This window comes from Triturus cristatus, chromosome 12 (genome assembly GCF_964204655.1).
Source record: "Triturus cristatus chromosome 12, aTriCri1.1, whole genome shotgun sequence".
Taxonomy (NCBI): Eukaryota; Metazoa; Chordata; class Amphibia; order Caudata; family Salamandridae; genus Triturus; species Triturus cristatus.
Window position 1 is genome coordinate 80711774 of NC_140595.1, and position 275434 is coordinate 80987207.

Genomic DNA, 275434 nt, shown 5'->3' on the forward strand with positions numbered 1-275434 from the left:
GTAATTGTGCTATTAGGATTGTAACTTATGAACTGCAAGTAACCCAAGGAGCTCTGTGACTAAATGCAACAACTCACTCAGATAGACACATAAAATGCAGTTTAGTGAACTGCATGGTACACGTTCTTTGCAGCAGGCACATTAACCCTACGCGCTACTTCATGATCAGTGAGATTCATGATCAGTGATATCTGCAAGTAGACAATATGCTGATCTTCCTTCAGCAGGAACAATTTTTACTTGTGTTATCATGACATTTTTACCATTTGCTGAAAACATCTGGACACACAAGGAAACTTAACATCAGGGCGGCTGGTGAATCAAAACTGCCAGTAGAGAAAACTCGGCCCTGTCAGCAGGAACATCATCAGCAGCAAGTTATTTGGCTACCTGTGCACCTCAGAATCTTACAACTCTGTGCTGCAGCAGCCTGCTGCCTTAAGTGCCCATAAGCCACACTGACTGCAGACAGTTGCTGTGGTCCCGGACATCACGATTGAGTCTATGGCGAGATGCTCGGAGTGGTGGCACCACTGTCTTAATTTTAGAGATCTGCAGTGTATGCGCCTTTTAAAGACACCCAGCAGCTCTGCTCTCAGCATCACCAGACACCTCCATTCAAACGATAGGGCAGCAGGAAGCAGCATGTATGTTGAGGTCAGGGAGAACAGCCAAACTACAGTGGGCGGCAGCAATTCCAGGGGGCCCACAGGTCCGCTATAGCATTCGCTTAATTTCCACTTCCAGTCTTCCACAGTTGAATTGATCCTCCTGCACGCGGCAAGATGTGAAAGTCCCTCGAGGCCATGCCCAGACCACAGCCGGGCCAATCAAAAAAGCAAAAATCTACTACCGAGCCTGCCCCACGTGACCCCATTGGACCAGTAGTCACTCTGGGGGCGGGACAGCAGGATGAAGCAGGGCCGTCACGCTACCAATGATTGACGGCCCTGTCAAACTTACTGCATAAGCTATGCAGCGTGCTTTCACCTCATTCAGCCAGCCAATCCCCGCTGTCTGTGTGCCACTTAGTAATGAATCTCTGCGCCGGCCCAGCCTTAAATTTGCGCACAATGGGACAAATATCTGCCCAAAATATAGCCACTCCCCAAGTATGGGTTTTTCCCGCACAAATGGGAAAAATGTCACCCATTTGTGCAGGAAATAGCCCAATCAGGCAACACTGGCCGCCGCCCCCAAAATAGAGCTACCAGGGGCGGTTCGCCCCCACCACCCCCCCTAGCTACGCCACTGGAACAGGATAAGCAACGTATACCTCGCTTTTGGTGTTCTGCTAATTCCTACAAGTTTGGTCTGAAATCGTGGAGTCATGTGTGACACAGATTTCTCCTTCACCACACAGGTCAACAATATGCCCTAGAGTGGGTTCTTTCACCTCTCTTGCCTGCATGGAAACTGTTCACTCATCACTATTGTCCTCATGATGGCCTAATAAAAGCATTGATTACATTAATGATTTATGAATGAACGGGCATTGGTAAAGCGCACTGTTACTTCAAGGAGTGTCCTGGAGCTCTGCACCATTTGGAAGTCTGTCTTGACATGCGGTGAGAAAATCTCAAAGACCTGTAAACTTTGCTGTCTGGCTGCTTTTGGAAACATGTCTCGCTTGTAGGATCAAAGTGTTGCCTGCGTTGATACCACTTCACTGGTTGCCAGTCGAATGAAGGACTGTATTAAAAACTCTGTCTGGTTCATAGGTAATAACATAAGAATCAGCCTGACAACCTTTGTGCACTATGCCTCCCGTACAATCCAACCAGAGGCCTAACATTGTCCTGCCAACGACCTTTGTCACTGATACAAACAGCTGTTAGAAAGTCCCCCATTTTGTATACACCACCTTGAGAACCTATTGTCCAAGCTCCTACGTGTGGGGTTAGCTTCAGGATATTGTGCAAACATCGGACAACCCACTTATTCCACCAAACCCTGACACTTCAATTAGCCAAAGTTCTCTTTCTATTGTTTCTCCTATTTTTATTCCGCAGTCTCCACGAGCACTTTGAAGCATGTTGTGGGTGCATCTACCAAATCACCAAAAACTAGTTAAATAATGCATTGATTCTACCTCTCTCAATGTTGCCTACGTTTCATTTTTTGGCCAAGTACTCTTGTCAATTTAGTGATATGCTAGAAATCCTGTTCACAAGTTTACCTTGCTCCCATCCTCTGCGATGATGCATGGTGTTCAGCGCGACATGCAGTGCTCGATTAAACACCTGCACTGCGCATACAGGAGAATTAAAGAGAGGCAAATGGTGCGATGACGGGAACCAGTGTTAGAAGAAAACAAAGTGAGTCTCTCACATTGACGTACTGTTAGAGCAGGTGATGGCGGGTGTAAGGTCTCATTCCCTGAACAAATGCATGATTACATGCGATGAACAATAGCCGAACGGATGTACGTTGCCACTCGGCATGCTGGGGGCAGTATTTCTATGACTGAATATCCCCCTCATCCTTTCTTCCACAGGGCGACGCAGCCCCACCGCGCAGCGTCAACCACGCACGCTTCTCGAGGCAGACGTGGAGTGGAGGGCTCGCGCCCTTTCCTCCAGGTTGGGACGAGGCAATTTGTGATGCACTGGTAGGTGAGAAATGGGTTTGCCTCGTCTCTATAAATCTCTGCCACATGGGCAGATTTCGGAAATGGTACTCGTGCAAAAGTACAAATCTTTTTTTGCAGGCAATAGCCCAATATGGCAACAGTGGCTACCCCCCCCCCCCCCCACCCTCCCCCCCCCGAGCTACGCCACTGTGGGAATCACTGGACTACTCCTGAGTGATTGACAAAGCCTCCTCTAGTCTACAGGATGGTACTTCATGGCAAATTGAAGTTCCTGTGTATTAACTTGCTTTTACTCTCAAAGGAGAGACTGAGGCAAGCGCTGCACAGCTGCACACTCACTTGAGAGAGTGACACTTGTCTGTGCCAGGGCCGTTTTACCATTAGACAGGACTGGGTGGCAAAAGGGAGAAGGCGGCAAAATACAAGTTCTTTTATATCTAAAGAGGGGCTGCTATAATGCACCAGTTACAGCTGCAGTGGCAGCGCGCTCCTCCTGACAGGCGTGGGGGCTCTGGCTCAGCTGCTCGAGCTCGGCCTGCAAAGTGGTACAAAGTAATTAATAGACGTCACAGTCAGAGTTGTTTCAGAAACAATAGGCGGGTCGCCGTGGCAGTTCTTCAGGAGCTTTGGGCTGCTGCGCAGTGCAGCTCAGGGGCAGATCTCAGGCCTCACAAACGGAGACTGCCAGCCAGAACCTGTCCCACACTACGATCAGAACAAAGGCTGCAAGACCGTAGAGGCTCCCTCCCAGCCATGGCTGTCACGCCCCAGAACTGATACCCGGAGGGGGTGCTGATGATATCGCTGCCTGCGGCCCCCAGCGCGCGTCCCTGCACTGCATAGGAGGTGAGACGGCCAGGAGAAGCCCCGATGGTGGCGACTAGGGCCGCGGGGCTGATTACATTGCACCGCTTGCAGGGATTGGCTGAGCCGCTAATAGACTTCTGCCTCAGGGCGCCTGGACCGGAGCAGGTGCTGCTGCCCCGACTCTGTGAGGGGGCTAAGGGGCAAAGATACTGGTCCGCACTGCAGCAGGGATAAGGTGCAGCGTGGAGGCCACACACTGCTTGGTCTCGGGACCGATAACCTGCGTGCCTGGACTGCAAAGCCGAGAGAGTGAGCAATGCAACGCACCTTGCCCCTCCACGGTATCGGGGTCCAATACTGGTGATTCCTGTGATGGACTTGAACCTCCTCAGGCCACCTGGCTCTATGCTACTGGCGGCGCACACTGGCCTGCTGCCTAGCAATGAATGTGCCATTGGCAGCACCGCATGCCATCATCCGATATCCTGCCACAGAAGGACCTGGCTGAAACAGTGTGTTTAGTGTGCTGTCCAGCCGAGAGCTCAGTGCCGAGCCAGGATTGCCACGCTGTGAGTCGGGCGCGCAACGCCCATTGGGCTCAAAGGGCTTCAGCCTCCCCCCCGTCGTGTGTGGCAGCCCGGGCTGAGATAGCTTCCCGGGCACACACACAGCTGCACCCGAGTATTTCACAGGTCTTTAAAAGACCATTTGCTTGCTAACGAGGCTTTGTTGTTTATTCACCCCTTCTTAGAGCCCCTGCATCTCCACTCTGCCTATTGATGGAAGATTTAGTCCCCACTCATTTTTCCTTAGCCCCCTCAAAATTTGGCTCTAGTTGCACCTCGGCTGTGACTCCATGCGGCCACCACGAGGCCCGCTATTTGCCGTGGCACAGCTTCGCTTGCTGGCCTCCTGCCTCCGACAGAAGTAAGTGTGCTCTCAGAGCCCAGTATCTAGTTACACTTGCTACTTGTAATGAGTGCTATAAAATGGGGTACATTCTGAGCTGACTGCCGTGCCTCTGTAGTCTGAGAAGTGTGCAGTCATGCAGTCTTTCTCTGCTCAGTTTGAGCAGTGACGCGTTAGCGCACTTTAGTGTAGTGTAACTGAGTCAGGGTAGGGTGCCTGTGCGGGTAGTGCTGCTTGCAATTCGCCTAGTTATAGTGCTGTGGGCGGCGCCACACGCTACACAAAACAACGATATCTCCAGCACCGGCCGTCCTGCCCAGCTTAACAGTATGATCAAGTTACATCAATGCCCTTAAATTTCTGGTACTTTGCAACAGTTTTAAGATCCTCTTAGAGTTTCTCGTTGCTCATATGGGTTTAATTTCTGATATTTATGTTTCCCTTGTCTTCATAGCTTGTTTTTGCTCGCAAGAATGTGTCACACATAGTTGTTAAAGTGTCACTCATAGTTAGCCTGAAATTATGAAAATGTCACACATGGCAATCTGAAACCTTGGCAGCTTTGCCCGGCGCTTGACAGCTGAGGCACTATAAGGCGTGACTTTGCATTTCAGTGCGGTGATGCGGACCACCACACTGAAATGCGTTAGTCTAACGCCTGATGCGTGATTCTTGACAGGGTTGAATGCATTCATTCTTCTAGCCTGAATGAGAGTGGGAGAGAGCGGTCAGGCCTGAGAGTGATGGTAGTAAAAGGGAGAGGGCTGCATTTTTGAATTCTCGCCTAGGGCGGCAAAACACTGCCCTGGTCTGTGCGAGCCGCAGGATTGGGCCGGCCAGCCGCGTATATGGATTTTCCTCGGCCCTGGCCGGGCAGTGCACGGGCCGCGGACGGGCCAGGACTCTCCACTTATTAAGGCATAATGACTGTGCACTGCCTGACTGCAGTGCAGGCTCAGTTCAGGCACCACTGCACTTTGGCGGGTCCGAATATAGTAGTAGTACATTACCCCGTTCGATGTGAGCCGCGGCAGGAGCTGCCTGCGCAGTTTAAAACGTATGCACTGCAGTGCCTCGCTCTTGCACAGCCCGCCTATGGGTGATGTTCTGATTGACAGAAGTCTGTTCTTGCTCTCTTATTGGGCAAAATCAAAACGGACTCTCCTGACGTCAGTGCTGATGCCGCGCTGGTGTGGGGTGAATGGGTTACATTGTAGCCCACGCCAGAACGCGCTCAGCTAATCAGGCCCCCAACCCTATCCCAAGAAGAACAGCCCACGCGCTTCCACTACCTTGCTCATTCTACTCACACAGTGGACAGTAAAGAGCACTCCATACAGCTGAGGAGGCGCTGTAAATGCGTGACTTTGCATTTCAGTGCGGTGATGCGGATCACCACACTGAAATGCGTTAGTCTCACGCCTGATGCGTGACACTTGACAGGGCTGTTAATATAACACATGCTTAGCGACTGTGCCACGTTTTAGATCATTTTTACGTCTGCATCAGTCAAGACCTTTTCATTTTAAATTTCAATATAATATACTTACTTAAAAAGGCTTTGAGCACGCTCTTCATCCACTGGTCTGTCAGTGTGCCACTCACGTTATTGTCCCGCCCACCGCTGCGCGCAGCACAAGTGCGCAGGGTCAGCCCGCTCCTCCCATTAGCTCACACCGATGTGAGCATTCTGCTCCTTAACATACACTCACCCAGAAAAAGAACAGTTTTACGAAAACTATTAACAAACATTGGCAAAGCAAAAAGTCAGCCAACGCGAGAACCATAAGCTTTGCCAGTGGTGGTTATCTGTGTTATCATTTTACTTCAGTTGCGTTTATTTGTGTACAGATACTCTAGGCGTGGACAACTGATGTCGTGCGTAGAAGCTAATTAACTAATTAACCACACATATTAAACACAGAATCAATTTCTCATTCTAAAATGTGTTTTTTGTTTCATTTCCTGCCCACCGAGAGCGTGACCACCGATTTGAAGGCGATTTTATATTCAATTACCTATCAAAGAAACACTCTTTGCAGCTTCGCAAGTCGGGTTCTAATAATACGTTTATAATGTAACAGTTTTAGTAGCTTTTAAATCGATTTTACATGGCGAGTTTGTTTGGGGCGGTCCTCCCAGAAATGCGGGCAGGTCTTTTCCTCAACATCTTTTCCTGTTGACACACTCTGTTGTGTTTACCATTTTGAAGGAACAGCCTCGTTGAGTCTCCCCTACAACCTCATGCAGAACTATTGACGAATGTGCCTCATGACATATTTACTTCTCTAGTTGGGCAGATAGTCAGAAACCAGTTATTCTGTGAGACACTCGAAGAGACAGTTTGTGTGTCCACAATGACTCGGCTTTTCTCAAACAGGGAAGCCAACATCTACACACTCTCCTGGTTTCCACAACTGCCAGTTTAACAGTCAGACCACACTTCCTCCAGCCAACCACGACCCTCAACTACACCAGACCATTGATTGGAGAAGGAATGCCGCCTCCTCTTCTCAAATTAGGGTGTGAGGGTCTCTCGTCATAAGCAATGAACTCACCTATTGAACTCCAGGATGATTTTCTTGTCTCTCAGCTCTTATATACCCAGATATTTTGCCAACATTTCTTTTGTGCCAGTGGATGCCGTTGGCGCCTGCTGCCCTCATGTGTGAGGACCAGGGTTTATTTTGAACCGCAGACTTTTGACACAAGGCACAACAGAGAAAAAGGCAGAAAGGGAAGAAAGAAAGAGTGAGATAGGAAAAGTGAGAACAAAGAGAAAGCAGGGATGAAAGGGAACCATTAGGAGTAAGGTACTGAGGCAGGACATGTAGGGATGTGGAAGAGAGACGCCTGAGGTGGAATCAAGAATTAGGCAGCCTTGATACACGTCTATCGGAGCTCTACAATGCCAGTAGCAGACTTCTAAGTAAAACTTTAGACCTCTTAACTTTTTTTTCTTTTACAAATTAAAGACTTATTTATGCCCAAACCTCTATGACCGGTCAATCACTATGAAGCGTGGGGCTGCACCCTGCTGTAGCTCCAGAGACCCTGACTACCACCGCCTTTTCACAGCCAGGAAACTAAAAGTGTTCCCAAGCTTGCTTGATTTTTCTCCCATGTCTGAGCAGGTACAGGAACTGAAACACTTCTCCAAAATAACAAGCATTGGAAATGGAATAGGTCTTGCATTTGCGAGAGTTTAAGCTATTGGCATTGTAAATGACAATAGCTTTTATTCATTTAATTATCAAAACAGATAAATAAAAGGTATTGTCATTTACAATGCCAATAGCTCAAACTCTTGTAAATGCGAGACCTATGCAAAGAAGCGGCCGCCATTGTCATGGGCTGCTCAGAAAGTGAAAGCACGTATGGCGCGCTGAATGTTGCAGGAAAGCATGTCGTGTCTGCAGTAGGAGAAACTCCTTAAAGAAAATAGTGCTTACAGACCAAATAAGACATAATAACAGAAGTAAATGGGCCAGTCCTCCTCGGACGCTACTAATAAAGAAAAGGCGGTACTAAGGAGGGACTAACAAGCCTATTAACAAATCAGAAGCCAGCATTAACAAAGGACAATGACACAAGCCAATAAAAAATATGGGCGGCGAGTGGGTGGAGCTTCAAGTCCATACTCAAATTCAGCATGCCTCGCAGAGCAGCGCATGCGCTGCCCAGGCTCGATCTAAAAAGGAGAACCTTGGTTATTTACCGTGAGCAGCTGGTTCCACCAACTTGGGCTATCCAATTTGTAATTCAAATGACACTGAAAGCTGTGAGAGGTAAACTGGCCACCTGTACCGTATGTGTAACTTGAAAACTACCACTTATTCGGAACAATGGTAACATACGTACCTCAGTCGGCACAAAAAGGGATGGATGCAATGCTTGAATGATTTTCAGCCACTGGTAATCCCTCTTTTAACACATTCCAGGATCTCACAATAACAATGTGGTTCTAGCAATTCAATTTGAATCATTTAGGTGTCAAGACATTTAAGTATGTTTCAACAGTTCAATATGTAAGCAAGAAAAAGATAAATTCACCACAATAATCCAATTTATGGAATTTACAGGAGCCAAAGATATTTTAATCTTGGGTTCTTTGAATTTAATAAATATGTAACTTGCACTAATTTGTAGACAACAAAATAATATTAAACACATTGAGCATAATAAAAATACATTTCCAAATTGAAAGTTAACGTAATACTTCGAAAGGCATTCTTGCTTTGATTGTTTTGGAAATATGTACCCCTTTCTTTACATTGACACAGTGAAGGCGTCAAACTAGAGATCAAATGCAGCTGACGATGTGTGTGCTTGATTAGGGGAGAGAAAAAATTATGTTTGGGGATTCAAGTAAAGTTAGTTCCAAACTTCCCAAACTCGTAAATTATAATTAAAGATGCTTTAAAAAGGATGAGATGGGACAGAGTCCAAAGTAACATTTAGGAATTCACAAGAGAACCAAGATAAACTGGTTGATTGGGAATCAGCCGCCTCTCACTATTTATAGATAGAATTTGGGCTGCACAGAAATGTAGGTTTGGAATGACTTAAATGTAAATCCAGTATTTGTAAAGCGCAGAGCTACCCGTAGGCATCCCGGCGCTGGGGGCCATCGGGAAGATTAAGCGAGCTATTGCCCAGAGTCACATGGTGCTGGACTGACCTACCGCCGGTGCCGGCGATCGAACCGTGATCCCCAGCGCCCAGAGTCAGTCGCCCTGGCCGCTCCGCCACACCTCTTCCCTCTTACAGACATTGGTGTAAGGAAACCTATGGGTCCCCCCTGTAAGGGATGGTGAGGGGGCCCCTCGCACTACCCATACCCCAGAGATGACAAGTTGAGGGAGGACCCCCATGTGTATAGAAGACTAGGGACATCCCGCACCGCAGGGGCTGCAGGGGTGTCCGTTACGCCCCTCCCTACAGAGTGCCTACTCTCTGAGACCAGTCGGAAATGTTGTGCATAAGCAATCGTAAATATTATCCAACCCCTATGAGCCGGACGTACAAAATACATTCTCAAGCCAGAATGGGCAGTTTACACACTGACTGGATTGTAAATGGGTATGCAAGCTGCAATGTGATCTGTGTACCAATAAGTCACACCATAAAATGTATATACACAGGGTGTCGCCTAATTACCTACCCAATGAATATCAATTAGACAGGTCACAAATTACAACCTCTTGTGAATGGCTGTTGCCTGCTGGAGACTGCAGATCACTATTTGACCACCATTCTTGCATTTGCTATATATATATATATATATATATATAAATATATAAACAGCTGCATACATCAATGGAATAGTTGCTGCATTTTAAAAACAAATCCCATTGGGATACACATAGGGGTGAGCAGGCAGTGGTTCAGCAGTTAGTAGTCCCCTAAACCTCCTGCCATATCCAAGACTGCATGACACAATCTGATTGGAGACTCAGGTACCAGCCTTTTTGAGGTGTTGATATCTGACCAATGATTTGTGACCGCATTTGCAGTCCCAGAGTACTGATACATTCCATTGTAAAACCACAATAAGAGGGCAATGCCCTACCTTAATGCCCCCTACTATTTGCGGTTCGTAAGGGGTCACAAAATCCATTGCACGAGGTTTGGTTGATTGTAGTAATCGGGAAGAAAATTTGGTCCGGCATCACTAACTGATTTAGACTTAACCTACCTGTCCATATATTGAGTCGTGAGGGCTTCAGTTGGTACCTGTATTTCTTTGAATTCTGTTTTTCCCCACTGCTGGAGGATCTCAGTTTAATTCAGCTGCCTTGTAACTAGAAGGCCAGCATTGTGGGACTCCCAAGGATTCAGCCCCTCTGCTCACACCTATCCAGGGCCTCTGTCTTATTCACCACCTTAAGACGATCATTTGAGCTCCTGCCGTTCATTCTGCCGAGCCTATTAAACCTCTCCTCTCTGGGCGCCCAACCTTGGCATCCAGATGAAGGACAAAGTGGTTGGGGTGACTTCCAAAAGAGACTTTCCTGTTTGGGTCTGAAAATAGCCTTGGCCAGGGCCTCTCTTCCTTTATCTTCTTATTTCTGTCCTCCCTTTGAACATCCTCACGCCTTCATTTCATCTCTTCCATCGAAACTCACCATACTCCCTCCACAGCATCAATCTACTACCTCTGTCTACACAAATGATTGTTGCAGTCATCTAATCCGGTGGAAATAACACAACCACTCGTGGCTGAACTCCATAGTTCTTTAAGTCTGGGTAAATGGACATAGCATGGCAGCTAGAAGGTGAGAGACAGCCACATACATTAACCTACATTGGTGGTCTGGGAAACCCCATCTTCCAATGGGTTGCACCCCAGTCAGCCCTGGGTGGACTCCGTTCATAAAATACATTGGTTGCCAAAGACTACATAGATTGCACAATACGATGGCTTTAGATTGCTTAGATTCACATATATATTGGTGTTTCTGGAAGATGCAGGTTTGATACTGATTGGTTCCCATAGATCCATACACACTAATATTCTGAAAGCTCTGGCAGCCTTTGCGTGGCATGCCTGTTTGTGGGCGTACTTCACAGATACTGAAAAGTGGCATGCCTGGAAGCTATACCTAATTGCACCTTTCAGCTCTACTGCTCCTGGGTAGACTCCACAGAACATAGGGCGTAGCAATGAATTATACAAAAAAGTGATGGCGGACATTCAGCGCTAATACTATCTTACGAGGGCATTCCTTTATTTACATGAGTGCTTAATCCAATGCAAATGAGGGAAACCCTTTGCCTCTGGGCTTGCACAGTATTATGGATGCAGGGGAAGAAGCAAAGAGACTCTCAGGAAACGCACTGAGCCATGACCCGCCCTCCCCACGGTGATTGAACTAAGAGGCACTTTTGGTGTCTCGTGCCTTATGTGACTCAGGCTGTTATAGATGGAACAGTGTTATAATCTATACCTCATGTACAAGACAACATTTTGTGAAGCGCCTATGCTGAACTGATGCATTTTAAGATGCTTGCAGACGGCAAGGTGCAGCAAAGGGAGGCTCAGTGAAAAAGAAAAGCCATTACTGAGGATCACACGAGGTGACAACAAGGGAGCTGGGATTGATCACTGGTGACCTAGTTTCACAGTGTGCAATTCCAGCCACTACATGGGTATCTTTCTTCCAATTTACTTCAATAGTTAGTGCTTTGTATTGTGTTTTTGAGAAGCTATATCAGTATACGCTTAAATGCGTGTATTATATGTTAAATGAGGTTAATAATAGAAGCCTTACTAAAGAATAATTGCAAAGTTAAATATAGTGAAGGCGAGGTACTGTATTTTTAATGATATCACTAGCTTACCCTAACTTAGAGACAGACTTTAGGTGGGGCTAAAGAAAGGCACCTAAAGGCAATTACACCGATTAGCAAAACAAAAGGTCTGGGAAAGCTAGTGTTATTACAGGCCTTCACATCAACTGAGGTGAAGTGCAGCACTCAGCTGGAGACAGATGTTCGTGGCAGAGCTAGCACTGTGCAATCCTGGCAGCCTGGTGGGATGTTACTCAACGCGGTCGGGCATTGTGGCAGATAATTAGAATGCCCGACCGCGTTGAGTAACATCACACCAGGCTGCTGAGTGTTAACCATAACTTGCCTTCAAGGGACCCCGGGTCGGCATATACAGTAACTGCGACTTGGACGGGCTCATTGCTAATGTTCGATTTCACCAGGACGGGCTTGGGCTCGTTGCTACTGTTGAGTTTCAAATTAGACAGATAAACTCTGTGAACAGAGATCAAAGGCCAGTGTCGCAGCGTATAGGTTGCACCTCACACCAGTGCGGGTTATTTACAAAGCGTGGAACCTGGCATAAAATACTAAGCGGCTCAGGGGCCTCTACCTGTAAATTATGCATAGTCTAACATCCTCGAGGCACAAATGTCACTTGCCTGTATTTCGAAAAAGGCTTAGTAAATGCCTTTCAAGGCGCCACGGTAATCTTGTTTGAATGGCACCACAGACAGACGTTTTCCACACTCAGTGACTGGCCTGTGAAATGCGTGGGTGTATGGGTATTTTCTTCAAAACCTTTTGAGTACATAAACTGCGCTGAGTGGAACTAATTAATAATTAAGCAGGTTTGGTGTACTGGTGTTTTGCCCAGTTTTTTTATTTTGTTACAGAATTTGGAGTGGTTCATAACGTGAAGTGACGTATTTTGTGAATCAAGTACTGTGTTTGTAAACTACAACTTTCATGCACACATAGAGGGGCATAAAGTTTGTTTCCCTTCTCCTTGTGTTCTTAATGCCTGTACGTGATGATTTTTTTAAATTGTTTTATTTAACATATGGCTATTCGCGATGCTGTGATTTCAAGGCTCACGTTTTAATACAGACAATCTGGTAGATTTGGAAAGTAAACTGCGATCTTTATGAGCAATGTGAGACATGACGTTTTCTCTGATGTCATCTTTACCGAATTGTTCAATGCTTCTCAGGTTTGAAATGCTGCAAGTAAAAGTACTGTATGCTTCAGTCTGCCCGTCGTAGATACAAAAATGAATATTTTAAAACTACAGTTGTGTATATTAAGAGTGTTTTTTGGAAATCGAGGCATTACATTATTGGCTATTTAGGACTCAAATGTATTTAGCTATTTCATTTCATTTATAGTGCTATAATCCCGCTCTGCTGCTTGGAAGTCAGGCAAACTTGCTGTGTATATTAAAGACCTGCTTTTATTCTAGACAACTAGTATGGGGTCATAATGGCTGCTTTTGCTGCACTTATTTACAATTTAGGATTTATAACAGCTATTGCTGTATATTCAGTACTCTTTTAGAAGTATTCGATACCAATAGTTTGTATGCAGTGGGATTTGTAAACCAATGATGTGGGCTCTCACTTTCTGTCTGCACCTCATAAAGAGGGCTGGTTTTAATTTGTGCACTGCAAACTTTTTGTGACCTCAAAAAATAATAATAGTATGCATAGCAAGACAATTTGAAGACTCTATATTTTCTATTTAGTAGGCTGAGTAGATGTTTTGATGGGAGAGCATGTGTAGACTACTCGAGGCTACCTGGTTTGGTGTGCGGAAAGATGGATGGATAGAGAGATGCATGGATGGATGAGAGATGCATGGATGGATGAGAGATACATGGATGGACGAGAGATCGCCTGAGGATAGCTGGATGCTCTGGTGATTTTCCAGTGGTGAAAGGATAAATAGATGGACGGGAGGGCAGAAGAGTTACAGCATAGTGTGGCCAGTAGAATGAGTGGATGTATACAAGGTTGAATGGGTGAATAATCCATATGATGGACAAATGAATGGATGATTTTCTATTAAATGGATACCTAGATGGTTGGGTAGGTAACTGAGTGAATAAGAAGGCGAGTGTCTAGAAGGAAGGTGTCACGGGGTCAACGGGACAGACGGAACCAGATCGGAAGGTGATTGTTGTTCTCGTCCACAGGGATGGGACGGGCCCTTTAAGGACGATCCGGACCCGTCGGAGGTGGAGTTCGCCCCCGTGACGTCAGCCTTCGCCAGCCTATCCCACGCATCGGCGGTGGAGAAAAGGGTGGATGCTGAAGACGCCGGCGCGAAAGCCTGGAGTGAAGACGGAGAAGCGGAGAGAGAGAGAGGGAGAGAAACAGAGAGAAGAAGTGGTTGTCGGCCAGAGGAGGTATTGACTGGCAAAGAGCGTTGTGGGAGCCCTGTGGAGGGAGAGCCAGGAGGCCAACGACAACACTCATCGCCCAGCCACGCTTCAGGAGAAGCGTGGTTAAAACAGGTACGGAGGAAACTCCGGGGACTTCTATACACCATGGGAGGGAACGGGTAGCTGCAAGCGGGTGGTCACGTTGTGTTGCGGTGACCTTAACTCTCCCTATTGGCTGGGGTACGAGGATTGCCATCTTTCCTACATCTTTTGGTTTACACATGGTGACGGCCGGTGCATTTTTGCAATACCCACACACCCCTTCCCCTTAACGGTAATTAGATCAGAGGACACTCGATTAAATCTTGTTCTCATCTTTCTTTTTGGGCTGAGTCTGATGACCTAGACGAAGAGCCTGGGACTCTGGGGAGAAGAGGAACGTCGGAGCCGTTATGCACGATCATCCCTTCATCGTACTCATCATGGTGTTTTCTGCCTGCCCTTATACCTGTAATTAAAGGACGTAAACGCAGTAGTCCTTGAGTCCGCTTTCTTGCTGAGGCCTACCCTCCTTGTATGCCCTGCAAGGCTACAAGTGGCGAGCCAGATAGGAGCTGCCATCCGCAACAAGATGGAAGCCTTGATTAACCAAATGAGGGAAGGCCAATCAAAGCTCGAGTGGGCTATGGAAAAGACGTCCAATCAAGCGGAACAGGATTGAGCGATCTTCACCTCAGCTATACAAACCCACTCAGACAATTTGGCTACACTGGCCGAGGGCCAGGCCCAGTTGATAGCCGCCCTGGGGCAAACCCGGACTGCCACTCCCCCGGGAGCCGTTGTCCCGCTTCAGAAATACGTCCCTGGTGATGACCCGCTGTTCTTTTTTCTGAACTTTGAACGGGCGGCGAGGGCCAGAGCGTGGCCCGGTGAGCGATGGCCCTTTTACCTGGCCCCCCTTCTGTCAGGAGAAGCCCAAGCAGCATATCAGCTGGCTAATAGAGATTGGACTGCCACGTATGGCCATTTGAAGCAATTCATCCTAGATAGACTAGGGGAGACGATGAAAGCCACCGCCTGAGATTCCGACAGGAAAGAGGGTTACCGGGCGATACCCCAAAAACACTATTCTTTAAGATTAAGGACGCCGCCGACAGGTGGCTGAAGCCCCTGGAGTCAACCATGGATGACGTCATGAACAAGGTATATCTTGAGCAGTTTCTCGAAGCCTTGCCTTATGGAACCCAGCGATGGCTTCGACAACATGCGGGGCTGTCCTTGGAGCACGCCATCGAAATGGCCAACTCTTATGCCAGAGCCCAATTCCGTACCTTTCCTAAGGAACTCGAGAGACCGATTAAGGGCACACTTCCGCCCCGGCCGGATAAAAAGGTTGTAAAGCCACCCTTTGAGCCCCCTCCTCGAATACGCTATAACAAACCCGAGACCGCAGTCGCCCAGGGACCGCAGTGTTATGACTGTGGCGAGTGGGGACACACAGCCAGATACTGTCGAAAGCGGAAAGAGAAAGGGGAAGAAGAACCCATGGAAGTAGGCTACATGCCCCGAGCCCTTATGTATGCCCAAGAGACCGGACCCACGTTTTATGTAAGTCTGACATTGGATGGTAGTCAAGTAAAAGCACTATTGGATTCAGGCTGTCGCCATTCCGTTGTCAGGAAAAACCTCATTTCTCCCTCCTCTATCCTACCAGGGCGCACCGTAGGAATAAGGTGTGTACATGGGGATGTCAGGGACTACCCGGTAGCCAGAGTCATCATTAAGACCCAAAGAGGGGGAGGGAACCGGTGTGAGTTAGGGGTCCTCCCTGAGTTGCCTGAACCTCTTATAATAGGTGCTGATAACCCCTGTTTCTCCACCCTTATGCTAGAGTCCCTGCATAATAACAACGGGCGGCCAAAGCTTTTTCAGGCCTCTTAGCGTCAGAGCCTTGGGCCACCGATACCCATTTTAGGACCGCCCAACTGAACGATGCTGGCCTTGCCCAGGCCTGGCAGAACGCCCAGGACAACAAAACCAACCCCCACCACATCTACCCTGGTTTTATAGAGAAAAAGGGACTCTTGTATAGGCTGGGGAGCGAGAAGGCCCGTCCCCAGCTAATTGTACCCACTGATTTCAGAGACCAGGTTATGTTTTATGCGCACACACATATCTTGGCAGGACACTCAGGGGCAGAGAAAACCACTGAATCCATCATCCAGAATTTCTTTTGGCCAGGTATATACGCTCAGGTGAGGAAGTATTGCCAAGAGTGTGAAATCTGCCAAAAGCAAAATCCCTACACATCCCCTAAAGTCCCGTTGGTTCCCATGCCCATTATAGGGAAACCATTCGATCGGGTGGGAGTGGACATCGTAGGCCCTCTTCCTAAGTCTTCCCGGGGATATCAATATGTCATGGTTGTGGTGGACTACGCCACCCGTTATCCGGAGGCGTTTCCCTTAAGGGCTGCCACTTCAGCTGCAATAGCCCAACGCTTGGTTGAACTGTTCTCTCGCATGGGGTTTCCGCGGGACCTGGTCACAGACCAAGGGACCCCATTTGTGTCCCGTCTAATGAAACAAGTGTGTAGACTGCTGCACGTTAAACTACTTCGTACCTCGGTTTATCATCCCCAACCCGACGGGTTAGTGGAGCGTTATAACGGCTCCCTAAAGTTGACCCTAAAGAAGCTCCTAACGGGGGATGGAAAACAATGGGACCAGCTGCTTCCCCTGACTTTGTTTGTTCTACGAAGCCAGGTGCAGAGCAGTTTGGGTTCCTCCCCGTTCGAGCTTCTTTTTGGGAGGAAGCCCCGCACCCTACTTGAGATCACGAGGGACAGTTGGGAAAGGGAGGGGGCACTAGACTCCCAAGAACTTTTGGACTATACCCACCACCTCAAAACTAGGCTGCACAAGCCAAGGACCCTCTCTCACGAGGCCCTAGAGAAAGCACAAAAAAACCAGAAGACCTTTTATGATAGGGGGAAGAAGTGGAGGGAGCTGGATGTGGGTGATTGGGCACTCATTCTCTTGCCCTCTTCGACGCACAAGCTCAGGAAGGAATGGCAAGGCCCCTATCCTATTCAGCAAAAGATAGAGAGGACCACCTATGTGTTACAACTCTCCCCATCCCGGACCCAAACATATCACATTAACATCCTGAAGAAGTGGTTGGGACCACCCCCCCGTTCGTCTCATGCGGTGGCCACCCTTGCCCCAGTACTCCACACCATAGGGGATACCGTCATTAATCCAGATCTGGCAGAAAAAAGGAAGAGAGAGGCACTAGCCGTCCTTGTCGACTACAGGGTGGTATTCTCAGACCAACCAGGTAGAACCTCCCTGGCAACCCACTTCATACCCACCGAAAAAGGCGTCGTAGTTAAACCGAGACCATACCGAGTCCCGGAAGCACGCCGCCTCACCCTTAAAAAGGAAGTAGAGCAGATGCTAGCAGCAGGCATCATCGTCCCCTCTAAGAGCAACTGGTCCTCCCCGGTGGTTCTTGTCCCGAAACCTGATGGTACCACGAGGTTCTGCATTGACTTTCGCGCAGTTAACAGGGTCTCCAAACAAGACGGATACCCGTTACCCAGAGTGGACAAGCTAATTGAACGCCTTGGTGAGGCTCGGTATAGAAAAACCATCGACCTCACCAAGGGATACTGGCAAGTCCCCCTCCACCCCCCAGACCAGGAAAAAAACGCTTTTCAACCCCTGACGGTCTCTTTCATTTTACCGTTCTCCCTTTTGGTCTGCATGGGGCACCAGCGACCTTTCAGCGTCTCATGGACACTCTCCTGGCACCCCACTTATGGTAGGCTTCAGCGTATTTAGACGATATTGTCATCTTCAGCCCCACTTGGGACACCCACATGCAACACCTTAACATGATCCTACGGGCCCTACAGGACGCAGGATTGCATATTAACACAAAAAAATCAAGGTTCGCCTTCACCCAAGTCAAATACCTGGGGTACGTTCTAGGTGAGGGCCGTATATTCCCCCAAGAAGAAAAAGTAAGGCCATCCACTTCCAGACTTTCCCTGCCACAAGAAGAGACCTGAGGGCGTTCCTGGGGTTGGTGGGGTACTACCGTCGCTTTGTTCCCCATTTTGCCAGTGTATCTGCCCCGCTAAGTGATCTCATGAGAAAAACGGCTTCCTCGTCCCACCTAAGACAACCATCCCCCCTGGCCCGTTCCGCCTTCCAGACCCTCAAAAGAGCCTTAACAACGGCCCCTGTCTTGATAACCCCGGATTTCAAAAAGCCCTTCTTTCTACAAACTGATGCCTCAGGGGTCGGCTTAGGAGCCGTCTTGTCCCAGCTAGACTCTGAGAATAGGGAAAGGCCCATCCTCTACTTGAGTCGCAAATTGTTCCCCAGGGAAACCGCATACCCCACCGTTGAAAAGGAATGTTTGGCAGTGAAATGGGGAATCGACAAACTACGGTATTATATGGAGGGCCATCGATTCACCCTTTATTCCGACCATGCCCCCTTATCTTGGCTGCAACAGAACAAGGGTCGCAACGATCGCATACTTCACTGGTTCCTGGCTCTTCAGGCGTATGACTTTATCGTTCGTTATCGGAAGGGCTCTGAACAGACGAACGCTGACTATTTATCGGGCTATCCCCTTTCCCCCGAGCGGGGAAAGCCGGGAGGGGAGATATGTCACGGGGTCAACGGGACAGACGGAACCAGATCGGAAGGTGATTGTCGTTCTCGTCCACAGGGATGGGACGGGCCCTTTAAGGACGATCCGGACCAGTCGGATGTGGAGTTCGCCCCCGTGACATCAGCCTTCGCCAGCCTATCCCACGCATCGGCGGTGGAGAAAAGGGTGGATGCGGAAGACGCCGGCGTGAAAGCCTGGAGTGAAGACAGAGAAGCGGAGAGAGAGAGGGAGAGAAACAGAGAGAAGAAGTGGTTGTCGGCCAGAGGAGGTATCGACTGGCAAAGAGCGTTGTGGGAGCCCTGTGGAGCGAGAGCCAGGAGGCCAACGACAACACTCATCGCCCAGCCACGCTTCAGGAGAAGCATGGCTAAAACAGGTACGGAGGAAACTCTGGGGACTTCTATACACCACGGGAGGGAATGGGTAGCTGCAAGCGGGTGGTCATGTTGTGTTGCGGTAACCTTAACTCTCCCTTTTGGCTGGGGTACGAGGGTTGCCGTCTTTCCTACATCTTTTGGTTTACAAATGGTGACGGCCGGTGCATTTTTGCAATACCCACACTCCCCTTCCCCTTGACGGTAATTAGACCGGAGGACACTCGACTAAATCCCGTTCTCATCTTTCTTTTTGGGCTGAGTCTGATGACCTAGACGAAGAGCCTGGGATTCTGGGGAGAAGAGGAACATCGTAGCTGTTACGCACGATCATCCCTTCATCGTACTCATCATGGTGTTTTCTGCCTGCCCTTATACTTGTAATTAAAGGACGTAAATGCAGTAGTCCTTGAGTCCGCTTTCTTGCTGAGGCCTACCCTCCTTGTATGCCCTGCAAGGCTACAGAAGGATAAACGGATGAATCCAGAGGAAGATGGAAACATGTTTGGAATAAATTGGGGGTTAATTGGGTGAATGATGCATTGGATGAACATCCTTATGTTGGACAGACTCACTCACTCACTATGTAAAATTCATCCCAGCTTTTACGCTCACCACTTTGAAATGTCACCAGCCACCACTGGTTTTTTAGAGAAACCACATAAGGGCTGAGGCGTGCCAGACTCAACAAGGAGCTAAAATGTAGACTGTATGTAGAAGCTACAGGTCGGCTCGGCTCATTTTGAGCTAGAGGCTCCAAGAGTACCTCAACTGAGCCAGCAGTAGCGGCTGCTACCTAAAAGGTGTGGTAGGGCAGCAGGACCAAGGGAGGGGGTGTCGATAAAAGATTTATTTAAAAACATCTTACCTTCATACCGCCGACCGCCGCCTCTCCTCCGTCCTCTCTGGAGCAGCCTGGAACCAGGAAGTGAAGCACACAGCCTCCCAGAATCCCCAGGCCAATCACAATGCTGTCTTAGCGGCGTTAAGATTGGTCTGAGTGCTGTGGTTCTGCGCTTAGAAAGGGGCTGGCAGGCTGGACATGTTCTCCACCCAGGCTGTAGTGCATCCTGGATGAAGAACATGCACAGTGCGCGTGCCTCTTTGGTCGACACGAGACGGCCAGCCAAAGCATCAAGCGCATGTTTGCTGCTGCCACCACTCCTCCTCCCTGTGAGACACGGGGAGCCCAGCCCCGCCCCTTCAGCAGCAAGTTGAATACAAAAAGCAAAATGATAATAACGGAATGTTATTATCATTTTGTTTTTTGTATTCAGCTTGCAGCTGAAGCAGTAAGGCGACGCTCCCCCGCATTAGCAGAGGAGCCGCCACTGTGAGCCAGAGCCAGGTATTGGGCTCGAGCCTTATGTGGCTTGCCCACCTATGTAATCTAGGTTGGAATTTTGAAAACAAAAGTTTGAAAATTTAAAGAGAGACACTTTTAAGATCAAAAACATTGGATTTAATGATGAAAGGTACCCTAAACCTGACTCCTAGGACTAACCCCTGCACATACCCATTCTCAATACCTTGTTCCAGATCCCACTGTAAAATTAAACCTTCTTCACACAAAGGGCCCCTGGAATTATGCAACAGAGGAGAAATTCAAAGTATGTGGCAGGGTAGACTAAAATATCTGGAAAGAAAAGGCAAATTGTAAGGCATAATGTGTCACATTGAGTGGCAATGTTATTTTACTATTTTACCTTTTTAACATACATTAATACTGTCTGAGTAAAGGTTTCATTTCATTAGTACCAGTTTAACACCTGATTACTGCAGTCAGCAACAAAAAAATCGCCAGTTAACCCTGCTAAGGGTCTGCTGCAAAACTATATGGGTAAAAAAGGGGGTTTACGTCCCATATTGATGGTCAGAAAGGACGTTGAAAATATTTGTAAAAAATAGATCATCCGACCACCTTATTTGTTTCCTGCTTTTTATTTTAGCAGAATAAGGATATAGACCTCTTTTCATTGGTCCTGGCTATTATTCGCCAGACCTTTATATTTCAGAAAATGATTTATCTTATTTCAAACTATTGGCCTGGAAAGTGATACACATGAATCAAGTTAAATGAAAAACAGTCATAAACACAAACAGTCATAAACACATTGCAAATATAACAATTATTGGAAACAATATATCAAGTGCAAAAAATCATCAACCGATAATAATGTTACACCAACAGTTTGTCAGACCAACAATTATTTGGAACTCTATCCAACCCTTATTTTTCATCCTTTCATAGAGTTCCTATAGCCATGGGGTTAAGCTCAAAGCATTATGGGAGTTGTAGTTCAACTGTTATCACTATGAAGCTATTTTGGCTGCATTTATCACCCTCAAAACTATATGGGGCAGTTTTTATAAACTTTTGATATGTTTGAGGTAGAAACATTTTGCTGAAATCTGAAAATGATTGCAGCAGATTTTGAATTGTTTGGCAAGTGCAGTATTTCCATTTTTATGCAGAAACCCTGTTGCGCGGAACCATTTAAATCAATGCCCCCGTCCATACTCTTGTTTACACACTGTCCCTCTGCCCAATTCTTACCAAAACAAACTATTCCTTACACTCACTGTATCTTAAGGACATTCCCTTACCCTTTGCCAAACATTAACACCAGCCATACACTTTTTCACTCATTATTTTTTTTTAGAAGTAAAAGTGTTAAATTCTGGTTTTTCAAAGTTTTAACTTCTTAATGTTAGTCGTTCTGCCTTTTAGTTTTGAACTTTGGGCCAAAAAGAGCCAGGAGAGAGTGGTCTCCCGTTGTTACTTTCACTGCAGTATCAGTGTATCTCCCATTTACACTCACCATAGAGCTTGTCTTCCTTGTCTTCTGTGTTGTGAGCAGAGGCTGCTCTCTCTGTCTTTTGCTTGTTGCGCCGCCCGCAGTGTGAGACATGGGACTGTAGCCCTACATGTGCAGTGCCCAGTTCGTGAAAAAGTATAATAAGTGCAGAGGCCTAATTTTTTCTTAATGTCGATCTGATATGATGGCTGAAAAAATCTCAATTCCACTTCATTCTTCCACTCCGGGACTTCCTGTCTCATTATCTCACTCTTGCAGGTTCATCAGGTTGAGCCTACCAGACAGCACAGCTGTCTGATTGCGAAAGACATTATGGGATTACCATAAATATACAGGAGCTTAGGACTCACCCACTGCTTACCATTCTTTGTCTTTTCTATCTCCCTCATTTGCCTGCTACTTATTTGTGTCCCAGTTTGTCAATCTTGTGTTTGTCCCTCCCATGGAGCATAGCCTCTTTACAATCTGTGTTTATTGACTGGCTTATATGTTTCCACTGCTTCCTTTTCAAGCACCACTTTTTTTGTTTTGAGTTAAGCATACCATGAGAGTGCATGTATTTTTCAGCTCTCTCCTTCATGTACTTCTGACAGGGCCGGACTGGCCGTAGCGCGCACCGGTCGTTTCCCCGGTGGGCCAGAGAGGTGGGGGCTGGTTTTGCAGAAGTGCTGCAATATCGGCCCCTTGTAACAAAAGCGGGAGCTGTTCTTCTTACTAGCACCCACCCCCTCCCCCGGGCTGGTTGCTGTTCCCAGTCCGCCCTGACTTCTGACCCCGTGCACTCAGTGTTGATCTTTGTTGCAGGTGTGCTTCTTTGCCTCCCCTTGTTACACTTCAACTTGTGTACTCCCCCCATTTGCTTTCTCATTCAGGTGGTTCTCCTCTGCCCATTCTATGTTCCTGTCTCGCCCATCGGTTCTCCTCCTCACCCCCACCCTCCGTGTTACTTTCCCACCCCCACACCCTGCTTCTTTCTTGACCTTTGCTTCCCCTACCCTACACTGGCCTGTGTTGCTTCCTCATCCGCAACCTTTCTCTCTTGCCCATTGCTTCCAGGGCGGGACTGGCCATAGTGGGCACTGAGCGTGGGCCGGAGGGGTGGGGCCAGTTGTGTACCCGTGGGGCTGGTTTTGTTACTGGGAGCTGCTTTGGCAGCAGTGCTGCAATATCGGCCCCTGTAACAAAAGCAGGAGCAGTGCTTCTCACTAGCACCCCTCTCCCGGGGCCGGTCGAGCAACAATCTTCCAAGGCTGGTTGCTTTTCCCAGTCTGGCCCGACGACTTCTCCTACCCACATACGCCCTCTGTGTTGTTTCTGCCCCACCGAGCATTGCTTCCCACACTGGCACTCTCCGTGGTGCTCCTTCCCAGCTGTACTCTCCATGTTGCTCTCCCCAACATGCGCTACAAAAAAAAACTTTTGCACTACATTATTTTAATTTAACAATCCAACTCGGTAGAAAAATAAATTGCGAGTCATTTTGTAGACGCGCATCCATGGTGCATGCGTCTACCAAATGGCATGACCGCCGTGTCCCAGCACATTTTTAGGTCGAGCCTATGGCAGCGCAAATGCGCTGCACAGTAAATCAACCTCTTGGAATCACTTCAGCTTTCTTCAAAGCGCGTGCATGTTGTGCTCACATGCTATTGGCCTTTGCGTCTAGCTTCAGTATGCAATTGGCCAAAGGCGTGTGGAGGTCCCAGCTTCTTTTCAAAGGTTTACTCCCAGAGCGTTTTGCTCTCGGGAGCCAGCAGCGACGCGCAGGAACCATCTGTTTTTAATCAGCATGGGCGCGCTTGGTTCACATTCAGTCTTCCGTTCAACACATCTTCAAACGTCACTACGGAGTCTTCCTTCACCCACCTCTGCTCCCATGTTGAGATCTCCAGAAGCAGGCCTGGTCCTCATAGGAAAGATGCCGCCTCTTGTAATGTGGTTGTTACATTTTAGAAATGTTAATGTTTCCCTTTTAATTATCGTCGGTGGTCTGCGTGATAATCTCAGAACTCTCACTTTAACATAACGGTGACGCAAAGAGTTGGGAGCTCTGGGGACTCGAGGTGCACTTCACAAAAAGCTCCATTGGAAAATAAACTACATTTGAACAGTCTCAGCAGAGGGGCAAGTGACTGAAAGGGCACAGAGCGCAGCTACCAGGGCCCTAATGTTATCGCGTTCAGGGGCCTTATATGTCATCACGTGCTGGCGCATCATATTAAGAGCATGTTAAACACTGCCTACTTCTTCATAATCACATTTTTAAAAACAGGTTTGTGCCTATTTTGCAATATACTGTGCAAAACTGTTCAGTTTAAGTCAAATTAAGGCAGCTGAGATCTCCAGAAGCAGGCCTGCTCCTCATAGGCAAGATGCCGCCTCTTGTAATGTGGTTGGTACATTTTAGAAATGTTTATGTTTCCCTTTTAATTATCGTCGGTGGTCTGCGTGATAATCTTAGAACTCTCACTTTAACATAACAGTAACTCTATCACAAACTAACTTACTACCTCTCTCACTAACTACTACTAACTAACTATCACTCATGAACAACTTCAATCTCTTACTCTCTCTCAACAACTAACTTTCTCATTCTCTCACTATCTCACTCTCTCACACTACCTAACTCTCTCTTTCTCACTCACAAACTATCTACCTCACTCTCACACTAACTAGCTCTTTAAATATCTCTCTCTCCCTCACTCACTAACTCTCTCTCACTAACTAACTCTAACTCTCTATCACTCACTAACTCTCTCTCACAAACTAAATCTCTCACTCACTAACTAACTCATTCACTACCTCTCTCACTAACTACGTCACTCTCTCACTAACTAACCAACTCTGTCACGCTCTCAATAACTACCTAACACATATTAAATAACTAACTCTCTCACTCAACCACACATTAACTCACTCACTCACTCTCTCACTCTCTCGCAAACTAACTAAATAACTCTCTCACTAACTACTACAGCGCCGGGACGCCCCGTTGCTGGGGCAGCTGTGCGCTTTACAAGTCTACAACATTTACATTTACTACTAACTACCTCTATCACTCACTAACTTTCAATCTCTCACAACAACTAACTTTCTCATTCTCTCACTATCTCACTCTTTCACACTAAATAACTGTCTCTTTATCACTCGCTAGCTATCTACCTCTCTATCACACTAACTAGCTCTTTAACTCTGTCTTTCTCAATCACTATCTCTCTCTCTCTCACTAACTAACTCTCTAACTCACTAGCGCTCACTAACTCTCCCTCACTAACTTAATCTCTCACTCACTCTCACTAACTCACTCACTAACTCATTCATACCTCTCTCACTAACTATAACTACCTCACTCTCTCACTAACTCTATCACTCTCTAAATAACTAACTAACTCACTTATTTACTAACTAATAACACAAATAATATAATTTTAACACTAATTTGTTATACCATTTTAGCATAGTACAAACTTAAACACACCACAGCGTAAAAACATACGCAAAGTCATTAGCTATAGCTAACCACTTTTAAGCTCCCAAAGGCAAGACCTATTGGTTATACCAATGCTTGTTTTAGATTGTATTCTTTAGCAATGCAGCACAGCGTTGGGAATGCCGTTCGGCACGGCTAAAAAGTATTGATAAAACCAATAGATCCCAAAGGCGAGACCTATTGGCTTTGCCAGTGTTTTATTAATTTGAAAGTTTTATATAGGGATAGCCAGACCCAAATGTATCATTTCTGCTTTCTCTCACTCTCACTGTTTTCCTGTCCTTCTCGTCCTCCTTGCTCTGGTCAAATAAGCACTCATCCGTAAAAATGACTGCTAGTGCCCATCACCTGCAACCACCAGTACAAATTAAGCATGGAACTGGGAAGTCATGTTCGAACATCCAGTGATTCTGTGAAAAATCACTTATCTCTCGTGCCTTAAAAAAGGAGTAACATATTCTAGTGTAAGTGCCCATGTAAAACGCTCTAAGCGAAGTGCACACTAAAAAAAAAAAAACTTTAAAAAAAAACCTTGTTACTTTAACAGTCGCCAGCTCCTGTGCCCAGCAGTTGGTGAATCCTGGCCGCGTGCCCGCTCTTGCCCCCTCCTTCTGTCCACGCCTCTGCTCCGGGGAGATTAAAGCCCCTCCCCGATTGCTGGTGAGCACCGCAGTCGCTAGAAGGCGCAGAGCTCAACTGCCAGGGCGCTGACCCCCCGGAGCACCAGCATGGGTGAGAGAACGGACCTGTGGGGCTGCAAGAAAGACGGGGTCGGAGGGAGCAGGGCTGGAGAGAGGGGAGCGCATAGGAGAATAGAGTCCGGACAGTCGAGAGACACCACGAGTCTGAAGGGGGGGGGGGGGGGGGGGGGGGGGGGGTAGTGGAACTTCGTACATGTGAAGGGAAAAGTCCTGCTTTTGAAAAACGTCAGAAGGGGGCGTGGGTGCAGACTGACAGCCTGTCTGGCACATGTAAACCCCCAAATAGTTCCGCCTGTTTTGTCACTCTGTCCACCACCTTTGACACACCTGGAACGGCCGTGTTGGGTAAAAAGTACACAAGATGGGCTGAGAATGCGTGGACTTCCTGGAAGTTTAAGGGGCGCAGGAAACTGGGGCGCGAGCTGTGCAGGGGAAGTGGCTGCAGCGGCAAGGTGCGTGGGTGTGGGGGGGGGGGGGGCTCAGGGGCTGGGAGCAGTAGGGACATTGTCTGTGAGGTAAGCCTTGATGGACAGGGAAAGTGAGTGCAGGAGGCGCCAAGAGTGAGGTGGATGAAAACGCAGGAGTGGTTTCTGGGGGGAAAAATACTAACGGCGAGGGCAGTGCTGGAGCTGAAACATGTTCACTCTTAGATCTTGTAAATTGGGGGGTTAAGGGGTACCAGGACAAAGAGGGTGGAGTCAACAGGGGAGGAGGCGACGAGTCTCACAGTCAACAAACATTTATTTTTTATAAAACTGCAACTTGTAAGTATTAGTACACATGTCCTGCTTAATTGTGCACAAACATGCAGCGTTTCCCGCTATCTTTTGGGTTGGGGCACCTGCTGCAGAGATGAATGTCTACCCGGCAGTTTCCAGAGTTTAATGACCGTTAAAAGCCTCTGCTGGTTGCATCTGATCTGTCAAGTCACAGGTTTCACTCATCATAACATAGCACAGCTGGAAACAGCTGCGCATTTCTGATTGTGCATTGGCACAGTAGCGGCTGCACTCTGGCAAATCGACTCGGGGCTTTTCATGAAAGTGCCTTCCATAAGGCCCCATGGCATTCTGGTAGATGTAGTCGATGCATTTCAGTATTTCTTTAAGCAGTTTAATGGAGCTCCGCTTTCATTGGCTCAATGTCCTAACATGCCATTTTGCTGTAATGCAGTTTTTCAGAGGACCTTTGGCCTTGTTAGGTGACGCGGAGATGGAATGCGGTAAAACAACTTAAATAGTAAAATATCACTCTGTGTCTTCCAGCGAGGGAGCAACCACTGAAACCCCGGCCACCAACATTTTCCAAAATGTTGCCCCCCCCCCCTCCCCCAGCACTGGCTGTATCTGGTTACACCAGTGCCTGCATTATGGAGAGGGCATACCCCTCCCTTCCTAACGCTGTATTGTTTCCGGATGTTGCCCTGTCATCCCTTTCTGGTAAACATCCCTGCCAACTGGCAGCTCATGTCTGACCCCTTCAAGTAGGTCTGTCATTTTAGCCAACAGCAGGTTATTGTGCTAAGACTGTTAGACCTATCAATAAAAGTCCCAAAATTGTAACAAGTTTTTGGCTAAAAAGAAAATACTCTCTTGGTAACTTTGCATACAATCGATTGTCTATACCAAAGTTCCCAAATGGTGTTTTCTTGGTCAATCCCGGCTTTGTAGCAAGAGTGTCATTTATGGCAAGTGGCACCCTGAGATCCATGCTCCATTTTATATGCACTGGTGGCCCAGTGTTCTGTGGCACAAATCAAATTATCATTTGGATTTGGGGGAATGTAGTATAATGTGAAAAAGGAAGCTACAGGCCCTGCATCTAAATGGTGTAGGCCGAGGGTCCAGGCCTGACAAAGTTGTTACACATGAGTTCATGGGCCTCTTTTGGCAGCTATGTATGTATAATTTTACCCAGTATCCTTTGAGATGCTCCAATATGGCTTTACTTCTCTATGTTTCAGCCTTTGTAGCACTGGTAGCCGTGGAACAATTGCAATTTAATTGTGTATTGTCATACCTACAATCCTTTGCAAGTAACCAATATCTATCAGAGGCCTGTGGCATACTAGTTCCTACTCAAAACATCTACGGCAGGCAGGCTGATCAATGTTCAACTTCAAAAACTGAAGCCAGAAGACTCAAAGGGCAATGGAGGGAAGAAATCTAACACCGCTATAAAAATCGTCGCTCATGACAGTAGAGAATTTAGTGATCAGAAATGTAGAAAGTCGTGTACAACCAAGGACTCTTCAGAACAATCTCTGCGTCCCACCTCCCAGGCTGCACCTCAAGCAGCGCCAAGATGATAACCTCAAATGTCCCGTTCTTTCAAAAGCAGGCACTCAGAAACCTATCTGTGTTCTTTTCAGCTTGCTAACAACAAAAGAAATCGAGGAAGAATTTGAGGCTACCAGTATTGCAGGTTGGCCTACATCCCTTTGTAACAAGAATCACTAGAAATGCTAAGGGGCGAACTGTGCTGGGAGGTGAGACAGTGTGCTCCCATTTGTTTGAAAAGGCTCCCTTGAGCCACTGAGCTGACGAGCTCTTGGCGATGCACCTGTGCGCCAGAGAGAGGTACTGAGACCTGAGAGACTATGGCAGCCTTTCCAGCAACCCCAGAAGGAATTTTCGTTTTTTATCTCTACTGAAGACGGATAATATCCAGAAACACATGTCTTTGGTGAACCACTGCAGCTAAAATTCAAGTAAGAAATCCCTGTGAACTGCATTTACCACAATGCTAAGGGGCGAACTGTGCTGGGAGGTGTGGCAGTGTGCTCCCATCCCCCATTCACTAGAAAAGGCATTTATCCAAAACCAGACAAGTCATGAGTGACCCCAGAGGGAGCGGTAGCATGGCGCAAAACACACCTTGGCTTCTTGCAAAAGACTTTAGCTCCTATATCTCGGCTCTTGACTTTAGAGTTTGTACGGTTACATCAATAAAAAGAAACAAGCACTGGCAAAGCCAATAGGTCTCGTCTACGCTAAAGCTATTGGCTTTGCCAAGGTGTTTTAGCCTTGTTGTACACCAGCGTTGCTGTTGTTCAGCATGGCTAAAGGTTAGATGCATAGAGAAGAGTGTTGTAGAGTGGCATAGTGTTATGTATTAGAGTGGCATAGAGTGTAGCTGCGTACAGTGGACTAGTGTACAGTTCATTTGCATAGAGTATTGCAGAGTATAGTGGCGTCCAGTGCAGTGGCATAGAATTCAGCAGCGTACAATGCAGCGTCATAGACTGCAGAGCTGTAAATTAGAGTGTTGCATTGTAGATTGCACTAGCGTAGAGTGGTACAGAGTAGACTAGAGTGCTGTAGCGTGGAGTGCTGCAGAGTGCAGTGGCATAGAGTGGAGTTATACAGAGTTGGGTAGAGTGCATTGGCATAGAAAGCAGTAGTGCAGAGTAGAGTGCGTACAATTCAGTGGCCTACAGTTTAGTGGTGTTGAGTACAGTGGTGCAGAGTAGAGTGCAGTGGCTTGGTGTAGAATGGACTGGTTTAGAGGGCATTGGTGTAGAGAAGGAGTCTACCATCAGTGGGGCACGATCCAACGGGGGCCATAAAGTCAAGTCATGGGCATGCATTCCCCAGACTTAATGTTGGCACACAAAGAATTTTTGAAAAATCATTCCTCTACATTTTTGTTTCCAATAGAATATCGTCCCATGATGGTTAATTTTGTTGGTTGAATGCTTTAGCTGGAATGCCATTCAGGGAGTGTCCTGTGAAGCCGGGCAGACAGCTAGACAAGCCTTCCTGCCATGGTGCCTGCTTGCCAGGAAGAAAGGCAAATGTGCTCTACAAGTTAATCTGCAAATGGAAAGGGTGCTTGGGAGCTGGTACTGGCTTTAATTTATGAAATGACTCGAAGATTTGTGATGACAAAGATTTATTCTTTTTCAGTGGTAGTTCAACGAGTAAATTACTGAGCAGTGAAGTGTGTGCTTTCAATTATAATTGTATTTACATAGCGCTTACTACCCCTGAGGGGGCGTTGAAGAGACAATTATGTAAAACAATTGTATTATTTAGAGTCTGCGATTTGACTAAAATGTATACTTTGGAAGCACCATTTTATCGTAAACCTTTCTGCACATTTTGTAGCTGTCTATCATATGCTGTGTGTAATGGAAGTATAAAATAATGACTTGCATACTCACAGTGCTTTCTGTCACAGGCTGTGACCTTGCTGTACTAAAAATACACAAGTCACTATTTTCCACTGCACCAACCAGGATTTAGTTATGTGGCTCTCTGGGTACACACAAACCTCTGCAGTGCATTAACTAATAGAGGTTTCATAATGTACTATCATGCATTTCTCAATAATAACTTTATATAAAATAGATTTTTCATCTAAGCGACCTGTTATTTTGTATGTAGCTACCTGACGGTGAAAGACCTAAAAAGCTTACAGAATTCACTGTTTAATATTATTTCCCCACCGTAAAAATGATTTGCCGGGGGAATAGGGGGCGTTTATGGTTATCGATGTTGAGGAGAACCAGGTTCTAGAAATTTGTGATGAGGGCGTCCATACGCCTAAAAAAGTTTGACAGGGGTTCTTGGCATCACACAGTTTAAAGACCTCTGGTGTAGAGTGTTGCAGAGTATAGTGATGTAGACTGCAGCGGCATAGAATCCAGCAGCGTACAATGCAGTGTTGTAGATGCAGTGGTGTAGAGTACCGTGCAGTGGCATAGAGTGCAGAGATGCCGTGTGCAGTAGCATAGATTGCAGTAATGCAGAGTAGAGTGCATTGCCATAGAGTGCAGTGGGGCAGAGTGCAGTGTTGTGGAGCATAGTGGTGCAGTGGTGTAGAGTGCAGTGCCGTATTGTAGATTGTTTCAGAATAGAGTGGAGTTCAGTGGTGCAGAGTAGATTAGAGTGGCATGCATTGGATTGATGGAGTGCAGGGACGTAAAGTTACGTTTTACAAAGTAGAGTGTATTGGCATTGAGTGCCATGGTGTAGAGTGCAGTATTGCAGAGTGACATGGAGTAATGTAGAGTGGAGTTGATTGGAGTGGCCCAGGCTGGAGGGCTGTAGAGTGCAGTGATGCAGACATAGGCATAGAGTGGTGCAGAGTAGAGAAGAGCGGCACAGAGTGTAGTGTTACAGAGTGGCGTAAAGTGGAGTGGTGTAGAGGGCAATGGCGTGGAGCGGTGCAGAGAAGAGTAGAATGGAGTATGCATAGTGTGGTAGCACCCCTAGCCATTACAGATGACACATTTTCTATTGACATGACCATTACATTTGCTCAGAGATAGTTATACAGAAATAACTATTGAGCGCACGGCAACATCTAGTGTACTAATTTGTTTTGTCGGATTAAAGCATCTGTTTCCAACACACTTCAGAATTAACAAAAATTTGGTTTATTTGTACTTTCCTGATTCTGAAATACTTGCACAATTGTGTGCTAGAAAAACTCTTTCCTACCCCCAGTATCCAGCAAGATTGTTATATAAATCCTTTGCTTAAAAGTCAAAGAAAGAAAAGTAAGCTCCCTCAGAAGACTGTGATGGGCAACTACACAGGAAGGCGAAAGGGGTGAGTTTCAGCACAACTTGAGAAACCTACACTGGTAACCTCTCTGAGCTCAAGTGATGGGACCAGTTTCAGCGTTGGCATGCCAAACCATAAGGAAGTGCAGGTATCCAAGTCCATCCTGACAAAGGCATCCACCAGAAGAAGCACCATCTTGGGCCCCCATCTGTTGTGTGTCCATGAGATACCATCACTCATCCATGTTTCTGTGAAACATGCACACGACATACACATCACCTACAAATGCTTCATGCATGAGAGTAGGCAAGGGATTCAAGTTAGTGTAACTGGATGCAAACGTTTACAGGATGAAGCTAGTAAGGAATCTCCACAGGGGGTACAAGAAGAAATAATTGTGTCCCTGAGCAAAAATCAGGCGTCCGCCATCACCCGTCACTTAAATAGCCTTGGATGAGAAAGAAGACACCACCTTCAGTCAGGAGTTCTCTTCAGTGATCCCTTCTGTCGGTAGAGCTCTGCTGTTGAACCAAATCATCCTGTGTGCTTGCACATTACAGAGTTCAGTGGATGAAAACATACGGTAGACCATACAAATGACAAATCTGCATGGCTGTTCAAAGACAACGAAGGGGACTTTAACCCTAGTACTAGCATCCAAATATTCCAACCCCCCCCAAAAAAAAGTTTTCAAAAATGTCAATGTATAGCATTTTCTGAAAATGACTGTCTGTTTGATATATTTTTATCAAATCAGTAGATGTTTGTATTTTTATGGGTGGCCACCTGCTTGGTCAGTAGGGTGAAGATTTTCTCTGGGTAGCTGCTCATCAGTGTTTTATTGCAGGGTGTTTTTTCCTCTGCGAAGCTGGGGTTTTATGTTCTACCTCATCTTAGATGCCCCTTTGAAACTAAGAACCAGACTTGTGCAACGTTCGTTGTACCACATGTGGTCCCTCGTGTGTGTGTGTGCGAGGTCTCAGGAGTCATGCACCACCGTCTGTATAGTCTCATTGTCGTGGTCCAACATGCATCACACAGTATGTTGCTTTGGCTCTCTTTCTACCTTCCGACAGCTCTTGCGGTTCCTGATCCATATTGCAGAAGCTTGTAACTCTACTATGACAAAAGCCTATGGTGCAAGTTCTTGAGTTTCCCAGGTCCATTTGGATCCAGGACAAGCTTCTTTGCTTACTGCTATGCCTGAATCTCCAGTGAGATAACCAGGATTGCAATTCGAATCCTCCAAAGGAAAAAACCTGGACTGGATAAGATACCCTTGTATGGACCTGGAGAACTTAGGAGCTCTGTTTAAGAGATTGAACTCCAGTTGAAGACCTAGAGTTGTATACCAGTCAATAATTCTGTTAGATTACCTCATGTCAGCAGGTAACTTTTTTTTTATTAATCAAACCATTGTTTTCAGGTGACAGTCTATTTGGTTCAGATGGAGCAAGCAGACACTGAAAACCACAGAATGCACTGGTTTGCTAAAAAAATAGCCAAGTACAGGTCACCAGGTGTCCTGCAGACATGGTGTTCTTGGTAAACCTCAAAGTGTAGAGAAAACACAATTCTGTTCTCGCAGTCATGCATCTCTAGCAATCAGCAACAACAATACGAAGTCAATGATGTCAGCATGGGTTTTGAGCTCTATTGTGACGTCATTTATCCGACGTCCCTTTTAATTTTGGCTAAAAACGGTCTGCAGACTTTATGCCACGTTTATTATGTCGGCAGACATTTCTCCGTCTACATTGCTGCGCTTAATTAAAGAAAGGTGTAGGTAATTAAAAAAAAAAAAAAAAAAGAGAAGATCTTGGGAAGACCAGTGGCAGCTCCTTCACAATGGCGGAGGAGCGTCGCCCACTGCCTGGCTCAGAGCCAGCAAATGTCAAATAAAACAATGTTCTTGCATTGTTTTATTTTACATTTGCCTGCTCTTAGCCAGCGCCATCGGGAAGGGCGGGGCCTAGGCATGGGAGAGGGAGGAGGAGTACTACGTGCACTGCACTCCCTAAGTGTGCATATGTGTTTTAGGTGGCCGTCTCAGGCAGACCAAAACACACATGCGCACTAAGGTTTTCTCCAGCTCAGCTGCATTGAGCAGCCGGACTGGAGAAACCCCACAGACTCCCTGGTCTGAGCAGGGTGTCGTTCCTGCCTGCTCAGACCAATCCAGCGCTGTTCTGCAGCACGGGTGATTGGGACAGGGAGTCTGTCCCAGGGCTGCTGGGACCAGCAGGCAGAAAGAGGAGAGGCGGCGTGACGAGACGCAACGCTGGAGACGGCTGGTGACAAAAAATACATAAAAAAAAATTAATGTATTTCTAATGTATCTCACCCGCCCCACCACCCTTTGTTTATGGCAACTGCCGCTGGGAAATACCAGCTTTCTCAACCTCCCATCAACTCAGCACAGTACATATGTAGATGACACTGCACCTTCTGAATGCACATTTAAGATGCCCAGCCTTCTTATGTCCTTTTTCACACTAACATCTCCACTTGTTTTGGAGAGAAATATTTCCTAGAACCCGATACCACCCTTCGTCCCCGGATAAAGACTACAAGTTTATTTTTCAAGGTTGTGCAGCACCAGCCCAGGCTGAGCATTTTACCATTTGGGCATTTCCATGTTAGGTTGCTGTGTAAGGGCCTGCTTTCAGATCTGGATGGGCTGCCATCTACCAACCATGAAAGCCCCCCATGGCCTTGGTCGGTTAGTCAGTACCCGCTGCAGTGTGTGGGAGTGACGTGAGCATTCCTGTCGGGCTGAATTTGGTTTCCAATCTGGTCCTCTGCAGTGCAGTCTGCCCACCTGCCTGCCAGGCCCTTATCTTGGGCCTGTGCCAACATTATGTGCTGAAAAATCTGATTAGTAAAGTGCCATAAAGTTCATTAAACTATCTCCTTCTTTGCAAATTTGAGCATAAAATTTTACCATGGTAATCCAACCTAATATGCTGATGGCACACAACTATATTTAAAGGTCTCCTCGCCAAATGACATCACGCACCTCGCCATCACCCTAAACTCTGTACAAAACAGAATGTCTTTTCATCACCTAAAACTGAACTTCTCCTCATCTCCCTTTCACAATTCACACTTAAGTTACAATCCTGGATGGGCACTCAACATCCTGAAGAGTGACCCCCACTATCGTTGACTGTGCCAAATCCCGTTGAGTATGCAAGAAGTTTTACCTGCAGTCTCAAATCGGCACCATGGCCAGAAACGTGTCTTGCCAAATGTGTCTTCTCTGGGGAAACCGCAGCTACATTCCAGAGCAAGATCTGAAATCTCTTACTCATTCATTGGTGCTCTCATAAATCGATTATTCTAACTCTATCTTGACAGGTCTCCAGAAGAAAAAAAACACATCTAACCCCCTGAAATTGATCCTAGACTCTGCGCATACTTCGTCTATGGAGCCAAAAGGAATCCTCACATCACATCACAGCTATGCTGGTCTTTCTCTGCTGGTTGTCCATTGAAGCCAGGGCTACATACAAGACTGCTTGCATCACCCACAAGGCCCTACACACACTCACTCCCCCGTACCTGAGGGACAAACTCAAGCTTGCAGGAGGTTCTAGACTTCTGCAAATAGCCAAAGAATTGCTGCTAGAACCCTGGACTCCTGGCAAAATCTTTCTTGGAAAGCACAACCAGAATTTGGTACTGACCACCTTCAAAACCTATGAACTACCACCTCGCTGGCGACCTTCAAACAGAGCTCAAAGCCCTCCTTATTTAATGATATTTTAGCTAAAACATTAAGAACCATTTTAATTCACCTTCTAAACAGAACAAAAAGCCTTTCTACTTCAATAGTATTGTTGCTACGACATTGCAGCTAATCCCCTCCATGTTCACTCTGTACATACTTATTGTACAACATGTTTCCTTTTTCTGTAATGATTTACTTCTTTGTTATTCTAGAGCTTATTTAACTATATTTGGTCATTCTTGAACCCTCTAACTGTCCGTGTAATGACATATGTCAACTGTAAATCGCTTTGGTACCTTTGAGTAATGTTTGCGCTATAGTCCTTTTTTTTTATTTTCATTTTTAGGAAAGACAAAGCAATCAAGCAATTTCCAATATTAACAATTGAACTAAATAGGTAATTTAATCTACATGACGGCCGGTAGTCTAGTTTAGTGGGTCAGTGTGTCTCTATCGTAGATCTGTGTGCAGCATGTGGACTGTTGTCTTTTTCAGGTCAAATTTAAATTTCCAATTTTTTCCTGGGTTGGTCAGTCATGGTCCATCTCACCACTTTTCCTCTATTTACTTCACACCCCTCCACTCTTAACATTTTGCATGTTTCTAGTCCCTTCCAATGAGCCCATTCCTCAGGTGCCTCACATTCAATTAAACCACCAAACTCCTCTGTTCCTACTCATGACATTTCTACTTCTGCCCAGCCTCTTTATCACCCCAACCCTTCAAAGGTCTCAATTCTGAGTTTGTCAGAATCCAGGTGCTTTTAATCTAAGCCTGGGCAAAGCACTACGCTACGCTTGCGTAGTTTGCGCTAATTCGCACTACGCGAATTGCACGAAGCACAGTGCAAACACGCGTAGCGTAGTGCAGCGGTCATTTTTTTGCTTGCTCACGGTCCTCAACGTCAAGTTGGGGACCGCGAGCAAGCAAAATGACATCCCGGCGAGACCTTTTCCTTGTTCGCGATCAGCAACATCAAGTTGCCGACCGCGAGCGTGGAAAATAAACCTCCCGGCGAGCTTCTCAACGCGGGGAGGTCAGGTTTCTCATTGTGAGTGGTCGCGTATGCTCGCGATGAGAAACTACCAGTCCGCGTTGAGAAAGCTGCCGCTCGAGTAGAAATCTACTTGAGCGGCAGAAAACGACCGCTTGCACTGTGCAAGATGCAGTTTGCACTGATTGCACAGTGCCGGATGCTTGTCCGCACTGTGCAATCAGTGCGAACAGCATCTTGCACAGTGCACCACGCAGTTTGAAAAGCTACGCGTAGCTCGCGTAGTGCACTTCGTGTAGCTACGCGTAGAGCTACTTCGCAAACTACGTCCAGGGTTATTTTAATCGTACCAGATAAGCAACAAAACCCTAAAATACATTATTTATCGGGTGCAAGAAATGGCACCTATAAAGAGTTTCCAGGGCATACATAACATGTCGCTCTTGGCGTTTCATTCACCAAAATCGACATGGTATGGTAAATACCGTACACATTCTCCTATTTTTGGCACCCTGTAGTTATCGGATTCTGTAAATACCACCCAACTTTTAATTTCGGCCCCTGTGCAAAACACTGCCCCACTCATAAGCAGGTTTTAAATGCCAATACACACCAAGTTGGCAAAACTGTATAAAGAATACAAACTTTGCTTACCTTTGTGTTTGCCACAATCCTGCAACTTGGAGCATTTCAACAAATGTTCCCATTACCGATGGAAATCATTTTATTGATTCTCATTGAATGAAAGGCTGAATTGTCCTGCATTAGCCAAAACCATTATAAACTGCACACGCATTTCAGCAGCAACTACATTTGAAAATCCCAGGTTTCTTACAATCTTACGCCCATTCTGCATAGAATATTTCCATGAGGTATTTGCAGTGATCCTGCTTAGTAGGCGGTCAAAATCTTCACATTTGAATTGCCTGCAACTAGCCTCACCGCAGTTCCAAATCAGCATAGGTTAATGTTTAATATTGTACAGGTAAATGACAAAATATTATCAAAAATACTGCAAGACCTAAAACCGCAATTCATCATTGTAATGCTCTGCTTTCAATTTATCCTTAAGGGGAAACATTTTTCTGTAAATGGATGTGAGCATCACACAGTTTAAATGCACCACATCCAAAGATTAATGCATATGGGCCTGGCCCTTAATGTATTATTAAGACATTTGTACCATATCGATTTATAAAAGAAAAAGCACTAAAAAATATTTTCGTCTTAACAGTATATATGTGCTACTCACCTTGGCCAAGAATAGGTCTGTTACGGTTTTCACCTCTGTTCGTTGAGATAACTATATGAGGTTCATATACTTATAAAGTTTTTCGCCTAGTATTTTTTCAAATTCTGTCTACAGGAACTCAAACACTACAAGATCTGTCCCCAAGGGTTAGGATACAAATTAGCAGAGAAGAAGAAAGATCAAAATGCCCAGATATCTACTAGCTGTTTTTATTCAAATCCAACTTTTTTATTTTTCATTTTTTTAATGTTCCTTGAGGGACATCAGGCCAGTCTATCGCTGTCGGAAGTGGAAGGGTTGGTTAGTTTTAAATAACTCTCTGTTTTTGACCAGAACCTCTTAGAATGGCTGGCTGAGCCCAGGGGCGGCTTGGTCTGTAAGTCTGGGCAAGTGTGAGCTTCAGATTTTCCAACAATCATGCTGGGATATCATGTTATTATACGAAAAGCCAGGCTTGAGAGGGGCTTAAGGGCCAATGGAATGGAGTGCGGATTGTGAGGGGTACTTAAAACACAGTATTTTGTAAAATACCCACTTTAAATACCTTGAAAACAGAGTGTATGTGTGTTTTTGCCTGAGTGAGTAATTAAAAATCCCAGGTGAAAACCACGGTTTATTATCATTTTATTTTTGTGTCCCGGAGTCTTGGAGGCAGGGCCAGGGGGATAACGGGCACCAGCGGGAGTGTTATGCACAGTTATCAGCGTGTATGACAGATTGGCCGGCCATTTTCGCCCCCCCCCCCCTCTCCACCAAGCTACAGCCCTGCCTGAGCTTCTGCTGGAGGCAACTTGTGCCAAAATAGGAATTCTTCACAGCTTTGGTCATCTGGCTTCCAATTTTCCTTCCTGGCTCTTATCCACGAGTCCAGGCTCAGAACTTGGCTGCCTTTTTAGAGGCTCCTTTCTGTGCAGAAGGGTCTGTGAAGACCGATGCCAAAATTTCTATAAGCAAATAACACACTCCTTTAATAGATTTACCACAATCCTTTCCAAAACTGTCTGCTTCGGTAGTGGTATTTATTACATTGTCATATAATATTTTCAAAGTTCAACAGTTGGGGGTCATGTAATTTTTTTTTTTATTATTTATTTATTTATTTATTAATGATCCGCTCACAGTGATGTACATTGCTTCATGCCTACAACCCTGAGGCCGGCTGAATAAACTTCGTGAGATATTTCGTGGCACCGCACATCCCAACCTCCCTCCACTCCTGTCAGCACAATTGTCGAATCAGTAATGCGTTAGGAGCGTCCGATAGTTCAGCATAGTACATCCTTGCCATAGTAGTGATCTTCACCAAAGTCCGCAGTTTTCTCAGTTAACATACCTTGTACAAAACACCCAACTCCAACCCCACCCTCACCCGAGCCTGTAGCATCACATGGGCCGTAGCCCTCACATGTTGCCTACTCTCCTACACCATCTAGAGCCGCGGCTCCCCACAGAGAGCCGCTCCCCCCGCTGCAGAACATCACACACCCGCCTGTATGTCACCAATGACCGTGATGAACTCTCAAGCCTTGACGCCCCCTCTGTACTGAGGACACAATCGCCTCCCAACGCCGATGCCGCCTCCTATGCCTGACATATATCGCAGCAACTAGTTAGACAATAGCTTCCCCTGCGCTCCCCTCGTTTTCCGCCCCCAGCTCTGCGTCCGTTTCCATGCGGTCCCTCCCTAGGTATTCCGCGTATAGGCCCCCAAAAATGTTTGGCCTGCTTCTGGGCGAGAGTAGTTCGCTATAAGTATCTGATTGCGTGCAGCAGTATAGTATATCTTGCTCCCACTGCTTAACTGTTGGAAGGGGCCCCTTCATCCAACACATCGCCACCCTGCGGGGGTCATGTAATTATTAGCAAGGAGGAGTCTTGTTGGTTATTGGAATGAACCAAACAAACTGATGCCCCAACAAGAACTAACATGCCCGCCACCCACAGCAACTTAAAAGTGCTATCCATCCTTTCTGTGTTCATGCTGGGTGAGGTAAGGGTGCCAGGGCCAAACTGGCCATACCAGGCATCGGGCGTTTAGTCAGGAGGCTGTAAGGGTGGGGTGGTTTGGTTTCTGGGGCCGGTTTTGTAGCAGTACAGCAGTTTTAAAAACACCTGCTGCAGAGTTCCTTGTAGGTGCAACAGTAAAAGTGTCAAGATAACTCTGGTGATTAATGCACCTGCTGGAGAGACATTGAGTTTTGTCTAGTCTCATGTTTGACCCATCTAAGGTAGGTCATAGGTTTAATATGCCTACTGCAAAGAATGTGTACCATGTGGATCACAGAACAGTTTATGTGTATAGCTCAGTGGGTTAATGCTTTTGTCACGGATCCTTTAGTTACTGTGCAGTTCACAAGTTATAATCGTAATCTAGCACAGTGACCTATGCACTGCCTTCAAACCGCTGCATGCAAACTGCATGGTATAGGTTGGAAAGTTATGTTTTTTCCCAGTCTTTAATTACCCTAATGTTGAGAAAAGGGGTTTGTTTGGGTAGAAAGAAATTCGTAAAGTAAAGCCAAACCTAACCACTGTGTTACATTCTGAATTCAGAGTTTTTTGTTTCTACAGACCAAGCACTCTTAAAAAATGCCCATCAGTATGGATGAAACGTGAATCCTATACCTCGTAGTTCTCCTCGTCCTTGCAACATTTTCTATCCACTAATTTACACCTGTATGAGTCATTGTCTCTGTGTATGCATGTGATGTAAAGTGCTCCAACTCCCTACACTGCTATGAAAAGCGCTACAAACAAATAAAATACACATGAGATAGTGGCTATGAAGAGCTGAGAGGCACTATTGAAGGTGATAGTGAGGGAATCATTGAAGAGCCCCAACAAAGATTGTTGTATCCAGGTGCACAGCAAGGTCATCATTTACTATGCTTCAAAAGCTAATACAATTGAATATATAATGAAAACTGTGCTGTAGAATGCACAAATTTTGCCATTTCCCCCCCAAATTTTCCTGGGGGGTGATAACCCTCCCAAGCCCCCCTTGTAGTTGGTGTCGGGTTCACTCGCTGTGCTTGTTCACTATGCACCGTATGGAGGCTGGTCTGACAAAATTTTCCAGGGCTGCTTTGGGTTCAAGTCTGGCCCTGAAGGACGCATTCTGCAGGAATAATGCATGGATATCGTCTCCCAGAAACACCAAGGGCGGCGTGACATCACAGACCCTTTGCTCCTGAAAGACCTCACAAGGTTGTCCCCTTGTCCCGTGCTTACCCCTCCACAGTCTCCCTTTTGCTGTTGAAAGCTAGAAGCACAGCATAAAGAAGAAAGCACAGAAAATAGAAGGTGCTTTTTCACGACACCTGAGATCAAGGCCAGCAAAGCGCAAACCCTGGGTAGAAGCTGCTACCTCTGGAAACTTCTTATTGAAGTCCATGTGTCTCCACTTGGCTCGCCCGCCTGGCCAGATCTTCCTGTTAAACGTCCCACATCCGACTCTTTCAACTTAATGGCAGTGCATGGAAAACCACAGGGCTACTGATCGAGGTGTGGGGCAACCAGTGAAGATTTGATGCTTCTGACACAAATGAAAACACTGTTTAGGGCTCTTTCTAACAGTTTCGTTTCTCCACCAAGAAATTAATTTTTTTCAGGTAGCACAATCCTTTTCTGTACAGCCCAATGGCGCTGTATGGGACTGTTCATACCAATTTCCCATGCTCTCAACTCCCTTTTTGTACCGTGTACTCCTGCACAAGTTAGCAGTTAAACATAGTGGCAAGGTTTGAGAATAGGAAAAGTTATGACTTTGCAGGAGTCCGCTACCTTTTCAAAGGACCCCCTTCCTGGGTAAAACCGTAACCCTAAAACTTTGATTGTGGAAAATCCACCAAACTTTTTTTTTTCTCACACTTATGAATACATTTTATCAAATGTCATGTCTTCAGACCCTGAGAATCAGTAGAATGGAATTCTATATTTAGTTAAATATAGTTGCAATGGTTTTAAGTAACTTAGCAATTATTTAATAAACTTGAGAATCAGGACCTGACGTTTGTGTCACGTAATGAGTTTTTTTGGGGTACCCATGTTGAAGGTGAGATCACTACTGAATATAATTGAGTCAACTTATTCGATCCATACATTAAACATGAACTTGCTTATTGATCACAGACCACTCTCTATTGAAAGAAATATGCGTTTCTGAAGAAAGAATATAAAAGTTGTTTAATCAATTCGCCAACAAGGTTATCCCGCAGTGCATGGCTGACCCTGTCTGCTACTCAACTTCTCTGGATTTGCGGCACAATCTTCTTTGTTTTACAAGAACTAGAATTTTTCTGATGGGGCTAACTGACTTATCTTCTATGATGTGTAGCCTCCATAGACTGCTGACCCCATAATATGTTCCAGGCATCACATCTTTATTAACAATATGTACCCGTATTTAATATAAAATGCTCCAGGATTTGACCGGTACTTTGATGGTCATCTCTGTGCGAGGCTTCGACATGGAGGCCAATGATCAAAAGTTAGGGAGCATTCGGAGTCAAAGGCAGTTAGACTTTCTAAGTGCAAATGTATTTACTGGTGTAGTGTTACCCGGTTCTGCTTGTGTTGATAGTCTTTGAAATGGGAAGGGACAAATTTACTCCCTCCTTCGATTCTCCCATTGACGCCGGAGTACCTTAAGCGTATTCAGAACATTCCACATCCTGCTTCATGTACACATAAGAGAATACCCGCGTGTGTGGGTTGTAAAAGCTGCAACCATGTTTAATATTTGTGAGGTTATATTTTTATGAATGACACCAAAACATCTCCGTTGGGCAAATGTTGCTACCAGACGTAGCATGGCCAACTAATAGCCAGGCTTGGAGTATTAATGCTAAGAGGACCTCGCCCTACAGAAGTGCGTGATGGGACTGTTGCCTCCATATTAATGCTGTTAAAGCTCAGCTTCCTCCATGCTGCATGCGCTGTCCATAAGTGTTGTCAGGCTCTATAACTGGGAGGATCCTCCATAGGAGGCCTCTGATGGTAGCTACCGATCTCTGAAATAGTTGTTGTTACCAGGTGACCTACTGATGCGGCTAACACTAGTTGTGATGAACGTAACTGCTTATGTGATCTTTAAGTGAAGGAGGTGGGTTTCACCACCTGCCTGTGCCGCCCTGAAGTGATAAAGTAGAAATTGCGCCCATCCGTCCCCTAACGTGTGACATTCGTGGCACTAGCATGTTAAAGCCTCCAATGGTGCCCGGATGATGCAGCGGCGTGGTAGCCCAATCCGGCTCCATCCTCGCAGCCCACAAAATACATGCCCCATGCGTTGTAAGCAGTGCCCAGGGGTGACTTTTCTACAATTGCGTTCTAGAAATCCCCAATTATTGAGAAGGAAAAAAAAAAGCATCAATTAATGAAGATAGGAAGCACCCTACGAACAGACACCACAAATATGGGTGTTAGAACTAGTTGCACTTCAGCAACTTTGTAAACTTAAACACAGGAGAGAACCAAAATTCTGCCGAGCTTACTGTCTTGTCTGCAAGAGACTTTAAGAGTTAAAATTAAGTGCATAGATAAATCAGTGGGAAATTGATTAAATAGTGTCGTTGAGAAGCTTGTCCCCATTTCATAGGGTGACCAGACGTCCCCGTTTTCCCAGGACGGTCCCCGTTTTTGGGGAAGTGTCCCCGTGTCCCGACACTTTTCTCCAAGTGACTCAAATGTCCCTGTTTTCAAACAGTGTCCCCGTTAAACACAGAAATGTCCCTGTTTTTCATTGTTCTGGTTGAACATGCGCGTGCATGCTCTCTTTGCACTGTTTACGGCATGTGTCGTCACTGAGGTGAGCGCTGTAGCAAGAAGGGAAATCCTTTGAAGAGAGACATTTTACACGCAGCGCCACCTACGTCATCGTGCCAGCCAAAGTTTCTTCTTTGGATAAAACAATATTTCTTCATCCTGTAGCTTGTATTCATAGTCATACAAACTTTTCAGTAGCCCTTATGCATACCGTGCAAGGATTAATGCATTGCTCATTGCATGTTTTATTCATAACCAATTGATGCATGCTTTGTGTTCTCCATATCAAAGCTATGACTTGACCTTTTGACTGACCTTTCAGATCACGGCAAACTGTTTAGCTGGAAAGGACTTAAAAGAGCAGGGAGAGGCGAGCAGCGCTGCTCGAGCTTTTTGCTCAGGTCTTCACACTATTGCACTATGAGATGATACCAATGGCTAGAGTGCATCATACATACCCCAGTAAGGTAACATGACATCTCAGCAGTAACTACGCAAATGTGGGAGGACAGTGTGGTCGGCCAACCTTTGCCACCCTTAAGACCCTAAGGCAGTAATACCTGGAGAGAAGTTTTTTTTGTACATTGGTCCATGGCTGCCATTTGGCAATTTAGCATTCCACAGTTTACCTCCCATGCTTTTCTGTCATGAGCAACTAAGCAACATTGGTGAGTTGTACTTTGTGGTGCTGACGTGCAGCTATAGAAACGAGCATTGATAAAGCTAAAAATCTGGCGTTTGCTAGCCTGTGATGTTTTATAGATTTTTGGCAAATATATGCTATAGTCCTTAAAAGTGTAAATGTAATAAAAAGTACTAATGCTGCTGTGTGAAGGAGAGGGTTGCCAATAAAATACAGCGGATTTGTTGTCTGTAATGCTTCATCTCGGTCTGTGGAGGGAGCTGTAATTGTAGTCCTTTTTATTTGTCTATGACAGCTGTCAAATAGTCCTACTTTTATGTCGATGGTTACTGCAAACCATAGTCCTACTTCTATGTCTATGACCTGTCCCCGTTTTTAGGTCGAGGACCGTCCGGTCTGCCGAAGGCAGAACCGGAAGTCGGAGATTTAATGGTTCTGAGAGTGGCTCTTTAGCTCGCCTCTCTTTTTGCCTCTCCTCCATTGGCTGGCTTCCTAAACGGAGGCCAGCCATTGGAGGAGAGAGCCGTCCCTCCAAATAGGCTCCGTCTTTTTCAGATTCGGGGGCGTGTTCCGTGCTGTTCTTTCCACTTTTTAGCCACGCCCTTTTAGAACAGCAGGAACACGCCCCCGAATCCGAAAAAGTTTTGAAGCTTCCATCCGCCATTTTTTCGCTATCGTCTGGCCGTGAGGATCTTCTTGGCTGACCCAACGGGGAGTACGGCGATGCCTGGCGAGGTCCAGTGGAAGGAGCTGCACATCGCAATCCGACCCCGATTTGGATAAAGGAGGCGCAGCCTACGTAGGCATCTGCCTGCGCCACGACCAGAGGAGCCCACCGGACCGCTCCTAGCAGCGGAGAACGTGACTCACTGCCTGGTTTCAACATCTTGTGCGGTGAGTGTATCGGGTGCGTATCCTTTGCGGCGCGTTCCCTCACCGCCCCTTCCCACCTATCCAGCACGGCGTAGCCTCGGCCAGCACCGCCGGAGCTGCATCACCAGAGCTTGCTTCCATCGGCGGCCCCGCGGGGACAGGGTCCGTGGGTGAGCCGGGGGGGGGTCGATCGGACGTTTACTTGAGTGCTGGTGGGTGAGGTGAGATTCTCGCGCAGCATGGACCTTGCCTGATTGCCCCCGCCAACGCCGGCCTCCTCCTGTCTTGCTATAGACACTACGACCCTGTATATTCCAGCATAGATCGGTGCTCATTTTCCTAGCGCTACCGGAGGACTGCCCCAGAGTAAGCCCCACTGCACACAGCACCAACTGGCAGGACGCACACAGCGGCGCATTCGCTCTGAAAATGTTGGAGTACCCTATCCTTCTCCGCCTGTACTAATCTTGGGGCGATCTCCAACCTAGGCAGTTGCAGATCAGCTGCTGTAGAAAAACCTGTAGAGCCGGTTTCTTTACTCCTTCAGATATGCCAAGGGGGGGGTGATGAGCCACAAGCCGCCTAGAGAATGGAGGCTGGGAGCCGCGGGTCAGATTACGTACATTGCAAGGGTCCAATTTCAAAACGTTCTGGACCATTTTGCAGCGACATTTGCGCCTCTGACCAGGGCTAAAGCGACGTATTCCACATCTCTGTAAATGCAACTTTTGGGTCGCAACCCAAACCGATAAAAGAAATTACGGCGTCAGTGGCAAAACCTCCGCTAAGAGCCCCAGTGCACTCCTGACCTGGAGATGGGTGCACACTGGGAGGCAGCTTCCTTCTACCAGGGCAAACCCTAACTTTGTGCTTCATCCAAGTAATTCTCACTGAGTACTTGTTAAGAATGATTTTACCTCCAAAGGTGGACCGCGCTATCACTGGCTCTCTGTGCAACTAGTATAGTTAACTGGACTTAGTGGGCAGGAATCAATCAGTTACAGAGAGCTCTGTGGTGCTCTCACACCGTGTGTTTTCTTTGCATTGTGGGAATTGTAGTTTTGCTTTCCTTCTGCAGCGCTCGAAGTGCCAGAAAGAAATAAAGGACTGAATGAGATACTCCCACCAACACAAGAGAACTGGAGATCTCCGACTGTATAAACAAGCATTTGCAATGCAATCTGTCTCGCATTTCAGCTACTTTGAGCTATGGCTCCCTCAGTGCTCCTGTGTCCGGCTGCTGCTCTGGTCTCCTCCCCCTGTTCTCTCCGGCTGGCGCTGTTCGCTCTCCTTTCCCTGGCACTCGCTCTCTCTCCTCGGGCTAAAGATGGTGGTGTTCATGGCGGGCCGAAGCTCCCCCGTGACGTGACGCGCAGCTCTGACGGATGGGCCTGCTCCGGGAGAATCTGCGGCCTGCCGCTTGGGTGATTGTCCCCTCGCCCTCTCTCGCCTCAGCGCTGCTGCATACTCTCGGCCTCTCCCTTCTCCTGGGCTCCCCACCCTACGCTCCTGTCTGGGTTAAGTGAGACCCTCGGGGTCCCGGCGTCAATTTATTTTGGAGGATGCCCAGGTGAGTCAGCAACTAAATTCCTGATCTTTAGCAGCAACAATTTAGTTTGTGTTGAGAGCTCCGTAACGGAGCCAATAATAATTATTTAAATAATGCTGCATTAGAAATCGTAGCCGTCTTTCATGGAAGTGTGTGTGTGGGAGGCTCAATGTGTGTGTTGGTGGCTCTGTGTGGCTCAGTATGTGTAAGTCTGTGTATGTCTGTGTGGTTCTATGTGTGTAGCTGTGCGTGTGTGTGGCTCAGTGTATGTGTAGCTCAAAAAGTGCATAGGTGCCTGTGTGTGTGTGTGTGTGTGTGTGTATAGATGGCTCAGTATCTTTATGTGGCTAGCTCGGCATGTGTGTTAAGTGACTGTCTCTGGCTAGCTCTGTACGTGTAAGTCAGTGGTTCTGTATGTGGATGTCTGTAGCTCTGAATATTTGTGTGGCTAGCTCTCTATCTGTGTCTGGCTGACTCTGTATGTGTGGCTCTGTATGGGATACACTTATACACTGGTTTGGCTCTGTGTGGGTGGTTCTGTATGTGTGTGGGGTTGGCTCTCTCACTACGTCACTCTCTCTCCCTAACTCTCTCTCTCACTACCTCACTACCTCACTATCTCTCACTACCTCACTCTCTTTCACAACATCACTATCTATTTCTATCTCACTCTCACTACCTCACTATATCACAACACACTCTCTCAAAACTTCACTACATCACTCTCTCACTACCTCGCAAATTCACTCTCTCTTTCTAACTCACTAATTCACTCTCTCTATCTCACTACCTCACTCTTTCTCTATCTCACAACATCACTCACTGTTTCTATCTCACTACGTCAGAAAATACCTCTCACTAACTCACTCTTTCACTACCTCACTCTCTATTTCAATACCTCACTCTCTCTCTCTCTCTCTCTCTCTCTATCTCACTACCTCACTCTCTCTCTGCTTCTGCTAATGCAATAGGTATCACATATGCAAAAAAAAAAAAAATGCCAATAGAAATGAAAATGCCATTTATTTAGGGATACAAAAATGATTAAAAAAATAATGAGCAATACCAATAGCTCTACCTAGAATATTGCCGAGACCATTGCATTGTAAATGCTTGTTTGTTTTGAGAATCTGGTCACCCTACCATTTCAAAAACACTTCCCGGTGTTGCCAAAAGAATAGGCCCAGTAGAGGGCGCAGCTAGTGCAGTAGCTTTGAGTGTCTCCCCACAAAGGAGGCCTTGTTGGGAAAGCATCGGGTAATGTAAAGATGGACGCTGGCACGGGCTTCTCTTCTCTGCCATGGAATACTTCCCTCCAGGAGCTGCCTTGCACTCGGCCGGGAAAGTGAAATATTGCTGCCAACATTTCAAAATGAGTCTGCCATTGCAGCGAGTATACACGGACTCACGCTGCCAAAAATGTAGTCTAATGTATACATCCTTCGAGGCGCGTTACCTGGGGAGGGCCACCCTCTCTCTGTGCTGGGCATGAGGGAGGCCCCTGCGGTCCAGGGGGAGCCCCAATGCTTCAGGGGGGGTCTCATTCAGCCCATAGCCAATGGATATACCTGAGATATGGGGGACTCGGGAACCCCTCATCACATTCTGCAAGGGGGCCCCCATCATTTTAGCTCCGCCACTGCCGGTGCTTGTGTGAAATGTGGGCTCCTCTGACCGGAAGTCCTCTCACAGAGTGACGCTTCAGACTCACGCAGGCACTACTCCTGTCTGTTGTACTACTGCACATACTCTTAAGTGTTTTATGGATTGCCCCAAAACATCTAAAATGATACTATTCTGGGAATATTCATATACAGTTGTAAAAACGGAAAGGACTGCGCCCTCTGTGCAATTCTATGAAATGGTAAATGGACATTTCGGGCCCGAGTCACAAAGACGCTTTTGAGTGCGTGAAATAGTTCTGCTGTAGAACAACTTCATGTCTCGTAAATGCCTTTCTGAATCCATCCCAGGCTAAAGAATTCTGCCGCGCACTACAACGAGTTGTGTCTTTAAGTCCATTAACGTAAAATCTATTTGTACAAACTGCGTGATTGCAAGATCTCTGCCCTGCTGTCCTCCCCCCCCCCCTTTCACATTGGAATGATGCTGTCCAGTTCCCCTCTTTGGCTGCTGTGTACTGGCTTTTTTCCCGCTCTTGCCATTTCACAAGCACTTTTTTCACTGGTGTACCACAAAATGAGCTAATGTCTTGGTACCATTTCTACTGCTTGTGTAAGATGGGATGGGGAAAGAGCTATTTGCACATTAAAAGCGAAGTGATTTCACACTCATTTTGGTGTTTGCATAACAACTGATAACTAGAATAAATGTCCTTCATATTTCTCAACGTGAAATTTAGATCTCTGTTTGAGGCGAAATCGCCTTGACCTGTTATTTTTAGATCTGGCTTGACAGATCTGCTGTTTCTACCTGTTGTTTACATTGTAAATAGTGAGCATTGGGCCCGACTGATTCGACCTTGTTCAGCCATTGCTTTGGGACTGCCTCAGTCATATATTGGAAATATATTTGCACAAGTGCATTGTTCCTGAGATTTGGCCCATGGCCTTTTACAAAGATTAACTGGATAAATTAAAATACTAAGCAACCCACGAGTGCCCGCTGCTGGCCCACGAGTGCCCGCTGCTGGCCCAGGAGTGCCCGCTGCTGGCCCAGGAGTGCCCCCTGCTGGCCCACGAGTGCCCCCTGCTGGCCCACGAGTGCCCCCTGCTGGCCCACGAGTGCCCCCTGCTGGCCCAGAAGTGCCCCCTGCTAGCTCACACAGAGGCAACTACCTGGAGAGCTACCTTCAATGATCCCTGCAGTCAAGAACTTGGGAAAAGGGCCTTTCAGTGCAAAAGGGATTAAATAGGCCTTGCACTTGATCTGTAAGAGAACCCCAAGAAGGGAGTGTGTGTCCAGTCTCTGGATCTGCACTGCTGCCTTTCTGCAGCTGGTCAGACCACAGGGGTCTGGTTTCTTATGACATGGAGCCCTGCCCTGTCCCCATCATATGCCTCTACCTTCCTGGCCACCAAAAGGGGTAGAGACTAGGCTGGCGGCATGTGAAAATCTCCCCACCATGCCAAGATACTCCAGCTCTAAAGAATTACCAAGAAAACCATGAACTTGGGAGGATGGAATGGAGCAGGCGTCGCCTATGGTGGGGTGGTTTGAGACAGAGGCTTGAAGTTCCCAATGAAATAACAGGACTAATGGTGATACATGAAATGAAAAAAAGTTTGCGATTAAGGGCTCGTGGTAATGTCCTCCAGCTAACAGGGTTTTCTTACTTTCCCACGGATCTGGCAATGTTCCTGACACCGACAGTCAATGCGCTCACCATGGTGCACATTCTCTCTCCAGTGCATCCTCTGGGGATTTAGGCTTCTCCAGTGAGTCCTGCTAATAGTTTCCTTCTCTGAAGAGGTCTTAAATGAGCCCTATCTTGGTAGCACAGTGGTCGGTTGGATTGTCAGTGGGGTTCTAGCTCTGGTGGACAGCCGGCTCAAAAGCCAACATTCACCACATACAAGCAGGCCTCTTCTCTGCCTCGCAGATTACCTAGCCCCAGCCTTCCTTCAGTTGGGAACTTTGAAGAGCATCGGCTCCCATCGATAAAATGGCTAACGTTTTTGGGGTATCAATTATGCGGACATCCCCTGGCCTTAAAAATAGGAAGCTCTAGGCCCATATTGAAGTCTAAGCCATTCTTCCATGCTGCTAAGGGGGGTGAGGTAGTAGCCTTCCAATGGCGTGCAATGTCACGTTTGGCTAACGTAAGGCCCAAAAACATTAGGTGGTGCTTGTATATATTGCCACCAATCCCTTCCATGATGTGCAGGAGTACCAACTTGGGTGAGTAGGGAAGGTCCCATCCCAGGGCATCCGACAGGCAAGTCCACACTCTTTGCCAGAATTGCACAATCACCTCACATTGCCATATCGTATGAAAAAAGTTGACACCAGACCGAGGAAGTGCAAGGATTTTTGATGCCCTAGGCAAACTGATATCCAGCTGGCTGGTACCCTCCGCTGTTAGGGAAAGCAGATCTGCTGCTTGTAATAGCAATCGCACATCCCTCTCTGATGCTCTAGGTGCTTATTATTATATTACCTTTAAAAACAGTGGTATCTGGAACCAGACTCCTTGAGGGTCCTCCTTTAAGTGTGCATCTTGCACTTTCTATTTCTGTCTCACTCTTAACCCTGCCCTGTACACCCCATTGACATCCCTGCAGACACCTCTTATCAAGGTCCCCAGGGGGTGAGCCCGATGGGTCCTTTGGCCTGGGTCCCAAGCTCTTATGGAGCTTCAGATTTAGACCCCCCCCCGGTGACTTATTTTTGTGTGACAAGCTAGAATTGGGGCATTGACTTCAAACTCTGGATGTGATCCTTGGCTCTTCTCCCCTCCGAGGAGACCTGTTCCATGCAGAAGTTCTACCGCGGAGAAGGTTCCTCAACGTTCCTGTTTACTCGCCCCCAAACTGGCAAGAACTGAAGAACCCACAACAGTTAATCGTCCACACGGCCAGAGGAAGGCAGTTTGTAAATGGTTTTTATTACATAAAAATGTTGCAAAATAACCCTTACCACAGACCAGGTTACCACAAACTAAATTTCATAGGCGTGTCAAAGACTCCTGTGGTTTGAAACTAGTGGTTACCTCTACTCTTTAGACATTGAAAAGAAATTTGTGCACGAGAGCAGTCTTTTGCTGAAGGCACATTGGGGTTGTCACCCAGCTCCATTTCAGAGCACTATATCCAGTGCTGGCACTAATTTAGAGTATAATGCATTCTGGGAGTTGTAGTCGTGTGCCTCCTTTGAACTTACCGCACTAACACACTTGATACCAATGATTTGCAAAAGAAATGATCAGGTCTGGAAACGTAAAGAACTGATCGCATGGAGTGGGTTGTCATTTCTATGTCAAGAGTATGACGAGAAACTTCGAAAACCCAGCTCTGTGAAGTGAACCTTGATTTGGGAGAAAAGTACTGGATTAGTTGGTATTCTGAGGAAACTAAAAACAAACATCTATGGGCATGGAGCGACTTTCAAATTTTGATGGAAGAGGAGGTCACCCGCATTAAGTGCACACTCCCCGCTTCCACCGAAACAGGAGCGGGGGCTGCACCTTCTACCTGGTTGCCAAAACCTGGAACGGCCTCCTCCCCCACCCTGCAGGAATTCAGAAACGGCTTAAAGACCTGGCTGTTTGACTGACTACACCCATCAGCAGAATCCTTCCCCCACCCCCTGCGCCTAGATACCCTCACGGGTGATAGGCAGTGCTCTTACAAATCGTAATTGATTGAATAGGTTTGTCTTTTCTACACTACATACATGCTAACCAGCTATTGCTATAATCACAAGTAAATGCAGAAAAAATGAGAGTGCAACACATAGTGGCATCCATGCACCCTCCTATTGAGACTGACGCTCACTCGCACACTCACACTGTACCCCGCCCAGTATAAAGGTCATATTGGTGTACCACATTGGTTTTTACTTTATTTTCACGGATCCATAGTAAGTTCAAAGTGCCTCCCTGACTCCAAGGTGTAGGCCCGCTCTTCATCAAACGGGGCTTTTGAAGAGCGAGAGGAGTCCTATAATGAAGCATGACACATGGTGGTGCCTGAGGACATCCCGTCACATTGTTTGTGTTTGTGCAATACTTGGCTGTCATCGCATGAGCATGCTGCATAATGTGCTGTTTGAATAACTTTGGAGATTTTTCACCCAGGGGCTCTTTTGTGTGTAACCAGAACTAGTGGTGCCCACGTCAAGTCCGTGCTTGGCATTACTTGGAGAAATCTCTTCCATTGAATGTGTGATGGGAAACCTGCATATCTAAACCCATGAAATCCTTGCCCTTTTAGGGATGATTGCCTGTAGGTGACAGAGCAGTACACTCTGCATGCTCCTTCCATTCTTGGCCTCTTTGAATAGTGTGCACTCTACTTGCCCATATCACGCGTGGGTTCTTATCCTGTTTATAAATCTGACTGAGGCTAATGTATTCCACAGTTCGGCTTGTCCGATCACTCTACACACTCCGAAACAACACGTATCAACTTTGGGGTTAACATTTTACAAATCAATTTTAGTATTGGTTCCAATGAAGAAAACCACAAATGCAAGAACACAATGATTTTGTAAAGAAAGTCCAGTATTAGAAAGGTGGTGTGTTCCGTTTATTTATCCAGCAACACTAGTTATACATATGTTGAGTGCTTCAACACTATAAAGTTTTTATTTTCCGCATTAACCGTACATTTGGTGTCTACTGTGTGGCAGATATCTAAACACTTATAAGGTCCCAAAAGCGAGACCTATTGGCTATGCCAATGCTTGTTTTAACTGCTGCAATCTATTAAAGCCTCATGGAGAACATCAAAGCGGCCGTGAAAGTGATCGTGATCAAACATCAAAGCGGCCCTGCGGCAGCGAAAGTGAAAGTAATAAAGGTAAAGTGCGACACGCGCGCCCGCGCACATGCACTGTAGGTCTCGGCTGTCCTGGTAGCACTTTTTGGAGCCCTCACAAAATGTCTCGCCAGACCAGCGCATGCTCTGGGTCAGGCGAGACCTAAAAAATGGACAGTTCAGCAGAGTGAACGAATGTACAAGGTTCACCTTCTTTGTTGCAAAATACCAAAACATACATTCTTGGAAGCAGCCTAGCAAGTCTAACTAAGGGTTATGCAACTGTTGCATGGCTAAACACTTATAAGGTCCCAAAGGCGAGACCTATTGGCTATACCAATGCTTGTTTTTCTTAGGCTGTGTTAGTTTTTATTCACAGCATACAATGGGTCACATGCAGTATATCTATGTACTGGGAAACGCGCTGTGGAAAAGGGCTTTGAAATGTGTATCCTTTTAACCTCGTTTTGCTAGAACAGAGATGTGCCATCTTGGCAGACCCTAGTTTCCGCAGCACCAGTAGAAACATAAGATTTAATATGAAGTCGTGCCTGAAGCATGATGCTTGCATTGCTTTCTCACTCGGCTAATCACAAACCAGCCTTTGACTCTGGTGTCCATATTCCATTTTTTACCCATATGTGGATGAATGCCGAAAGCAGAATACTTGTAATCAAACCTAACATTGACTCTCTGGAGTCAATAGATTTTACTCAACCAAGGCTATTCCGTGCTGTTTTCAAGTGATCAGTATCACTACTATAGAAGTGTCTTGACTGTTGTTCCCTCAACTAGCGTCGGCAAATGGTGGGCGATCGGTCTTAGTGAGTGCAAAGGGGCAGCATATGTGGGGCGTGTTGGCCAGATGTATTGGGGACGACCCATAAATGGCTCCATGAGACGAGTAAGCTTTTTTGTTTTACATTAAATGGTTGCCACATCACTGGCTTCTATAGTTGTGAATACATGTGTTGAGGGTTTGGGGAGGAGGTGCACTGACGTTTTGCTTTCTAGGTTACAACCATTCTCTGAACTTCAAGAACAGCCCATTAGCTATCCCCACTGTGACTCTTGAGGGTCTCAGAAGAGAGACAGCGTACAGAGAACAGATGTGAGGCTGATGTGTATTTTATTTTACATAAGTGGCACTTTTCATAGAGCTTTTCAAAATAAACAGGCTGGTACACCAACCTTGATTCTAGCTGCAAGTACAACTTGAGCCTGGAAAAAGTCACAATTATTAAGACCTAGAGAATAATAGAAAATTACATATACAGGTAACTCAGGCAGATACTCAAAAACATTCAAGCACTGCATGAGTATGTGAACTTGAGAATGCTTGTGCAGTATGTGTGAAGTGACTGGAGTTGCAAGCTGCTGTAGTCACTGAAAAGGGGGCAGGTGAGGTCATTCAGTACAAATTCGGTGAACACCCACACAGTTGTTGACTTGAGGGGCGTCCACAAATGTTTTGTAATGTACTTGCAACAGTTTCAAGAAGATCTTGCCTACCCCTACTGTTTAAGGTCCCCCCCCTTTTTTGATCCCTGACTCCCTCTCTCCTCCCCCTCTCACATCTTCCTTCGCTCACTAACTTCTCCCACTAACCTTTCCCATAGGCCCTGCTTCGTCCCACTTGGTATTTCTCCTCAGCCTCTCCCAACTCTTATACCCTACCCCCCTCTTCTTCATTCTTTCCCTCCCATGCTAGCCTAATCTCTCAGGACTTGCTGTAGCTCATTGCAATTTATGTAATTAGATTGTGTTAAATTTAGCTGTTTTTTTATTGGTTTTGAATACTACCTCATTGTAATTTTGTTACTTTGCAATTAATACCCATGTAAAGCGCTCCGATACCCTCCGGTCCAGACAACGTATATAAAACCTTTTAAATAAATAAATATCCCTAAATCACCTGGGCCTTTATTACAGATAGAATGCACTGTACCTTTAACTGGGTGCGCCAGACCGGGTCAGTGCTCCCTGTCAGTCAATGCCCTGTTCCCAGTATAGTTGGCAACTCGTGCATGGGCTGGGGGCAAGGTGCTGGTGAAAGCGGATCTAGATGTTCAAAGCTGCTGGTCTGCCTTTCACTGTGCAGGCGGAAACCAACCTGGGTTTAAAGAGTAGCAGAGATCCCGCTGCATGCGGGCACTTGCATGCAGGGGGTATCTGAGGTGCCCTTTGGAGGGGTGTGCTGACTGCCAGTGCACCTCCTGGCAGTCTGCTTTCCTCTGTGGTCCTGTTATAATACGGCATGGACGCAGTGACTAAGTGAAGGGTTTCCTCATTTGCTTGGGCTAACATGTTGCCAGCAAGGCTCCCTCTAGGTTTTAACAGCCGAAAGTCTGTGGGGAAATAGTGGAGGGTTAGCAATTTGCATATGGTCAAATAAATCCTGTGCAATTCTCAAATGGGCAACATGCAGCAAGAATAGAACAGGGAGCAACAGGTAATCAAGCGTTAGACTCTGCGTGAAAACACATTGGGTTAGGAGCATGTTTGTTACGGTTACAATTGTCCCCCCACCCTAAACACCCAGTAAGTGTCATTGGGCACTTAACATGCCTGTTTAAGCCTGAAATGGAGAAAAATACCTTTGTCAGTCTGCATGAACAGCAGCCTAGAATATTCAGGGCTAGATGTTGACATCCCAGAGTCCTTGTTTACAACTGGCTCATGTCCTATTTTCTGGGCACCTAAATCAGTGGACTCTTAGGATGGCACTTGGCTTTCACTTATTCTCGTGCATATGGGGGTTTAAGCTTTACCAACCAGATCAGCTCTATACTAAGTTTGGGTGGTGAACTCCGCTCTTCTGTCGGAGTTTGCAGAGTTTTCTGCACTTCGCATTACGCGGAGCTCGCGGAGTTCCAAAAAACTAAGGGGAGTTTTTTCCCCACTCGCGTTCGTCAACATCAAGTTGGCGAGTGTGGAAAATCAACCTCCGGAGCGTATGCTCGCAACCGCTTGCGTTGAGAAACCATCCGTTCGCATTGAGAAAGCTGCTGCTTGAGTAAAAATCTACTCTAGCAGCAGAAAGGAAGCAGCGCCCGCTTGCGTTGTGCATGGTGCCGTTTGCGATGATTGCGCAGTGCGGACTAGCACCTGGCCCTGAAAATCCCAGCGGGCGGCATTTATCTAACGCACTCCGCTGAGCGGAGCTCCGCGTGGTGCAACTGAGTTTGTTTTTGCACTTCGCGGAGTTATGCATAGCGAAACTCCGCCCAGGCTTACTCATTACACTTATGTTTGTAAGCTTCTTTAGGGCTGGTCTTGGCCAAGACCTATCAATTTTTCTTAATGTATACGTATAATGTACTTGCTGACAGGGTTATTCAGCCAGCCCTCTTCCTCCATGGGTCTGTTAGTAAAATATTTCTTCCACCCACTACAGCATAAGTATGTGGAGCAAGGGGTGAATCCTCCACAGCCATTGGCTGATTTCACTGTGAGAGCGCCATTTCACAAGGAGCACATCAACTCACAAAATGGTGCCACGGTTTATGAGAGAAAAACAGTTTGCCTTTCAGGTATTTTATTTTTCAGATTGATAAGAACCCGGTAGCCTCAACGGTATTTAAAGTTTTGCAAAAAGCATGGCAAAACAAACATTGACAAAGCCATTAGGCTGATGATCAACCTCAGAACTACTGACTTTGTCAATGCATGTTTCATAATTGCAGTCTCTGGATGGTGTCCCTTCAGCATAGACCAGTGAAAAATCCTCCCAAAGAAGAGAGGATGTGGCCTAACGACTCGAGCGGTCGACTTGGAAGCTGGGGAGCCAGGTCCGAGCATCGTCCGGGTCTCTCAACATCCTGTGATTCTGGGCAAATCACTTAATCTCTCAGTGCGTAACAAAATGAATGTGTCCTTCTGTAATGCAACTGGTTTGCACCATATAAAACTCTTAGGAAACAAAAAAGTGAACTTCCTGACACACTGCCAGGCCCAGGAGTCAAACATTCTATCTACAAAGCAATTAAGACCTCGAAATGCAGTACAGGTTTCAAGTACTTTGCTCTTATTGTGCTGTTCAGATCCCAGAATACTTTCTTTACAGGCTATAAAAGCTGAGAGCTTTGAACCATGCTCTGATTGTCTCACAAAGTGAGGCGTGAGCTATGGTTAAAATGGGGAGATTGGAGCGACTGACCCAGTCAATGTGATTTATATTTTAATTGCATTTGTACAGCATGTTGGATCCTTCACAAAGCTCCACAGCACTTTGGTTGCACGTTCGTTCTACTTGGTTGGAAGGTGTGGTAGCTTACGCACTGGACTACGTAAAAGGCAGGTTCGGCTTTAGTGCTGGTGATGCCCGATGCAACAATGTTTGTTGGTGCCCACCATCCGTGGTGGAGGTGGTGTCTCTATGACCACTCTCTTTCAGATGCATTAAATTAGTTATATAGCGCCACTCATACCAGTTTAGGATGTCAGAGCACTTTGCAGCACAAACACATTACACTGAGACAATCAATCATACGCGTGTAAAGCCGCTTATAGGAAATTTTACATAAACCAGAGGACTACAAGGTGTAGGAATCGCATGACTTCCATGCTGGCAGGCACTATAGTTTAAGAGTGCTTGGTCTGGAGAAGAACAAACTTAGAATTGAAAACAGAACACCGTAGTTGGGGGTTCTCTATAATAATAAGAATCCATTTTTACCTAAATGAACCACTTTTGCAACATTAATCTATGCTCTAATCTATACTTTGCAGTGTGCATGCAGTTCTTAGATTTTTTTTTTCCATTTTGTTTAAATTTAATTTATTTGTTTTTTTGTATAAAAGTTACTGTTTACAAATGGAATAAAGTACTATATACATGTTGGCGATTATCTGGTGGCGTTTGCACGTACATAGGCTTGTATCGAGATAAGACAACTTAGTCACATTTAACTGAGTTGAGGTAGTGCATCAGTATACAAGCAATGCACAGTGATCATAGTACAATTTGTGTGCCCGACAGGTATGCTAACAATTGTCTCCTACGCCCGAAGTTTACCATGTTCCAATTGATTTGTGTGTCCATTTGTCTATTTTGGCGCTTACTTTATAGAAAACAGTATAATGCGTGTTTAACTAAACAACAACAACATTCCGAAACACCAAGGTCGTTCCAAGCTAACATTTATGGCTGTGTTCTAGCTATTTTCATATCTCACGCCCCACCCACGCAAGACTGGGTAAAGTATAGTTCGGGATCGTTCCAGCCCCTGTTTATATCATCCCTACTCCTTCTTATGTTAAAAATTCCCTTTAATCAAAGGGGGATTCGGTCAAGGAGGCAGGCAGTATTGGCCTGCTTTGACCCAGCATCCCCACAATTGAACATTAGACTAGTTAAATTTCTTGAAGCAGCCCGGGCAAAAATACCAAACTGACATCAAGATCTTCGGGCACCACAGCCTTAGGCCCATCAGCTTTTTGTTGGGGGTGATCCAATTGGTGTAGGCATCTGGGATACTTGCAAAGGTGGCTACTGTACGTTTAAATTTGTATTTTAACTTGTAAAGACAATGGAAGCACTTTTATTAACAGTGATGATATTTTACGGAGGTCGTATATTATATTATACGTAGGGTTTTTAATTTTGCATGTATTGCATTGGTTTTAAGTAACTTTGCAAATAAATAAACTTCGTACTCCTTCTTATACAGCATGTGCATCAGATTATTGTGGCTAGCACTTGAATTGTGGTCTGTTAAGTGCCTGCGTCTGATCCCAACCTGTCGCCATTTTGCGAGTTATTGCCTTCAGTTTCCTGATCTACCTGTTTCAATTCCACCAGCATCACATCCCAGTACTGGGCAATGGGATATTTGCGCAGGCCAGCTATCTATTCCCTGTGCAGGGCTGTGCTTTCTGCCTGCGCCCAAACCGCTAGTGAATTTTTCCAATTGTTATGGACGGGTGGGTTTCTGCTTTTCCATCGTTTAGTAATTCGTCTTTTGGCGACTATAAGGTTGTGTAGTGTGAGTTAGTAGTGCCTCTGTCAGCCAATGCACTATATGGGACCCATTGCCCATTACATGTAGTTGTTGGATCAGGAGATGCATCTCTGGTTCAGCGTTTGTGTCTCCCCAAGCCGATGTGAGTGCTGGTGTAATTGAGTTGTAAACCAGGAACTGACTTGCCGGCAAGTCCTTCTCGTCAGACAATCTGTCGAAAGGAATCAAGGTACCTTTGGCGTATAGGTCACCAAGCAAGTGTATCTCGGCAGCATGCCAGTGTGTAAATACACTATTGAGAGTGCCCGTTTTGTTCCTCGGTGTACCCAGGAGCGGCAGCGCTGGGGCATAAGAGATTGTGCTCCTAGTGAGGTAGAGGTTGCATTTATGGCAACGGTGGGCTAGGGCTAGGCAAGTCGGTGACAAATTGGGGGGGGGGGGGGGCTATTGGATGAAACAAAGGGTAAATCTAGGATTGTGACTACGGTGGAAGTGATGTAGCTGTGCCATTTAAGTTAAGCCCGGCAAACCATTTAGTCACCCACTGCAGCTGCACAACCAAGTAATATAGTTCCATATTGGGGACTGCTAGTCCTCCACAGGCATGGGGGTATGGATAATTTCCGTAATGCTATTCTGTGGCGGCCGAGTTACAGATGAAGCCCAGGATCAATTGCTCCAGCTCTTGGAATGTGTTAGTGGGAACATAAACCGGGAGATTGGAGAAATAATACAGTAGCTTGGGCAGCATTACCATTTTGATCAGGGCAATTCTGCCCATCACGTTTAGTGGCAGTGTTTTCCAGAACTTGACCTGTGACCTGATGGGTGCATGCAGTTCTTTGATGACAGTTAATAATTCGATCTTCTATATTAGGATTTTAATTTATAAACTACAAGTGACAAAAGTCTCTTAGAAAAGCAGTAACCCACTGACCTATTAACATTATATGCACTGTGTGGTCTGCATGGTACACGTTCTTTACCGCAGGCATATTAATAATCTTCGCTACTTTACGAGTCAAAACCTCAACTAGACAAAACTCCTATCCCTCTCCAGGGAGATCCTTAATCACCGCAGTTATCTTGACATTTTTATTGTTGCTTGGAAATTGCTGGAAGCAAGAAACGTGGTAGCAGGTGTTTTTAAAACCACAAACTTGCAAACACAGTGCCCCCTGAAGTCAGCACTTTGTGTGGTAGCACCGGTTGCACTGCCCTACAGCCGGCCCTGGTAAGAGGTGTTTTAGGGCCACATGTATCCTTATTTCAAATAGCGATTACTCAATTGCGTTTCTCTGCGAATCGCATTTAGGTAACCGCTATTTGAATGTATGAAACTCCATGAGTTTTATTTAGCGTTTCCTAATGGGTCGCAAATCGACCTACCTCATGAATATTAATGAGGCAGGTCGCAATTTGCAAGCATTAGAAATCTCTAAAATCACTAGGCTCGTGGCCTTCTGGGGTCAGCAGACCACCATGTCTGTGATTGCTTTTAATAGAAGCTATATTTTTTTTTTTTTACTCAACCATTTTCCTGAAAGGAAAACAGGATGAGTTTAAAAAAGAAAAATGAAAAGCTTTCTTTTCCTTTTTTAAGAGCAGGCATTGGTCGCGGGATCCCCTTTCCGTTTGCAAATGTGTTTCCACCTACTTGAAGTAGGTGGTAAAATGCAAATGTTTGGATCGCAAAACATTCCTACATACCACTGAGATTTGTTATTAGGACAGGACGCCCTAAACATGCCGCCTCCTAATACTAAATCGGAATGTATTTGCAATTCCAAAATTGAAATTCGGTAACATGTTAATGAATTGCAAATTGGAATTCATACATACCAAAATACATTTAACCAGTCACAAATCGGGCCGTTTGCGACCAGTTAAATGCATGATACATGTGGCCCTTGGAGTCGCTGATGAGGACCAAGGATACTTCCATTGTGTTGTGGCAGACTTGTAACTACTCTTAAGCCTGCAGTGAAGTAAAAAGAGCAGGAGCTACAGTCTCATCTGTTTGCCTCAGACCTAGCAAGTTTACCAGGGGTCAAAGTACAAGCAGGCAACACGCCCCCCACCCCCCTCAATAACAATGATTTGGTACTGAAACGCATCCATAACCAGGATGCAGTGGGCCCCTCGAAACGCTGGTTCCAGGTGAGCCTGCACCTGCTGTATTTTAAATAGCTGCACCCATAGTTTCCTACTAGTTCTACACAGTGGCGGCTTCTGACTTCGGGCAGTGGGAGTGGAGTTTGCCGAACTAGCTAGCAGGCTTTCTGTATTTATTTATTTATTTATAAAGGTTTGTATAGCGCGAACATGACCCAGATGGGTATCAAAGCACTTCACACTTGGAGGGTAGGAAATAATAAAGGGAAAGACAGGCGTCAATTATTCTTGGTATGTGATGGTTTCAGCGGTCTGAACTAATGTAACTTGTAACTTGCATTTAATGTCTTGCGTATTCTGCCTGATGAATCCGCGTGTAGAGTGGCTGATAAATAACTTACACCGAAAGAACACAGGTTCACTGGAGCATAGGCCTGAGAACGTCATGCACCAGCTGACGAACAATAGTTACTTACCTGTAATCTGTGGTTCTCCAGTATTGGTATCTTTCAAAGATTCACATGCCTTAATCATTCCCCGTCGTCGGAGTGAGTCCCACAGTACATAAAAAAAGCAATAATTATGCACATAATAACCGTAACATAGAACCAGGAAGTAAAGTAGCTAGAAACTACAAGGGGGAAAAAAAAACTTCCACATTTATGACTTGTCCAAGTCATTATATACAGTTCAAACTGCAGCCAATCAGGCGACAGCAGCCTCCAAAATGTTCTCCTCAGAAGCTCAGGCTCTCAGATTTTCTCGCACAAGAGTGAACCAAAGTGAAAAGAGCATAAGCGAGCCTCTGAGGGGAGGTGGGTGGGTTGCATGTGAATCTATGAAAGATAGCAATACTGGAGAACCACAGATTGCAGGTAAGTAACTATTGTTCTTCTCCAGTATTGGGGTATCTTTCATAGATTCACATGCCTGAATCAGAGTAGAAAGCAGTACATCCATAATAATGCTCGCAAGATTCTACTTGTAACATAATCATATGTACAAGAGACATTATGCAATAACAGACATAGAAGTTCCATAATATGCATATATATATAATCTACTGGCGGTCGCCAGTAGATAGTTAAAGTTAGGACCGTGTTTCCATAGGAAATCTCAAAATTCTAGTTTGAATAACTTTGGCGCCGGTTGACGAATCTTCGCAAAATTTTCAAAACTAATGGGGCGCTCCGCTAAGCTCCTGAAAGTCTCGGGGGGGATTCGTCAAGCGGGGGGCCGAGAAAAAACGGGGGGTCCCAAAACGCGTTTTCCCCATGCATTTTCCCATAGGACCTTTAGTCGAAGGTACAGCCCGAACGGCTGAACAGAATTACTTGAAATTTGGCAGAGGTAGTCCTCAGGTCAGGGATGTGCCTTTTGCATATATGGAGTCAATCTGTTCAGTAGTTCCAGAGAAAATTGCAGTAAAAAGCACATACATATCTATAGCCGCGCACCCTAACGTGCGCGAGCGTAATTCTGATTGGTTGTTACATGTCAGTCAACGTTCAAATCGGTCGAAATCAGGAAGTGTCGGCCGCCATTTTGTTTGTTTTCAGTGCGAGAGTGGAAAAGGAAGGTGGCGAACGTGAAAAAGGGGCAGGGTAGAGAGTTCCTGACCCCCTAGCCTTGGTCAGGTGGTCCCTGAAGGACCCCGAAGGCAGAAAAAAACATTTACATTTTTTTTTTTAAATCGCGGGGGTGCGCGCACGGTGAAAAACCATTAAAAAAAATTTAATACGCAGTTTATTGAAAAAAAAAAATATATATATATATAAAAAAATAATAAGACATACATACATCTGGTATACCGAACTCCTCCTTCTCTCAGAATGCGATCCCATTCAGTTTCAACCAATACCGAACCTTCTGTCCATCCAGAATGGACAGATCTGCCATCCGGACCCTGTATCTCTGAGATTGGCGGCTTGGCGCCTGAGCACCTTGAATTCGCTCACTTAAACATTCCTGCGGACTGTAAGGAAGTCTTAGCCAATGCTCGAGCGCCTTCCACTATTAAGACGTACAGGCTTAAATGGAAGAGATTTTGCATGTGGTGTCAAACTGCCAATATTCATCCAATCCATGCAAAACCGGAGCAGATTCTACCATTCTTTTTGCACTTGGCAAGATCAGGCCTTTCCCATTCTACTCTTCTGTCTCCAGTGACTGCCCTGTCCCACCTCCCTCCCTCCCTTTGGCCATTAATCGGAACTCCCCTCTCCACCCCCCACCTGGGCTCCCACCCCTCCCTCACCCCAGACTTCTCGTCCTGACTAACGCAGAACATCCTCCAAGTCCCCCCGAACTCCCAGCCTCCATCCCCTTCTCCTTGATTCCCCAGACGCTTTTTAATATAGAACTCCATCCCGCTAACCTATCGTTTTAACTCGCCTCTCTCCGAAAGGATGTTAACTCCCTCTCCTCACTTAACCGCCCCAATCATTCAATTTCCCTGTGTACTGAACAAAACAACACTACATTCCACCAGCAATGGGATACTACCCCCCCCCCTCTGTAACGATACACTTAGAACATTTCGCGCCTCAAGCCACCTCCCCGCCTCTGAGCTCCATGACCTCTGTAATCCTTACCCCCCCCCGCTCTTTGACTACTGACCCTCTGATCTCACAGGCATCTATCCCTGTGATCCTTGGGACTAGCAGAATTCCAACTTCCCCAGCTTAACCAAGACTTCCCCCACAATTTACCACTATCCACTCCTGCCCCCTCCTACAACCAACCCTATACCCCTGACTTGCATGCTGGTTAACTGTCGCTCGGCTGTCCAACATGCCATTGAAATTTTGGAAACCATCCTTAGTGAATCCATTGACATCGCCTTTCTTACTGAAACTTGGCTTAAAGATCACTATTCTTCCAGTCTTGACCTGCTCTCTCCCCCTGGCTACTCCGTCCTCAGAAAAGATAGACCTGTCAAAATTGGAGGCGGTCTAGCAATACTCTATAAAAACTAACTCCAACTCTCCCCTGTGCTAAACTCCGATCATTCTACTTTTGAATACCTCGGAGTGGAACTGAAAGTGCAGTGCTCCCCTCCAATTCGACTCCACAATATCTATCATCCTCCCGGCGACCCTCTTCCTTTTGTAGAAGAATTGTCTGACCTTCTTACCCAATCCTCACTTTCCAACTCTAAAAACCTCTTCCTCAGAGATTATTACCTTCATTGGAACAAAAAGGACGATCCTATGGTTAACCTCCTCACTGATCTACTTGACATCAATGACCTAAAACAACTATGCCACTCTCCTACTCACTCCAAAGGAGCCACTCTTGACGCTATCATTACTAGCAATGAGCTGGCCTCCCTTTCCTCCATCGTTCCCATCGACTGGTCCAACCACCACCTCATCCTTTTCATGATCACTAACACTGTACTACCCCCTCTACCCAAAACCATCAAACAGATGAAATTGACCAGGAATCTTCATCTTATCCCCCCAGGTGAACTTGAGACCAAAGTCAAAGCTCACCTTCGACTCGCTCTCCTCCATCCCAAAATGCCAATGACCTCACCGAACACTTAAATAAATCCATCGTTGAGGTCCTTGACCAAATTGCCCCAGCCAAACTAAAACGACAGGAAAAACTCCTCCTCCAAATCCTGGTTCATTCCAGATCTCAACAATGAGAGGCGCGTACTTAGATCGACTAAACACATATGGAGGCAAAACCCTTCCCCCTTTAATCTCTCTCCTCCGATCCGCTGGGTCCAACTATAAAAAACACATCCTCAATGCTAAGACTTCCTTTTTCCGCTCACAACTCGACCGGGCCAAAAACAGACCTAGGGAACTCTTCAGCATCGTTAAAAACCAAACATCCTCTGCAACCCCCAAGGTGATTGCCACCACTGAGAGATGCGAAGAAATTGCCAACTACTTCTCAGAAAAAATTTCCAAAATTGATCAATCTTCGCCCTAACTCCCCTCCCTATTAACCTACTTCCCTCCCTGGACATTTCCTCCAATTCTCCTTCATTCTCTACGCTTCCTCATGACTCCTCATTGTACCCTCCTATCGTCCCTATTCTTGAACCTGTCCCCATCATACATGAGCAAAAAAATAATGCTTCTTGGCACGAGTTCCAACCAGTCACTGAACTTGATGTCCTTAACGTCATTTCCAGACTTAAACCGTCATCTCACACTAAAGACCCTCTCCCTTCCAACCTTGTCCAAGATCTAAAACCTATCATTGCTCCCTATTGGACCTCTATCATCAACTCCTCCTTTAACTCTGGTTGTGTCCCTGCTTCCCTCCAATTGGGACAAATCACTCCCATCCTCAGAAATCCTGCTGGTGACCCTAATGACCTAAATAACCTTCGTCCTATATCTAACCTTCCTCTTCTCTCAAAAGCCCTTGAAAAATGCGCCCTGCTCCAACTAGATAGACACATTGATTCATTCAATCTTTTAGACTCTTTCCAATCAGGCTTCAGAAAGGGCTGTAGTACAGAAACGGCAATGCTAAACATAATTGAAGACATCGACAAAGGCGAATCCTCCCTTCGCATTCATCTCTCCGCTGCTTTTGACACTGTTAACCACTCTACTGTACTTAACACACTGAAAGATCGTTTTGGCCTCAACGGTTCAGTCCTCAAATGGTTCACCTCCTTTTTCCATCACAGAACCCAGCACATTAAAATCCGTGACTGCCTTTCCAAACCTCTGCCCGTCTCCCTAGGGGTCCCCCAGGGCTCTATCTTCTCCCCCTCTCTATTTAATCACTTCATGGAACCCCTCACCCTTATCCTTAAACAAGCGGGAATCAATTACCACCTATACGCCGCTGACACCCAACTTTACTATAAGATTCAATCCCGCTCGGATGCTCTTCACCTCAATGATGCCTTGAGTAAGATTTAATCCTGGTTCCACTACAACCACCTCAAACTCAACCCAAAAAAGACCGAAATCATTCTTTTCTCCCCTAAGAATAACTCGCTCCCCATTCTATCCTGGATCTCTGACCTTACCGCACTCAACTGCTCTCTCACTATATCAAACTCAGTTAAATCCCTCGGTTTTAACATTGACCAGAACCTTACTCTTATCCCCCACATAAAAAATTCGGCCAAAAGCGCTCTCTTCACACTCCATCACTTTAAGAAAATAAAACCCTTCATTCCTGCAGACGACTTTAAATTAGTCATCCAATCGCTGGTCTTGTCGAAAATCGGCTATGGTAACGCCATCCTCGCTGGAACCCCTAAAGCCCACCTAGCCCCAATCAAATCTGTTCTGAACCTGGCTGATAGGCTAATTACTGACCTCCAAGGGTTCGATCACATCTCCCCTGCCCTTAAAGCCCGCTATTGGCTTCCCGTTGAAGTTAGAGCTTCCTATAAGACAGCTTGCATTACGCACAAAGCCCTGCATCAACGCTCCCCGCAGTACCTCACAGACAAACTTCACAAAGCTGGCTGCTCTAGAGCATTGTGGCGCTCCAACACCCTCGCTCTTGTCCCTCCTCTGTTAAACAAGGAAAACCGCACAATCTCGTTCCTTTTCCGGGAACGCGCCTAACATCTGGAACTCGCTCCCTAAAGATCTTCGTTGCAACCCCTCTTACGTCGGCTTCAAAAAAGACCTCAAACGTCTCCTGCTCAACAAATACTGGGGTCGTTAATCCCTTCCCTGAGCACTCATCCCACCCCGACCTCCTACTGTTCTCCTCCCCTCTCTCATCTTCCTTCATTCACTAACTCCTTCCACTAGGCTTTCCTATAGGACCTGCTTCTTCCCACTGGGTATTGCCTTAACCTCCCCCCCCCCCCCCCTCCTCAGCCTCTCCCCATTCCCATACCCTTCCCCCCTCTTCTCTATCCTTTCCCTCCCTCGCTAGGCTAATCTCTCAGGACTTGTTGTAGCCCATTACAATACCTGTAATTTGATCGTGTAAAACTGGAGTTGTTTTTAATGTCTGGATGGGTTTAGAGTACTACCCTATTGTAATTCTGTTTCATTACAATTAATTATCCATGTATAGCGGTATGATATTGCCTTAACCTGCCCCCCTCCCTAGCCTCTACCCATTCATATACCCTCCCCCCCTCTTTTCCATCCTTTCCTTCCCTCGCTAGCCTAATCTCTCACGATTTGCTGTAGCCCACTGCAACTTTTGTAATTAGATTGTGTAATATTTAAGCTGCTTTCTACTGTTTTTTTTTTTTTTTTTTTTTTAATACTACCTCATTGTAATATTTTGCTTTATTGCAACTAATACCCATGTAAAGCGCTCTGATACCCTCTGGTCCAGCCAGCGCTATATAAAACCTTTTAAATAAATTAAATAAATTAACCATGCCCATAAAATATTTATTCTCCAAAGAAAGTGTGGGCCTTTCTTGCACACTCTGTGAAATACACTCAAGATAATATAATTCAAAGTCGCGCAATGCCCACCGACTTTCTTTACGATGTCACATTGCCTCCTTCTTGCCTCTTCGGGAGACTTTTTCACCCATACAAGGGAATCAGTTGGGTCAGTTTTGCACAGAACCGGTTATAAATAGCGAGGGAGGCATTGGAATACAAACAAACAGCGAGGAAGGGTAACCATCTTTGAGATGAATTCCACCTGCCACTGAAAAGTTAATTGCAACAATTTTTGCAGCTGCCTCAAGATCTCTTAGTAGATCATCATAATCCAGGCTTTAAGTGGGATGAAAAAACTGGAGGGGGGGGTCTCTCAAAGGGGCGTGGCCAATGTAATTAAGGGCGTGGCTTAAAACGTATAAACTAAAAATCTGTGCTTAGCATAGTGTGCCGCCCGACTTGTATTTTGCTGTTTCTGTCATTGCATCCAGATACATGATACAACAAGTAACATCATACCTACAACAAGTCAGGACTATTGGCTTTGTCAATAAATAAGCAGCAACTATGGCTTGTATTTAAAATTGAAAAAGCTTTCACTTAAAGCCATGCTGATACCACGACGATGTTTCTGCTCCTGAGTTTCAAAAAGAGAAGGGAAATCCAGAGAGAAAATGACTTTTTTAAAGGATTTCCCTTCTCCTACAACGCTCATCCTGCCGTAACTTCTCCACTAGTGAGTAGTGAGCAGTGTGAGCACCCGCACATGGATGTGCCTGCTGTCACTGCAGTCCGGGGAAAAAACGGACTGCCTGTGCCAGGGCATAAAACCGAGCCCCATAGAGACCCGTTATGAGGCCCCCTTATAAAAACACTGCCGGTGCTCAGACCCGGTGAGACCCGGCCCACTTAAAGCCCTGATCATAATTCAGTTCATACAAGTGAGATGTTTTTCTGAATTTCTTGACTCCCATATTCTTTACAGCAGTGCTTAATTTGTAAAAAAAAAAATATGTGCCAGGGCCCTTGTCAGGAGGTCACTGCAGCTTGCACCACCCATTGCCCTGCCAGCGCTGGCAATGGCAGTACCAACACAACTACAAATCATCACACTCCTACAAGAGTGACAATTTCAGGCCCCCGAAGCTATACGGCTTGGGTGTCGAGCATTAGTCATTTTTAATGTATAAAGAATTACTACACAATTGTAGTTGTGCTCCTTTCTAAAAAGACAGACAGCGCCACTGTGTGGTAGAGTGTTACATGTGCAGGTGTTGACAATTAAGTGCCCTCCCGAGCACCGGAGACCACCGGCTCAAATTAAGCGGTGCTTTACTGTTTATATGTCGTCATATGCTGTAATCACTATTTCGAGTGAAGTTGCAAGTTGAAACACTTCATCAGGGGGGGTCCTCCATAGTTGTAGGGTGCAAATCATGTACCACAAATATAGAAAGGAACAACAAACCCGGAACATCTAGTTTGTTCCCATTATTTGCGTGATACCAGATGACAATTTGTGCACCAATAGCTTTGAATCCTGAAAAACAGCAATGGCCTTATATGAGCTTATTGCAACACATAAAACTTTTCAAGATAAGCAAGGTAAGGCTTACGGCTTTGACAGGTCACTCCCAATATGAAACGGGGAGCCAACTGCATTTGTCCTCGCATTTATAAATCAATAATTTAAGCATATTTTCTCTAACATGAACATAAACATGACCATGCAGTCTTGGCCTAGAGAGGTTCATCAAACATTTTATGGGGCCCCAAAATATACATTGACATGAACATGAAGTGTCCTGTTCCTCTAAAATCACCAAGCATTTACTGTTGCCTTACCCAAATAGGACCATTTTTCTAAACCTATTCCTTTTTGTATTTACCTGAGAATTCACCCTTTAAAACCCCTACTATTTATTTAGTGACATAGTTTAAAAAGTAATGTCCCTCCCTATGGCATTTGTCACAGCATTAAACAGACCAAGGTGACGGGAGGAGTACTTGCAATTTGTCTAACCAGTGACAATCGCTCGGGTAGCATCCCAGCCCATCATTCTTTTGCTCACCAGCCACCTCAGTCTGGGCCCAGCCATATGCTAGTCAGCCTTGACCCTGCCCCTCATTGGAACAGTGCAGCCCAAAACTGACCAGCCAAGGCCGAACTGGAACCCAAGCAACCTAGAACCAGTTTCATCGGCTCCGGACAGTTTGGTTCCAGTGGCACAATGAGCACGGGGCCCACGCCTGGCCATACCTTTGCCCCTTAGAGCGGTACATAAAACAGGCAAAAGGTGATGGAAGGAAGGTTTGCAATTTGTCTAACCACAGGCAATCGCTCCGGGCAGCGCTCCAACCCAGTGTTCTTTATATTGTGGTTTAGAGCATGTACATATTGGCACAAAGAGGGCATAAAGTGGTCTATCCTGTTTCTTGTATTGGTGCTGTTTGCCTCACTTTGCTTTCCTTGGGTATTAATGCTTTCCCTGTTGCACTGTTTCCTTGCGTTGCGTGCCACGGTCGGTTATGTTTTCGGAGCTGCTGGATTGCATTTCTGATCTGATCTGTTGGCTCCTAATCTCTTTTAAATAAGCAAAGAAGGGGAGGGAGGTATCGGTTAACATTCCTTTCTCACTAAAGTGAGGCTCTTGCCAAAGCTGGAAACAGCTGCCTTATTTCTCGGGGTGCCTGCACCTCGCATTAAAAACAGTTTGCAAGATAGCAGTCGGACAGGAGACTGGTTTGCACAGAAAATACCGAGAGACAATTTTTGCTCTGACCAATTTCCGGCTAGGCCGCCAGTGAATCTGTGGCCAGCCAGACTCAGGGTGCCCCCACCACACTGAACTAGATACAATGCTGCTGTGTGCCAAAAGAGGAGTTGACTACCAGACCGACTCCTGTGTAACATGTGCCCGCCACACTGTGCAGGAAGTCCCATGAGCATGTAGTTCACTATGTGGCCAAATGGCTGCTGAGTGATCTTATTTGTTTTTTTAAGTTAACATTTCCTCTTGTCTTCACCAACACTTTCTGCAGGGTCAGAGCAGCCCAAGATTGTTTTCACGCTGCTCTCATCTTCAGCTCATGGCCCAGACCTTGATGGATGCGATCAATAATTTAGGTGCGCCGTCAGCCTATGCCTGGGATCGAGTTTCTGTTTTAGATTGTATAGTATTATCTACTTACCTGTATATGTTGGGTGCCTGGTTTAGAACAGTTCAGTTTATTTTTTTATTTTTATTGGAAATTTTCAAATGAGGGATGTCAAATCTGTGGCCTGTAGACTCTAGGGATTTAAAACTGTACTCTTTAGTGGGAAAAGGAGGTGTGGTTCCTAGTACACAAACGAACCCTTTCAAACTGTTAAGTCACACTTTTCAAATGTTTCCGCAACGTGGGCCTCAACCTCTTCACCAAAAGAGTTTCTGTTGTCACTGACTCTCGAATGTCATTCCCCATGTCTCTAACTAGCCCACACTCTGCGCATCTGTCAGACCTGCACCGGAGGTTATTTCCTTTCCTGTCTGACAGCGAGGCATGAACCTTCTTCCAGTGTCTCTGCGCTCAATCAGATCCTTTCTAGAATTCAAAATGAAATACAAACCTGGCTCTACTAGTTCACCCTTTCCCTGTCTCTCTTCAGTTGATCCACTGGCTTACTTCTGGCCAGGATACCCTATGCGGGGTGATGCGTGCTCTTAATAACATAACATAACATTTCAGCAAGAACAAGAAATTGATCAGGAATTCCGTCTGTGTTAAAATCCATCCTTGCATCCGGTTTGGAACTCCATGTGTGGATCCCAGCTAGGATCTGTCCCTGGATTCCATTTATGATCCTTATCCCTGTGTGACCGGTAGGAGCTCTGTCCCTGGATTCCATTTATGATCCTTATCCCTGTGTGACCAGTAGGAGCTCTATCCCTGGATTCCATTTACGATCCTTATCCCTGTGTGACCGGTAGGAGCTCTGTCCCTGGATTCCATTTACGGTCCTTATCCCTGTGTGACCAGTAGGAGCTCTGTCCCTGGATTCCATTTATGATCCTTATTCCTGTGTGACCGGTAGGAGCTCTGTCCCTGGATTCCATTTATGATCCTTATCCCTGTGTGACCAGTAGGAGCTCTATCCCTGGATTCCATTTACGATCCTTATCCCTGTGTGACCAGTAGGAGCTCTGTCCCTGGATTCCATTTATGGTCCTTATCCCTGTGTGACCAGTAGGAGCTCTGTCCCTGGATTCCATTTATGATCCTTATTCCTGTGTGACCAGTAGGAGCTCTGTCCCTGGATTCCATTTATGATCCTTATTCCTGTGTGACCAGTAGGAGCTCTGTCCCTGGATTCCATTTATGATCCTTATTCCTGTGTGACCAGTAGGAGCTCTGTCCCTGGATTCCATTTATGGTCCTTATCCCTGTGTGACCAGTAGGAGCTCTGTCCCTGGATTCCATTTATGATCCTTATTCCTGTGTGACCAGTAGGAGCTCTGTCCCTGGATTCCATTTATGATCCTTATTCCTGTGTGACCAGTAGGAGCTCTGTCCCTGGTTCACAGGCAAAAACTCCATCCCGGTTTGCATCTCCCATTTCTGGGTTCTGATTTCCTCTCCATATCTGGAACCAATAGGGATCTCTCAATCCCTGGAGCCCAGCTAGGATCTACATCCCTGAAATCGCAATTTGAATGTCCATCCCTGGACCCCTGTAGGGAACTCCATTAAAAAAATCCAAGTTTAGTACTCCGTCTTGGTAGCCTAGCTTGAAACTCCACATTACTCCCCCTGTTTGAAGATCCTAATTTGGAACTCCATTCCGAAATACCATTTGGAACTCCATCTAAGGATCTGTTTGGAAATGTATTCCTTTATTCCTGTTGGAAATCCCAGTTTGCAACTCTATTCTGGGATCTCAGCTTTAAATCCTTGTTTCTAGAACTCTCATTGGGATCCTAATCATCATGCAAGGTACATTTAAATTTTGCTTCCCCGCTACTATGTATATCTTTGACAACTTTCTCTAAGAAACGCCCCAGTAACACTTCTGTGTCTAATCTGTTTATCTGTCTTTCTCTGAAGCCTCCAAAGCAAAGTGTGGTGCATGTGGACCAGGCTACAAGACTCCCCTCGATGCCATGAAAGGTAATTGATATTGGTTTCGGATTGGTGACTGTGTCTGGCAGACAGAAATTTTCTGTTTGCTTAGTACTTGATTAATGGCTAAGAGTACTTTGAGATTTATTGAAGGTATACTGGGTGTGCGGCCAAGCTGCCGGGACAACGGAGACACTGTTTCCACTGCCTCAACAGCATCCCATATGGCAACTGCAGACATTGCCGCTGGGGCAACTGGTGGTTTACACTGAAAGTGCTTGGTGGAAGCCCTTTTTGTAAAACTGAAAACTATAAAATGGGTGTCTGAATTGCAATCTTTTTTTCTGAAACAAATCCAACAAAAAAAGAAATGTTCCTTGTGTTTTGTGAGTTCTCTGCCACAGGGTAGTGGGCCTTCTTGCTTTTTTTCCCCCCGATTACGACTTTCATATTGTGCTCAGTGGCCGCTAAGAGGTAAGAAAAGCATTGGAAGGCCCACTGTAATTGGGACAAATCACACCAAATATTAGGACACACTACAGTGTGAACCCCTCCCAGTTCTGTCCATTCGTTCTCTCCCTTCGTACACCATTGTGCTGTGCTGGCACACGCAAGGATGGTTGCTACGCAATGAGCCCTCCCATGTGATTTTCTGTCCTTAACTCTCTTACACAATGGTGCTTTGCTGAGAGGTGTTCAGTCCTGGGAGTAGTGACACTTTGAGTGCTGCCAGAGGGCACTCCCACGCCTTGCTTTGTGAAGCAATTTCTGGTCCTTAATTTGTTGAGAAGCAGATAGTAAATGGGTACAGTATTTGGTATTGTTTCTTTTAAAGGTGGGTGTAAATATTCATGCCATGAATGCTGCTACTAGGTTTCGTGTGGCACACCGGATCAAAATTCAGGTCATTTTGTCTTCATTTTGGCAAAGCATCATAGCATTTGTATGACATGAGTGGGACCGGAGACCAGAAAGCACACCAAACGAAGTTTATACTAGTAGACCTTGCTACAAGTAAAAATATAGGTATGTGTTGCTGGGTGGACAGGACATATGCACATTGATCAAAATATTAAGCACCATGGTATGATAAGGGTAACAGAATGGACATCACAAGCCTGAAGGGGAAAATTGAGAGCACCGCAGAGAATGTTTGACTGGGGGCACAATGAAGTTGAGCCTTATATGTACCACTGTCTATATGTTTGGTTCCTCGATGTAGCTCTCAGCTGTCTACAACGAACATTGAATTCCCACAGAGGGCGCCACTGCATAAGATTTATCGTTTGCTGCTCCATCAGCATTCTTTTTTTATTTTAACTTTATTTATTCCGTTTTTCAAACAATAACTGAGCGGTTATACACAGTCTTCAAGCATATCCCCATCCAGTTGTTTCCATTTAGTGGCAGCGTCCAATGACACATCAATAATGCATATTTATCTATGAGATAATGTGAGAGTAAAATCATACATAAGCTCCTTCAGCATTCTTACAAGTATTCTGGTGAAACATGTGATTGGCTGCAACAAAAAAGAAACCCAATCTACTAGAACGTGACTTGCTCAGAAAAGCCTGCACTGACCTGGGAGGTGTCCTATAGGAAAGCTAAGAAAGAAGACCGGCGCGGAGAAGCATCCGTAACAACCCAACATGTGAAAGATGCCCAATATTTGAGGCTTCTCTTTGAAGACCCCTTTTAGGGCCTCAGGTACAACTTCAATGCACTGTGTGATACCTAAGGCAAGAGAAGCAAGATGTCAAAAGAGATGTGAATGACTTCAGCCAGAAAATATTTGCTCTACAGGAATCAAATAATGGTTGAGAGGAGGAAGTGGAATTCCTTAGCGTACAAGTGACCATCCTGTGGGAGCAGAACTATATAATGAGCGAAAAACTTGAAGACCTTGAAAACGGATCTCGGAGGAACAATGTAAGAGTAGATGGAAAGGTATGCATTTACAAGAGTCCCACTGCATTAAAATTAGCGACATGTTTCTCTAGGGCGAGGTAAAACCGGTTGAACAGAAATCAGGCAGGTTAGGGCGTAGCGGAAGCAGAATTATACAGATACACAGAGATAAGACATTGCGTCTTCCAGGAACAAATTAAAGAGGCTGCCATCCACTGCTCACAGAATTTGGAAAATTATTAATGGAAATAAGAGGACACACTCTTTTCATCCTGGACCCATGGACTAATACTGAATGGGGAGATGGTCATAAAGAGTGCAGTGCAGATTATCTAGAAAAAGTAGCTGTATGGAGACCTATCACCGAGTGGTGGGAAGCCAACTTTAACAAAGGTATTTTCCATGTACAAGGGAGAGAAGCAGCTAGTAAGATCCTACTCCGGTGGCATTTGACTCCTCATAAACTTCATACAATAAGACAAAGAAATGTGAATATTTGTTGGAGAGAATGTGGCCAAATAGGGCAGACAAGTCATGTATCATGGAACTGTCCGAAGCGAAATACTTTTTTTAGTCTAAAAGCAATCAAATGTAGACACTAAAACGCCCAACACTCTGACCAGTTTCTTGGTCGGCTGGATACCTAAAAATCAGTGGCGTAGCGTAGCTGGACCTACTGCCACCCAGGGAGGCCCCGAAGTTTGCTGCCCGGTGCAAGTAAGAGAGGGGGCAGGGGGGCAGTCGATGGACGACTTGTTCGCGGGGGATGGTGGTAGTCGACAGACACTTACCTTCATGTGCTGTGGGTATGCGATTAGGGTTTTTAAGACCGCTTTCACGGCTGTTTCTGTGCACTATTGGTTCTGTGTGTGATAGAAGCTTGACTTGCTTCTGTTGGCCAGTAGTTGTTTTTTGTGGGAGCAAATCTTTAACTTTGTGGTGCCTTTGTTGTGTGTTTTTGGGAAGACCTTTCCACAAAACAAGAGTATTGGCTTGCCATCACTGTTTAAAAAAAAAAAAAATACTGAATAATTAATGCTGATCGTTCTTTTTTGTCCATCAGGCCCCAGGGAGGAGATTGTGTACCTTCCTTGCATTTACCGATCCACTGGAATAGACAAGCCGGACTATTTGGCGACAGTCGACGTCGATCCGAAATCGCCAACCTACAGCCAGGTACTATGCGTCTGGCCTAAAGCGGGCAGGGATGTGACGCATTGCAGTCTCAACACACAACCTTCCCACCCTGGTGTTTGATACTGTGTAACTAGACTGCTTGATCTGTCTTCAGTGGGGGCAGCCAATCAGAAGAAGCGGGGGCATGCCCGCTCTTCCATCAGACTTTAAAGGGTAGTATAGGTTGTGCAATCTGTTTTAAATATGTTAAGTACCATCAACACTTGCAGTTCCCCCAGTTTTCTGAACCCTCATGTAAGTCCTCTGGAGATGCGCCATCTCTTCCTTTATTGCTCATGAACAGAAGAGCGATCTGATGGTAGGTGGCAGTCCAAATTGTACCCGCCTTCGGGGTATGGGTGGCATGTACTACCTCAACTGGTCAATGCAGTGGATGGAGGCGCCAGAAGCAAATTACTATTCTCTTTTACTTGTACCCTTTCGCAACAATGCCTAGTCGCTCTCCCTATTTTTTGGGATCTCTTATCTTCATCTTGAGTGGGATCTGTGTGCATGTTTGTGGTTCACTGGATGAAAGGCTAGCCCAACCTCTAGAGCCCAGCGTGCCTGAAATTCCCGTTGGGGCACATCTGGTGCCAGCTCTTGTTCCACAGCAGCACTGAGTTAAAGTCCCTGACAGCAGAAATTTCTTAATGCCTCCTAAACTCTGAACCCTGGGATTAACTTGGAGCTGCATCCTCAGGAACAATGCAAGGATATGATTGGCAGTGCTCTAGATAAAATACTGTTGAAGCGCATGGCGCACGTCCTATTTTATAGAAAAACAAAATTCCAGGCCTCTTCTAAATAACTTGGCACCTCTACCGGTGGTGCCCTAAGGCTGCTGGCTTGCCTCGCCATATGGAAGCAATGGACATTTCAGATTGTCATACAGAGCACACGAAAAGCCAACTTTCTCTAGAACACCCTTTAAATAGTGTAAAAAAAAATATCACACCCTTGTGCTCATGGTAAATGTGCAAGTGTGCTTGGGGAAATGGAGTGGAACAGAATGGAGAGCCAAAATAATCTAGCTAGAGTAAGAGGGATCTGCACAATGCCACAGGAGAGCCTTAGATACAGAAACTGTTGGATGGTGTTACTTCGTACACTCACTCGTGTTTGATACTTTGATTCTTCTCTCCGCTTCATCAGGTGATCCACCGCTTGCCCATGCCAAACTTGCGCGATGAGCTCCATCACTCGGGCTGGAATACCTGCAGCAGTTGCCACGGCGACCCAACAAAGATGCGTAACCGCCTCATCCTGCCCAGCCTCATTTCCTCCCGCATTTACGTGGTAGATGTGGGCACAAACCCCCGAGCTCCCAAGCTGCACAAGGTACTCTTGCAGGGCATGAAACTGAAAGGGGTGGCATTGGGGATTTCTGATGGCTCCAACTACATCATGATCTTACGAAATTTGATTGCATCTGCTTATAAAGATATTGGAGGCTCTTTTCATCAACAGACAATGGTCATGCAGTTTTGTTAGCTGGTCCCTTGCTTATACTAGGTCTAAAAAAGTGGTAGTCCTATTTTTAGGTCAGTTACTTAATTTATGTGGAGCAGCAATGTAGTAATAAGTGGGTATGTAAAATTGTAGGCAAATGCATGTAAAATTGTGTGGTACTGGATATACTGCAAGGACCTTGGCCCAACTTATGTGGGGCGGATGCCCCGATAATAGGAATGTGGTATCCAACATGCATTATTCACTCCAGTTCAGCCATTTTGTCTGTTCTCCCAGAAAGCATGTTTAAATATAACTAAATGCAATAACCTCAGGTCTAGTGAATAATCGACCAAAGAGCTTAATCTAGACCTCAAAAACAGAGGACGTAGAAAGTACGCCGGCCAGTGTGACCTTAGGTGATGGAATGATGGAAAGCTGAAGGGCCGGGGCTGAAAGCGGTCTCCAGAATCCGTGGTCAGTCTGCATTCTGTCTCTGCAGGTGGTGGAGCCTGTTGATGTCTACTGGAAATGTAACTTGGCAAATCCTCATACCTCGCACTGTCTAGGAAGTGGTGAGATCATGATCAGCAGCGTGGGTGACCCAGCTGGCAACGGCAAAGGTACGACTATACCTCCGCTCGTAGGCAATGAGCTAGTATTTATACTTCGTTTACGAGTTGTTTCTGAAGTCTCACCTATCAGACGGCTTTTAGCTGTGTGGCTTTGGAATATCTCTTGTGGACCATACCAAAACTTACAGTGGGCTAAGTGTGCCCATTGCTTGCTACTGGCTGCCCATATTGTCACACATTTGCTCGCTTCTTACCCGAATGCTTGCTTTCCTCTACTTGTGTTTGTCTCTTCCCTTGGGCACTGCCTCTATGCTCTCCTTTTGATTGGCTGATTTATATCCTTCAACTGCTGACATTTAGAGAACTACTTTTCTTTCTTTAAGTGCTCCATGAAAGTGCATATGCTTTTTAATTTTTTTTTTATTAATAACATAGGGCATCTACAATTCGCATGATCTACACAAATATTTCTGGACATCACCAATACATGTTCACCTGTATAGAAGCAATATGTGGACCGAACTTCAATACGTTTCAGACTACATTTCCGTCCACCATCCCCATCCCTGTCCCTCCAACATCTCTAATCTGACCTTTGTGCAGTGTCTAATCCTGGTGGGTCACATATGGTGCATATGCTTTTAGGATCTCCACTTTGTGTGCTGCTTCCTCCCCTTAAAATCCTTGCACCCATCGTTCCTGAGCGCTCCCACTTGCGCCCTCCTCCTTTACTTGCTCGCTCCTTTGTGTGCTGTTTTTTGTTCCAGACCCTCCCACACACTCTGTTGTTCCCTCTCCACCCCATCCTGTCTGAACCTTCCCTCACCTTCGAATTCTTTACATTGTTTAACTTTTCTTTCCGTCTTCTGCTGCTCCCCGGCCCCCTCTCTGCTGCTTCTCTCCCACGCCCTTCTTGTGGCTCCCCCGCCTTTGCGGTGTATGTTGTTTTTAGAGAGCCCAGCAGCTGCTTATGCTGTCGGTCCTGTCCACTCTAAACAAAAAAACAAAACAAAAAAAACATTCACACTGGTAATGTACATTGGATTGGTAAATAAAAAAGAGAGGAAATGGCACTGGCACCAATTAGTAGGCAGGAGCATGTGTGGTGATGGTATTTGCGTATCGCAGCACCACACTTTTCGCCAATCCTGCACAGCATCGGGGAAAAAGCAGTTTACTTAGATTTTTACTGACGCTGTACAGCATTACCCAAAAATGGTGGCAAATTCAGTAGGTCACATAGCGCAAGGCCTCTTAGCTTTGCCAATGCTTGTTGGCTACCTCAACAAACGTCCGTGTCCTAGTCCAATCCTCCTGCTTCGCGTCCATGGGCACACAGCTTCTTTGTGAGGGGCCCTCCTCAGAGCGAGGACCAGGAAACAGTTGTAGGCTGGCCTATAGCGGCCAGGTGGAATGTTGAACCCATCCTGGGCGCGCACTACTTTCGCAAGAGTGCCAGAACATTTCAACTTCAAAATCATAAGATGACAAGTTTGCTTCTTAGTTTCCATAATTTCCCTTGCTGCTGCTTGTGCCGTGTCAGAGTCCGCTCTCAAACAGTTGAGTAACTACCTTCTCACCGGCCAGCCAACTACAGGAATATAAAGTGACGTTTTGGTGTATGATTGTTTGTGGCAGCCAGATCTTCCATGGGTTCGAACTCCTGCAAGGATTTTGTTTATCCTCTTTTCAGTGTTTGATGGCTTTTAGTTTCTTTTTCTTCTATGATTGTGTGTGAGGGACGCAAGAGAGAGGCAGGAGGCTTTGTTGTACTAAACCTGTTTGAGCTAGTAAATCAAGCAAACAGATCTCTGCTTCACTGCATTTAGTACTTAAGCAAACGCATATGTGAGCAATCATAAAAAATGGTGAAATTGTTCAGACTTGGCAAGCTGAATAAATTTGGAATGGGTTTTTGTAAAGCGCATGGCTACTAGGGAGCATCGGAGCTAAGCGGAAAAACCAGAAGGGGCAGGCGAGAAGTTGAGGGAAGAGCCAGGTCTTTTGAAAGATAGAGTGGATAGGTTCACTTCCGAGGTCAAGGGGGAGAGCATTCCAAAGTTTGGCGGCATTGTATGAAACCAGCCTACCCCCGCTTCTGGCTCTCTTGATTCTGGGCACTTCTGCCAAGTGAAGCGTGTCGGAGCGAAGACTTCTGGAGGCTTTATAAGGACGTATTAGAGCTTTAATAATCGGTGGTACATTCCCTTTCGGAGACTTATGGGCAACACAAAGAGCTTTGAATTTAATCCTCTCCTGCACCAGGAGCCAGTGCAGGGAGCGCAATGCGGGCTTCGCAGAGCAGCGGTGGCTAGTGCCGGTGAGCGGTCTTGCTGCCGCGTTCTGAACAATCTGGAGTCTAGCGACCACTGCGGTGGGGGCTCCCAGATCGAGTGCGTTGCTAAAGTCTATCCTAGAGAAGATCAAAGCCTGAATTAGTAGCTTTTTTTGCTGGAAAAGGAAGTAAGGGGGGGGAGTACTTTACGAAGCATTTTGAGTAGGCCGTAACATGATGCGACCGTCTTCCTGGCTTGGGTTTTGAAGGAGAGATCTTGGTCTAGCCAGATGCCTAAGCTTTTTATTTCAGGCTTGGGAGCATGTGCTAAGCGATACTGGCAATGGATGGAGTTGGATGGGACGAGTATGCACTATTGACTGGATATGAGTTGGGCTCAGTCTGTACTCGTAATGATAGGACATGATTACTAATAATTAGGGCTCCTGGTTTTCCGTTTAAACGGATTTTTATATATAAATACAGAAGGAAAACAATTTTTCCTTTGTCTGTATTTATATGTAAAAACGGCAAAATACTAGAAAATGTTGCCGTGCTCGAATCCAGATTTATCTCGCACGCCCCCTTCCTGCTGCTGGAAATTCCTTCCCGGGCACACACACAGCCGCACCCGAGTACTTCACAGGTCTTTTGAAGACCATTTACTTGTTGACGAGGCTTTATCTGCTATATTTTAGTTGTATGTTTTCTATGTTTAACTGTTTCTGCCCATTTGTTTGTACGCCAGGACTGTGGCACTGGCTGTGCTGTGCGCAGTAATGCTGATGTCTTTTGAAAACTGATTCCTCTTTATAATTGCGTTGCCTTCCAGTAGGCTGAAGAGTACCACTACTATGTCCTTCAGTAATTTATACTCGTTAAATAACTGCTAGTCTATGTCAGTCGCTTTACATTAGGCGCACAGCGCCTTCTCCTGGAGGGATGAGGAAAGCCCCCCTGCTCTATTAGAAGCCACGTCACCTCACCTGTGGGTAAAAGTTACCTGTTAATTTTTATGCCATAGGTAGGCGTCGCTGTGCGAAGCAGCAGGGGCTGAACCCTATGAATATTGTGAACTGTGTGCCCTGAGGCCAAAGATGCACATTCAGACAAAGCTGCTGCTTCTCTAGAACCGGTCCTGCAGCTCTCTCTGGCATCAAAACCTCCACTTCCGGGGTTCTTTATCTAAGTAAACAGCACAGTTCCTACTACTAAGGGCCCTTGTATGGTGCGCTCCACCCCCTAAGTGTCTCGCAGCGCTAAAGTCCACCCTGAAGAGCACGTCTGGAGACCAAGTGAAGTGTTCTAGCAGTTGTGACTCCTGGCTGCACCATTTCATCAAATGGTGTGATCCTGGCCAACTGCCTTTATCCCTCTGGACTTTGGTTGCCATTGTCTGTTGAAATTTAGAGTGCACTCAAACTGAACAATTATTGTTGGGTGTTGTATGTTAAGGCGTGTTATTGGCATTTCTGTAGTGCAGCATCGGTCCGCGTTGTGACATCACAAGAGGGAGAGGGCAGTTGCTCACCATGAGGCCTGTAATAGCCAGTATATTGTTGACTGTCCCAAACCTCACCGGACCCAGGTGCCCTCCAAGGTGCTTCTGGCCCTGCCTCAGACACTACCATCTAAACTGAAATCACCGGCCTCCTCAGGCGAGGGACTGACTACGCCAGCTCTATGCTGACTCTGTCCCAACCCTACCGGCCTGTTGGATCCGTGCCTCCCCTCAGATCGCTGCACTCGAGGCTCTGTCTTAAAAGACCATAAATTAAAGAAGTCGCTGCACAGCTGCGCATACTGTTCAGTTAATGTGTGGGCTTCTCTTTAAAGAGCTTCGGTGCAGAATTTAATACATGCAAAAGCCATTCCTGCCTTTGACCTCATCCGGAAGCAGGCAGCACGTGTCTGCCTGGGCTTTGAAAATACTAAATTCATTCACTGTTTATGGGGGCATCTGTGAAACCGGAGGGGCTGCCAATTAATGCAAAAATGTTTCGATAGTTCAACGCTCGTTGCTGAAACATGCAGTGAAAAGCAAGTCACGTGGTTGAATCCCTGGATTCCTACAAGGCTGAAAAACAATAAGAGGGCAGCTCTTAGAAACGGCAGAAGTGAGTTATAAAGAATGCATAAAAAACAAGTTGTCATAATGAATACTGGGCTAGCCTCTTAATATAGACAGCCAATAGCTTTTCAGGGATGCCAGAGGCCCCGAGGACCCTTGCCCCCTTCCCCCCCCCCCCCCGCCCCCCCCCACAACACGTTTGGGTTGTAAAAGACAGCCATGATTGTGGTAGAGAGGCTGCATCGCATCCCTGGGCCCTGGTGCCACTGCACCTGTTGCACTACTGATGGGCACGCCCCTCAGAGCACTTTGTCTCCAGTTCTGAACTTTCAGTGTAGAAGTGGACAGACGATGTTAGCATGTTATTTTAATTTGTTTACAAGGCACCCGTTCACCCGGCTGCGACTTGGCACTAGTGAGACGTCAGAGCACAGAGCCTACTCACAAAGACATTTTGGAGTACTTAAAGTGGTTATCTTGTGGGACGCTTTTACGTGCTCATAAATGCCTCAGTGAATTGGGCACTAGAACATCTAAATTAGGATTAAATGGGAATATTCATACACAATTAGCATAAATAGAAAAACCTTCACCCTCTTTGCAGTTTTAACAATAGGGAGTGGGCGTTTTGGAGCCAGTGGGCCAATACACAAAGGCCACTGGGAGCACAGCACCGTGACCGGCGCTCTCGATGGAACTTTTGACGATGCCCCCTAGGCGGAATCCAGAACCTTCTTTGCGTACTACGGTGCCCGAGCAACCGTGGCCAATGGAGCTGTCCTTTGCAGCTATAGAGAAGTTTGGCTCTGGTTCACCACTCGGCCGTCACCTACCCAGCCGGACATCGGACACAGTTTTCCTCACCTCCCCATTGTGTTTCTTTCCCGTCCCCACATCCTCCCTCCATGACTCTTTGTCTGCCTCCCCCGTTCCAGCCTGACTTTCCTGTTTCCCCTAACTACTTTACCCCTTCCGTTTTTTTTCTAATGTTTATTCTATGCTTTTGTAACTCATGTATCTACATTATACTGTTTCCCACCAATATAGGTAACCTTACGTACTTTCAGTGTGAAAACCATTGACATTTGAAGGAAGATTTCTAGCTGGCTTTAGATGGAAATACAGAAGCGCTGGCACATATTTGCTCCTAATAAGTGCTTGTACTCTCCCCTAAAGTGTTTTTATAGCAGAACTGAGAAGCACAGGTGCTCTCCTTTTCAAATTACTGAGTACCAGACATTTAAAGCACTGCTAAAGCCACAACAAATCGCTAGTTTAAGTGAGCGCATGTGTGCATTGTCAATTTAAATAAATGTGGAAAAATACTAGCTGTAGCGTCTTTTACTTGTGGCAAAAATAAATGTGGATAAATAAAAATAAAAAAATGCCCAAAAAATAAATATGGATAAATACAGACGGAAATGGCAAAAAAATAAATACCATAAAACCGGGAGCCCTAACCTACTAATAATCAATGGATATGAGGTGGACTCAATATATACTGACATTGAATGGATATGGGATGGTGGTTCATATACGGACACTGAAGTGATATGAGATGGCCTCAGCCTGCGCTGGTATTGAACATATGAGCTGGGCTCAGTGTGTACTCGTAATGATAGGACACGATTACTAATAATCAATGGATATGAGGTGGACTCCATATATACTGACATTGAATAGATATGGGATGGTTCATCATATACGGACACTGAAGTGATATGGGATGGCCTCCGCCTGCGCTGGTGTTGAAGGGATATGAGCTGGGCTCAGTGTGTACTCCTATTGAATGATGGGTGTGAGAAGACCTCCATCTATACTTTTATTGAATAAATATGAGGTGGGCTCAGTCTTTACTAGTAGTAAAGGGATATGAAAGTGACTCACTCTGTACGGATATTGAATGGAAATGAGCTGGGCTGATTATATACCCATATGGAATGCATATGAGTTGGGCTCAGTCTATTCTTATATGCAACAACGATAACTTGGGATTTGTCCAGACTGCCATTGTATAGAGGGGGAATGGATTTGGAATAAATGGGCATTGGATGGAGTTGGAATATTTGGGCTAACATGGCACTAGATGGAAGAGGGATAGGGTTGGACTAAGCAGTTAATGGATGGAGGTAGGTGGGTGCAATCTCAACTGAGCTGTAATGGCAGTAGGTTGGGTTTACTCTTAGATCATGTTAGATGGACATGGAACTGATGTGCCTAAACTAGTAAATCTGGAGGTAGGAGGGTTCGGTCTAAACTGACACTGGATAGATTGATCCGGCCTGCCTCTGGCACCACCCGCCTCTTCACCCCTCTAGTTCTTCAAACTGTAAAGGTGAGATACTGTCTTGTAAAAAGCATCCTCCCTCCATCTTATGCATTCTGCACTGTAGTTGTGTCCTTGTGAATGCCTTGTACACATCCCTCATCTGCTCCCTCTCTTTTATTTGACTGTAGGTGGATTTATCCTACTTGATGGAGAAACCTTTGAGGTGAAGGGAAACTGGGAGAAGGATGGAAACGCTGCAGCCTTCGGCTATGACTTCTGGTACCAGCCCCGCCACAACGTCATGATCAGCACAGAATGGGGAGCGCCCAAAGTCCTGGCCAATGGCTTTAACCCAGCCGATGTGACTGCTGGTAAGAGACACATGTTCATCGCAGGAGGGTTCTTTAGAAGAGTGAGCAGTACAGCGGAGTGTTTACTTCTGGTTGCAGAAGTGTGAAGTAGCAACTCTAACAACTTGTCTTTATACACCTCTACCACGTCAAACTGCACTTTTGATGTCACTGTGCACTACCCAAACCAAGTTCAGATATTACCCAATTTTATGGAACTCAGTTTACATACCTTGGAAGGATGGTAGCTGAGTTGGCCTGCAGATCTCTGCATGTTTCAACACCGAGTGGCCCATCCTGCCAGCATTGGCCCTTTAACCTGGCACACTCAGGCGGTGACTTTAGCGACAGGAGATAAAGTGTGGTTTCATTCTAGGAATCCCCTGCTTCATTGCCAAGGTGTCTGATTCTGAAAGAAGTGGTTAATCATGATTATCACTGCTAAAGGCTGCCACGACCTATATATGGCTGAAATCCATAACCATCCCATACTCGTAGTGTGCAAAACCATCACCTGGGTTTTTTACAAGCAGCGCATAATGTTCTAGCAGCGAGAGTTAAATGTCCACATGTGAATATTCAAAAGAGGGTAGCTTGACACTTGCTCTTTCCTGAACGAGTTTTAAGGCCAAATAAAAATGAAAAAAAATAAGTGCAACTTGCAATAGGTAATAAATATGACCCCTAAATTTCCTTTCTACGCATAAATGTGTTTATATTTGCTGCTTTCGTATGGTATGTAAATAGTTAAAACATGATGGCAAATCTCATTACCATCTGCGTTGATTTGTATGTATCCCTAACATCGCGATGATGCTTGACCCATCACTGATCAGGACATTAGGCCTGCAAAGCTTCTTAAAGCAATCGCCTCCTTCAATCTGGTGTTTAAGTACTGCCTGAAAGTTATAGCCACAAGCATGGTGCGACTTCAGAGATTGGGCTGCAGGGTATGTACCTTAAAGGTTTTATGTGTCTTTTTGCCTCCTTGAAAAATCCTTGTGGACAAAAAGCTTGCATTCAGGATCTGTCCTGTAACCCATCTGCGTTTTTAGCTCTAGTTTCTAGGTCTTTATGTGGCCTCTAGCCCTTTGCAGGGTCCTAGATCCCTGTGTCTGTAGTCTGTAACCTGTGCCTGCAGCTCACTGTCCATGACACAGGTAAAAACATGGCTACATAGATCTGAGGAGATGTTATTTCCTCTTCCCATAGGTGTAAACTGTGACAGGTGGAGGACCGGCCCGAGACCCACCCAAATCATGCCCCCCCCCCCAAATGGGGATTCGTTTAAGGGAGACAGATACGCAGACACCATCACTGTTAGAGAATATACAATTCTCAGGCCGTATTTATTACAATCCACATAAACACGACATTTTATATCAACAAAATAATTCAATTATCTAAACTTTCATGTGACATTTTACAATATTTACATCAAGAATCCTTAGATTAGAGGAACTAATGCATGTCATCTCCGAGCAACAGATCCTCAAAAAGGAGTCCTGGCTGGCCACCCCCATGCACCATGGCATTGACTATTCCAAATGATTCGGGACCGTGGACCCCGCACCGCAAGTTGCATCTCACAAGGCAAACTCACCTGCCCCCTCAAATTAGAGGGAGCGTGGGCCAGCATGAAAACTGGACCCCCAACATACCATGCCAGAGCCACCCAAGAAGGGATTCCTCCGGCACCCAATGGGATGGGCCTGGGCAACCGGGCCATACCTTGGTCCCCTGGCGCAGACGCCATCCCCCAACATTCTCCGGGGCCATGTAATGGAGTACCGTGAGAGGCTAGGGACAATCGCTGTAGCGGGAGTCCCAACCCCTTCTCTACACCCACACTGCAACCCCAGCACCGGTTTTAAGCCGAAGGCTTCCTAATTCTGAATTCGCCTGCACTTCAATTACTGATGCCAAGGTTGTTCACCTGTTTTGTGACCAGACATGACTCCTTCCCCGCCACAGGCCTGAGTGGTTTCCTGACTGGCCCGGCCTCCCGCCAAGACCGATGTATCAGTGTTGGGATAAAGTTTGACTTGCAAAATGCCACAAGATTCTCCACAAAAAGAACATGGCCACAGTCCGAGAGATGGACTCCATCCCGGTGGAACAATGTGTCCCCCCTGATGCACCCATGGGGGATCGTCTTTAACCATGGAGTATTAAGAAGCTGCTTCATCCGGCCATCGAGACGCCTGACCAACTCGTTAAGGTTTCCTTGACCGACCAGCCCTCACCACAAATTCTGTTGCTTTGTATTGTGAGCAATGCCATAAATAAAATGCCACCAAATTCTTCACCGACCATTTGTTGCCATGGATTGACAAATGAACCCTATCCGTGCGAAGAACAACTCCTCTGGAGGCAACCACAAGGAATTGTCTTTGGCAGTACCATGTTAAGCAACTCTTTCTTGGTCAAGATGCCTGACTAATTTAATTCATCCAGGCTCTTAGAAGACCAGTCCGACCTACCAACTATCCCCTAGAATGACGTGGGACCCACAATGGCCAAGCCCGGACATCTCTTGGCCAATCATGACACTTCACTCCTAAAGTTCTCAAATAATATTCTCCTTTTAACATTGCCAATCATTGCGACAGTATGACGGATGATGACTGCAGGCGGCTATAGCCCCTTGCCTGCAACCTTCGGCCAACTGGCGTAGATCACCCAAGAAGTGATTGCCTCTTGCCACCCCAGTGGAACTGAAGACTCACTTTTCTTGCCTGTCTGCTAAGCTGGTTCTGGGCACTTAACTTTGCATACAACACAAAAAATTGACCGAGGATCCATGCACTGGCTTTAGCCATATGACCTAATGGAAACCTGATAGGAGACAGAATATTTGTCATTACTAATGTGCATCCATTGTACCCACTTCATGTTAAGACACACATAACGCTGCTGCAAGCCTCTGTTTATCACCTTTTTATCCTTTTTTACTGCTTATGTGGGATGTCTCTGTCCCACACGAAAGGAGGTTGCATTGTTATTTGGTGAGTAGCACCGTGGACCCTGCTGATTAAGCATTGCTTTCCCCCAGAGTTCAATAGACCCCAAGTTGAGAGCTGTTGTCTTCTGTGTTCATGAGTGACCTGGTCTCAGAAAAGAAGGTTGTCTGAGCAGATTTCTGGATTTTACACTTATAAGAGTCCCTGTGGGACAGCAGATTGCGCAAGGGGTCTGATGTGACCCAAGGAAACGGAACCCTGATGCAACCCGACATTAATAAATACCCTTCTAATAGTGCTTGTTATAGACTATATACGTGTATTATGTCTAATAGCCCATTATTATAGAGAGCTGTAGACTCCATTCCAGAGTGCCTATGAACCAGCTCAACTAAATGCATTTTTCAAGTCTTAAAACAATCATGACCCATTGGATATTCCTAAATTATCTGTTCTGGAGGTTCACAATTAGCTGTGCTGTCCACCACAGAAAGTGTCTTACCCCCTTCCTTCGAGGAAGGTATGGTATACGGCTGTGGTTTAGGAAGTGCTGAGAGTTGTGTTGCATCTCAGCTTTAGAACAATTAATAGAATTTGAGTTGCTACCAGGAGTCAGTGCAGGCACACCTGAGCTGTGGAAATGTGTACGGCTGTGGGCAAGTGTGTTCTTGCCGCAGAATTCTGCAGCATTTGAAACCTGCTGATGTTCCTTATAAAGGCCCCCACCAGCAGGGCCCTGCATACCCCATTCTAGTAAGTATAACAGCTCAGGCACAAATAAATTGATTATCTGGCATTAGTGAATGTCGACTTTCCTTAAGGGGTTGAGTTAAGAGTGAGAGGACCAAATGCATGGGGTGACTTACAGTCTATAATAAAGCACTAATCGAATATTCTCAGATTTTTACCCTATGTCATGGAAGGGAAGAAAACAAGTTACTTACCTGTAACTACAGTTATCCAGTATGGGTATCTTTCATAGATTCACATGCACCCACCCTCCTCCCCGTGGAACCAGTTCAGTGATTTTGGGGGTATTTACTGCTCACTTGTGCTTGGAAAATCTGAGGAGAACTGCTTCTGTTGGGAGTGTTCTAGAGGGTGTGGATAGCTGATTGGTTGGAGCTGTCTTTTGGTCCTTTTCATATAAGGACGTGGATAGGCTACTAAGCTTGTTTAGCCGATTTTGGCCTATTTGTTAGTTATGGCACTACTTTTCCATTTTACCGTGGGACTCCCATCTCTGCGACAGTGAATGATTCAGGCATGTGAATCTATGAAAGATACCAATACTGGATAACTGTAGTTACAGGTAAGTAACTTGTTTTCTTATCCAGGATTGGGGTATCTTTCATAGATTCACATGCCTGAATCGGAATAGCAAGCAGTACCCCAATTGTACTGTCGTTTGCGGATGGAGGGAGACCTGTAATTTAAGAAAACTCCCAATCTACATCCATAATCTTGAAACATTGCGATGACAAAGCACAAAAGCAATAATTCATACAATGGATATCCGCATGAGCAATGCATAACATTGAGAAACATAGGAGCATAAACACTGTAAGCATTGTAACAGTAAACAAAGCTAACAATGAACAATCATTAAGGAAATGTAAAGAATCTGACCTTAGTGAAAGAGATGACGCAACACAGCTTGTCCAACCGCTGCATCCTCCTCCTGTGCAGATTGGAGGCAGCAGTGTCTTGTAAACGTGTGGACATTTTTCCATGTCTCAGCGCGGCATATCTTGTCCAATGTCACTCCAGCAAACAAAGCAACAGTTCTAGTGGACTGAGCTTCAGCCTTCACTTTGAGAGGTTTGTTGGCTTTCACGTGGCAGAATTGAATGGCAGATGCGACCCATCTGGCTATTGTGGCTTTTGATACAGCTGTTCACTGTTTCCCTCTTTCTAATATACTTTGTCCTTTGAAGATAGAACTTCAAACACCTCTTTACAGCCAATGAATGTAGGCTTCTTTCAGCTGGACTGGATGGATTCGGGAAGAAAGTTTGTTACATTACTGGCTCATTCAAGTGAATTGCGTAGGTACTTTCGGAATGAACCTAGTATTTGTCCGTAGAATTACATAGTCCCGAGTAAAACGTAAGAGCGGTTCTTTGATAGTAAAAGCCTGAATCTCACTAACCCTCCTTTCAGAAGTAAGGGCCAGTAAGAGGGCTACCTTCCGTGTGAGGTATTTGAGTTCTACCTTATGGATTGGTTCAAATGGTCTTCTCATCAGTTAAGCTAAAACCAAATTGAGTTCCTATTCCGGATGATGAGAACGTACAGGAGGGGAAGTGTGAAAAAGTCCTCTCATAAACTGTTTTACAAGAGACGATGAACATAAAGAAGGAAGCTGCGGGGATTTCCTGTATCTGGAAAGCGCAGCCCGGTGAACTTTGACTGACGAGAAAGTGAGTCGAGACTTGGCCAGTGAGAGTAAATAGGGTAAAGATATATAAGAAGTAAGCAGCTGGGTTTGAGCACATTCGCACTGCCTGAACAAGTCACTTACGAGTAGTGTGTGCGTTGCCCACCTCAAATAGTCAGCCGCTTAAAAGACTATAAACAATAATGATAAACCCAAAGTATGAGAGGCAACGCGAAAATAAAATAGCTGGTATACTGTGATATTACAGAATTAACGAAATACACAAAGAGCTAAGCAGTTTTTCAAATTTCTTCTTTATTGTGATGGTGTTGTTATATCCACAGCCAACGCGTTTCGCCCAAACATGGGCTTCTTCAGGGCTGTTAAAATCATACAAAAATTCACATCAGATTTATTCATAAAAACATGTTGAATAAAAAGACAAATATGAACCTAATTTTAGCGAAGAGTAGAAACCTTAAACCAAAGTGCCAGCTTATGCATCAGGGCCAAAAAGCTGCCCATATCAAAAGTCGAGATACCGTGAATAGGAAAGGTCAGAGTAATTTGAAGAAGTTTTTTAAAAAAGTGAAGCATGAAGCAATCATCACCGAAAAAAAGGAGTGTGAGAAAAAGAAAAAAAGTCCAAAGTTCAAGTAGGACTGATGAACACGTGAACAAAGAATACCACCTAGGAACCAAGAATATGTAACCTAATGCACAAATCGCTTACCAACGAATCAAGCTGTCGAACTTAGTAGAACACGATTGTTCAGTTGTAGTAATGTGGAAAGTTCCCAATATGCAAGAATCTAAAGAGCGTGTAAAAGAGAAGAAACGATGTAGAAATGTCTATATAGATAAATTCCCAAGTTTGCAGAGGAAGATGTCATATTAATTCAGTCCAATGTTCCTAACCTATTAGGAACAAGACTCTAAGTATTAATTAGCCGGCATTTATCTGAGTAGATAAAAACAAATAAAAACTCAAAGCATGGCAAAATGTGCACATGCAGTCCCATAGTCATTTGTATAGTCACCACAAAATCCAATAGGCATACGTACAGCCTTAATATTTGATGTTCTTACCGAGTTATATTGCCGGTAGACAAGCGTAGGCGATGAAAAGTTATCCAAAGCAACAATAATTCAGAATAGTCCAAGCTGTATTGTTCCAGCAGTGAACAAACCCTAATGAACACAAATATACAATGTCATAGGCCAACGAAAACAATAATATGAATTAACAGTAAACATATGCTAAAACACTTTTCAGTCAAGAAGATTACAGAACTCTGCCCCCCAACCCTAGTGAAGAGGAAGCCAGATACGCTCTCTAGCAGATTTCAAGAATACACCAAATTCCGGCGTGTTAAGCAGTAATGATTTTTGAAATATGTCAGTTTTAACGGTAACACAGTCAAACCACCCAATCCTGCAAGTTGTAATACTGAAATTACAAGCAATTATACATACGAACGACAGCATGTGAACGCTGCAGAATGCAGCGACGTATTGTGTGCGAAAGTCATAAAATAACGACGTGACCAAGCATAGCGGACCCCACGAACGAGAATCCCACAGTAAAAGGGGTGATAATCATACATAGTTTGTGCTTTAGTGCGCATCCACACACTTAAAACAACCAATTCAAAGAGTGTAACAAGGGCACGTAAGCCCTCATGATCTACGACCAAAACCGTTCATACCCACTGTCAAAACCAAGATGCCCCGACTGAGTCCCACAAATACCTGAGTACATACGGAGCGTAATGTCAAGCAGTTCACAGGAGTCGATAACGTAGTAACGAAGCACCGTCGTGTCGGATCGGTGATCAACCAATAGTAACCAGCTGCCCGTATTTATGAGTGAGTAAGAGACGTGCTCAGCAAGTCTACGAGAAACGGAAGCGACGTCAATACATCAAACCACTTATGGCCCAGTCCCCGCCATCTTTGACTAGTTCCGTTTCGGACGAGAATATAAGACATTGTATACGAAGCTAGGTCATATGTCAATGCTAGCCCAAATGTTTTTACACAAAACGAACAAATCTTCATTTGTTAAGATGAGTATGATCATGAGTATATAAATAAGTGATAGGGCTGAATATTCAAACAAAATTAAATGTCCATGCAAGCAGTTCCCCAGCGTCTCCATCTTGGATTGGTTTAAAGTTCAAAAACTGCTAACACTTGTAGCGACGGCACAAATCGTCTGGGAAGTTTAGCGGTTCGAATACCATGAACATAATTGCCAACGGCATCTTGATTAGCAGTACATGGTCACTGTGCAAAGTCATACCGCCCGTGTTGAATAAAACCTGTGTGCGTACCAGGATAACACGTGCAATTTACGGCTAAAGCGTACTAAAGTATGTTGATGGACACATTACGCCTGGGGGTGGCCACGCATATATGTACCACGTAACGACGGAGCATATGCCGGTATGGGTAGAGTGAGTGATCGAAAGCTTATAATAAACGGTCCAGTGTTAATGACAACGGGCCACGTGCTTAATAATTAATGGAAAAGGGTCCACAAAGTTCATGTTACAAGGAAGTGATTATATTAAGTCCAGAATTACCAAGATCTGGATAAGCGATTAATAGTGATTTCAGATATAAGTATACACCGCTACAATGGTAGCGTCTCAAAGAAACATTCCCACACACTGTTGTAAACTATTCACAAACAATGTTTAGGCGTTGACAACCTCCATGAAGATTATTTTGTAATGCAGTTAAAAAAGAAGGAAAGGAAGCATGTAAAGTCAGAAGGAAGTGATAGCATGATGAGCAGCATCCATTGATAGTCAGAAGGTTCAGCGCTAAAAGAACGTAATACATTTAAGAGTCAAGTAACGGTCAAAGAATATTTTTTAACATATAATACCGCAGTAGTGTGTGTGAACAACCTGTTGGATGAGATAGGCACGTACAACACTTAAAAAGCAGTACTATAAGGACGGACACAAGGGCCAACATACAGACAGTGTATAGTGAATGTGCCATTCTTTTTACATTTGATACTAAAGTTTTCTAAATACACAGTTGGTGAAACATTAGGATATGTAAAAACATTATCCAACCATACATATTAGCAGTTGACACAGTGAAGCATATGTGTGAACGAGGTGTCATGCATAACAGATTAAATTATTACTACGAACAGGAATCAAATGCTACTAACCAGTTCTAAATTAGAGAAAGTAGTGCATCTCATTGTCACTGTTGAACCCCTTTGTTACCGAACGTAGCATACATATCCATCGGGCTTCCAGTTGTCTCAGTTTGAGTACTCTATCTCCACCCCTTGTTGTGGGCAGGGCTACATCAATGCCATGGAAGCGGAACTTGGATCTGTCTACCCCAGCAATAAATAGGGTAAAATCTGTTCAGCAGGGACTTGAACTGGATGAACCTAATTAATTTCACACCAAAAACAAAATCTTTTCCATTTTAAACAATACGTTTTGACAGTGCTCTCAGCACGGGATTTAAACCGTACGTCTCTACATTCCTGTGAGATATTGAGATCTTTGAACTCTAGGAATTCAGGAGCCATGCGTGCAAGTGCAGGGATTGCGGATCAGGATGGATGGACTATCTGACCCTTGTTCCGTGATAACATGGTCGTTGTTGGATGAAGGCAAATGGGTCTGTCCTGTGACAACCGATATAGCTCCTGGAACCAATACTGTCTGGGCCAATGGGGTGCAATCCGAATCAGGCGGCAGCCCTCCAGTTTCAATTTCTTGATCACCTTGGAGATTAATGGAATGGGCGAAAAGCATAGGCCTAGATCCCGGACCAACTCATTGAAAGGGCATTCCCCCTTGACCCCGGCTGTGGGAACCTGCTGGCGTAATATCGGCATTTCTTGTTCTACTGAGATGCAAACAGATCCAGAGTTGGTTTGCCCCATGCTCGAAAGATCTTGTTCACCTGAGTTTGTTCTAACTCACACTCGTGGCAGCTGGATTGAGACCTGCTTAATGAATCTGCCAGGGTATTGTGCAGACCCTTGACATGCTCGGCCTTCAAGGATATGTCGTGGAGCGTTGTCCATTCCCACAATTCTTGCCCTTCCTGGGAAAGCGTCACGGACGTTGTTCCTCCTTGTTTGTTTATGTAGTACATGCTGGTCGTATTGTCAGTACGGACCAGCACTGAGGAACCTGCTATCCTTGGAAGGAAAGCCTGAAGGGACAAAAATATGTCCCGAAGCTCCAAACGGTTGATGTGTTGCTGTTTCTGTATCAGAGACCACTTTCCCTGGATTTGTAAATCCTTCAGATGACCTCCCCATCCTTCCATGGAAGCATCTGTTGTCAATACGAAGTCTGGGATGTTTTGCAGAAAGGTGAGACCTTGGGCAAGATTTGCCGTTTGGAACCACCAGCGGAGTGCGTCTATCATCCGCGTAGTTATTTGAACAACATCCTCGAAAGAACCCAATGCTTGTAGCCATTGTTTCTGTAACTCCTCTTAAAGAGGTCTCATTTTTAGCTGTGCTAAAGGGATCAAGTTGATTGCTGGAGAGCACATCCCCAGGAGTGATTTGAATGTTCGGACAGAAACTGACTTTCTTTTTTAAATGGTTGTCGCAAGATTTTTTCAGCCGCATTTGACGGTCTTGAGACAAGAATGCTTTGCACTGGACAGTGTCCAGATATGCGCATAGGAATAAGATTTTTTGAGTTGGCTGCATATTCGATTTGCCCTTGTTCAAAGTGAGCCCCAGCGAATTGAACAGATGGAGACAAGTTGTTGTGGCAAAATTGGCTTCCTGCTCCGACGGAGCTTTGAGCAGGCAATCGTCGTGGTATGGGAAAACTTGGATCCCCCGGGATCGTTGAGTCACTGCTACTGGTGGCAGGCACTTGGTGAAAATCCGTGGCGCTGATTTTAGGCCAAACGGGAGCACCTTGAATTGATAGTGGGTGCCAGCCACTGTGAATCGTAGATATTTTCGATGTTTTGGATGGAATGGGATATGAAAGTATGCATCTCCCATGTCCAGAGAAGTCCTGAAATCCCCTTTGTTTGTTTAAACATCCCAGAATATCGGAAAGTGTTACCATCTGAAATGTTTGCTTTTTGAGAAACTTGTTGAGTTTGTGGGGATCCAGAATCGGTGGCCATTCTCCTGACTTCTTTATGATTAGGAAGAAACGAGAATAGAAACCTGTTCCTTTCTGTTTTGATGGTACTTCTTCTATTGCTTCCTTGAGAAGCATGATCAAGACTTCTTTGCGCAATAAGTGAAGACGAGGGGGAGGGGGACCCGTGGGCGGAGTAGTAGGTGGTTTCTGGACGAATTCCAGTGTGACCTTTGGTGACTAGGTCCAGTACCCAGCGGTCTGAAGTGATCTTGTGCCACCGCTGTGCATAAGCATACATTTTCACACCCACGGGTAGGGAGGTTTTATTGACTGGCACCCTGCGAAGCTCATTGCCTCCTGTCAGAATCACGGTGTTGTTGCTGTGTCCGCTTCCGGCCACCCTTGCGAGAGAAACCAGCCGATGACTGACGGTAAGACGATTGGTTGTACGACTTGCATTATTGAGGTTGGTATTGACGATACTGTTGACTCGACTGATAGCCGCCCCGGTATGTAGTGAAACCTCGCCCTCTGACTCCTCTGAAGGGAATACATCTATATTGTAGAGCACCCAAACATTTTGCGGTGTCTGTATCGTTCTTGATTGCCAAAAGAGCGTCATCAATATGTTTACCGAACAGTGAATCCCCATTATAAGCCATGTCCAGGATCTTCGTCTGAACTTCGGGTCTAAAGGTAGTCGCTTTAAGCCAACCCTGGCGTCGCAAAACTGCTGCCCCATCTAAATGCCGAAAGCTTGTGCTGGCAATGTCCAGCGCACAGTCAATGGTTTCGGAAGCAGCTCGCTCACCCTCTAATAAAATCTTCCGGGCATCCTCTCTTTGATCCTCTGGGATAAGATCTATTAATCCCGCTATATCGGACCACATTTGGCGATCATAACGGCCAATGATCGCCAAGGCATTGGCAGCCCTAATTGATGCTGCCGCCATGGAAGAGAATTTCTTCCCCAAAAGGTCCATAGGACGTCCCTCTTTGTCCGGAGGAGTGGTAATGGGTGTTGCACGGCTTTTTAAACGCCGCTGTGCAGCCTGAGATGACCGAATCTGGCCTTGGGTGACCTATGAGACAAGGTGGACTGTTTTCTGGAGCGCAGTATTTTTTCTCAATACAAGGTAGCACAGCTGTTATGGATGCTGGCGTTTTCATGATTTTCACGCCCTCTTGCCAGATATAATCAATGATTGGGATAGAACGAATGATCTTTCTAGTGTCCTCCTTGAAGTCACGTAGGAGACAGTCTGTTTGACCGTAATAGGGAGCTGGAATCTAGTGGCTGCTCTTTGCATCAAATTATGAAATCCTCCGATGTCTTCAGGAGGAGAATCGGAGGGTAAATGCGGAGGCGGAGATGGTGTTTCAATGATCTAATCGTCCCAGGGATTTGGAACATTTGCCTGGTTAGGTAATTCGCCTTCCTCAACTTCTTCATCCTAGGAGGAAGCGTCTTTGTGTACAGTGTCAGGTGGACCTTGTGCAGGAGCCGGAGTACTAGGTAGAGTAGGCTCTGGTACTGGAACAGGAACCTCTACCTGCGGAAGTGGGAATCTTCGTCGACTGTATCCTCGTCGACTGGTTTCGACGATGGTCTCGTCGTAATAGTAATCCTCGTCGACGAGATAGGAGATGTAATAGCTGTCGTCTAAATAGTCGCCGTCGACAATGTAGTAAAAGTCGTCGTCAACACAGTTTTTTTTTTTTGTGCTTTTTACTCACAGATTATGAAGATGATCGTGGTCGGTCTGTGGAGTAGAAGGCAGAGATGAAGTTGGCTCAGAGGAGTGTTTAGAACTCCCCACTTTGTGAAGAGATTTTTCCTGGGAAGTTTTCAGATGTTTTCTTCCCTCACCTGTGGAGCCTTCTTGAGACCTAGCCCTCTTGCTAGATGTGGAAGCTTGGTCCTCTTCCTCAGCCGAAGAAGGACGTTCTTTAGACTTGAGCCATAAAAGTAATCTTGCCTCTCTGCCCCTCAGTCTTTCTGGGAAAGGTACGGCAGATTTTACAGTCTTTAGCCTCGTGTGGGGTAGAGGCAATGAAAACAATCTTTATGAAGATCATCAACATGGACCCTCTTCTTCCCACAGGTCCTGCAGGAGCGGAAGAGGCTCTTCTTGTCAGGCATACTTGCTTGAAGTGCTGAAGAGAAGAAAACGGAGTAGCACTCAGGGAGGCTCCCTTCCACATGACGTGCGGTGAAAATCTGAGGAGAACTGCTTCTGTTGGGAGTGTTCTAGAGGGTGCTGATTGGTTGGAGCTGTCTTTTGGTCCTTTTCATGTAAGGACGTGGATAGGCTACTAAGATATAGCTTGTTTAGCCTATTTTGGCCTATTTATTACTTATGGCATTACTTTTGTATTTTACCGTGGGACTCCCATCTCGGCGACGGGGAATGATTCAAGCATGTGAATCTATGAAAGATACCCCAATACTGGATAACTCTGATTTGGATTCTCCCTCTGATCACTCCCAAATTCTGGTTAGATGCCTTTGCCACTTTTTGCCAGACAACATTGGATGCAAAGGTCAGCAAGATGACCACTTGTGTGTCATCTGCTTGGTTTTGAAAACTTACCCCATGTCGTACGGAGTTGGTGTATGGGCCAAATGTGATTATTACTCCTCACCAGATAGCACTAATCAATTCAAATGGCTTAGAGACGTCTCGCCAGCTGGAGTTGTCAGCACTTACCAATGTTCCACACTAGAATACGCTCAGTGAGTTGCAACTGTTAGTCCTAAAAATAAACATAAGCATGTGACAATTGGTAAGTAAATGAACATTCTTATGTTAACAGGAAAATGCACACCTGATCTTATACTGATTTATGGCACGAGGCATTTGGTGACTGCGGGCCCCTGTGAGAACAAGGGGCGTCTAGAGTTTTGTTAGTTGAAGCCACTGGTCACGCCAGAGTTGGCACTGGATGAGGTGGGATGCGCTAAATCCTACCTTCACTAACATTAATTCTCTAAGTATCCAACTGCTCGCCGGATTTGAAGCCCATATAATTCTCTTTGCACTGTGTGACCCATTCCTCTGAGAGTTGGCGTATTTGAAGGAGCGGCTGTTTTGGCCAGTAGCGATACAAGGTATGTGCCAAATAATTTGTTTAACTCTAATCCAATTTCTGAACTATCCGCTATGTCCAGGGTCCCTAGAATGATGTGGTGGGGAGGACCAAATTATGCGTCAGCGCTGACTAAACTATGCAGCAAGAAAAAGCACATTACGCTGCAAAATGCTGCACAATTTGGGATACTATTACTTTGTTCTTTTGTACTTTTACGCATGGAAATACTGGGCAAAGATTTCCCATCCTTAGTACCTGTTTAACAACTAAATAAATACTGGGAAAGGGAACAAAAGGATGACCAGTAACCTTAACAAAAGGGGGCCTTCCATTACGAGTGAACCCATATCATTGCGTATTTAGTATCTTTTGTTCTGTTTGATCTAGAAACGGGAGACAGCGTTTACAACGCTGGTAATACCACGCGGGTAGATCACAACACGGACGTTATATCGTCCGCGTTGTTACCACGCATGGCATTACATCGCAAGTCCTTTCAACGACTTGCGCTAGATGGCGCGCAACACCAGAGAATGTGTTGGATTTTAAATCCAACACCTTCCCTGCTGTTGTGCTAACTGGAGTAGGAATAGTAATTTAATTTATACTATTCCTAAATCCAGCACGCCATCTAGCGCAAGTCATTAAAACGACTTGCAATGTAATGCCATGCCTGGTAATAACGCGGACGATGTAACGTCCGCGTTGTTACCTATTGCGTGGTATTTGCTTGCGGTGTAACATCACATATTCGCTAGAAACATCTATTTCTTTATTCCCTTAAATCTGCAAATTATGCTGGAGATGATGGATTATGTGGCAAATCCATGGTTATGCAAAAATAGGTGCGGCATTGCACAGTTCCAGTGACCTGGCTATGACGAAACACCTCACAAATGTTTTTGGCTCATGCAGTGCAAGTTTTGACCATCTCTCAAATAAAAATCAACCTACAACACATAAAGCTAAGACCCTTTATGTGTACACATGCAATGCGGATAGATTGACAGCGGAGCAGGATTCTCGTAGTGGTAAGAAATGACATTGAATAGTTGCTGAGCTGTTACATAACGGTCTTAACTATAAAGGTTTCTAAATAGTATCAACTATAACGTCTCGTAGTTGTTTAATAACTACTAGGCCTCAATTGACTCTGCATTTACAGATATGAAGAAATGTGGATTTCTGTTCTAAACATTTCCTGACAACTACAAGCGGCGTGGTTGGACAACCTGACTTCAGAGGTGGTCTCGCAGGAATGAAACCCTGTTTCTACTTATTTTCCTAAAAACAAGTAGTTCGAAAATATACTAGTCTACAAAGTTAAAACACAGTCTAGGGAATTCTGCATTTCAAAACATCTTAAAAAGCAAATTCTTTGTATTGGAAATTCCACAGGCTTGCAATGTAAGTGTCAGTAGTAATTGTAGATTTCTGTATTCTTTGAAAGACTTTCGCAGAAAAGCATTCCGACATACCTCCGGCGCATCTCTCATTCCGAGGTATTTCATGGACTTAGGTTTCTAAAAAGAGCAGGAGGCAGATTCCTGAATGACCCACGCGGGCACTGGAATGCTTCTGGTGCTATTGCGATGAAATTGTCCCGGTTTGCCCTCAATTTTTTACCATTCTTGAGAATGTGAAAGAAGAATTTTCTCTAACTAGTACATACGCTAGAGGAATCCCTGCTATTATTCGATGGGCGTATAACATCTTACATTCTGAACAAGGTTCTCTAAGAGCTCTACTAAAACTGGAAATCTTTGACGAAGGATCCTCAAAATATGTCTTTTATCGAAACTTAGTGTTTGCACTGAAGTTGTCAGAATGTACAGTTGATCTGCTGAAAACCTGGACTCCGGTACATTTGAAACTCTTTTTAAAACACTAGACTCCAAGGATAAGCTAGGATCTTGATTTCCAGCACTGTACAAAATTGCAATGTTAAAAGGTATACGCTGAGCCAATTGAATTCAAGGGCAACAATATCTTAATTTCACTTTAAGACACGTCGCCCGGCGTTGCATGATTTTACTTCGGTTTGGGATCCTCCCTCTCAAATCTTTTACTTGTAAATGGACAAATAACAATAATGCCTGTAGCTTATGTGACCTCTGTAAAGGAGGAGTTCAAGATCTGATGCATATTTTGTTTGGTTGTCCTAATTCCACAGTAGTCGTTGCAAGAAAGCGATTTTTAAAATCAATTCAAACAAAGTATAATTCTACAAGTGTACAGAGTTTGATTTCCATTTTTTGTTGTTGTTTTTTTTGTTCAAAACCTTTATTCAGCAGATGACACACAGCGTTTTGCCTACATCCCCTTTGGGCCGGCAGTATATCCTAATGAGCAGAGGAATAGAGATGTACACAGCGGAGTGCCAACAGCCCAAAAGGGCCGACCGCGTAACAGTATATATGGGTTTTGCATGCGAGTAGAACAAAGATACTGTAGCCCAATAAGCAAAAATAACGACCAAATAACACATTACCAACTAGCCTCACGGTAAGAAAAACAGTCTGATAATGAAAATCTCAGAGCGAGCCAGGAAGTATCCGGGTCAGTAGAACTCAGTCTTAAATTCGGAATCGCTACCGTGCATTTCTCATCAGCATTATTATCAACTCTTTAAGTAACCCCCCTATCACATCAAAATCCTAGCCGGTCGCGCAAGTTCCCCAAATGTCCCAACACCCACGTAGCCGCTGCAGGCGACCCGGCACTGGAAGTCCATGAGAGCAGCGGGTAGTCTCGTCAACCCAGGATGTCAAAAAGAGTTCCCAGTCTCCTCATCCAGCAGTCAGTTCCCAGGGGCCCCCAAGATCGTCCGCATCCCCTCTGCACGTTATTGAGTCTCTTGTCTAATCGGGGAGGGGGGGGGTCGCCTCGTCTGGTATCAGCGGATTCAGCAATACGTATGTCTTCAAGGGGTCCCAGATGTCCCGGTGTCGGGAACCAGTCGGAAGGAGGTCAGAGTAAAGGGCAAGCTGATCTTGCCAAAGGATCGTCGTTTCTAGCCAATCTTTGAATTTAGGTGCCCTCCCCCTGCCCCATCTGCAGGCCACCCTCCACTTGGCAAGGAGGAAGCACAGGGAGGCAAATTTCCTATGCAGCAGTGGGAGTTTTTCCATATACCCCAAAATGCCCATCAGTGGAGTCGGCGGAAGCAAGGTATCTAGCCTTTTCCCTACTGCCTCAAAGACCTGTTCCCAGTATAGCTGAAGGGCCGGGCAGCCCAAGGCCAAGTGCAGCATATCGGCACAATCTGTCCGGCATCTATCACATCTAGCGTCCTCCCGCAGACCAAATCTGTGCAGTCTAGCAGGGGTGCAATAGTATCGTTGCAGGAATTTGAAATGCGTGATGCGCAACCTGCCACTAGCAGACACCTTCTCAGTTTGTGTACAGCAGTAGAGCCATTCCCGGTCCGTGATGTCCCGTCCCAGTTCGCCAGCCCATTTAGCTCGAGCAGGGTTATGTGAGGTGCCAAGTTCGACATATACAGACCGGTAGAGAGTGGACACCGAGTGGGATGCAGTTTTCGCTCCCAGCAGGGCATGCAACTGAGGGAGCATTGGCGGTTCATGCGGGTAGTCCGGCGTACAGGCCCGTATCCCCTCCCGCAGACGGGCATAAATGAATGTCTCCATCCCAGTCGGGGGGGGGGGGGCTCAGCACACAGCTGCTGGAGGGTAGCGAACCTCCCATCTTTGTATATATCTCCCCACGTGTAGGTCCCCCGCAGTCGCTGGAATTGTTTAAAAATACCTTCTGTAAGATGGTCAGTTAGGGATGAAACTAGGCCTGGGCGTAGTTCGCGAAGTAGCACTTCGCGAAGCTACGCAAAGTGAAGTTCGCACTACGCGAGCTACGCGTAGCACTTCGCGAACTGCGTAGTACCTTGTTCGCACTGTGCCAGATGCCGTTTTCAATGATTGCACAGTGCGGACAAGCAACCGGCACTGTGCAATCATTGATAATTGCATCTTGCACAGTGCGAGCTGTAGTTTTCTGCTGCTCGAGTAGATTTTTACTCGAGCTTTAGCTTTCTCAACGCGAACTGGTAGTTTCTCATCGCGAGCGGTCGCGAGCATACGCGACCACTCGCAATGAGAAACCTGACCTCCTCGCGTTGGGAATCTCGCCGGGAGGTTTATTTTCCATGCTCGCGATCGCCAACTTACAGTTGCTGATCGCGAACAAGGAAAAAGTCTCGCCGGGATGTCATTTTGCTTGCTCGCGGTCGCCAACTTGACGTTGAGGACCGCGAGCAAGCAAAAAATGACCGCAGCACTACGCAACACTACGCTACGCGTGTTCGCACTGTGCTACGTGCAGTTCGCGTAGTGCGAAGTAGCGCGAACTTCGCAAACTACGCGAGCGTAGCGTAGTACTTTGCCCAGGCTTAGATGAAACGCCAATGGCAGGCGGGGGGAGTAGATCATTGGGGCTTGCAATTTGCGCGCAATCCAATTCCATGCTCGCACCGTGCAGTCTACAGTTTTCGGATCTCGTTCGCGCCACACCGATTGAAGTAAGAGCGCCCCCTCCAGAGGGACGGGCTCCACCAGCCAGTGCTCCGTAGCCACATGGGCCGTATATTTCGGGCCGTGAAACCAGTAGTGCGCATAATGCGCTTGTGCGCAGATGTAATAGAGTTCAAAGTTGGGGAGCTCAAGTCCCCCCCATCGCATAGAGACTGGCCAGCGTCTCCCAGCTAATCCGTGGTTGTTTGCCACCCCATATAAGGCGTAGGAGCTCCGTCCGCAATGTGAAGAAAAAAGTTCGGCCCGGGTGATAGGGGGATGTTCAGGAAATAGTAAAGAAACTTAGGCAACACAGTCATCTTAATCAGGGAGATTCTGTTGGCAGTGGACAATGGCAGATTCTGTTGGCAGTGGACAATGGCATAGCTTTCCACCTCGTTATTGAATCGCGTAATGCGTCAATGGCTTGACCATAATTACTGCGGATCAGTTCTCCCCGATACAGGGCGACATTCACTCCCAGGTACCGTACGGAAGAGTCGCACCATTCCAAGGGGAAGTCGACCGCAAAGGGGCGGCAGCCGGAGTGAGGGCCAGAATCTGTGATTTCGCCCAGTTAATGTGTATGCCAGAAAGGCCACCAAATCGCACAAATTCTCGGAGGAGTGGATTGAGGTTATTTATCGGGTCTTTTACGTATAGGGTAACATCGTTCGCATATAGTGAAATCGGAATGGTACGCAAGAGGCATCTCAGGGCCTTCCGCTGATGGTGCTGGTGCAACCTGGCCGCCAGTGGCTCCATCGCCAGGGCGAACAGCAGCGGCGATAATGGGCACCCCTGTCTAGTGCCCCGCGACAGAGATATCGCCCGAGACGTGTGACCGTTTATTTATTTAAGCAATTTATTGAGCGCGCAAATACCCTGGGGTGTCTCGGCGCTTTAGGGCTGGTTTAATTGGCAGAAAGAGAAGAGGATTTATTTACTGAAATAACCATGTTTTTATATTTTTTCGGAAAGATAACAATGTGGGAGAATTTTTGATGTGTAGAGGGAGTTTGTTCCAAAGTTTGGATGTAGCAACAATGAATCTTCTGTCTCCCCAGATGACTTTCTTGGTTCTAGGAACCATTAGCAGCTGATCAGAGCCAGATCGCAGGGTCCTATTTGGTCTGTAGAGGCATAGGTTATTTTTAAAAAATTCGGGACCTGAATTGTGAATCGCCTTGTAGGCTATACACAATGCTTTAAATTTAGTTCTGCTTTTAATGGGTAGCCAATGAAGTTGTCGAATGACTCCTGAGATGGACTTAAATTTAGGAGTGCCTGAGAGAATCCTTGCTGCGGCATTTTGTACCATCTGTAATTTTTGCAAAACTTTTTCCTGTGCATTAATGAGTAGACCGTTGCAATAGTTTATTTTTGTCATGACGAGAGTACTAATAAGTGTTTTGCCTGAATTGGGAGGGAGGAAGGGTAGGAGTTTCTTTATCATTCTTATTGTATAGAATGAAGAGGAGGTGACTGCATTAGCATGAGGCATGAATGATAGTTTATCATCCAACAAGATACCAAGGTTTTTAATCTTGGTGACCGGGACCGGAGGGGGCCCAAGTTCTTCTGGCCACCAAGAGGTAGACCAGCTGGGAAGAAGCTTTCCAAAAATCATCACTTCCGTTTTGTCGGAATTTAATTTCAGACCGTTATTTGTCATCCACATGCTGATGGTGGACATTCCTTTTTTAAAGTTATTCGCGACTGAGTTACCGTTCTCTTGTATTTCTAGTACGATCTGGGTGTCGTCCGCGTAGGATGTAAGCCGCAAGTCATAAGCTTTGATGGTTTTTGCAAGGTCAGCGACATATAGATTGAATAACGTGGGGCTTAATGAGGAGCTCTGAGGGACACCACATGGTTGGGAAAAAGCAGGGGAGAGAAAGCTGCCCCGCTTTACCTGTTGTGAGCGGTTGTTCAGAAAGGACGTTAATAGAGCCTTGGCTCTGTCCTTGATCCCTATGTCTGCGAGACGGTTAAATAAGATGGAATGGTCAACCGTGTCAAATGCTGCTGAAAGATCAAACAGCACCAAGACTGCGGTGCCTCCCTTGTCCATAGTTGTCCGTATTTCGTCAACTGTTTTAATGAGAGCTGTCTCTGTCCCATGTCCTTTTCTAAATCCAAATTGGGTGTCATCTAGGAATTTGTTGTTTTCGATGTAATCGGCCAGGTGGGTGTTCATCACCTTTTCTATGATTTTTGCGGGGAGAGGAAGACCTGCTATGGGTCTGTAATTATTACAGTCTGTGGGATTAAGATTATGTTTTTTGAGAAGAGGTCTGATTACTGTCTCTTTCCAGATGGAGGGATATATTCCTGTTGTGAACATAGAGTTGCAAATTGTAGCTAATTCAGGGCCTATAATTTCTGAAATTAGTTTTATTATGTTAGGTGGGCAAGGGTCATTGGGGGATCCGGATTTGGAAGTAGAGATAAGATCAATTATGTGTTCTGTTGTGATCTTTTTAAATTCTGGGAAGGAAGGGAGGCAGTCGTGGTTATTACTTTGTGATGATTCAAGATTGTGGGTGAAAGAGTCTGTGTTGGAAATAGTGGGTTGTGCTGAAAAATTAGAGTAGATATGCATGACCTTGTTTTGAAAACAACTAGCAAGGTTATCACAGAGGGTTTGAGAAGGTGTTATTAACGGGGGAATATCTGGTCCTGATAGTTTGGTAACCACTCTGTATAGATGTTTCAGAGTTCTGAGAGGATTCAATTTGATTAATGTAAAATTTACTTTTTTCCGTTACGAAGAGGTTTTTGTATTTGGATAATGCTTCCTTATACCGTGTTTTAATTATATTGTCGTAATTTCGGCGCCAGTGCAGTTCAAGATTTCTGCATTTCTGCCTTTCAGGTCTTAATTCCTCAGTAAACCAGGGAGCGGATGGTGTCTTTCTGTTTTTGGAGGTATTTTTTATTGGGACCAGAGTGTCAAATGCTGAGTGGAGCCACTGCGTGTAGCGCATGGCTGCTTGTTCGGGATCTTCTAGGAGGTTTTGATGAGTAGCTTTCAGGTATGATTTTGTCTTCAGGAGAAATACTGTTCCAAGCTTTGAAGTTGGCAGGCGAGAGGGGAATAACATGGTTGTGTATATTGTGTTCAATATTGATGTTAAAAAGGATCGCAGAGTGATCGGTCCATGTTAAGGGAAGAATATTCCCTAGAGAAATGTGTCTGTTGTTGGTAAATAATCCGTCTAGGGTATGTCCAGCTATATGCGTGGGCGTGTTTACGAGTTGAGAGAGTCCTATAGAGGCGAGTTCTGAGAGTAAAACAGATGTGTTTTCGTCGTTATTGGATTCAAGATGGAAATTGAAATCACCTAGAATGGTGAAATTGGCTTCTCCTGCAGAAGGCTCTGCTAGGAGAGATAGGGAAGAAAGAAAATCTGTCCGAGTTCCGGGGGGGCGATATAGTAGGATACCTTTAAATGTGTGTGATTTGGTCAGAAATATAGAGAAGGGAAATGCTTCGCAGCCTTTGATGGGGATGGAATCTATTTTAACTGTGTAATAGTTGCGATGAATAAGAGCTAAACCACCGCCTCTTTTGTTGTTTCTGACTAATCTTTTAACCGAGAAATCATCCGGGGTGGCGGTGGTAAAATCAGGCCCTGATGAAGGATCATCCCAAGTTTCAGTAAGAAATAAAAGGTCTAGATTGTGGTTTTCAAGGAAAGCGAGTATTTCGTATTTGTGCTTAGGTACGGAACGGACATTTATAAGTGCGGCAATAGCGGTGTGATTTTTTGTTACAATAGATGGGAGATTTTTAATGGAAGCAGGCGGTTCACTGAAGTTGAACGTGTGCTTACAGTTATTGCACGGTATTAAGATATGTGTTGGTAGAGTGGCAGATGTACTGCAGGGACATGAATGTGCATGCTTGGATATGGCCGCGATATCTAGGAAGTGTCTCCTAGTATAGGTATAAGAGATAGATGGCGTAACTAGGGTATGTAGGTCAGGGGGTGAGGCCCTCGGCGCGGTCCAGGCGCGGACGGGCGCAGACGGGCTTGCCTTTGACACGTCGGCGGCGCGTCCGCTGCGTGCGGCCGCTGCGTTGCGCTTGGCATCTGGCTTTTAACTACCGTTGATCTGCACACGGGCCACTGGGTCAGTATAAAGCAGTTTGATCAAGGCGGAGAAGCCAACCGGGAACCCCATACAGCGAAGTACCGCGTGCAGGTAGTCCCACTCCACCGAGTCGAATGCCTTGGTGGCATCTAAAAAGATAGCCGCTAGCGGCAGTTGTGGGGCCACCTGTTGGATGATCGAGAACAGGGTACGCAGGTTGTGGGATGTGGAACGCCCGAGAATAAATCCCGCCTGATCAGGCAGGATTAGTTTATCCATCAGGAGGTTTAGCCGGTTAGCTATCGTCTTAGTGAGAATTTTACTATCCACGTTAATGAGGGACAGTGGCCGGTAAGAGTCGCACTTGTTAGCCGGCTTTCCTGGTTTCAGAATGGACAGGATAAGGGCCTCTCTCATTGTGGGCGGCAGTGTCTGTGTCTCCTGCGCCTCTGCATACACCTCCCGAAGAATGGGGGCCAGCTGGTCTATGAACAGCTTGTAAAAGTCGCTCGGCAGCCCATACGGTCCCGGCGCCTTACCAGACCGCAGCTGGAGAATCGCCTCTCTAAGTTCCTCATTCGTAAAGGGGACACATAGGAACTCTCTCTGAGTGTCTTCCAGGTATCCTAGCGTGATTTCTCCAAAAAACTGCGGGAAATCCGCCGCATTGATCCCCTTTGAGCAGTAGAGCTCCGCATAGAAGTCAGTGAAGGTCTGCAGTATCTGAGCACCATCTTTCTGGCACTTACCTTCTCCGTCCTCCACCTCTAGTATGTAGTTAGCATGTCGAGGCAGTCCGATGTCCTGCGACAAGGCTTTCCCGGGCCTCCCCCCCCCCCCCCCCCTCTCCGTAGCGCCGCGCCTGGGCGTATTTCCCTCTAAACTTCACCTCTCTGTCCGCCGTATCCGTGTATTCAGTCAATAGCTCCCTCATCTTGGCCCTGCCCTCCATTTCCCCCTCGCCACATATCTGCCTCAAGATCTTTGAGTGCCTCCTCAAGCAGGCGTAGCCTTCTGCGAATGTCGCGCAGCACTCCAAAACTTATGGCCATGCATACCCCTCGTATGGTGACTTTAAATGCCTCCCATAGTGTGCCCACATGTTCAACCGTTCCCCTATTCCGTTAAAAGAAATCTGCGATTGCCTCCCCCAGTTCGGTTCGAAATACCTCATCAAGCAGCGCCTCCGGGACAAGTCTCCAGCATCTAGGACTGGCACTCAAAGTCGGGACGTCGACCGCCAGGCACACCGGGGCATGGTCAGACAGGGTTCGGGCCAGGTGAGTCACACTCCATACCCAGGAGCACACCCCCCTGGACCCAAGCCAGTAGTCCAGTCTCGACCAAGACTCATATATTGTTGAATGAAATGTCCCTTCCCGCTTCCCTGAATGCCCTCCACAAGTCCACTAGCCCGCCGCCCTCCAATAATCCCCTTAATGCGTCCTGGCTTCTCGTGCAGTGATGAGGCAGGTGCGAAGAGCGATCCATTACCGGGTCGCAGACCGTGTTGAAGTCACCCGCCCAGAGTATGTGAGTGGCTCCTACTGCAAGTATCTGCCCCCATAGTACATTCAAGGTGTCCGGGTTGTCGATGTTGGGACCATAATAGCTGACCATAACCACCGACTGCGCGCCCAGGGCGCCCCACATCATGCAGAACCTGCCCTCCCCATCGCTCCGCGCACCAGCGCATCTAAAGGGGGTCCCTCTCTTAGCCAAAATTGCCGTACCTCGCGCGTATGTAGAGTAAGCAGAAAATACCCTATCTGAAGCCCATCTGCTACCAAAGGTGGGGGAACTTCTAGGGTCAGTGTGAGTTTCCTGTAATGCCACTATGCTGATGTCGTGTCGGTCAAGATAAGAAATTATCTGCCGTTTCTTCCTGGGATCCCTTAACCCCCTTACATTCCATGATAAAAGGCTATTCCGTCGATCTCCCTCCATCGTTGTGTAGCAGTGTCCAAGAGGAGCGCTAGTGTTAACTCAGTACATGGTGCATCAGTCACTAGAGTTGTGCAGTATGTTGTCGCACTAGTCGCTATAATGCAGTGTAGCGGCGCTTTAAAAGTGTGTCCAAGTCTATCTCTACCTCCTCCCGCTCTCTGTTCTCCGTGAAGCCCTCCCGCATCCCTCCCCCCCCTCCCCTCCCACATCGGTGCCCCAAATGCGCCGGTATCCCAAAACCCTCCCTCCTCTCCCCCCTCCCATAACATTAATCAAAGACAAACAATAGAATGCAAACAAAATAAGAGCGGTCCAATCACTAGACCTTATCTAACCCTTAACCTTTGAGTGCAGGGGACCTCCCTCAGTGGTGCGCTAGAGTGCCTCTTAGACCCCCGTGGGCCACCATGTAGTAGGACTCTCTGCCTCCCCCCCCCAGTTAAGCTGGTATGGAGGAAGGTTAGAGTCGAGGGTGCCCTCCCCAATGAATCAGACCTCTTCAAGCCCAGTGCAGGCCAACAGACAGGCTACTTTGACATAAACTTGATCAGCGCAGCCCATACTGCTCCAGGGGGCCCCTCCGTTCAACATCACCGCATCCTCGGTACCGGGGCGCGTGGTCTTTTTTTTTTTTTAATTTTTTTTTTTTTTCTTTTCTGGTCAAAAGGGAGCTTGGACTGGTGTGCCTCCGCCTTTCCCATGACGATATTCTCTCAGTCTTCACGCACAATAATGGGCCTCAGTCCTCGTTTGCTCAGTTATCTCCCCGCACCGGCTCTACAGAGCCCTGTCCCAGATGCCAGCCGCCCACCACCGCTCTGGCTGTCTATATGAGCTGCGTCCCCGCGATATGTTCTCAGTTAGTGGAGAGTCTGGTTCCGATGTCGTGTCGTTTCCTCCTCTACCTTCAGTGGGGGGTGCGGATATGTCACACAGTACCAGCAGCCGTTGGTAAATGTCTCGCTTACCGTCCCTTAACCGTGTGGTTCCGCCTGCTGATCAGCCAGCACTCCCGGTAGGTCCAAGGTGGCATCCTCTCATGCAGCAGGCTCCCCTCAACCAGCATACAGATCTAGGCCCAGCAGCACAACGCGGGCCCACAAGGGGTCCCACTCGCTGGATCTGCTACGCGCATTGTTCCCCCGCCATGTGCGCTGAGCCCGCACGTTGATTTGAGCCTTATGAGGGTTACAGTTTGCACGCCTGTGTCCTTAGGCTTGTCGATCTTGCGTTCAGGGGGTACGGATGTGCGGCTACGCCGCCCCACGCATTGCTAGAACCTCCCCAGTACCTTCAAAGCTTGTTGTCTGTTGCCCGGTGGCCAGGCAGCGCCGCCTCGCCTTGGTCTCCGCTATTATTCAGGGCGGACCTGCTCCAATCTCCGTATTCCTGATTCCCAAGTCACTGCACGGGGCATTCAGCGCTGCGCCGTCCCTCCAGGCCAGCCCCGTCCTATGCCGGATCCCAGCCGCGTCCTTGGGAAGCCCCCTCTCCCTCGCTTGCCGGATCCGCGTCCTTTAGTGCCCCGAGCAGCCACAGTGAACCCCGACAATCTAGGGTGCCATCCCAGGAAGTTCGTCAATCGCGGGGGGCCCTCCAGCATTACTCCGCCAGGCGCCCATCATCTCCTTTACGCTTCATCGAAGGGCGCCTCTTCCGCGAGCGACGCAATATCCAAATTTCGCCGGCAGGCCTACAGCCGCATGGCCGCACCGGTTCTCCAGTTGCTCATGCAGCCGTAGTGGTCGTCCGCCGAAGCGGTACACTCCTCCCCCGAGACAGGTCCGGGTCCGATATTTCCTCAATAAACTGACTTAGCGCCACCAATCTTTCAGCGAGTCTTCTTTCGCCCTAGGAGTCCACTTTGTCATGCAGTGCACTTGTGGGCGAGGGGTCTGTACGCGGATTATTGGCGGATATCAGGGTCGGGCGTCCAGAGCCTCACATCCGTGCGGCCATCTTGGTTCGGCGCCACCTAGCGCCCCCCTTTGATTTCCATTCTTAAATCCCCTCCCCATGAATTTGTATGTTATAATCTATTTACATTTTTAAAACCTTTTTTAAACTTGTATTAGGATAAGCGTTCACAATTTTACTAATTATAAATGCAATTTTATTGATCTATCATTCTATTTGTTGTTCTCAGTAGAGAACTAAATCAAATAAATAAATACATTTGAAAGGAGAAGGAAGCGCATCTTTTCTAGGGGTGGGCGGAATTTGCGGAATTAACCTTCGCAAATTATCGCGAGAATGTTTAAAATTATCGCAAACAAGCAGAAATATCGCGAAGATGCGGAAGTTTTTTTCCGGCATGTTCGCGAGATTTTCTGCATGGTTGCGGGTCGCCAACTTACCCATGTGGTTGCTTGCGGGCGCGGCCATCTTGTTTTGAGTTGTTCTCGCGGTGCATGATCGCGAGAAGAAAGACGTGATCGCGCGACGCATGACGTCACTGCGGGCGCGAACTGTTGCGAGACAGCGCAAATGGCTAAAAACAATACAACATCTCATGGAGAACGCGACCGGATCAAGAAAACTTGCCGGCGAACGCAGGGATTCAGGTAAGGCGATCGCGCGCGCGCGCGAGAATGTATCATTTTACAGCGCGAGCAAGAAACAAATTATCGCCAAGCTGCGGAAACCGGAATTTTTGACATTTTCGCGCTCTCCGCGGAACGCAAAAATGTCAAATTATCGCAATTTCCGCGAACGGAACGAAATTTTTGCCCAGGCCTAATCTTTTCCAGTCCCCTACAGCTAAGCTCCCATGGCTGCATACACAAGACAGATTTGGAAAACCCATGTGTCTGCGCATCGGATAAGTTACACAATTGTGGATGAACCCAATTTAGTACTGACTGCAGAAAAACGCCTCCTGTTCCCAGTTTGTCTCTGACTGAAGGTTTCTGATGCATTGAATGGGTTTTCTTCTGGTTTTGGACATCCCTTCACAAACTATCTAAAGAGTTTCTTACAATATCTGTTTTTAGGTCTCGCCTGAGCCAGCGCATGCGCTGCTCGGAGAGACATTTAGTATACGGGTTTCCAAAGTGCTACCAGACCTCGCTGGCCTAACTCTTGCATTCACGCGAGGGTGCATGCGCGCAGTTGCCAATCACTGCTGCGAGCGCACCACTCATGTGCTTACCACACAGCGCGTCCCGTCCTCGCGATTGCGATCACTTTCGCTTTGATCGCGATTACTTTCGCTTTTACAGCCGCGCGGCCATTACTTTTACGGCTGTGCGCCCAATGCTTGTTTTTATTTAGCCCGAGAAGCTTGTGTTTGTCCCGCCTGTGTAGCATAGCCTGTTTACCATTTCATTGGCAGCTTCTATTCTTCCCCTAGTGCAGACTTTCCAGGAACATTTTATTTTTAGTGAAGCACTTCATGAGAATGCATGTCATTTTCAGTTGTCTCCCAAGTATGCCCTTCACCCTCCCACACCTCTTATGCTTCATGTCACTCTCTTGCATCCATGGGGCTCTCTGCCCCACCTTCCTTATTCCTAAGCATTCACAAAAACACACATTTGAACATTTTTTATGATTACACTCTCTCTTATACTAATTGTTCTTCATTTACTCCACAGTTCCAGATTTTATTGGAGCTCAGAACATTTTCCACTCTGGCTTGCACTACCCCGTGTTAGCTTCCACTCAGTACTGAGATACGTTATTAATATCTCTGTAAACAACTCTCTCTCTCGCTGTGATCTGTCAGTAGTCTGGCCACTTTCCGGACTCCACTTCCTCAGAAGCAGCACACTGTGTTCGGATTAGGCGATGGAGCTTGTTTATTTTTCATCGTGAAATGCCCTAAATGCAATGGAATATGCCGAGATTGAGATTATCGTGCTCAGACTGCAACTTGACTTGAGCTGCATCTCAATGGCGATGCCCAAATTCGAACCCAAGAGTGATCTACTTGGAGTGGCATAGTGGTAAAAAAAATGGACTGGATGTTGGCCCCATGTAAAACCCAGTGCTGAGACTAATTCGAGCATTTCACTCATCACGTTTCTGTTCTCCTTCCCACATCTCGCAAATTCACTTTAGGTTGAATGACAGTTTTTCATAACGAGTTAAAACCACAACAAAACTTTCAAAGGTTGAGCAGAGAACTAGGAAAAGACGTGCACTAATCAAATCCTGGGAGGATCAGGGCTTCAGAGATCTATTTGGACACAAGTGCAATTTCAACCTGAATACATGATGTTCAAAATAATGATTGAAATCAGAGCAGGTGGCTCAAAGATCAGTCCGCGAAGGAAAGCGGCAGAAAAGAAACTCTCGGGGTGGTGAAAGGTTGAGCGACCATCTGGGCCTCATTCACAAAAGTGTGCATACTTTGGTGCAGAAAAATCTTAGTAAAATTCCAAACTCTCACGACTTGTGGAGTTTTAGACCTGAAATTCTACAGTCTGCTTCCCTGGTTGACTTCTCTGTGTGAGTAACTCTGCAGGGCCACCTCTGTAAACTCCATTTAAATAATTTTTATTTTCCGGTGCAAACTCCTGTGAATGTCCATGAAGTGATAACCGTATGGAAGCCACTCATGTTTACGTGAACTGAAGCATATGGAAAACTACTCGTCAAAAGGCATGAACTAATGGGGCTCAAGGTGGGAATTAAAATAAACCATTGCAGTTTTGGGGGAACAGGATTTTTGACAATGAAGTGGGTTGTTTTTCGTTTCCACAAAGTCTAGTGAGGTTTTGTGGGGAAAGGAATGAATTCTGCGACCTGCCACTGTGGAGAGAAGAGTAACTTTGAACTGCTCACTTAAAAACATGGTAAATACCAACAGAGGATGCAAGCGCTCTATAGACAAACCAGTGGAAAGGAATGTGGCATTCCAACGGTTCATTTTAGAATGCACTTCTTTTTTCTGCTCATCACGTACCCTAGGTATTATTCCATTTATTTAGCTGTCAGAATACATAATATTCTTTTTCTTTTATAGATTTCAGTTCTCACCTTCTCTAAGTCGCATTGGCTCCTCGCTTATATGTACCTAAATTACTGCAGCACGAAGGAGCAACAACAGTCAAATCAAATGAGCAGAGAAGCAAAGACTTTCCAGTTCTAAACAGGAAACAGAAAGCTGGTCTTGTCACCTTCACATAGTTAATAGCACAAACTCCCTACAAGGATAAACAAGCAACTGTCATGATAAAAACTGAGTTTCATATGAGATCTGCTGATTAGCTTCCTCTTATGGGAAGACCGAAAAAGGCAACTGGAGGAGGGCAAGACTCCAGGGCCCAATGGCCTGTGGTTGAAGTATTCAAGTGCTTACTGAGTAAGTAACAGTGGCGGACGCTATTTTCCAAGGGTGGCGGGCAGGAGGTGGCGGGGGGATGTAAATTAAAATATATATTTTTTTAAAACACTTCCCTTCAGGCCGGCCATGCGGTGGGCTGTTGCCTCACAGACCGCTTGCCGCCACCTCTCGCTCCCGGGAAGCGGGAACGAGGAAGCACCCAGGCTCCTGAATCCCCTAGCCAATCACAACGCCATCCTTGTGCTTAGTCTGAGCGCCGTGCTCCGGCGCTCAGATGGGGAATGGGGGCCTGGGCATGTTCTGTACACAGGCTGTAATGCAGCCTGGGTGAGGAACATGCAACGTGCGCATGACTGTTCTGGTCGGCCCGAGAGGGACAGCCAAACAGTTATGTGCATTTAAGAGTGGAACACCCTCTCCTCATCCTGGCCCCTGCCCTGCCAGTGCAACCCCGCCGACTCCAGGAAACGGAAAACGAAAATGATAACGCTGGTTATTATCATTTTTTTTTTTTTTTTTTATTACTGCTGGCAGAGCAGTGGGTCAACGCTCCTCCACCTTAGCGTAGGAGCCGCCCCCGGGTGCCCAGACATTTAAATCAATCAATTAGGGTAGTTGGGCTAATTACCCGAGACTAGAATGGACACACCAGGTACCAAGCAAAGACCACATTGACTTCATATGGTCATAGCCTTCATTCTTACCTGAAGCAGATGATGGGCCATCCACACAAGTGTGGTGCCATTTTCTATTGGATGAATGTCTGCATGGTCAGTTCAAAATGAAATATTGTAAACTTCAGCTGAGTTGCTGCCTCTGGCTAGCACGTGATTTTGGACACCCAAAAAAACACTATATATCCGTGCAACAAGAAGGGTCTCACGCATGTAACTTTTGATTACAATAATATCTTTATTGCATCAGTAATAAAAAAAAATAGTACACATAAGTTAGTTACCCATGTACTTAAAACAGTCTATACTTGAGTCGGATCGGTCAAGGTTACTCGTTACCCTTGGCAATTAACACATTAAATAATGTTTGTCTTGATAGATGCAATTCACCTGTCAAAGTCCATATAAACATCTTAATTTGAGCATTTTGATGGTCGGTCTGATTAGGGCCCAATGTGCTGACTGGGCTCAGTATTCCCAGATTTTTGTTTTTTTATCTCGATTATACATTTCTTTGCTCTCTCTAGACTTCCATGCTACTTTTATAAACCCAATCAAAGCACTGGACAGGTGCAGAATAGAAAGGAACGCTGAAGCCCTCTTTGACAGCTGATTCACGTGTTTTTATTCCCAGAAGTCTGAGCAGTGGGAGTAATAAGCCAGCACAGTCTTAAAACAAACCTGGACAGCAGCAGAGGATGCCAGTCATAGATAGTGTCAGTTTGTTAGATTTATAGCAGCACAGCCTCCACCCCATAGGATAACAGGTGCTTCTCCACTTGTGTTTCACCTATGTAAAAACTCACAAAGTCTAGCACAAACCCTTTTAAGCGACAGTGGCAAAGTCTCTGTTATATATGGTTTAAGTCGACCTGGTATTTAAGAGGTTCGCAGCATTTCATAACGCTTGACTGTCTGACTGCTCTTTGAATATTGCTTAAAACAAGCATTTGCAATGCAATAGGTCTCGCATTTAAGCGAGTTTGAGCTATTGACATTGCAAATAACAATCTTACATTTTTTTATTCGTTTTTAAAACATAAATAAAAGGCATTATCATTTACAATGCCAATAGCTTAAACTCGTGTAAATGCGAGACCTATTGCATTGCAAATGCTTGTTGTGCGTAGTTAGTGGGGCAGAACAGTGGGTTTGTTGTGACTTTGACAGAGAGCGATTCTACGCCTCTGTTCGGGACACAGGGCAAAGGTCAATTTGGAAAAGAAATCGATGCGCGTCCGTCTTCTCGTGCAGAGTTAAAAAGGGGTCCAATTCATGAGGCACTGCAAAATATGAAAACGCCAAAGTATTAAAAAAAAGTTAACAAAGGCATGCAGGAGTAGGTAAAAGTACTCCCACGTGCCTCAGAGAAGTGCTCCCAAAATATCCAAAATGGGACTAGTCAAGTCATATTCATAAACATTTAATACAAACAGAAACGACTGCGCCCTGTTTGCTCTTTCGCTATTTGGGAGTTTAACGTTTCTGGACCACGTCACAAAGGTACGTAGGAGTATAAAGGGCAGAAACCAGTTCAATGCTACGAGAGAAAAGAATTCACGGGGTTTCAATATTTGTAAGATAGCACCACCTACTGCCCTTTCAAAGTAACTGCCCATAAAATTATTCTTAATCATAAATAAGAATGAAGGCATACCAAAGAATCTCCAAGCAAGCTAAAAACCGTTGCTCTGCCCCTGAGAAAGAGTTGTAGAGCCACGAGCCCACCGCCCGGACCCTCCTCGCCTCACCTCTGTTTCTCCAGCCGGCCGCAACTGTAAAGGTCTCCGGCCGGAGCCCCCCAGAGAAGCCTGTTCAGCAGGTCGATAGAGGGATCGAAATGGTGGTGAGACTGGCATAGCCAATAGGTCTCGCCTTTATGACTTTATAAGTGTTTTTAAGAATATTTTTTTTTAACGTCAGTTAAAGTCAAATTGCTAGAAATACATTGCATTTACTTGCAGTGTTCAACTGCACATTTTGATATGGTCGCAGGGTTTGCCACCTCTTCTACGCACCCACACAACACGTTTTACATTAGAAGTGTGTCACTGCAGGTTGTAACAGTGACATCAGCCATGCGTGACAGTATTATGGAAGGATTTGAGGGCAGAACTGGTAAAGCCTTCTACCACAACACAAGAGATAAAGAAAATGCCTACAAAGATCAGTGAAGGGAATCGTACTTCGATGAATAATGAGCGGTAGTACCACAGGTGAAGTAAAAGACACTGGAGGAAACTAAATAAGTTGCTTGCCAGACATTCGATTCTTTTATGATTTAAGCGACTGAGGGTTAATGCCTTATAAATACAATTAAATGTAATAAAATTAAAAACATTCTTAATGTCATCTTTAGTTTTACAAGGGGATCTGTGCTATCTTCTACTTAGATTTCTTATTTTATTTAGCGGATTGATGGGCCCAAACAAATTAAAAGCAGTACGAGGAAATGTCAGAAAAAACAGACCCTCGCCCCTTCCCACTGCGTCTCTTTTTCCATTCAAGTTGGGAAAATGTGAATGTCTTTATCCTTCTCGCTTAAAACCTTTTAAAAAATTGGAGGACCATGGTCACAGACATAAAAAAAAAAAGAATACGCGCACAGGGAAGTATCTATATGTGTAACAACTGTAACGTTTGTAAAAGTAAAATAACCAGGGCTGATGGAGTCCACATGCTCGAGGTTAATTTCATTAACCAACAGTTCGTACAGAAGATTAGATAATTCTGCAGCCTATGTTTCTTCATATTACCAACTTTGGAAGAGAGGTTTCAATTGCACTTTTATACAGTAAACAATGCAGAGGTATCATGGAAAATTAAAAGATGGGTTATAAAAGTTACAATGAAATCGCCAAATAAGGAGTGGGAACCAAGGACACTAAACCAATAATCAAGCTGCTTGAAAACTCTTCGTGGTTCCAGACACCTTTTTAAAAATCCACATTGCCCTTTATAGATTTGTGCTACATGTGTTACTAATCTGCTTTTCCTGTGTGGGACATGAGCCAACAACATAATACACTCATTCATACTTTCTTTCGATGCAGTGCCCACAAGTACAGTAGATCCACGTGTAAACAGCTCATGCATCCAGTCCAGAGATTTGCTTCCTTTTTGCATTCAGAAACTTGTCTGCTATTAAAATGATAACCGGAACCGCAAGTCCCATAATACAAAGCAAAGCCCTGGACTCCTGCTCTCATGAATATTTACGACACAGAACATCGCTAAAAAGATTTAGCATTGCAGCAGTTCAGTGGATTAAGAAACCTAGTCAGCCTTTTCGAATGCAGTTTGGAACACGGGACAGTGCAAGGCACACTAAAACAGACAGGTTCAATATAGTGGGCCATTATAAAATGCAAGGCCGAAAGAATGACGAGCGAGGTGGTTACATGTTTACGTCTGCAGGGGGAAATCATCTGTCAAACCACAGGAGGTCGAATATGTCTCTTTACACCGCGAGCAAATACCACGTGGTAGGTTACAACGCGGACGTTACATCAACCGCGTTGTTACCGCGCATGGCTTTACATCGCAAGTAGTTTCTACGACTTGCACTAGATGGACCGCTGGATTTAGGAATAGTATAAATTACTATTCCTACTCCAGTTAGTGCAACAGCAGGGAATGTGTTGGATTTAATATCCAACACATTCCCTGGTGTTGTGCGCCATCTAGCGCAAGTCGTAGAAACGACTTGCGATGTAATGCCATGTGTGGTAACAACGCGGATGATGTAACGTCCATGTTGTAACCTTCCCGCGTGGTATTACCCGCGTTGAAACCGCTGTTTCCCCAGGAGGTCGCCTAGCCCCGCCCCGATATCTGAAAAACAAACGGAATGTGTTGGTGAAAAGAGGTGTCTGAAAGTGCTCATAAGGCGGCTCTGGAGTACACGCCTGGCCTCCCAGGACCACATACATCACAGCAATCAGTGAGCAGTTAACACATACATGGAGCCCATTCAGTAAGCAGCTACGACTAAAGTGAAGAATGGTTCACACAAAAACCATCAAAATCTTGGCCACAACAGCCCAAAATAATGCTCATTTTTAACTCGCAACAGAAAATGTTCACATTCAATCGAACGTATAGATCGTATTTGCAACTCTTTCAGACACTGCATTTGGAGATATCATTTTATAGCTGTATATTAAAAAAAACAGGCCTAAAAAAAAAAAGCATTCCTCCGATTCCTCAAATGCAAAAATTCTTCATGACACGCTATTTAAATTCAGACTTCTTAACATATTGGGAAGTTTCCACAGGCGAAGGAAAGTTGTTTGTACCGAGGAGCCGGGGACTTGGCATTGCCTACAGAGCTCGCCTTAGAAAGAACTGCCTTTGCAGTTCCATCTCGCAATAAATATTCCTGCAGCACATTCTAGAAAATTGACACCGCCTGTGAAGGTTTAACACCCACACCAGGTACCAGAACACACCATGCACTTGGAACCTGGCAGCAGAGTTTCTGAGTCTGCAAAAATGGAAGATTTTCTCCAAAATGTTGGACGAACCCATGAGTCAATTGTAAAAAGACAGAGCACTCGCATTTCTTTGCAGTGACCCAAGAGACGCATAGCTGGCGAGTGCCACCTACAGACAGTTGACATTCCAACTAACAATACGTTGCATTACGGTACTTGCAGTTCATTTTAGCATTTTAAAGAAGAAATCTTAAGCATCGCTGTGTACAGAATTTCTATCAAGAAACAAGCCCAGGCTGAAGTTCCTAAAAAGCATGGGTACACTAGACAGCCATCATCTGACTATGGTAATTATTTAAGATTGCACTATGCAACCCTACCTGGTAGCACGAGACAAGCAATGCCTGTTCTCCAAATTATGTACAAATTCATCTCAGATTAAATACCTCTAAGCACAGTAGACCAGAGCAAACATTCAAGAGGTACGCATGACATCCACTGTTTACGTATTGGCTGTCCATGAAATGCTCAGTCGCAGTCAGTCAAAAACCTATTTTTGCCCATAACTCCTGTGTGAAGGGACTCGTTTACACTAACATGTTCGAGCGAGTAATTTAAACCAGACACAACATTCTGCTTTCCTAATAAGTTTTGCATATTATTGTTTCAACAACTGCATATTTACATACATATCCCTAACGTTCACTTTTCAGGCAGGGATGAAATTAAATGCCAACACAATCTTTCTGGATTTTAATCTAATAAAAACATGCCACCATTTGTGTCGTTACAAAAAGGAGCAATATGACAGTTGGAAAAGCACAACATGGGAGTTGCACAGAAAACTTTTTACATTTACGAGTGGTGCACGCGAAATTCCAGGAATGTAAGGAATGCAGCTGGCACCCGGCCGCGCTGCTGCTCACTCCCGAGACCCTTAGGCCATGGAGGTCAACGTTTAGAGAGAAGGCGGGACATGCACCGGCCTTTGGCCAATTGCGGGCTTTCAATTTTTGAAAGCCACATGCAATGACCAATCACTACAGATTTTCAGCAAACTTGTGCCTGTGGCTTTTTTTAGCCACACGCACGAGTTTGCTGAAAAGCTGAAGTGATTCCAAGAGGTCATTTTCTAGAGCAGTGCATGCACGCTGCGCTAGGCTCGACCTAAAAAGGCAGCTTCACCGCCGCGTTCCAGCAGCAGCAAGGTCCAGGGCGTGGGCACAGCTACAAGGTCGTCGGGGGCAGCCAGGTGTGGAAAAAAAACAGGTACTTGTGTGGGAATGCATTCCCCCTTTTAACCTCACCTGGCTGCCCCCGTCACCACCCAGGCGCCTCCCTTCACCCCTGCCGGCCTACCGGCCAATCACCTATCGCGCGTGTCCCGTGCGAATTTTTTTAAAAACTGTGGCTCCACTGTTGGCGCCGCCCGGCACCGGTCAGAACCGGCCTGCACCTATCTTGGGGGCTCGCCATCGGTAGGCATTGCCCCCTGGGCCAGACACCTTCTATTCCACTGTTATGTGAATTTGTAGAGCGCAGCTAATCACCGATGAGGGCATCCAGGCACTGAGTAGGGCAGTCCTGAAGGGGTAGGAGCAGCTAATGCCTGCTTCGTCTGGAAGAGCCATGTCTTGAGGAGGTTCCTCTGGAAGTTCATGAGGGAGAGGGAGGTTCTGAACTGAACTGTTCTTCACAGGCTTAGATACCAGGCACTAACATATGAGTTAGCACAGTGACAATGAAGTACTTAAAGCTTTCAGAACCTTTGAATGTTTAACACTGTTTGTTAACTACATCTAACAGTACTTGCCATCACAAAGTATGTTGGGAGCCATGGTGCTTGCTTGTCAGATGCTAAAACACCCCCAACTAAAGAAACAAAATAATGGCTTGACGTACTATATTGTGTCTAATTTGAGGTTTTCAATGCAGGGCACTACGGTCACAGTATTAATGTTTGGGATTGGACAGAACACACCCTTGTCCAGACAATTGACCTAGGTGAGGATGGAGCGATCCCTCTGGAAGTCCGATTCCTTCATAACCCGGATGCCGCGGAGGGCTTCGTTGGGTGTGCGCTTCGCAGCACAGTGTTCCGATTCTACAAGACACAGGTAAGACCATTTTGAACTCGTTAGGATTGTTATAACTGTAGGGCGTCAACTGAGATGCCCAGTTTGAACTTCTTTGCATCCCCGAAAGTAACAGGCTAATTATCATTTTGATTTTGCAGGCTTATCCTATTTTGAATGCTCTCACATTTAGCCGCTATGACAAGTGAGGAAACGTAGGAAGTTTTACGGAATGTGACTGATTTTTGTTCTGTTTTTAAGCTTTTTGACATTCTGTATCCATAATTTGTTGATTTTATCATTTTATCTGCTATTGATCATGTCTATATTTATTTTCTGTGCTTTTAAGACCAGTTTTTGGTCAAATAAAGATTTTTGTCTGACTGAGAAGTGAGGTGATGGTGGCTCATGTAACTCTTCGAGAGCCACGAAATCTGGTGAGGAAGTTTTGGTTAGTACTTTCTGACTGCCCTCTAGACCACAGCTCCCCCTTTACAGTTACTCGGTTTAGAGAGAGTAGGAACTCCGGAGATAGGAAAGGAAGCCTGAGGTTTAACTTCGTATGCATGGGTATGCATAATTTTAATTTCTCCATCAAGACATTCCACAACAATACATTTTATTCATAACATCTGGATATCTCCCCACTACAAGGCTGCACCACATAATATTTAGTTAAAAGTAGCAAAATGCTACAAAGCATTTAAGACTGGCAGGAGGAGTTCGACTCTACCACTTTGTTTCCCCTTCACAATAAGAGGTGGCTTAAGTGCTAAATTTGAGCCAGTGGTTTCCGGTGCTCAGCACCGGCACTTAATTATCTATGCAAGCATTGTTCATGAGCACCAGTTAAGGACACATTCAATCATGGTAGGCACAGGTAGCTTAGGTGCCCAGAGTCTCCAAATTTTGAGCCAACGCCGAGACTCGAACCTGGTTACCCAGCTCCGAAGTCGGCAGCTCTGGCCTTTACGCCACATCCTTTCCACACTTTCACGGTTAGTAGTTGGTTTTGTTTTAAGCAGCCCGAACAGGAGAAATGGGCTGCTGCAAGCTGCCTCCTGAGGAGAGCCCCGGCACTTTTTTGTTTTTACAAATTAACCACTGTGGCTTCCATCATTGATAGCTTCAAGGTAGACATTTTCAGTAAACGTTCTGCTCTACACAGGTAGGGCATATGCACACTTCTATTTCATGCCATAAGAGGGTTTTCTGACAGCAAAATGGATCAACACAGATAAATGCACACTTTGAAATGGCAGGGTGCAACCCTCTCAAGATATCCACTTTGCCATGCGTGATGTCAGTACAATGACTTATGTTACTAATATAATGGAGGCACTCATTTAATGCTGCATAATTCACAAATCTTCATTACTTTCTCAAGGCTGAATATAGTTAATATGTTCCATCATAATTCAGTTGTCCTGTTGTCAGTAAAAGTCCAGTTTCTTATGCAGTAGTCCATAGTAATAAAGACTCCATCAAAAACCAAGTGTCATGGCATAGTGCCCCATTGCCACACACCATTGCGTGTTTAAGAAAAAGGCTGATTATGGAGAAATTAAGGAGGGCCCCTACATTCTTTGGGACAAGGTTTTTTCCAACAGAAAAACTGATTCATCATGAGTTTTTCAATATCCCTGTAAGTGTTAGTATGCATAAGATCCGGGCATTGTTGAGTAGACTCCTCCATTGCTGTATGTACAAGTTCCCAGAATCGGGAACCAGAGCAAAAGAGTGACTAGTTGCGTGGTTAAGCTGTCCAAATATAATACCCTGTTTCACAATGAACACAATTTGGACAATCCCGACAGTAGGAGCTATGTTCAGGTTAATCGGACTGGTGGCAGGCTTACAAGGGCATAGACGTTGAGGGGCATCTGAGGACAGAGGCACTGGAGACGGACATTTCAGGACCCGTAGACTGGCAGAGAGGAGGCTCTCTTACTGACGACGCAGGGAAGGTCTTGCCACATCAATAGTGGAGTGTCGACTACTGGGACTCGCGGCGACTAGACCGCTGACCGAGGGAACGCACTGCCACTAACCCTGTGGCACGGAAGACACTGGGGCAGAGGGAAAGATGCCTCTGTCGCTTGAGTAATGCTAGGGCTGGTACTGGGGCATCAGACCGGCTGGTACTCTAGGGTGGGGGATCTTCCATACCACTTGGGCTGGAAGACACCTCAAGCCCCCACTAGGGGTGGAAGCACCTTCTGGGACAGGGATGACAAGAAAATAGGACAGGTGGAACAGGGCACAAAGTCACATGAGGTACTGATCGTGGGGCAGGAGAGGCAGGGACACTGACAGGGAGACACAGACATTTGGATAAGGAATGAGGCTGGGACAAGGGAGATACTGACAGTGAGATGGAAGACAAAAGGTTGCTGAGGTATGGGAGACGCTGACACGTTGGCAGCTAAAGCAGGGGGAGTTTGTGGGTAACTCACAAGGAGGCCGTAAACACTGGAGAGAAAGAGGGTTATGTTGGCGTGTCCACCTGGACGTGGTGACATGTGTGACACGAACCCTGGGGATACAGACACTGGAATAGAAGAGAAGCAATTAGGCAGTGGAGACCAGGATATTGGGACAAGCTGGCACTGTTCAGGGGTCGTGACGGGGTGGGTTCGGCGAGGTGCTGCAAAAGCTGACTGCAGTCTCACTTTGAGAAAGGAAATGAAACATTTTAAATGTATTTAACTCGGAAAAATATTTTTATATTCAGTATTATTGCAAATTCATTTTCTAGATTTATTTTAAATGTAGAACAGTATGGAAAAATGCTACAGCACTATAGAATTAATTTTGACGTTAAACTTTGAAGAAAATATATACATTTATCTAAAAATAAAAAAAATAATTTTCACCTGAAGATTTCTTTTTTTTTTTTTACTGTGCATTAATTATTAAAAGTGATGTACAGAATTAATTTAAATTAATGTAATTATTTTTGATAAAATTAAATGTTTGAAGTTTAAAATAGGTTAGATATTTTATAATTGAATAATAAATATGTACTATTCTATGTTTTTCAACATATATTTATAAATAATTTAATTTAACATTATTTTCCATGAGGTTTTATTTTAAGTCCATACCTCCATTATTTTCTATGGGATGGTATTGCACTACCAGACGTTGGCTATCTGTAGTGCTGGACTTACTACAAAAGTGTAAGTTACTACAAAAGACCAGTGTGTGAATACCGAAAAGTAGTAAACTTACACTTTTGAGTAAGATTACACTTGTGAGTAAAATTACACTTTTGAGTAAGTTACCTTTGTGAAGCAGGCCCTAAGTATTGGTTGCTATTCAGGTGTAGCAAACCTTCCACCTGCATAACGAAGGGAACATACAGTCCAAAACTAAAGGTGGAGCAATTCCGATGCTTGATGTGCACCGGTTCTCCTACCAGTAGGAACTATGCCTCCACTCACGGTGAGCTCTCAAACTACTTGCCGCTCCTTCTGGCCGCTCTTCTTGCATGGCTTCTCTCACTCATGTGTTTACTGCATGCGAAACAAAACAAGATTGCAGAATGCACATAGCACAGGACAACTGTGACCCAGTGGTAGACTGTGCCCAAAGGAGCGTAGACGTGCAGCGTGCTGCTTGAGGGTGCAAGAGGACTGGTACCAGTACCTGGTCCTAAGAACCAGATGAGTTGATGTATTCTAGCCTATGAAAAATAAAGATGCAGTTATTATATACAATCTGTGCAAGACATTATCCTGACAGATAAGAGCCAATGGCCCTGAAGATGACCAAGTATCCCCCTCTTGTTATGAGGTTGAAACCTGTCCGCTGGAGATATGAAAAGCAAAATGAAAGATTTGATTTGAATACAGATATGGGCCACAAAAGAACTGACACAGGGCTCCTTTTTGGACAATTTGTGGCAGTGAACCCTCATCAGGACAACAAAGACTGCTTGTAATGAACTATATTAACTGTTTAAAGCAGCTTTGAGCAATATTAACAGATGTCAGCAACAAATATTTTGAATCCCTGGAAAAATAGGTTTTAATTGCATGTTAGTATCACTTGTGAGGGTGATTACTCTTTAATGATTAAGTAAAAAACGCGAGTGATGGATAACTGTGGTTGTGCTAGTAACAGAAGGTTACAATTTGGCATTCTAAAAATATATGTTTAACTGGCACAAAAATCCGGTCCTGGTGTTTGGAAATATTGAAAGTAATTATTGATCAAGGGCCTGAAGAGGGACCTACACATTCTGATATTCTGTTTAGGATCCTTCCCTCGGGGCCTCGATAGAACTCACCCTTTAATTGTTTGTAACAATAAAAGTGCTATTTGAACATTAACGAGCCCCAAGATGCTTTAATTTGGCCATAATGCATATAATGGCCATTTATTTGATAGATCACCAACTAAGTTAGGTTCACCAGACAGTTTTTTTTCCCCTGTACTCTTTGGTTACTAGCAGTTTACAGTGCAAACAATATAAATGCATGTTAAGTGATGTATATCACAATGTGGGTATTTAAAGACTACTTTGTTTTCTGCCTAAAAACACATATTTTATTTGGGAAGCAGAGGATTTGCAGCTGGTCTCCTCAATGTACAAGAGAGAATAGGAGCGCTGATTGCTGCTGAGTTACTCCGGCTTTGTTGACCTCTCACGGGGAAAATTCAGATTTGAAGAAGACATTCTACCTGGGAAACGTGTTTGACGCTTTCATTATTTATTTGGACAATTGTGATTAAAGTAAACTTAAAAAAAAAAACTGGACTGGGAAAATAATGTTGTAGGCCGCCCAATGGATGAAATCCATAATTTACATATATTATGAATTTTTTGTGAATTTTGAAAAAAAAATTCAGTGGGGTGATATTTTCTCGTAAATATTGCTTTAATGTTATTTCTGCAACAATAAATTTTAAAAACCTCAAATTATGTACATTTGAGACAATGTTTGGGTGTTGTATGACTAAATGCCCATTAAAACGTTGCCTTTTGAATATAATTGATTGTTTTAAGTGAATGACCACGACTGGGTGAAGTGAATAGTCCAATAGATATATAAACCATTTTTGAACTTTCTAGTGGTGCGCATGTGTAATATTGTATTTTTCTGAAACACAATGACCATTTTCTTTTGATTGATTGTGTTCCTGGTGATTTGACGAACGTTATTGTGTGCCAGTGGCATTTAAAATGTATGCTTAAGTACAACCAACTTCACGCGTAGTTTTTTGGTCACTTCTGTGAACCCTTGATTCTGGTCCAGGCCAAAGAAAACATTGTTGTTACCATTGAAGGGTACAGGGGTTGGTATTTTGCCTGCATAAGCAGCGAATGATGCCACCATGCCAGGGCCGGTTGTATAAATGCAGTTTTGGATTTAATGTAAAAGATAATTGTACTGCACACAGGGTATAGGTGGACTCCTTTAGCGTGTCTGGTCTTGGTTCTGATGGGTCCAGATAGCCCAACCGACTAGAGTCCCCTACTGGTGCAACAGTGGTTTGTGTAAATCCTCGTACTGGATTGGGTAAGAGGTGATCACATGACCCTGTCCCTCAGTCCCGCCCTTCTTTTCGCACATGCGTTGTCTCCTTTCCTCCTCTAGAACAGGTGTGTTATCAGATGGAGCACAGTAATGGTGAAATTGCATTACTGAAGCATGAGCCTGGGTAGTACCAGACCATAGGTATTTTGTTGGCTTCGACGTAGTTTCCTGATGTCATCTTGTAGTTTGTATAGGGCTTGCTTCTTCATCTGTCTTCTGCTACATCACTCACTTGAGCGTTTGCCCTTTCTTCCAAACAGAAGGGAGACTGGGCTGCAGACAAGGTCATTCAAGTTCCCAACAAGACCGTGGAAGGATGGCTGCTGCCCGAAATGCCAGGTGAGCAATATCTCGGCTGTGTCTAAGAAATTTCCACCAGATTTGATTTTGCTCCTCTGTGCAGCGGCTAACAAAAACTTTCTGGATGATTTAAATAGTGTCGCCACTGAACCCATTAGACCCTTCAGGGTTGTGCACCAATGTATATCAGGCCCAGTGATACAATGGGTCAGCTGTGGCGAGGCCAAAGATTTTTCACCTCAAGGCGCCTTGTGCATCCATCTCATTATCCATGCATATTTATTCGGCAGCATCATAAAATATTCCACACTGCGTGAACCTGAAAATGATTGCCTGCAGAAAGATAAGACGCAAGAGTGTAAGTAGCAATCGGATAAGACGGATAAGACGCAAGAGTGTAAGTAGCAATAAGATAAGACGCAAGAGTGTAAGTAGCAATCGGATAAGACGCAAGAGTGTAAGTAGCAATCAGATAAGACGCAAGAGTGTAAAGTAGCACTCAGATAAGACGCAAGAGTGTAAGTAGCACTCTGCAATTACTAGACCTTGCAAGAAAGGCAAGTCTCCCAGAGACACAGGAATAATCCATTCCACTCGCCATTTTACACCTGCGTGAAATACATTTTTTTAAAGAAGGTGCCCTTTAAGTGAAACCTTGCGATGTCAAATGCATCCCTGCTTACATCAACCCATTACCGATAATTGATTGGTATTTACATTTGTAGGGAGTAATTGTGGTGTAGAAGCTGCGTTTTAAGCTTTGAAACCAGGAGACCAATGCAGTAATCTACTTGTCCCCTTCCAGCATAAAACACAATATATCTGAGTCTCAGTTGGCCATAATGGGAGTTCTTGTAATCTTTGATTCACTGTTTATTTAGCCCAAATTTAGCTGGGAGCATTACAGTCTATTACATACAGTAAACAGCACATAGTAACTATAGTGTAAAGTAAGAGAACATTTCCATACACGGTACTAAAGTAGAGGGACTTACAGCCTGAAAAAAAAAAATTCTGAGTGCACTGTAGAAATATGAAAATGTTCTTCACTTAATCTCATAATTCATTGACCATTATTGGGTACTTGAAGATGGCATTAGGATGCCTATTAAAATGAAAGTTCTCTGCTGTGCTTTACTACAGTCGTATATTTTTTGTAGAGCCCTGTGCTTTTATCCCTCGGTGAGCTGGAGCATCATGCAGGCTCATCCAGTTCTGGACTAGGATGTCGGCGGTGGGCTGTGGTTTCAAGGTGCCACTCTTTTTAAAGATACGTATATAAGGAACAAACCATACAATTATAAAATGTTGTAAGAAAGTAGCTCTGTATATCCTGCACCAAAGTAAGGTTCAGTGTGCACAGAGTCCACATTAACCTTACTCTCAACTGGTAGCTTGGTCGAGCAGTAAGGCAGTATCAGAGGATAGTGTCAAGCATTTGTTGTACACACTCAGTCAGCAAATGGTCTCACACACTCAAGAACTGAACTCTAGGCCAATTGTTTTGTATATAAAAATGTATAGTTTTATTTTAGAACCACAAGTAGGTATCAAAATAGTTTCTCAGAATGAGTTGTTTTAGTTAAATACTTTCAATACGCAATAGACTTTTAAATGCAATAGTTACAGTTGCAATAGGCAACACAAGTTAAACACAATTATAATTTTGAACTCAATGGGAAATTTTAAGTAAACGCAATATCAATTACTTTGCATAGGTTTTTCTTACTCAGGGCTGGATCCTGGATTCAGCCCTGGTGCATCTCCTGTAAACAGTTGAAAGAAATCGTTTTTGTTACACAGGCGATTTTTAAGGAATATTTGTATGTTTCAAAAATCGACACTTAGAAGAATTTCTGGCAAAAACCAGGCAATGTTATCCTATTGAGGAAAGTTTGGTTATTGGAAAATCACAGTTGTAATTGCTTTGTAGGGTAAGTGCTGGGCACAAAGATCCAGAACTGGGATCTCTCCTGGTAACAGGTGAGTACTTTTGTTTTCGTTGATTGGCTGATTTTTAGTGAATATTTCAAAGTTTCAAAACTCGACACTTAGAAGAAATTCCAAGTGAAAACCAGTCAATGTTACCCTATGGAGAAAATGTAGGTTATCAGCTTTCAGGTAAGTACTCGACTAGCAGAGTTAAGGTTCTGGGGATAGACTCAGGGGTCTCCCAGGGTCAGGTAGGTACAGTTCTTACACCCTCAGCGGCACAGGGGCAGCCGGGTGCAGAAAGAGTAGGCCCAATGTTAGCCTATGGCGGGCAGGGGGCCTTTGGTTGGTGGCTGCTAGCAGGCAGACCACGTGGCTGTGGGAGCTGGGCTCCTGGTCACTTACACAGGGCAAGTGGGGAAGTAAAATAGAACAGATGCTGCACTTCCAGGGGCACTTGGGCGGCTGGGTGCAGGGTGCTTTTGAGCCGTCGGGCGCTCAATGGATTTCAATGGGAAAGCTGTGTGATGAACAAAGGCTGCAAGCTCGGGGACTGAGATTCTTCAGGTGCGACCACCACTTCGAGAGGTAAGTTGGGGAGCTGTAGGTTAGGTAGGCACCCAGGAGCTGGGCACAGGGGGCCGCAGGGGTGTCTTTTGGCATCGGGAAATCTTACCCTCTGCTGGTCGCGGTTGGGGTCCCTGGAGTTGAGGCTGCAGGCGTTGTCCGGAGCGCCGAGGAGGGTCCTTGGGTGCTGGATTCGTGGTCACAGTCGCCGGGGGGACATTCTCGTGGTTTTGTTTACTCAGGCACAGGCCGGGCTCGGCGGGTGCAGAGTGTGCTGGATTCGCGGTTCCTGGCTTGGCACCAGGGGTTGTTGCTGTTTGAGCACAACCACTGCTCGTGGGAGTCCCAGTCTTTAGATGAGCAAGGCAGTCGGGTCCTCCAGGGTTTTTGAGGTTGCTGACCACTGGAGACGCCGGGGTTTAGCAGGAGCAGGTTCGAGGGTCGACCGGCCTGTAGGGCTGGGGCCAAGTCAGTTGGTGTCGTCCTCCTGTTAGTAGCTTCACGGCAGGTCTTCTTTCTTCTTGTTTCGGAATCGGGATCTGAGGAAGGAAGGTTCAGGGTACCCCTAAATACTAAATATAGGGGCGTTACAGGTAGGGAAAGGTCGGGGACCAATGGGTCACTTCCCTGGGGTGGGTACACCCCCTATCCTGACACTCTCCAGTGGGAGGGGGGCAGGAGCCTAGTCCTGATTGGGTAGGACTCCCCATCCTCAAGATGGTGAGAACTCTGAGTTGTGCTTCACCTCGCCTCCCCCACCTGAGGGGTGGGGTTGGCAGAGGCTGGCACACCCCCTTTCCTCCCTTGGGTTTTCCCGCCAGTCTTCCTGCCAGAGTGGGGGTCAGAACTGGTGGAGACCAGTTGCTGAGTACAGCAAGTGGTCTGGGGAGGCTCACAAAGGTGGCATGCCTTTGAAGCTTCCCCTGCCCATCCTGGGGGAGGAGACTTGGCACCTCGCCCCAGGCTGTGCATTGTTGCAGGCCCACGAGAGCGGAGGGCTCTCTACCCAGGGGGCCAGCAACCTGTCTGCTGGGTGGCAGCCTATGCAGCCTCTCAGTCAGGACACGGGTTGTTGGTTAGTTTCAGGGGGCAACTCTAATTTGCCCTCTGTCATGCATTTTACATTAAATCCCACACTGGCATCAGTGTGGGTTTAATGTGCTGAGAAGTTTGATAACAAACTTCTCAGTCTTCAGTGTAGCCATCATTGTGCTGTGGAGTTCGTGATGCCGATTTCCCAGCACCATACACTCTTAATGGCAGCACTGCACTAACAGTGCCCAGGAATGGACCTGGGTACTGTAGGGGTACAGGGCTCCTGCACCTGTACCCACACCACTGGCATAGGGCACCCAGCTAGAGGGGTGATTGAGGTATGCCAGGGCAGTGTGTTTGTAAGCATGGCACACAGGGATGTGTGCTATGTCGACTCTCTGTTTTGTTCTGCACCCAGACACTCAAAGGCAGTGTGTGTGTGTGTCAGGGCACAGGGCCTCTAAGGGTGGCACAATAAGTGCTGCAGCCCTTAGGGGCCTTCTTTGGTCACAGGGCCCTGGGTACTTAGGGGACCATTTACCAGGGGCTGACATGTGGCAAGAGATGCCAATTGGTTTTAGGCTTCAATACAGTTTTAGGAAAGGAACACAGGCCCTGGGCACCTGATTGGCAGGAGCCCAGGGCACACTCAGTCGAAGTACATCAGCAATTCAGCAAAATGTGGGGGCATACCATGCAAGAAAGATGGCACTTTCTCACACATGTATCTTGTTTTCTTGGAATGTACACGTGAAAAGAGTTCTCCTCCATTGAATATGGTGACAAATATTGGATCAAATGTGTACGTAATTTTAAAAACCATTATTGGTAAGCAGTTGTGAATTCTCTGATGTCCTTTCTTTGTTGTACCAGGAGGTGGCGCTGTTGTGCGAGCTGAGAAATGCCAGGAAGCACCATGGGTGCAGTTCTCCCTGGTGTTTCCATTCCCAGGCATGACTAAGGGCCCAAGTATGAGCTGGCTGTAAACTCAAAGGAGAAGATCCCGGTGCATCATTGAAGAATCCCTATGAGCTTATAGGCATTACACGTTTTAGTCCATGGAATGTGGAATAGCCATGTAGAACCATAATTGGATTGTGAGAAAACAAGGAAATATCCCTCATTACAAGCGCTATTCTGCTCAAATTTAGAACCTGTTTTGAGAAGGTTGTAAGTGTGAGGGGGGCACAGTAGGTTGCTGTGTTGGGGCCATAGAGTGGGGGAGGCTTCAAAAGGGGCAGACAGGCTGCAGGACTGCTGGAGGAGCGTTGCATTCTCCCCTTTGTGTTTTTGCACACTGTGTAATTGATACTCGCCATGCTTGACTCATAATCTGTCCTCGGTGCCAGGTGGTTGGTGTTGGGGACTGCTTACAGGTGCGTCCTAGGGTGTTTAGAACAGTAAAGAGCAGGGATCTTAATTCCCTACGTGTGGGAGAGGCCCTATCCTAGCTGCTACAGATTACTACGAGGGTGCGGGTATTTAAAGTTTGGGTGAACTTTGGACACAGTCTACAAAAGCACCTGATCCTTGTACAGTTTACAATAGAATAAGCCTTGTGAGTTGGACAATGAAAAAAATTCCTGCAAAAGAACAAGGCTAGCAGTAAAATGTAAATCATACTATTTATTGTATTTCTTGTTGGGAGAAAAATACAGGGCGGCGGGGCAAATGCATTCAGTTCATGATTTTATGGAAAACTGTAAGGAGCTTGCTTCAAAGATATAGGGCCAGTTGTACGACAGCTTTTAGGAGTTGCAAACAGAAAATTAGACCGTTTGCGACCGCTAAATAGTTTTTTCACATGTACTAACCCTATTTTGCGAGTTGGTAAGCCATTACCGACTCGCAAAATAGGGTTTGTGAGTCGGTATTAGGAAGGGACGTTTCAAGGGCTCCCCTTGCTAATAGTGGGCTGCAGGGGCATGTATGAATGTTTTGAAAGTGGAATGTGGTCACAAGACATGCATATTTTACCAACTCCATGAAGGAGGTGGTAACCCATTCGCAAACAGGAAGAGGTCCCCAAGGGACCCCTTCTCCTCTGTAATGTGGGCGCCAACATTTTTTAAGAGCAGGCAGTGGTCTCATAGACCACTGCTTGCTCTTAAAAAGTGAAAAGTAAACTTCATTTTGCTTTTTTCGAATTCATCCCGTTTTCCTTTCAGAAAAACAAGCTTCATTTCAGAAAAAAATTGCTTTATTTTAAAAGCAATCACAGGCCGGGGTGGTTTGCTGACCCCAGCAGGCCAACATCCTTGTGATTACAGGCCATTCCCAATGGGTCGCAAATTGCGACCTACCTCATGAATATTGATGAGGTAGGTCATTGGAGTCCCTCATTGGGAATCACTAAAATTGTCTGAGACATATCAGTAGAACACATTTTGCGAGTCCCTAATTGCGAGTCGCAAAAAAACACAATTATAAATTGCTAAATAAAATGGTTGTATATGTGGCCCATAATTCCTAGAGTTTAAAAAGGTTACAAGGCCTGTTTAGGAAGCGTGGTATTGGCTTGTTGGTGCAGTACTCCCAGTCTGTTGCTGAAGAATACAGACACCAACTGAGGACCATCAGGGCCATGCAGGCCAGGGAGCACAACATCCCCTAGGGACAAGTGACCCCTTTCGCCATTTCTCTTGCATTATAAATATATGTTTACCAGCTTTAACTACAGGCATGTCTTTTACTCTGGTTTCATTGTGAGGCTACAGTGAACGGAAGGAGCTAAGCGGGGGGTGCTCCCTGAATATCGAATCAACGAGACAGAATGTCAAGGACAGAATTTCGAAAATAAGTCTGAATTTGTCCTTTCCCAACTCCACATATATGTACCATGTGCTGCATATATTTTCAAGATGTGTAGATGTGGAATTCAGATTAGTAAATCTACTCTTCCCTAATCGCACTTGCCTTTTCATATTTTGTTCCTCCATACTTGTCCTTCATGTTAGTATATCGCAATATTATTGGTGCGATATTCAGTAGTACAATCGAAACAGGGCATAATCTGGCAGAACTCGCCTTGCCCGGTAAACTGCGGGCATGGCGCTCCCTCTGCTGTACCAGAGCCTCATAATCCCCAACAAGGCGGTGGTCTTATTTATCAGCCCATTAAAGTTATAGACATTCAGTAGGGCAAGTGGATCAATCTTGCAGCTGAAGAATCTGTTTGACCCTAGAGTTAGGCTTCAGCTGAATTGATCGGTGTGTAACAAAAATGCACCTAATTTCCAGTTCCAGATAAGCAACATCTTGTAATGTATTCAGGACAGTAACGCACCACAAATTTCATCAGCAACGTGGGCCACAGATTGGTGTAAGGTTGTTGCAACTGTGATAAACCTTCAAACCCCGACATCCAGCTTGCTGAGAATATTTACCATCTCATTGCACAAGCTGCAAAACTAAGTCCAACGTCATAAAAGCAGACCTGCAAACTGTGGACAGGACAGGGGACAGTAATCTCTGCAAGGCATTGTCCAAGATGTCAGCAATAATTATTAAGAATGTCTGATTTCAGTCCAGTCACCTAGAGCAATGCGTCTCACTAGCAGAAATTTGATTTATAAGTTATTACTTGGATCTCCAAAAACCGAAAACCTCTTTCACCCCCTACCCCCAAACGTATTAGCTTATTAAGCTATTCACACCGCACGAGCTAGCCAAATCACATGTACAAAGAGTAGAAAAGCTGCAGTTAATGATTAACCCTGAGGTAATGGAAGAAAAGCGAGCAGGATGAGATTAACAATTGGGTCAGCCAAGGAGGTGAAGTGTGAAGAGATTAACTTTTCAGTCTTTTTTGCAAGCAAGAAGGATATATGATTCAGTCTTGCCTTGTCTGGGACAGAGTGCCGTTATCTGGGGGCTAGGCATAAAAAAGCTTCTTTCAATACTTTAGTTTGTTTGGAATTTCCAGAAACAGTCAATGTGGATAAGTTACTTACCTGTAATCCTAGTTCTCTTCCAGGGGTATCCTTATCAAAGTCATAAGCACGGAATATTCCCGCCCATGTGCGGGGACCCCGGAAATAATAAAAATTATATATGAAAAATGATTTTATATATATATATATATATATATTATATATATATATATAATCATTTTTTTCTCATACCAATGCAGCTCCCATCTAGGAGGCTAAACAATTAAATAACACACATAAAGCTGCATTTGCAAACATATAAAAGCACAAGAGGGCAAGTAGCACTTGAACTCTGTTTTTTAATGATTAAAACTCATGAAGAAAGAACACCGCAAATAAAGCAGACATTGTTAGCCTACAGGCTGCATTGTAAACCAATAACATAGAAAATGAAAGCATTTCCTTACAAAAAAACTGGCACCATGCATTTAAGGAAGCCATGACCCCTAGCTTCCCATCATGCCTCAGCGGTGACAGTTAGGTCTGTAGTTCTTTGTGTAACCCTGAAGAACAGGGCCCAAAGATATTCTTTAACCATGAAAACAATCTCATTTGCCTGGGGAGGCGGGAGGGTTGCTTATGACTTTGATGAGGATACCCCTGGAAGAGAACTAGGATTACAGGTAAGTAACTTATCCTTCTCTTCCAGGGGATCCTCATCAATAGTCATGAGCACTGAATAGAATAGCAAGCCCATCCTCCGCCTGCGGGCAAATGAGAAACAAAGTGACCAAATTAACAACAACAACAACCGAAAAATCAGCTGTTGAACAGATTCCTCAAGGAGGCTTTGCCTACTTGAGTGTCCGCTCTAGTATCTGAGTCAAGACAGTAGTGTCTTGTAAATGTATGGACTGATCTCCAAGTGGCTGCTTTACAGATCTCGGAGAGCGGTACATTATTGAGAAAAGCAGTCGTAGCCGCTTTTCCTCTCGTGGAATGAGCTTTGGGAGCAGTCAAAAGAGGCTTTTGCGCTAACTGGTAAGCCAACTTGATGCATGAGACAATCCATCTGCAGATGGATCGTTTTGATGCTGGAAAACCTGTTCTGATCGAACCATAGTTAATAAATAGATGACCAGACTTTCTCAATGACTTCGACCTGTCAAGATAAAACTTCAAAATCCTTTTAAGGTCTAATGAATGCAGAGCCCTCTCAGCTGGAGTGGAGGGATTAGGAAAAAAGGTCGGAAGAGAAATGGTTTGATTTACATGAAAATCGGATACCGCCTTCGGAAGGAAGGATGTGTTCTGAGGACTAGCTTATTGAGATGGAAGACCAAGTAGGGCTCCTTTAAACAGAGGGCCTGTATCTCACTCACCCTTCAAGCTGAGGTGATAGCCACTAAGAAAGCTACCTTCCACGTAAGGTGCTGTAAGGTTGCCTTGTGTATAGGCTCAAAGGGTGGACCCATTAGTTTTGATAGTACCAAATTCAGCTCCCAAGGAGGTGAAGGAGGTCGGACTGGAGGGTAGACCTTCTTAAGACCCTGCAGGAAATCCTTCACCACCTGTAACTGAAATAATGAGGGTTGAGAAGGGGAACGCCTGTATAATGTCAGCTAGGTGCACCTTAATGGACGATAATTTCAAACCTGCTCTGGCTAGGTGTAGCAAATAGGGCAAAACTACCTCCTCCTGCCCTTTGGTGGGACTACAATTATTTTGCACACACCATATCTAAAACTGTTTCTATTTGCAAGCATAAGAGTGCCTTGTAGAAGGTCTCCTTGCCTCTTTCAATATGGTCATGCAGTCCTGTGAAAGACCTACATTTCCATACTGGAGGACCTCAGGAGCCATGTTGCCAAGTTCAGCGACGGAAGGTTGGGGCGATGAATCCTGGACAGCAGGTCCGGTCTGCATGGCAGCCTCTTGTGTGGAAATACTGACAGATGCAGAAGGTCCGGATATCACCACTGCCTCGGCCAGTCCGGAGCAATCAGTATCATTGTAGTGTCTGAGTGTGATAGCTTGGTCACCACCTTCGGGATGAGAGGCAGGGGTGGAAAGGCGTACACAAATGCCCCTGACCAGTCGATCAAAAGGGCATTCCCCTTCGATCCTGGCCGGTAGTACCTTGAGGCGAAGTCTCGGCATTTTGTGTTTTCGTCATCCGCGAACAGATCTATGCTTGGACGGCCCCACGCCTGGAAGATGTCGACCACCTCGTCGTTGTGAACCCAGTCCTGCTGTTCCTCAAAGTGGCGACTGAGGGCATCTGCTTGAAAATTCTGCTCTCCCGGCAGGTGAACTGCTGTGATGGATAGATTCCTTGCCAGAAGCCAGTGCCAAAGGGTCTGTGCCTCCAAAGAGAGGGTCCTCGAGCGAGTTCCTCCCTGTTTGTTCAGGTAGTACATGGTGGTGGTATTGTCCGTCTGTACTAGGATGGAACTCGCCTGAATCGAAGGGAGGAAAGCCTGGAGAGCCAGATGAACAGCCCTGAGCTCCAGCATGTTTATGTGGTACAACTGCTCTTTTGAGGACCATAAGCCTTGCGTCTGGAGAGGCCCCATGTGGGCTCCCCATCCTTGCAGGGATGCATCTGTGATCAGAGTCTGAGAGGGAGGAGTTTGATGGAATGGTACTCCTACTCTCAAGTTGTCCTGCATCCACCATAGAATGGATGCTCTGGCTGCGTGTGATAGACAGATTTTGTCTTCCCAGCGAGAAGACCGTTGATCCCATTTGTCCTCCAGATCCTGCTGTAGAGGACGCATTTTTAATCTGGCATTGGGCACCAGAAAAATGCAGGATGCCATTGATCCTAGCAGGGAGGCGATCTGACGCGCCGAAGACAGGTTGCTCTTTAAAATCTGTCTGCCTTTCTGACTGATGGATAATTGTCTCTCCTCCGAAGGAAACACTTTTCCTTGCTCGGAGTCTATCAACGCCCCCAGGTAGTGGATTCTGTGTGTGGGTTGCTGTGTCGACTTCTCGAAGTTCACATGTAGGCCCAGTTTTTGACAAATCCCGAAGCATTGCTGGAAATGGTTCCTCACACTCTGGGGAGAGGGGCCTTTCAGCAACCAGTTGTCCAGGTAAGGGTAGACCAAGATGCCTCTGCCACGCAGAACAGCTACCACTACTGCCATGCACTTCGTAAACACCCAGGGAGCTGACTTCAACCCAAAGGGCAGTAGTTTGAACTGATAGTGGGGCGATCCGACTATGAATCGTAGATATTGCCGGTGATGCTGATTTATCGGTACATGAAAATAGGCATCTTGCAGATCCAGCGAACACATCCAATCCCCCATGCGGAGATGAGGATATATTTGGTGGAGAGCCAACATGCGCAATTTTTCTCTTTTGATGGACTTGTTGAGTGCTCGCAGATCCAGAATGGGTCTGTACTCCGACTTTTGACCTTTTTTCTTTACCAGGCAGTATCTGGAATAAACTCCTCGACCTCTTTGGGATCGTGGAACCTTCTCTTCTCTATGGCTAATTTTTGGAGGAGGATGCCCACTTCCCTCTGCAGCATGTTGATCTGGTAACATGATGACGGTACCGGAGGGATCGAGAGAGGATGACATCGCAAACGTAGAGAGTACCCATTCTGTAGTAGGGGATCTCTGTGTATAGTCATAATCTATGAATAATCCCCGCCCATGTGCGGGGACCCCGGAGCAATCAAAAATATCTCTTAAGCTGTCCCGCATTTGCAAACCTGCAAAGACACTTAAGAGACAGACAAAATAATACAGCCTAATCACCACAAGGCTGCACTGGCCAGCACTTCCTCTGAAGTGAACACAAAAGCCAAAATAAAGTTGAAATGTCATTTTTATTCACATTTGACATGTTCCTTTATTATCACACACTCCCTTCACCAAAATCCCTTTAAACAATAGAGAGGAAGGGGTGGACAGACAAGCCCTATAGGCTGTCATTATGTGTCTGCTAAAGGGATACCGTGCCTTTAAGAAACTCTCCAGAGACCCCCGGTATCCCAGGATGCACAGCCAACACAAGTTACTTTCAGTTCTTTTTTCCGGCTCCTGCTAGCAGGACCCTGGAGCTTGAGCTCTACCCTTTTGGGTGGTTTAATTGATTAAAATCGGATTTTTTGGATTAAAAGTGGTTTCATTCGACGTCTAAAGCCTTTGTCTACTACTGCCTGCAATCTGGAGCAGTTTTGGCCCACTCTCAGCATGGCTTTATTCGATAAATGCCCTGAGTGTGGGAGGAAGAAGGCTAAGACGGACCCACATGAGGTGTGTATCCTCTGCTTGTCGCCCTCACATGTCCCAGCTGCCTGTGACCTCTGCAGCACCTTTTCGAAAAGGACCCTGAGGGACAGGGAGAAGACTCGCCTTCAGGGACAGGAGAAGCAGAGGACCGGTGGGACTTCAGGGCATGGAGGGTCCCATTCCCCCTCCTCCGCCCATGCTTCAGCCCCTGGAGGGACCTCCGGGCAGAGCAAGGAGCAGAGACGGCGCCTACCGGCTGGTAGGTCGCGTTCGACGTCGAAGGCGACGACGTCGACGGCGAGAGAGAAGGCACCGGTATGTTCGCCGTCGATCCAGGGCTCTGGGTCGCGGCAGCCTCGGCGTTCGACGTCGAGGGAGGGGCCGGCGGGACCCGGGACCGGGTCGCCGTCGCAGGTGTCACGGTCGACGTCCGCAACACATCGACGTCGTACCGAGCCCCATGGACTTCACTCGCCGCCGTCTACCCACGGCTCAACGCTGACGGAATCGACGCCGAGATCCCGCCGTCGAGGCGGAGGCGGTCGACGCCGAGACACAGATCGACGTCGAGACATCGACGTCGAGACATCAACGATCGACGTCGAGATACCAACGATCGACGTCGAGATACCAACGATCGACGTCAAGATCGCAGCGGTCGACGCCGAGACACCGGCGGTCGACGTCGAGACGCCAGAAGTCGACGTCGAGGAGGCAGTCGACGTCGAGGCGGACACCCCGGCGAAGGCGATCAAGGCGGGGTTCGACGCCGAGGAGGCATGGGTCGACGTCGAGGAGACTTGGTTCGACGTCGAGAGGACGATCGACTGCGGGGCGGCACTCGTCGTCGAGGGCGAAGAGACGCCGGTCGAGGTCGACGTACAGCTCGACGTCCCAGACATCGGGGAATACGTCCTCGGTGATTACGATCTCCAGTCGGGGATCGGGGAGACGCGGACGTTCGCCTTCGGTGGCTTCCACGCGGGACAGGCCCGCCAAGAAGAGGAGAGTGGCCGCGAGCCCGGACAATGATGATGGGGGCTCTCCGGCTAGAAGTGATGGGGCTTCAGATCATCTGACCCCGCTGGGTACCCAGCGGCCGCCTTTGCCTCCGGTGCCCGACTTTCCACCGGCGCCTCCACCGGTGCCTGCCCTGCCTCCTCCTCCTCCGCCTCCTCCTCCTCCTCCTCCCCCTCTTCCTCCTCCTCCACCTCCTCCGCTGCCTCTGCCCGTGCCTCAGCTGCCTGCTTCGCCACCGCAGCCACCGCCTCCTCCCCCGAGGGTTCCTCACCGGCAGAGATCTCGCTCTCGCCCTCGCAGGCGATCACGGAGTAGGCGCAGATCCTCCACTCGCTCTGGACATGGTCGACGGAGGTATCGGTCTCGTTCCAGAGGGTCGAGGGGCACGTACTCTTCTGGGGCTGGCAAGTATTCGCCCTCGCTGTCGGAGACGCCTCCTACCCGCGTCTCTCCAGTGGATGACATTGCCACGTTCCAGGAGGTGTTGCTGAGAGGGGCTGCGAAGTTGGGGATATCAGTGACTACCCCTATTCCCACTACTTATGTGATTTTTGAGACTTTGCATAAAGTACATCTGTCGCGCCCCCTCCTCCCGCTGGTCCCAGGGCTGGAGGAACCTGCGATGGAGGTGTTCTTAACGCCGGCCGTGGTGAAGCCGGCGCCCTCGAGACTGTCAAAGAAGTACAGGGCTCCTGACTCTGATCCGGCGTTCCTCAGAGTGGACCCCCCACCGGATTCTGTTATCGTGGCGGCGGCTCGTAAGCAACACTCTACGACGCCTTCCTCCACGGCTCCCCCGGATAAGGAGAGTCGCAAAATGGACTCCTTGGGGAGGAGGATGTGCTCCACGTCGGCTACTACGATGAAGGCCGCTAGCGCCTCCGCTCTGTTGGGGCGCTATGACAGGTCTCTTTGGGACTCCTTGCAACAGTTCGCGGCCTCCCTGCCCAGAGACAAGAGGGAGGATTTTCAAGAGGTGCTGAACGAGGGCATGATGGTCTCTAATCAGATCATCAGTGCGGCGGGGGACGTGTCGCTGCTGGCGGCCCATGGGTACTGCCACGGCATACATATGAGGAGGCATTCCTGGCTGCGGCTGACTCCGCTCAAGCCGGAAGCGCAGCAGAAGACCGCCAATCTACCATTCTCTGGCACGACGCTATTCGGGTCACATGCGGATGACGAGATGGCCCGCATGAAGGCTGAGGCGGAAACTCTGAAGGCGGTGGGGCTGGAGCGGCCTAAGGAGCAGAGGAGGTCCTTCCGTTCCTCGGGCAGGCGCTACACCAAGCAGAGGGGCCAAGGGCGTCAGTCGGGCCCCCAGCAACAGCCCCAGCAACAGCCCCAGCAACAGCAGCAGTACCAGAGGCAGCCCTTTCAGAAGCGCCAGAGGGGCAGAGGCCAGCATCAGTCCTCGGCGGGGAACAAAGGCCCGGCCGGGTCGAAGCCCTGAAAAGTTACTTCCCCCTCATCCGTTACCCGCTCCGGTGGGGGGAAGTATTCAACACTACCTGGCAGAGTGGAGGACAATAACACAGGACAAGTGGGTGCTGAATATTGTTTGCAATGGCTACTGTCTTCGTTTCACCAGTTCGCCTCCACAGATTCCACCAGTGCGCTCCTCCAACATGGTGCGGGAGCTCCAGCGGGAAGCGGACGTTCTGTTAAAAAAGAAGGCGATAGAAGCTGTTCCTTTGAAGCAAAAAGGAAAAGGTCTCTACTCACGGTTCTTTCTCGTAAGAAAAAAAGACAAGAACGAGTTCAGGCCTATTCTGGATCTGCGTCAAGCAAACAGGTGGATCCGCCGAGAAAAGTTCCGTATGTTGTCCCTGCATCAGATTTACCCTCAGTTGCATCGAGGAGACTGGCTGTGCGCCATAGATCTGCAGGACGCTTACTTTCATGTGCCGATCGCACCAAAGCATCGCAAGTTCCTGAGGTTTCTGGTAGGCAACAACCATTACCAGTATTCCGTACTCCCATTTGGCCTGAAGTCTGCACCACGGACGTTCTCCAAGTGCATGGCAGTGGTCGCGGCACACCTGCGGAAGACCAAGGTGTTTGTGTACCCTTACCTGGACGACTGGTTGATCAAAGCGTCCACTTATCAGGAAGCCCAGTGCCATTTCAACAGGACGGCGGCTTTGCTTCACCGTCTGGGGCTGCACATCAACATGACGAAGTCAGTGCCGATCCCTGTGCAGTGTCTTCAGTACTTGGGGGCTTCAGTCAATACCTTGACCGCAAGCGTGTGTCCTTCGGAGGAGAGACGCTTATCGATCCGTGGGAAGGCTCTGCATCTCATCTCAGCCCGCTCTCCTACGGTGAGGACGGTGTCTTCATTACTGGGGTCGATGGCTTCTTGCATCTTCCTCACCCCCAATGCACGTCTGCATATGAGGCCCCTGCAGGAATGTCTGGAGGATCAATGGGACCAGAGGAGGGGGCGTTGGGAGGACAAGATCCAGTTGTCTCAGCACGCTCGGCAGTCTCTGAAATGGTGGTGTTCCCCAGAGAATGTCTGCAAGGGGACCCCTTTTCACAAGGACATTCCGGCCCAGACCATAGTGACCGATGCGTCTCTCCAGGGCTGGGGAGCGCATTCGGGCCCTCTTCAGATTCAGGGGATATGGTCGCAGATGGAGACGACCTACCATATCAACTTTTTGGAACTCAGAGCAGTACACTTGGCCTTGAAGGCGTTCCATCCCTCCTTCAGGACGTCCTCCCTGCTGGTTCAGACGGACAATACTACGACCATGTATTACCTCAACAAGCAGGGGGGCTCCCGGTCACGCACCCTGTCTCGGGAGGCACAGGCGATCTGGAACTGGCTGGTGGCCAGGAATCTGACGATCACGGCGACCCACCTGCCGGGAGTGCAGAATGCCCAAGCAGACGCGCTCAGCAGACTCGTTCAAGAGAACCACGAGTGGGTGCTAAACGACGACGTGCTAAGAGACGTCTTCGCAGAATGGGGCACTCCGGATATAGATCTGTTCGCTACGGCAGAAAACAGCAAATGCCGCGACTTCGCGTCCAGGTACTACCAACCAGGGACGCTGGGGAATGCACTATGGATCAGCTGGTCCAACAGCTTTCTCTACGCCTTTCCACCCATTCCCCTGATTCCGGCGGTGCTGATCAAGCTGTCGCAATCCAGAGCCAGAATGCTCCTGATTGCTCCGGAGTGGCCGAGACAATGGTGGTTCACCGACCTTCTTCACCGGTCTGTTCTGCCACACCGGCGCCTGCCGTGCCGGCCGGACCTTCTCACGAAGTTCGGAGGGCAGATGGTTCACCCCAATCTCTCGTCCTTGAGTTTGGCAGCATGGCTCCTGAGCTAGTGCAGTATGGACACTTGAACCTGCCTCAGGACTGTATGGAGATCTTGAAAGAGGCTAAGAGACCGTCTACGAGGACTTCCTACGCCTATAAGTGGAAGAGATTCTGCTTATGGTGCAAGGCGAAGGACTTTGACCCTACATCCTGTAAAGAAGACGTTATTTTGCCTTATCTGCTGCAGTTAGCTCAGTCTGGGCTTAATTTTCAATCTGTTAAGGTTCATCTCGCAGCTCTGACTGCGTATAGGAAGGGCCCTTCTCAAACCTCATTTTTTCAAATCCCTGTGATTAAGGATTTTTTGGAGGGTTTGCGTAAGGTGTTTCCCCCTGTTAGAAGGCCTTCTCCACCTTGGGAATTGAATGTGGTGTTATCTAGATTGATGAGGGAGCCTTTTGAACCTATCCATAAGGCTTCGTTGCAGCATTTGTCTTGGAAGGCTGCCTTCCTTGTAGCCATTACATCGGCCAGGAGGGTGAGTGAGATTCAGGCTCTGTGTTGCCAAGAGCCGTATACTGTTTTCCATGCTTCTAAAGTAGTGATGCGTACCCATCCTAAATTTTTGCCTAAGGTGATATCAGATTTCCATGTGAATCAGATGATAACTTTGCCTACGTTTTTTCAGCATCCTTCCTCTCCGGCGGAGAGGTCTCTGCATTCACTTGATGTGCGTAGGGTGTTGAAATTCTACCTGGATAAGACAAAAGATATCCGCAGGTCGGATCAACTGTTTGTTAATTATGGTTCGGTGAGAACTGGTTTAGCTACCTCAAAGCAGTCCATTTCCAGATGGATTGTTTCCTGTATTCAGCTTTGTTACCAAAAAGCTAATAAAACATTAGGGGGTAAGCCTACGGCACATTCGACTAGAGGCAAGGCGGCTACCACCGCTTTGCTTAGGAATGTTCCCATTGCTGACATTTGTAAGGCTGCCACCTGGAAGTCAGTCCATACGTTTACAAAGCATTACTGCCTGGACTCTGATGCTAGGGCAGATGCGCAGGTTGGACAGGCTTCGCTAAGGAATTTGTTTGCACAGTGATTTGTTGGTGGTTGGTCTTACTCCACCGCTTCTTGTTGGTTGGGATGGGCTTGCCATTCTATTCATAGATTATGACTATACACAGAGATCCCCTACTACAGAAGGAGTAGTTTCTTACCTGTAACTCCAGTTCTGTAGTAGGGGTATCTCTGTTATAGTCATAAGCAACCCTCCCTCCTCCCCGGTGGAGTAACCTGACGGTATCAGGCCTGTTGTTATACACCTTCAAAAAGAACTGAAAGTAACTTGTGTTGGCTGTGCATCCTGGGATACCGGGGGTCTCTGGAGAGTTTCTTAAAGGCACGGTATCCCTTTAGCAGACACATAATGACAGCCTATAGGGCTTGTCTGTCCACCCCTTCCTCTCTATTGTTTAAAGGGATTTTGGTGAAGGGAGTGTGTGATAATAAAGGAACATGTCAAATGTGAATAAAAATGACATTTCAACTTTATTTTGGCTTTTGTGTTCACTTCAGAGGAAGTGCTGGCCAGTGCAGCCTTGTGGTGATTAGGCTGTATTATTTTGTCTGTCTCTTAAGTGTCTTTGCAGGTTTGCAAATGCGGGACAGCTTAAGATATATTTTTGATTGCTCCGGGGTCCCCGCACATGGGCGGGGATTATTCATAGATTATGACTATAACAGAGATACCCCTACTACAGAACTGGAGTTACAGGTAAGAAACTACTCCTTCTGCAACGTAGCTAACACCCACTGGTCCTTCGTGATAGCTCGCCACTCTTGCAGGTGATTTGCAACACTTCCTCCTACTGGAGTGGTGAACGGTAATGGAGGAAGCGGGCACTCATTGTTTAGCTGGAGCTTTCGTAGAGGTAGAGGACTGACGGTTCGCTCCTCTTCCCCTATTGGATCGCCGGCCTTGATATTGTGATTTCTGCTGACCCTGTTGGTTTTGGTTCTTTTGCCAATGAGGGGTTTGAACCCTCTGTTGGAAGGAGCGGCGATCAGTGTTGCGGTAACGGCAACAAAACTCTTTTCTCTTTTCCAGCCCCACCGCCTTCAGGGTATCTGGCTCGGTCTTCATCCGTGCCATCTCTTCATCGGTATGCGAGCCGAATAACGAACCGGAAAATGGCAGGTTGAGAATCCGGGATTGTGCCTCTGGCTTTAGTGCTGTGAGGCGAAGCCAGGAAGATCTTCTGGCACAAATTCCGTGGGCGTAGGAGTGGGCTGAAAATGTAGCTCCATCCGCCGCAGCACTAATCACTTGGTTCGCCACAAAGCTGCCCTCCTGCAAAACCTCCTCGAAGTCCTTACGATCTTCCTTGGGTAGTTTTTCTGTAAAATGCTGGAGAGAGTCCCACAAAGCTCTATCGTAACGCCCTAATAGAGCTGACCCACTGGATGTGAGAAAGTGGCTCTGTATATACTGTTCCCAAATAGGTACAGTGTGCACAGAGTCCACAGTCCCCAGAGGTTTGGCAGAGGCTAAAGTTAGATCTAACCTTACTCTCTAAAGTGGTAGCTTGGTCGAGCAGTTAGGCAGTATCAGAGGACAGTGTAAAGCATTTGATGTACACACTCAGTCAGCAAATGGTCTCACACACTCAAGAACTGAACTCTAGGCCAATGGTTTATATAAAATATATGTCAGTTTTATTTTAGAACCAGCAATAGGTATTAAAATATACTTTCTCAGAATGAGAGGCTTTAGGTAAATACTTTTGCAATATGCAATTGGCTTTTGTAAATACTGTATACAGGTTGTTGCAATAGGCAACACAATTTCAAACACAATAATGCATTGAGGTCAATGGAAGTTTTAAGTTATTTGCAATAGATTACTTTCAGGATTACTTTTGTATCCAGGACTGGATCCTAGATTCAGTCCTGGGACAGTTCTTAGAAACAAGTGATACAAGTCGACTTGGTTACTGTTGTGATATTTAGGCAATATTTTGCTATTTTAAAAGTTGACCGAAGAAATTTCATAGAAAAACAGTCAATGATTCCCTATGGGAGAAAATTTAAGTTGCAGGTAAGTATGTTCTCGTTACTTTTGTAATCCAGTACTGGGTTCCTAGACTCAGTACTGAGACCTCTATCTAAAATAGGTAAGTAATTACGTTTTCACAGTTGGTACGATTTTGTAAGAATATTTGAAGTTTGCAAAAATCGACACTTGGAAGAAATTTCACAGTAAAACAGTCAATGATTTCCTATGGAAGAAAATTGGGTTACTGGTAAGTACAGGTTGTGAATATTTTTCAGGGTCAGTGCTGGGCACCAAGATCCAGCACTGGGATCTCTCCTAATAGCAGGTGAGTATTTTCGTTTTCGTTACTCGGTTGATTTTTGGTGAATATTTTAAGTTTTAGAAACTCCACACTTAGAAGAAATTTCAGAAGAAACCAGTCAATGTTACCCTATGGAGGAAAATTGGGTTATCAGCTTTTGGGTAAGTACTCGACTGGCAGAGTTAAGGTTCGGGGCACAGACTCAGTGGTCTCCCAGGGTCAGGTAAGTACAGTTGTTACACCCTCCGGCACAGGGGCAGCCGGGTGCAGAGTGAGTTAGGCCCAATGTTATCCTATGGGAGGCAAGGGGGCCTTGGTTGGTGGCTGATGACTACGCGGCTGTGGGAGCTGGGCTCCTGGTCACTTGTTCAGGGCAAATGGGGAAGTAGATAGGTGTAGAGGTTACACTGCCAGTGCCTTTTGATTTTGAGCCTTCGGGCGCTCACTGGATTTAAATGGGAAAGCTCCAGGTTGAAAAAAGGCTGCAAGCTCGGGGACGAAGATTCTTCAAGTGCCACCACCACTTCGAGAGGTAAGTTGGGTAGTTGGAGGATAGGTAGGTACCCAGGAGTTGGGCACAGGGGGCCGCAGGGCACCGGGTGCAGGGGTGCCTTTTGGTGTCGGGAAATCTTACCCTCTGTTAATCTCGGTTGGGGGGGGTACCTGGTTCTGAGGCTGCAGGCGTCGTCAGGAGCGTCAAGGTGAGTCCTTGGGTGCTGGATTCGGGGTCACAGTCGCCGGGGGGACGTTCTTGGGGTCTTTGTTCACTCCGGCACAGGCCAGGCTTGGCGGGTGCAGAGTGTGCAGTGTTTGCGGTTCCGGGCTGATGCCAGGGGTTAGAAGCTGGTTTTGAGCAGAGCCTCTGCTCATGGGAGTCCTAGGTGCTTACAGCCAAAAGGTAGCCAGGTCCTCCAGGGTTTGTGAGGTTGCTGGCCACAAGAGGTGCCGGGATGGAGCAGGAGCAGGTTCGAGGGTCGACAGGCCAGTAGGGCTGGGGCCAAAGCAGTTGGTGTCTGCCTCTTCTTAGGAGCTGCACGGCAGGTCTTCTTTCTTCTTACTCTTCTTAGTTTTTTGGAATCTGGAATCTAAGGAAGGAAGGTTCAGGGTGCCCCTAAATACTAGATTTAGGGGCGTTACAGGTAGGTAAAGGACAGGGACCAATGGGTCCCTGCCCTGGGGTGGGTACACCCCCTATCCTGCCACTCTACTGTGGGAGGGGGCAGTAGCCTAGTCCTGATTGGGCAGGGCCTCCCATCTTCAAGATGGCGAGCGCCCGGAGATGTACTTCACCTCGCCTCCCCCACCTGAGGGGTGGGGTTGGCAGGCTGGCACATCCCCTGTCCTTTATTTGGGGTTTCCGGCCAGGCTTCCCGCCAGAGTGGGGGTAGCAAGTGGCCTGGGGAGGCTCACAGAGGCGGCATGCCTTGGAAGCTTCCCCCTGTCCATCCTGGGGGAGGAGACCTAGCACCTCGCCCAGGATGTGCATTGTTGCAGGCCCAGGAGAGCGGGGGCTCCCCCACCCAGGGGTCCAGCAACCTGTCTGCTGTGTGGCAGCCTAGGCAGCCTCCCAGACCAGACGTGGATTGTAGGTTAGGTTTCAGGGGGCATCTCTAAGATGCCCTCTGGGGTGCTTGGTATATTAAATCCCACACTGGCATCAGTGTGGGTTTAATGTGCTGAGAAGTTTGATACCAAACTTCTCAGTCTTCAGTGTTGCCATTATGGTGCTGTGGAGTTCGTGTTTGACGAGCTCTCAGCACCATGTACTCTTAAATGGACCTGGGTACTGTAGGGCTCATGCTCCTGTGGCCACACCACTGGCATAGGGCACCCAGATAGAGGGGTGGCTGATGTATGTCAGGGCAGTATAGGTGGTGGGCATGGCACACCGGGATGTGTGGCATGTCGACTCTTTGTTTTGTCTTGTACCCAGACACTCAGTGTGTGTGTGTTAGGGTACAGGGCCTCTAAGGGTGGCACAATGAGTGCTGCAGCCCTTAGAGGCCTTCCCTGGTCACAAGGCCCTGGGTACCTAGGGTACCATTTACCAGGGGCTGACGTGGCCAGGGCTTGCCAATTTAGGTTTGAGGTTTTTAGGGAAGGAACATAGGCCCTGGGCATCTGATTGGCAGGAGTCCAGGCACACTCAAAGTACATTCAGCAATTCAGCAAAAAGTGGGGGCATACCATGGAAGAAAGATGGCACTTTCTCACACTGGAGACTTTAAGCATGGATGCAGAAGTGCAACATACTTTTCTCCCCCATGAATCTTGTGTCTTGCTCTCCTTGTCTGGTGGTACTGTAGACTAGGAGGGCACTGCGTGGGTCTTTCTAGCCGCAGCCACAATAACAGAGTCCGGTGGTGGATCGGACTTCAAGAAGGAGGGATCCCCCTCTGGTGGACGAAACTTCTTTAGAATTCTCGCCGGTGCGGTCTTGAGAGTGGCCGGCGTGAGAAATATGTCCATAACCGGCTTAAGAAGACCCAGTACCAATGGAGGTAACGGCCGTGAAGACGTCTTCTGGTTCAAGGTTTCGAAAATAACCGAAGAAGTACTCTGCTGAACTGGCATAGAAATGTTCAGTTTGGTAGTCCACCTGGAAAGCACGTCCTGGAATGTGCTCACATCGTCCACAGGAGAGATCCTCGACAGTGGACTATTGGTAAGGGTGGGCGAATAGTCCCTTTTTGAGGAGTATGTTGAGGAGGTGGAAGGCGTTGGAGATCTGCGTCTCCTCCTTCTGCTGCGTGATCTTGATCTCCTCCTGGAGGGTGGTGCAGGAGAGTGAGTACGAGCTCTACCTCTTGGTGGAGAAAGATCTGCATCTCATGCTAGGCGAGCCAGAGGGGACCTGTGAGCAGGACTCTGATCCCGTCTAACACCTGCCGACTGCGTATGATCAGCCCAGAGGTGTAATGGTCGGTTCCATCGGGGAGAGAGATGAATTGATGGAGACCTCTCTGCTCTAGCAGGAGAACGACGTGGAGATTTCCGTCCTTCCTGATGATTTTTTTCTACTGGACGTTGATGCCTAGAGGGGGAGTCCTGGCTACTTGAGGGCGAAATAACCACCTCTGGAGAACCGGACCCGGCGATGGAACGGTGGGAACCTGCTCTCAACGTCGATGACGGAGAGAAGCTTACAGGGACCGACACCAACGGAGACCTCTGTCTCAACGCCGTCCGGGACGGAGATCTTTGTCTCGACGTCAATCTTCTTGTTCCCGGCGGAGACATGTGCCTCGATGCTGACTGCCTCGACGGAGAACAGCGTCTCAACGTCGATCTTCTTCGATTCGACGGAGGACTCTACCTCGACGTCGAGCGTCGCTTCGACTGAGACTCTTGCCTCGACATCGGGCATATCCTTTTCGACGGAGATTCCTTGTCTCAACGTCGATTATCGTTTCTTCGACGGAGCGGTCAGCCTCTACGTCGAACGTTCCTTCGACAGATGAATTTGTGACGATGTCGGCTCTGAAACAAACGGAGACCCCTGCCTCGATGTCGAGTGTCTTGCTGACGTCGACGGAAGCCTCTGCCTCGCCGTCGACGAGTGTACATCCGACGACCTGTGTTTCGGCGTCGATCTGCGTTGAGACGCCAACGGGGACTTCGATCTCGACGTCGAAGATGGTGACTTGTGTCTTGGTGTCGATGATCTGTGTCTCGACGTCGATCGTCGCTGTAGAGTCGACGGCGGAGGATCTTGTCTCGACGCCGGACGCTTTTCTAACGCTAATGGAGACTTGGCCCTCGAAGCTGAAGAATGGCACTCCTGCGCCGTTGCCCTCGACGACTATTCCGCCGCCGGTGCCTTCGACGTCGAGCCCGACACCGAAGGAGAACATATTGGGACCTTGCTCCTCGACGTCTATCACGGTCTCTTCTTTCTGCTCACAGGAGACCTACCTCTTTCTGAGCGGCCATAAAGGCGGATTCTCTCCCTGTCCTTGATGGAACTTCCTGCAGTGTTGAAAGGAGGCAGGAGAGTGAGACTCAGGGAGGTAGAGAATGCACACTTCATGTGTGCCTGACTTGGCCTTCTTTTTGCCACAGGCAGGGCAACGATCAAACAAAGAAGGCATTTTTGACAGAAAAAGACTCTTGCTGCCACAAACAAATGGTTTAAACCTCACTTTAATATCAAAAGACGTCGACTGAAGGCAAAAAACCCACAAGAAAACAAAGTATTTTTGACAGAAAAGCCAAAAAAAGAGAGCTGTGAATCCAGGGTCCTGACAGAAGGAGCCGGAAAGAACAACTGACCTAACTGTCACCCGTGAGGCATGATGGGAAGCTAGGGGTCATGGCTGCTTTAAAGGCACGGTGCCAGTTTTTTTTTTTTGTAAGGAAATGCTTTCATTTTCTATGTTATTGGTTTACAATGCAGCCTGTAGGCCAACAATGTCTGCTTTATTTGCAGTGTTCTTTCTTCATGAGTTTTACTCATTAAAAACAGTGTTCAAGTGCTACTTGCCCTCTTGTGTTTTTATGTTTGCAAATGCAGCTTTATGTGTGTTATTACATTGTTTAGCCTCCTAGATGGGAGCTGCATTGGTATGAGAAAAAATGATATATATATATATATATATATATAGAGCTGTATTTATATATGTTTTTCATATATCATTTTTATTATTTCTGGGGTCCCCGCACAGGGGCGGGAATATTCAGTGCTTATGACTATTGATGAGGATCCCCTGGAAGAGAAGTGTCTCTTGTCTTTCATCGACCACCTGTGAGTTTGTGTTTAATGCTCCGAAAGGAGTAGGGCTGTGTGGATTGCTTTGAGTGCTATAGGTAATTTTTACGGTTCGAATCTTTTTATTGAAAAGAATGCCAGTAGCAGTGAATTTGCTCATTACACGTGTCTCAAGTAAACACTATAGCTTGATTACAAGGCATCACTTAATATAAACCGAAACAAAAATATTACCGACCTCCGATCCCTCCCCTACCCACAAAACTCTGCTCTCAGTATTGTAAGAGGACAGTTCACACAGCGATGTGTCGTGGCCACTCATGTGTTGGAGTTCACGTCTTGTAGGCACAGAAGACGCAAATATTTCGGGCAGGTCGATTCCCTGAAGTCTTGTGCGAGGAGAGACAGATAGGGGCGCCACAGTTTATAGGTAATTTTTAAATCCACTCTTTCTTAGAGCACTGTCCAAAAAAGGTGCTTCAGAACGGGGAGATGTGATCAGATTCCCTCTCACCAACAGCTAGGTGAGCAGAAGGGACGTGGTGGATGACTTTGGAAGTCCTGCAAGTCTGGCATTCCCAACTAGAACACAAAGGACAAGGGCGTGTACTGTGGATCTGAAGTACAAGGGACTGCTAGTTTTAGTTCTCTAAACTGGTGGAGTGGGTAATATATGGTATGTTGTATAAGTTGGTGATTTTGGTGTGCTACTTAACATGCCTGCTTTACATTGTGGCCTTTAACCCCTTGCATGCCCGCCCCTTTCCCCGCCCAGTGCCGCGCCTTGCATTAGCGGGCGGAGTTCATGACGAGCTGGACTCGTCATGGGCACAGCGCCACCGCAGCCCATGACGAGTCCAGCTCGTCATGGGCACTGAAGGGGTTAATATAGTTTTCTTTCTAGCTCTGGTGGCAGGACTCTTGTCTTTGGGGAATATAGTCTAAAAAAGGGAAACGTTAACTCCCTATAAGCAGAAGACAGCTCTGTAGAGTAAGAGTCATAACTGATGTATGCACAAAATATTGCAGGATCGTGCAGTGTCATCACAATGCGCTTCGCAACACCACAAAAAGATGCTGTGATTCTCTGCTGGATCATTGATCCAGCAATGCATCAATCAAGCCTCCAATGCTCACTAAGCATATAAAAATGAAATGTGGTTGTTTTTGTTCTAGAAGTAAGAGGAGGCAGGGGTCACTTGTACTTTGGTGCATGTGGCAGAAGCAGGTAGTGTGACAGACCTAGTTGTAGGCGTTGCAGTTTTTACAGGGCTCAGAGCAAACATTTCACGCGGAATCCACATAAAGCAAACTCCTGCTTTTAGATTAAAAGTAAAAAAAATAATATATATATATATAATCTGGTGTCGTCTAGTGGTATTTTTGTATTTGCGGCCTACTCCGTATTAAAATGAGCAGACTGTATAAACACGTTTTAAATCACACTGAAGGAGCACTACAAACCATGGGGTCTGACTACTAATGGTCCATTTTTAGGTCGAGCCTAGCGCAGCGCACATGTGCTGCGAGACTTTATGTAAGGGCTTCAAAAATCTGACCACGCTCTCTTGCATGTGCTTTTGTTTTTATCACAGGCTATTGGCCTTTGCGTGCGTCTTTCTAACAAAGACAGCACGCAATTGGGCAAAGGCGGCTGCATGTCCCGCCTTTGCTCCGCCCACGGCCTAATGCTTGCAGTTACCCGCACGAGCGCCATCTGCTTTGAATTATCGTGCCCTGCACACCACTAGCGTGCTTGTTCTTTACGCCATTTCCTCGCTGCTCGTGGGCAGAGCACTGCCTCCAGAGCCAGTTTGGTTTTTTGTCTGACTCGACTCGGGCCAAACCCTTGCCTCTGGGCTTCCAACTGTTTCACCGTCTCACACAAATTAATGTGCCTAAGCTTTGCGCATAGTACTTGGAGTGCCGCAGCTTCGGAGGTCTCGGCTTACCACATGACGTCGAGCAAGTTCATGAAAAACGTTACAACTAAGGTTCTTTAATGTGCAGTGCTAAAAGATGCCCGCAAACCATAGCTGTGTTACATAGCGAGTCATAACTAAAGACTGCGGCGGCCACTCTGCAAAAAATGTCACGTTCATAAAGATAACACGTGGCACCATTTCCATTGAGGCTGTATTGTATTCAAATGTAAGGAAAATACCAGTCAACCTCCTTACATCAAATATAAATTAAATAAAATAATATCCATGTCCAGCAGTCACCATATTTATATTTTAAGTAAACTGTGTGGTCTGCGAGAGAAACTAAAGCCACTGCAATTTCTGCTCCGACCTATGCAACCCGCTGTTCCAATTAATATCACTGCACCTCAAACGGTCAACTTTGGGACAGTCCTGCAAAAGGTGGGACACGGATGGCCCATGCGTGTAAAGGTGGTCTTCGAAAAATACAGGACTTTTGCCACACTTCCTCAAACACTCCCGCACCTCTCCCCAGGGATAGCTAGTTGGTTCTCTCCTCCTACCCTGGACCTCTTCCGACGAGACACAAGTTCAGCAGTTTCATTTTCCAGCAGCTCTGTGCAGACAACAGCCATTCTCACTTCAGCAAGCATGTAATGTGGCTCTTCACCAATCTCTAAAGGTCAGGCCGCAGGCAAACACACAACACACTCTCTTTCCCTATGCACACGGGATGCTTTCTGAACTGGACTTCTGATCTCGCATCTCGATGTTTCCAACAATGTCCATCCCACGCAGGGAATGCACCAGAGGCAGCATCCATCTGAGTCAGCCCCCAGCACTTCAGAACAGGGCCTGGATGCACCACACCAGGTGGGCCGCAGGCTCCACATGATGCAGCAAATCTAATAAAACATTTTTACAAAGCTTCTTGCAAGTTCCTCTTGGCTCTTTAACTGTGGGCATTACAGCTTAGATCATGGATCCTTTCATACGGTTTTAAATCAAAAGAGAAAGGTGGCCTACAAATAAAAAATGTTACCCTGCAGTCTTGCTTTTTGCAAACAAGCCTATTTAGGTAACATGTTATTCTAAACACCTTTCTGTGCCAGGCAGTCTTATTTCTAAAGTGCAGACGGTTCAAAATGTGCTCTCCCTGCACGTCAAAGAATGCACGACATCCCGCTGTGCTTATTGCATGCAGTCTACCAAAGATTCTTCTCAGGAGAAAATTCTCAATACCTATATTTTTAGAGCAATCTGTGCACCCATTCTTTAAGAAAAACTCATGCCTCTACATGATTAATTCAGTGGGCAAAGTCACAGGATACAGGTTTATTCATTCATATTACTCTTTCAAAGAATGTTCACCTCAACGCAATTTTAGTTTGTTGTTACACAATATAAGTTCCTTCATCCACCATTTCACTCTTCCATAGAGCGCATACCTGTAGGTGAGTCAGTTTGCAGAGTTACACAATACATAATTAATTCAGGGTGATGCAGTTTGCAAAGTTAAGTAATACAGGTTTATTAATTAACTATTCCAATCATTCGCCGCCCGCTCTTGTACATAGGTTCCGTAAATTGCCTTTTTATCAGGTCAGCGTTGGATTTGACAGCCAGCATGGGGAAAGATGGCAAGAAAATATACTGCATGGCTAAACACTTATAAGGTCACAAAGGCGAGACCTATTGGCTATGCCAATGCTTGTTGTAGAATGCTGTGAATAGTGATGAATTCCCAATAGTAGGTCTTCTTCCGGCAGAGGGGGTAATGAGTGGTTTGGTTAGTGCAGCTTAAGCTCCTTGGATGAGTGTTTGGCCTTCCTGGCCTATGCCTTGTGGCAGTGTACTTCCCCTAAACTCTCACCACAATTTATTTCTGTCTGTTTTCAGTGTATGCGTCATCTTAAATAACTTTCTATGTTTAGAGAACATTTGGCAAGAATTTGTCTCATTGACTGTATTTTTGACTGTTTGAGCCTTTGTCAAACTGGGAATGGTTTTGGCTGAAAGCTGACCAAGGAGTAAAACCGGTCTACTGGCTTCCGCCTCAAGACTTTCCAGTGGAGTATACTTGGGTTTGTTGTTGAGAGCTTGGTGGTTGCAGACCTAATCCACATAGGCCTTTGCCTGTTTCCTTTCATTGTGTCCGACACGGTGTTGACGGTAACTTCAGCAATGTGTAGAAGAGAACTTTTATCCTAACCGAAGTACTGTGCATATAACATTATGTGGTGGATACTGTTATTTCAAGTGTCAACAAATACACATTAGCAAACCCTTTTAAGTCCCTTGTTGCGTTTACATTAGGGGCAATTATGGCTTGCTAAAATCCCTGGCTTAGCCAAATTCACTCAAATTTCAAAACATAGAGTATGAAGAGATAATCCGGAATAATCATCATCTGTTTACCAAATTAAAAGTTCAATACAATACATAAAGAAATGAACAACTAAGTAACTCTTATTCTGACCTTCTACACAGGGTGAATCATATAGTTAGATAATCACCCATTCCTCCTAAGAGTACTCACTATTAACTTCCAATCCACACTTGTCATAATTCCTTTCGCTAAATTGAACTCTGGCGATTTTGAATACATGTTAGTCAATAATGTTGCATACTTCTGTTCTAATCCGCCCCCACAAATGGGCCACAAATATTGATTCCCATGTGACTCCTTCAAAACGTGTAACTTATTGCTCATGATACATGGAGCACACCCTCTCGTAATCCTTTCCACTGACTGTCCATCCCATGCCAACAAAAATGTAATCTTGACACAAAAGCTGTATCAGTCTTTCACAAATCCCCTGTGGAACCAACAATTTGTCTGACCTCCACAAAATACCCCTGTCTACAGAACTCTTTTAGTACTGTGGTCCATTGAAGGTCAGCAGACCCAAAGTCAAGTCTACAGATATGAAGCTCTCTAATTGGCTGGCCACACCCTGAGGAAAGAATATTGCGGCACCCACCGCAGGACTCGTGGACTCCGTCCCAGCACCCTAAACAATTATAAATGAAGGAGTCATAAGAGGATAGGGTTAGCATCCCCTAACCACCTGGCTCAGGTGGGGTAAAGGGACCAACCCCGGGTACAACATTAAAAAAATGTATATATTTAAATGTTGACTTTGCACTCAGTTTTTGTCTCCAATGGGTCAAAGGGCGTTAAATTACATTTATGGCTATGAATTACAACCAAAAATCACTGAAATTTGCAAATGGTGGGTGTAACTTACACAAGATCTATGTAGACTGTAACTCGCACACCAAATGCAGTGCTAAAGACCTCATAAAATAAAATAAAACCAATATGTAACGACACCTAAAAGCACAACATCAATACAACACCTGCACAAAAAACTAAATAACATATTCATTGTGGTCTCATTTAAAGTGTTGATGCTACTGTGATAAGTTGTCTCGCCTGTAACATTGTTAATTTATTTTACAATTGCAATGTGAGATGTGGGTCATTTGGTGCTCGTACTACACAACTCACATCGCCTGCTCTGCTCAAAAGAAACATTTCAAGGGCACTGGAAAAAGTGAGTATAGCAAGAGTTAAACATGGCTGGAGAAATGAATTATAGAGTGTGTTTTCTGTCCTGTCAAATCTGTGGTCTTTCATTGAAAAATTGACACCAATATAGCAAGGTTATATTTTAAAGTTATCGTTTAGCAGCTTGGAGCCTCCAAAATAGCTAGTAACTTTAAGCGCTACCACAACTTTATTTGAGGCTGCGTTCTGTTTTGCTGTGTCTGTTCGATTCACTGGACTTGGCTGAGAGATCTATTTTTCCAAATTGAGGAGAATGCTTTATTCTAAGTATTTTAACCTTTGCATATCACTTACCTAAGTGAGGCCTGATGAGTAAGCAACATGATGGTGTGCGGGGAATGGTGAAATAGAACCTGAAGTGGTCGAGGTAGATGGACAATTTCCGATAACTGTGCCTCATTTTTAGGTCTCGCCTGGCGTTGCAGCGCGCATGCGGTGCTTGCTCTGCAGGGGTTCTTGGAATCAATACGGTTTCAGAAGTCGTCTCTCAACTCCGCCTGTAATTTTCATTGGTGGGCGTCATTGATTATACTGAACATAGTGTGCTGATTGTACCGGAGGCTTTTTAGTCTCTCCTGGTCACCACCCTGTCCTCCTCCCTGTCCTCCTTTGGCCCCGCCCACCCCGACTGGATCTTTTACTTGCCACGGTAGACAGTGTCTCTTAATTAGGCGCTAAGTACTTTTTTCTTGTATTAGCACCATTATCTTCAACAATGGCTGCCGCGCCTTTCATTTCTCTGGCGCGGCTTGTTCTATTCTGAAGATACCTATAGTAGTAAAATAAAGTTTGACTGTGTACTTTCGACACTAGGTCAACATCCCCCTGTGTGTTACATTCTACGAATATCTTATAGTATTTCAAGAATAAACGGCACACTAGCTGGTTGTGTCCGCACTAGCTGTTCTTCGGGACCCAGTCGCACCGAGTTTCCTCCCTTCCCAGAGGCCGTAGCCGATCTTCCTCCCAACCCAGCCCCGCGGTTTTGCAAAGCTCTCTCCCGTCTCGGCTGCTGGGATGAGCTGCCTCCCACTCCTAGCCCTAGGACCCGCTGCTCTGCTCCCTCCCAGCGCTGGGATCCCCGGCTCTGCTGCCTGCCGTCCCCAGCCTCACTTTACCACCCTGGTCCTAGACCAATCAATTTAGAAATTAATCTATTCAAAGTCCTAATCCTTGAACCTATTCAGAGCTTACTAAGTGTCAGCTCATAAACTTATATAAATCGTAGGATTCTTTACCAGGAACATGAAGTGCAGTACAACAATGGTAGGTTCAAGGATTATCACTTTGAATAGATTAATTTCTAAATGGATTGGTCTAGGACCATTGTTTTTGTAACAATCCTTACCCAGGTCCGTGGACTAATTGGGTCACCCCATTGACTATAATGGTCACTTTACCACCCATCAGACCCAGGACCTGCTGCCGGGCACCTCTTAGGCCCGTCTGACTCCGGAGCTCGCCTCTCTCCGGCAGTGGTGCAACAGCCGCGCATGCCGTCTTGTTAAAACTTTTTCCTGCTGCTGGCCACAGAAATCGAAAATGGCCGCTTAGAAGAGTGCAGTTTCCTGCCTGTTCTGCCGCCCTCAGATTCAGGAAGTGTCTCTATTTTTGTACTATGTTTGGGAAAAAAATCTGGATTACTTATTTTAAAACGATGGTCCTCGCAACCCCAAAATGTTAAGAAAAAACTCAATATTGGTGGTGGCTGTTGGTCGAACTTACCTTAGTGGCTTTTCAGAGCTTGCAGATCCCTGGCACGGGTGCACCATGCTCCCTTAAACTCCAGTGGCCGGGAGTGTTTACATTCTCATGCTACAGACATGCTCACTGTTATTGTACATCGTGTGTGGGGATGTCTGAGAATCCCACAAGCTGCACCTCTCAAAGGAACGAGAGAGACTTGAACATTGCCAGGCATTTAAAAGAAATTCTTGTTAGTTAATGTTTTTTGGGCCTTGCACACTTGTAATGCACAATGGCCGCTCCGGTGGCTCTCCTCAGTTCAGCCCCCATCCTCCCTCGCACTGCCCCCTCTCGCGCTGCCCCTTCCCCTCCTTCAGCACTTGTGAAATGCTACATATAGAAAAGGGCTCTGGGATAGCCTTCTTAAGCCACTGGCAATTGTTTTGTGCATGTGTGAGAGAGATGTGTTTGTGTGTCAGTTAAGTGGGCGCACAATATCTTTTGTTATTAATGTACTCTAAAGTCCATATGTAATGTAACTGATTCTATGGTAAAGCCCTCTGACACCTCTGTGTAAAGTTTGCGCTGTATAAAAGCTCATTAAAAAAATAAAATCCCTGGGAGGCCCCAACCCGTCATCCTCCTCCCTGCTGTACACTGTATTTTCATTTACTTTTCCCTGCGTACATTTCCAGCACTCTGTCTGCTTCTTTCATACACCAAGCATTTCCAATGCAATAAGTCTCACATAGTCCTGCCGGCCATTAACAGGGGGGTGCTCATGCAGGGACTGCCGCTGAAAGGCCTAGTCCCGTGCCTGGGTTGACGCCACGTCCATTCTGCCATCTTTTGCCTTATTCACGCTTTTCATTACATTTCCTATTAACTCCCCCCTCCTTGTTATCTAAACCGCTAAAATGGGTGTCTTGGTACCACTCCTCTCATTCTACCCTATCAGCGCTTTCTTGTGGTGTCAATGAAGCGCTATACTATATACTCCTAGCCAAGTATCAGTGGCAGGGGCATGTTAATGAGGAAGGTAAGCAGAAATGTCGCCCCTCCCACCACAGCCAGAGTCCGTTTCCTTTTTACTTTACCGTCCAAGAATATATTCTCTTTTTTTCCCACTACGTATTTGCTACATTACCTTCAATTTTATTTCACGTTTGCACATTGTTCCCTGATGAGATTTAATGCTTCGGGCAGATACGGTTCCCCTTCGGTCTGCCTCTAAATGGCAGCTCCTAAAATTGTGCTATGTGTGTGTACATAACACTGGGTAGAATATAGCGCTTCCCAGTAAACCGGTGCCCTCACGGTACTGACGCGGTGTTCACGGCATCACTCACGCCAGTTACATGCATATGCCTCATACTACTCTCATCCACACTCACAATCCTTGTGCCTCACACCGCTCTTACCCTCATCACTCTCAGTCCTTCTGCCTCACACTGCTCTTACCCTCCTCCTTCTACTGCAATCCCCCTCACACTGCTCTTTTATACCTATCTACTTCCTTATGCCTAATACTAATCTAATAAACTTTCCTTCCACCCTACACCGCTCTTCTACTGCTCACACTCCTTTCACATCACTCCTGCTACTCTCCTACTCTGGTCTCCTTCCTTATGCCTCATGCTGCTCTACACACTACCCTTCCTTCAACATCACGCTAATCTCCTCCACGCCATCTTCCTTCTCCCTCATACTGCTCTCCTCACTCCCCTTTCTTCTGCCTCATACTGCTCTCCTCACTCCCCTTTCTTCTCCCTCATACTGCTCTCCTCACTCCCCTTTCTTCTCCCTCATACTGCTCTCCTCACTCCCCTTCCTTCTCCCTCATACTGCTCTCCTCACTCCCCTTTCTTCTCCCTCATACTGCTCTCCTCACTCCCCTTTCTTCTCCCTCATGCTGCTCTCCTCACTCCCCTTTCTTCTGCCTCATGCTGCTCTCCTCACTCCCCTTTCTTCTCCCTCATGCTGCTCTCCTCACTCCCCTTTCTTCTCCCTCATACTGCTCTCCTCACTCCCCTTTCTTCTCCCTCATGCTGCTCTCCTCACTCCCCTTTCTTCTGCCTCATGCTGCTCTCCTCACTCCCCTTTCTTCTGCCTCATGCTGCTCTCCTCACTCCCCTTTCTTCTGCCTCATGCTGCTCTCCTCACTCCCCTTTCTTCTGCCTCATGCTGCTCTCCTCACTCCCCTTTCTTCTGCCTCATGCTGCTCTCCTCACTCCCCTTTCTTCTGCCTCATGCTGCTCTCCTCACTCCCCTTTCTTCTGCCTCATGCTGCTCTCCTCACTCCCCTTTCTTCTGCCTCATGCTGCTCTCCTCACTCCCCTTTCTTCTCCCTCATACTGCTCTCCTCACTCCCCTTTCTTCTCCCTCATACTGCTCTCCTCACTCCCCTTTCTTCTGCCTCATGCTGCTCTCCTCACTCCCCTTTCTTCTGCCTCATGCTGCTCTCCTCACTCCCCTTTCTTCTGCCTCATGCTGCTCTCCTCACTCCCCTTTCTTCTGCCTCATGCTGCTCTCCTCACTCCCCTTTCTTCTGCCTCATGCTGCTCTCCTCACTCCCCTTTCTTCTGCCTCATGCTGCTCTCCTCACTCCCCTTCCTTCTGCCTCATGCTGCTCTCCTCACTCCCCTTCCTTCTCCCTCATACTGCTCTCCTCACTCCCCTTCCTTCTCCCTCATGCTGCTCTCCTCACTCCCCTTTCTTCTGCCTCATGCTGCTCTCCTCACTCCCCTTTCTTCTGCCTCATGCTGCTCTCCTCACTCCCCTTTCTTCTGCCTCATGCTGCTCTCCTCACTCCCCTTTCTTCTGCCTCATGCTGCTCTCCTCCTCACTATGCTTCATTAGCCCAAATGCTATCCTTCTCCTCACTCTCCTTCCCAAATCTTAAACACCACTCTTCTCCTCCTAACGCTATGCTTTAACCTACTACACAGCTAACAATTGCAATTCTAACAACATAAAGCCACAACATATCACATACATACACTCAATAAGACGTAGCTAAAATACAATACCATTAGCAAAGCAAATAGCTTTAACTTAAACAAAGGCGAGACCTATTGCATTTCCAATGCTTGTTAGTTGTAGCGATGCTTTCCCCAGTAGTTTCGCACTTCAGTTGGTGATTTTAGATGACTACATTCATCGCTGAAGTGAGGTAGGACTTTCTGACCTGCAGACTCAACAATGCTATTAATGCTTTACTAATTGTAAACCGAGTATATTGGCACTGTTTACTGAAGCTGGTGTTTGTATTGCCTGTGCCTCCCTTATTTACATGTGCCTTAATGCTTCCTTCACTAAGGTCTCATCACAGATATTCTGCTATCTCTGGACGACCGCTTTTTGTACTTCAGTAACTGGCTGCATGGAGATATTCGCCAGTATGATATAACGGACACCAAGAAGCCCAAACTGGTTGGACAGGTGAGGTCTCTGTTCTTTCGTTAGTCACTGACCTATTGTAAGTAGGCTATTCTTGGCTATGTTACATAGTGGAATAATCTGGTCTTTGTTACACATTAGGATATTGCATAGTTGAATATACTCAAAATTGTTACTCGGTACGATATTCGTAGCAGTTGTGTTATATACACTGTAGGATATTTTGGGATATGTTACACCAAAGAATATTCTCGCTGCAGTACATTTTAGGGGGTTGTCAGCTGCTGCAAGTTATTCTCAACCCAGTAAAATATTCTCCGCTATATTATGCAGTAGGACATTCATGACCGTGTTGCAGTAACTCTTGGTTGTAGTAACAAGTAGGAAATTATCAGTTGTGTTACAGAGTAAGATTTTCACAACTGTGTTAGAATACGAGATTCTCAACAGTTCCCCGGTCAAACATACTCCGCTATATCACACAGTAGAATATTTTCAATCTGGTCGACCATTGATTTTTTTTTTTTTAGATAAATTTCGAAGAAGAATATTGTCGACTGTGGTGCACAGTAGAACATTCTCAGCTCTGTTACAAATGATATTCTCTGGTGTAGTATAAGATAACACAGTCTAACTGGACTGTACACTGTAGGATATTTTCAGCTATGTTAAAATGGTTATTTTTCGCTAAATTGCACAGTGGACTATTCTTTGCTATGTTACACCAAAGTGTATCTTGTATGGAATTGGCTCATCCATCATTAGCTCACTGTTTAGTGATGACTTACACTGGATAGCGGCCACCGACGTTAGAATACACTAGTGTATTGTTTAATGACAGGATAAATTTGCAGCAAAAAAAAGAAATTATGCAGCACATTCTCCAGCAGTATTATGTTATTTTTTCTATTTGAGTTAGAAACCTTATGTTTGTAGCATGTGTTGCTGTAGATACACATGCTCTGCATATTCCTGCCATCTAGCGTTGTGCTCAGAAGTTAGCAAGCTGTTTTTGCTCGCAGGTGCCCTGTGACTCTTCCCTTTGTTGGCAATGTGCATGGGCACCATTTTTTTTGTTGTTGTTTTTTTCCACCATTGGGTTTGACCACGTACTACTGGAGATCAGAGTTTTGTGGTGTTCCTGACGCCTCCACTCTGACCTATATCTATATGGTACAATTCAGTTCCATTCATCAGGAAACCTTCATTGCCCACTCTCATCTTGATGACTACTTTCAGAGGCCCTCGCCTCCACGGACTACATAGTGCTCGGGGACCTGAACTTCCACCTAGGCAACCTCAGCGATCACAACACCACCACCCTCCTGGAGAACCTCACCAACATAGGACTTAAACAACTTTTCTCCACCCCCACACACATGGCAGGACACACACTCGACCCCATCTTCACAGGAGGAAATAACATTTGCCTCAGCCACACCTCTGAACAGATCTGGACAGACCACCACTGCATCCATTACTCCTTCTCAAAACCCACCGCGCACGCCATGCCTGCCACGCAGAAACTTGAACAAAGTCTCCGAAGAACACCTCGCCTCCGCCCTCAGCTGTACTCCTCCCCCTACTATGACAGACGCCAGCACTGCAGCAAGCAATCTCCACCACTGGATTGCCAACTGCGCCAACACACTCCCCCCACCCCCCTCTAGAACACCACCAGATAACACAAAAGCCACCTGGTTCCCCATGGAGCTCCGAGAATCCAAGCACCTTTGCCGACGACTGGAGAAAACGTGGAGAAACAGCAAAACCCCAGAAACACGCACTGCCTACAAGGCTGCCACCACAGCACACCACCAACACATCAAATCAACAAAGAGAAACTTCATCCAAGACAGAATCCTCTCCAACTCCAAGGAACTCTTCGCAATCATACAAGAATTCACCAGACCCAACAGCGAACCTACCGACGTCCGCCCTCCCAAGACCTGCAACAAAATCCCTTCCTTCTTCCACCGCAAGGTCAAGACGCTCTTTGAAAATTTAGATGACCAAGCCCACGGCACACCCCCCTACAGCAACACCATCCAATAGACCCTCCTCACCTGGACTCCTCTCACCACAGAAGACACCAAAAAGACTATGAAAAGCATCCACTCCGTAGCACCTACTGACCCCTGCCCGCCACACATTTTCCACAGGGCCGCCACCGCCCCATACTACGCCAAACTATCAACTGCTCCCTTGAGATCGCCTCATTCCCCAATGACTGGAAATGCGGCAAAGGCAAACCCCTCCTCAAGAAACCCTCCGCAGACCCGACAGATCTCAAGAACTTCAGGCCCATCTCACTACTCCCTTTTGCCGCCAAAGTCATCAAGAAAGCCGTCGACACCGAGCTAGCACATTTCATAGAAACCAACAACATCCTAGACACCTCTCAATCTGGATTCCGCAGCAACCACAGCACAGAGACTCGGGGATGGGGAATTCCTATAGCCCGATGCCCAGGACATATTTTTGGGGGTCAAGGGCAACAAGTTTCCATGTGTATTTTGTCCTTGGGACAAGTAGGCCCAACCCCCTGCAGCCTAAATCCATTGGCTGCCAGTTTGCAGGACCACATTATGGATTAGAGAAGGGCACTATCTGCAGTAATATTTTTGCCCATCTGTTAATGCTGTTCAAACTTGTATTTATGGTTGAGTAATTGAAAGTGAGCTCTCCAAGTAAATGTTGTAAGCTCCAACTGCACTACTGACAGTGGTTTCAGTATAAAAATGTGTACACATGTTTTCAAAGTTTAGCAATATGAGACTATGTATAATGCTCCCAGAATGCTCTATGATTTGATGCAAATATTTGCAAAGCTTGAAAACAAGATTGATGATTCTTTGCTTTAAAAATAAAATGTTCATAAAAAAAGGAGGAAAAAAACATTTTGCTAAACCACTGTAAAATGTCAGGTACCATTTCTTATCATTTAGTAACATGTGTTGATGCAGGTTTGTATTTCCCAAAAATATTCATAATGGAAAATCAGTGTAACCAGTTTCAATTAGAATATGGGAAACAAAAATAAACCAGCATTGGCAAAGCCAGTAGGTCTAAAATTGGTGGTCAGTTTTTTAGTTTTGTAAATGAGTGACTTTTTTGGCACCGTTTTTGTTAAACCTTATTGATTGGTGTGGGAGCTGCCGGGCCAACACCATTATAACAAATATTGGCAAAAGCAAAAATTGTTTTATGGGCTCAAAAAACACACACTGCCACAGTAGTTTCTGGCTCTGAACAAAACTACTTTGTGTCCCGATGTGCTCGCAGTGAAGCCAGCCGATACAGAGAGAGCGAGACTGAATTTTAATAAACACAAAAGGTCACGGTCAACGCCAGACCAACTTGGGGGCCCAGTTATTAAACAAAGTCACAGAAGTGTACTCATGGTATATGTCCTTGCATTAAGTGCAGCTATACAGCTTTTGTGAATTCCCAAGAATTTACAGAAGTAGTACAAGAAATAGTATAATAATATTTGTGAACTGCATTTTAGCATGAGTAAAACTGCATGTGTAGATTTGCACATGCAGTTTTACTCCCAACTCTGGAAGAAGGTTTACGTCTGCCATTGTCAGGAGTAAATTTCCAACATTTCTCAGTATGGGTGTTGAAAACCCTTAAAACATTCAAGTTAGTAGGTTTGCACTGACTCAAAAGTGTATTCTAACCCTGGAACTATTGCTTACCAGTACCTTCAGCCCCAGTACATAGTTCTGTTGAAAAGCGGCAACATAAGGGGATTGCAAGTATTCAAACACTAATATGGTATGAGCCCTGGCATAATCCGAGGCTATATCAGAGCTCTTATATAATGAGATTGCTGCCCTAATGTGTCGCTGCGCTACATGGCACCAAAGGAGCAAGTGGATTTTGATACAGGACAAGTAGAGTTAGGAAGCAACCTGCCCCGTGGACAAGTAGATATTTTATTAAATTCCACACCTCTGGAGACCGCCCTTATAGTCGCCACTGACGACATCCGTGCCCTCCTCGACCAAGGCCACACTGCAGCTCTCATCCTCCTGGACCTTTTAGCAGCCTTCAACACCGACTCCCACCGCACAATAGCTGCCAGACTCCACGACGCCTGCATTCAGGGAACAGCCTTAGACTGGATTCGATCTTTCCTCTCAGGCAGAACACAGAGAATAAGACTCCCACCCTTACTCTCCGAAACCTACAGAGATCAGATGTGGAGTAACCCAAGGATCCTCCCTCAGCCCCATGCTCTTCAATGTCTACATGGCCCCCCTCGCATCCACCGTCAGAAAACATGGACTCAACATTGTCTCATACGCCGACGACACCCAGCTCATCCTCTCCCTTGCCAAGGAACCCAACATCACCAGGCGCAGTTTCCAAGAAGGGATGAAGGATATCGCAACCTGAATGAGCAGCAGCTGCCTGAAGCGCAACTAGGAGAAAACAGAAGTCCTCATCCTTGGCTCCACCCCCTCCGCATGGGACAACACCTGGTGGCCCCCTGCCCTATGAAACTCCCCCCCCCCCCCCCCCACCCCAACGGACCACGCTTGCAACCTCGGTATCATATTTGACTCTTCACTCACCATGAACAGTCGGAGCAATCCTGTGTCCTCCACTTGCTTCAACACACTCCGCAAGACCTTCTAATGAATCCCCCCCCCGATGCAAGGAAGACTACGGAAGCCCCCTCTACGACGGACTAAAAAAAAACTCTGCAAACTCCTGACTGTCCAGAACGCAGCACCTAGACTTATCCTCGACCTACCATGACATGACTACATCATATCAGCCAACACCTCTGCGACTTTAACTGGCTCCCAGTCGAAAGAAGCATAACCTTCAAACTGCCCACACACCCCTACAAAGCCCTCCATAACTCCGGACCCCAATACCTCAATGGAAGAATCTCTTTCCACGCCCCCAAGAGAAACCTCCGCTCTGCCGACCTAGCCCTCGCCACAGTTCTGCGAATCCACAGGGCCAGAGCGGGTGGCAGATCCTTCTCCTGCCTAGCAGCTAAGACCTGGAATGAACTCCCTCACCGCATCTGATGAAGCCTGGCGCTGTACCAATTCAGAAAGGACCTCACGACCTGGCTCTTCAAATGACTTGTGGTGCTGTGCGCGCACCCCCCACCCCCTTCTCCCAGCCCCTTGAGACCCTCAAGAGTGAGCAGCGCGCTTTGAAACTTCTGATTGATTGATTTATTCATTGACTCCCAACTGCAAGGCTTTGAGCCTTCCACAAGCCTTCAAAGAACTAAAACACCCTACAACACCATTGCAGACTTTGCCAAGAAGAGGAAACTGACTTATGAGGAGCAACCTGCTATGGGAGTCCCTCCAGCTCCTAAACAGAAGAGACAAAAGGGCAGGGAAATAGCCACCTCCAACATATCGCTCTTCCTCTTACACCACCTCCCCCTCCACCATCAAACTCACCAGAGGGATCCTTTCTCTTCTTATGGAGAAAACAGCCCTTTCAACCCTACAAGACTGCGGTCCTGCCAAGTACCACGCATCAGGCTTTAGACTAACGCATTTCAGTGTGGTGCTTCGCATCTCCGCACTGAAATGCATTGTCATGCATAATGCATAGTGTTTCAGCTGTCACTATGACTGAAGCGCTTCAAAGTGTGTGTGTTATGTATAGAAAGGGGGAACCCAGTATTTCCAAACGCATCTGGGTAAGACAAATATAATCAAGAAACAAGATGATGCGAAGGAACCAATCAAATAATAATTCTTTCATAAAATGAAGGAAACCACAAATTATCCTTCACGGTAAATTAATTAAATATATGAATAAATCATCTGGTATTGATATCATTGTCTGAACACAGTGTCATTTGATAACTTTCCTTAATAAATATTTAGATAAAGATTCGCACACACATAATTCAATAATGAACATAAATGTATTACTCAAAACATAAGAAAAGCAGAAAATAATTTTCAACGACAATTCAATATAATCCTTATTGCCCTAAAGAAAATAATGGATGTGGACACTTCTGTCGTGAACATTCCATTGGTCAAAGTAGCCCCATTGTGTAGTACTGAGAGGTATTGAAAATTACACCTCTAAACAAAGTTTCTTAGTGCTACATATGTCTTATTTGGACAATAATTCAAATTCATCCGGGGCTCTTTGTAATCAAAAAGTCGACGCGTTTCAGCCCAACTTGCTTGGGGGCCTCATCAGGACTAGGGTATATAAGGGAAAATTTCCTGGAACCACATCTATAATATAAACAAACATATGTAATATGTATAATACTCTATTTATGTACATTCTCTATATACAAAAATATATACAAATCTACAAACTCTCCGTGAAAAAACAGAACCTCTCTAGGGGTGGCAGTATCGTGAAATGTTCCAAATCACTGACTAAAAAGACCAAAAAGGCATAACTCGACCACCAAGAAGATTAAAACCCCCGTGTAGTGTGATATCATCCAAAGCCAAGTAAAATAAAGAAGGAAAGTGAATCCATAAAATAACAACAACTAAAAAGGTACTAGAATATTACCAATATCTCAATTATTCCATCATATTAATGCGTTGGAATGTCTCCATCAATGGACTGAACAACTAAATAAAGGCAAAAAATAATAAAAATAAATAAAGGACTGAGGAAAAGGACTCCAAATCGTAATTAATGTGTAGGAAAGGGACTGCACTATAGTCGAGCATGATCCGGTCTTACCTCAAACATCAAACATTAACGGTCCAAGGCATGTATCGGGACTGCCAAAATCAACAACGCACAATGAAATCCGCAATGTCATCTGACAAGGAAGTGACTTCTATCGAGACACGGGAGAAACAAAAAAGTACCAAGTCGTCAAACTTTGGGAGACCTGGAGCTATGGACCAGTCCTAGTAGCGTGGAGAACATATCCACTAATGGTCGTACCTTAAATGATCCAGGATCAATCGCTGACTGGACTACCTCTTCACACGGTTCCCAAAGCGGAATCCCGTACTCTGAGGAGACGGAAGTCTAAAATACTTAACAGGGAGGACGGACTAGTGCGTGGTACCCATAGACATAGAAAAAAGACGCATGCTCCCTACGCCCGAGTGGTACTACAACACTCGAAAACAATATGACTGTTCCTACTAAGAAGCTAAGGAGAAATGCGCTAGAATGAGCAAGTAAAGTAAAAGGATAGGGAAAGAATGTGATTAGAATAGAATAAACACCAATTGTGCGATAAACTGCCACTCCGTACAGTATTGCTAAAAAACAACAATTTACAAAAGACACATCAACGTGTTTATGTTGAAAATACATTGCACTATGCCTATGTACATGACGATTATTATCCCACAAACAAAAGTACACAGTAGACACATGTATTGTATATTACAGATGTCAGAGTAAAATAATACAATACAAATGATCAAAGATAAGTCATCAGGTCAAGAGTAAAATGTCAAGAGTTGTCTAGTTGTCATTATGACATATAGAGATATTCTCAGGGGTCCTGAATGAGAGACCACATTTCGTCTCTGTCGTTAAGGCCCAACGTTGCTGTGTGGTATTTTTCTAGAAGTCTTGCCTCTGCTCTGTTCAGTTTAGTTTGAATGGTATCTTTATTAGTATCTCGCACAACCAACAGAATTGACCAATGCAAGTCATTTTCGGTGTGGTTATGTGTGAGAAAATGTTGGACCAGTGGAGCTCCCTGTATCTTGCATTTGATCCTCGATTTATGCTGTAGAATCCGTTTTTTTGCAATCTGGGGGGGGGGGGGGGGGGGGGGGGGGAAAGAGTCATGTCCCTGTGCGCCGGGAGTTTGTGTGAGGAACTGAGACCATCAGGTCACTGGTTTGCAGGCAGCGCCGCAAGCAAATGGCTCTCGGTCCTCTGCGCTACTGCTTGCACCAGCCTGGCCAGGCCGCCTGTGGTAGCTGTGGGCTTAATGGCCGCTCCCAGGTGAATTCCTTTAAATTATAATTTAATTCCGGGCCAGCCAAAGAAGAGTGCTGTCGAACGGGTTGTCAGTGAACGAGTCATGACTGTTGACGCATTCACGTTACAGTGGCCGGAAGGATTCACTGAGGACACGTATAGCCGGCACCAGCCTGGACTGACTAAGGTGGATTGCTGCGGGGGATGCGGTGGATTCGCTTGTCGCAGCCTGAGCTGTCAGCTGCCTTGAGTTGCTGACGCACCAGTCACGCAGGGCTGCCTGGCTGAAGATAAATGAGAACAAGTAGTAGTAGCCGTTGTTTACTAGCCACCCACAAGAGTGTGTGTCTTTGTGTAATAAATAACATATTTCCAATTGAGCGCGCCGCACGATCAAACAGTGATTGCTCACTAGCAGACTCCACCCTAAGGAAGGTCTTTCGGTGTGTAGCTAAAACATTGCCTCCCCCGATCCCCTGAAGACTTAATCAGATGTGGAGGTCGCACATGCCCTAACCCAGGGAGACTATGTACATAGCCCCAGTAGTGACGCTAAAAGTAAGGCTGAGGGCGGTTCGGCAGCACCCCAATAAATCTTTGGATTACAAAGTCCTGCAAATTAAATTCTGTTAACTTGAAAGTATTATTCCTTTCCCTGAGTTCATGTTGAAAATATTATATAATTTTAACTAGTGAAACTTTGGCTCAAGCTGGGGTACGTGTGAAAGTAGAAAGCCACACAATCCCAGAGCTTTTCTAACGCACATAAATAAAAGCATGCTTTTGCAAACCTCATATCTCAGAATATAGTCTACTCATTACTTTTACCGCTTAATACGATGACTTTTTGGAGCGCAGCTAAAGTTCTGCTTAAGATGACCGCTACATTAAGTTAGTGCCCTTCCATTTGTGGTGCTTTGCAGCAGTTTAAAGACCTTCTTGGAGTTTCTTATTGCTCAAATGGGTGTAATTTCTGATATTAATATGTTTCCCTTGTCATCATTGCTTGATTTTGCTCACAAGAAAGTGTCGCGCATAGTTGTTCAATGTCACTCGTAATTATACTGAAATTATGAAAATGTCACATATAGCAATCTGAAACCTTGGCAGCTATGAGACTACATTTGACCAAGCGCCCACAGATGACCCATAGGACAACTAAGATGTTGATCCCTTGAGGGTTCCAGACCTGGACCATTACCCTGTGAGGGCATATTTCCCAGACTACACCTTTGCATCCCACAAGGTGATGCAACGGGCGGCCACCTTCCACAAAGTAGATATGTCTGTTCTCTCCTCCGCAAGGAAGACGACTGATAGAAACACTCTCTAAATTGAAGAAAACTGTCCAGTTCCTCCCAGGGAATGCTCAAATCAGACCCCAATACTTTCAAGAAGCCTATTAAGGCAATGGTGGTAACAGCACAGGTAGAGTAATAATCCAAATCTTCTCCCACTAACCCAGTCTACGTCAGGAACATGTCCCACAAGGCTTCCTAGTTGTCCACATGGCACACAAGCAGGCTTCCGCTCAGGTCCTGGGCAATGCTCCCCTACCTGGTCAGGAAATCAAGCGCCTGGATCTGGCTGGTTAAGGGTAGAAGTAGGGGGCCACTATCCACTGGAGAAAAGTCAACTCTGTAGGCCTCCTTTCCTAGTATGACAAGGCTTAATGGGGGAGAGAAAATAGTCTATAAGGGAAAGACTATTTCCAATGCCACCATCAGCTGTGCCCTTGACGTGGCAGACACTGCTTAAAGGGAGGTTAACACCAGGGTCCTCATTGGGCACCATGCCTGGTTCAACATTACCAGCTTCAAGCAGGAAGTCCTGCAACATTTACTCAACCTGCCCTTCAGTGGTGAGCTTATCTTCAGCCCACAGGCTGATCAGATGTTGGAGGAAATCCAAAAGTACACCAACACTGCTTAAGCCATTGGCGCCCTTCAGACTCCCTCACCCAGAGGATCCTTTAGTAGACAGCAATACTGGCTGGCTCCAAGGCCACTTCACTAGACCTTGTCCCCTCAAACCAGAAGCAGCAGCAGTTTTACCACCAGCAGGCAGCACAAGGGAAAACTAAGTGTGCTTACAGGGGCAACAACAAAACAGGCAGTAGTAAAGGAGGTTCTGGTAAAGGGTCCTCCACCTCCAAACATTGACTCACCCTCCCCCCCCTCCGATCACACAATACCAGTCCGTGGAAGACTCCAGGACTTCCTCCCCCGCTGGCAGGAAATCACAACAGACAAGTGAGTGTTAGTGGTTGTTCGCCACAGCTGCTGCATAGAACTTCTCGCACCCCCTCTCAATATACCACCCTACACTCATACCCTAAGCAGGGATCATCTCATCCTTTTGCAAGAAGAAGGACAAGCTCTCCTTCAAAAGGCAGTCCTAGAGCCAGTACCTGCCCAACCACCAAGGCAAAGGGGTCTATTCTCTTTACTTCCTCATCTCCAAAAACCTGGCTCTCTCAAACCGATCTTGAACCTCAGGCCCCCCAGTCACTACAGTCCATCTGAACACCTACACATGGTCACTTTCCAGGATGTCATCCGCCTGCAACAAGGTGATCAATAATGGTTTTAGACCTCAAGGAGGTCTACTCCACATCCCAATCCATAGCACCCAGCAGAGCTACCTCTGCTTCATGGTAAGTGGTCATCACTACTAGTCCAAAGTACTTCATTTTGGTGTCACCACAGCTCCAAGGGTTTTCGCTAAATGCCTGGCGGTGGTACCCGCCCACCTGAGAAGGTGGGGTATCTACTTTTTCCCCCACCTCAAAGACTAGCTGATCAAGAGTGCAAGCTAGCAACAGTGCTTAGCAGACATCCTTTAGCACAGCCGCAAATTGAAAACCAATGCCACCAGATCTCACCTGTAGCCCATCAGATCTAGCCCTTCCTAGGGGCAGTGCTAATCTCTATCACAGGCAAAGCTTACTCAAGCCCACACAGGATGCTAACCTTCCACCAGCATTTACCTCTTTTGTTTCAGTCAAATCTCAATAAGAACCTTTATGTGATTCCTGGGCATGATATCTTCCTGTATCGTCATATTTGACCAATGCCCGGCTTCACATATGATCATAACAGTGCCTCTTGGCCCAAAGGTCACAAGCGGAGGGTCGGTAGTGATGGGAAGCACCAACGCCCATCACTCTCTACAGTCTGCTGCAGGGCGAACGCTTCCTAGTTCCCATTCCGTAGGTTATCAGCACCATGGATGTCTCAAGCGGACTGTGGTGCACATTTGGAGCACAGGACCATTCAAGCTGTGTGGGCTACTCATCACAAGAGGCACCACATTAACTACCTTGAGTCCTTTCCATACACCTTGCCCTCAAAGCCTTTCTTCCATTCATTCAGGTTAAGATAGTTCTAATCAGACCAAAAACAAATGACAGCCATGCACTACCTGCAGAAACAGGAGGCACACACTCGCTTCATCTCTTTGCTAGCACAAAATACATGGCAGTGGGCACTCCAACAACACATTCACTTCACGGCAGAGTACCTGATGTGGTTTGACAAAAACCTGGCTGAATTGCTGAGCAGGATGCATGAACCAGTCCACGAGTGGAAATTCCACCTACAGGTCCTGTTCCACAATTATCAATTTTGTGATGCAAAGACCCATTCCCCCAACCCAAAAATGGAAAATATCCAATCCTCGCCTCTAGGTCCCCACACCCACAGTCCATGTACAAAGCACTATGGGTGAACTGATCAGGGAATTTGCCTACGCTTTTCCATCACTACCACTCCTTCCATTTGTGGTTCAGAAAATGGTGCAAACCTCTAAGATTCTCATTTTATTAGCCCCACCTGGCAGATAGCTGTAGTACTCTGTTCTACTCAAGATATTAATCCGCCCCAACGAAAAAGCTCCCCAACAGGCTGGAACTTCTCACCAGAAGCCGTAGCCAAATCAGACACTTAGATCCCAAGCAGCTCAATAGAGGGTTATGGCAAACGTCCTCTTCCACAATAATATATGGATATGTTACGGGAGTTCTGTCGGCACCCCACTCGCACCTGTTCTGCAGCAGAACAGAAGAACTTTGTCAATTACAGCATCCCCAAACATTTAGACCCTCTAAATCCTGCAGTCTTGGACATTATCAGCAATCGGCTCCACCTGCAGAAGTCCGGTCTCGTCTGCACTTGTATACACCTCCATTAAGCAGTCATGACCACTTATATGCAAAACAGGAAGCTTTCCTCTCTTTTTCTCATACCAGTGATTAAAGCCTTCAAGGGGCCTTGTGAGCCCCTCCACTCTTGTCCGCTATAGTACCTTTCCTGGAAGGTAGCTTTTCATGTTGCCATAACATCTATAAGACGTATTAGTGAATTGCAGTCCATCACAGTTAAAGAACCTTTCTTTAAGGGTCACAAAGACTGGGTAGTTCTTAGGACTATACCCAAAACTCTATCTCCGTCGTTTCCCGTTCCATCTCAATCAAAACATAGAGCTCCTGTTTTTCCCCTCACACAGACTCCATAGCAGAAAGCGCCCCTCAAACCCTACATGTCAAACCGGCTCTTTTGAACTACGTTGACAGTACAAAGTCTTTTCGCATAACTAACCTATTGTTCATATCCTTTGCAAAACCACACATCTCCCAATTGAAGCATTGCCAGGTGGATGCTCCAATAGGGACTCTGCCACAATGTGTTCTGTCCTGGACGATGATATTTTTTATCCTACCGATCCCCTTAAACGCTGTAAAGCGCTCTGATACCAGCAAGGGTCACGTTCGCACTGTATAAAACATTATAAATAAATAAATGCATCCAGACCTGCTAACTAAAAGTTAAAAGAGCTCTCCATGTCACCCCCAGAACACAAGAAAGCAGTAACCATGGCCTTTCTGAGAAACATTTCATTAGCTGAGAGGTCATTTGTAGGGCGGCTACTTGTTCCACTCCACCAACTGTTCCAAGCTCCTCTGTGTGGACATCCTAGCCAGGAAATGAGGCAATGTGTGGCCAAACGGTTCCTTGGACTCTAATCCAGACATCTGCATCATCCATAGGCTAGCCACTGTTTGTAGGAGAGCACTGTTTACAGCAGGGGTATCCAACGTATTTTGTTGTAGGAGCTACTTAAGCTCAATGAAGCGCTTCCAGAGCTACTAAAATTATTAGTGATGTAACAGTGACCTCATCAGACAAGATTACATTGGAGGCATCCATGCTTTATCAATTTGCAATGCCTCTACATGGAGCATACATAACGGCCACAGTGTAAGGCCCCTGGCACCAAGGGCATAATAAATCTCCTCAGCATCGCATGACCTATCACTCAAATATTATCTTTAAACATAACGCAACATAAATTTGTAAAGTCCGTGTGCACTCTGAAGGGTATATTGGTGCTGAAATAACAATGGTTATCCAACTCAATGGTCAAATTGGACACATTTTCATCTTTATCATTTAGTAAGCTAGGTTGCATGCTGGGGAGCTATCAGTATCTCACAAGCTACTTGTTGGAGAAGCATCTACTGCAACACATGCTAACAACGGAAAGTGTTACCCTGTAAAATCTGTTCTTAGCATGATCTGCAGTAGATTCACATGTGTCCACCCTCCTCTGTGTGCCACTCCAATTTAAGATGTCCACCTCTTGTTATTAATTTAACCTACTTTCCAATGCACATGTTCAACAAACATACTTTCTTTACTCCCCACTCCATACTACGCTCACCTGCTATGCGAACAACAATCTAACATTGAGTCAGTGTCCATGCACATTGCCAACTAAGAGAGGAGGGCCTGGGGACGCGGGCTCACACCACACAAAGCCATGAAGGTGCTGTGTCCCACCTGCACAGGTGTAGTTGCCCCAGAGACATCAGTAACCCCCAACCCCAAGAACCGCTGGCAAACTGTTGCTAAACGGAGGGACGGGCGACCGTTCCCCGCGTGCTCCAAGTGCACCTGAGCGCCGCCGGGGAGGCCAGGTCGGAACACCTCCCCTGCTGCATGGGCCCCGTATCCCTTGAGCTCCGGATGGATCAGCGCCCACAAGGAAGGTTAAGACAGCACAGGGCGGGGCTGAGCAGCGAAACACCTCACCAGCGGCAGCAGAGGCCATCGGGCTGGACATAAGATGAGCGGCTTCTCACCGACCCCCTATCTCATCCCACGGGGTGTGAATGCTTGGGCCAAGGCGCGGGGGTCAGGGGAGGCCGTGTGCACATTTAAACTGCAGGAGTGCTGCCATGGGGTGCCACAAAACGCCAAAGGGGCACAGACCCCCCCATACACCAGACCCGGGGGCTGAATAAGACTTAGACCTAATCCATGAAGGAGCAGAGCGCGTGACTTCTCTCTACTTGCCCTGAAAAGGAGGAAAGCAGAGGCAGGCCGGAGCAGCAGAGCGATGTCTCTACTTAACTTGCCGTACACCCCCATAACCCCATTGCTGAGGAAAAGACTGGGTGAGGCGACACAAGAAAGTGCTGGGTGCCAGAGCGCTCTATCATCAGCAGCAGAGAGCGCTGAATCAAGGGCATAGTCAGCGACCTCTCCCCGAGAGGGGGCACCCCCCATCTCACCTGACTGAATGTGAGTGACCGGAGTGCAGGGGTTGGGGGAGACCACGGAGCGCTGTAAACTTAAGAGAGGTTCAGTTTTGCCCTGCTCCGGGCCCGGGGGCTGTGTCTGGCCTAGGCCACAGCCAAGTGAGGGTGATACGTGCAACTCTCCCGAATTACCCTGAAGCAGGCGAGACTTGGTAGACTGCTGGGAAACAAACAACCCTAGAGTAACACCGCAGGGGTGATAGAGAACCACACAGTCCCGCCCCACTCTGGATACAGAGATTGGTTTGGGCCTGGACTGTGGAGCCTGGGGGTGACGTGGACAACAGGAGAGCGCCTATTCAAGGGAGGGCAAACACTCAACAGCTGCGAGAAAGCAAGCACTCTGCGAAGGCCGTCCCTGATCGGGGCATGGGGTCGGACCAGGCCCAGGCCACAGGAGAGTGCGACAGAGACAGCAGCTAAAGGGCAGCGAACACACCAGAAGTGACAATCCCCTCCCCCAAACAGCTACTTACTTGCTACCGCACATACGCAATGAACCCGTAGGTTGAGGCTACTACACCCGAGAAGCTGCGACCTGAGTGACTGATACTACTTGCATGAACTGATCACGAATGCACAGCAGTTAGCAATGGGCCGCCTACGCACATCTGCTCAGCAGCCTAACCCACGCAATGGTAACTCAGAGTCGGTGGCCGCGGAAAGCGCCACTGCCACGGAGATGTCGCATGCAGCGCTCGCCACCAAGTTAGACTCGGTGCTGGCGGCGGTAGAGAAGATTGGAACTGCACTCAACCAAACACGCTCTTCGCTGGAGTAAAACATTTATAAAAGTCACTTCAGATTTCACCCTGCTGAACGGCCTATCACCATAAACTAAGGGAAAAAGTGCGTCTGCAGGAGCAAACACTCACGGAACTGAATCCCATTATGCAAAGTCACACAGCAGCCCTACAGGACTTAATAGACCGCGTGCATGAGTTGGAAGACAAAGTGGAAGACGCAGAGGGGCGCTCACGCCGAAATAATGTCCGTGATGTGGGCCTGCCAGAAAGCGAAGAAGGGCGCAAACCTGAAGAATACCCTGAGCGCTTGATCAGTTCACTGCTGCCCACTGGCGCATTGTCCCTCCACTTTGTAGTCGAAAGAGCGCACCTAGTCCCTGCGCAGAAAACCCAGCCGGAACCAGTCCACGCTCATTCCTGTTTAAAGTCCTAAACTACAGGGACAGAGATACGATCCTACGAGAGGCCCCCAAATTGGCAAACATTCAGATAGGCAACAACCAAGTCATGAAACTTCCGGATTACACAGCGCAAGTGCCACGGCGCAGGAGCACTTACGCCTTAGTGAAGCGACAACTACGTGAACTTGAACTCAGCTACTCACTGCTATTCCTTGCCAGACTGCGAGTGGTTGTTAAAGGAGTGGTGCGCTTCTTCGACTCTTCTACAAAAGTTTGTGACTGGCTGGAGGAATTGGGAACATGGGCAGGGCCTAGGCCACGCGAGGAAGAAACACTGAGGAAGCCCAGCAGAAGACGTTGAGGTGGGCGCAGCAGGCCTAAAACAGATACTGCTGCGGCCTCCACTGTCCCCAACTCAGAGAAGAATGGAAAGACAGGAAGCAATACACGTGGTTGCAACACTGGGAGCTATGGCAGAAAACCCTGACCGCCACCTGAGCCCATCCAGATCCTCAGACACCCACCGCCTCCATCCCCTCCAGGCTCGGCGACCCCAAAGAATTTCAACTGCAGGAGGTCATGCTGCAGACGGCAGATGACATCATATGACTTTCTGTGGACTAATGTGCCCTATAGAAATCAACGCACGCAAGTACCTGTCAGCCTAGTAAAATGTTGTGTAGTAATTTGCATGTTGTTTGCATATATGCCTTCCTCCAAAAGAGAAACCGCGCCGCCCTGCACACAGCCGCGAATAGTCCTTTCCGAACACCACAATATAGGGCAGCTGCGGCGCGCACGCGTCCCGTATGCGAAGGTTTGGCTGGGCTGACCTGCAACCCAAGCTTGATACTGAGGGTCGTAATAACCCTAATTCGTCGCGTGCCACACACACCCCTACCACACGTCAGATTGACACAGTTCTGGCCATAAATTGGGCATCTTAGTTTGGACGAATATCCAATTGGATCTCGCCCTTGATAGTTATGCATGGTTTAGCTCACACTTGTGCCTTGTTACTAGCATTACTGAGTTTGAGTACACCCACACACATGAATCGCAACGCCGTGCCCTCCCTGAGCCACGCTGACCAGCTTAAAGAAGTAACATGACGCAGGTCAACGTAGTTACATGGAATGTGCGCGGTATACATACATTGGCTCGTAGATACTCAACCTATGCCTATTTGCAGCGCAGGGCCGCCGGTATAGAGTTACTCCAAGAGACACATATGTCCCACACAGAGTTAGAACGACTGCGCAGCAGATGAAAAGGCCAAGTGTTTGGTACACGCTATTCAGCCCATGCGCATGTGTCCTCATCTGGGTGAGAGCCGGTATCCCATTCATAAGCGAGGATGTACTAGTAGACCCTGAAGGAAGGTACACATTAGTTAGTGGGCGACTTAACGGCCAACAGATACTTATCGGTAGCATCTACACCCCGAACATCAGCCAGCCATCCTTCCTAGACAGCTACACAAAGATATTAACGAAATGGGTCGGGATCCCCTGGCTCTTTGGAGGGGACTTCAATTCTGTGCTTAACATAGATTTAGACAGGTCGTTTCCACCTCTGACCAGAACTACAGTAACGTCCAACACACAGGCCCTCACAGACTGGCTCGCACACTGGACACTTTTAGACATATGGCGCACCATTAACCCTGACACCCGGGTCTACTCCTACTATTCAGCGGTGCATAGATTGCACGTACGCCTAGACCGAATAATGGAATCCCCTGCGTTGCTCTGCCTGGTCAGCTGGATAGAATATCTAGGCAGGACGCATTCTGACCACAATCCCCAAATACTGCAACTCGCCTGGGAACCTGAACACCCCCCTGCCCCCACATGGAGACTCCAAACTGCAGTACTAGAGGACCTAGCATTTCGCTCGACATTAGTAACAGCACTACTCAAATATTTTGAAGTCAATGAAAACACAGCAGGGGACGCACTAGTGGAGTGGGAAGCCTTTAAATTTACAAAGAGGGGACACTGTATGGGTGCGACCTGGAGCATACGTAAACAGCTAGACTCTAGCCTAAGCAAAATCGAAACGCAACTGTTACGATATGAAACAGAAGGTGAAGAAGGGGGAAGAGATGTACATCGCCTAGAGACGCTGTGCACAGCACGCACTGAGCTCCTAGAACACCTTCGTTGCCACAACTATGCCGCGCACACGGCACGAGCTCACGCCACCGCTGATCGGGCGGGCCGACTTCTGGCCTGGCTAATCTGTCAGTAACACGCTCATAAACCGATAGGCGCATTGCGAACTAACACAGGGGTCCTAGTACATATGCAGTGCGACATTCATGCAGCTATGACACACCACTACAGTCAACTGAATCAGTCTCAAAGCTGCTGCGATTCACATACCCTAACAGCCTTCCTAGACCGAGTACACATACTTGAAGTAACGCCGGCGCATAACGAGATATTGAGTGAGCCGATCTCACTGGAGGAAATCCAGGAAGCAATATTGTTTGTGGCCACAGGGAAGACTCTGGGACCCGAGGGGCTCCCGGCGGAATACAATAAAGCGCATAGTGTATCACTAGTGCTGCCACTACACACCCTCTATGCAGCTGCTGTAGAAACGGGACAGCTCCCTCCTACACTGCGTGAGTCTCACTTGATATTGTTGCCCAAGCCTGATGGGGACCCAACAGATATGAACTTCTATAGGCCCCTCGACCTACTCCACACTGATTTTAAACTGTTAGCAAACGTCTTGGCAGACAGATTGGCGCAAGTTGTTCCCACCCTGGTCCATGCAGACCAAAACGGATTTGTGCTGTCCCGAAATACTTCACTCAATCTACTTCACTTCTTTCGAGTTGCAGCTTGTTCTACATGTGACTGACCGATAGCAGGCTGCCTCATACTTGATCTTGACAAAGCCTTTGATTCTCTCGTATGGGATTATATGTTTGCCACTCTTGAAAGATACAAGCTAGACCCCACTTTCCTGAAACTGACCCGCTTACTTTACACAAATCCAGTGGTAAGGGTGAAGACAGGACCATACATATCAGACATAGTCCCAGTGCGAAGAGGGACGCGAAGGGCTGCCCATTGTCCCCCCCCCCTCCTCTTCGCGCTTGCGATGGAGCCTCTCGTGGAATCAGTAAGGACAATCCTACACAATGGCATTCCGTTAGGAGATGGCACACACACAGTGTCATTGTATGCCGATAATCTACTGATCTATCTTGGGGACACAACTGATGTGCCAGAACGACTGGTTCAGATCCTCCGTGAATTTATATATTATATATATAAAATATCAGGGCTGAAAGTAAACATCGGCAAATCTAAACTATATGCCTTCGGCGACGGGAACCACGACCCAGGACTCGTGCTTGATGGCGAGAGGGTGTGTGGATCAAGGGCACATTCTGCTACCTAGGTATACAAGTATATCGGCAACCGCTGGATCTCTATGACGGTAACTTATTCAGGGCATTAACGGCCATCAGAACCCAGATGCGATTCTGGAGAACACTCCCACTTGCTGTTACAGGCAGAGTGGCACTGGTAAAGATGGTGGCTCTGCCAAGGTTCTTGTACTACTTCGCCAACCTGCCTATCTATATACCCACCTCCTTCTTCACCACTCTAGAGTAGATGGCCAGGGACTTCATATAGGGCCCCAGCAACACAGAGTGGCGGTAAAGAAACTATATCTACCTGTGGACCACGGGGGCCTAGCAGCACCCTGTTTCGAGCCCTGCTATTTGGCAGCCCAACTTCAGTGGATCGCCAAGTGGATGCCAGGCCGTCAACGATACGACACAGCGACCGCACGCCCACCGTATAAGTTACCCCAGCTCCTCAAGCTTTTTCACCCTGCTGCACGAACGCGGCCTCCAGAATCCCTGATGCTGAACGTGATATACAAATGCTATCGAAGAAGCCTCTATATAACCCGAAACATAACGCCCTAGGCCCCTGCGCTCCCTTTAGAAGGCATTCCTAGGGGCCAGGCGGTATTTACAGCTGCTGAGCTGCAGCACTGGCACGAGGTGGGAATTCAGACTTTAGGTGACTTATATCGCGATGGCTCGCTCGTTCCCTATGTGGCACTAATAGAAGTTGAAGGGCTCCCCGCAGGGCAATTCCTCCTGCATAGATCACTGATGGCTACAGTCGCTGTGAAATGGGGCGACCTTACCACTGAGCCATAAATGCATCTCCCTGTGCAATACTTACACGTTATGAGACAAGGTAGGCACCTTACACGATGGTTCGCAGCCTCACTGAGACCGCATGCACCGATAAGTCTAGACCCCCCTTCGTCACAAGTGGGAACATGACCTGGGCCGGCAATTCTCAGACGAAGAATGGGTGCAAGTGCTGGCCAGCCCAGTACAGATCCCCAGGAATCTGAGATTCAGACAAATACAGTATTATATCACACAGAGCGTATTTCACCCTTGGTAAAATCAACAGATATTTCCACCGCACCGACTCTACCTATCCTAAATGTGCTGTCCCAGATGCTGAACTTGTGCACATGCTCTGGAGTTGCACCAGCCTCGGTGCATATTGGAAGGCGTTGGCGGACGTACTCCGCACCTGCACCGCGAGAGATATACCTTTGACTGGCCAACATAACTGCTGCATAAATTCCGGAGAACATGAAACACTGAGGTAACCTCCAGGTTTTTAGACCTAGGCATAGTGGCGGCCAAAAGATTAATCACGAAAAAGTGGAAGGCTCCCAATCCACCCGCCCCCACATACAAGCATGGAGACGCTCCACACTCGCATGGGCTAGGGCAGAAAGTATAGCGATCCGGCGCGAAGAAACCATGGGTCTTAGGAAAATACCTATATCTGGAAACTGGGAAGCAATTCTGACAGCGCTACAGCAGAGCGTAGACAGCCAGACTAGTCTCCACAGACGCCTGATTCATCTAAGTGATACAGCGCTCGCGTCGTGTACCTCCAAGTCACCCAAAGACACTCGACCTGTTGCCACCAGCCGCACGGCGACGCCCCGGGCCATTCACTTGCCGCGGGCCAGCCCGCAGAGCAGCAGGTGTAGGCGCAATAGGCGACACACGCACACACCCACAAACAGATCCATGAGATACTCTAACTCAGCCCAAAATTTTTAAGCCCCATTCCCCAGTTGTCAAACGCACTATTCATAGGATCAGCTGAATAGCACTGTTCCTCATATGTTGCTCATTGCATGATATAATTAAACAACAAGCTCATTGCCTCGGACAGGCACTGCGAGCCTAGGCATGTGAAGCTTAAGAGCGCCAACACGTAGCGGTGCCTACTGTACAAGCATTGGTGCTGTTGTAATCACTGCTAATGTAATGATGCAACAAGGCTGATACCACTGAATCCTAAGGTATAATGTGCAAATTAGTTGACGTTACAAATGGGAAAATGTATTAAAAAATTATATTTTGATGTGTAATATGGTCCAATATTGTCAATTAGGGCTTCTGGTGAAATTTGCAAACCATTTGGTTTTCAGTTTTGTGGCTTATGAGGTCACCAGAACCCCTTGATGGAAATACTGGACCATACAGCACAGTTACCAGTTATGTACCATGTATATTGTAAAATTCCAAAATGGATAAAAGGCTGCCTGCACCCAAACATCAAGGAACTTATTCACAGCAATTGTAGCCTGCACACTGGTTAATGTAGTGTCCTGTGAGACACGTTCTAGTGTCTCACAGGAAGTTGTAATCCCAGCCACTCCCTCGACTGGACACACTGCAGCCCCACACCCATCCATCACGGGTGCCACGAGTGACGTGGCCCCGTCAATAAAAGGGACCGAGTGCACGTGCTCGTGGCCAGTTTACTGTAGTACATCATCATTTCTCTGGGTCAGTTATTACCGTCATGGGGGCCTGAGGCCCGACACCACATTGGCGACGAGGCGGGCAGCTAACCCCGCATGCCTGCTTTCTCTGCTTCATCGTTCCTCCTGGGAGAGAAAGTGAGCCCGGCAAACGGCACCCCCGGCGCGCTGTCTACTGCCACCCATGACTGCCGAGAGGACTAGCGTCTCCTGTACGGTGGCTCACTCATACCCAGTGCCAGCACGAAAATCGAGGCCGTGCTTAGGAAGGAGGAGGCCACCAAGCGCATGCACCGGTATCACGGGAGTGGGCCCAGCAGCACCCACACACAGCCACCGCGGCAGCCTTGGTGCCAGCTAGCCCGACAGCGGAAGGTCAGTGGCCCAGTAAGCATGAAAGAAAATTGACGCTACTAGCGCTGCGCTGGAAGCACCCATGACTCTGACACTAGGAGTACCCCCGCCTATGCCCTGAGGCGCCTACAGGCCTTCCAGTTCGCCATTATTGCACCCACCACAAAGTGAGAAGGGTCGCGACACGACCACCCCCAGCACCAACAGCAGCAGCCTGTGGACAGAGCCGCTGGCGTCACTGGAGGAGAAGCGGCACAGACCGACTCCCCCACTAACCCGCATCCAAGCCGTTAGGATCAAATAAATGACGGCGCATCAACCGGCACCCACCGATGACACCTACCCGGTACGTGAGTCAAGACCAACACGGCGCCATGGCCCAGAGGGGCGGGAGCGCTCCGCTTCAAGGCCTCCCTGCTGCTACACATGCAAAATAAAAGCGGCGCCCCTAGCAGAGACAGCACGTTTTGCGACCCAGCATTAATAAGGAAATTGAACCCGGCCGCGCCAGGAAAAAAAATAAAAACCCATGCCGGCATCTCAGCACCCCAGGGCATCATGGAATACACTGCCCACAGCGTAGTAGCGAACCATCAGCCAGCACTGGGTGAGAGTATCAAACGGCTGCATCCCGCGCTGGCTGCAAACCCCCACCGCAGGCAGCTCACGCCTACCCGCAACCGGGAGGCTGCGGCCCTGGCCCTCTTTGAATAGAATAGCAAGAGAGCCCCTACCCCGCCACCCGCGGGTCACCACACAAACTGCCACCACGCCTGCCCCCTTAAACGTTTGGGGGCGGCTCAGCACGCAACTAGAGAAGGGCTGCCCGTGCCCCGGTGAAAAGACTCTGCGCCATCTAGTGGCCACATGCAGCGCCACACAGCTTGCGACATCGCACTGGTCCAGCAAACCCTGCCAGTCCCTGCAGCAAAAGGAGAACAGGGTCGGCAGCGCCCCCAAACAGTCACATGGATGTGCCCACACTCAGCCCAGGGAGTCCACAGACAGACCTCACACGCCAGCGGTCTCCCCACTGAAGTGACACCAATGGACAAGGGAGTCCTGCACTCTGGCCAGGTGAACGCTCCACCTACCTCCACAGAAGGCTTACAGCACACAGGATGGCCTCCCCACCTCGCAAGCAGGAGCTGCACAGCCCTTCGTCTAAAGTGCGAATGCCGGGACCGGCACAACCGGAGTGCTGCACTGCCATCCAGTGGCCACCTGTGGTACTGCAGCCACACCACCCAAATACACTACCGAGGAACGCCTGCAGTGGCACAATGGGAACTTCGTCATGCAAGGAAGATCCCGGCCCACATTTACACAGCTAAGTTGAAAAGAATATCCAAACCCACACGGGTATAGAGAGCAGCCACCTCACCCTCGCCCAAAGTGTCCCCAGCTCCCACACGGTGGCCAAAGACAGAAAGTAGACAGCATCCGCCAAGGACTGGGGCCCACCAACACTGCGCAGGACCCCACACCTGCATCATCACCCCAGCGTGGCTTCACAGTGGCAGTATGCCTACTAACACATGAACAGTAGCCACGGTGCCCCCAGGTGTGGTGCACGACACAGCACCTCCACACAGCATACACAATGCTCGCAGCAAGAGGAAACCAACCAAGGATCAGCGAAATGCCCTGCACGGCCAAAGAAGCCACAGCGACACAGTAGAAGCAGTCAGCGGCAGAGCGAATGTTACCATGCCCACCACAAGAAGTCCAAGACGCGGACTGGCCGTTCGAGCCAGACGGCGACACTCATCGCAGCAGTAGCACTATCGTGGGCACAACACTGCCGCAAGTCGCACCAGTAGCAAAACAGACAGCAGCGTCACAAGGTACCTTTCCACACCAGCGGCACAAGAAAATCTGGTGCAGAGCAGGCACCACAAGCGGCTGCCCATCGCCACCGCCAGTGAGGAGATCACTACTCACTCCCACTGGTGTACAGACACGACCGCAAGCTGCAACACAGGCACACCCTGTGCCAGACGAGAGCGCCCAAGGAGAAGCCGGAGGGCACGTGGTCCGATGCACGCAAAAGGCCGCGCCAGTGAACCTGACAGCATGGGCAAGCACCCCGGGCAATAGCGACATCTCCACAAAGAAGCACCGCTGGACGCAGCACAGAGCGACCACGTCTCCACTGCACAAGCGTAGCCCTGCAGTGGGCCGAAAGCGACAGTGTCCGCAACACAGTGTCCTCCTCAACACAGCCTCAAGATGGAGTTGGCGGTGACCCACGACAGGCAAGAAAGGAGTCGCACCCGCAGCGCCCCGAAAGCGACAGTGTCCGCGACAGTGTCCTCCTCAACACAGCCTCAAGATGGAGTCGGCGGTGACCCACGACAGGCAAGAAAGGAGTCGCACCCGCAGCAGCCCGAAAGCGACAGTGTCCGCGACAGTGTCCTCCTCAACACAGCCTCAAGATGGAGTCAGCGGTGACCCACGACAGGCAAGCGAGAAGTCGCACACACCACGTGGCAGGCCGCCACAGCAACAGGCGCTCCAACGGCAGCGACACGCGACTGGACGTCACGTCACCCAGCAAGCCAGGAGCACACCGGAGCGAAGGCAGAAGCCGGCGCCATGACAGCGCAGCCTCGAGGTCTAAGCGCAACGCCCTCGATGAAAGAAGAGTGACAGCCCTGTCACCCTGAAAAACCCGGAAGACACAGGTAGACTGAACAGACCAGCAAAAGGAGAAGACCAGGGACTTGCAGCAAGCCAAGAGCCCACCCTGACACATCCGACAGCCACCAAGGCGGACCACCGTCCCTGGACACAGCCTCACAGGAGAACCGAATGTAAGCCGCAGCAGTCGCGAACTGCGTCTCTCCACAACGCTTCCCCATGTGAACGGCCACTCCCCAAGTGTCGGCAGTCCAAGTCAAGTGGCATCCCTGCTCCTGTCCGCAGATGCCATGGGTGAAGATCTGCTCAGAGTGTCCGTCCTCACACTGCCACAAGATGGAGTCGGCAGTGGCTCCCAAGCCAGGCAAGAGAGGGTCAACACACTCTACGTGTTAAACTGCCACGGACATCCAACATCAGCAAGGCAGAGGCACGTGGCTGCCCAGGTCCATCCTGACATCCGAACTCTCCCAGCAAGTCACCACCACCTGTCATCCCGACTCACCACATGACTGACAGCCATCACCACGCCAGCCATCGGCACATGCGTCAAGCACCACTCCCTGAGTACCGATGGACTGGAGTCCGAAACAGTTGCCACACAAGCCGACTAAATGGAACCCAAAACCACATGTGAACCTGGCCTACACCGGAACTGCGGCAGCGAGTGCAAGTCTTAGCCAAGAATCATCCACCCGGGAGGGTTGTGCGTGCAACCAAGCAACGGCTCCTCGGCGGTCCTGCAGCTGCCCCCAGATGGCACACAACCAGCGGCTCCAGCGTAGCCTTCCTGTAGTCCCGGAGCAACCCCGACGACGGGCCTCACCAGGCGGGAGAGCGAGAAGAGACATTGCCCCACCGACAGGGTACCGGTCACAGCCAAGTAGTTCATCAGGGACAGTCGGTCCAGCATTACCTCTGTGAACACTCACGTTAAACTCCATCCATGGTCATGACGCAGCCCACCAAAAGAACTGGTAGATCACACCACAGACCATCACCGACGTCAGCCAAGAGGAAGCCATGCAAGAAATGTCATTGTCAGCAAACGGACGGTATGCCGTGGACGTCTCCAAGCCAGCAGTCGTGTCCTGAGTCCCTCGGGTTAAATTACGGGTGTCCGCCGAGAAGGTCCTGCGGCTAGCCAAGTTCACCAGCCCATGTCTGATGTCGTCCTGCCACCTGACTCGAGAGACTGATGGACCCTGTGGTATTTAATTAACCGTTTGTTTCTTCCGCACAGGTTGGACTGACATTTTGTTTGTCCTTCAATAAACTTGGAGAGGAATGTAGTGTCCTGTGAGACAAGTTCTAGTGTCTCACAGGAAGTTGTAATCCCAGCCACTCCCTCGAGGGCTGGACATACTGCACCCCCACACCCATCCATCACGGGTGCCACGAGTGACGTGGCCCCGTTAATAAAAGGGCCCAAGTGCACGTGCTCGTGGCCAGTTTACTGTAGTACATCATCAGGTCTCTGGGTCAGTTATTACCGTCATGGGGGCCTGAGGCCCGACACCACAGTTAAGTGCCTATGGCTAGCTTGGGATTCACAAAACATTTTTTGGTGTATCCTGGAAACGTTTTGAATTAAAAAACAAAACAAAACTACATCCCTGCAAGAGCATAAACCTCCATGGATATTTTATTTTTTAAATTCGTCACTGAGCTTTTTTTCCACCAAATCCAGTTCACCTTGTTCTTGTGGGTTTTATTCTTACACTGGTACTGAAGACGTGGAATCGACGTTCTATCCACAGTCGGTCTCTCCCACCACAATTCTCCTTGGCAAAGAGACTGAAAAAGCCCGGTCACCTAGTAATATGTTTTCTTTAGACCCAATCATCGCCCTCATCCATGTGACCTGAGATGGCGCCTCCTCATGATGAAGTTAATATATGGAATCCGGTGGTTACCGGTACTTAATCGTCAACACCACCACTTATGACAGTCTGCCACATGATGGCAATGTTTGTCTAATTTAGAGATCGGCACGACAATAGTTTATTAATTCAGTATATATTAAAAATAACTATGCCTGCTGGCCAAGCCATTCTAGTAGCTTTGGGGACCCGGTATAGTCCGAATTGTCACTCTTGTACGAGTGTGATAGATTGCAGTTGTGTTGGTACTGCCAGTGGCAGCGCTGGCAGGGCAATGGGTGGTGAAAGAGGCAGTGGCCTCCTGACGAGGGCCCTGGCACTTTTTTTTAAACAAACTAAGCACTGATGGTAACTTATAAATATATCAAATTCACTCTGCAGCAAGTTTTCCAATTGCTGCTATCCGTGTTCGCCCCAGCATTATGCTCTTAATTTGCATTTGTATTGGAGAAGCTGCAATCGGTGAGTTTGGAAGACGCTTCAGTTTGGCGGCCGTTGCCTTTGCGGGCTGTTCTGAATTGACTTGCCTACCACCTGACTGGAAGCCTGTCCTCCAGGTCAGCCTTACATCTAGTCCATGGTGGCTCCTACAGAGATACCTGCACCACAGTAACGAGAGGGACTGGTGGATCCAATGGCAAACTAAACCAAAGATATCATTTCTAAACCATTCAATTGGGCTGTAGAATGGAGGTGGGTATTTAGCCCAGTGAGTACAGGGGTCTAACCTCCTTTAGAAAAATAAATTCTGTCAAAGTTGAATAACACACGTTGAGCTATATTTTGTACTCCGAAAACTAGAACCTTAAGACCAGCCTTTAATGCACAACAGACATACTGTGGCAGCTCATTACAATACACATAAACAAATCTGTAACTGTATGTATACACGAAAGGGGGGACTAATACATGACGTCACAGTATGCATTAACACCTCACCAGGCCTCAAACAAATTGACATTTGTCTGGAAACCTGATTGTTGGTTGGGTAAAAGGAGTCTTGTTTTGATCTTTTTGCCACATGTCCTCAGCAATTAAATATTTAGACTAATGTATGTTGTTCTACTGAATGTCATCTGACCATGGGCCTGTTTCTACGTTCCTGCAGGTGTTTCTGGGGGGAAGCATTGTGAAAGGGGGACCTGTAACCGTAGTCAAGGACCATGAGTTGACGAGCCAGCCGGAACCCCTTGTGATTAAAGTAAGTTTCCTTTTCCACTCGTGTCTTGTGCAAGTAGCAAAACTACTCAGAAGTTAAAAATCTTCTTTTGTGATCCATGAAGAGTGCAGACCATTTCATAAGAGCAGAAATAAGTTTAGTGGAAGGCCTTAAAAGGACCATCAAGTGAATTATGTCACAATATGTTTACAACCATACCAGACGTCATCAAACAAATTGACACTATGATACACATGCAGTTGCTGATAGTTTATGAAGCAATACACTGAGTAAAAGGAGAATATTTTTACTTTTCACTGGATAAACCCATTAAGACTGAGCACCCCCAGCAACGCATTCTGCTGAGACAATTTGTTTACTATGAATTCATTTTGTGGGCCTCATTTCTCTCTATTTAATTTTGAAGTAATTCCACAAATCCTGTGCCATAGCCACTCAATACATTTAAATTTTAAATTTCTCAAAGTTCAAAATAATTCTCCATTTAGTCAGTCTCTGAATAGTGTATTTATAAATATTTAGTCTTATGCCTCACATGTATTCAGCCGTCATGTGTTTTGTAAATGTATTTCGCTTCCTCCGGTCTCCCGACTGGATAGGTTGATAAGCACTCATTTATACGAGATGTTTGCTTACTTGACGAAAACCATAATCTTCATTGTTATGTTAGTTACAAGCTGAAAACTGATTATTACATGTAACTAAGGTATTCTTTGTTATGTTAGTCAAGTGGTGAGAATTAGTTACCTTTATAAAAGAAACTGATATATTTCAATTCTGTGAATATTTGTCAAAAACACCATGGACAATCTTACATGCTAAGTGTACATCACCTCTAGTTTAACCTTCAGGCTTGTTCATCTATCATGAATCGCAGGCCCATTATAATATCACTGACACACGAGTTTAGCCAGCAGGTTGCAAGAGCCACTGGTTTAATTGCCCCTCACAGTGCACAATTATAGGGAAATTCATCAACTTCCTAATCATATTACACTGACTCATTTGGGCCAGATCTGGTCATCTGATCCCTTTAGTAAACCCACAACCTACGATCTGCACACTGCAGGGATGAGTGCTAAGAGTATAAGCAATAGCAAACGGCCACTATATTAAAAAAACATGGAATGCAACATAAATTATAGCTCACACTACCTGACTGAGCGCCGAAGCTGGCGCTCAGACCAATCACGACGCTGCTGTCATGATGGTAACAGCAGCGTTGCAATTGGCTTGGGGAACCTGTACTGCTGGGAGCCAGGAACAGAGGGAGGGCGGAGGAGAGGCTATGGCTGGCGTTCAGCAGGTAATTAAGTCTTTTCTTTTTGTTTGTTTTTTACACCCCTCCCACCAGATTCCACCGGCCCCTAAGCAGCTGCCCCTGTGAGTCACATAACCTTGGCTCTTTTTTTAGGAAGCGCAGCATGTATTGACAACTTCTTGTGTGGAGTTTGTGATATATTCACAATAATTCCAATACTCTTTATTCGCGTGGGAGACTCACAATTTCATTTTAGCCAAAAATTAGGATATTTTAGGTTTCCTCATTCCTGAATTTTCCTCATGTCCAACATTAGTAAATGGAGAAAAGTGTGAGCACTTTTCTCCCCATATCAACTGATCCCCAGGGCACCACCTTCAATTCTGGATGTGTTTGTCCAATTGTTTTAGTTTTGTGAGAATTAGTTAGTATATCGGGTATACTACTTGAATATTTAAATCTAAATACTGTGCAACCTGAATATTGTAGCCAGTGTATCAACTACGAAAGTATTGTGAAAGTGAGTATAAATGTACTGCTCCTAACTCTATGCATCTTCAAATTACATACATTTGGATTTAAGAGAAGTAAACCAATACTTAACTAAATATACTTACCTTTACAGTGTCTTCAACAGATTTTCATTCAGTTTTGTTTGACGAAAACAACAAAAACGTAAAAAATTATTCCTCCTCCCCAAGTGTCAACACCCCTTTCCTGACCCCATATTTCTACAATACAAGGTGTTCATCACATCATAAAAAGTAGAACTAAGAATGCAGCCCTGAACAGATTCTGCCTTTGTGTAATCTGTGGTTCTTTTCAATGTAGTAAAAGTTTGGTCGCTGGTGTTTACGGCCATTCCCAAACTTTTAACTTTTTCCCCCCAAAAGCAAACTTCCAAAAATGTACTGATCCCCACATCCTGGGAGTTTTGTATTAGCATGTATGGGGGAGGGGGTTGGTGTTACAAAAATTTAAAGAAAGTATTACTTATCTGCCGACCACCAGCCACAGCCTCTCCTATGCCCCCCTCTGTTCCTGGCTCCCAGCAGCACCAACTCCCCTAGCCAATCGCAACGCAGCTGTTACCAGCATGATAGCAGCATCGTGATTAGTCTGAGCACCAGCTTCAGCGCTCAGACAGGGAGTGGGAGCATGTGCATGTTCTCCACCCAGCCTGTTCATGCCAGCCGGGTGGAGAAATGCTAAGTGTGCACTTAAGTGCACCAACCACTCCTCCCTCGGCTGGCTGCGACGACAGGCGTGCCCAGAAAAACTGTCTCAGTATGGAAAGATTAAATGATAACACCATTGCGTTATCATTTTATTTTTCCTTTTTTGCACTGCTTTACCGGAGGAGCCCCTGCTGGTGATTCATCTAGACCCCAAGTCACTGAACTTGGTGCCATGGTTCCTGAACTCATACAATTTAGTTATGTGAACATCACACAGCAATATAATTGGACATCCTGTCCGAGGCAAGAAAGCCGGTTTTGTGCAAAATGGAAATCCTTTATGGTGTGAAGTCTCCAAAAACTGAACACACCATTTACAGAAATCAATTCAGGGTGTACTATGCTATGTTTTACATCTGCTACATTCACATTTAGGGTGCCTAGTACATTTGGAGGCATCAACAGCATGTTTAAAAGGGAAAACAAAATGTTTACTTTTTTTTACTAGTTGAACAAAAACATTTAGAAGTACAAAAAAGTCACCTCCAAACGATATGAATCTGAAGAACAAGTTACTTACCTTCGGTAACGCTTTTTCTGGTGGATACAGTATCTGCCTGTGGATTCCTCACCTTGTGAATATCCCCTGCGCCAGCAACATTCAGAAACTTTTGAAGCTCTCAACCCTGAACAAGGACGACGTCACAGAAGCACGGCTTCGCACGCGGCTCCGCTGACGTCACTGGATCCATAGGAAGACCTTGTCGGCGTGATGACATCAGTTCTGCCCTTTTTTCCGTGCCTTCGTGGCACACTGACGGATTGACGGCAATATATATACAGTATACACAGTACATAATCTACAAACCAACACACACAGTGTGAAGACAATGCAGGAAGGCAAAAGAAAATAAACACTTCCTTTTGACAGCAATAAATACATTTTGACACATCACTATTGTAGGTATACAAGGGTGGACAACTGGGAGGCGGGTGGGTCAGTGAGGAATCCACAGGCAGATACTGTATCCACCATAAAAAGCGTTGCCGAAGGTAAGTAACTTGTTCTTCTGATGGATACATCGGCCAGTGGATTCCTCACCTTGTGAAAAGATTCCCACGGCAGTCCCACTCCCGGAGGAGGGTGTCCACCCTTCTATACCAGAAAGTCCTGAAGGACGGAACGAGCAAAGTGTCCGTCCCTCCTCTCCTCGGAATCCAAGCAGTAATGCTTCGTGAAAGTGTGGAGGGAGGCCCAAGTTGCCGCCCTACAAATGTCCCCCACAGGAACACCTCTAGACAAGGTAGATGTAGAAAACTTTGCCCTGGTAGAATGAGCCCTTATACCCTCTGGAGGTTCCTTACCGGCCAAAGAGTAACAAATCTTGATGCACAAGATAATCCATCTGGAAAGGGTGCGCTTGTGCACCGCTCTGCCTTTCCTGCAGCCAACAAAGCCCACAAAGAGCTGGTCATCCACTCGAAAGTCTTTAGTCCTATCGAGGTAAAAGCTCACCGCCCTTTTAGGGTCCAAGCTGTGAAGCCGCTCCTCCTCCTTGGAAGGGGGAGGATAGAAGGTAGGAAGGGTAATGGACTCCCTCAGATGGAAAGGAGTTACCACCTTTGGCAGAAAAGCAGCCCTGGTCCTGAGTACCATTCTTTCAGCATGAATGGTCAAGAACGGGGGTTTCGAACTCAGAGCTTGAATCTTGGATAACCTCCTTGCCGAGGTAATGGCAATGAGAAACTGTTTTGAAAGAAAACAGCCTTAAGGGACACTTGTGCAAGGGCTCAAATGGAGAACCCATCAAGTAAGTTAAGACAAGATTTAAGTCCCATTGAGGCACAATAAATGGAGTGGGCGGACATTTTTTGGTAAGGCCCTTAATGAACCGTAATACATTGGGTGATTAAAACAAGGATGGCTGATCCGGCAAACAAAGGAAAGCCGATAAATAACCCATCACAGTAGCTACAGCAAAACCTTGCTGAGCAAGAGAGAGCAAACTGAAGGATGTTGGATAAACGAGCCCTCAAAGGGTCAATAGACTCCCCACACCAATGGACAATTTTGGACCACCTATAGGAATAGATGGACTTGGTGGAGTGACGCCTGGCAGACAAAATTACGTCTACCATGTCAGGCGGGAGAGAAAAAGAATTCAGGTTGCCCCGTTCAATCTCCAGGCATGAAGGTGTAAGCTCTGGAGGTGGGGGGTGTAGAACCTGCCCCATAGACTGTGAGAGGTCTGCCCTGAGAGGGAGAGGGAGTGGAGGGCACGAGGAGAGGTGGAGAAGATCTGCATACCACACCCTTCTTGGCCAATCCGGGGCGATCAATATGACTTGGGCCCGGTCTTGGCGAATCTTCCTCAGAACCCGAGGAATCAAGGGTATGGGAGGAAACACGTAAAGGAGATGTGAGTCCCATCTCAACTGAAACGCGTCCCCCAAAACTCCCTGCATCGGATACTGAAGACTGCAGAATGACGGGCAGTGAGCGTTCTCGTGAGTGGCAAACAGGTCCACCCGAGGAGTTCTCCACATCCGAAAGACGTGACGAACCACCTCCGGATGGAGCCTCCACTCGTGGTCGGCAGAGAACTGCTGACTGAGACTGTCTGCACGCACGTTCAGAACCCTGGCCAGATGATTTGCCATCAGACAAATCTGATGATCCTGAACCCAGGACCAGAGACGCAGAGCCTCTCTGCAGAGACAATGCGATCCCACTCCTCCCTGCTTGTTGACATACCACATCGCGGCAGTGTTGTCCGTCAGGACTTGAAACCACTTACCGCGAAGGGAAGGGAGGAAGGTCTTGAGTGCCAAACGTATCGCCCGCAATTCCAAAAGGTTGATGTGAAGCAACCTTTCCTCTGGAGACCAAAGACCCTTGACCTCCAGATCCCCCAGATGCGCACCCCACCCTAAAGGGGATGCATCCGTTATCACAGTGGCCACCGAAGGAGGTAGATGGAAGGGCTTTCCTTAAGAAAGATTGCCCTCCACGCTCCAAGACAGAACCGCCGCAGCTTCTCTGGAGATCCTCACAGACTCCCTGAGATCTCCCTTGTGCTGATACCACTGCCTGCGGAGGCACCACTGGAGGGCTCTCATGTGCCAGCGTGCATGGTTGACCAACAGAATGCAGGAAGCAAACAGACCGAGCAGACGAAGGACCTTCAGGACTAGGTGCAGTAGTAAGACCAAACTGAAGGACCGCAAACTGATAATGTTGCGACCCTACCATAAAACGGAGATACTTCCTGTGCGACTTCAGGATGGGGATGTGGAAATACGCATCCTGCAAGTCGATGGACACCATCCAGTCCTCCTGTTGCAGCGCTTGAAGAACCTGCGCAAGGGTGAGCATCTTGAACTTCTCCTGCTTCAGAAAAAGATTCAAGATCCTGAGATCCAGGATTGGACGCAACCTGCCATCCTTCTTCGGAATCGGAAAATACCGGGAGTAGCATCCCTGACCCCTTTCCTGCTCTGGAACCACCTCTATCGCACCTTTTTTCAGTTACGTTAGGACTTCCTCCTGCAGGAGAAGGTGGTCCTCCGAGCAAGCACCTTGGCAAGGAGGGTAATTTGGAGGGAATTCCCGAAAGGAAAGGGCGTACCCATTCTCTACAAGATTTAGAACCCAAATGTCTGTAGTGACCAATTCCCAATCTTGTAGAAGATGGGTAAGCCGACCCCCCCCCCCCCACAGGACCAACATGATCCAGAATGGTGGATCTAGGGCTGCTTTGCAGTGGTAGGAGGGAGGGAGGAAGAGGAGGAGGAGGAGAGCTGACTACCTCGAGTACGACCCCTGTTCCTGCCCCTGTAGCTCTTATACAGGGTATTTTGCTGCTGCTGTTGCTGCTCTGGCTGCCTGTAGGTCTGAAAGGACGACCTCCCAAAACCTCTGTATCTCCTATAAGAGGAACCTCTAGGCTGTGCCTGCAGGCCCAGAGACTTGGCCGTGGTTTTGCTGTCCTTGAATCTTTCCAAGGCCGCATCCGCCTTTTTCCCAAACAGCCCAGAACCATCAAAAGGCAGGTCCAGAAGCGTTGCCTGCACATCAGGGGAGAACTCTGAAGATTTGAGACAAGCACTCCTCCTTGTGGCGACCGAGGAGCCCATGATCCTGGCAACAGAGTCCACAGTGTCCAGGCCACTCTGGATAACCTGACGCGCAGCCGCCTGAGTGTCCGACAGAACTTCATTAAAATTCTGCCTGTCCTCCTCAGATAAATTAGGAGCCAGCTGTTTAGCAGAATCCATGAGAGCATGGATATAACGGCCCAAAAGACAGGTGGCATTTGTTGACTTTAAGGCCTTCTTGGCCGATTGGTTGAGCTTTTTAGAGTCTCTGTCACTAGGAACCTGTGGAAAGGCCCCAGAAGACTTCTTTGAGCAGGCCGCCTGAACCACCAGACTTTCAGGAGAAGTATGGGAAGTAAGAAAGTCCAGATCTCCTGGAGCCGCCCTGTACCTCCTAGCAGCTCCTCGGAGCTGAAAAGGGCTTACGCCATACCTCCATGACTGGCTCAGTGATGGCATCATTATATGGAATTAAAGGCTCTATCACAGTGGAGGGAGAATGCAGAACCTCAGTAAGGGTGTTAGGTTTAAATTCAGCAGTTGGCAGCTGTAAATCCAAAAGCTCCACTGCTTTCCTAAAGACCGGGTGTTAAGGAGCCACATCCTTAGAGGGAGCATCAGTAGGAGGAGTAAGCTCCCATTCCGGTGACCAATCAAGACCACTCGCCTCTTTCAACTCCTCAGACAAGTCATCTGACTCCATAAGCTCACCCTCTTCCATTTCTTCCACCTGGTACCTTTGCTCCTCCAAAATTCTCTGTGCTTCTCACCTGGATCTAATCCTCAGGACCGGCGTCGGTGGCGCCGCAACCGACGCCGGAGCAGGCGTCGAACACAGATCCGGAGGAGCAGCCGGAATCTAACGAGGTCGAGCTGGAGCCGGAGAAGAAGGGAGCGGCGTCCACGTCCTCGGCGCCGGGAAATGCCAAGACGGCGTCACCGGGAAGAATGGCATAAATGGAGCCTGAGCGTAGGCCTGAGGGACCCCCAGATTAAAGTCTATTGGACCAATGGGACCCGAAGGTGCTCCAGAGGGATACATCGCTCTCAAAGACGCCATACATAGCATTTAAATAATGCGATGGGTCTTGTCCCGGGCCTGGAAAGGGAGGGTAAGGCTCAGATTGAGGCATTACCGGACTCTGGCCAATCGGCGCCGACGGTGGAGCCAGTGGAGTCGAAGACTCATCAGGAGCCGGAGCCAGAGAATGCGTCGGTGATGGAGCCGGAGAGCACTCTGGAGAAGACGCAGGCGAAGTTGGGCAAATAGGAGAAGCAGGATTTGACACAGAAGGAGAGGGAGAAACATAGTCCTTACGGCGTCGAGGAGTAGGTGAATTCGATCTCGGAGCTGTCTCCTTATCCGAACGGCGTCGAGAGCCATGCCTCTTCTTCTTTTTATGTTTCTTCGACTTAGAAGCGTGACCTGACGTCGACTTCGACCTCGATCTGGACCTCGATCTTGAACGTCTTCGACCTCTCTTCTCTTTTCTCATCTTCGCTATAAATAACTTAGTTTCTCTTTCCTTTAAGGCCTTTGGATTCATCTTGCGGCAGCAAGAGCATCCCTTGACGTCGTGATCCGACGACAGGCACCAGACACAATCCTCGTGTGGATCCGTAATGGACATGTGTTTACCACACTCTCTACACGGCTTGAATCCTGACTTCTTCGTTGACATCTTGAAAAAGAAGCAAGAAGAAAGCAGAAACACCAGCAGAAACCCAAAGTAACTAGCAAAAGCTACGGAGAGTCCCAGAAAACCGTTAGCGTCGACGGCGCGGAAAAAAGGGAACTGACGTCATCACGCCGATGAGGTCTTCTTATGGATCCAGTGACGTCAGCGGAGCCGCGTGCAAAGCCGTGCTTCTGTGACGTCGTCCTCGTCGGCGTGGAGAGCTACAAAAGTTTCCGAATGTTGCTGGGGATATTCACAAGGTGAGGAATCCACTGGCAGATGTATCCATCAGAAACAAAAAGCTCACTAGACTGATATCACCGTTTTTTTAAACAATGCAATTGCTCACACAAGAACCTGACATTAAAGGTAGATTTCTAAATTAAATGCAAAATTCCATCTGTTGCTGCACAAAAACATTCTTTTCAGATACTTGGAGACAATTGACAAACGTACTATTAAGTTGTCTCTTTTGCACTCAATTTGCAGCAGAAAGAGCACTACACACAAAGAGCACTACACACAGTCAAGCGTCTCGAGTATTAAGCTGGGAAAACTAATGGATTCTGGAAGACACACAGCTTTTTGGGGTTTTTCTCACCACAGGCCAGAATTAGTCTGTTTTAGCAAATCAAGCATTGTGCATTGGATTTGCACAGCGAATTAAGTTGTGGCAATCGCCAGTGTGAAGAAAACATTCCTTTGCCCTAGTTCAGGCAATGCGAAAGAAAACGATACCCTTTACTCTCATTTCTAATGTTACAATTGCAAAAATACGTATGGCATCTACTTTGTCCTCTGTTCATACACTGACCAAGCAAAGGAATTTATATTTGTGCTAAACTATAGGAGACGGTGGAGCAGATGATTATAAGGAATCTGATTGCTACCACTCAGACTTCACTCCCACCTCATTAGACAGTCATTTAATTTGTAAAACATGTAGTGCCAGTGTCCAAAGTTTTCACAGAAGCCCACAGCCAGCGCATCGAATACCAAGGCTGGCTAGTCTTGAGTCCACCTCATGGCTCTTTAATGCACCACACGGCAGTCCCTGCCATTTTATCCCACTCTTACACTTTCATTTTCATCCCTGTTTTCTCTCATGGTCACTGCTTTTCCATCTTCTACTCTTTATTGCCCTCTTTTGTATTTCTGTCTCTCTTGCTCTGGATTAAAGACTGTTTAGGAAAAATAACTGCCAGTCCCCCAAAATGAGAGCTGGTGGGCCCCACCTGCAAACACTGGCTCAAATTAGCAACATCAGTAGAGGTGGAGAACAGCTTTGCAATTGATGTACAACATGTGAACCTTGAATAGGCTCACCCTGGGAAAGAAAAGGGTTAACTTAGAATAGCTTGAGGCGAGATTGACCTGTGATAGCTTTTTTGCAGTTTGACATATGACCGTACTGCTTTCTCCATGAAGAGCCGGGCTAGCAAACCTGATTCAAAGACACACACTCTTTTACACAGATTACTTCAAATTCTATACAATTGTATTCAAGATGTCTTGTATAGGGGATGTGGCTAGCAGCCACCGAGAATGGCCGCTGCCTGAGTGAGCTCCCGTTTCCCCGCTCGATATCCTACATTATTTTGAGCCATCCAACCTAAAAAACCGGCTACAAACGTGCCGTATGGAATGTTCCACCTGTGGTAAGACAACAAGCGGAATCGGAGACCGGGAAGTAAGCATGTGTGCTCAGTGAAGATGAAGGCGGCGCGATAATGGCGGCTTCCTGGTATCCGGCGTCAGCGATTGGAGCCCGGAGACAACGGCAGAACTGAGATCCCATAGTGACCAGTTGAAGGGCAGTGGCTGAGCACGCAGAGAGGAGGACTCGCCCTACGTGGTGCGGGCGCTCGGACTAGAGTGTGCATGGATCAGGAGTCTGAGAGGTGAGAGTCCAGAAGCCGCATTCCCAAATTGAGGCCCCGGCTTGGCAGGCCTGCCGGTCCTAGGCCGGAACAGACTGAACTAGAGACCCTACAGAAGGAAGAGGTAGCGGAGGGAACGGAGGCTGGCCGGGAGCCTTAGCTGTCAACAGGGGCAGAGAGAAGAAGTGCTCAGCAGCGGTGGTTGAAGTCCCAGTGTGGCAGGCAGTTGAGCAGTCGGACGCAGATACCCGCAAGTGTGCCGGCGGGCCCCATTACTCGAGTTCCTGGCTTGGTAGGCCAACTAGGCCCCGAGCAGCCAGATTGAGACTCGAGGGAAATAAAGTTAATAGGGAAGATAGAAAGGGCCCGACATCAACAGGAGACAACAGTGCAGGTGCAGAGGGATCAGTTGTGCAATCTGGGACACTGCACGCAAGAAACGCAGTGATTGCAACAGCTGAAGGCCGGATGGAATAGATGTACGGACCAGAGTTATTTCACCTGACCAAAAATCCGGCTGTGACCGGGGGATGCTCTGGGGGACAAGGAGAGTATTGAATGTGAGTACACCCGAATGCTGGCACCTCTGCCCGGGCAAACAGCTGATACATTACCATACTGAGTGCTGAGAAAGCCCCAGAGACAGACACTAGACGCTGCAGGCTCGGAGGTCCTGAGTGGTACAGCTGGGGGAATACTGCTGCTATTATGCACAGTTGGGCTCATATTCCTGTATAGAAGTGATCTACTACGCCCCTTTCAGAGGAGCCAACAACCTCTACAGGACAGGGAGATCTGCTGGTGTACAAGTCAGCAATAGCCGAATCTGACGCTGCGGGGAGCTGTGACTGGGATACGACGCCTAGCCCGCCAAGGTAGTGATAGGCATGGGCCAAGACGGAGCAGCCCCAGACCCTACGGTGGCGAAGAGAAGCTACACTTAACGGGAGTCCGCCTGGGAAACTCGGACTCAGCTAGGGAACAGCAGAGCGGCGGTCCTGAGGGAAACCCCACTGGCCGACTGTGAGATCACCATACTCGCTGGGTAGGCGTCGGGTAATACCCGGGATCGTCCCAGACTTTCTATTGACCCCCGAGATGTCACACTGCACACATGGCAACTGGTAGAGGTCCTAAGGCCAACGCTCAGAATTAACTGGCCAAATTTGCCTGGAATGAAACTGGTGAAAATAGTGAGTCACGCCAAATGGAGAAAGACAAGACACAGGCTGGCTCTAAGCAGGGGTCGGAGCCAACGTTGCACGACGTCAAGGCAGCTATAAATGGAGTGCGTACCTCGTTAGACTCGGTCACAGTGGAGGTTTCCCTCATTAGGGCGGACTTTCATAAAATGGACGAGAGAGTAAAGGAGCTTAAAATGATCACTACGGCATTGCAAACTGATACCTCCAAGCTCCAAACACAGATGGCCGAATGGCAGAAAAAACAGGCGCGAATGACGCAGCAGCTTGATGATTATGAAGGTCGCGCACGTCTCAACAATATACGTATTTTGGGTGTTCCGGAAGGGGCCGGCTGCCGACCTATATGTAGAGGAACTAATAACTACACACCTCAAACCCAAGACTTTGTCTAGATTGCCGGGAGGTAAGCCGAAACCTGGGGCCCCCCCAAGACCCCTTATTGCCCGGATATTTAATTACCGGGACAGAGATATTATATTGCAGACGGCGAGATCCAGTCCCCCGCTAAAAGTGGACAATAGTGAAGTAACATTCTTTCCGGATTTCACGGCTAAGGTTCAGGCCCAGCATCGCAGCTTTCAGGCAGTAAAGGAAGAGCTTCGAGATTGTGAAATAAAATATGCAATGTTATTCCCGGCGAAGCTGAAAGTGGAGTCGGAGGGGAAAACATGGTTCTTCGCATCACCGGAGGAAGCGTGGGACTGGATGGAGGGTGGCGGAGGGTGGGAAGCCAGAGAAGGGACTGCGCTGGCTGATCAGGACAGCAGAGAGGTGACCGAACTGAAGCTGCCGGGGGTGGCTCAGTGGAGCGAGGTGAGAAGACTACAGAGCGGGAATAAACCCCTTGAGGAGCAGAAGGAGAGCCGTTGATTCAACGAAAGCGCAAGTATGGTGGGAAAGGGTTAAGGCTCCTGGGACTAGTCTGTGCATGAGACAGACTGAGGGAATAGTTGTGATCTGTTTAAGACCTGTGGGCCTAAATGAGGAGGGTCCACCCGGGACTTGAGTGAACACGAACAGTCGATGGTCAGAAATAGACAAATGTAATATGAACAAGCGGGATGGGGACTAACTAAACCCGCGCTTTATCAGCATTTCGGGGGGAGAGAGGCACTCTGCCTAGTTTGGAAGTGGGTAGTTCTAAATCCACGGGCAGGGAGGGGGTGGGCAATGGGTGGTGGGGAGAGGGGTGTTTAATCCTTTATTGTTCTGTTGAGTTGCAAAGCGACTGTTTGATCTTGCTGTGCACTGGGGTCGGATTGACGAGTAGAGTTGCTCAGAAGCGTAGGGTACTACATGGCATTTATCCATTTGAATTGATCCACTGTATTGGGATTTTTAACCTGGAATGTAATGGGGTTGACAGAGTCCTAGCACTTTCTGTTCTAACCTGGAATGTTAATGGAATGGGGGATAAGATCAAGAGGGGGATAGTGCAACAGTACCTGAAGAGACATTCCCCGGACATAGTATTACTGCAAGAAACACACCTGGTTGGTCAGAAAAGCAAGGCCCTCACCAGATGGGGGTATAAACTCCTGGTACATGCGGACTATACCACTGGTTCGAGGGGGACTGGTATCCCGGTAAGAAGGAACACACCCCTGATTGTGCACAAGACGTGGGCAGACCCGGGGGGGAAGATATGCAGTGGTGGAGGCTCAGTGGGAAGGGAGAGCAATCAACGTCCTCAGTTTACCTGCCACCAGCTTTGGGTATGACATCATTGGCAGACCTCGGACACATGCTGACGGGACTCCCGGTGGGTTCCTTAATTATGGGTGGAGACTATAACATGACAATGGACGACACAACCGATAGTTGAACGGGCTAGTGGCAGAATTTACAATGGCAATGGGACTGACCGACATAGGACGGGCGCTCCAACTAACAGACACATCATACACGTATTTCTCTAATGTACATAACCGTCTATCTCGTATCGACTATTTTCTAATGCACTCAGACTCAATAGAGCGTTTTAGACAGCCCCAGGTTCTGCCTAGAGGTATATTGGATCACTCCCCAGTTAGGATTGAATTTACACATTGGGAACGACAGACACGCACCACCATCGGCCTCAATCCGTGGCTCCTAAACATACCAAACATAAGACCGGAACTATGTACGCAAACAGAAAAGTACTTCACAGAGAATGTGGGCTCGGTCAAATCCGCACAAACTATCTGAGAAGCCTACAAAGTGGTCCTGAAAGGACAAGCCTTGTCCTTAAAAACCGGGTACATTAAAAAGAAGTGTAGGTTACTAGTCCAGCTGGAGGAGGAACTCCTGGGGCTGGAGCGGGAACATGCACATGACCTCTCAGAAGACACCTATCATAGACTTACACTAAAACAAGATGAATACCGAATTAAGACTAGGGAACATATGATGGCTAAGTATCGCAGTACTCAACATAGAATTTATGAAATGGGAGACAGGGCGGGCAAAACCTTGGCGTGGCTGGAGAGACGAGACCAGGGAATGAGATGGGTGCCCAATCTGACAATGCCAGGGGGCGTGACCGTTACCCACCCCAGGGACATAGCGGAAGCATTCGCAGACCACTTGGAAGGGGTGTATTCCCCTTCTACCAGATACACGGTGGATGATTCGCGCCGGCTCCTCCTGGACAGTGATGTGCCGATCCTCTCTGACGTAGATAGAGACACCCTTGATGTAGACCTGTCAGACGAAGAGATTAGTAAGGCCATCGGACAGATCAAATCCGGGAAAGCGATGGGGCCAAATGAAACTCCCATTGAGTTTCTAAAGGTCACGGCCTCTCGGATTGTGCCACATTTGCGTGCCATGTATGAAGAAAGCTACGAGATGGGTAGGCTGCCGGCAGACCAGCGTTTAGCTACCATTGTAGTTATCCATAAGCCTGGGAAACCAGCGGACAGCTGTGGCTCATATAGGCCTATTTCGCTGATCAATGCGGAAGCTAAAATCCTAGCGAAAATCCTAGCTAATCTGCTTGTGACAGTCATTTCTTCCCTGATCCATCCGGACCAATCCGGTTTTATGCAGGGGAGAAATACGACCCTGAACACAAGTTGTCTGCACAATGTGTTGGCGCGTAGGGACTATATAGCGGAAGACGCAGTGGTGTTGTCTTTGGATGCCTCTATGGCATTTGACTTGCTAGAATGGCCATACCTATTTGCAGTCCTAGAGAAGGTGGGCTTAGGCCCTAAGTTTATAGGTTGGGTAAAACTATTATACACCGATATACAGGGACGAGTTTGAGTAAACCACTACACGTCCCGTGCGTTCATGCTAAAAAGAGGTACCAGACAGGGGTGTCCTCTGTCCCCGCTGCTATTCTCCCTCATGTTGGAGCCCCTGGCGGCGTTCGTGCGTCAGGATGTGATGGTGCGGGGGCTGCGGTGGGCGGATGACGTGGAAGACCGAATATCCCTGTATGCTTACGACATACTATTATACCTCGCCTCCCCATACAAGTCCATACATGCAGTGCTTAACATATTCACAAATTTCGGGAAATACTCTGGGTATGCGATAAATTGGAATAAGTCGGTGCTGTTTGTGCTTCAGGCCAGGTACCTCGAATTCCAGTAAATTGTACAATAGCGGCGGCGGAGGAGGGTTTCCGATATTTAGGGTTTTTTGTAAAATCGGACCAGGTTCTTTTTCATAATTCCAACTTGGCTCCCCCACTTGCTAGGTTACGCGTGAATGTGAAACACTGGAGGTCCTTGCCTCTTTCCCTAATGGGCCGCGCTGCCCTCTTTAAAAGGTTGGCTCTCCCTCGCTTCTTATACAGTCTTCACAACTGTCCGAATAGAGTCCCAGATTCCTATTTTAAAGCAGTGGAGAGTGAGGTCCGAACGCTGCTGTGGGACGGTAGGGCCCCCAGGGTAGCAATGAAGAAATTAACAAAAGGCTGGTATGATGGAGGTTTAGCACTGCCAGACCTGCAACTCTACTATTGGGCGGCACAACTGGTGGCTGTCAACCATTGGTTGCATCGCCCCCTCCTACTGACCCGGCATACGCTTTAGACAGGTACCAAACAGACCGCCCAGGTTACCTCGGGCCCTGTACTCGCGAGATAGGATAACAAAAAAAGAAATATATTGGGCCCACTTCCCACACACTGGAAATATGGCACACAGTAAACTCTCGCCTGGGGTGGGTAGATATCCTCTCTAAGGCGGCGCCGTTGTGGTATGCCCAGAAGCTAGGCATGTTGTGCTATCAGCCTGGGTTCGACAAATGGGACCTGATTGGTATTTCAGCAGTGAAAGACCTGGTTAAAAAGGGTTCGATACTTACATTTGGGGAACTCCAGAATCAATATCACCTGACCCAAGGGGAAGCGTACAGGTACCTGCAAATACGAAACGCACTACAAGCGGCCTTTTTGAACGTTACGGACATACTGGAATCGTGGCCAATGGAGGATCACTTGCTAGATGGACCGTTACATTCCAAAGCCATATCTCTTACATATATAAAACTAAGCAATAACCTGCCAGATACCTTTAGCAAACTTAGAGAGAAGTGGCAGGGAGACCTGGGCCCGATAGATGACGAGGACTGGCAACTGGCTCTTATGTCCCCCAGGGAAGCAGCCATCACACTTAGATTCAGGTTTGTACAGCTTAGGATTCTCCACCTATCAGACATGACCGGGAAAACTTTGGCAAAACTGGGATCTAGGCCTGACGACCTTTGCTTGAGGGGCTACCAACAACAGGCTACCTTTTACCATACTATCTGGAGTTGCCCAGCCATACGTCACCTTTGGGAAGAAGCCACATACCACATGCAGACGACTTTGGGGGAGGAAGTGGCTCTGACACCACAACTGGGGCTGCTGAACATATGGGCCCGACTGACCTCACTGACATTGAACAACAATTAACGACATTAGGGTACACGCTGGTTAAGCGGGAGCTGGCGAGGGGATGGGGAGGGGCCACTCCACCCTCCACTACCATATGGGCGAAAGAACTAGATAGGTGCATGATGGCGGAGACTGAGGTCTTTGTAGCAAGGGGCTGCCCCAGAAAATGGGATAGGAAGTGGTCACAATGGAATGTATATCGTGGAGACATTTGTGTGTCCCCTATGGTAGAATTAGAAATGCGTAGAAATGCAGAGCGCGATGGGATTGATTGATGTATATCTGAGGCTGACCTATATGGAAAATTTAATGATATGAGTAACTTGGAAACTTGTCGTTCATTGCTATTTGTATGAATGTCACTGAAACCAATAAACATATTTACAACTAAAAAAAAAAGATGTCTTGTATAGCGCACCGCTACCCCGTAGGGCCTCCCGGCGCTGAGACAAACACACCGACAGGCCTGGGCCATTCCTGCCAGAATTCGAATAGATGGGGTCTTTAGGAGTTTCCTAAAAGAGATTTCTGACTGGGCCCGTCTAAGATTGGCAGGGATGGCGTTCCACAATTTAATGGTCAGAAAGGCAAAGGAGCGACCACCACACCTAGCTTTTTTTCTTATCTTTCCAATGCTACACAATGCCAAGGAAGATGCATTTAAAGCATGGTGCAATGTTGCCTTCTACGATGCCTTGGGTCAAAACCCATTACATATCCTTTCAGTAAATAATAAACTATTATGATCCCAATAACCAGACAGCAGATGTATGCAATAGAGGTGACTCTAAAACAAAGTCAAACTGCAACATTATTGTTCCTCTGAAGTAAACTATCTCTCTTTAATTAGCTATCTGCGACAATGTGGCTAATTTTTGACTGGGCAGCTTTTTCGTCTATATTACAACATATACACATGCATAATAGTTTTGTGAAGAAGGTAACACACACTTCTTGAAGAAACAGGATTTATTCTGTGGTAAAGAACAGACCCCTGGGACACAACTGCTCACAGGTCCAACTGCAACTCATCTCCCTCCACATTCCAGTTTACAATCCGATAGATGGTTGCCAAGGAACCGCAGTGTTCCATGTCATCATGAGAAGGCAATGGTAACTCACATCAATATGAACTATGCAGAATACAACACATTTCCCCCCTTAGAACAATGAATGAAAATAAATAAAATAAAAACTATGTACATATATAATCTTTATATCTTGTAGGCATTGTACATTGTCGTCTCACCTTAACAGCAGGCAATCTAGCTGAATCAGAATTAATTCTGCCTGCAATAATATTTTGTCGGATATTAGGAGACATGACAATTTCAGTGTCGGGACATGGTGATACCTTCCTGGTATTCCACCAATTCCCATCATCCAGCTTTACACTGTTACCTTTGACCACAATAATTTTTTGGGGAGGAGACCATTTAGAATGACCTTTTCTTGCTTTGTCTCCAACAAATACTCTCACAAACATACCTTGCATGAAACAGCGTTTTGGTTTCACAATATTTTTGTTAAAGCGATCACAATAAGCTTTTTGATATTTTTCTACTCTATCCCGCACCTCCTCTAAGTTTGCATTGTATATTCCAGCTCTATTCATCCATGGTGGTACAGCCACAGAAAAAGGAATCCTTCCCTTAAGTAAAGAAAAAGGTGTTTCCTTTGTTACTGAATGAGGAGTTGTGCGGTAAGACCACAACATGTCCTTTACGTGCTGCCTCCACATCCACTTGTTTCTGCATGCCAATTGGATACAGAAGGCAATGGTAACTCACATCAATATGAACTATGCAGAATACAACAAATGGCTCACTCATCAGGATGGATGTGCTGAAAACCTGTTACACGAATAAGGAAAACACAACCTTCAATTACTACAAGAGGAGTTTTGAAAAAACAAATGTGAATTACGTGCAAAACGAGATGCAAAATGAGGATTCAAGGGACCCAAAAAATTACAATCTATTTTTTACCCACAATCCCCTCTTCGATTCCACAGTCAGCAGTGTTTACACTGCACTACAATTCTGTAAGAAGTCTTTATGATAGATCAGTGGGTTAAGCACCCACTGGAGAGATCTCTGTGTAACTTTTGGGAATTCGGTTTAAATTAAATTGGGATGACTGACGTTTTATGACCCCTAAGACAAGAGGCTAGTAATCTGCCAATGAGAAGGGTGACTTGTAGATTTATCAATTTTCTATAAGACAGGGGGTCAGATACTGAGATGCTTCATTTCCTATGTTATTTCAGGGGAAGAAAGTCCCCGGGGCACCGCAGATGATACAGCTCAGCTTGGATGGGAAAAGGATCTATGTGACCACCTCCATATTCAGCGCCTGGGACAAGCAGTTTTATCCAGATATGATCAAGTAAGTGGTCACCTTGTCTACGGTTCTTCTGAAACTTGTGTAGGGAGGACTAAAGCTTGTGTGTGGAGATATGAATCACAAAAGATGGGCACCCTTTTTCTCTATATAGTGGTGAAGATCATCTGGAAGATTACAGCATCCCGCAATTGTCATCAAATGGTTTTGTCGAGCGCATGGCCTTTCCCATAAATGAGTCAGAAATCAAAAGCATGGTCTTTTGTCCACCCAAATCATTTAATAAACAAACATTGATCCACAGTAGTATGCCTGCTATTTATACTATTATTAAAAAAAACAAGAGTGACCCATATGTCCTTGTGTACTGGGTATAGCTAATCAGCCAAAATACAGTTGTTCAAAAGGGACTCAGTACAACAAAAAATGCAATTTTGCAGGAAGTCTAGTTTTGTGTGTTATTTAAACTAAATTAGTATGCAATAGAGTACATTTATTTGTTTTCTTTGATCTGTAGGGAACGAATCTAACTCTAAGGAGAGAACAGCCCACAAACAGTACTTCTGCTGTGCCCACCTCAGCCGAAGTGGGCGTATTTTATTTGCAATAACAATAGTTAGAAGAATAGACTTTCATTAAAATTGAAAATTACATTTGGACTTCTTAGCCTGTTAATAGGCTGCAACTCGGAGTGTACATTTTTTAGATAGAGGTGTGTATGCATAAATGTATTATGCAAGTGCTCCGGGGTCCTCACTCGTGGGCAGGACTATTCAGCGCTGATGCCTATTGATAAGGATCTTCTGGGAGAGAACTGAAAGTTCCGCCAGCAACATCAAGAAAAGAAATCTTGTAATGGCCATGGACTCAAACCTATCATTGACTTCACCTATCAATACAATTATTCGGAGCACTTTCTACACAATTCTGACAGGAAGATGCATATTTTCTCTCCCACGTTGTAATCAAAACCGCAGATCATATTCAATATCGTAGTATCACGGGTAGATTATGGAAAAGGCTTGTATATCAGCTCTCCCTGCTTTGTATTACATAAAAGTACAAGGAATCAAAAATACTGTTCAAAACTATCCCTACCCTTCCCCGCCAAGACTATACATGCCACCGGTGCTTCAAGCAGTACACTCGCTGCAGCTAATCGAACACTCTGCCTTTAATGCACTTTCCATTGTCCACATCTAAGGGAAAGGCTTCAGTGTAGCCTCAAGGGGTATTCCAACGGTATCCCAAAATAGGACTATGAGTGTGACTCACTTGACTCACTGTACCTTCATATAAGAAAAATACAGATTGTGCTCCAACATACTCAGTACAGGTAGCAAAACTTGGGTACTCCTTGCCAGGCAAAATAAGAAATATTCATCAAGATCAAACACTCGAGGTCAGAACCCAACACTTGGCGGGGTTGAGTGACTTCGTGGAGAGGTTTACAATCCGCTTTTTGGGTTTGTCATGCTCCTTGTTCTCTGATTCTCCGTCTCTTGCCACTGGACCTGCGTGTTCCCTCTCCTTCTTCCTCTGCCCCTTCCCCTGCCTCTGTGCCGAAAAGGAGGAGGATGTTGGAAGACCGTTGTTGGAAGCCATGTTGTGGTCCTGGATAGGCTGAGTACCACATAGAGCTCTGTGGGGGAAATGGTTGGTTGGGGTACCAGTACATGGCTGGTAGTGGAGGTGGTGGGAGGAGGCCGTGTTTGTTAGTGTTTCTGCCCCAGCTGTTGTTGCTCGAGTTGCTGTTAGTTGAGCGGTTCGAATTGTTGGAGGTAGTAGAGCCATCATCTGAACGTGTCATTGTCAGAAGGTTGAAAATCCTCTTTGGTGTAGGGGTATACCTTCTCTCTGTCAAATCTTTTAATGTCCTTTTGCAACTTCTGGATTTTCTATTGCAAGAGGTAGTCTCGGTGGTCCGATATCTTGGCATTGATTTCAGCCAAGCGAGTTTTGAAGGCAGAGATGCTAATGCTTGTTTGGAGGCCATTTTCTGCTATGTTGATTTTAATGATCAGGGCTCTTCAGAGAGACGCTTAGCAGTGCCAATAATCAGTATGATCCAGTCGCGGGTACATTTCCACGTCTAAAGATGATCGTTGAGGAAGATCCGTGGTGCAGTTCTCACTAGCAGTCCATTGGGTGCCGAATTGGCTCTCAGGTGTTCGGTCATTACGGACCCATGGAGTGAGATTTTAACTTGTAACTTCTTAAGTGATGCTAAGGAGTTCCAGTCTCTTTGTAGACTGGCAGCCGCCATGTGGCCATCAGTATCAAGTAGTGATGGTGTTCTGAGGATTTCTGCTATGATGTCCTCACCGAAGCTCAATCCCAAATTGTCATTCATGGTTGAGGTAGTCATGTCCCAAGAGGGGGTGGGAGAGAGTCTAAGTGAGAGCAGAAGAGGAGGAGAAATAGGGTAGTCCCTCGGCTGTGCCGTACATTTCAAACAAAAGATCTCCGCCAAAGTGACACTTCGGGGGACCCGCAGGGCATTGCAGCGCCGGCCCGACGAGGAGCAAACACCCGATGATGAAGCATGACATCCCTCTGGGTGTGTGAGACATGTGCTTGCCTCTGATTAGCGGGTTCTAGACCTAGGAATTTCCCCTTTTCCCCTCTCCCCTTCTCCACTTTTCTCCATTCTCGGTGAGTGGGTGACTGCTAGCACCCCTTCCGTTGGAACAGTTACCCTCTATTTGGTATCCCAATCATCAGGAGCACGGGTACTGGACCACAATCCGCTCCTAGTCCCCCTTCTTTTTTTGTTGAGACAATTAGAATCTAGCCATGACCCTTTATAATCCTTGCAAGCTGAAGGAGTTGGTTCTTACCTTAACAAACTGAAACAATTACAGGACGGACTAACACTGTTTATACTGTTAGAAAACCACCACTAATCCACTTAGATCAAACCGCCTAATGTCAAAGAGTACATGCGCCAAGTTAATGAGGAGATCTGCCACATACAGCTGGCATCTTGCACATCCTACCTTCATCCCTCGCTCTATTCAAATTTGGAAATCCTAAAGCATTAGCTTTTTAGGGGATGAATGTAATGTTGACCATCTAGATGGATATCACACCCCTTACTGGCCTATTTTCCTCTGGAAACAGCCTTTACTCCGTGGCTCAAACAACACTGTTACTTTACAACAGGGTCCAAACCACGAACGCGTCTCTACAAGTCGTTCATTTGCCCGGCAAGTCGTCCAGACTGGAGTATGAATAGTAAATTATATTATTCCAACTCCAACGCTTTCCCTAAGGCAAGTTGTTGTAACGCGTTGTAAAGTTGCATTCTTGGTTCGGACCACTACTGCTGTGATTCGTACCCCATTGCACAGGAAGCCCTGTGACTGGCAGGAGCTGGGAAAAAGAGAGACCAGGATGGGGAGATGCTTCAGGAGAGGAAGAGAAGACCGAGAGAGAGAGAGAGAGAAGATGATGTTAAAACAGGAGAGTTGAAGGTAACAGACTACGAAAAGGGGCTAGTGTCCATTTGCAAAATGGAAACTATCAAGCATAGTATCTTCTGTAAGAAGGTGGGCTGTGTACGATGGGGGAGCAAAAAGTATGCCAGAGACCGTACCATGCTCCCTAAAATGCCTTTCACATCAGACATTTTTTGGGGGTTACCCTGCAGCGCAGGTACTTTTATGAAAAATGAGCTTATATGTCAGTGTGTTGTGAATGCTAGTGCAGAATCATTGCAGGCCTGCATTCACAGCCATTAAGTAAGATTGTCAAAATGAATCCTGTCCAAGTAAGATCTGCAAAGTGAATCCTGTCCCAGTCATATGTATGAAGCAGACTTTTCCTAACCCTACTGAATACCCAGATTTGAGGAATAATGGTTTAGCACAGCTGTTGTTGCAATTGAAAAAAATATTCTTAGGAAGCAAATCAGTCACCTTGGGAAATCTGTATGATCCGAGAATTGTTCATCGGGCTGAAGTCTCCACATAATTTTGCATATTTACAAGTAACGTCCATTTCCAGCAACCTGTCTGTAAAGAGTTGGAAGGAATTTAGATAAAAACTGAATAAAGCTTCAGCATTCAAAGAGTACTTTGTATCATCCGGTGAAAGTCACGGATTTCAACTGGGCTGGAAGAAAGGCTAATATCAATTAATTGTTCACTAAATTCATAAATAGGAGACATGACCTGGAGAAGATTATTATAGGGACAAAGAGGAAGGCACTGAGCCTGCAGGCGGATAACAATTTCACAAAAGCCAGAGGAATATAAAATGCCTTGGTGTTATTTGGCTTTTTCTAAACTGTTGCAGTTGCACACTGTTGGAAAACGAGGCAGCATCTGTGAGGCCTGCACAAATAACATGACTACATTTGTCCTTCACTGGGAACCAAACACCCAATTGTAGCGCCTGACTCTCAGAGGGTAGCGTTGCAGAGCAGTCTGGGGCTTACTCCAGGGAGGTGGTGTGGGCTAGTAATCGCCATTTGCAGGTGCACCAAATTAACACTCAATAATTGATTGTCCAGTCTGTACTTTGCTTTATAAAAGTAAGAGTACATCTATTAAACACACTCAATACTATGCACCAATTTACAAATATACATAAGCTGTTGGAATTACTTTGTGACATTGCATAACAACTCCACCCCTCCCGCAGGGGGGGGTTGGGGTCTAGTACCACCACTCCCATGTATGCACATCAACTTGCCCCCAATGCAGATAGTTGAACATAACCAGGAGCGAGGGCCCTGCACACTGGCACCATCCCAGTGGCGACCCACCCCATTACCTCAATAAGCATTAAAAAGGGGTAAACTTGCCTTGGTGACACATGACCCTGACTGAGCATCTCCTACTGACCATAAAGTATGCACCGCTATATCTTAAGGGCTAGCAGTCTGGGGTCTTCACCTAAGCGCAGCAGCAAGAATCCATGTTTACGCACACTTTAGAATGACCGTACTCATCACCTTGGTTGATCATTTGAATGCATTGCAATTACAGCCCCTAAAGGCATCACAGATGAAATCACAGGATTGCGCATATACAGCCAGACACCCTAGCAGGACAGTCTGGCAACATAACCCCACTTGGCTTATGACATCTCCTTACACATGTGACTTACAGTCCCTTCAAAAGAAGTACTCCTGGCAACTACACTTCTCCTGCAGTGCACCTCTTCACTTTAAAAGGAATCACAGGTAAAAGCATGGAATTACGTAAATACAGCCAGACCCCCTAGCAGGAAGGCCCAGCAACATAACTCCATTTAGCTTAACATCACCTTACACAGGTACTTCACTTTACACATGTGACTTTCAGTCCACCTAAAAAGAAATAACCACTAGTAAATGCATTTCGGTGCAATTACACCACTTCACCTCCAGGGGGTACACTTCTTCACACATCCCCAACTCAGCCCTTCACTTCATGATGCACTTCTCCACACACCCTCAGCTGTAGAACAAAAGTTCCAGCCTAGAAGGTGTTTAAAGGCTAGCTGAGCCCTTGAGGGGTAGTTTCCTTTAGGTCCCCATGACCCTGAGGGTGGGACTTTTCTTCGTGCTGGGGGGTAGACCACGCTTCTCCAGCAGCTCCCCCAGCACTGTTTCACAAGTGAGGGTGACCCCCCCACCCCCTCCTCTGGGGGCCACAAAGCACCAAAACGGCAGATTTCCAAGTGCCTGGCGAGGCATTATGGGGCGCTTCATGCTCCTCTTTACCAGCCCCAGCCACTGGGAACACTCTCCTCCTTGGCCTGGCTCTCCTCCTTTGCCTCTTCTCCCTGCGCAGAGGCCACTGCTCCTGCGCACCAGTCCTGGGCTCTTCTTCTGGTGCTGTTAGGGTCCTGGGGGCAGTCAGGGGGTCTCTTTTCTGAGAGGGTGGATTCAGCAGGGTGCTGTCTTCACTGGCTCCCTGCGCCAGCCTTTCGCCTGGCTCTCCTCCTTGGCCTCTCTTCTCCCTGCGCAGAGGCCACTGCTCCTGCGCACCGGTCCTGGGCTCTTCTTCTGGTGCTGTTAGGGTCCTGGGGGCAGTCAGGGGGTCTCTTTTCTGAGAGGGTGGATTCAGCAGGGAGCTGTCTTCACTGGCTCCCTGCGCCAGCCTTTTGCCTGGCTCTCCTCCTTGGCCTCTCTTCTCCCTGCGCAGAGGCCACTGCTCCTGCGCACCGGTGTTGGGCTCTTCTTCTGGTGCTGTTAGGGTCCTGGGGGCAGTCAGGGGGTCTCTCCTTCTAACTGCCCATTGCCCCAGGCTCCAGCACCTTCAGTCTCAGCAGACCACACCCCAGAGAGAGCTTCTCTTCCTGTGCAAGCACTTTTTAAAAGTTGAGTAGGGGGCTGGCAGGAAGTCCCTGTTGGTCCTATCAAACAGTGACACATCACTTTCCTGCCCCTGCTCCCTCCTTCTTGTCCAGCCTCCGGGTTTGTTCAAAATGGCATCGTCCAGGGTCTCGGGCCACATGTCTCTGAAGCCCCATCTGCACACGCTGCCTTCCCTCCTTGGTGCAGCCTGGTACCTGGCACCCAGTGACAGCTGCTAATGGATGAGCCTGTAGCCCCACCCCTCTTCTCCTCATGGAGAGGAGGCCCTCGCTTGTGGAAGAAAGGTTATTAATCCATCCAGCTGAGGTCGGCCCTCAGCCTGGGTCTGGTCATGGCTGGCTCAGATAAATATGACAGTTCTGGATGACCCAAAAGCAGTAAAAATATGACTTTGGACTCTGCAGAATACTTATTTTCACATTCGCTATATTGGACTTAAGTGCGTGTCTGGAATCTGTAGGCCTAATGGAAGTTAATCTAGTCATGGGCCCCACATCCCCATAGGGGAATAATGAAGTGAAAACACAGTAAAACACACTGACTTTCCCTGGCATGTTTCTTTCCAGTGTATAAAGCCTATTCCATGTCACCACCCAATACTGCATAAGTCCTGCCACACCATTCACTTTGTAGCTGCTTCTGGACTGCGCATGCTAGGAATCTCCCCTGTGCAGCCCGTACACGTGTGCACACACATGTACACATGTGTCTGCATGTAACCAGCCTGGTGTCCCTTACTCCAGCTGCTGCACAGTGGCCTGGTCAAGCCAGGGGGACACCAGTAAAATCCCCATGCAGTCTCTTACATCCTGAGTTCACTGTGGGTGAGTCCCAACTTATGAGGCTCCCCCACAGTAAAAGCTCAACAATTAGGTGCTCAAAAAGCATAATCTGGGCGGCCCATAGTGTCAGAACCACCTTCTAACACACACCTTGTAACCCCAAACCCCATCACAAACAGTTTTTTTCCATTCATTTCTTTTTTTTTTTTTTTTTTTTGAAAAAGTTTTTATTGAGCAACAATTCGGTCACAAGTATGGGCCTACAACCACCCGGGCCGGCCGCTAGGTACATAAGGAAATATACACATATCAAAGTTGCAATCCGTTCCCAGGGCACTGCCCCGCAGTGGCTCAAGATAGTTCTCGAAGAACAGCAAGCGTCAGTCCAACAGTAACAGAAACAAAAGAAAAACAATAAAAACAAAAGGCGAGTTACGAGGGATACCAGTGCGGTTCAGGCTCCCCCCGGGAAACTCCAGTCAGAACATTTGAGCAATCCGCTAAAGAGAGGAGTACCGGGAGGCCGGGGACGGAGGGGGGGGGGGAAAGGGGGGTCAAGGAAGATGAACGTCCCTATGTAGTTGTTACAAAAAGCGCCAGGAACCGTCGAGGGTCAGGGGGACATGACGATATCAGTGTCTACCAGGGGGGGCGTACAGATGCCTCCGCGATACGCATTCCATTGGCCCCAAATTCTACCCCATGCCCCCGGCTTGCCACGGGCCACATACACTGTCTTCTCCCGAAACATACACCAGTCCATATTCTCCTTCCATACTGACACGGTGGGCGGCCGTTGAGCGCCCCAAAGTTGCGCTATATCCCTCTTGGCAATCATGTTCCCTAGGGCCGCCCACCGAGTCTGAGCCGCGTTGTAGTCATTGGGCTCCCACACATTCAGGACACAGCGACGCACCTCCGGCAGCAGTACAACCCCGGTGACCTGTCCCATAACCGTGTGGACCCGGTGCCAATAGTCCGCCACCTCGCGACACTCCCAAAGGATATGAAGAAAGGTGGCGCTGAGCCCGCAGCCTCGTTTACAGAGCCCGTCGTCGGAAAATCCCATCGCGACCAAGCGCGGACCCGTAACATACACCCGATGGAGAATCTTGAGCTGTACCAACCGGAGACGAGCCGGAATGGCAACCTCCTTGGGGGACGACAGTGCAGACTGCCAGTCTTCGTCATCCAATTCGACCCCATCCCCAGTCCAAGCCTCCCGAAGGCGCACCAGGAGATCCGCCCGGTGATTAATCAATTTTTTATAAATTAAAGAAATAGTACTATCAGGGACATGTCCGTCAAGTACGCGGTCCTCGAGGGGCGAGGAAACAGGGACCGTGGTCCCCTCCCCGAAGACCGAGAGCAGGGCGTGTCGAACCTGGGCGTAGCGGAAGAACTCCCTGTCGGTCAGCTCGTATTCGGCCTGGAGCACCGCGAAAGTCTTGACCGCGCCCTTGTGCCACAGGTCTCCCACTTTGCTGATACCAATCGTGTCCCACTGGTCAAACCCCTTGGTGGTCCACAAGCTGCCCAGGCGGTCGGAGGCAAACAAGGGAGTAGCACATGTCATTCGCTCACTCCAGCCCGTGGCCGCAGTGGCAGCCCTCCAGGTCCGCACAGCAATCTTAGTAGGACCCGTAAGGGTCCGGTCAGCCAGGCGGGAATAAAGTGCCCTGTTGTAGTTCCCGCCGGGAAGCAGGAACTTGTCCATCTCATACGCCGGATTCAAGCCGGGCGCATACGTGGCGTGGTTAATGGCAGATAGCTGCGAGGCCCAATAGTACCTGCGAATGTCAGGAAGCGCGATGCCCCCGTCATACCAGGGGAGAGTGAGCTTGGCAAGAGCAATACGCGCCCGGCCGTTCCACACCAGTCTCCTCTGCAGGCTCTCCACCTCCCGAAAGTAGGCCACTGGGATAACGTCAAAGGAGTTCTGGAGTGCATAGAGGAACCTGGGAAGGGACATCATTTTAAACAGCGCGGCCCGACCCAGCGGGGACAGGGGCAGCCTGCACCACCGGGCCGTGTCCTCCCGCAGCCGCCGAAGTGGACGCAGAAGATTCTGCTCGTAGCGAGCCACCGGGTCCAGCGAAACGTATATCCCCAGGTACTTAAAGCCGCTCAGAGATATTTGAATCGGGAGCCTAGGCGGCAGGAGAGGAGGACCACCAGCGATGGGATAAACGCAGGATTTAGACCAATTGATCGTGAGACCCGAATTGTTCCCAAAGGAGGTCAGAACGTCAAAGAGGACGTTGAGTGACTGCCGCGGTGAGGTGAGGTACAGGAGAATGTCGTCCGCATACAGCGAGACCCGATCTTCAAAGCCCGGGCCCCACCGGATCCCTCTAAGCGAGGGCTCCCAACGGAGCCAGGCAGCGAGTGGCTCCAGGGCGAGAGCAAAAAGCAACGGGGACAACGGGCACCCCTGCCTCGTGCCCCTGCCGAGGGCAAAGGGCCGAGAGACCCGCCCATTCACCACCACTTGAGCCATGGGTCCCGTGTAAAGGAGCCTCACCCAGCCAATAAATCCCTCCCCAAAGCCGAATTTATCCAAGACGGCCCAGAGGAATGGCCACTCAATAGTGTCAAATGCCATCGTGGCATCCAAAGAGACCAGCACGGCCGGCTCGGTGAGGAGCTCCGCCCTGGCGAGGACCCCGTGCAGACGCCGCAAGTTAAGAGCGGTATTGCGGTGCGGGATGAAGCCGCATTGGTCCGGATGAATAAGGTCGCACACGACACTCAACAATCGATTGGCCAGGACTTTCGCCAGGATTTTAGGCTCTGCATTGAGCAGTGAAATAGGCCGGTAAGAGGTACAGCGGTCACGCGGCTTGCCCTCCTTGGGGAGAACGACTATAGTGGCCAAGCGCTGGTCGGCCGGAAGGGAACCCGCCGCAAGAGAGTCGCGGAACATGCGGCCGAGGAAGGGCGCAAGCTTATCAGGACGCAATTTGTATAGTTCAATGGGCAGACCGTTAGGACCCATAGCCTTGCCCGAGCGAAGGGAACGAATCGCGGTCGCTATTTCATCCGACGATAAGGGGGCGTCCAGCCGCTCCCGGTCCTCAACGGACAGGCCGGGCAGAGCAATATCTCTCAATAGGAGGCGAGAGTCATCTTCGTCCCTGTCAGTCACCGGGGAGTACACCGCCCGGAGGTGGTCAGCGAAGCATTCCACAATCTCATCCGGTTCAGTCACACACCCACCATCCGCAGCACGCAACTCGGGGACCACGCGATTCACTCTCTCCTTCTTGTCCAGCCACGCAATCAACTTTCCCGCCTTGTCCCCCGCGTCATACAATCGGCCCTGCTGCTCCCTATACATAGTTTTGGCCGCGTCAGTGACCAGGGACCTATATTCGAACTGTTTCAGGCTAAGGGCATGTAGCCCGTCCGGAGTAATATTCGCCTCCAAGGCCGACTCCAGCCCCGAGACGTCAGTCTCCAGCTTCACCACCGCCTCGCTCCTAACCTTCTTGGCCACCACTATCTGGGCGAGGGCGTGTCCGCGTATAACAGTTTTAAAGGCTTCCCAAAGGGACAACGCAGACGACACCGACCCCTCGTTTTCACTGAAGTATTGGTCCATGGCCTTAACCAGGCTGTCACGAGTCACAGGGTCCCGCAGGTACCAGGGGTTAATGGGAGCTATCCGCCCTGCGGACCGCGGCCCGGTGTCAAAGAGAAGCCACAGCGGAGAATGGTCGGAGATACCACGCGCCAGGTGTCTGACCTCTCGAATCCGACCAGTCTGCGCCGCTGGCATAAGGAAGTAGTCTAACCTGGAGAGACTCCCATGCGCCCCCGAATGAAAAGTGAACTGGCACTGGGTCGGATGCAGTAGTCTCCAACTATCCACCAAGCCGAAGGTCTCCAACATCCCACCCAGCCATGACTGGGCAGCGGGGAGGGTCCTCGGTGGGTGACGATCCAGTTCACCCGAAACCACAGAATTAAAGTCCCCGCCCATGAGCAGGAGGCCGTCCGGGAGGTCAAGCAACATTCGACCCAAATCAGCAAAGGTGGAGTTCTGGAGGCCCGGGGGGACGTAGACTGAAACCAGGGTAAGGGGCTGCCCCTCCCACCTCCCAATCAGACACACATAGCGCCCTCTGTCATCCGAGACTATCCTCGTGATCTCCACCGGAAGGGAGGTTCGCAGGAGAATGCCCACCCCCCTGGAGCCAGTTGTGAAACCAGAATGGGCTACGAGGCGGTATCCCCCTCTGTGCATCGCATGGCAGACATTGCCGACCAAATGCGTCTCCTGGAGAAACACCACATCAGGAGTCAAACGGCGCAAATATTGCAGTACAACACCCCGCTTAATACGGTCCCCCAACCCATTGACGTTCCACGACATAAGCCTCAACCCGTCTCCCCCCATCCCCTCCAATAGAGCAAGAAGCCCCCAGCCCGCAGCACCGCTCCCAAATATGGATAAAAATCAATTCCTCGCCCTGTAAATAAAAAACACACAACTAAACAACCCCTCTTCCCCCCCAACCCCACCCCAAGTCCACCGCCCCCCACCCTGCACCCCTGCGGGCCTAAGACCCCCCCCAACTTGCAGTGTGCCTGTCGCCCCGCTAACCCCATTCTACAAAAAGACCCCGGAGGAGGAAAGGGACCCGAACCCGCCCGCACCCCTCACGGGTCCTGGTAAAACACAGTATGCAAAAGAAGTAAGACCCAACTGTACAGTGCAAAAACGCAAAAGCAAGGACCAAAAGTCAGTCTAAGGGGACCCGTCACCTGCGGTGCCCCCAGAGGGCCCGGGCCGGCCACCCCCGTCCGGCAGTGAGTCCAGCCAGTCACTTGCGGCCACAGGAGTGTCAAAAAAGACTGTCCGCTCTCCATGCTCCACTCGAAGTTTCGCCGGGTAGAGCATCGAATACTTCAGGCCTAGCTCGCGGAGACGGCGCTTCACCCCCTGGAATCCCATCCGCTGTTTCTGGACCAGTTGCGTGAAGTCCGGGTAAAAGTTGACGATCGAGTTCTCGTAGCGGACCGGGCCACGGGTCCGTGAAGCCTGCAGAATAGCATCGCGGTCCCTGTAGTGGAACAGTTTAGCCACGATAGGCCTCGGGGGGGCCCCCGGCCGCGGCCGGCCGCCAGGAACCCGATGGGCCCGCTCCACAGCGAAGAATTTACTTAGGCCAACCGGGGACAGCTGTTGCAGGATAAGTTCCTCGACCACGAGGTCCACCGGGCGGCTGTCGGAGGACTCCGGTACCCCAATGATACGGATATTGTTGCGTCGGGCCCGTCCCTCGAAGTCCTCAAGCCGCCGGGCCATGTGGTCGTTGACCACTCTAATGTCCCCAAGCGCGGCCCGCAGATCCGACACCTCCGCACCCAAGGTGGAGGTCCGTGTATCAAGGGCCTGGACCTTCTCGTTGGTTTTAGAGAGGTCGGCCCGAATCAGGGTGACGTCGATCGCGACAGTGTCGATCTTACGGGCCAGGGCCTCATATTGCGTCGCGATAGTTTCCCTGATGCCCTCGATGGCGCCCATAATGTCCTGTAGGGAAGGTTCCGCAGCGACGGTCGTGCCTCCCCCCGCAGCATCCGGGGAGAGGCCAGCAGCGCCAGGGGACCCCCTGCCCTGGGTATAGCGGTCCATGTTGTTGCTCTGGACCGCTCCCCCGCGTAGTGAAGCCTTGGTCTTGCGCCCCTCCGGTCCCCCTTTGCCCGCCATGTGAGCGCCGTCACTCAATGGGACCTCCGATCAAGGGGTGCACGGGCGCCAGGGAAAGGATCACAAACTGTCGGTGTAGGGGTCGGAGGCGTCAGACCCGTCCGTAGCAGATGGAAGCAAACCTCGGGCAGAGGCCCAAGAGGCACCCCGCCACCCTGAGCACGCACGCCAGCTGATCTCCTGAAGGCCAAAATCGAAACCGAAAGTGCTGAATCGGTGACTGGCACCGCGCTGAGGCCGCTGTTGTTCAATTGCAGCCCGGCCCCACGGGTCACCTCCACCCCGGCCTCCTCCGTCGGGTGGGTCCCAAAAGTTCCGGCGACGATAACTCAGGATTCCCAGGTCCGATTAGAATTTTGGAAAGAGATATATAGTCAGCTGGTCTTCTTCTCTCAGATTCCATACACCAACTCAGGATAGTCTCAGGATTTATTCCGAGGAGCAGAAAGGGTCCGGGGAGCCCTGTGCTCACGCGACCATCTTGGATGCGCGCTAGGCTCCTCCTCTTTCTTTTTTAGTGAATGACCGTGCCAGTAGTTATGTTGCATCCCGCGAAAAGTTCTCCGTAGTGACTATGTATTCTTTCATATTTGTTTATTAGTGCACAGTTGCCTGTGTAATGCAGACTATATACTTCCAACAGCATAATTTAGCAGCTCTTTGGCACCATGCAGGTAAGGGAAGAGGTAGGATTGTGAATGGACAGGAATATATCTAAAGAGAAACTACTGCTCCTCTTTCTGTTCCCTTTCTCGTCGTTAAGACAACGGGCTAGAACATCTTGAATAGACAAAACTGTCAATGACCCAGGATGGGAATGTTCTGGTACTCTGGCCACATCTTCAACACCCCTGATTGCACACAGCTCAGCCCTTTCCTCTAAACATCTTAAAGTCAGTGAGTGATACAAAGTTTTGTGTGGGATAATTCTTTGCCGGCAGAAGTAGATCCACAAAGAAGTCCACATTCAACACTTTCAAGAGGAACATAGCACTAATTACTAGTGTAACATATTGGTCCAAAGGGTGATGCCATGCGGTAGTTCCCGAAACATATTCGTTTTGTGGATTAGATGGGTAGATGAGTGCATACATCCTCTTGCATATTCTACTAGGTTTTCAGAAAAACCAACCTTGACCTATATACGAAGGAAAGATATTGCTTATATGGTCTGTCTATGATGACGAGGCCTCAATGTGATCCTATTTTATTGCACACACTTCGAACTAGCTAAACGCTCACTGCACACTTTGCGCTGGGTCATCCTTGAGGCCCATCCAAAAATGACTGCAGGAGCCCTGTTCAGGATGGAACAGAGGTGGGTAAACCGTTTAGCCACAGACAAACAGGGACTCAATGAGGACATTCCCTGGAGCGCACTGAACAGATAGGAGCCCTCCTGGGACCACACAGACCCGAAATTGACTAGCGTAGCGTTCCGCATTGCCGTATTGTTTGCTGCTAGTTACTGTCATGCACAGCACTGATTTGCTTTTTAACTCAGAAATTGTTTTTTTTAAAAACCTTTGCTGTGTAGTACTGTATTTTATCTGTGGGGGAAAACTGTGGTTCATTTATTTTAATTTTTGGTTGTGCACTCGAGACCGAAGGTGGAATCGAACCTTCATCTTGGCTCAGCTTCCTGACCGTCACCGCCTTTTTCTTGACGGCGCGGTCTAGTTGTTTTCACGCTGGCCATATTTAAATGGGACGCTGCGCGAGCGCCTACGGCAAGCCCGTCTGCGCCCCGAGGTGGCCGGGGCAGGATAAGCTGCAGGACCACTTCTGAAACAGCGACCTATGATCAAGTACAGCGCGCAGTGCCTCCTCGACATCCGCAGGTATCCATCGTGCTGCCCTCATTACTATGTCCCTGATAGTAGGTCTTATCCTGGGTGTAGAGACTGCAGCTGGGTGCCCCCATCCAATCCAGAGCCATCTGTGGATATTTCTTCTCTCAGCCTGCAAAGGTCTGCGCAGGAATATAGGGATAAATATTTAAAGGCTTTCCTATTAAATACGCGCTCCATGAGGAAACATGAGCTCCAATTATATGATGTGCTAGTTGACCTCAATGCGGATGTGATTTTCCTGACAGAAACATGGCTCACTGAAGCCTCTAACCCCACTATTGCTAACTCTATCCCGCCGGGGTACCTGATTCTGAGGAAAGATCGCCCCTCGGGCAGGGGTGGTGGCTTAGCTTTAATTTTCAGGAGCTCTTTTAGCTGCATCCCCTTATCACAGCCAGTTTTAGATGGCGCGGAGAGCTTGGGATTCCTTCTGAATGTCTCGGCCCATCAGACAATCGCCAGGGCTCTGATTTATCGGCCTCTGGGCCCGGCCGAAAAATGTCTTGAGCGTATAGGTCAGGCGTCTGCTTTTATTGCGGCCAATCATAGACAGTGTTTGGTTCTGGGCGATTTCAATATCCACATGGATAATGCACAGGATCCTGACACTATTAAATTGTATGAATCCCTGGACATTTTTAACTTTATCCCGTACCTTAAACAACCTACACATGAAAAAGGGCACATTTTAGATCAAGTTTTTTCCTCTGTGAAGATTGAATTAGAGGCTCCACTTGCCTTAACGTGGTCGGACCACTATTTAATACATTTTAGCATCAGAAAGGAGCCCAATAAATCGGGTCCCTCTGGCAAATCTCTTTCCCGCAGCAGTTTTAGACCTTTCCATTTGATGTTACCGGAGGCAATACAGAGTGCCTTGTGCCAATGCCCTCTCCTGCTGAGTGGTCATCCCGAACAGGATGTGCTGTCCCTGGAGAATTGGCAAAATCAGCAGGCACAGAATTTGGCCCCCTCTACTATGAAGGCAGCAAAACTCACTAGAGTTTCAGCCCCCTGGGTTACAACTGCTTTAAAAACCAGTAAAAGTGCTTGTAAACATTTGGAACGGATATGGCAAAGGCATTACAGTCCTTTAGATAAAGCCACTTATAGCCACGCCTTAAAGGAACATTTTAGAAAGTCCGAGAGGAGACAAAATCGTTCTTTGCGACTAAAATTGAACAGGCGGCTAACTAGAGTCGGGAACTCTTCACTATTGTGAAAGGCTTCTCTTCCCCTTCTTTTGTTAGTCGCCCATTCACTCCCACTAGTGACTGGACTAAGTGGGTGGCTAGTTTTTTCCACAACAAAATCCTGGGTATTCAGAATTCTTTTAATGCTAAACCCTGTGAGGAGGTGGTAGTTGACCACAGCCGGGGACTCCCCGAGTATTTTCTGAGTCGTCTGCAGATCATCCAGAATATGGCTGCCAGGGCTATTTTTCTAACGAAGCCTAGAACACATACTTTACATCTTTTGTCTTCGCTCCACTGGCTTCCAGTGCAAAAAAGAATTTATTTTAAAGCTCTAGTCCTGGTTTTTAAGGCATTCCATGGGATTGGGGCACCGTACCTACGGGAAAGATTTCAGCCTTACTTACCTCAGCGCTCTTTAAATTCTTCCTCCCAGTCCCTGCTCCTGATTCCAAGGGTCAGGCTCTCGCGGGTAGGAGGAAGATCGTTTCAGGTTATGGCCTCCCAACTTTGGAACAATCTTCCTCTCTCACTGCGCCGGAGTCCGGGCCTTTTGACTTTTAGATGAAACCTGAAGACGTGGCTTTTCCAGCTTTAGGTTTCTTTTCTGTTACGGTGACTAGGGACGTTTCGTTTTTGTTAGTTGTTGGTGGTCTTCTGCAGCGCCGGGACACTCCTTGGAGTAGCCGCGCGCTCTACAAATCACAGATAACATAACAATACTACATTGACTACACAACACTGGTGCTACCTGCCCCCACCAGCTACTACCTCATCAGATCAGACATATACATCAGGTAAACGAGAACGCAAGTCCACCAACCGGGGACCGTCCTCCTGACCTAATGACTGACACCTTGCGATACTTGGGTCTATTTTTAACATCTCCTGCTCCACCATGTATTCTTCCATATCCAGTACAGGCACACCACACGGGTCCGTCACCAGGGACTACCTGGATAAACTACCACCCCTTGTCTGGTATTTTCCATGAGCACAGTTTTAAAAAAAAAAATACCCTACCGGGTTTTACAAGCAGCATTATACCTCTGGCAGTAGACTGAGTTCTGCATACCTTCCCGATTCCAGGATCATCCTGGACATGTCCTGAACCAGCAATTTTATTGGCCATCCCGTATGCACACCTCACCAATTTGATCCTCGGTCTAAACGCTCTGCCGCAGACCCCAGACCCGTGGATACAATTATCCCCACTATGGCACTTCATGACACTTAACCTTTCAGCATGAGGTTCTGGCACCCCCTAATCTGTGTATTATATATACACCTTCCAAAATGTCTGCCACATCACCACTATAATGTGGTAGACATACTTCCAAGATGGCTGCCAAGTTAGCATCGCCATGGGGGTTAGCGCTCCAGGGCACCAGCGCGTGCTAATTGGTTTTCTCCTCCCACCTTCTGCCGGAGATCGGGACTACATCTAGGCCACGAGAAGGATGGTCAATACCTCCCGGCCCCGGCAGTGTATGGGTAGGTCCACCGACGATCTCGCGGTTGAAGCCACGTGAGTACTGACTACTGTTGTTACTCTGAGCCTGCCGGGGTTGATTCTCCTACCATCTGAAACAAGGTCAGTTTGCGCCCATTATCCACGAGGCAGCAGACACACCTTGAACCACCAGGGGGCTTAACTCACTACCAATACCCGGAGCGTAGTAACATGGACGCGGTTTCTTCGGTTCCGATTGTCACAAACACCAGGCACCTCCTCTGGGTGTGGGGCCTTGTGATTTTGGGACTGAGGGATGAGTCTCGATGCGAGCCGGTGGGGTGGAGCATTACCTCCCCCAGGGGGTACATGGTGTCCTCCTGACTGAGCCCGTTTTTAACCTGCTCACTACCTTCTGACGAGTGTTTGCTTATTAATCCTTGCTGTGCCGGGACGATACATCCACCACATGACTAGGTGGATTCCACATTTTACGACATCTTTTCCATTGTTAACCCTCCCATTTCTTAGGACACTGGAAGTGCCAGGTGTCTTTATCTGTCGGGAGTTGATGGTGCAAGTCACTAACCAATCTAGTGTGAGTCCACTGTTTTCAGCTACCTTGAGAGTACGGGACACTATACCCATGCGTTTTTATCCTAAATAATTTTCACGCACACGTCATATCATGCGGCGCATGTTTTTATTTTACTTTCACCACATAAGGTGAAGTCTAGAGGGAATACATATAGAAAGATCTATACGTGATTGTTTACTCATCTTGATTTTATCCCAACAGGTTGGCCATTGCATTTACAGGTACCACATTTAAGGTGCTTTTTGTGGTATATCACGGTCATAAAACCAGAACACCACCATAAGTGTAAATTAACTGTTCTTTTAGGTCCTGATGAATTCCCACTAGATCATTCAGACGCCAAGGCAAGAAACATATTGACCACAAAGTTGAGCGTGATATCCTGACGCATAATAACAGGGGTGTGCCAGTTTCTACTTTTTAACCAGGTTGGAAGCCATATTCATTAAAATTATTTTGTTTGGACTTCCATTTCCTGTTTTAACCTTGCACGGTCTATTGACCATTCACTTAGGACATCTACACCATTAGGTCCCTCACACCCACGGCACCAAACGGCAGGAATAAAAGATCTCTGCCAAAGAGCCCCTCATTGGGTGCCCGTCGTGTATTGCAGCGCCGACCTGACGAGGATCAAGCTCTATGATGAAGCATGACACCCAGCTGGCTGGGTGTGTGAGGGCCCTAATTCCGAAAGGAGGGATCCCCCTTGCCCTCCACCATTAAGGGATAATATCCCCTTAACCTAGCTGACCTTGCTCCGCTTGCCTTGTTAGGAACTGCATACTTTCTTCTGTTTGAATCCTATTTTATTGACCACTATTGTAGTTAATATTCTCTAAGTTTGGAGTATGGTTGAACCAGAATCCTGCAGTAATTATTTTCTCCCACTTTTCACTATTTTTCTTTCCAGGGAGGGATCGGTAATGCTTCAGATTGACGTGGATACACTGAAGGGCGGCCTGAAGCTAAACACTGATTTTCTTGTGGATTTTGGGAAGGAACCAGATGGCCCCGTCCTGGCTCATGAGATTCGGTATCCTGGAGGGGACTGCACTTCCGATATCTGGGTCTAGCTGGCTACATCTAGTGGAGGCAGATCCTGTACCCCGTGGCAAGGACGGTCGCATGGAATCCGTGATCTATCCTACTTGGAAAGACTGATACTCTTGTGCACAAACTCATATCTGCATACACATTGGTTGGTGGTTCTGGATTATCACCTAAAGTGATTAGCTCAAACCCTCTCACTTACAGTCCCACCTACCCATAATACATGCTAATTGTGCCTCTGATTACATTGAGACTAGAACTTTAGATTCAGGAAAGGCTGCAACTTTATAAAGGCAGCTCTGGAATATGATTCCCATGCAGCTTACGCTTCCTCAGTGGCCCTGATTTACGTACCAGGCATATTAATTCTGAAACTGGTGTGGATGTAAGCCAAGTTTCATCTAGCCAGGCATTTCTGGGTTTCTATCCTGTGATTTAATTGGCTAGTGACAGGCTGTCTTCTATCCTATAGTACAGATTCTCTTTTTTTTAGAGGATGCTGCACCCGCACATCCTTTATTTTGCTTTAATAAACCTGTCTTCTGCTCTTGACTCCCCTCAATGTAAATCATTTTCAGTAATAAACCCCTCCTTTATTGAACTTAGTGTTTAACCCCTATTTAATTTGATCAGTTTTGGCATTCCTAGGTATAGGGGGACATCTTCTTGTGCCTGTGTTTTAGTTAGGATCCTTCATCCTAACTAGAGTTGAAAATGACTGCTGTCCCGCTTGTTCAGAACATCTCGTCAAACTAATGCTTCCTTCTGTCTCCCTCTTGCGCTAGCGAATGCGATGTTTATGTAAGTCCTTATTTTAGGCGCTTAATTAAAATCACCTATTTTGTATTAGTATTTTCTGATCTTTTTGTAGCCCTTAATATATTGATGAAGGAAAAAAAAATACCACAGATGTTCATAAAATAAAACCATTTATGAATTTTGACATGGTAGTGCTTTCCTGCCTCATCTTAGCTTGGGAGCAAATTGCTGGCTCTTAAATAAATTAATATTTTGCACTGTCCTAACATATAACTTGCATTGGCTTTGACTACACCTGCAGGGATAAATGACCACTCTAAAAGTTGCATTGATTGTTGGGTTCCATTAGGCGTTTTGTTCCAAGATTTAAAGGAGATGCACGTGTTTTGCTCTGATTTATTTTTATAAATGTCTCTAAAGTGTGACGGGTCAGGGATGGCGTTGACAGGGATACCATATTTATGATTGAATGTAAAGAAAAATTTAAACTGACTTTTCACTGACAGCTGCTGCACAACATCTTCTGACTGCACTTCTAGTACTTCTCGGATGTCAAATCCTCTCTTCGAGGTTGGGAGCAGAAAATGCAGGGCAGTCGAAGTAAAAACGGCCTGAAAAAAGGTACAAATATTGAAGCAGAGGAATTGTTTTCTTGAGGAGGGTAAATGGACCGGGGCAGTTCAAGAATATTGCAAAAAATTGAGTTTTTTTTTTTCTGGATTAAAATGTTTAAAAAGGCATAACCCCGAAGCATTGCTCTACAAAAAAAATAGACTGATTGGTGATTGAGGGGTAGGTCACTGAATTGCAAGCTGGGACAACACGCCTATGTCAATGGCCCGGGAGAAATTGTTGAGAGGGAAATTATTTCAATGCCATAGTTGTAACCCTCTATACGCAGAGTCTTCTGCTTGTCATAATCATTTGGCATCTTCCTGGCCTGCGATTAGACCCTTTTCTCCCTTTCCTGCCCTCACCACCTATTTGAACCCCTCTGGAAGAACAGGAGTGGAGGATCTGTCTACTCAACTCTTCCTGCTTTTGCGAGTTGTTGTGACCCCACCAGAAGGGGATAACACCCGCGACAAAGCCCAGGCTTGACATAGTGATGATCAAGACTTTTTGGTTGGAACATTATTCTTCATCTTTTCTTGTTATATAGCGATAACTTTATTCGATATAAAAAAATATCATAAAAGTAAGTACATTTACAAGCATCCTAAAATCCATTTATACAACAATGATTTAAAAAGGATAGAAAAAGTTTTTAAAAAGTAATTGTAGGCAGATGGTAAAACATTAAAACAGTTCAAGATAAAACCGGGACCAAAGCTCATGTTTCTTCAATGACCTGGCTCCTATGGGATTTGCAGCGGATCATCCAGGCGCATGCCAAAAATGTGGCTACCCCGCATACCACCACCATGTTCTTCTTGTATTCCTTACTGTTTAATTGCACCAAATGAGCAGCCGTAAATAAAAATTGACAAGCGTAATGAATACCACCGCTCGAGCTTATTGAATCACTGCGTAGCCTCATTTTCACCTCTACACAGAATCCAAAATCACAGACAATATTTCAGTAGCGCCTAACGCCCCCTATGTTCCATTGCCCATCCCCTCCTGCACCTCAGGTTAACAGAGCCCTCTGACTTAGTCCAGGGTCATATCCATGATTTACTCCATATGGCTCTTCTGTGGAGTTCAACATTTCTTGTTCAGCTTCTGGGCAGCGTCTGATCAAGTAAGCTGCTTAAATAATAAACAGTAATCCTACATGGGACGCAGAATATACCTAGGCAATGCAGGCTGCTCTTTCTTATTCTGGGCTTGGCTCCGCATGAATACCGCTTTCGTTTTCAAATGATATTCCTAACTGGGAAGCCTCCTGCAGTTGCACTTTCTCATTGACGTCTTACCACAGGCACCATGATTGTGCACGGCCACAAGCAGTAAGCCGCCTATTGAATATCAGTAGTGTTTATTTATTTTATTTATTTAAGAAGTTTTATATAGTGCTGGCCTGACCCTCGGCCTGGCTGAACTTTACAAGCAGGTACACAAAAAATAAATCCTAATGCCAATTTGATCAGGAATTTTGTTGCTACATTAGGAATTGTCCATAGAAATAAATATACTTAATGAATGTGTCCTCCTATACAAATATATAATCTATATTTGACTGACTTTTTCTTTAGAGTTTGGTGCGAATACCGGGATATTGCAGAAGTGGATTTGAGAATTCAGGTGACCATCTATCGAGGGCTACACTATCCAAGTTGGTAGACTGGAAGCAGTTTAGTTTATTGCTGGATGTTGATTCCAGTCCGAGGACAAACATGCTACAGAATCGCCTCCTTCTGGTGTACGATGCGGGGAAAGGGCCTGGGGTGACAATAACAAAGGCTCTCCTGGGCTCGGAGTTTGAACACCTTGAGCAGTGGGGTGCCACGGCAGCATGAGGCACGACACCGACACGGTGGAGAGAGATGGCTCTTCAAAGTAGGAAAGCAGGCTAATGGATCCATCCCTTCATCCTGGTGTATTGGCTTGGAGGCCTCAATTGGGAATTCCTAGTCTAGATGACTTGACTACCCCACACACAGAGACCCCGTAAAAGTGAGTGCATTCAAAATGTAATTATTGATTGGATATGCAGTGTTCCAGTTTTTAAACTACTTGCTGCTTTAGACAGCTGTGGTACGCTGCAGAAGTATGTCCTTTTGTAACCACCTGGAGGTCCTCCCCAGAGCTGCAGGGGTTGCATTTCTAACCACCTAGTGCAAGGTGTAATTCAATGAAATAATTCAAAATCCAGTTGGAATGCAACCTATACACAACCCACTGAGTGATACTATGTAGGTGGTGTTTTCTGGTCACAATGAGTCCCACTAGATGAGTTCAGGGACATATTGGAACTCCAAACCCAAAGAAACGAAGAATAAAATTTTAAAATGTTTACTACAAAACCCAAGTCTAGTTCATAAAATATGAATGGTACCCAAGAAAATAAATGCAGCAGTGCAACATCACAAGCAATATGAATGATCCTAACATGGTTAGCAATTTGCAAACAATATACATGTTCCAAACATGTTTAGCAATTTCCTAGCAACCTCACACCCTATCGCTGCTTGTAAGTGCTTTGCTAATATTTAGAAAATAGCAAGCCTACAAATAGTCTTTTGTTGCAAGGTTCAATATGGCCTGCACACAAGTCTCCATTTTAAACTACACGTTCAAACTTGATATATTTTTCCAACGGTGACTTTTTACGTGCCTTGCGCTTGCACAATAACATACTTAGAAATGATTCTGTGTGCAGCACATTTCTTAGTAAGCATTTCGTCATGTTGCCTGTACACTCTGTTTAAGGCTAGGAACATTGAATGCGATGCCCTTGCATTTGGTTGTCCAGTGGGAGACGGCTCTAAATCTCTAGACCAACAATCACATCAGCACTGGACCTTTGATAGTGCATGGAACAGTGCTTTTGTTATGTAAACCGCTTCTGAGCCAAATTCTGCTGAGGACCACCTCTGCTGGGATTAACCCGGAACGCTGTGCACTGTGACTTAGATGCAGCTCTGCTGGCTGTAACATTCGTCCTGCAAAGGAAAATAGCCTTCTCTTCACCAAATCGGCTTCCTGATACATCATACACAGGTGTGGGGGATTGGGTTGTCCCACGAGACCTAGCAGAGGGTACTCCCACTAAGCTCTCACTAGTGTAGGTAGTAGGAGATAGGAGTATAAATATAGTTATATAATCACACAATGTTATGTTTGAACTGTTCATCTTTTTCACCATTCTTGTAATGCTGTTCACATCGCTGTGTTTCTTCCTACTAATAATTGCAGGAAACACATGACCGCTCTCTTAAATGGATCGCACAGCATCCATTCTCTTTTTTTAAAAAAGAGCTCTTTAGCTATTCTCGATCAGTCCTTGCCCAGATATGATGAGCAGAACTGGCCAGAAGGCCACTTCTCTGCACCACTCATGGAGCTATCCCTAAATGAGGCTGGTTGTCGCAGCAAACCAGTGTGACCTCTGGCTTGATAGTACTGTTACAAAGCCTCTTCAATTAATGGTCAGATATCTAAGTTTTTATAGTATCTGAGAACCAATTTGATCTCATGTTTATACGTTTGGAGACGCTGAACGGCCAGCAATACAAAATAAGTGTGGTGATAAATGCGTCATCTCGTATACATGTAGATCATTTGCCTCTCTCGGACAATAGAAATATGTCCGATTTCACTGCGAGTGTACATACTGTTGTGGCAGTGACTATAATATAAACAGAATTATGTCCGCCTGGATAGGAGGCGGACATGATGCTAACACTTCTGTGAATGCCATGAGATAAAAGAGTCTGCAGGCAAGCAAATTTTCACGGTGTTCAAGACACTCTGGCCAAGGATACAGAATAAATCCATGAAGTTAGCTGCATTCAATCTGAATGAAGTCCATCTGTACACAATCCCTAATAGGAACAACTTTTAGATAACACATTTCAAACTTATTTGTCCTTCATTTTAAAAAAAAAATCACTGTGGAAACGCGGGTTTTATTGAAAGTATCAGTTGCGTTTATTGAAGTCTTACATATGTCAATGGTTGTACAGTCATTATGCAATTTCTATTGATAAGAATAGTCTTTAGTTAAGTTGTAAATCCTGGCCCAGAATGTTTTTTTGATTGGACATGGTCCTATGTGTGCAATGGCGTAACAAAACTTGAGGGGGGACCCCACTCCGGATTTAATCAGGAGCTTTCAGGCCAGAGTACTGTGCTGAGAGGGCCCACAGTTCATGTGGTGGAATAATCAATCATTAAACTATTAATGCTAAGAAGATACATGTGCTCCTCAAGCTCAAAAGATAAGTAAAGAGTCAGGTGGACCGCTGGTATGTGGTGAGAAGTGAATAGATTTATCCATAGAGTCTGATATAGCAGCCTGCAGTGCTTCCATTTGGAATGTAGAATATACTGGATTGACAAATATAGTCCTTTTGGAATAAATTTGATCAAAAAACCTCTTAAACTTTCCAAGTCGAGATGACTTGATGACCAGTACCAAGTGACCCTGAAGCAGTGGGTGCATTATAATTGCTGTGATTGATTTACTGATTTTTTATTTTTTTTTTAAACATTTTTTTATTATTTTCGTACCAACAGCACAATAAAATTGCTCAACGACCTCCGCCCTTCCACGGATAGTTGTACATTTAACCATACCACCAATTGTACAGCCGGAAAGTCGCCCATCCCGTGTGGAGCCCCCCCTCCCTCTCCCTCCCACAACCCATGTCAGTGTGCCCCCCTCTGCCTGCCCTCCTCCTGGTGCGCCCCCCCCATTGCCATGAATCGTGTACGGGTGCTCAAACCTTCCCTAGGCAGCCTGGGCTTCCCCATGCCTAACTGCGTTTCATGCGTCCCTTTCTCACCACAGTTCCCCTCCTAGTCCCCGCTCACCGCTTCCTCCTGTCGATCAGATGTGCTCCCTTCTCCCCCCCCGTCAGACATCAGCCCCTGAAGTTCCACCACCAGCGCCTCCCATGCCCGGGCCGTCGCTAGTGCCTTTTCGTCATCCCTCCTAAGAGCTAATTGCAACCGGAGTGTGCCCTCTGCGCCTGTCCATCGCGCAAACGCCGTCCTCCACCTCATAAAGCTAGGCCCTCCCCCGCGATTTCCAATGCATGGTCAGTTCCCTCTTGGCCATGATCAACCCTAAGTCGTAGAACTTACTAGTAATCTTCGATCGGCGGATGTGGGGAAACCAAAGCAACAGGCAGGCCCCCATTTCCGGGGCGATAGTGCGGTCCGTCACCTGATTCAGGCAGTCCAGAACCTCTTCCCAATAGTCACCCAACAGCGTGCAGGACCAAAACATATGGCGAAAGTCAGCCCCATCTCCCCCACAACGCGGGCACTGAGAGTGTGTACCCCCAAAATATTGCAAGATCTTAACCGGCGTCAGATAAGCCCTGTGTAGTGTAAAAAACTGAACCAGCTGGAACCGGGCATTACACGTTCCCTTCCAGGCCCGCCGCACCAACGTGGACCATGTCGACTCAGGGATGGGCTTCTCGAGGTCCGCTTCCCATCTGGCCCTCAGCGCATCTAGGGGCCGCAGACATGCCGTCGACAGACTGCGGTAGAGACAGGTAATGGCCTTGGACGTCCCCGCTGCCATAACTACGTATTGGCAGCCCGTAGCGACCGGCGGCTCTGAAAGCCCCATATTCCAATGTCTCTGGAGGCCCGCCACGAGGGCTGCGTGGAGAAGATAGTCGCCCCGCGGAAGCCCATAAGAGTCCTGCAAGTCCTGGAAGGGCAACAACACCCCCTCTCTGAATAAATCGCCCACTACTTGTACGCCCAGCTCCTCCCAAACGGCTAATCCCGACCAATCGCCCCCGTGCGGGAGCGCCGTGCACATGCCCAGGGGGATCTCCGGGGCATAAGGGTGGGCTATGGCGGCCCTCTTCTGACACCGATTCCAGCACAACCTGAGGGTGTGTTCCTCCAGAGTGAGTTGAGCAAGGTCCATCCTCTGCTGGAGGACTATGAAGGCAAGTACATGACGCGGAATCAGCCTGCCCTGCGGACCCTCCGGGCCTCTATATTCCCTGGCCACCACCTGTGTGAGCCATTGGAGCTGTGCTGCCAGATAGTACCATTCAAAGTCCGGGACTGCCAGGCCCCCCTCTGCTCTCGGTCGCCGCAATGTGGTCAACGCCACCCGCCGCCGTCCCGAACCCCAGATGAAGCCCGTCGACAGCGCTCGAAGTCGCTCGAAACACGATGCCGGTATCCATATGGGCAGGGTGCGAAAAAAGTATAGGAGGCATGGTAACACCACCATCTTCAGTAACGCTACCCTCCCAGCACACGAAAGGGGGAGCGTACTCCAAAAACCTATGTTACCACGCAAGCCCCGAATGGCCCTGCCGACATTCCCCTCCAGCAAGTCAGGCTGGGAGTGGTAGATATTAAACCCCAGATAACGCAAGCAGCGACCCTCCCATCGTATCGCTCCCAGCGACTGGGGGGCCTGTCCGCTAGGCAACAACGGGAACAAGCATGTCTTGCCCCAGTTGACCCTGAGCCCTGATAGGCGACCAAAGGCCTCCAATAAGGCGGTTGCTCCGCGCAGCGCGCCAGCTGCGTCTGCCAAGAACATCAGCAGATCATCCGCATAAAGGGATATATAGTGGGTTTCCCCCCCTCAGTTGCACTCCAGCATAGGAGCGCCCCAGTCTGGCATGCGCCCCCAATGGTTCGATGGCCAAGGCGAACAACAATGGGGATAGCGAGCAGCCCTGCCTCGTCCCCCGCCGCACTCGATAGGGGGCCGATATAGTCGCCCCCGTTCTCACCCGGGCCGTGGCATCGCTATAGAGCAAGGTGGTCCAGCGCACAAAGCCGTCCCCTAGGCCAAATGCCTGCAACACTCGATACAGATATGGCCACTCTACACTGTCAAAGGCCTTTTCTATGTCGATCGATAGCGTTAAGGCCTCCGGGAACTCATCCCGGTCTACCTCCATCACCCGCAGCAAGAGTCGCACTGAGGTGGCCGTGTTACGCCGGGGAATAAAGCCCGCCTGATCTGGATGGATCAGGGCAGTCATGTGGGTCAACAGGCGCGAAGCCAATACCTTGCTCAGGATTTTGTAGTCCACCGTCCGCATGGAGTGCGGGCACTAGCATCCCCTCCGGTTTTCAACAAAGGTACCACAATTGCCTCCCGGGCGGAAGCGGGCAAACGCCCAATGCGCCACGCCTCGACGTAAAGGGCTTGCAACTGCGGAGCCAGCAACTCTGTGTACGCCGCATAAAACTCGACGGGCAGGCCATCCGCCCCTGGGGTCTTTCGCCGGGCCATATGCTTGATCGCTGCGCGGATCTCGCCTAATGATATGGCGTCCCCTAGGTCTTTTCCATGCTCCGGGTCCAACCGGGGTAACCGAGCCGCCAATAAGAATTCATCCAAGCCGTCGGGGACCCCCTGCATGGTGCTATCGTACAACCCTGCATAATAACTAGAGAACTGCTTATTTATCTCTGTCTGGGAGTAGACCGGAGTCCCTCCGGCCTCGACCAGAGAGAGTATTGGGGCACCTCGGGCCGTCTGGGTCGCCAACCAGGCCAGGAGGGATCCCACCTTATCTCGCTCCGCATGAGCCCGAGTGAGGTAGTCCTTATGGTCAAAGCAGCGAAGCTTCTCCACTCGCACCGCCACTCCCTCGCGCGCCTCGACCGCGGCTAGCATGTCCTCTCCTGTCTGATGCGCGCGTTCGGCCGTACGCAGTCGGGCCTCCGCTCCTTCAATGTCTTTGAGCAATGTCTTCCGCACTCCGGCGGTGGACGATATACAAACCCCCCGGACGACCGCCTTAAACGCATCCCATTCCATCGCCCGACTCGACGCAGTTTCCGAGTTATCCCCAAAGTACTGCTCTACGCAACCGCTAACCTCAGCCCGGAAGACCTGATCCTCCAGCAGCAAGGGGCCAAGTAGGGATCGCCTGCCGCGGCCTGGACCATTGCAGCGCCCCCATGCAGGGGTTATGGTCAGAGATGGTCTTCGCCAGGTACTCGCTACGCCGCATCAATATCTGGGCATCCGGGGAACACAGTATACTATCCAGCCGGACATATAACTCGAGGGGGGGCTGAGTAGAAGGAATAATCCCTATCTGTTGGATGATGGGTCCGCCAAGTGTCCACCAACCCCCAGGTGTCCTGCCAGGCCCGTCTACTGTTGGCCACCCGACGGACCACCGACTGAGCCAGGGGGGGGTGAGACCTATCCAAATCAACGTCAATCTCCGAGTTAAAGTCCCCTCCCAGCACCACCGTTCCCGTCAAGTAGGACGCCAGCCTCCCCGACAGTCGTGAGAAGAAGGCGGCCTGGTCTATATTAGGCGCATACACACTACATAAAGCCATGTCCCTCCCATCCAGTCATCCCTGCACTGCTACAAACCGTCCTTCCATGTCCACTAACGTCGTCAATGGTTGGAAAGGGACCCCCGCTCTCACCCAGATCAGGGCCCCCCGTGCAAATTTCGAGACGGTAGTATAGAACAATTGGCCCCGCCAGCACCGATGTAGTGCCTTCCCCTCCTCTCGATCTAAGTGGGTTTCTTGGAGGAAGGCCACCTGGACCCCTCTCCGCACTAGGTAGGCGTGGACTTTAAATCGCTTCGCCATAGAGGTGAGCCCCCTCACATTCCAGGTCAGAAATCTCAATTCAGGTGGGGTCCCCATCCCAGCGCCTGACCAAATACTGTCCGTTCCCGGCCTTCCTAGGCACACTGACATTCCCCCAAAACCTTGTAACTCCCCGAACTCCCTCCCTCCCCCAGAACAGGTGCTAAACCGCAGTTACCCATCCAAATACCACCCCAAAACACTCTGGTAGCCACCAGGGTCTCACAACGTCCGTGAGGGTGAGGTGGTGGCTCAGCGCCAGACGGGCTTGTCAACTGTCCCCTTTTGTGCATCCATGCCCAGTCTCTATGAATCCTCCCCCGGTGTTCCTCGCCCCTCAGACCCCCTGCTCCCGCCTCCAGACCCCCCCAGCAGACCACACCCGCAAGCCGCTGTCAATTACTGCCAGCACCTCCTGCATCACAAGGCAAGGCTAGGCCCCCCTCCCCAGACATCTCCTGCCCTACACATGTCCCCCTTACGGTATACAAGCGAAGCCCTGATCTTCAAGCGTCCAGCATCTCATCTGCCGTCCCCGGAGTAACATCAGGCAGCAACTCCGCGCCCCTCCCAGTGCCATCGGAGAGGGAAGTCTCAGATCCCTTCTGGGATCCCGAATCGTCACTGGGCCCGGAGGCCGCGGCCCCCGATATCACAGAGACGGCCCGCAGCGCCGCCCGCCGCTCCAGCACCGTCTGGGACGCCCCCGGGGATCTGACCCCTGCCGTCCGTGCCCTGGTGCGCCGGCTACGACGGGCCCTCGCCGGGGTCCCCGATGATTCTCCTCCGTCCGCATGCGCCGCAGCTCCAGTACGGAATGATTCCAACCAACTCCAGGCGGCCGCGGGGTCATTGAAGAAGGAGGTCATACCGTCCAGCACAATTCGGAGGCGGGCTGGAAACAACAAGGAGTACTGCAGACACTCGTCCCGCAGTGCCTTCTTCACTGCCTGAAAGGAGGAGTGCCGGCGCTGAACTTCCATGGAGTAGTCAGGGTAAATAGAGACTGGGACATTCTCCACTTGGTATGGGCCCATTGTTCTAGCCTTCTGGAGGATAATATCGCGGTCCCTATAGTGCAACAGGCGTGCCACCACCGGTCTGGGAGGCCGGCCCGGATCTGGGGGGCGAGCCGGGACCCTATGCGCCCGCTCCAAAGTGTAAAACTACGTAAGCCCCCCCGGCGCCACTTCCTCCCGCAGCCAGGCCTCCAAATAGGTCAACATGTCTCCCCCTTCAATCTTCTCAAGCAGGCCCACCACGCGAATGTTGTTGCGGCGGTTACGCCCTTCTGCGTCCTCGGCCCTCTTCTCCAGGAGCTGCACCCTCCGCAAAAGGTCCGCCGTCTGAGCCTCTGATGCTTTCTGCGCCGGGACCACAAGGTCCAACGTGTCCTCCGTCTGCTTGACCCTGTCGGCCAAGTTCCTGTGGTCTGCCCGAAGCAGTCCTAAGTCCGTAGACACCTGTGCGATTGTCATTCTGCAGCGCTGTTCGTGTGTCTGATATGGCCTGCAGGATTTGGTCTAGCTGGCGTTGTTGGAGGCCCACTGCGGGTTGAGTGCGTGCCCCTCCGTCCCGGCCACCAGCGGAGTCTGCCACGGGGTCCGTCGGACTCGGCCCCGGCTTGGGCCGCGGCTTGCCCATGTTCCCAGGTAAGGATGGACACCAGGGGGCCGCAAGTCAACCGACCCCCAGGGCAACTCTCCGAAGCAGCGGCCACTACGGGGCACCGAGGTTCTCTCCGCCGTCCACAGGGCACAACGCATCCCTGCCACCGATCCGCGGCGGCGCCGGCGCCCCCCGGCCTCCTCACTCCTCATGGCTCCCAGGCGAAGAGGTCCCCACTCCTCTTTATGCAGGTCGTCCTTCAGGCTGTATGGTGCAATGGCAAGCAGCCCCACCTCAAGCTGCCGAGTCATCTCCTCACCGCTCCGCCAAAGCACTCACCGCCCTCCCGCTGTCCAGAAGGAGCCGCCGCTCCCCGCCGTCCCGGAGCCCCGGGAGGCGCAGGCGTGAAAACCAGTGTCCGGCCCCCCCCCCCCCCGCGACTCCAGCGGAGCAGGCTGTCCACCTACCGGCCACCGACCAGCGTCCAGGGGGCTCCCGCCCTCTCCTCGTCCTCCGGGCTGCCGCCCGCAACACCTCGGCCCGCACGCCGTTCCCTGGCAGCCGGGCGACCACAGCAGCAGAGTCAGCCTCCCGGTCGCCAGCCCGCGGGGTTCACCAGAGCTCCCAGCAGCTTCGTCCCAGCTGAGGTCCACGACACTCCGACGTCATCTGCGGGGGGACCGCCACATCCGGCTCCCCCAGCCGGGTAGGCCCCACCTCCGGGCGGCCGCCGATCCACTGCGGGCCGCGGCTGCCCCGCTGCACATAGGCCGCACAAGATGGCCGGTGTCGGCCCGCACTCGCCGCAGGTCCGGCGGCCGTTTCAGCCCCTGCTACTTCGCGCTGTGCTTCCGCGCCGCTCTCGGGGTCCGCGCCGGGCAGGGATGTCCTCCGGGGGTCCCTGGAACACCGGGGCTTCAAGTTTGTCAGGATTTCGGCTGGGCTGGATGCGTAGCTCGTCGCTCACGCGTCCATGCCCGTCGGCTTCCAAGCCACGCCCCGTGATTGATTTACTGATTATACTACACTGACAACATTGGTAGTGGTAAACTGTATCTCTAGGAGCACCCAAATAGGACTACACCCAAACTGCTTCCATGTCATACTACCACTAATCAGGCATTGACGTTATATTTGCCAGGGAGTTACTCTCGGTGAACATGAAATGAGGAGTACTGTAGGTGCTTTTATACCAGGCAAAGTCTACAATCATCACAAATTGGAGACCTCCAAGCAAAACAAGCATTGGCATAGCCAATAGGTGTCGTCTTTAGGATCTTACAAGTATTTAGCCATGCAGCACATTATCCTGGGTGCTACAACATCTACTGTTACATCATGTGCCACAGGTGAACAGCCACCCACACCCAAGGATGGGCTTCTGTGCTATTTAATGAAAATATGATATAGTCTCTTCAAAATTCAAAAAAGTGTATTTCTTTAACAAAGAAGCGTTGACACTAATAGGCACATTATAGCACTTCAGGATGTTCAGAGGCAATGCATATACGTACGCAGAAATGCCAAAACAAGCAGTAGTCAGTTACAGACTAAATTAGGCGTTAAAGCTTAAGCAATAGGAGTACATCTGTTATCTTGCAACAGGAATACGCTCATAATGACAGCTACTTACCAAATGAAGCCATTTCATGCTCTCTTTGTGCAACAGTTGTTACTTTGTTACTGAATGATGAGAAAGACTATAGGCCTGGCCTTGGCACGCTAGTGTGATGGTTACTTTTATTTATTACAAGCATGCACCACACACAAAGACTGACAACTACATGTGGCAGTCAAACTTATCAAATAAAAGTTTAGAATTAAAGAATATATATATATATATATATATATATATATATATATATTCAAAACGCAGCTTTTCGAAGGTAACAAAAAGAAATCCAGGACACCCAGGAATGCTATTCACAAAGTTTTAATCCAGGCAAAGTCGTAGCCTTTTAAAGGTTAAAGGCTACGACTTTGCCTGGATTAAAACTTTGTGAATAGCATTCCTGGGTGTCCTGGATTTCTTTTCGTTACCTTCGAAAAGCTGCGTTTTGAATTTTGGGGCCACCGGAGCCCATCCAGGACCGCCGGATTTGAAACTCCGCGCTTTCGGGATTTGTGGGTGATATATAGATGACCATAGGATGTAATTTTAATAGTGCAACATGTGTTCTTCCAAGCAGGGAGGTGTACTCTGACCAGGTGCAGAAACTCTTTTTAGTGCACATCACTGGAAGACATAATCCATATTAATGTAAAGAAAAATGTATATTCGCTTTAAATTACTGTAACCTGAAGATAAAGTTTAAATACACAAGGATGCCCCAAAAAATTTTGAAAGATAGAAATTGAAATAAAAGAGGCATTGGCTCATCAGCCTTGGCATTGGAGCACATTACCCACAGAGTAGGAGAGCCAATGGTTGAAGCTAGCTGACCCATTTCCCCTTCAAAATATGCTGTGTGTGAAGGCAAAATGTGAATGACTGACTGTTGAAGAGACCAATGAGTGAAGAGAGCTCACCCAAAGCCCCTGTATATGTTTTTTTTTTTTTTAAAGCGAGGCTGTTCGACCGCCGTCTCTCAGCACCTTCTACATATACATGTGCTAGATTAGCATAGAGAAACCAGATCTCTTGAAGTCACTGGCATATGTAGATATCTCTAGAGTAAAAGAAGCCACAGAGCAGTGCAAAAGTAACTAAGGGAGCCCAGAAAATCACAATTCATTATGTAGTCCACAAAGGACATCTGCCCAACCTGGAAATCATAGAGCTGCAAACAGGAATTCTGGGAAACCCAGAAAAATGTAAGAACAGCACATGCAAGTATGTTATCTTGGAGCAGCGGTAACGGATTTGATCAACTTCACCCTTCAATCTTTCAGGTCAAGTGACTTGAGTATCATTTATACATATTCAAGAAGCAACCCAAAAATGTTTCTACAGTAAATTACAAGAGGGATCAATAAAAGTAAAACAAATCAATCCTCTGATTGTGTGTATTCTTTTATTCATGGCCTTCACAAGTGAGCAAATATCTGTGCGCTCATCAATGATCAATGTGCAATACAGAGTGTTGCCATGTTCGGCCATAGCTTCAGAGTGTGTCATTCAGTTGATGGCATTAAGGAACTCAAAGGCATAGTTCTTGCTGCCCCATCTGTCTGGTTTCTTCACATACAAAGTAAGGTGGTCATGGATGTCTTGAACAGACAACATTGAAGTGTTCATCTTGACCGCCAGCAACACGTTCAGCATTGTTCGCACTCCATAACTGAACCTGGCAGTATCACCAAAGCAGATTCAAGAACTTGGCTAATTAGATGGCGTTTCAGGTAATCCAGTTTCCAGCCATCACTCAATATCTTTCCTGTAGAAAAGTCCCCAACAATCTTTGCTTCAGCACATGCTTTGCCTATCAGGCCTACATCTGGACTGTGTTGAAATAGCTCCCCTAGTTGCATGCGAACCTTGTTTAGGGATTTCTTCGATTCAGCCTCCACAATTTCCTTCATCCACTCTTCCTTGAATACAAGGCAAAATGTTTACATTTGTGGTGAAGCACTGCACCCTACAGACGTTGCTGCTTTGAACATTTTTGTGATAATAGGTTTTAGCCTGCTATGCTACAAAGTCTGCAAAAAAAAGGAAAATGGCTAAAGTTTGTGCCTATGCTGATGAATACAATCTGGCTCACAGTACTGAGGCATCGCTGGCAAAATATAGCGAGTAATTACCTGGATTTTTCTGTTCTCTAACCAGCCTTGTCCAAACTTATATGTAGTACAGACCGTAAAGCCTGCCATAGAAGTAAAGACTGTTACAACACATTGTGATAAAGCAATATACCATGTGTGCACCAGAAGGGAATCTACCAAACAATTACCTGTTTTTTTCTGCTTCTACCCCGTATGGCCTTTAAATGTGGGCGTGGGACTGTCTGCGAAACTTGCAACTGAAGAAAAGATGGCTAAAGCATGTGGTTATATTACAACGTACCAGGTGCACCACAGTTTAACTCTTGACAAACAGTTACCTGTTGTGCTTGTATTCACGTATGCCAGTTCAAATGTGTATGTGTGGTTCTGTTTGTGAAACCTGCAACAGAAGAAAAGATGGTTAAAGCATATTGTTAAAATACATCGTAGGAGATGCACCCCATTTTAACTCTAACAATTACCTGTTGTTGCACTTGTATTCACATATGCCCGTTCAAATGTGTGTGTGTGTGTGGTACTGTTTGCGAAGTCTGCAACAGAAGAAAAGAAGGATAAATTATAAAGTACCTGGTGCACCCCCGTTTTACTCTTACAAACCGTTACCAATATGTTTCTGCCTGTACTTGCAGCTGCCCATCCAATCGTATGTGTAGTACGGTCTCACAAACCTGCAAAAAAAAAAAAGGTGCAAATTTTGTATCTATTTACCCATCAACCCGCACATCCATCCAGGAACGTAAACAGAATAACCTGGTCTTTGTGGGTACTCAAGCCTGGCAGTTCAAATCCAAATACCTTCCAGACTGCAAACGTGCAATCGAAGACAACATCTTTAGGAAAGGCTCTAAGAGTTACAAACAATGAATGTGACTGTTCCGGAGACTCCACTAGGAAAAGTGACTAAATAGTTACTTGGGATTCCAGTTTAGGCCAAACATGCATGTGCTTCTTTATTAGTATCTACTACTACTTGTTTATAAATCTGCATTGTGTGTTACACGTTCCGTGATGCAGCTCTAAGGACCCTAAGAATTATTATCAAATTAGAAAAATACAGTTTGAATTAAAGAATCCTTTAGGAGGCATCTTGCATACATTTGCAAGCAATCTTTTAGGGAAGCATACAACACTCTGTTTCATTGTCAGGCACACTTTAAGCCCAAGTAAAAAGTACATAAACTGTACTAATTGATGTTCAGTAGGATTCAGAATGTAACACAATGGTTTGGGTTGGCTTCACAATTAAGAATGTATTCCTACCCAAATAAATCCTTTTTTTGCAACATTAGAATAATGAAAGACTCGGAAAAAACATAACTTTCTATCCTGTACCATGTAGTTTGCATGCAGCTCTTCATAGCTCAGTGTGCTAGATTATGAATGTAAATTATGAACTGCACACTAACAAAAGAGTCTTTGTGACAAAAAAGCAGAAACCCACTAAGCTATGCACATTCTGGGTTCTGCATGGTACACGTCCATGGCAGCAGGCATATTAACCCTCTGTGCTACCATATGTGAGTCAAAACTGACAGTAGACAAAACTCTGATTTCCCTCCAGCAGGTACAATAATCACCAGAGTAATCTTGCCAGTTTTATTGTTGCTTGAAAACTACTGCATATACAAGGAACTCTGAAGAGGGTGCATTCAAAACTGCTGCACTGCTACAAAAACGGCCCGGCTTTCTCCCTTCCAGCCTCACCGGGAATCACCCCCAGAAGCTGGAAACTGGGATCGGTGTAGATCATTTATTGTGTGTCTTGTTTCCGTCGTGTTCTTTGGTGGACAGGGATATTGTTGCTGGAAGGCTCACATACTGCTATCACTGCCAGTCTCTTTCGGCAGGGTGCCACCTCTCCAGGTGCCCGACATTACTTGTCAAATCAAAAATAAACCCCTGTTCTCACACCGCTGTTTCACGACGACGCATGTCGTTGAGTACGCCATTTAGCCCTTTTTTTATCAATCATCTAGAATAAGCACTGACTGGCCCATATATGGATGTCCCCAAAGTGGGTGGCCGTTCAATTCCGTCTCTGCTTCATGCGGATGATACCGTTTTAATTGCCGGGACGGCCAAGGGATAACAAAGACTTCTTATCCTTTTTATTGATTTTATGAACAGCCTTGCCTCTCCACCAATTTTTTGAAATAACACGTGATGAAGTTTGCCCAATCCAACTATTAAATTTATAGTAGACGGACACCATATCAGTCAGGTGGATGAATATTGATATTTTAGGGTTCAGTTAGATTCTGGCCTTAATTGGCATTCACTTATAACTCATAATGTGATGGCTTTTAATAGAGCTATGTTTAGCATAGGTGATTTCTCACGTCGGCTTGGACGCACCCACATAAAATCTTGTCCTGGAAATTTTCAAGGCCAAGTGCATCCCAATAGCCAGTTATGGCTGTGGAATATGGGGTTATGGCCCTGTAGCTCCAATTTAAATAGCGGAAAACAAATTCCTAAGGGGCCTTTTGGGAGTTCCACAAGGTGTACCCTATGACATTATCCACAAAGAATTGGGTTATATCACCGACCAGCTTCGACTATGTCCTCTAAAACTTTGTCTTTCAATTTGGACAAAGGAGGAACTTGGTTTTAACAGATTAATGATACAAGACTGTCTGAATATGGATAAGCCTTCCTTGATTGGCTTAAATCTCCCATAATATGACATCTTTAGGGAGACTTGACCTATATACATGTCCTAGCAGTATAATTAGATCTGACCTTAGATGGGTCGCTGAAGCGCTCAGGGACAAGATGGCAGCGGATCGCAAGGATATAGCACTACTGAAACACTGTGTGACATGCGATACTAGTGAAAACAGTTAGTGACCTGGAACTTGTCCCGCTATCAACAAAGTCTACTGATATATTTTAGGTTAAATCTATTCCCGCGATTAGTGTCTTGTGGTTACGGCTGTTTTAAGGACTTGAAGATGCCCTGATATGATTGCGACAATGTCCCAGTCAATGACACCTTACATATTGTCATGATTTGTGTGAAATGTATTCACCTGCGATTTAAGTTTATACAACCACTCTTCAAGCCCATGAATTTTACCCAAATTAGACCTGCATTATTGCACTTGTACTTTTTAAATACGCTCACTGTATGTTTTTTTCTTTTACGTTCTCTTTCTGGGGTTTTAAAGCAAGCCTAATATTTTGCTGATGTTGATTTTTGTGCTCTGTTTTAAATTGATTTGTCTTTTAGGATTTTATTTTTAAAATCAAATAAAGAATATAGATGGATTGATATTGAATCCGCCATTGGGTGTCACGCTAGAAGCAGAATTGCAAATAGTTGACAAGAAATGGGATGAAAAAGGTACGTTGCATCAGAAGGAGCTAAAGGCGCCAACAAATACCCCCGCTGTAATAAATAGCAAGTGCTGTAACGGGTAGACATTTCGTATAATCAAAGGCAAATTTAACAGCTGGTGTGTAAAAAGCTGAGGGAACGTAAAGGAGTTTAGCGCGTGTATATATCTATATATATCTCTCTCTCTCTCTATATATATACATATATATATATATATATGATGGCAAAGGGTATTTCTAGTTCCGCGAGGTGATAAATCAACAATAACGATATTAGTTTTAGGAAATAGAACTCCTGCTTAAAACATTTGAATACACCTATTATTTGTTAAAGACTAGGGAATACTTTCCCACAATCAGAGCAGTAACCTCTTGCCATATCGTCGAAACTGAGGTTGTTGTTTTTGTTTGGGGGTTGTATCATTATATCTATCCTGGACATTAGTCATTTATTGTAATCTTAAAACACTTCAAGTTGCACCTCGTTTCCACTTCACTTTTCACCAGGTGGCGCAACTGCGTTGGCTTCTCTCCAGACAACACCAAAATATTATTGCATGGCCTTTCATTTCGAAGATGTGCATTGCTTCTAACTTTGGGCTCCATTACAAGTACTTTGAAATAGAGGGTGGTATTTGCCTGATCTGGTAAATACAGATACCCCCGTATTTATTGACTGCGGTATATGCCTCATTTTCTGAGTTTTCCAGGTTAGAATGTGCATTACATGTGGAATCTTTAAAAAAAAAATATTATTATTTAACATATTTCAAAATCTTGGCATTTTCTGACCGTTTTCTCTCCAATATACTTTTCTTTTTTTTCCTGGCAAAATCCATCTGGGTAAATTTGCTGGGGTGCAGTCAATACCGCTGAACTTGGTGCTTGGTACGGCCAATCAACAGTATAGTTTGCCCAGATACTGGACACGGAGGGCACAGAGAATGCCAAGGGTAACGCGGATGCTCAACTATGCCCAACAGCTCCAGCAATGGGACCTTGGCATTGGATTCAACCCAGTTACTTCTAGGCACATGCACACAAAATATGCCCGACCTCAATATACTACCTCCATGCAAACTGAGATGTAGACATCTCTCGGTGGCGAGAAACTTCCAGACGACACCAGCAAACCACTAACTCCCAGCCAAAGTGGACTTGCAACCCTGACTCCCGCGTATCTTGAGCGTTATAGAGCTATGTGAGGTGTGATTGCTTGCCGGTGGCAGATAGGAGCATTGCCGCGATCGTGGGGGATTATTTGTCTTGCGCTGCTGCTCCTTGATTCACACATGCCCTGTTGTAAGTTTTCTAGAATACATGCGAATTGGGTACCTTTGTAATGTAACAAACAAGTTACTTACCTTCGGTAACGCTTTTTCTGGAGGATACAGTATCTGTCTGTGGATTCCTCACCTTGTGAATATCCCCTGCGCCAGCAACATTCGGAAACTTTTGTAGCTCTACCCGCCGACGAGGACGACGTCACAGAGGCGCGGCTCCGCTGACGTCACTGGATCCATAAGAAGACATAGTCGGCGTGATGACGTCAGTTCCGCCCTTTTTTCCGTGCCTTCGAGGCACACGGACGGACTGACAGCAATATATATACAGTATACACAGTACATAATATACAAAACAAGACACACAGTGTGAAGATAATATAGGAAGGCAAAATAAATAACACACTGCCTTTGACAGTAACAAATACAATTTTGAAACATCATCAGTATTGTAGGTATACAAGGGTGGACAACAGGGAGGCGGGTGGGTCAGTGAGGAATCCACAGGCAGATACTGTATCCACCAGAAAAAGCGTTGCCGAAGGTAAGTAACTTGTTCTTCTGATGGATACATCTGCCAGTGGATTCCTCACCTTGTGAAAAGATTCCCACGGCAGTCCCACTCCCGGAGGAGGGTGTCCACCCTTCAATACCAGAAAGTCCTGAAGGACGGAACAAGCAAAGTGTCTGTCCCTCCTCACCTCGGAATCCAGGCAGCAATGCTTCGCAAAAGTGTGGAGGGAGGCCCAAGTTGCCGCCCTACAAATGTCCTCCACAGGAACACCTCTAGATAAGGCAGAAGTAGAAGACTTAGCCCTAGTAGAATAAGCTCTCATACCCTCTGGAGGCTCCTTACCGGCCAAAGAGTAACAAATCTTGATGCACAATATAATCCATCTGGAAAGGGTGCGCTTGTGCACCGCTCTGCCTTTCCTGCAGCCAACAAAGCCCACGAAGAGCTGGTCGTCCACTCGAAAGTCTTTAGTCCTATCGAGGTAAAAGCTCACCGCCCTCTTAGGGTCCAAGCGGTGAAGCCGCTCCTCCTCCTTGGAAGGGTGAGGGGAGGATAGAAGGTAGGAAGGGTAATGGATTGCCCCAGATGGAAAGGAGTTACCACTTTAGGCAGAAAAGCAGCCCTGGTCCTGAGTACCATTCTATCAGCATGAATGGTCAAAAACGTGGGTTTTGAACTCAGAGCTCGAAGCTCACTTACCCTCCTTGCCGAGGTTATGGCAACGAGAAAGACCGTTTTAAAAGATAAGAGCCATAAGGGACACTTGTGCAAAGGCTCGAAAGGAGAACCCATCAGGTAAGTTAAGACAAGATTTAAGTCCCATTGAGGCACAATAAAAGAAGTAGGCGGAAACTTATTGGTAAGGCCCTTAAGGAATCGTAAAACAATAGGTGACTTAAACAATGACGGCTGATCTGGTAAGCAAAGGAAAGCCGACAAAGCCGATAGATATACATTCACAGTAGCTACAGCAAAGCCTTGCTGAGCAAGAGAAAGAGCAAACTGAAGGATGTTGGATAAACGAGCCCTCAAAGGATCAATAGACTTCTCTCCACACCAAAGGACAAATTTAGACCACCTATAAGAATAGACAGATTTGGTGGAATGACGTCAGGCAGACAAAATAACGTCTACCACGTCAGGCGGGAGAGAAAAAGAATTCAGGTTGCCCGTTCAATCTCCAGGCATGAAGGTGTAAGCCCTGGAGGTGGGGGTGTAGAACCTGCCCCTCCGACTGCAAGAGGAGGTCAGCCCTCAGAGGGAGACGGAGCGGAGGGCACGAGGAGAGGTGGAGAAGATCTGTGTACCACACCCTAATTGGCTATGACTTGGGCCCGGTCTTGGCGAATCTTCCTCAGAACCCGAGGAATCAAGGGTATGGGAGGAAACGCGTAAAGGAGTTGTGAGCTCCAACTCAACTGAAACACGTCCCCCAATGCTCCCTGCGTCGGAAACTGGAGACTGCAGAATGACGGGCAGTTAGCGTTCTCGTGAGTGGCAAACCGGTCCACCCGAGGAGTTCCTCACGTCCGAAAGACGTGACGAACCACCTCCGGATGGAGCCTCCACTCGTGGTCGGCGGAGAACTGCCGACTGAGACTGTCTGCATGCACTTTCAGAACTCCGGCCAGATGATTTGCCATCAGACAAATCTGTTGATCCTGAGCCCAGGACCAGAGACGCAGAGCCTCTCTGCAGAGACCATGCGATCCTACTCCTCCCTGCTTGTTGACATACCATATCGCGGTAGTGTTGTCCGTCAAGACTTGAACCGACTGACCGCGAAGGGAAGGGAGGAAGGCCTTGAGTGCCAAGCGTATCGCCCGCAACTCCAAAAGGTTGATGTGAAACAACCTTTCCTCTGGAGACCAAAGACCCTTGATCTCCAGATCCCCCAGATGAGCACCTCACCCTAAAGTGGATGCATCCGTTATCACCGTGGCCACCGATGGAGGAAGATGGAAAGGCTTTCCTTGAGACAGATTGCCCTCCACACTCCACCAAGACCGATTCGCTGCAGCTTCTCTGGAGATCCTCACAGACTCCCTGAGATCTCCCTTGTGCTGATACCACTGCCTGCGGAGGCACCACTGGAGCGCCCTCATGTGCCAGCGTGCATTGTTGACCAACAGAATGCAGGAGGAAGCAAACAGACCGAGCAGTCGAAGGACCTTCAGGACTGGAACGACCGCTCCATTGTAAAACCAGGGAATTATTTCCTGTATGTCGAGAATCCTTTGTGGAGGTGGGAATGCTCAACACACAGTAGTGTCCAATACCGCCCCTATGAACAGGTTGCGCTGAGAGGGCACCAGGTGAGATTTGGGCATGTTTATCGAGAAACCCAATTTTTACAACAGCTGGGTTGTAACTTGCAGATGATGAAGCACCTTCTCTGGCGACTCTGCTTTGATCAGCCAGTCGTCCAGATAGGGGAAAACTGGAATCCTCGACCTTCTGAGATGGGCTGCTACCACTGCCATCACCTTGGTGAAGTCTCGAGGTGCAGTAGTAAGACCAAACGGAAGGACCGCAAACTGATAATGTTGTGACCCTACCGTAAAACGGAGATACTTCCTGTGCGACTTCAGGATGGGGATGTGGAAATACGCATACTGCAAGTCGAATCACACCATCCAGTCCTCCTGTTGCAGCGCTTGAAGAAACTGCGCAAGCGTAAGCATCTTGAACTTCTCTTGCTTCAGAAAAAGATTTAAGACCCTGAGGTCCAGGATTGGACGCAGCCTTCCATCCTTCTTCGGAATCAGGAAATACCGGGAGTAGCATCCCTGACCTCTTTCCTGCTCTAGAACCACCTCTATCGCACCTTTTTTTAGTTATGTTAGGACCTCCTCCTGCAGGAGAAGATGGTCCTCTGAGCAAGCACCTTGGCAGGGAGGGTAATTCGGAGGAAATTCCAGAAAGGGAAGGGCGTACCCATTTTCTACAAGATCTAGAACCCAAAGGTCTGTAGTAACAGATTCCCAATCTTGTAGAAAATAGGTAAGCCGGCCCCCCACAGGACCAACATGATCCAGAATGGTGGATCTAGGGCTGCTTTGCAGTGGTGGGAGGGACAGAGGAAGAGGAGGAGGAGGAGAGCTGCCGATCTCGAGCACGACCTCTGATTCTGCCCCTGTAGCTCCTATACACGGTGTTCTGTTGCTGTAGTTGCTGCTGCTGCTGCCGGGGCTGCCTGTAGGTCCGAAAGGACGATTTTTCAAAGCCTCTGTACCTCCTAAAAGAACCCCTAAGTTGCGTCTGCAGACCCAGAGATTTGGCCGTGGCTTTGCTTTCTTTAAATCTCTCCAATGCAGCATCAGCTTTTTTACCAAAAAGCCCAGAGCCGTCAAAAGGTAAGTCCAAAAGAGTTGCCTGCACATCAGGGGAGAACTCAGATGATTTCAGCCACGCACTCCTCCTTGTGGCAACAGAAGAGCTCATAATTCTAGCGACAGAGTCCGCAGTATCCAGGCCACTCTGGATAACCTGACGTGCAGCCGCCTGAGTGTCTGATAGCACCTCATTAAAGTTCTGTCTGTCCTCCTCTGACAACTTAGGGGCCAGTTGTTTCGCTGAATCCATAAGAGCATGGATATATCGGCCCAAAAGACAGGTGGCATTTGTCGATTTTAAGGCCATACTGGCAGAGGAGAAATCTTTCTTGACTGATTGGTCAAGTTTTTTAGCATCCCTGTCACTAAGGACCTGAGGAAAGGCACCTGAAGATCTTTTAGAACAAGCAGCCTGAACCACCAGACTCTCCGGAGAAGGATGGGAAGTAAGAAAGTCTGGGTCCCCTGGAGCCGCCCTGTATCTTCTAGCCACAGTTTTAGAGACCGCAGGAGCTGAAAAGGGCTTACGCCATACCTCCATGACCGGTTCAATGATGGCGTCATTAAAAAGAAGTAAAGGTTCTGACACAGAGGAGGGAGAATGTAAAACCTCTGTGAGGATGTTTGGCTTGAACTGAGCAGATGGTAGCTGCAGATCCAAGAGCTCCGCTGCTTTTTTAATAACCGTATGGTAGGGAGCCACATCTTTAGAAGGAGTATCAGCTGGAGGAGTAATCTCCCACTCTGGTGTCAAATCCAAGCCCCTAGCTTCTTTCAACTCCTCAAACAAATCATCAGGCTCCATGAGCTCACCCTCTTCCATCTCCTCAACCTGGTACCTTTGTTCTTCCAGGACTCTTTGAGCTTCTCTCCTGGATCTAATCCTCACAACAGGCATCGGTGGCGCCGTAACCGACTCAGACGGCCCCGGAGCCGACATCGAACCCGGATCCAGAGGAGCAGCTGGAGTCGAACGAGGTCGAGCCGGAGCCGGTGAAGATGGAAGCGGCGTCGATGTCCTCGGCGCCGGGAAATGCCAAGACTGCGTCGCCAGGAAAAAAGGCATAAAAGGAGCCTGAGCGTAGGCTTGAGGAACCCCCAAGTTGAGTCATTGGACCCATAGGACCCGAAGGCGCTCCAGAGGGGTACATCGCTCTAGTGATGAACCCATACATTGCATTTAAATAATGCGTTGGATCTTGACCCAGGCCTGGAAAGGGAGGATATGGCTCAGACTGAGGCATAACCGGACTCGGGCCGATGGTGGAGCCAGCGGAGTTGAAGACTCATCAGGAGCCGGATTTTCCTCAACTGGAGCCGGAGAATGAGCCGGCGTCGGAGATGGAGCCTGAGCCAGAGAATGCTCCGGTGAAGCCGCAGGTGAGGTCAGGCCAACAGGAGAGGCAGGAACGGACACAGGAGAAGGAGAGACAAAGTCCTTACGACGTCAAGAAGGTGAGGTCGATCTCGGAGCCGCTTCTCTATCCGAACGATGTCGAGAACCATGCCTCTTCTTCTTTTTGTGCTTCTTGGACTTCGAAGCATGCCCCAATGTCGACTTCGACGCGGACCTCGACCTTGACCTCGATCTGGATCGTCTTCGACCTCTCTTCTCCTTTTTCATTCTGGCAATAAACAATTTGGCCTCTCTTTCCTTCAAAGCTTTTGTACTCATCTTGCGGCAGCAAGAGCATCCCTCGACGTCGTGATCCGACGACAGGCACCAGACACAGTCCTTGTGCGGATCCGTGATGGACATGTGCTTACCGCACTCCCTGCACGGCTTGAATCCGGACTTCTTAGTCGACATTTTCTAACAGGAAGCAAGAAGAAAGAGAGACACCAGCAGAAAAACAAAGTAACTAGCCAAAGCTACGGAGAGCCCCAGAAAACAGTTAGCGTTGACGGCATGGAAAAAAGGGAACTGACGTCATCACGCCGACGAGGTCTTCTTATGGATCCAGTGACGTCAGTGGAGCCGCGCCTCTGTGACGTCGTCCTCGTCTTCGTGGAGAGCTACAAAAATTTCTGAATGTTGCTGGCGCAGGGGATATTCACAAGGTGAGGAATCCACTGGCAGATTTATCCATCAGAAGGTTGTGTTATGACCCATTATGCTGTATGCTATACAACCTCTGTTTCCCAATGTACACAGGGCCCGCTTTAGCACTGGTGGCGCCCTGTGCGACAATGTTTGTTGGCGCCCCCCACAGACTCCCTCGCTACCACCCTTTCACAGTGCCCCCTCAAGTCTCCATAATCACTCTCGCTCACATGTATTTAATTAGTTGTATAGCACCTCCTATACCAGTGTAGGGTGTCAGAGCACTTTCCATCACACACACACTACACAGAGACAATCAATCATAGGTGTGTAAATCAGTGTATAGGAAATGTTACATAAGCCAGAAGACTACAAGGTGTAGGAGTCACATGACATACATACTGGTAGACATTTTAGTTTGCGTGCTTAATCTTGAGAAGCACAAACTCAGAATTGAAAACATAACCCCATGGTTTGGGGTTGCATTTAATAATTGGGATTTTTTATTCTTACCAAAATGAACCCTTTTTGAAACATTAGAATAATGAAAGACAGAAGAAAAATTATAATGCTCTAATCTGTATCTTGCAGTTTGCATGCAGCTCTTTGACAGTTATTAGCTCACTGTTCCATGTTAGGATTTTAACATCTACACTGCCAGTAACAAAAGGATCTCTCTGACAAAAGCACTGACTGATTTAAAATATATGCACTTTCTGATCTGCATGGTACACATTCTTGGCAGCATGCATATAAACCCTCTGTGCTACCATACAATGAGTTAAAACTTCCACTAGACAAAACTCTGTCTCTCTCCAGGAAGAACATTAGTCACAGTAGTTATCTTGGCATTTTTTTTGCTGTATGAGAATTGCCGGAGGCTAGCAATGCAGCAGCAGGCGCTTTTAAAGCTATAAAATACTTCCAAGGACGGCGCCCACTTGAAGAGTCAGCACCCGGTGCGGTGGCACCGGTCGCACCACGCTAGAGCCGGCCCTGAATGTACATCTTTGTACTCTATTATGTAAGTGCCAATAAAAAGATGTTTCAACAAAAGTTTTAAAAAAAATAAACTAGCCAAAGGGGTTCGGTGAAGCTGAGCGACTTACGGAGACGAGAGATAGAGATATTAGTGATCACGAAAGCAAGATAGCAGTGCCCTCTTGAAGCATGACGGGCGCTTTCATGACCACTAATATATTTGAACAAGCATTGACATAGCCAATAGGTCTCGCTTTTGGGACCTTATAATTATTTAGTTATGCAGCACAATATCCTTGGTGCAACAAAATCAACCGTTGCATGGCTAGACACTTATAAGGACCCAAAGGCGAGACCTATTGGCTATGCCAATGCTTGTTTTCAAAGTGAGGACGTTACTGGGCCAGGCCTGTTTTTTGTCTGTCCCGGATTGCTGCTTCAGGAAGGTCTTTCTCTTGATTGTGCCCTGTTGTGGGTGCGCCGATGCCTCCTGCTGCGAGAAACATCACTGTACACAAAGGCTGTGTCTGTAGGTCAGCCTGAGAGGCACTTGAAAGAGAACCAAATCATCCTAGTGTGTGCTTAACAAAAATAACAATGTAATCTCACAGAATAGTAAAAATAATAAGTTTTATTTCTGGTTATTACGCTACGCGTTCCGCCTACAAACATGTAGTTTAATTATACCAATAATCTAAGTGGCTCAAGGCACTGTGAATAAAGAAAATACCTACGAGCTAGAGAAGCAAAACTATTGGTGTACACAGAAAACAACCATTCTAAACTCTACGTGTCTAAGGTAGCCAGTCTAGTATCGTGACTGAATACAGACCACAGACGCCGTCCCCCCCCCCACAAAAAACAAGGGCGAACATGTGCCTCGAGCAAAGTATAAACTGTAAACAGTTCATAACACTGTGTGCAGCTGCGCCGAAACGTAAAGCATAAAAGGCTTAAAAGTGTAATTATATGCAAAGTATACATAAAATAAAAATGTGTCGTTGTGCTAGAGCCATAAAGCACACCCTTTATATGCATTCAGTGCTGCGGGGGTCGAGAGAAGCAGAAAAAACATTGGACACAGCGTTTGTGGAAGAAAAATTTGATAACTGTAGCAAAAACCTTGATGATTACAGAATATATCGATGTGCACTGGCAGGGTTTAAAAAAGTTATTAAGGTAATAGAAACATGCCTCTGTGCCTAAAGAATGACAAGAACACAACGCGCAAGTAAGAATGTAAAACATGCGATATTGCAGTAGACGCAAAAAGGAAAACTGAAAACAAGATAAAAACAGGTGGGAGGGGTGGGGGGAGTGCGGCCGAGAGCAGGAACGTGCAGCGTTTACCTTGCGGGAGCGAGCGCGATGATTGCTAACAGATGCCGCCGCTCTCTCCCGCAAGGGAAGCGCCAAACGTGCACGCGTTGCCTTTGAAAGCAATGCAAAGCGTACACGTTTTTGGGCGAAAAAGCGGATTGATTTCAAATGGTCCCCTCCTATGCAACGCATGCGCGCTGCGTAGGGGAGACCTAAAACCCACCCAATAATTTGCTTCACAAGCTCCCATCAGCCATGCTCCTATTACTGAAAAGAATGCAGCACGTGGCATGTGCAGTAGCTGCTTGCTACTGAACTGGTGACTCTCTTAACCCCTACAGACTGCCGTGGAAGAGGAATGCTTAACTGCCGCTAGTGTTCTCCTCTTCCACGTTGGTCTCAGTTTTAAAAGCAGTAGCGCAAACTATTCTCACGAGGGATGTGAGGTGCAGTGAAGGGTGTGCGTGCTTCACACGAGACACTGTGCGCTTGGGGTAACATTAGGCCTGGGCAGTGAACTCTGCTCCGTTCGTGGAGTTTTCTGCACTTCGTGCTCCGCGGAGCTCACGGAGTGCAAAAAACTGCACTCCGTGTAGTGCAGCAGAGTTTTTTTCCTCACTAGCGAACGGTAAGTTCACAAGCGCGAGCTGCCGCTCGGGTAGAGTTTCTACCCAAGCGGCAGGAAGACCAGCGTGAACGGCAGTTCAGCACTTGCGGAACTTCCCTGAGATTTTTTGTCACTTCGCGGAGTTCCACGTAGCAAACCTCCGCAAACTATGCCCAGGCCTGGGTAGCATGGGTGGGTGTACACATTTTACAGAGAACAATCGTCACGACTGGAAAGAATGCAGCCCTAGTTGTCTTCACCAACTTGTCTCGGAAAAAGGTGGTGTAGGGCAGTTGCACAGAAACAGAAGTTAATTCATGTGATGAGCTTAGGCAATCACACTGAGGCAGATGGTCTTTAAGGTAAGAAATTGCAGCGAGAAGCTATGCATTGGCTCCTAGGGCATACACATGAGAAACGTTAAGACCTAGTTAAGGTCCCATGTGGCATCACAAACGGTTTGTGAAGGAACGTGTCAAGCCTTTATTAAATCTCATCACAACAGGTGATTTAGAGATGGGTCGTTGTTCCGGCAAATGCTGAAAGGCCCTAAGAGCTGGCAGATACATTTAATTGTACCCACTGTAAGGCCTTGCTGGGCCCCACATAAATCAACCAAAAGAATGTCTGTCAGCTTGGGTTATAAGAGGCCAGTCTTGTGAACGCCACACCAGGCCATAATTTTGTCCCCGCATAAATTGATTTTTTGGAGGGTTACCAGGCAGCAAGGATGACATCCACCAGTCCAGGAGGCAGATGATCAAATGCCTTCAGTTGCTGACACTCAATCTCCATGCACGTAGGTGTAGATTGTGCAGAATTGGGTGGAGGACCGCTCACTGTTCCCGAGACAAGACATCCTCTTGAAGTGGCAGCCTGATCGGAGGACAGACGCTCATGCTCCGGCATTCCGGATGCCACAGTCTCCTGGCCCAATTCAGAGCCACTAGGATAACTTGGGCCTGTTCTTTGCTAATCTTTTTCAGAATTCCGGCAGGAGAGGCAGGGGTGGGAAGGAATACAAGAATCCTGTGTTCTATGTCAGCCAGAATGCATCTCCCAATGTGTTTTTATGGAAACTCCGATGCACAAAACGTTTAACACCATATATACTCAACGATGGCGGAAAGATCTAACTAGTGTTCTCCCCAATGTTGGTCGATGCCCTACTCCCCCTCAGGATGTAGAAAATACTCTAGGTCTGCCAGAAACATGCACAATTGATCCGCTGTGGCATTCTTGGACACTGCTAGGTGGTTCAATCAGGAAAGTGCCCTGGCGCGGCAACTACCTCAATCGGCCCATAGCCTCCCGACACAAGATTGAAGACTACACTTCACCCTGCTTGTTGCAGTACTAGTTGGCGGTGGCGTTGTGTGTAAGAACCTGGATAAACATCCCTTTGATTGATGGCAGGAAGACCTTCAGAGCGAGACGATTTACCTGCAACTTTAGTAGACTAATGTGGAGTTGGCTCTCTGACAGAGACAAGAGTCCCCTGATCTTCCCTCAGATGACCTCCGCAGCTCAGCAGAAATTCATGTATCATCACGTCACCTCTGGGGTGCGAAGGGAGAAGGGACTGTAATTGCATTAAACCCTCCACCACTGAAAATCTCGAGCCGTCTTCTCAGACACCTGTATGGCATTTGCCACATTGCCTTTCTGCTGGACTCACTGGAAGTTCAAATTCCATTGCAGAGCTCACATGTACCACCAGGTATATATGACAAGGAGGATGCAGGAGGCTAAGAACCCTCGGAGCTACACTGACCATGATCCAGGACTGAGTTTGAAACAAGAGAATCACTACCTAAAAATCCTGCACTTATTGCGTTGAAAGAAAAGCCCTGAACTCTACTGTTGAGGACTGCCCCAATGAACGGAAGCCGCTGTGAAGGCTTCAGGTGAGACTTCAACTCGTTAGTAGTGACCCACAACGTAGTCAAAAGATTCACTGTTATTTAAAGGTGGTCCATGACTGACTATGGAAGCCCATCTTCAACAGCCTGTCATTAATGTCTGGGAATACTTGTATCCCTAAACTCCAAAGATTGGCAGCGACCACTGCCAACACTTTCGTGAACACCCAAGGGGTTCTGGTGAGATGGAAGGAATGCACACCAAACTGAAAACACTTCTGGCCTATCCTCAGATTACCCCTCTGGAACTGGAGGACAGGGATATGAAAATATGTGTACTGCAGGTCCAAGGATAATATCCAGTCACCCGTGTAGAGAACAGAAAGGATCTGGGCCAGCATGAGCATTTTGAATTTGTCCTTGGACAGGAAGACATCCAGATGCCGAATGTCCAAGGCATGCCTCAGGCTCCCCGTCCTTTTTGGGGATGAATAACTAATGAGAATAACAACCCCCTCCTTTTTCCGAGTACAGCACTCTCTTGATGGTGTCTTTAGTTAGCATTAAGCACACCTCCTGTAACAGGATAAAGAGTTGCTTGTCCAAATCTCATTCAGGTAAGCGTGGTTAGCGGACAAAGAGGTGAGAAAAGGCAGAGCACGGCCACTTTGACCAACCCATAAGACAAATCGATCGGATGTTATGGACCTTCAATCTGGGAGGAAATGTTGACTCCTACCTCTGTTTCGTGGTTGTTGAAGTAGGGGGAAGAGGAATTAGAGGACTGGTGAGCCTTCTTGCCCACACACTGCCTACTAGACCTGTATCCACAGTCCTGTTAGGACTAGAGTTTCTCTGCGATACCACTGGTTGGGTATGATATCACGGACTATACACGAGCCCACTTGAATGACCTCTAAACACTGGGAACTAATAAGGTAACTGTTTAGCAAAGGTCAACGGCCCCAAGGAGTACACTGTATGTAGCACTGCTGTCCTTAAAGCACTCAAAAGTAGAGTTCGCCTTCTCATCGAAAAGGCATGACCCATCAAAGGCATATCCATGAAGGCCTGCACTTTGCTGGAGAATCATGTGGAATGCCTCAACACATGTCGACGAACAACACTGGTATCCCCATACAATCCAGACCTGCGCAGATGACATTCAGCCGCATTGGCCATCATGTATCATCTGGGCCAAAGAGGTCTTAAGGTATTCCTAAACTGCGCACAAGATCTCACTGGCAATGTCCCACATAGCATGTGTGCAACAGTACAGCAAACAATCTGCATTTATTAATCGCAGTGCTAGTATGGCAGAAGAAAACATATGCTTGGCAAAAGCATGAATCCTCTTGGGTTCCCTACCTGGAGGAGTAGTAGGAAATGAGTTAATGCTACCCTAACGAATCAAGGCCTGAACAGTAAGATTATTTAGGGTGGAGTACTTGGTGTGAAACTCCAGGTCACCAGGTGCTGGACTGTGAAGTCTGGCCTCATGCCTATCCACAGACGGGCAAGAACAAGACTTCAACCAAGTAGCCATCAAAGTAATATTGAAGGTATCGTTAAAAGAAAGCAAGGGCTCAGAGGTCACTGGCCCAGGCTGCAAAATCTCTGTTAGAACATTTGTTTTAGTCTCATCTGCAGGGAGCTGTAAATCTAGTGCCTTTCCTGCCCTAAGGGCCACCACTGCATATCGGGCATGCTCTTCCATCGGCGGCCCAAGTATCGAATCAAGCTTTGTCTTAGGTGAGGTGTCAAGTCCACTGAAATTCTGTAAATCAATCTATGGGGCATCATCACTATAGTGAGGGGGAAGGAAGCCATGCCATCTTCATCATCAATATCTTCAGGTGTAACCTATTCTGGCATAGGGTTAAAGTCAGAACCAAAGAGTTAATGAAGCCTATACTGGTATGTGCGACATTGTTTGATTCAAGTTGCTAAAGGGAAATGCAATGTTATAGCCATCATTGTCCCACGATGATACCCCTAGCGTGGATGATACAGTACTTAATGGGCAGAGCCATGGGCCCAAGCGGAAGAAGGATTGGATGGATTACTTTCTTTCCGGAATATACATTGTCTGGATAGTCACCTCTTGTGGTTTTCTTGACTGTCCCTATTTGTTATGTTCTCTGTTTCCTTGTATACTTCCTTGCCACCTCAAACTGTGTGCGCAGTTTCTCACTCCAACCTCCGCATCTGCTCCCTCGTTGGTATTTTGGGAGAAAGATGTGTGGTGTGTTCTTTTTTAAACGTGGGTTTGAGTCTGTTCCATATTTGCCACTTTGGAATGTAGCTTTGCCACCAAGAATTTACTTAAGAGGGGAGTGCTCCACAAGCAGTCAGTTACTGCTGGCTACAGAGATGTGATGGTCTTAGTGGCTTTGTCCTGTATTGTGACTAAAATTACAATCTGACAACACTGGCATGGTGCTTTACTGGTAAGGGGCATAAAACATTTTTATTAACCTGCACAGGTAGTGGCACTCATGCATGACACCTACTGTTAGCTTCTACCTCAACACTATTGGACTTGTACTTGGCAAGCTTCCCTTACAAACATTCTGCATATGCAATCAGCTATATTAATGACATTGACAACATACTTTCATACCTCATATAAACGTAACTAGCTTTTATTAAAGGCAATCTATCATTGTAAGAAAGTGCCCTCTTTTTGCATGGTTGCCCCCACTTTTTGCCAAACTGCTGATGTACTGTGCCTGAGTGTGCCCTGGGTTCCTGCCAAACGGGTACCAAGGGCCTATGTTATTTCACTAAAACTGCATTAAGACAAAACCCAATTGGCACTCTTTGGCCACTGGTCAGTCCCTTGTAAATGGTACCACAGGTACCCAGGGCACTGTGGCCACGGAAGGCCTCTAAGTGCTGCAACACTTATTGTGCCACCATTAGAGGCCCTGTACCTTTACACACACACTGCCATTGCAAGCTGCATGTTTTGGTGCAGAACAAAGTGAAGAGTCGACATGGCACACATCCCTGTGGGTTCCATGCCTACAACCCACTGCCCTGGCATAGGTCAGTCACCCCTCTAGCTGGGTGCACTATACCAGTGGTGAGGGTACAGGTGCATGAGCCCTGTACCCCCACAGTGTTTAAGCCAATTCTTGTAAGTGCAGTAATGCCATTAAGAGTGTATTGTGCTAGGAGTTTGTCATTACAAACTCAACAGCATCATAATGGCTTTACTGAAAACTGGGAAGTTAGGTATCAAACTTCTCAGCACATTAAACCCACACCGATGTCAGTGTGGGATTTAATGAAAAATGCACACAGATGGTATCTTAGAGATGCCCCCTGAAAAACGACCTAACAATAGTGTCCTGGCTGCTCGCCAGCTGCCACCACCAGACATGTTTCTGGACCCCTGGGTCGAGAGCCTGCTGTTCTCGGGGGTCTGTAACAATGCACATCCTAGGACGAGGTGCCAAGCTTCCTCCCCCAGGATGGGCAGAGTCCACGAAGGGGAAGCTACAAAGGCATGCCGCCTTTGTGAGCTACCCCAGGCCTTTGCTGCTTCCAGCAACTGGCTCACATCGGTTCTGACCCCCCCCTTTGGGCAGGAGAATCGGCAAAATTCAAGTGAGGAAGGGAGGTGTGCCCACCTTTGCCAACCCCACCCCCCAGGTGGGGGAGGGGTGGTGAAGCACAACTCTCAGTCCCCGCCATCTTGCAGATAGGGGGGACCCAGCCAACCAGAGGGTGGCATAATAGAGGGTGTACCCACCCCAAGGAAGGGACCCATTGGTCCCAACCTTTACCTAACTGTAACGCCCCTAAATCTAGTATTTAGGGGCACCCCTGAACCCTGTCTCCTCAGACAAGAATCTACAACAAGAAGAGAAGAAGAAGGACTGAAGAAGCCACGCTGAAACTAAGAAGAGGAGGACGCCCACGCACTTGGCCCCGGCCCTACCGGCCTGTCCCCTCCTTAAACCTGCTCCAGCGAAATCCTGGTGTGTCCTGCGGCCAGCAACCTCAAGAACCTGGAGGACCTGGCATGCCATTCAAGTCAAAGACTTTGTCTCCCGTGACCACCGGATTTGCTCACTCACAGACGCTGGCCAAAACTGCGAGTCTGCACCACTCTGCACCCGACGCCCACGGCCCGAGTTTGAGTGGCCCAACACAAAGAGGATGTCTCCCCAACGATCCTGATCTGAGATCTGGTGATCTCTGACTTGCCCCGAATCTCCAAGTGACACCTGCAGCCTCTTTCTGGAGGATCCCCCCACTGCGACCGGAGCTGGTAAGAAAAACCTGACGCCTAAAGACACCCCTGCACCCGAAGTCCCATGGCCTTGGGTGGCCCAACTGATGGTGTCCCAACATCCTCAGGCATCCCAACTTACCTCTCTAATCGGTGGTCACTTCCAGAAGATCTTCATTCCCGAGCCTGCAGTCTTTGTTGCAAACTGAGAATCCCCATTGAAACCAACAGGGCACCGGATGCCAAAACAGCACCCTGCACCCAGCCGCTCCCGAGCCGCTGCAGATGCACTTCAGGTGCTAACTCGGATCTCCTTTTGCCCTGAGCCTAAACACCAGGAGCTTTGCTCCTACAACCTTGTGGCCTGCTCATGAGCAGCCACCAATCGGAGGCCCCCTATCCCCCATTGGATAACATTGGGCCTCAGCACTGCAACCGCCCGCCCTAGTACCTCTGAGGGTACTTTGAGAGTGCATCCTTGACCCTGGGGGAAAGCTGGTTCTAACTCCAGAATACCAACTCCCACAAACAAGTACTTACCTGCAAACCATTAACTTAATTTTTCTCCATAGGAATACATTGACTGTTCCTTGAAAATTGTTTGATGTATGGAGTTGGTTTTGTATGAGAACTTGAAAAACTGCAAATAACTAAAAACTGCTTTACTTACCTTTTCTCTAGGAAATGTCTCAGTGTGATATCTAGGCATATCACACTGAGTAGAAAAAGTAATCAAAATTAATCTAACAGTAATTTCCACTGTATTGAAAAGATTTACAAACCTGTAACAAAAACATTTTCATTCAGCTTGCTTATATTGTTTAACCTGCCATGAAAAGTACCATTTATACTTACCTGTACCAGGCTTGCTTGGTACTAGAAAATAAATATAACTAAATAATATTTTTATGCAAACAAATTGGTCTGAGCTCAGTCTTTGAGTGAGTGACATCACTTGCTGCCTGAGTGTGTACAACAAATGCTTAACACTACCCTCTGATAAAGCCTTACTGCTCGCCCACACTACCCCAACTCGAGAGTAAGGTGCCATCTACTTTTACCTCTGCCTATCTTTGGAATTCCACTGGACTCTGTGCACACTTCATTTTGGAATAGTATATTCAGAGCCAGCTTCCTACAATCATCTTTTGTTATTTTTTTTGTAGCTAATGTCTCGAACTCAGGTCCTCGTTATCCACTTGAAAAAAAACGTACACCATTTTTTGGGGTGTTTTTCAACCAACATATTACATTACTGTAAGAAATTTGAGTTGTTGGTTGACCGGGGTGTGAGCCCTGGTCAAGCAGAAACCACACCTTGTCAGGGTAAGGCACAAGCAAACCCCAAATTATTCTGTGCTCAACCCACCGGTAGCCCGGCACAGAGCATTCAGGTTTAACTTAGAGGCAATGTGTAAAGTATTTGTGCAAAACATCAAATACTAAAACAGTTACAGCTAACCATAAGTGGAGCCCACAAATAAAACAACAAATATCCAAACAGTAGAACTGGAGTTATGAATGTTCAAAGAATGTTTGTGAAAATAGCACCAAAAAGCACAAGGCGACAACTGTGGATATCTGGTTGCACCAGACCAAGACAAAGTCACAAGATCCAGCCAACTGCGATAAAGCACAAGCTGGCTACAAGGACCAGTTAGGCCCGCTGAACACAGTACCTTAAATCCTGGTTGCGGAGCATTGCAAGGATCCACGTTGAAGATGCACCGCCCAGCCAATTTGATGCGTCGGTTCCGAGATGCGGCAAGGCTGCAGTGCAAGGTCCTGTTGTGTTGTCGTTGAGGAGCCCGTTGACGGGGCTTGCGATGCAAAGCTGGCATCGGGAATGCGATGCCCAGCTGGCAATGCATCCGTTCTGAGAAGCTGCAAGGTTACCGTTGACGAGAGATGTAAGGGCCTGTAGCAGCAGCAATGCATTGGTTCTGTTCGAAGGGTTGCGGCTCAGCAGAGGAGATGCATCTGTTCTGTTCAGGGATGCTCTGCTCGGTAGAGAAGATGCATTGGTTCTGCTTGTTGATGCTCTGCAAAGAAACTGTCTCAGTTCTGCTGGCAAGCACCTTAGGTCCACTTCCAAGGGTCTGGGACTGGGATGGCACCACTTGACGGGATATACTCACAGATGGCAGAGTCCAGGTGCAAGGTTGTTGGGAGTCTGTTATGTCCCTGAGGCTTCAGATCAGGCCAGCCAACTAGCCCTTGGAGTGGCTCTGGGTTCAAGAGATGCAAGCCCAGTCCTCCTCATCCAGGCAAGAGGGCAACAGACATCAGGTCAGCACAGCAAAACAGAAGTCCAGCAGAGTGTAGTTCAGGAGTGTGGCAGTCCCTCAGCAGCACAACAGTTCTTCCTGGCAGAGTATCCAAAGGTCCAGAAGTGTACTCATGAGTTGGTGTCTGAGGTCCCTTTTTATACCCTGGTGCCCTGGCTCTGGAAGGTGGGAGAAGCCTCTATACAGTGTCTTTGAAGAGCATGGAAGTCCCTACCTCCCCTGTCCTGGCTCCAAGCTGGCCGAAGTGACAATGCAGGGTTGTTATGCCCTTTGTGTGTAGACAGGACACAGCCTATTCAAGTGTAAGTGGGGCTGTGCCCAGCTCCTCCTTCCCATCCTGCCAGTGATGGCCCACCCAGTCACACCTAAGCTCTCACTGTGTTTGGCTATCTAGGAGGAATACACAAAGCAGGTCTTCAGAATTTTACTCACCCACTCGCTGTGGTGAGTCAGATTTCATCAGGGAGAGCTATTTTCAGGACCTACTGGCTCTTTCTGGCGAGCTGACAAATAACAGGTGTTATGTTTACTCACAAAGTGAATGAGCAATAAATACGTCTTTAAATCATGTTTTTACTGATCACATTTGCTCTACATTCAGAGATAGGTCAAAAGTCAGTTTGTCTTCTTACATTTACTATTCTTCTCTGACTGCGAAGTTAGAGGATTTTGTAAAGAGAACTGCCTGACAATTGTGCTGTGCTAAGCGTGTGAAATGAAAGGCTGTAAGATGTCAGACTTTTTTTCTTAACACATTTAAATAGCTAATAAGTGAACTGCACAAACATTTCAAAATATATTTCAGTAGTAATGAAAGTAATTTATTTTAAATCTATGTGGTGAAAAAAAGATTTTTTAATAGGATGAAAACCATTCACAACACTTTACTTGGTGATGTGCAAATGATAAATATTTTTGCTGAAACCCAATTTCCAAACATTGTTTATGCGCTACGTAGTTTTATCAGTAAAACTGCATGTTTGTGGGAAAGTTTGTGGCCGTTTCAGTGTGCTGTCTGTAAATGACAGTGCACTACCACTTCATGCTTTAATAATATTAAAAGTGAGTTTTTAACCCCTTCAGCGCGGCGGGAATTCCCCCGCGGTGCTGAAGGGTTCGAGCGCGGGCGGGGCCATGACGGAACGGTCCCGTCATGAGCACAGCGCAACCGATGCTCATGACGGAACCGTTCCGTCATGGGCATGGAAGGGGTTAAACATGAACTGAGAAATTTCCTGCCCCCTCCCTGATGACAATGCTATAGGAACTATGAGGCAAATCAGGGGTCATGTGTACCCTAAATGTGGGCCAGACTCATACAATACATGGAGGAAACGTTTAGTCTAATGCATTTTTAAAAGTTTTTTTATCCAACAGAAATGCTGAACGTGCAAACTGGATAATGAATAAAAAGGCAGCTCCATTACACAAAATATTTGCCATGGGGCACACCACTTGAGACCAGTTAAGGGGTCAAATACATTACACTTCGGTTGAGTAGATTATTCAGGTTACTAGACCTGCAGGTCTAGCAACATTTTTAGGATTTTTTGAGGCCTACTGAAAGCCCAATTGTCAGCTACATCCAGTCATATGACCCAGGCACATTTCAGGCATCAAATGGCAAAAGGCAATAAAATGCAAAATTTCTAAAAGTGGCATTTTCGAAATTGCAATGTAAATTGTGACATTACCATAGGTTAGGATTTTAAATTAGTATTCCAGAGAAACCAAACATGAACCAGTCATCTCTGCCCATTTTGAAATTACACTTATTAGATGTAATAAGGCAATTCAAATGCTCTCCTGTGGGAGAGATAGGCCTTGCAGTAGTGAAAAAAGAATGTAGGAGGTGTTCACTACTAGGACATGTAAAACTGAAACGTGCATGTCATTCTTTTTTAATTCATTGAACCCTGCCCTCTGGGCTGACAGGGACCTATCCTAGGGGTGACATATGTATGAAAAAGAAAGGTTTGGGCCTAGCGAAAGGTTTATTTCTTAAGGTCGAAATAGCAATTTAAACTGCACACGCTGCCTCTGCAATGGCAGGCCGGAGACATGTTTAAAAAGCTACTTAAGTGGGTGGCACAATCAGTGCCGCAGGTCAGCTAGTGTTACAACAAACAAATGATGGACAGAATGCTGACAATGCAGACATTCTCCCCCAGTCAAGAGATCTGGGTTAAATCCATCGTTCTTTTGCCCTCTACGCCACCCCAGTTCAGACATGGCCATATGCAAATCAGTCTTGACCCTGTGCCTCATGGGAACAGTCCAGCCCGAACTGCCAAGCCATGTCTTCCCTGGACCGGAATCAAGCATCCTAGGACCGGTTTCTGGCTATCAGCCGTCATCAGCCAGGATAGCTTGACTCCAGTGGCGTAGTGAGCACGGGTCCCACGTCTGGGAATACCCATCCCACTTAGGGCGAAAAGCGTTACAACAAACAAATGATGGACGGAATGCTGACAATGCAGACATTCTCCCCCAGTCAAGAGATCTGGGTTAAATCCATCGTTCTTTTGCCCTCTACGCCACCCCAGTTCAGACATGGCCATATGCAAATCAGTCTTGACCCTGTGCCTCATGGGAACAGTCCAGCCCGAACTGCCAAGCCATGTCTTCCCTGGACCGGAATCAAGCATCCTAGGACCGGTTTCTGGCTATCAGCCGTCATCAGCCAGGATAGCTTGACTCCAGTGGCGTAGTGAGCACGGCTCCCACGTCTGGGAATACCCATCCCACTTAGGGCGAAAAGCGTTACAACAAACAAATGATGGACGGAATGCTGACCATGCAGACATTCTCCCCCAGTCAAGAGATCTGGGTTAAATCCATCGTTCTTTTGCCCTCTACGCCACCCCAGTTCCGACATGGCCATATGCAAATCAGTCTTGACCCTGTGCCTCATGGGAACAGTCCAGCCCGAACTGCCAAGCCATGTCTTCCCTGGACCGGAATCAAGCATCCTAGGACCGGTTTCTGGCTATCAGCGGTCATCAGCCAGGATAGCTTGACTCCAGTGGCGTAGTGAGCACGGGTCCCACGTCTGGGAAAACCCATCCCACTTAGGGCGAAAAGCGTTACAACAAACAAATGATGGACGGAATGCTGACAATGCAGACATTCTCTCCCAGTCAAGAGATCTGGGTTAAATCCATCGTTCTTTTGCCCTCTACGCCACCCCAGTTCAGACATGGCCATATGCAAATCAGTCTTGACCCTGTGCCTCATGGGAACAGTCCAGCCCGAACTGCCAAGCCATGTCTTCCCTGGACCGGAATCAAGCATCCTAGGACCGGTTTCTGGCTATCAGCCGTCATCAGCCAGGATAGCTTGACTCCAGTGGCGTAGTGAGCACGGGTCCCACGTCTGGGAATACCCATCCCACTTAGGGCGAAAAGCGTTACAACAAACAAATGATGGACGGAATGCTGACAATGCAGACATTCTCCCCCAGTCAAGAGATCTGGGTTAAATCCATCGTTCTTTTGTCCTCTACGCCACCCCAGTTCAGACATGGCCATATGCAAATCAGTCTTGACCCTGTGCCTCATGGGAACAGTCCAGCCCGAACTGCCAAGCCATGTCTTCCCTGGACCGGAATCAAGCATCCTAGGACCGGTTTCTGGCTATCAGCCGTCATCAGCCAGGATAGCTTGACTCCAGTGGCGTAGTGAGCACGGGTCCCACGTCTGGGAATACCCATCCCACTTAGGGCGAAAAGCGTTACAACAAACAAATGATGGACGGAATGCTGACAATGCAGACATTCTCCCCCAGTCAAGAGATCTGGGTTAAATCCATTGTTCTTTTGCCCTCTACGCCACCCCAGTTCAGACATGGCCATCAATTGTTGTTTTTGCATTTGTCACCCCGAGTGGAAAGGGTATGCCCAGACGTGGGTCCCTTGCTCTCCATGCCACTGAAAATCAAGCAAGCCTGGCTGAAGACGGCTGAAATGCCAGAAACCGGTCCTAGGATGCTTGTTTCCAGTCCAGGGAGGACCTGGCTTGGCAGTTCGGTCTGGACTGTTCCCATGAGGCACAGGGTCAAGACTGATTTGCATATGGCTGGGTTCAAACTGGAACGGCATGGTGAGCAAAAAAACGATGGATTTAGGCCCAGATCTCTGTACTGGGGTGAATGTATGACATTGTTCTACATTCTGTCCATCAATTGTTGTTTTTGCATTTGTCACCCCGAGTGGAAAGGGTATGCCCAGACGTGGGTCCCTTGCTCTCCATGCCACTGAAAATCAAGCAAGCCTGGCTGAAGACGGCTGAAATGCCAGAAACCGGTCCTAGGATGCTTGTTTCCAGTCCAGGGAGGACCTGGCTTGGCAGTTCGGTCTGGACTGTTCCCATGAGGCACAGGGTCAAGACTGATTTGCATATGGCTGGGTTCAAACTGGAACGGCATGGTGAGCAAAAAAACGATGGATTTAGGCCCAGATCTCTGTACTGGGGTGAATGTATGACATTGTTCTACATTCTGTCCATCAATTGTTGTTTTTGCATTTGTCACCCCGAGTGACAAGGGTATGCCCAGACGTGGGTCCCTTGCTCTCCATGCCACTGAAAATCAAGCAAGCCTGGCTGAAGACGGCTGAAATGCCAGAAACCCGTCCTAGGATGCTTGTTTCCAGTCCAGGGAGGACCTGGCTTGGCAGTTCGGTCTGGACTGTTCCCATGAGGCACAGGGTCAAGACTGATTTGCATATGGCTGGGTTCAAACTTGAACGGCATGGTGAGCAAAAAAACGATGGATTTAGGCCCAGATCTCTGTACTGGGGTGAATGTATGACATTGTTCTACATTCTGTCCATCAATTGTTGTTTTTGCATTTGTCACCCCGAGTGGAAAGGGTATGCCCAGACGTGGGTCCCTTGCTCTCCATGCCACTGAAAATCAAGCAAGCCTGGCTGAAGACGGCTGAAATGCAGAAACCGGTCCTAGGATGCTTGTTTCCAGTCCAGGGAGGACCTGGCTTGGCAGTTCGGGCTGGACTGTTCCCATGAGGCACAGGGTCAAGACTGATTTGCATATGGCTGGGTTCAAACTGGAACGGCATGGTGAGCAAAAAAACGATGGATTTAGGCCCAGATCTCTGTACTGGGGTGAATGTATGACATTGTTCTACATTCTGTCCATCAATTGTTGTTTTTGCAGGTCAGCTAGTAGCATTTAATTTACAGGCCCTGGGTACATATAGTACCTCTTTACTAGGGATTTATACGTAAATTAAATCTGCTAGTTGGGTATAAGCCAATATTACTACGTTTAGAGTAACGAGCACATGCACTTTAGCACTGGTTAGCAGTGGTAAAGAGCTCAGAGCACTAAGGCCAGCAAAAACAAGGTCAGAAAAAATTGAGACGGAAGGCAAAAAGTAGGGGGAGGAGGGATAGCACCCTAAAGCTGACGGGTCAAACAAATGCCAATGAGGAAACACATCTCAGAGCATTCCTCTTGGACATGCCCACTGTCGTGTTATATGGGCAAAAGGAAGGAAATCTGCTCCAGCTTTTAAAATGCATGTGGAATTACAGGATTTAGACAAGGCTGAAATTCCCTGCATATGGAGGCCAACCTTTTAACGTGCATGGCCCCTGTCTTTAGAGCACCCTGATCCCATTCTGGGGGTTGGTAGCCCTTATTTTGAAAGGAAGACTTACAACTAGCTTCCAACATCACCAGCTCTCACTGTCCCGGGAGCAGCGCCAGTCTAAAACACTCCAGAGACTCTATCAAACACTAATGTGATGAATTCCTGATGATTCAGTGGGCAATGGAGGCAAAACTGGTTAATCCCTCCAAAATACCCTATGTACTGTGCACCATCATGTGTTGTGTAAGGCAGCAAGTAGGTGCATAACAAATCACCACAATGAATAAATATAAGTGCTGCTTATTTTCATGTAAAGAAGGAGGAGGCCTGTAATTGGTCAGTGCTAATGCAAGACTCTCACTTATGTGGTTTTCTTGGAGGTTTGTGCCTGATTTCCCTTATCTGCTTCACTAGAGCGCACAATCCCTAGATAAAGAAAGAGAACAGATAGCTATTGCCAAGTATGCTGTCGATTGCCTGTGTAGTGGTATCTAACTCTGTAAATGTGTGAAATGAAAGTAGAGACAAGAAGTGTAGGTTGGAACAAGTAAAAGTGCTTGGATGATTAGCCAAGGTCCATGGAAGCGAAGCAAGTTGCTGTTTGACTTTAATGAGGAGAAGCTGTAATCAAAACTAGACCGCCTTGGTATTCAGCAAGCCCAGGATTCAACAATGCTGGCACCAGTGCTTAATTTGTGCCAGTGGTTTGCTGTGCTTACCGCTGGCACTTCTTTTTCAGGGTCGGGTCTACACCTGAGTGCCACTGCCAACTTGCATCAACGACTCAACAGCATGTGATGTGTCGCAGTATATATAATGGACTCACTGCAGTGTTATTCACACTCCATCACATTCTCTCAAGTTCCCGGTGAAGAATGCTGCTGTGCTGACCCAATAATAAATCCATATCCGTGGTTCCGTACAAATTTGCCATCACTTCAGTGTTGCTGGTGGGCGGGTCACTGATTGTGCTGGATTTGGTTCTGTGGGGTAGGGGCGGCTGCAGCGTGTGTATGTGTAACCTTTTTTCAAAATTCCAACACCAGCACACACGCACTGCACGAGTCACTGCCAGTTCAGCATGACATATTGAATTATTTGAAGCAGCCAGTGTGTCATGCTGCAGTGTGTCGTTGAGTCCCTTGCTCACTTTGCCACTGGATTCAAGCTAGCCTGGCTGAAGACGGCTGAAATGCCAGACACCGGTCCTAGGAAGCTTGTATCCGGTCCAGGGAAGGCATGGCTTGGCAGTTCGGGCTGGACTGTTCCCATGAGGCACAGGGTCAGACTGATTTGCATATGGCCATGTCTGAACTGGGGTGGCAGAGTGGGCTAAAGAACGGTGATGGATCAAACCCAGATCTGTTGAGTGGGTGTGAGTGTTTGATTGGTTCTGATGCTCCGTCCATCACCACCCCCTTTTGGACCGCTTTGTTCGCCATAAGTTGGCAGGGTATGCTCAGACGTGAGTCCCTTGCTCACTTTGCCACTGGATTCAAGCAAGCCTGGCTGAAGACGGCTAAAATGCCAGAAACCGGTCCTAGGAAGCTTGTTTCCGGTCCAGGGAAGGCATGGCTTGGCAGTTCGGGCTGGACTGTTCCCATGAGGCACAGGGTCAGACTGATTTGCATATGGCCATGTCTGAACTGGGGTGGCAGAGTGGGCTAAAGAACGGTGATGGATCAAACCCAGATCTGTTGACTGCGGGCGAGTGTTTGATTGGTTCTGATGCTCCGTCCATCACCACCCCCTTTTGTACCGCAGTGTGTGCAGCAGCAGGCCTAATAAAGGCAGTGCCACCAGCAACCGAGTAAGTACCCAAACCAACGCTGCCTTTTATTGAGCGTGGTGATGGTCACCGTGTTTGGTAAACAGACTTCGAGTCCGAGCAAGCATGCCGCCTGTAGCTTTGCCCGGGAGCGGGCACGGGAAATAACTAATTACAGGCCGCACTGCTACGCGGTGCGAACAGACTCAGCCCACACCAGATCACAGGCCGGAGACCGCGCCCTCGAGCGGGCGGCTCCTTTTAATTAACCCCGTAGGCCACGCCTGGCCTGCGGATGCGGTGTGACGTCTAGTTGCACTACTAGACCGTGGGATATTACGCCGCCGACACCTTGTGCAATGCTTTAGGCCTGGAAGGGCAGGGCCTTGCCCTTTAGCCTTAACCTCTTTCTGTGCAATTGTTGACATACTTGACTGTTGACTCGCATGAAATGCTGTTTTTCCGTGCGTTTTTCACCTCTTTTAGATATACTTTGGTTTCGGTATTTTATTAATACCTGTTCTCCCCCGGTGTGGAATATGTTGAAAGTTTATTTCCCATGTCATCAAGCCTCGTGCTCGTGGCTCAGGTTGTTTGTGCAGTGGTGTGCTTGCTGTTGTGGGGTATGGTGTGCACCCTTCACCTGCATGAAACCCGCCGGTAGTGGAGCGATGCTTTACATTCTAGTTAGCACATGGCCACCTCTGGAGTGAGTGCACGGCAAAACGCAGACACTTAGTGGTATTTGTTTGCTGGCAGTGGCACACACTCCATACAGTATTCCCTCTGCATTGACTTTTTTTTCATGCATGATGCAGGTCGAAATACCTGTTGTGGCAGCAGCCAAACTGGTCTGTGGAGTGAGTCTCTGTGAAAGCTGCTGATTTCAGCAAAACCTGCTCAAGTGCCATCGACGCCACGGACATGTTTTTCATTTGATTTCTGCCCTTGTCCCCATCGCAGTAAACACACGCAACACTATCTATGAAGTAGCATTTACTGACAGTGTTGCACCTTCTCTGTGCCACGGCGGGGGAACACTGTGACACCTGTGTTTAATTGGCATCTAGGGCAGTGTGACCTGTACCACCACACCGGGTGCTGACTTCAGGGAGCGCTGTGTTTGCAGGTTTATTTTCGTTTTAAAAACACCTGTTGCAGCATTCCTTGCCTCCAGTAATTTCTAGGCAACAATAAAAATAGCAAGATAACTCCGTGATTAATGTTCTTCCTGGAGAGTGATGGGAGTTGTGTCTAGTTGAGGTTGTAACTCATCAATAGGTAGCGCAGAGGGTTAATATGCCTGCTGTAAAGAACAAGTACCATGCAGATAAAAAGTGCACATAATGTGAATAAGTCAGTGGGTTACTGCTTTTCTAAGAGACATCCTTTAGTTATAGTTCAGAAGTTTAAATCCTAATATAGAACAGTGAATGATTAACTGTTGCAAAGAACTGCATGAACACTACCAAGTATATGTTAGAGCACAGATTAATGTTGCAAAAACTGTTCATTTAGGTAGGAGGCAATTAGTTTTATTAAAGAGAACCCCCAATTATGGTGTACCATTTTCAATTCAGAGGTTGTACTTCTCCAGACCGAGCACTCTTAAACTATACTGCCTGCATGGATGACATGCGACTCCTTCACCGTGTAGTCCTCTGTCTTATGTACCATTTCCTATACACTGATTTAGACACGTATCATTGATTGTGGGTGGAGCCAGCGGAGAAAGTGAGTGGAGCTGGGGAAAAGTCGGTGTGGCCTACGATAAACATTTGAACACCTGGACTTAACTTCATATTTTACAAATTAAGCACTGGTTGGCAGTAGGCTTCCTAGGACAACTATGGGCAACTGCAGTTTTTTTAAATGTAGATGAAGCACTTTACACCACCGTTAACCTGTCTTTTTTTTTTTTTTTGTTGCAGATTCATATAGTGCTAATTCGAAGGTATTTGAGCGCTTTACGCGAGTACCTGTTAAGTTACACAAGGACACATTCATTTTTTGGTAGGCAGGGGGAGAATACATGATGTGCCCAGAATCACAGGATGTGAACGCGACCGAGGCTCGAACCTTGGTTTCCCAGCTCCAAAGTCGGCAATCTAGCCGTCAGACCACGTCTTGCATTGTCCTTTCAGACTCAAAACAAACTTACTTTTCATTCAATCAATCAATCAATCACATAATTTGTAAAGCGCACTACACACCCGGTAGGGTCTCAAGGCGCTGGGGGGGGGGGGGTGCTGTTACTGGTCGAAGAGCCAGGGTTCCAGGTCATGGCGGCGCGATGGGAGAAGGATCTGCCTCCGGAAGTGGTTCTCCGGATGCGTGGGACCGTGGCCGGGGCGTGGTCTGCGGAGCGGAGTTTCCTGTTGGGTACGTAGAAGGAGAGTCGACTGTTGAGATAGGCTGGGCCAGTTTTGTGGAGTGCCTTGTGTGCGTGGATCAGGAGCTTGAAGGAGATTCTTTTGGCGACGGGGAGCCAGTGCAGGTTCCTCAGGTGGGGGGTGATGTGGTCGCGGCACGGGACGTCGAGGATCAGGCGTGCGGAGGCATTCTGGACTCTCTGTAGTCTGCTGATGAGCTTGGACGTGGCTCCGGAGTAGAGGGCATTTCCGTAGTCGAGTCTGCTGCTGACTAGGGCCAGGGTGACTGTTTTCCTTGTGTTAGTCGGGATCCATCTGTAGATCTTGCGGAGCATGCGGAGGGTGTTGAAACAGGTGGAGGAGACTACGTTGACTTGTTTGGTCATGGAGAGTTGAGTCGAGGATGACTCCCAGGTTGCGTGCGTGGTCGGTGGGGGCCGGGTGGGACCCCAGTGATGTGGGCCACCAAGAGTCGTCCCATGAGGAGGGGTTGGATCCGAGGATGAGGAATTCCGTCTTGTCTGTGTTCAGTTTGAGGCGGCTGTCCTCCATCCAGTCGGCGACGGCCTTCATTCCCTGGTGGAGGTTGGATTTGGCGGTAAGGGGGTCCTTTGTGAGTGAGAGGATCAGCTGAGTGTCATCGGCGTAGGAGATTATGTTGAGGTCGTGCTGTCGGGCGATGTGTGCTAGTGGTGCCATGTAGATGTTGAACAGCGTCGGGCTGAGGGAGGATCCTTGAGGGACGCCACAGATGATTTTGGAGGCCTCGGATCGGAACGGGTGAGGCGGACTCTCTGAGTTCTGCCGGAGAGGAAGGAGGTGGTCCAGTCTAGGGCCTTGTTTCGGATCCCTGCGTCGTGGAGGCGCGTGCGTAGTGTGCGGTGGCAGGTGTCATTCAGCAAAACCGACCTCAAAACCATATGAAAAGTATAGCCTTATTGATTAATGGATGTTTAAAGTGCTTCTCGACCTCGCAGGCAGCTCTGATCATGCGGCGCTAATCCAGGGACCCTTTACAGCAATTGGCACGCAGAAATAAAGAAAGAAATGTACAGTTTAGCAAGTAATGGGACATGGAGACAATTTCATAACTCAAATATGTTTCTCACATCCCTGTTCCCCCCAGTGGTGGTGACTTGATGTTAAATCACTGCCGCCTTCGAGTTTCAGAATTTTCTGTCTACGAAACGACTTCCACCACTGATTTTCGGATTCTTATTTTATCCACTGCAAAACAGAGATGTTTGCAAGCAGTGGGGGAGGTATGAGATATTCACTTTTGTAGGTGTACACTGGGCTCACTGGTCATTCCTGTTCGCCACTTAATCTTTCCTTGTTGCTGGGGGCGGGGGTGGGGGTTACTGCGATGGCTGAGCCTGTTCTGATCTCTGGCTTTGTTCATGGCCACACCCGGAAGAGGGTGCGGCATCTGTTTCCGGTAGGTGGGCCTAGTTGATTTGGGATTCCCTGATATTGTTCCTGGGTGTGGGTTTTCAGTGGGCGGGTGGTGCCCCTATTAAATTTAAGTTGCAGGGGCACACCCCATACAACTCTTGCTCTAAAAGGTCATAAAAGCGCCTGCTGGGCTCCACAAACCATTCACCAACGGCGCTATGCTCCAGGAATGGATTTTGTTTACCAAACCGTTGTTTTCAAGTTTGCTGTTTCAGCCGATAAACCAGGACTCCAACTCCCATAATCCATTGTGCCGCGAAAAGAAAATCCAAAACGTCACTGGCAACCTTAATCGAAAGAGCGTGATGTCACCTCTGCTGCCCCACGGCAATTTGAATAATCGACGTCCTGGCACATTAGGGGGTTCTTTCCTCCGAGACGGGTATCCTGCCGGGACATAGTTCAATTCTAGCATTTTATGGGACTCCATTTTGCTTGTGGCTGTGTTTGTTTTCAAGTGGCCTGGGGGTTGACACCTTCACCGGAGAAAAATATTGGTCATTTCTTTATATTTTAAGATTCTGCAAAAGCCCGGACATGATACTAAATATGGTGCGATATAAAATGGTCTA

General features: G+C 47.2%; 1 protein-coding gene across 3 annotated transcripts; it reads left to right on the forward strand.

Annotated features, from left to right (window-relative positions):
* The first annotated feature begins 25929 nt into the window (after positions 1-25929).
* On the forward strand, positions 25930-227460 carry LOC146772630 (methanethiol oxidase-like). Of its 3 annotated transcripts, none has more exons than XM_085638727.1 (12): positions 25930-26068; positions 72314-72376; positions 75303-75415; positions 76571-76756; positions 77370-77490; positions 84246-84428; positions 120861-121042; positions 126807-126885; positions 161382-161503; positions 188968-189060; positions 207486-207604; positions 226378-227460. In XM_085638727.1, the coding sequence occupies exons 1-12, from the start codon at positions 26065-26067 to the stop codon at positions 226538-226540; spliced, it is 1428 nt and encodes a 475-aa protein (XP_085494853.1). In that variant the 5' UTR covers positions 25930-26064; the 3' UTR covers positions 226541-227460. The 3 variants fall into 3 exon arrangements, with proteins under 3 accessions (XP_085494853.1, XP_085494855.1, XP_085494854.1); XM_085638729.1 differs by lacking the exon at positions 25930-26068 and adding an exon at positions 26337-26489; XM_085638728.1 differs by lacking the exon at positions 25930-26068 and adding an exon at positions 46120-46381.
* The last annotated feature ends 47974 nt before the right edge of the window (positions 227461-275434 follow it).

Excerpts from the sequence above, each read along its gene's own strand:
- LOC146772630 (XM_085638727.1), top strand. Across the intron at positions 161,504-188,967 it reads AGCCCAAACTGGTTGGACAG|GTGTTTCTGGGGGGAAGCAT; the intron begins GTGAGGTCTCTG and ends ACGTTCCTGCAG. Across the intron at positions 207,605-226,377 it reads TTTTATCCAGATATGATCAA|GGAGGGATCGGTAATGCTTC; the intron begins GTAAGTGGTCAC and ends TTTTCTTTCCAG.